A 288,358-nucleotide genomic window follows, 5' to 3' on the forward strand; every position below is an offset into this window, starting at 1 on the left:
TGCACGGCTCTAGAATTCCCATTTCTCTCTCTCTCTGTCTCTTTGATATCAACGTTGTGCTCTCTCACCCCTCCCTCCCTTCGACAGCAACAACAACAGCAGCAGCAGCTGTGGGTGCAAATCATCTCAGTCAGATGAAAGCCGTGTGTCATCAGTGTTGGTGATTTTGATGTTTTCAGATCAGTTTGCAGGATTAGACGCTCCTCTGCAGGGTGATTCTCCAGCCTCTCAGGCTCATAGGATCCTTTCAAAACCTTCTGGATTAACGTCACACATGCACCATCGTCTCATCTTCACACCAACACACTGATGCAGGTTAAACGTTTCAGGATGGTGTATGTGTGTGATACGTTTGAAAGAGAAGGTGTCTTTACTTTTTCTTCCTTCCATCAGAGTCTGTTTTCGGTCCCTCAGCTCTACAGTAGAAATTTGATGCTGGTTTCATTTTCACAGCAGGTTGACAGGAGGAAGTTTGGCAGGTGCACATATTCCTTGAGTTGCAATGGTCGATTGATTGTCTTGATAATCAAAGCAAAAATGCTCAAAATGTGCTGGTCACTGCTTCTCAGACAGGAGGATTTGATGTCATACATGATAATAAACTCTACATCTTAGACCTATGAGGATGTTGTCTTGAATTAGAACAGGGATTTTTTTTTAACATTTTATAGATGAAACAATTCATTGAGAAAATACTCAAGATGATTAGTCATTAGTAAAAGAGGTTAAGTTCCACTTTCAACTCTTTTTTTTAAAGACTTCTTTGCTTCATATATTGGCTGGAACTTATTTTAGATTCTGCTCAACATCTCAGAGTTTTCAAATATATCAAATACAGCAAATATTAATGTCTAAATTACACTATAATGTGCATGAAATGTTGCACAGGACATTTTGATCTTTCCATTTGATCCTGCAGCCAGAAAGAAATGGTGTCTCAGATCTGATTATCTGTGTCAGTTAAAGTGTGACACAGCTCTGAGAATGTGCTACAATGAGCACGTGCAGAGGAAAACATATAAATGTGACGTTGTTGTGGACACAAAGGTTTCATTTACCTTGAAAGCTATTGGAGAAGAAATTGAAAAGAGAACTTGAGGGTCTGCAGTGAAGAGATTTCAGCACCACGGACAGTGACTACATAACAAGACTGAGCAGGCTGCCAGACTCCATTAAGAATATTACAAAATTACACCTGTAATAGCACAGATAGTGCTGATTAGTCAGGTAATATTTTGGTAAATTAACTTGACAAATGATTAGATTACTAAACATTTTCTGGTTCCAGCTTCTCCAGTTTGGTGGTTTGCCAGATTTCTTTCTGTCATATGATTGTTAAATGAATCTGTTTGTGCTCTGGACTGTTTGTTTTTTTTTACACATTTCTGACATTTTTATTGGCCAAACAATAAATTGATCAACCATAAAAGTAAAGGAAATATTTATTGATAAAGAAAATAAAAGTAAAAATTTGTAATTGATTTTGGAAAAAGTCTCAAGTCATGCCTTTAGTGAAGATGTTTTAGTGAAGATAATAAATTATTGTTAGCGCAGCCCCAAAAAATATATAATAAAATGCTATATAAAATATAAATATAACTACACCACTCAGCTCAGTATTCTGCTCTTATTTCTTACCAGGACGTAATTTAAAAACCTCTCTGATTGCTGTCAAGCTGAGACGAGAGGAAGCTGACAATTCACTGACCAGTTTCCAATTCACTCTCAATCTGCTCTGATTTTGCTGAGCCCAGCGAATCTATTTCTGCCCCTCAGAAAACTGCCCTGCACATAATTACCTCAAACCTCAGCGAATAACCATCTGAATTCAGGCTGCACGAGAGTAATGTCACACTTAGGTGTCACATCTGCCTCTCCAGATGCAGCCACTGTCTCCTTTGTTCTGTCTCAGAACAACACATTATGCATTTAGTAACAGGCAGAGTGGTCATGTTGTTAACTTCCTATTAGTGAGAGCGGCCGTACAGGCTCTGGAGGCCAAGGAATGTGTTTCCCTGCTGGTGTGTCCTTGTTTTGTCCTCGACTTGAATTGTTTTGTTACTGAATGAGGAAATTGGGTGGAAAAGCACCTAACACATCAACAAAACAAGCCTGAAATTTCCCTGTAGTTTGAAGGTATGTGCTGTTTTAATTGGCCATTAGCCTTGTATTTGGGGTGTCATGACAGAAGACTCTAGTTTTGTGCTCCAGTGGCGCTGAACACACCTGTTTATGAACTGTCCTGCTGTCTGTGCAGCTCTTTAGATATATGATTCACTTTGTCTCCTTCCAATGGTTGAGTTCGAGTTTGGCATTTCTCAGTCTAACTTCTCATGGTACCTACAGGTTTGAACTTTGGTCAAAAAAAAAAAAAGATATAATAGAAAGAAGAATAGAAATGAAGGTGGTTGATGAGATGAGACCCAGGGTCACTGGTGGTATCATCACATGCAGTCTAATATCACAGGTCCCCAAAATCTGCAGCTACTTTGTCAGAAATGCATCAGAGGAGCAGCTGGTGTATCTGTTCCAGTGCAGCCAAACAAACCCACGTTTTGTCGGCACAGTTGTGTTCAGCTTTAACCCTGGTGACAAATACATTCACTGTCTGTGGCTCCTTCACTGTAAGAGCCAGCCTGTGCTCAGCAGGTTGAGAGGTTGTAGAGTGAAGCAGGAAAGAATGAAATGTTGGGTTAGCATTAGCAGTAGCTTTATACAGCTCAGATATGATGTTAGCGGAGCACAGAGTTAGCAGTCATGCATGTAGATAACATACAACATCCAACCTTGCAGGATTTGATTTCTCTGAGTGTTTACCTGAAATCTGCTATATTTTTTATTGGATCACTAAGAAAAGAGTCAGCCAATCAGAAGAGTGGCTCAGAGCCTCTGTTCTGATTGGCTGACTGACCTGTTGTTACTAGAGCTCCAGAGAGAAGCCTGAGAGAGGAGAAACTACACTGAGATGGTTTTTGGTTCTTAAAACCACAAATGTATCTTCTTATGGACGGATGTGTGGTTTTTCAATCAAATGTATGTGGCACAGTTATTTTTGCCGACCATATTCAGGCTCAGATACAGATCACCATTAACCAAACTCTTGTTGCCTTCTTGAGATGTTGCTTGAGGACTGATTTTTCTCAGATGGTAGACGACTGTGGCTCGAAGCTGTAAAGTACATGTTAAGTATGAGCCATAACATACTCTTCAAACTCAGAGAGATAAAATATACTACCACTTTTTTCCTTCCTCTCTGTTTTATTCTCCCCTGATTTAAACTCTGAAACTTTAGTAGAAATACTTGAATAAGAGCAGACTTCACTGGCCCGACTCTGACCTTTCTTAAAGTTTTCTTCAGATGGACACAGGAGTCTTTGCTCGTGGGTTAAACCGACCTGATCAAAGGGGAGCAGGATGAGTGGAGTTAGAGACCGGAAGCACTGTGCGCCACTCATTAGGGCCGATGATGAGCACTCATTAGCAATTAGTAGCTCACTACATAGCGTTCGGCAGCAGATTCCACAGGGCGAGAGTCATTTGGTGACAGTGCACGACAGCTGAGTGCAAGGAGCTAATTGAGCTCAAAACTAGATGACTCAAGAGGAAGCAGTTCAACTCATAATGCCTCTGGCCTGGAAGAAATAACTTGCAGATTGCAGTCTTGGTGATTATCTTTAATATTTGGATTGAAAGATTAGATGCTGATAGAAGTGACTTTTAGGATCCTCGGAGCCTGAACACTTCAGAGTGTCTCTCTGAAGTGCAGCTGACAGCTTCATGTCTCAGCTTGTTGTCCAGAGGCTGATGGTTTGATCCCTGTTACCACAAACTGCAGAAAAAAAAGCCTTGTTAGGCATTTTCTCCTGTTTGAAAAACATTTTTGTAGACTCACCATTTTCATTCAGCAGAAAGGCAGAGTTATATTTTCTAAAACGAACCCCTCGTCTCTTCAGTCCAGACCTTGGCTGCTCCTGTTTCCTGCATGGCCGAAGGCTCTCGGTGAATTAAATGTGGAGTATTCAAACGCAGGTAGACTCGGTTCCTGAATTCAATCAGTCACGGCTGCACTATCTGTTGTATCTGTCGCTGAAAGACGTGCAGTCCCTCTTAAGGTGTAGCAGATTGATTTCTGCATGTCGGTTGCAGCTCGAGTGCAGCAAACACTGATGGCTTTGTCCTGACACTGAGACACTGAATGATGTGCATCAATAAAGCTGTGGCAGGGTTTCTATGAATATTTTAGCCTCAAGCAGGCTCGTGCAGAATATTGTACATTTATGGCAGATGCTACCTTCATAAACCAGCGCGGCCCTGCTTTGCTAATGGTCCATCAGCAGGACACACGGCTGCTGTGCAAACTGTAGTTTTGACCGTCAGGAACAGTTTTGACTGTGAGTCCAGTCTCAGCAAAGATTCTGTTTTGGAAATAAAGTGAAATGATCACAGAGGTGTGATTTAGAATTTAATTTTCATCAGATGAAAACGAATCAACGTAGAGACTGGGGCTGTCGAAGAAATCATGTTTGAACAAATGGGAACTGACTGTAATTTTAATTTGCATGTGGTTTTGATTTTGTCCAAAGTAATTAGAACATTAAGCTTTCTGCCATCGCTCTGATCACAAGATCACCAAGATCACCATCCATCAGCAAAGCCCCAATTTAAACTTTCAGATTAGTCTGAACAAAATCCTGAATCTGAGCAGGTTTGTTTTCATTGTGCAGTAATGAGGTCATTTACGGTGAAGAACCCAGAAATACTTCCACACCTGTCAGATGCATTGGTGTTGTGATTATTTGATCACCTTGGCTTTGCCTCCATTTTTATTCATTATTATTCATTATTGATTATTATTTATTCAGTTTATGTTCATGTTATATTCAATGTTTTATTACTTAAAGGTTCCATCCAGTCTAAAGGTAGATGTCCATGTGTTTGTGATCATAAAGCAGGTCTAGGTTCTATATTAATACTGTGAAAGTATCAAAGCCTCAGTCCACAGAGAAATGCACACAGCCTGTATTCAGACACTGAGCCTTAAAACCAGCCATCAGGACTTCTGGAACTTTGTGATGTCACAACAAAACAGTCACCACTCTCAGCCATGTCCCAAGCCCCGCCCACCTGGACCCACCATCCAACCTTGCAGGATTTGGTTTCTCTGAGTGTTTACCTGAAATCTGCTATATTTTGATTGGATCACTCAGAAAACAGTCAGCCAATCAGAAGAGAGACTCAGAGCCTCTCTTCAATTAAATCAGACTGATAGTTCAGGTTGGACTGTACCACTTAGGGACTGGGGGTGTTTACTGACAGCATGTTAATTTCCAGTAAACTGCAGATTTCTGTTTCGTGTGTTGAGTCAGTGAAACAGTCTCATTAATACTGTTCTCTCAGTGGAGCAGTTTTACCATCGCAGCCTGTTTATGTTTACCAGTCGGGGATTCAGCTCATGGTTTCCTAATGGACTCTGCGGTTGTGGTCATTTAGAGTAATGACATTTATCTTGGGCAAATGTTGTACCAGTGGGAGAGTCATTCAGTGGTCGCTCATGGAGAGATGGACTTTAAGGCCGAGGCTCAATTAATGAGAAATTTCATCTCATGCTCAGTCTGAGAGGTGGGGGCTGTGGATTAGTTTATTATTATATATTATTTGTTGATATAATTCAAGACATGAAAACAGAAGAAAAAGCGAATGTTTTTCTGAGTAGATATTTACACAAGTAATTTTACTTTTACTTAAAATTAAAATTTCTTTAAAACACTCTGTGGAATTTTCTGCCACTAGGAGGCTCTCAGTCAAAACAGGAACAACAAAAGACAGAGTGTGGTGATGTTATGAAGTAGTGTGGGATCATGGGAGTTGTTGTCTTCCTTGAATTCCTTCAGTGTAGTTCAGGAGTTTATCCTGGGAGGTCTCCTCCTCCAGCACACAGGCACCGTTGGTTTCTGTAAAATCTTTTAGTGAGGCTGATAGCTGGACTTGTTAGGAGGTGACGTTTCTTAATGGACAGTCATGACTTCACATCCAGCCTCTGTTCCAGTCCACTCTCTCACTCAGTATTTCTTTCATTTGTCTTTTTGAAAAAATGAAGATGGAGCCTGGGCTGATATTTGATTATATCAAATATATTCAATATTGGAAAATAATCTGCTCTGCTGCTGTTGAGTGGCAGCATCTCTTAGACCTGAAACAGAAAATACACTTATAACAGTTAGTTGCGACCAAGTCATTTGATTGGACGAGAGTCATTCCATCAGTGCTGATATTGAGTACAGCAGCACTGGGACTTTAAACTACAAGTGTCACTCGCTTTACAGGTTTTCTATTAACCATTAATTAGCTTTACATTAACGGTCGTTATCTTAGATTGTAACAAACCTCACCTGGTTCTGCTCTAATGTCGCTCATGGACCTGCCTCCTCTGTGGAGCCGCGATGTTTAGCCTGCAAACATCCAGGGCTCATGGGAAACGGTGTTCATTGAAGGCTGCAAAACATTTTAACATAGTCACAAATTAAAGACATTTCCTTACCTCTGGACCAGAAGTTCTGTTTTCACCTCAGCTCTCTGTCCTCTCCTCTAACCTCAGCTGGGCCGCGATGCAGAGGTCTGTAAAGGAGCATGGATAAGTTGTGTGTTTCCTGCATGACAAGTAGAAAAAACAAACAAACCAGCTGTTCCTGGATCAGTGCTGCAGGTCTGAATCACTGATGTGCAGGAGAAACAGCTGTTTTTTTTTTTTAGCTTTACCTCTCGGCTCGTTGTTGTTGGTCCTGCAGCAGAACCTGTTTGGCGATGGGAGCCTGCAGTCGCTCTGACAGTCTGAAGTTACATGTTCATTCAGGAGTCGCTCCCACTGAGCTGGCTGTGAGCCGAGCTGGTGGAGCTGCTGCTGGGAGGAGGTTACTGTCTGCTGCCAGATCGTGCGACCGTTCAGTTTCGTGCAGTTTTATCTGATTCAACCTCTTCCTTCTCTTGTGGGTGATGTCATGGAATTCCCTTTGTGTCTTTTTAATGAGAAAGGGAATATGGCTACATATATATCTGTTATTGCTGAGTGGATGAAGGTGATGATTCAGACCTGTGTGTGTGGAAACGCTCCTCTGCTCTGCTGGGACTCGTCTTTAAAGCGTCCGCCCCGTCCTGATGAGTGGACACTATATGTGCAGATGTCAAAAGGCACTTATCTCTGCAGAAAAAATGTCTTTCATGATGGTGGACATAATGAAGCCCTTGGGTCTTCCTCAGGGGGGGCGGCAGGGCGTTAACACAGCAGGAGGACCCTGGAGAGAGTGTAAGGGTTGACTTACACACCCAACCAAACACTGGCTTTATCCTGTTTTCACTGCACATTGCCTTCAAATGTACAGCGTCTGAATCTGCAGATCAGTTATGTTAAATAATGCAACAGGTGGTAGAGTTTGTTTTTTAAAGGGAGCTGGGTGTGTTCAGTTTCCTCCACAGAGTATTTTGTACAAAAACACCAAACACCGAAATTGTAGGAAATCTAGAAATAATCTTTATTTATAACAACATGAGTCAAATTTACACAGTTTGAGCCTCACAGGATGTAGTTTCTCTGAGCGTTCATGTGAAATCTACGTTTTTTTAATTAGATCACTCAGCAATTCTTCAAATTTAAGACACGAAAGGAGTAAAATAAGGCACCTTTAACTCAAGAGCCACTGCTTTTCTACCACTGTTTCTAAGGTCAAGAAAAAATTTGAATACAGACATACAAAAATATTAATATCAAAAAACATTTGTCAAGAATGAAATGTAAAGTCTTCATTTCAGAAATGAACAGATTGACTTCATCAACACAATCAGTTTGTTTCATCTGAATCTCAGAGACGGAAAAGAAACGAATCAATCGTCTCCTCATTGATTATTATCATGATAAAGACTCTTTGATAAAACCTCATAGACCTTATTTGTAAGTTGATTTGAACGACAACAACATTTGTTCTGACAAACACATCAATGTGAATGTAATTATAGATTTGTGTCTTTACACAGTGAGAACAAAACATCAGTGATAAAGGAAGGTCTGCTGATTTCTCTGTTAAGGCTCATGCAGTGGAAGAGAAACAACAACACACAAATACATCAACACAAATATCCAACAAACATTTAGAGCACAGACAAGTTTGTGTTTTCATGTGGACAAATGTGAGTTTAGGTCAAACAAACATGATGATGAGCAGTGATATCCTCCATGGCTCCAGCTCCACCTGAACAAAGTCAAACATCAACACAACCAGAAATGAGAAGAGGTCAAAGTACCACCCATAATGTTTGATTGACAGGTGATCTGTGTGCAGTGCAGAAACACAACAGCAATGAGCTTTTAGCAACAAACATGGAGACAAAATAAACTTTATCTGATTTACATGTTAAGGATAAATACAGTTATTCTGGCTTCAAACACATCTATGAAACCTTTGGACTGAGGCTGAGGTGGTTTCTACATTAGTTTCCCTCAGTGTTCGTGACTCAACATATAAAGAGGTTAATAAAATATTTAGGAAAATTCAGCACCTTCGTGTGGAGAAAGCAGCGCTCCCTGGTTCCACAGCTGGGGGTGGCTTTGACATATTGCATGTCATGGACTTGAACAGTTGGCTGCCTTCAAGGTAAAATGGAAACAATAATGTCAAAAAACACCAAACTCATTATTGTGTTCATCCCTCACAACAGCGGCAGGAAGTCTCCTTTTTTTTTTTTTTGATGTGTAATCATATTGTAGTTAAAAAGATCTTAATCCAGGTGTGTTATAGTTGTGACACTTTCCCAGCAGTTTTCCTCCAGAACAATGAGCCGACATGTTTGGATACTGAGTCAAAGCTAAGCGAGGACAGACAGTGTCGGAGCTCATTGGTCCTGAGTGATCACATGACGAGGAGGCCTGAGCAGGAGCACAGCGGTGCTGCCTCACTCTGTGTGTGTGTGTGTGTGTGTGTGTGTGTGTGAACCCGTCACGCTGCTGATGATCTCGTGCTCTGTGTGTGCGTCACTTTCGATAATCACTCACTTCATCTGTGATTCAGCATCCGACCCTTTCTGATCCACAGTAGCTGGCGTTTCCGTGACGATACCACGGGGCTGCACTGTGTTGTCTTCCTCGCGTGCGCAATTACCCCAAACACCAGAGCAAATTGAATCATCCTGCTGTTATCAGTATTTATACATTTCCTCCCCTGATGCTCTCTCCGCTCTCTCCTCCCTCCCTCTGTGCGCTGGTGTTTTTCCCTCCCTTCCTCCCACCGACCCAGACAACTGTGGTGTTCATGGCGCCCAGAGGCTCCAACCTCCAACCTCTTGTCTGTTACCTGTTGATTTGCTGTGAAATTTCTCATGAACCCAGAAAAGATTTGCCAAGTCTGGGTGGAAATTTGAGCTTTGTTTATCTTTGTGACATCATGAAGTAGCGTTGGATCGTGGGAGTTGTTGCCATCAGCTTCAGTGGTTCAGGAGGTTTTTACCTGGAGCTGGATTCTCCACAGAGGTCTCCTCCTCTCGTATCAAACGCACCAGGGAATTAAAACCAGTAGAAACAACAAATAAAACAGTTTCACTTTAAAAATCTGTGACTTTCCAACACATCAGACTTGATGAAGAGACAACCGTGAGTGGATGGATGAGCTGACCAACGTTTGCCTGTTTTCTCAGATAACTTCAATCCAGACATCTGATGACTAAAATCCTTCATCTGGTTAAAATATATATTTAAATATTAAATTGTGGCTTAAAACAGGATCAAAGTCCATTTTGAGCAACCACAACCTTTCTTTTTTTAAAAAATCTTTATTGAAAAACATTCAGGGGAACCACTGAAAAATGAGCATCGAGGTTATGACGTCATAGACAGGCGACCAATGAAATGGACTGTTACCATGATTAAAACTGAGGATTGATGGAAACATCTGTGTTGATGTAAGAACGCAACTCAACAACATATAGTATAGACTATAGGTGTAGTTGTTCAGTATCTAGCCCAAACATACTTCAACACGCCGGCCTCCTGATCAGTGGACGACCCGCTCTACCTCCTGAGCCACCACGGCCCCAAACTGCCACCGTTACAGTCAGACATTGTTTAGGTGGAGAAAGTGTAGCCTACTCCAAATATTCTACAAGAGCCAACCTGTCCATCCATGTCTGTCTCCGTCCCTTCTCCTCTGTCAGTGAGTTTTCAGACTCTAATCCTTCCTTTGAACGCTTAGTTTCTCTTTTATCTAGAGAATCAGAGACTTTTCTCAGGCGCTTTCCCTCGTAGGCTCCTCCATCGCTGCACCTACTCCATCTCCGCTGCTCTGGCAAAACAGTCATTGCTGGTAAAACTCATCACCAGTGCTCCAGCATGGGAAAGTCACCACAGACACCAGATTTAAAACTCCTATATACTGTTCTGCAGAACACAGAGAGGTTTACCTGCTGCTGACAGGCTCAGTCAACACTGTGTGGACTCGTTTGACAAAGGGCTTCAATGTAATGTTCATTTATATGTAAACTCCAGCTTTAAAAATGATGATGATGATGATGATGATTGAGTCCTGGGTTTGTGCTCTGTGAGTACACAAGCCCATTGAAAGCAGTGACACAGGGCTGAAGTTACACAAGTGAGATTAGTCACCACAAGAAACACGTTTGTCTTAAGGCCACAGTGGAACGTCGATGCCAGGACCGAACACATTCGTCGACCTCTTTCATGTTTGTGGTGCTGCAGAGTGATTTTGGTGGAGCAGTACAGCTGCAGTTTAGCAGGTGGATAACGATGATTCCTCGGCTCATTTGTCTCTACAGAGAGGCGAGGTTTACGGCTCAGGTGAAGGATGCTGGGAAACAGAGTAATAAGTAACTTCCCCGAGTCTCGTTAAAAATGAAGCATTACTCATAGTTTTATTGTTATGATCCTCACTGGGTTTGGCTTCTGCTGAGAGGTTTAAGGCGTTTGATAATTAACACGCGGCCGGTGATGGGTGATGTTGGATGTGGACTCTGACCCTTTGGATTGGCCTGATTCCTGTGCAAATGTTCATGTTATCAGAGTGAATGGATGATTGTATTTAGGAACATGCAGGAGGCAGAGCAAACAGATGGCAACAGGTGAGCTACGGTAAAGGTCACATTAGGCCAATCGTTTTTAGTATGGCTATAAGGAAGCATATATTTCACATTTAAAGGGACACTCCACCTAAAATACATGACAAAAAAGACCAGAAAAATACTTAAAACCTTACGTGGAAAATGCCAGCACGTTTTTTTAGTGTGCTTTTTTAGTGTGTGCATTTTTAATTGTGTGTAGTGGAGAGGCAGGCAGGTTAATAACTTACCTGGGTTTAAACAGGGGGCATGGGGGTTTACTTGGTGCGAGTCTTAGCCTCAAGGCCTCAGTTGTTCTCATTACAGTTATTCTCACATGGTAATGAAATTTCAGACCTTCACCTTTTTGAAAATACTCCTCGGTGGTGAGTTCAGGGAAGCTCCGACATCCTGAAAAACATTACAGTTAATGTTGTCAGAACGTCAAGAAAGAAACCAGGGATGGGCACAAGGACAATTTATCATGAGACAATATACATGTCAGTGTCTATACTGAACCCTGTGATAGACTATTGTTAACATTGCTGCCAGTCATTTAACAGGACTCAGGATTTTTGCATCAATATGAAGAATTATCTTGATTTGTCATCATGTATTTAATTCTTAGTTAATTATATTGTGATGTAAAATCTCATATATTTTGATTTTATCCAAATTTGAAATTATACAAAAGTCGCATGAAGTAATTCAGAATAATATCAGTAGTGGAATTAATAGTTTATTGACAGCACCAACAGCAGGACTTGCAGTAGTAGTGTTAAAGTTGTAGTAAAATTAGTAAAAGTGTTCACTTTTGTCACTTCTGGGGACATTACATAGGCTTGCATTCACTTTGTGGAGACTTACACTAACTTTAATCTCAACCACTGACGCAGAAATCAGCTTTTCCCAACTGGGGACCCAGCATTTGTCCCCAATTCAACAAGCCGTTCCCAGTTAACTGGTCCTTATCCTGTGTCCCTAAAAGTGGCCTAAGTCAGACATATACACACACAGACACATACACACACAGTCTCACTCATGCCCACAGACAGGGATCGATAAGTGCAGGTGGAGCAGTCGGACCCTGAGGAGGATGATCTTACCGTGAGGAGAAAGGAGATCTGACTTTTGTAAAGGGAACCCCCCCCTCCAATCCCACAATCCCTTTCTCCACTGTTGGAGAAAGGGATCAGCATGAACACCAAACCTCAGCCACAGTCTGTAATCCAGTATAGCTGTGTCTCTGTGTGTATGTGACTGTGTGTGTGGTCTACATGCTCTGAGTTAGAGTCAGTGAGGAGTTGTTTGGAAGGGGCTCAGAGCTTGGGGGGGGGGGGTGGGGGAATCATTACTGATCATTACTGTCTGTAATTTCAGTCCTGTCTGAATCTGCCGTGTCAGTGATTTTCACAGACTGCCTCAGTCCTGCGACGTCTTCAACTTCCCGTAAGATGTTGGTAAAAATAACCTGGTCCCACACGACCTGCCAATTCTCACAGTTTGACAAATGTAGCGGCAATTTGTGTGGGAACTCATTTTTACAAACAGCACTTGAAAGCAGCATTCACTTCAAAGTGAGAGGTCTATAGAAAAATGATGACATAGAAAGTTCCCACAACACAAAGTGATTTGTGTATTGTTTGTGTATAAGTGCATCAACACACCGTCTGCCCGACCACCAGACACCAGGACGACGTATTCCCCTCTCACACTGATGCAGCTGAGCGGAGAGTCATTCATTCACCGTTCTGGTGAACGGTGGCGCTCGTTATGAACACGTGTCGTTAGATTAGGTAAACCGCACACCTGCTGCTGTGGACACAAAGATAAATGGTACAAGCTGGAGACAATTACCAATCCGCTTCTCCACCACCCCCACCCCCCCAGCTCTCCATGATACAGAGGGATGAGTCAGAGCCTCCGTGGATCTGGACCAGCGAGTCATGGAGAGCAGCAGATCTGCTGCTCTGTGTGTGGTTGGTGGACAGATTTAGCCTGCGGAGTCCAGTCATCTAACAGGGCTGTGTGTAGCACGTTAGCACTCCGACAAATCATCACTGTGTTAGCGCCGCAGCATCACTACAGTAAACCAGTGTCTCTGGACCCTGAGGCTGAGTTTCACACTCTGACGCCATCCACCAGGTCACAGCTCAGCGCCGATGGGGGGCGCTGTTCTTCAAACCTGTTTATTCTCCTCTGCAAAGATGAGGAAGCTGAGTCTGTGTCTCTTCACCATAGACTGTACATAAAGATGGACGTAGCCTCCGTGACATCACCCATAGGTTGACTCCCGGCTAATCCAAAAATGGTTAGATGGGTGGTGCATGGTGCTCAAACACCTGTCAGTCAAAGTGGCCCCGCCCTCAATTCTCCATAACTTTACTCCTTAAGAAGATGTAACGGGGTGAGTTCTATAAAATTCAGCCGTACAGTTGTCATGAAGGAGGAAATGATCTCCAGAGACCAGAACAGTTTCTGGACCAGGCTGTAAACATGTTTCTTTCTGCTGTAAAGTTGCACATTTGAACATGGGAGTCTGTGGGGACTGACTCACTGCTGGAGCCAGACTCTAGTGGTCATTAGAGGAACTGCAGCTTTTATCACTTCATTTTTCAGCCCTTGCCTTTTAAGCTACATTCATTAGCTGTAGCTTGTTAGCCATCTATGCACCAATCTGATGTGTGCAGAGGGTTAATTATTATTTTTGTTTACATCATCCTCAAAATACATCTGAATTTAAATTCAAGTTGAAATTTTCAGCTCTTGCAGACATGTCTTGCATCGCTTTGTGCCACTTCGGGTGAAATTGCTTTGGTTTGCATGTGTTCATGTGTTGAGCATTAACCCGCCTCATCAAAGCATTTCACCTGGAACAGGACTGCTGAGTTATCAGCCTAAAATTTTCAGAATAAAACCAGGAAGGAGTTCTTTAATATCTTCTTGTGTTATATCCCAACAAATATATTTGATGGGACTCTTGAAAAAAAGCAAAAGAAGCATTCAGATGTATTTTAATTTAATTTGCACTAAACACAGTAAAAGTGTTGAAAGAGTTTGGAAACAGTGCATGTAAAGCAGAAACACTCTTGTGCTGCTTCATTGTCAGACTGTTGCAGAAGCTTTTTGTGCATTTCCAGTGATTCTTGTGCTTTTTATCTTTTCACAATAATGTAGTTTTGTGAGTCTCTTCACTTCAAGATGATGCTGTGAGGCTGAAAGGATTTCTCTTGGGTTATCTATCTGCAGAAACACAATATGTGGATTAAGGGATGTGTGTGAATGTAGAATCAGTAGGTGCTATGTAAAGACAAAATAAAAATACCAAAAAGCTAACAGGTAACAGGACTCAGCATATAAAACAGAATTTGAATCACAACAGGATTTCCTGAATAAATGAAGGGTGAAATAAACAACTAAACGTGTGTAAACATATTTAATGGATGAGTGTTTGAGAGCAGGGAGATTGAGGCGCGGCCACAGACCTGCTGCCTCTCTAATCGTGTGTTTATGAAGAAAGTGGGTCAGGACGGCCTCGGGTGCTGCTGGCCTGAGGGTGCATGATGCAAACGCTCAAAGGCTCCAGCTCCTTCCCTGCCGTGGGAGTTTCATCAGAAACGATGTTTGTTCTGTACGGGGAGAGAAAAAGACCTAAAGCACAAAAGCATCGGCCCACCAGGAAAATCAATGAGAAGGCAAATGACAGACTAAAAGCTGGAACATTCAAACTCCTCTGATTTGTTAAGAATCACCGTGTAGGGAAGTGTCAGGAACCCAGAAGCAGCAGCTGAGTCATTAGGTGTTCGCCTCTAATTCCCTCTTTAATCTGAGGGAAGGTTCAGTGAGTTGTTAAAGTTTTGTAGCCTCATGCTGTAGCAGAAGAAGCTGGTGTGTGTCTCCGAAGCTTCTGAGCCTGAAACAAAAGAATAAAAGTGTGTAGTAGATGTTCTGTGGTCATAAACTCACTGTGCAGCGGTGAGCGCGCTGCTGAATCTTTCTGCCTCTGAATCACGGCCAGTTCATCTCAGGCTCAGTGTGGTTACTCTGCAGGTTCGGTCGAGAGCTTCCTCTTCGTCGGCCGATGATGCGCAAGCAGCTGCTCCAATCAGAGAGGAGCTCTGGGCTGCTGGTTTGGCCGAGCTACTCCATGCTAACTGTGTTAGCGTCTTTCCCTGTCTTGCCTGATCAACAAGCTAAGGAAGAGGATTGACTGCAGTGTGTGTGTGTGTGTGTGTGTGTGTGTGTGTGTGTGTTCTGGTCAGGAGGAGGGTTTTACACAGTTTGTGTTAACAATGAATTTGCAGTTAATTAACCTCTACATCTGTTTTTTCTTGCAATGCAATTTGGTTGAGTCGGTGCACATTGCAGGAGTAATTTCCTGTCTGTCTGTGTGTGTGTGTGTGTGTGTGTGTGTGTCTGAACTCCAGCATATGTCATCAGTTTTCCTATCAAATCCTTGATCCTCAGACAAAAAAAAAAACAAAACAAAAAAAAAAACATGCTACATCATCCAATCGTACACCAGCTTCTCACCTTGAACAAAACCCACGCAGATAGAGGTGACCCACCACTTCCTGCAGGCAGCTGTTTCACAATAAAAGCTACTGTTAGCTCTCTTTACTGTGAAGCAGCTGCAGGTCCTGACAGGAAGCTCCGGAGAAACAGAAAATCGAGCATTTTTAAGAGCATCAGTTGACAGGTTGTCAGTAAAGTATAGCAGCGCCGGTTAACTTTCAGGTGACAATATTGGTTCGTCATGTGATCCATCACTTTGGTCCAAATATCTAATCAACTATTGGATGGACTGTCATGAAAAGAAGTTCAGACATTCTTGTTCCCCTCAGGATGAACTGTAATAACTGAGGTGTCGTCTAGCGCCTCATCAGGTCACACTACACTAGATAATGAAGACTGTAATCGTTAAACCTGCTAAACATCAACATGTTGCCATTGTGAGCATGTTAGCATGTCAATGTTAGCATTTAGCTCAAAGCACTGCTGTGGTTATGTACAGGCTCACAGAGCTGCTAGCATGGCTGTATACTCTTAATCTTATCAACTGTAATATTATTGATTTTCACCATTTCCTCACCAATACATTTCCAGAGTCTGAAATAATTAACCCTAGAGGCGGCTAACAAACAGCCTTATCAGGACTCTGCTGGACGGACTCGGGAATGTTGAATATCTGAGTAATCATGTGGTCTGTAAAATATCAGGAAGCAGTCAAAGAGCACAAGGTTGCATCACAACAGCCCAAATTCCAAAAACAGTCGATTTACAACGATCAGTAATGTGACTGATTGACTAATCGCTGGAGCTTTAGTATAGGTCCCTTTATGTAATAATCCATCTGTACTTTCAGAGATCAGCGAGAAGGAAAGTTTCTGATCTTTGAGGAAGGTTCCTTTAAATAACAACAACACACACGCGTCCTGACACAGTTCAGCTTCAGCGTGCTCCATTAGCTGTTAGCTCTCCACACAGGACACATTAGCCACCATTACCACCTTATGATACACACACACAGCCTCTTTTCCATCCTTCCTCTCACACACTGTGTGTGTGTGTTTCTCTGGTGTTTGGGTCTCCTCCTCCCTGGGATCCATTTTGGAAAGTGACAGCCTGCGGTCTGAAGCCGACAGTATTTAACCAGGCTGTGGCTCCCAGACTTGTTTTAAAAGCTTCCTCTGAAAACCTCCGGGTGAAAATCACCACCTCCTTCTCTCCTGTGTTTGTGGTAGATGAGGCTGATTGGAGGGGTAATTTTTTTATTTTAATGGTGCATTTAGACACTTTTATGTGAAAACCCACCTGCCTCCTCCGTCTGAATCACAAAGTGCTCCTGGAGCAGAACAGAGTGTCTCATTTGAGATGCTGCACTTTTTTTTTTTTTTTTAAGTCTGGAGTCGGTTTGTCTCATACCTCAGGAAATGAATAAAAACGTCTCATTTCTTTTAATGAAGACAAAGAGATGAACCTAACAACAAGGACAGACACGAGCCTGCAGAGAGCTCATTAATGAGACGACAGACGAGTTCCAGTTCGGTGTTTGAGCAGGTTTGAGGCTGATAGACGATGGTCAGTTCTCACCTTCATTTCCATCAGTGTGTGAAATACATAATCACAGCTCTGTCTTACTCTGTTCATTTCATCTCAGTCTTTGACTTGGAGATGCACTGATACTGGTTCACTGGATTGATTTTGGCACCATTTCTGACCCTAGGGTTGATCTGATCCACTACAGGTCCATATTTTAACTTCTCTTGTGTTTTATCTGAAGTGTTGATCTCCATCAGAAGATATAATTTTGTTTTTAAGAACCTAAAACCATCTCAGTGTAGTTTTACATCTCCTCTCTCAGGCTTCTCTCTGGAGCTCTAATAACAACAGGTCAGTCAGCCAATCAGAAGAGAGGATCTGAACTTGGGGTGTGGTTCAGGGCGGTGACTGCTTTGTTGTGACATCACAAAGTTCCAGAAGTCCTGACGGCTGGTTTTAAGGCTCAGTTTCTGAATCCAGGCTGTATGTAAACTGATTCTCATTCGTAATATTGGTGTAAATCCACTTTAAACATGTTATGGGATTCAAAGGTCTTATATTTGTTAAATTAAAGGTGTTCAAATGTGTTGTTTTTAATCCCTCAAAGGAAGCCAGGTTTCTGATTCTCAATCAGATCACTGCCTGAATAGTCTGGTTACTGCCCCCCAGGTACACACACCACCTGACATCAGGTTTCACTGGCTTCTCTTAGTAATGAAGTCCTCAAACATTAAAAGTTAATGTTAGCAGGAAGTCCTCTGAAAACCATCAACAGAATAGCGACTTCCTGCATCTCAGCGCGGAGTTTGGTTTTGGTAGAGTCTCGGTTTTGGGGGATTTTACAACAGGAGAACAGTATGTGTGAGACTGGAGCATCAAATTGCAGACCTGCTCTCCGGCTAACCCTCCCTGCAGCTGACAGAGCACTTAGCCCCAGTGTGAACTACGCTCTCATCATTTATTCATGCTTTATTTTGCACCAGGAACCATTTGTTCTACCCTTTCTACCCCCTCCACCTCTCTCTGTGCCCCCCTCTGCTCTCTCGGGGCCGTAATGGAGCATCGTTTCCAATTCCTCTGAGGCTCATCTTGAGACACGACTCTCTCCCCATAATGCTTCCTTCATTCCCGAACGCTGCCGATTAAGCCTCAGGTGATTGTCTGTGCCAACAGGGTTTGTCTCCTACTCATTTTTCTTTTTTCTTTGGGGAGTTGGTTTGTTTTGGCAGCGAGGAGACAGAAGGGAGTGTTTGCGGAGGGGTTCTGTTGTTTTTCCATTGGGCTTTGGAGCCAACTGAGAGTCAACAAAGGGGTGAATCATGTGTGAAGCAGACACTGGTGTGGATATGAAATGAGAGCAGCCGGGCGACCTGATGCTCTGCAGGCTGAAGACGCTGGAAATCTGTGCATTCAGATCACATCAGGACGTGTCAAACATGCTGTAGATCCTGTCTTGTGTTTCAATATTACACCCAGTGTAAACATCATATACTGTAGCTTCAAGAAGGAGCATGTGCAATAAGATGATTTGCAAGCAGCATTGCTCTAGGGGCGGCAGCGTCGGTGGCTCAGTCAGACAGAGCACCACCTTGGTCCAGACTGAAATACCAACAACTGTTAGAGCGGTTGCCGTGACGTTGAGTCATTCATGGTCCCCACAGGATGATTCCTAACGGCTTTGGGGATCCTCTGACTCTTGGATGGATGAAATTTGGTTCAGACATCCATGTTCCTGTTAGGTTGAATTATAAAAACTTTGGTGAGTTTTCATCCAGTGCCACCATCAACCAATCAGGGTCTAGGTGGGCGGGGCTTGGGGCGTGGCAGAGGGTGGTGACTGCTTTGTTGTGACATCACAAAGTTCCAGAAGTCCTGACGGCTGGTTTTAAGGCTCAGTTTCTGAATACAGGCTGTGTGCATTTCTCTGTGGACTGAGGCTTTGATACTTTCACAGTATTAATATAGAACCTAGACCTGCTTTATAATTATTATTTTGTCCCATTGAGATCACAGATCTCTTTTACAAGGGAGACCTGTCCAAGACAGCAGCAACACAGTTACAGTATTGAAGAAAGAAAAAATGAAAAGTTCACTACACAAAGACATACTTATATAAAACACACTTATATTATATATTACTTATATTGCACACAGACAGCCAGGACCCCAGAGTTTTCACCAGAGCTTTAAATTCAGTCAAGGATACTATGTTTTGCAGATGAAGTTCAGATTGAAGATTGTTCCAAGCATCAGACGCTGAAAACCTAAAAGCTTTCTTTCCCAATTCAGTTCTTACTTTTGGAACAACCTGTTTCAAAATGTCCATTGATCGCAGATTGTAACTTCTTTGTTTCCATATCAAAAATGAAGTAAGAAGAAATTTTACTTTAGTGAGAGAACATCGTGATGAGTGAGAGAACCACAGTTTGTAATAAATCTCAGCGCCCCATGATAGACACCGTCTGAGGACAATGAGCAGATGCATTCATATACAGCATATCATAGTCAATAACAGGTAAAAAGGTTGATTCCACCAGTTCCAGTTTTACATAAAAACAAAAGTTTCTGTACTAAAACCCTAATCAGAACTTCATCTTTTTAATGACATATTTAAATACTATACGGTACCTTTAATATTATTTTATCAGGCTAAAAACTACAAACTCACCAAAAACCCACAAAGGGACCAAATCCTTGAAATTCAAAAAGAGGGAGACTGAAATATACATTCATTGAAAAATAATAAGCAGTGTTTCCAGCTGTAGGTGTGTTGTTGACATGGACTTCCCAGTTTTAACAGACAGGTCATGAGGTTTGGAGTAAAAGAGTCGGAAAATGAATCAGTCTTCATTAAACTTCTCTTCAAAAAGTGGAATAAATACCTACCTTTCCACAGGTGCTCTGACTCTTAATAACACCTCTTTCAATGAGTGTCTTGGCAGTAATTTTAAAAATGATCTTTTCATTAAGAAGATATTAAGGCTTTGAGGGAGCTCAGAGTGCTGACCGGACCCGTTTTTAACAGCTGACAAACGCTGCTAATTAGCTCTCATCAAATGACTCATCACAGTTTGGAGAAGAGATCGAGTTACTTCAAAGCTGCAGCTGTTTTGCATAAGTGCTGTTTTGTCTGTGAGTGGTATATATTGTTGATATACACGGCTGTTTGTCAGTGAATATATATTTCCTCTGAAGGATCAGACATTTTTGAATCTTTGCATAATGAGGAACCAAAATGACACTTTCTTTATCACAGTTTTTGAAGTGGGAAAAAAAGCAGTTCTCTCATTTTAACACCAGAGTTAAAGAAGATTGTGTTTTTTTGGCAGAACAACCTGCTTTTACCTCAGAGAGTCGTTGGGAAGGTGAGCTGTTGGATCAGGGCAGGGAGGTGTCAGGGTAGCATGGATCAGGCCTGGATCAGCAGAGGCAGCTGGGGTGCATCCGGTAATATTTAACACATATTGAGGCCAAATCGCTGGCAAAGATGCCGACTCACGTGTGGTGTTTGAAGGGCAGGAGAGGACACAGCAGGAGACGATGGCAGAGGGATCGGGGGGGGGACTGCTGACTTGACAAGTTGGATTTTCCGTTTCCAAACATTTGTAAAGGGCAGCAGCAGTTCCTGTGTGGCAGGACAGTGTCTTTTCACTGCACCTGGTTGGTTTGATCGACTTTCTTCTGCCTTTTGCGAGACAGGGGCAGCTGGAATCAGATCCAGGAGGTTTGACTGAGCCCTCGCTCTTTTGTGTTTGAGATTAACTGATAGAAAGTGATGTTGCTCAAACGCTTTATTAGTTTCTTCCTTTCCACTTTCCACATCCTGGTGATCTACGATAACAAGCCAAGCTTTCAACTTTGACCCACATTTTTACAGTGCAAGGAGATAAAGACACTCTCACAGGAGTCAGAAAAGCCCTGAGTGACGTTTGAGCATCGTTTCCTCTGTTCTTTGTTTGCTGACCAAGACAAACTGCAGCAGAGCTGAACTTCATACAATTAATTGGCTGGATGTTTGAGTCCAGCTTGTGCAGATAAAGTAGTGAAGAAACAGACATGAATAACACGGTCAAAGCAGTAATAGTTCTTTAAATGCTAAACCACACAACCACGGATCATCACAGCACTCAGAGCACCAAAGGTTCTTCTTAACCTTAGAGACAGTTTGACTAAATAATCTTTGCACCAGGTTGTTTTCATGGCTTTTTGCCCGTCTCATTACTTTCCATAGTGAATCACTGTAGCCTCCAATCAAGACGTAGCTCCTCAGGACACATTATAACCTCTTGTAATATAAAGACGACAATGGCTGAACCTCTTAACAAGCGACAATCACCACCACCTGCTCCTGGTAAGAAAATACGTTCAGCCGGAGCGAAAACGTACAAATTTTAACCCAAAACACAACAGTAGCCTCAACAGAGATTCCTTCATCATTGTCTGTTCACCTCCTTCCTCCTCCTGACGTCTGCTGATGTTCACGACCGTCTCGTAGATGATGGATGAGGAGCTCGGGATGAGACGAGGCTGAGGACTCTTCCTGCTCCGTAGCCTTTAAGGGATAATTTAAGGGATAATTAAATCTGGAGAACATTTGGGCTCTGGGATGTGCAGATGTCTTTTTCTTACTGGCATAATGGAATCTGCAGAACAGATGGCACTGATCATTTAGATAGCAGACCGCACCCCTGAGCTGAAAACCTCCAGTGATACAGAATATTTTGCCCTATCAATCTATTCATCCACCATTCAACCAAAAACCTGTACTCCATTGTGATCACAGATTTGTAGGGTGTCTTCCACTGCTGAGCTCATAGAGTCACTCTCTACATTCTGTAGTAATCTGATTATTCCTTATTGTCAGGTGTAATCTGATTCCAGGAAGCTGGTGTCCTGTTTCACATTAAAGGATTCAGAAAAACGTGGTTCATACAGCTTGGATAAAAGCTTATGTTGACCCTCAGCTGTGTTTTTTTCCTTTGTTTTTACGTGGATGTGCACAGATCAATGTCACAGTAGAAATGCACTACGTTATTTCATCCTGTTGGCAATAATTAATCGTGGTACCAAATGGCAGGGATGCCCCGATCAGGTTTCTTTGGCCCTGATCCTGATCCTGGTTCTTTAATATTGTGTATCTGCAGATTTAGAGTCTGCTCTATGCTGATGTTTGCTAATAGGAAGGAGACAGGAGAAATAAATCAACCCCGAGTTTGTTGAATCTGTTGATTATGTTAACCTCAATGTCAGAACTCGTCCAAATCATTTTTCATCTTCACACATTAGTTTTTGCTTGAACTGCAGGCTGTGGGGAAGGAGAGCAGCACTGCAGAGGTGAATAAAGGACAGTGTGGGGCTGCAGCTAATGACTGCTCTCATTATTGATTAATCTGCTGATTATTATCACTAGAAATAGTGGTAGAAAGCTTCTTTTCATCAATCAACGTCCAAAGACTCTGAGTTTACTATCAGATAAAAAACACAGTAAAGCCATAAATCACCATTTTGCTTGAAAAGTGACTACGTGATTAATGCATTATTACCAATTTTGCTGTTTCTTTTTGTTTTAATTTTCTTCTGAGTGATGAATTGGTTCTAATCATTGCAGCTCAGGCACAGTAAAGACAGGATCGTCTTTATTTTAGCAAAGTGCTGCAGTGTCTGCATCCTTCTTCTTCTGTCATTTTTGTGTCACTTACATTTTGATGCGTCTCTGCACCGTTGATTTTTCAGACACACAAAGACACGATTATCTTCCACCAATCAGAGAGCAGAGAGGGATTCCTCCTGAACGCAGAGGGAAGATGCTCTTATGTGCACATCCACAATGTATGTGTGTGTGTGTGTGTGTGTGTGTGTGTGTGTTTGTAGTGGTGTGGTCTGAGCATGTGCAGAGCCTGCTGACATTTTCCAGCCTGCCCAGGCTTGTGAATAATTGATCACAGACCTCACCTCTTTGAGTCTGTGTTAGTCGCCCTCAGATACTCACTCTCCCGTCCAACCCACCCCTCCTTTGGGCTGTCAATCATTCTCATTCTCTCTATTCATTTAAATATATTTCACTTTCGTCTTGTCTTTGCATCCATTCTGTCATTCATTTTAATTTCCTCCGCTGCATCTTCATGCTCTGTCTGTCTGAAAAAACCTTTTTAGGATTTCTCAGAGCTTTTCAAAGGTCGCACCGTGAATCCTCAAATAATTCAAATGATAAAACGAGATTGAAATTAAAATCAAGTTAAAAACGCTTAACATTATCTGTACTATAAAGGCTCGTAGGCAAATAAAGGTCTGTGTGTTTGTGATCATAAAGCAGGTCTAGGCTCTATATTAATACTGTGAAAGTATCAAAGCCTCAGTCCACAGAGAAATGCACACAGCCTGTATTCAGAAACTGAGCCTTAAAACCAGCCGTCAGGACTTCTGGAACTTTGTGATGTCACAACAAAGCAGTCACTGCCCTCAGCCACGCCCCAAGCCCCGCCCACCTGGACCCACCATCCAACCTTGCAGGATTTGGTTTTTCTGAGTGTTTACCTGAAATCTGCTGTATCTTTATTGGATCACTCTGAAAGCATTCTTGACTTGCTCGCTGTTGCCCCTTGTGGCCAGCAGTAATGAGCAGGGGGCAGTAATGAGCCTGATACAGTTTGGCTCACCACAGTGAGGCGAAGACAACACACTGGAAAAGTATTTTTTGGTTTTAAAGAGAGGAGAACTTAAGGACAAGGACGTCTGGTTATCCAGCCCCCTCCGTTACAGAACACGCAGCTGCTTCCCTGAGCTTTTCTCTGGGTCCTTCGGGCCTCGTCTCCCACACAGTCGCACATCGGGGCTAAAAGTTTGTAGAAAGCTAATACAACTTGTTGTCGCTGCTGCTTTTTGTGCTGTTACAGTAAAACAACCACATAGCGACCTCCTCTGTGTTTAATCATGTTTGTGTTCTCAGCGGATATTAAGCTAAATTTACGGAGACGACGGGAGGAAGTGCTGAGTTTGTATCAACGGCAAATTAAAACAGGAGGGGATCAGAAAACAGCACGGCTTCTCTCTAAATTATATAATGAAATATACTTAATAAAATCAGGGGATGTTGGAGATAAAGGTCTGTCCCTAATATACGTCTGTTTCTAATAAAGGCCTGGTTCTCAGCAGTTCATGGGAAATAAAGTCCGGTATTTGAGGATTCTCAGTTTCCCCTCTCTGCTCTTTTATCAGCCTCTGTCACCGCTCGCTCTCTTTCTGCCACCGGCTGTCAGATGTCTCTGCTTCTCAGTTCTTTCCCCCTCTCTCTCTCTCTCCAGCCTCTCACCCCCCCTCTGTTTGTTTTTCCCTCCTCATTTCCCCAGCGGCTTTTCCCTCCTCCTCCCCAAACCTCCCCCCACACTCCATCCACTTCTGCCTCTTTGTCTTCTTATCTTTTTCTGTCAGGAGCCATCGGAGGTAAACTCCATCCACCCTGCTCTCCTCGTCTAAAACCTTTCCTCTGGACTTTACTTCTCTGTCTCCATCTTTCCTCTGCTGTTGTCATGGAGACAATAAAAGGGCGTCCCTGTGACCACGCCCTGCTGCACTGCCATCATCATCCACACTTAAAACTCAAGCTTATATATATATCAGTGTCACTGGGCGAGTGTTTCAGAGATTTACATTTATCAGTTTTCAGTGTGATCAGTGATCAGCCTCATATCTGATTCTGTGTCAAATTTATGTTCACGATGTTTGACACACGCACAATGTGCAGGTCAGCGAAGTTCTTCACGCAGAGTGACAACAACACAAAGCTCACAGTGTGTAACTGTGGAGCACCGAGCATGAAAATACGAACCTGACCCATCACCTCCTGAACACCTCCAGTTTCAAGAAGCTGGCAAAAGTGAAGCGGTTAAAACTAGAGCCACACTGCCGGCTACCTGCTGAACTGAGGGGGGGTAAACCCCAGTTTACCCCAGTCTGCCCCAGTTTACCCTATAGCCCCGTTCTCCTGTGGACCTCTTATCATCTGTACAGATACTGAAGGAGCTTTGTTCCCTCTCTCTGCCTGTCATCCCCGTCCACTGCAGTTCAACAGCCCATCTTACCCCCCCCCCCCCCCCCCCCCGCTTTCAGCTCCCCCACTTGCATCTGGACCAGTTGCACTAGTTACCAGGGGTAACCATGTGACTCGTTGCCAAGGTAACCCCACTGGATGGGCAAGCAGGCAGGGAGTCTGTTTTGCTCTCACTCTGGTCCTCCGCTCTCGGCGGTTCGGTTCATGATGCTCGTTTTTTTTTGTTTGTTTCACTTTTGATCTGCTGCTGAGTCTCTGCAGCAGCAGGTTGATCAAAGCTGTCGCAGGATGCTAATCTGTGCTGTTGCTGCAAACAGTTGTGCTGCAGGAGCGGAGAGCTGTTCATACATAAAACACGGAGCTGCAACCCTCCGCTTCCCCCGAGACAACACGAGTATGCTGACTCCATCAATGGCCGTCTATATTTATCATGTTGGTGGGTGTGCTTGTTAAGATTAGGGAGAGAGTGTGTGTGTGTGCATTTGCTACAGCACGATGACACAGCCATATACAACAAAAAGTCTCAGTTGCTAGGCAACCCCATCTGAAAACGCTCACTAACCAAAATATAGTATGGATGCAGCAGCAGCAGGTTCTCAGCTGGAGGAGTTGAAGTGTTACAGAGGATCAGGTTGATTCCTGAGAGCAGCCTCTGGAAACATGTCAATGTTCACATGAAGGGAGCTTTGTAATGAAATCAGACTCACTCACAGTGAGAAGAGATGAGCAGCAGGAGCAGTAACCTTGTGACTTCTTTTTTTGTGGTCAGCTAACCCAGAAGCCCCCACCCACCTGTCCACATGCCAAACCCAGCACGGAGCTCATTGACAGCGAAAGGACACAATACCTCAAAACAGCGGCAATGTAATATCAGGACACTTTAGCACCATGCATCCTCACGGACAACAGCTCCTCATGAATAATGTGAAGACAACAGTTAATCCGTGGGGTTTGTGGGACTGAGCGTGAAGTTTTCCACTGTAAAGCTTTTTTTTTTTGCTGCAATAAAACCTGTTATGAAAACACGTCTCTCCCAAACTGGCAGATCGAGGGCAGATGCATCATTCAAAAGCAGAATGGGGGGGCGGGGGGCTGGTTGGACCACACATAGAGAGACAGATGGACTTTCCTGAAATGGTTCACCTCTCTACGTTCCCAGTAAATGTGCACCAGTTTTTGTAAACTGAAGAAACCTGCGGCGTCACAGTGAACTTTCTGGAGGGGAAACTGTCCCTCGATGACCTCCAGAGGCCGGTGGCAGGAGTTCAAGTCACTCTCTGCCCTGGAAAGTTCTTCCAGCTCTTCTCTGCACTGCGGTTCCAGCCAAGTTGAGTAATTAGTAGTTGGAGAATGACCTTGGTTAATTACATTATTGAGAGCAGAGCAGCACACAAAGCGTCTGTCCAGAGTCTCATAATGCTGATCTGGCCTCAGAAGAAGCAGTTTCAGTCAAAAACATGGCTGCAGGCTGAATTCTGATGGGTGTGTGACGGCAGCAGAGAGGTCAGATATCATCGTCTGAATACTGACAAGTCAGGGTTTTTCTTCTACAGTCTTCAAAGAGAAGAGGTCATTGTTTTACATATTGAAGCTGTGGGATCTTTCATTAGCCCTGATTGTACATATAATAATAATAATTTAAATTTACAAAGTGTCAGTGTTTGCAAACAACTTCTGCTCAGTAGAGACCTGGGAACCAAAGAGTCCAGGTAAGCAGATTTGGCCTCTGGAGGAAAAGGAGCCAAGGTTTCCAGGAAGGACAGGACTGCTGGCGAGGTGGTGTGCAGTCTGAGCCGGGAGGAGGAGAACTGAACCTGCAGGGAAATAGATGTCAGGAGGTGTAGAGCAAAAGCTGCAGGGGATGGAGGAAAAGATGGAGGTTGGGTACAATGCGAGAGGATGATGTGGATGTGGAAGGGATGATGCTTGGATCCAGACTTGGGGACAGTTGGGACAGAAAGACTGAAAAAAAGAGAAAGAGGATTGGTCAGAAATAAAAGCAGAAACTTGCATAAGAAACTCCCTGCTCCGCCCCCTCCACGGCGACCTTGACCTTCCAGGTTGATGTCAGTCCAGGTGAAGGATCAACCTGACGGGATGGTTGGTGGTGTCTTGCCACCTGGAAGTCACAGGGGACTGTTCTTGCCCCGGTTTGACCCTCGCAGGCAGCACCTCCTGTCAGGCTGCCTTTAAATCCTTTGCTGGGTCTTACCTTGACGTTCAGAATCATTACGCCTTTTGTCTGTTGTTTTTTATGGTTTTGTATTTGTATGTAATGTCTCAAACCATTTTCTGATGCCTCCTAAAAACATATATCAAAATAATTAAATTAATGTCATAAATATGTGATGACTAGTCGACTAATGTGCTTGAACTAATGACGACCAGGAGAATCTTGGGTCGGGGGATCAGTGCAGCTGTCAGCTGCACTGATCCCTGATCTGTCCCGAACGCTTCAAACGTCACACTTCCAGCCAGCCTGAAACAAACGGCCCAGAATTCCTTGCAGCTGCTATTTCTGTCCTGCTCAGTCCAGACTGTGGTTTCAGAGAGTCTCCTGAGAGCCAAACTTCAGCAGCACCTCACACCCACGCAGGTGTCCGCCTGTCTGAGACGCCATGGTTCAATGATGTGATCTGCCTGTATAATGACAAACCGTGCATCAGCACATCTCTGTCCTGTGAGACGGCGCTCAGCCTGATCTGTGACACCAGCCTGAGACTCAGTGTCTCTCCCTCACCCCGACTCTCAGATCAGACTCCACCTGTACAGCTGACTTGTATAAGGTCTGGTAGAAATTACAGAGAGTTTATTCATCAGATATTCATCACATCAGCTGTTTGAGGCTCTGCTCCAGCCACAGGAGTCTTCATACTGTGATTAACGGTGGTTTTCAGGTGGTTTGTACATTTGTAGAGTAAACATGCTGGTTTGGGACAAACTCAATTTACCAGCACACTAGGCTCTTTTGCACGTGCAGTATGTTAAGCAGTGTGAGTAAATGAATGACTGATATCTTAAATCTGATGACACGGTCTGTTGTTGACAGGAGTTCGTGCTGTGAGCAGGAGAACTGGGAAAAAATGAGCCCGATCTGATGAACGACTGAAGTATGAGCCCCCAAAACTTTACTGAACTGAAGAAGGGAAACACTGGTGGTGTTCCCCTACAACCTCAACAACGCCCCCGACAACCTCTGTCGTCTCATTTAGACACTTGTTAGCAACTGGCTTTTTTTTAACAGGCATAAAAGCTTCAAGAATCAGGACTGAAGGATTTACTGACGGATTTGATGTCAGAGAATCAAACCTGAAAATGTCTTGAGCTTGTGTTAAACACAGACCTGATTTCAGTCATCAACCAGAAACACATTCAGAAACCCAGGGACTTCAGGATGAGGGAGCAGGAAGCGCTAAAATACAACTAATGTCCAGGTTTTAGGACACTCTGAGACTAAGGAGCCATCTGATATAAAGCATTACTTACAATCCTAGAACGTACACTTGGAGGGTTTTATCCCTGACTTATCTGTTGGATCCTTGTTGTTATCTGATGTGGCCCATTGTCACTGGTCACAGCAGAGAAGGGGCTTGGTTTCATGCACCAGTCAACCAGATGGAAACTGTGCCGTTTATGTTTTGCAGAGATTCAGTCTTGTTGGGACAAAGCGTGACAACACTCCGGCTTTCTCCATATTATGTTTCGCTCACTGTGGGGTTGTATCTCTCCCTCACTCACACTCTTCTCCTCAGTCTGGTGTATGCTCTCCGTTCTCTTGTTCAGTCACACGGATGGCGAGCAGCTCTGGTGATGGTGGAACAGGATAACACGCCGTATTGATAGCTGAGCAAACGCTAGCGATTGGCTCGGTGTGAGACAGAGGACGAGTGTGAAGCCGCCGCCGGCGTCACGCTGACTCTTCCCCACGGGCTTCACGCTGCAAAAAAATGTCCCAGATAATGAATAATTTAATCTGATAGTGGCCTGAAATGTTTTCTTAAAATAGGTGATGACAGCGTCTGTGTCAGGGATGAGGCTCTTTAACACTTCTTTCAATCCAGTTCAGCAAAGATTTTTCCACTTCCACAGCAGCTTGGAGCACCACCTGTGTGGCCTTAAGGTGCTGGACGCTGTGGCTGATGTTGGTGTTATCCCTGTAGGAAGGTGGGGTAATGGACTCTGCTACGACTCTGTAGCCAGAGGGAACTCTGGGACATATGGAGCTGTTTGTCTCAGTAGTGCTGCTTTATACACTGGAGGTTACTGTGTGTGTGTAATGATGTTGTTTTTTGGGGGGAAATGACCCTCCTGAGGTCAAGCATGGAGGAAATGGGAATGAATTGATTAGGCAATCAGGATTTTCTGGGTCCAGATTCTCAAATGTCTCAAATTTTCTAGAAAATAACCAGAAATGGTCTTATTCTGGTTTATGTCATTTAAATTTGAAAATCTTCTGGCTTTGGATTGGTGCTCGAGAAGAACAAGTCTTGTAATGTTAAATTAAATGATGTTAAATACATTTTATAGCCAGAACAATTAGTTTGTTAATTGAAATAAAATATCAGCAGATAAATGGATGATAATTTATGCTGCAGCTCGAATGTGCATGATTGAACGTTGCTACCTTCTCTTGCTGGGACCAGAAGTACAAGTCTGTACAACATGGGTTAAGTGTTGCGTCTAAGATGTTAGACATCCGCCTGCCATTAGCTGGGGCTGCAGCCCCCCCATGCTAACACCTGGATGCCGTCCTGTAAAACCAGCACAGTTTGGCAGCATTTTGGTCTGGAAAGTGAAAGTAAGGTTGTATGTAGGCTGTGTCCGAATGAACTGGCTCATAACCACTCGACCGGAGCAATGTGTAACATTCAGCACAGCTGTGTGGACGTTAGCCTGCAAGGTGAGAAGGCTGCTGGTGCTAGCACTGCTAACGTTAGACAAACTCGGCAAACCAATCTGAGGTGGTTGGTCTGAAAAGTTAATGTAGAGTGTTTTCTTACCTTTAGACAGATCGACAGGTCTGAATTTAAATTCCAGTTTTAATTAGTCAATAGGAACATCCTGTAGTTGCAGCCCTGATAACGTCGACATACTGTAAATGTAAACCACATGTTTTTAAAGCTTCATCCTGTAACAGCAGCCAGCTTTATTTGACATTACCACATGATCAGGGTTAGGAACTCCACATGAAAGTGTCGTTTTGATGCAGCAGACTTGAGTAGTGGAGTATGTGGCCTTGTGTGAACTCAAAGATTTTTAAACACAAAAATGTTTTTTTCTTGCTGTCACTTCTGAAACATCGGAGTTAGATAGTTACGCGGAAAATACATGTAGCATTTCTCTTCTTTCTTCTGCCATTTTGATGCATGAACGATTAGAAATCATGAGATCTGCAGCTGTTTTAATGCAGATGTTGTAATGATTGATGTTTCCAGTGTGTGTTACTGGAAGATGATGATTGTCATCAGTGCAAACCCATGTGAGGTGACCTAAATGTTTGCCATTACACAGAAATAAGCATTGAACTTACAATTTAATGCAGGAGAACCATGACAAAGTACTGATGAGGGTCTTGGTAAAACTGATAAGAACAGTAGAGTATATCTGTCAAGAACTGGGTAAATACGGTGTAAAAAGTTGTGAAAATAACAAATACAACAAATACTTCATACAAACTGTTCACATCTGTGAAGAAGAAACAGTGTTTGAATGTGTAAATTAGTTTTTATCTTTCTTCATCATCCTCGGTTTCTGGGTGTGTGTGTGTGTTTGTAGCCCCAGATGTGGCAGCAGTGTGAACACAGTTGCAGCTGGTGAAGATAATGAGCAGGTTTTGTCAGTCCTCAGTATTATTATTATTATTATTATGATGGATGCTGTTTATTGGCACACCTACATCAGACTCCCCCCTCATTAATGTAACTAGCTGCAGCTGTGTTTTCCTGCTGTGACTCTGAAAGCCTCTGCCGAATGGGGAAAAAATGGCAGGAAGACATAAATTCCAGTGATTGTTGTTGTTAGCAGCGTCTATTACAGACAGTGGTAAACTTGGAAAATTCTGAGCACTTGAATGCATCATTAGATTTTAGTAGGTTTTCTATCTACTGTAAGAATCAACTCAAACCGACAACAGCTGATGTTTTGGCCACTTTGACAATGAGCTGTGAACACAACATTATTCCGACATCGAGCAGTTACTTTGAGCTCTGGGTTTGGTCTCCTCCAGCTCCTCCAAACATCTGGCTCTGCAGCTGCTAAATGCTCCACTGTGTATGTCTGCAGATTCAGCTGATGTCTCTCTGTAGATTCATCACTATCACATACTAACTTCACTGTCATTCCTTTCAAGCTGTGTTATCATAAAGCTATCGATCACTGCCAGTAATTCCTCTAATTTCTCTTTAGCCAAACTACTCTCACTCAGGGGCAGAGAGAGACTCATCTCCATTTCCCCATGTATACAATTCAATTACAACCTAGACAACAACTATCAATATCAGATATTCTTCACTGTCAAATAACCAATCTTAAAAAACAAAGTAAAGGTATGATTTGACCATATTTAAAGCTAATGAGTGATTTTCATTGGCAGATCAATTCAAACAGGAAATGATGGGACTGAAGGGGTTAACAGTAACCTTTAACTTGTTTAAACCCACTGAACCTTACAGATATACATGTTTTTAGATGAACAGATCCGGCATACCACTGTGAGGATGGATGTGCTCCAAACCCACACTGTGTTTGTGCATCTTTTTTGACGGCCTGGTCTCTCTGAGGAGCCCTGCTGCCTTCTAAACTCTGATTTAACTGATCAAAGTCGTCTCCTCACAGCTGTTTCTCCCTGCATGAACCAGACTTCCACTTATTTTTAACTAGTTGACCGATCTGTCCTACACTCCCTCTTCCTGCTCATTAGTTTTAGCTGCTGTTTCTAGTGTTGGATTTGTACTTTTATGCTCCTGATAACGTATTCTTCTTTCTGTGCACCTCACCCCTACATGAGAGCACAGCCAGTCGGTACGAATGACTGCGGGGGAGTCTTGTTTTAGCCTCCTCCGTCTCTCGGCTCGTTCCTGTCCGGTGTCTGTGTCCCGCCTTCGCTACCCACCCACTGCCGAGTCCATAACACATCCACATCATTAAATCACTGAGCTCAGAAGACGCAGAGATCCAGGCTCCCCGGTGGAAACACTGCCTTCTGGTTTCAGTTGCAAACCAAACCCCAACACACCCCAGCTCTAAAGTCTGCACTGCTTCTTTATATGCAATATATATCTGCACTGTCTTCACTGTGGGTGTGTGTGTGTGTTTTATTTTATTTCCCAGAGTGACTCAGGATGAGTGAGCCAGCAGCTTTTCATCATCTCGCTGCAGGACATTTTGTCGCTTGGCTTTTTTTTTTCTTCGTAGCTTTGAACCTCCACTTAAAGTTTGACTTCTCCAACCATCCTGCTCCAGCTCACTCACCAACCGTCACTCATTTACTCTGAGCCTTCAAATGCAATACATGCCTGGATTTGCATATGAATAGTACAAACACACGCAGATTTTACTCCTGCAGGTTTTCGTGAGTTTACTGAACTTTCTTCCTTGCTGGTGGCACCCTGAAGGGCCTGAAGAGCTTTAATAGAAAGGAAAGACTTGGTTGAGTTATTTCCTCCATTATCGTTATATCCAGATGAAGAGCAAGCTCAATATATCCTTATATTTACATGAGATTTTTTACTCTAACCAAAGACAGTTTCTCCAGCTTGTCTTATTTCATATCGTCTCCTACCTTGTTGAACAAGTTTGAAGTCACGAAGACCAGTAATGGCAACCAGCACAAGTGAAAGTCAGGGGTGAACAAACTGTGCCCCTGAAATACAAGATAGATTCTTCATCAGTTTTAGTTTGGTTTAGAGTGACTCTGAAGTCAAAGACCACAATCGTCTGATAACAGTGTTGTCCGGTCACTAATCCTCAGGTCTCAAGTCCACAGTTCTTGGACTTGGACTGTTCGAGTCCAAGTCCAAGTCTGAGTCCCCATCACCCGAGTCCCAGTCTTAGTCATCAAGGTTGAGTCTCGAGTGGAGTTCCAAAATGGCCTCCAGTGTTCCACATTAAACACAAATGAGACAGTCACCGTTTCAACATTGAATATAGTACAGTATTAATATACTTCTGTATCAACATCTTATCTCCAAAATTGTTTTGGCCTGTTACAAAATAACAAAGAAAGAAATCAGAGTCTGAAAGCAGCCAATGCTCGAGTCCGAGTCGAGTCACGAGTCCAGAAAATCAGAACCCAAGTCAACTCAAGTCCGAGTCCTGGACTTGAGTAATACAGCGTTGGCTGAGAGTGTAATGAAGTGACTTTACAAAAAAGAGCAGATTTAGTGTCAAGTTAACCTTTAATGAGAGTAATAAGGAAAAACAGCATTGAACTGTTTCTAACCAACATAACTCTTCTGTCTGAGAATGTCTGAATAACTATGTTACCATCAAGTGTCAGGAATGTTGAATTCTTCTTCAAAGAACATCGAACGTTTCTAAGCTGACAGCCTTTGTCAGCACCTTCCAAAGCACTTCATGTGTCTGTTTTCTGATCTTCTACCTCTGTGCTAAAGTTTTATCAAGTTAATGCAACTAAAGCTACTCAGAAAAGGTCCAGAGAAGATTTTCTTCACGGTTAAAGGAACCCAACGTTGACTGTTGGAGATGGGACACAAACACGGTTTTTGTCGTCAAAGTAAGACACTTTGTGCGCCCAAGCACCCACTGCAACTTCCCCCATCGCTTGTCAGGAAAACATATAAATGTTTGAACAAAGGCCCAATGGCGTCATCTTATCTAGTGAGCACAGTCTCAAGAAAAATACAGAAACTTCAGCCTTGTTTGTGTGACATTAGACTCAAAGTGTCAAATTTAAAAAAAGACTCTGTGACCTGAGATGCTCTCTCAGCTCAGACCTGAAGTTTAAACAAACTGGATCAGCCAAAGCTAATCAATTACTCAGACAGTCCAGAGCATATAGATCCTGAATGATAAATCTATCAGGTGAGATGTGTTCGGGGTCAAGGAGAGTTGACGGGAAGTCGATAGAACGAGCTCGTCCTGACTAAAACTTCAGTCAATCCTTCTGCCGTTTATCTGCTTCTCTGAAATAAGACTTCCACCATTCTTCGATGTTTTATTTATGATTTCTTGGCACTACAAAGCAAAGCTAAAGGGGCCGAGATATTCTCTAAACCTCTGAGAACTCGATGAGACAAAGCTGGGTTGGAGGGTCGGTTGGTTTTAACCATGAAATACAGCCTGCAGCTGAGAATCTATGGAATAACAACACTCTAAATAAAAAAATGACTCAGTCTCTGACAGGTTTAAAAGCCTCCTGCTGTCACGACGAGTCCCAGCCTCCCTCTGCAGTGACTGTGCAGTCCGAACTGGGAGCTGAGACACGGCGTTGCTGAGAGGTTTATGCTCCTCCACGTTTATTTGAACCCGGTGAGCAACCTTGAGAGCAGCAGCGGCTCTTTTTTTTCTTCTTTCGTTCTCTCTGTGAAGCAAGTGTTGAAGTTAAAGTCATCCTGAGGCAACATGCTGCGGAGCTACACAAAGATGGAGGAAGAGGTTGTTTGGAGTTGACACTTTACTTTAGACCTGATTTTTTCCTAATAATTTCATGAAAGCACCATGTAGTTTGGTTCTAATAACAGGGAAAGGTTGTTCAAAGTTGTTATTTTAGTGTTGAGTTAATTATTGACTTCCAGGTTTGGGGGCATTTTCTACCTTTATTTTGAAAGTCAGGGAGAGAGAGGGAGGGACATGCAGCAAAGGCCCACAGGACCCCACTCTGCCAGATGAATTTCCGTGAAAGAAATTGCTCCATTTAAACCCAAGTGAAAATGTATTATGTTTGTTTGTCCCAATAAAAGTTGAATCGAGCTTGTAGTTGTAGTTGGTTGTAGGTACTTCCCACTGACCAGTGAGCAGACCTGGGTTTTTAACCTTGTTTGTGCTCCTGGCTGTTACAACGACACCTTTTGAGAGTTGTTGGTATCACCTGAGGCCAAGTGTGAATTGTTGTTAAATCTCCTGGGGAGGGATGAAAGGACGGCACCGTAGGAGGGGGATAGGTGGTGTTGTAGACCTCGTCCTCTGTGGGAGGATGGTTTGACTACTTTGACGTAGACGGCCTCCTTTACTCCTCTTTCAAACCGCCCGTCCTCTCTATCCACAGCCCCTTTAACACTGCTCAGAAAGTCCACTAACACCAGCTAACATCAGGCTTTCATTGGAAAAGGTTACAATCTATTCACTCCTGGGTCAAATGACTCTGCAGAAGCCATGTTTAAAAATCCAGGTTGTACTTGACTCAACTGCTGAGGGGTTGGTCCTCCTGTGCTGAGCCGCGTGTTTGTTCAGTGTTGGTCGAGGTTTGATACCCGCCCTCATTAAGATTCTGCAGCAGATTTGAACTATACACAGTAGCTGTTGTGTTGTTGTGGACGATGTGTGTGCATCACTGCTTTTCTCAGTTGTTGATGCATCTCTGCAGCACAGCAGGGAGCTCATCATGCTCTTATTCTGTTTTATAGAGACTTTACAGAAGATTTCAGTGAGAGGCAGAGTGCTTTCATGTGTGTGCAGATCTGCTCGTCAGCTGAGACGTCAGCCTGCAGTGTTCGCAGGAGAAACTGGCAAAGATGCTCTTTCATATTTAGAAATGGTGGCAAATGAATTAAGCAAAGGGTAAAGTGGGTATTGTGATCATCAGAAGGCTTTGACAGCCAACAACAGGACTTAATTCAGTCATAGTTTCAGGAAAAGCAGTAATGAAATGCACACACACAGATTTTACAGTGCGTAGCAGTTTCCTGTAGTTTCCACAGAAAATCCAAATGTTGAGAGATGACTGCAGTCTGACTGCGTCCAGTCAAATAGAGACACTGTCATATTTACTCCCTGTGCAGTGAGCAGCTCTGTGCTCCAGAAATGACTGCATGGTGAGGAGGGAGGGAGGGCAAAATCTTGTGTTGTTTTTTTTTTTTTTTTTCCCAGGCTGCCATGTTCTAGTCACCATGGAAACTAAAATGCCAAACGCAGCGGTGCTTCGCTCTCAGAAAATGGCACACATCAGGGGTGGAGAGAAAAAAATAGAAATTACCTCATTTGATGCTTCGTACTGCAAACTCAGAGAAATGTGTCAGCGTTGTTACTTTTCAGAATAAAAGCTCTGTGACCTGATCTGTGGTGTTAAAGCTCAGTGACACACCTGTGACTTTATCAGGCTACATTTAGACTCGTGGCTGCTGCTGAGAGATGTGCTGATCTAAAGCTGTAGGTAGTGGCAGCACCTTATCTTCTGCATCCTGAACACCTTTCCAGTGAAAGTACCTTTATGAAACGTTGATTCAACTATCGCAGTGGGGCTGTGGCTGCAGATACAGTCCACCAATCCTAGTGAAGGATTCAGGATGTGTGGACAGAGATAAAAGAATAAAAATTACAGTGCAGCGCAAGATATGAATAAATTGTCCCAAAATTTAATTTAATAAAAAGAGTTGGATCTCATCTCACTCTTACAGTTTGACAGGATTAAACATTTTCATTCATGTGTTAAACTAAACAGAGATGTAAACTACACCAAAAGAAGCAACATTTCCTTCATGTCATATATGTTTTAACTCTTTATGTCGCCTCCATTCGTGACTCTGCTGCCTGATGTTCTGAAGTTAGATTCACTGTCGACAAAACAAACACCTCATACACACAAACTGACACAAAGACAAACAAACCAGAGAGATGAAACTGTTGTTAAATGACCTGAAGAATGAACCAGAAGTTAAACATCACATATGTTTGTGAGAAATCTTTATAAGCTTCTTTTCCACTTCAGTTGTTCATTATGTTGTATTCATTACTGTTACCAGTACGACTATTTCCATGGAAGCTGGAGGTTTGGTGGAGAGGGAGGGAGAGTCTGTGTCTGCTGTGCAACTGATGCTTTTGTTTTCCATCAGCGAGGACAGATTCTGATGAGCCAGCGTTATTTTTGTCAGGCGTGTTTACAAAGCATCGAAACACTCGCTGCTGCGCTCACATGCTGACGGTTTGGGGTTTGTGGTGTTGTTGTGCTGAAGTGATCCGACCTCAGATCTCCAGGTGAAGCTGAGCCGCTGGTCAACAGATATTTCACACATTCAGATTCAGTTCATTATATGGAGCTGCGGAGAGTTTTTCACTTTGCAGGAGGGATCTTTTAAAACCCAGAATAAGATTTTTTATTTTTGGTCCCGCTCCTGGGCTTGTTGGATTTTTATCTAATGAGGTCAAACATTTTGGAGAAGCTCTTGATGTAAAACTCTCAGAGGAGTAAGCTTTAATTCAGTCAGACTGTGGGATGAGGTAATGATGATGGCGGCAGATGTCTGGTGTTACAGTGAAACACGACTGCAAGTGGTACATGAATACACTGAGTCCAATCACCCTCACTTTTCACTTGCATCATTTACAGGCTTATTGCAAAGTCACTACAGGTCTCATATTGTTGTTTTCAGAATAAGTTGGGCTACTTGTATCTGGATTGACCCACTTCTCTGCAACTAACACTTATTTTCATTGTCGATTGATCTGCTGATTGTTTTCTTAATTAATCAGTTCATTGTTTGGTCTATTAAATGTCATAAATAGTGAAAACTTAAAACAAATGCAACTTTACGAGATCGGGCATATCTACAGGTTACCCCTCCAGGCTCCTGCCATTTTACTTCACCTTGTTCCTCACTGGTGCACACACTATTAAAACTACCTGTCAGAGGTTCAGCCCGGAGCCTTTGGGGCCCCTGAGGGTCATGGTCATGCTGGTCTAAGCCAGCAAACAATGCGTAGATGCTTTTAATAACAAAAAATATATATGCAATCTGAAAGGTTTAGAATTTTTTCCTGTATATCTACACAGAGTAAATATCTGGATATAAATATACAGAATATCAGTGTTTTATCAATGTAAGAACCATGTTTATGAGACACAATGCAAAACAAATGAAAGAAATGTAATTCTAAATTAGGTTTGAAGTTCATTCTTGAACGTGCATTGTAAAAACTCCAGACTAAATGAAAGTAAAGACAGTTTTATGTGCTCTGCAAAGCTTAAGTGATTTAATTGACCGAAACAGTATCACAGCTGTTCAGCGTTCTGCTTCAAACAAGCACTGACTGCTCATCCATGCTGGCTGTTTCAAGTGTGAGCTTTCAGTCTCAATGTTTGGTCCATAAAGGGGCTGTTAGACTGGAGGCTACAGTGACTCGGTATCGGAAAGTGACGAGATGGGCTGATATGGGCCAGGCTAGCTGTTTAGCATGCTAACTTCAGTAGAAGTTATAGAAGTGATAGAAATCGTGGTGAGTGAAGAGATGAAGTTTGATGCTGAACTCTTTCTTAGAGATGAGTAAGTAAACAGCTTTTAATGCTAATGCGTGCTATGCCAGAAACTCACATATTGCTCCTTTAAAGTGCTGAGAAAAAAAAACAGATTTGATCGTCTGCATTTCATTGACAACTTTCTAACCCTTTATTGTTTCTCCACATTTTTGCTGAATTTGCAGCTCTATTAGCTATTAGCAGTTTGTGTTAGCGCGGTAACCATGGAAACAATCACTACAACTGCTACTAGTGATATGACGTTCCACAGAAGCTGTAAAGCTGTAAATTTCAGTGTGTAACAAGTCTTAGGTCCATGCATGTTCAGTGCTCACCAACCTGTGGCCTTTCAGACAACACTGAGGGAAAACTGATGATGGATTAATCAGGCTGCAGCACTAATGCAGAATCAACACGGGATGATTGTGTGTCTTGTAGAACACATAATAATTATGTACTAATTAAAGGATGTGAAATGAAAGTAGCAATCTTTAGCGTGCGGATTGTCACAGAGGAGTTAACTGACACAAACACACACACACACACACACACGTGCACACACACACACATTCATGATAAGAGACACAGCCAGAACTTAAGAGCAGAAGCCAATTAAAATCAAACTGGAGACAACATCCTTGAAGAACAGAGAAGGAAACACTGCTGTGATTTCTCATTAAAGTTTGATTGCATTTCTGTGTTGTTAAATCAAATTTAACTGTAGGACAAGTACAAAGAAAATACTACATTTTTGGATGAAAGGGCATATAAATATTAACGAGACAGGTTCATCATCTTCGTCGTCATTCGGACAGAATAAATGCAACATTTTCATCCACTGGATAACTCATTTTTGAGCACAAGAAAAAGACGCTGCACAGAAAGTTCAGGACATCTTTGGACATCACTGCATCACAAAGAATTCCTCTCTGGTCATACTTAGCAGCATCGTTAAAATAAAAAGCCAAGATTCATACATTCAGATGTAAAATCAATAAACTGATACAACCACTAAAACCAGTGACTCTGTAATAAAGCGCAAACTTTACACGTTGTACCAGAATAATTCACATGGAGCAGTAAAACCATCACTGAGATTATTGCACGTCAGTAGAGACCCTGCTGTAAAGTGCTCTGTGGCCACGCTGACTTCCTCTTGTTAACTGTTGCTCGTTAACATCTACATAGAAGATGAAACAAATTAGTTTTTATAACAGTCCAGTCTTCATTTTGGAGCATAACCTGTCATGTTCCTGGCTGCGAAGAGATAGTCCGTTCCATGTGTAGTATTTTTGCACATATAATACAAATGTGCGACTTGCATTTAAAAGATATATGTAATATATTTTGTGTATTTGTGAGATAGATGCCCTTTGCAGCTCTTGATACTATCTCACCTGACTTCCTACAGCTTCTCTGGTGAAACTCTTCACTGATTAAAGTACATTGCTCGAGGAGCTGAACAATTAATCGAAATATTATCAAAATTGCAGCGTGGCCAAGTGCGATACCCAAATCTGGGTGTTTTTTGAAAATGAATTCTTTGTAAAATGTGACACAGACCATATAAATGAAGCAATGAAGTGTAGTTTTGCTACAGAGACGCCCCAACCCACAAGTGCTTGTTTGATACAGACCCCAATAAAAATCAAATCATCAATACTTTTTTTTTTTTGGTAAAGATGGAGGGCAGAAATTACTTTTGCTACTAAATCATGGCTCCTATTGTAATCGCAATATCCATCAAAATAATTACAATATGTTTTTTTTTTGGAAATCATTCAGCCCTAATTTCCAGGCAAAAGAAAGACAATGAAACATAACTTCCTCACACACCATGTATGCACCTTGTGTTTAGGATACAAGGGGGGCAGTGGAGAACTGGTGCACTTAAGCCTCCTGTGGCCAAGATGAGTATTACAAAAATAAAAGAGTTTTAATATATAAAAAATGTATGTATAAAAGAATAAAAAATAATTAACTTACCTCTCAGGGCTTCTGTAGATTATCATAATTAAAACAAACCGGTCTCAGATTTGCTCTTTCAGCTGTGATGGTGCTGCACAGCCCCTGTCAGGAGTCGTGTTCTCACTGTTATCAGCTTCATATTCCCGAGGAGATAAAGGCTGGTCTCGAGGACTGCTGTCTTAACAGTTCAATTCACTACAGGCCACAAAAGAAAAGGTGTATTTTTGTACTACAGTCCGACAGTGGCAGTTTTCTGCTGTCACGTCTTCTACTTTGTGATGCTCTACAGGAAACGTTTATCCGACCACTGTCATCTGGTCTTTAGAAGCAGGAAGAATTTATTTTATTAGTTCAATTTTATTAATATTAGTTTACAGACTTTACATTTAAATTATGTGTTTGAATGAGATTGTCCCCCCTGTAAAAAACGAGCCCACAGGTCGTCTGTCAGCAGGTCACTATGACCCGTCGTCAGGTTCTGTTGCTAGGCGACATCTAGTGGTCGTAGTGATGATGACAGGAGCAAAGGGAAAAGTGCGGTGACGTAGTTTATAGAGCGACAAAGTCCACGTCAGGAGGAGGTTGGGGTGGATGGATGAATATGACCCAGGAGAGTGGTGTTCGATTCCCATGTGACAGGAGCAGTTTGTGTTGTTTCTATTATCCATGACCGTTCGTCGTTATTATTGTAACCATGACAACAAAGATCGTCTAATGTTGAGGAAGAACTTATTTTAACCCAAATCAGCATCTTTTCCTAAACCTGACCAATCCATGATCGTTATCATTGTAACCATGACAACCACGCTCCAGTATGTCTGCCTCCGTGCAGATGCTATTTCAGGAGACACTGACCTGTGTGGTTGTTGAGGACTGGATGGTTGGAACCGTCAGCGGCGTCCAAACCAGACTTGAGCGTAATGTTGGATAAGCTGTATCCATGAGAGAAATTCCTCTACCAATAATAAAGAAAATCAGAAACTAGAGATCTTTAAAGAAACAGCCCTGCTCTGCGTCCTCGGCTCGAGTAAGTAACGACCCTCTCTGGATATTAAAGCATCATGTGAAGAATGCAGCAGAATGCGGTGGATTCTGAGGATGAATGGCATTAAGCAGAAGGTCAGAGAGAAAGTCTTTGTATAAATGTGCATACTGAGCCTGTGTATTGGCACATGAGGCATACATTATTCCCATGTTGGAGGCCATGTGTGCGTTGTGATGTCACAGCCAAGGTGAATGGGCCAAACCAGCGGTTCTGCATGTTATAGCTCATTTACTACAAATCTCAACTAAACACTTTGCTGTGTGTTTATAAATCTGGATGTGTTTTGCACCCAGCTCCTGGGAGTCAAGCAGTCATCAAATGATCCTGCATGAGTCCAGAGCTGATGTTTGCTGTGATGTATGTCATGTGATTATAACATTTATCTGCATAAATCATTTGGTTGTTTGGACTATGAAATTAAAATGTCATTGTTATGACCTGTGTCAAAACCATATTCAGTTTGCCATGTTATAAAACAGAGAGAACCAGCAGGTCAAGCTGCTGCCAGAATTTATTTTATATATATATATATATATATATATATATATATATATTATTGCATTTTCCTTCAAATTGTTGTTGATCAATAAGAAGATATATTTGTGGTTTTAAGAACCAAAAACCATCTCAGTGTAGTCCCGACGGCTGGTTTTAAGGCTCAGTTTCTGAGTACAGGCTGTGTGGTTGTAGGCTAACACCGTCAGACCTCAAGAGAGAAACTTCTCTGCTTCAAATGACATTTTGGTGCCAAGATATGTGAATGGGGGGTGTTGGAGATTCTTTAAGTTTAAGTCGTCCCCACTTCCTCACCCTCTCTCTAGCCTTCATGGCCGGTGGATCTATCAGGGGGGTTTTGACTGGGATTCACCTCGGTGTGTGAGCGATCAGTTATCAGCTGTTATCCAGACTTTCTAAGTTTGGATAAGAAACCTCGGCTTTCTCTCAAGATGCTCTGTCGAGATTCTCTGTCCATCATTTGTGGAGCCACTGTGGTTTACGGCCCTACTATGACCACGCTACCTCCATTCACCCGGATCCCTAAAACATCCAGATAGTGTTCTTCCTCTCACCCCGGGGACACACACATTTAACAACAAGATCCATCTTCTCCCTCTGAGCCGGCGGTGATGAATTGGTTCAGCGTCTGGGCCAAAACAGCCCAACTCTGCAGCACCGAGCCTGCTGGGACGTCACAGGGTCGCAGCGATTCCCACTAATTCATGAGGTGTTAACACGTCAGGACAATATGTAGTTTCTACTATAGATATAGATTTTATATTAGACAGATGTTTTCCTGCAGTGGTCATCACTCATCTGGCAACAAGAGGTCCCAAATACTTTATATTAACCCTCAGTGATTTACATAATTGTTTATTACATTTTGATTATGTCCTCGCAATTTGTGTAATCTCTCTACTGTTACCTGTAGTGTAATGACAACTGTGTTGACCCTGTGAAGTCACAGTTACTAATGATGAGCTCGACCTGGACGACCCCGAGTTCGTCATTTATTCTCTGTAGCAGCTCTTTTCCTGGAAAATTACATTTATTTGCAACTTGCACTCGAAGGTTGAAACAGTTGAGACTGGATCACGTTTTCTGTTAATATAATGAAGATATGGTGTGAATTTACATATTTTGCAGGTCACAGATATGTTGATACTGAACATTTATCTCTTTATGGTTCTGTTCAGACTCAGGTTTAGGGAAGATCCTGGTCTGGTTTAATAGTTCACAGTGATTTCAGACGTTTCACCAGAACCACCATCTTTCCTGAACTTTAACCAAGGAGCTGTCGTTGACTCTGGATGTGGATCTGGTCTCTGCTGTCCACCCCGACCACCTCCCAGTGACCCTGCTGCCGTCGTATGTAGAGCTTCATTCACTCATAGTGTCTGTGAACATAATGCAGCCAGAGATTACATGGCTCACAGGGTAATAAGGAGAGCAGTTGATTAATACTTGACTGTAATCTCTCGGACACAGAGCTGACTGCAGCTGTGTTAATCTCTCTGGGTATGTGTTTGTACATATGCCTCCAATGTTGATGAATACATTAAGGATGAATGAAATGCTTAATTCTTTATATATAATAAGTAGTTTTTAAATATTCTTCATATTTTCTTTCCAATAAAGTCTTCATATTAAAAAAATTACACTTTACTTCACTTAAATGGAGAGAAACCGAATCCAGCAAAGGTAGGATGGTGGATCCAGGTGGGTGGAGCTTGGGGCATGGTTTAGGGCGGTGACTGCTTTGTGACATCACAAAGTTCCAGAAGTCCTGACGGCTGGTTTTAAGGCTCAGTTTCTGAATACAGGCTGTGTGCATTTCTCTGTGGACTGAGGCTTTGATACTTTCACAGTATTAATACAGAACCTAGACCTGCTTTATAATCACAAACACATGGACATCTACCTTTAGACTGGATGGAGCTTTAATTTATTTGCTAATTTAGTCTTTTCAGAGAGGGACTTTTATAACAGTCAATTCACACAGAGCGGAGGATTTCAGGTCCCCTCCAGGACCCCTCCTTGGGCCTGGATTCCCACCAAGGCCAGTTCAGTTTAGTCAGTGGTACTGATCTCACAGACAGCATGAGAAACATACACCTATGAAAGACCTGCCTGTGAAAAGCTGCATTAAAAAGCAGTGTCAGTCTGTTTGGTCTTTTTTGTAAATTCTCTTTTTGACCAGTGCTTTTCTTTTTACCACGTGACTGTAAAGGTGTGAGGTGGGTTTGGGTGGTGTCGTGATGTCGGTGTCTTGTGTGCTTTTTTCTGGCTTGTGTCTGTGCGAAGGTTGTATCAGGATGCAGTGTTGACTGTGAGGATACTGCTGTGATGGAGTCCTGTCTGACATTAAAACCTCTCTGTTCGTGGCCCTGTGCTCTCCTGAACCTTCAGCCTTCTCTCCTCGGTAACTGTGTTTTCAGTGCCGTCACTTAGGGGTGTAGTCCAGTACTGTTTGACCCATCAACACCTGATAGAGTCGGCTCAGTCGTGTTGTGGGCTCTGCCTCCTCACTGAGGAGGTGGGAATAAAAACCAGAGGCAACGATGAAATGTCCTCTAGTCAAGTGTGTTTTATCACTGTATTTGCTGTGACCTACTTGGGGCTTTATGTGCTCCTCTTTAATTGCCAGCATGAAATTCAGTGAGCCCCCGGATGTGCTGCACATGTGCCAGGAGGTGTCAGTCAAAATGCGACACCCCCAAACTCAGATGAGTCATCTCAGCGTCAGAGAGCAGAGTCCTGAAACACTTCTGTACCAACTTCACTGCGGTTGAACTCTTTTTCCCATCTTCACGTGGGCCGCTGCTCTGTCGTCATGATGCCTTTTCCTCCCCGGTCCTCATTGGTCCATCCTCAGTTCGCTAGTCTGACTTTCGTCATCGTATGGAGCCTCAGCAGTGCGTCTCTGTCTGGATCTTTCTGCTCCGTCACCATTGAAGCTCTCTGTGGACAAGACTTGTGCATTAAGAAGTGATGTTCACTCAGACATGTCTGATCTGAGGCAACAGCTCAGGGATCTGTGCAGTTAATGGACCACAAAGCTAATCTTTGAAGAAAAGCTGCTCTGGCCTAGATTTAAGAAAACGGTCATTTAAAAGAACATGATGCAGTTGGAATGAAAAGTGGTCGAAACGCTGTTTGGGCTTTGTAATGCAAACTCTGTCAGGGTTGAGGGTTCAGTTCCCACTCAGGGAACCTGAACTGAAAAGTTTGGGTGAAATTGTCCAAAAGGTAGTAAATGAATAATGCAGAAAACGCATGATTTTTACATCATGAATTTTTATTACTGTGCTTTAACTGCTTCTAGTTTTGGTGCTGCAGAGTGGTTGTGATGTTTTGCCAAGTCTACATCCTTCTTAAAGTCCTGTCATCAGTTGTGAACATCCTTACAGTCACCCAGTATTAATCAATCATCTCAGCAGCAACCTAGCAAAGATTTAGTAACTTTTTCTTTTTCCACCATCAGTTTTTCAGCACACTGCTTCTCGCTGAAGTGCTTCAGCCGACATGAACATCATCAGCTGATGTCCTGGTTCTGTTCTGTGTTTTTGTGCTCGTCAGATTCATCTTCATGATGGTTATAACGTTCGGTTTGTGTTGATTCAACTGTGTGAGGAAGAACTGAATCATGATACAGTCCAGCGAGGTAGTGTTGTAGTCGAGACTAAACCTCGAGTTCAAACCAAGTCTAGAGTCACCAGCGTTTGAGTCCAAGTCCCCGTCACCTGAGTCCAAGTCTGATTCCAAGGGTCCAAGATGGACTAAGGTACTCCACTCCCTCATCGTCTCAAAGGAGTTTATTGTGTGAGTTCGTCTCTGTTGTGTAACATAATTGTGATTGGCCCCGGTGCCAATATGTTTCTTATCCAATCCAGCTAACGTTAGCCTCCAGCTGCACGTCAACAATGCTAACATTCTCTGAATCACGGTTCAGCAGTAAACTCCTCTTTTCTCTTCTATCTCCATCTTCTGAACGCTGCCCTTTTTCTTTGCTGCTAACTGAAGCGTCCATTAGCTGAACACCATTAGCTTCCTGCTAAAATGTTGAAACAAAGACTGACTTCTACTCAGGCAGGTGACGGGGAGCAAGCTCATTGGTCAGATTAGGATTTCCCAGCAGCCCTTACTTCATCACTTTAGGGAAGACGGTAACCAAATTACCTAAATTACTACCCATCAAAAGTGTTGGGTACCTGCTGCAGTCAGTGCTCGGGTCCTGAAAATCAGGACTCCACTCGAATGATCACACAGCTGAATCAACACGTCTGGAAAACTGTTTCAACAAAGACTGAACATTATAACCACAGAGGAGGAGTTATCAGGACTCTTCGTTTTAGCTCTGTCAAGTGTGTATGTCCGATATAAACTCGGTGAATAATCTGTATTTACCAATAATCAGTTCCACACGTATGATTGACAGTTTGCATCTACTCTGTGTGAGCGTTGTTTGTTGAGCCACCTCATTTGCTTCTGTCAGCACTGACACTCACGAACCTGGTTGTTGCTGACTTTCAGCAGTGACCTGATTCCACTGGTGTTGGTGTCCGCTGGTGTTTCAGCAGAGGACTGAGGGATGAGAGCAGCAGCTTGTTGCTGACTGAGAGGAGGAGATGACGTGAGGCTCTGCTGCCGTCACCAGCGTTAACTATTCTCTTTGAAGAATTTTCAGACGACTTCAAGCTCCCATTACCACACACGGTGCAATTAAGGACTGCTGTATTTGCATATGAAGACACCTATAGCTTCCCGCTCTCAATCTCTGTCCTCAGGCCGCTGGTTTTCCTGCACAGTCCTGATGTTTCTCTGAAGCGGTGTCTGCAGATGTAGCAGGATTTAAACCTGCATCTGATTAACCCAGTTCTTCAGCTCCAAATGCAAACATGCTTTTTTTATGAGTGAAATGTTGATCTCTCCAGCAGGGGTGGGTGAGATGAATGTTGAATGCAGGATGGCAGGTTTATGAAGAGAAAGTTCTGGAAACAAATTTAAAGACAACATGAAATTTCATCATACTCAGAAAAAAAAAGCTGCAGTTGAATATTCACGAAAGTTACGGCAGCGACAGAATCACAAACTATTATTGAGCCTTAGTGTTTACGAAGGCTTTATTTATTGATTTTACTCTGATTTCATTTGTGTTAAAACATGTAAATACGGTGTTTATCTCAGTCTGAGTTTTCTGTCAGTTAATTTCACCCTCAAACTGACACTATAGAGACATGCAAGGTCCATGATACATATTTTAAGGAGACTGGTAAAAAATCTGTGCAGCAGCTTATTACAAACCATAGCTGTGTTTAATTGGTAGGTGACATCCAGCAGCTGTAGTTGATACGTCCAGACAGGACAAGGCGGTGACTGCTTTGTTGTGACATCACAAAGTTCCAGAAGTCCTGACGGCTGGTTTTAAGGCTCAGTTTCTGAATACAGGCTGTGTGCATTTCTCTGTGGACTGAGGCTTTGATACTTTCACAGTATTAATATAGAACCTAGACCTGCTTTATAATCACAAACACATGGACATCTACCTTTAGACTGTGTGGAGCTTTAAGACTGTGTTAAGCAGATTTTGACCACTAGGGGACAGACTGAGACAAACACCACCACCATGTGTGTTCTGATGTTTTCAGAACCACCTTAAGTCTCGGTCTCAGGAGCTGTTTACCACCTGTCACTTCGCTGTTGTTCCATTATGGCTTCCTGCTCAGAGGCCATTGATTCATTTCTTGAACCTTTTACAGGAGACTAAACGCACCTCGAGGACACACAAGATGTCTATTCGGGCCTTTTGAATGGAGAGGGGTGAAAATAGAGCTGCTGCCGACCGCGACTCATCTCACACAGAGGAGGCAGCAACAGGAGGCAGCAGTCTGGTTTCTCTTTGACTCGACCAGGGATTTTAACCAGCAGCCTCCACTCCAGTCAGCTGCATCAGCCCCGTCAGCTGCTGCTCTGCTCCCTTTGGTTTGTGATTAAACGTTTGCAGTTAATCATCATAACTGATTCTCTTTGTGACGGAGCGGCTGAATTTCAATCAGCACGTTAGTCAGCAACACTTTCTACACAGGCTGCAGTGTTGAAGCAGCACTGCGACAACCTGGGCTTGATCACATGACCTTGTTCCTTTCCCTCGTGCACCTGTCGTGGGGTTGTTGAAGCTAATTAGCGTGCTAAAGTGTGCACAACATGATGTTCAGTTTTTAAATGATGCTCCATTTAGAGGAAAATAGACCATAAAGCAGGAGAGTCCACAGAACTCAGAGAGATTTTTCAAGACCCTTGTATCTACAACAATAATCATAAATCACTAAAAAGCTGCAAAATTGAAAATTTGTGCAATATGTATCATAATAATAATAATAATAAGACCTCTGCTAGATCACACAGCTCAGAAAATCTGTTTTCTCCCTGAATATTTTAACCTAGCATCTTCAGCCTCTAGAGAAAGGATGCAAGTCCTTAAGTGTCTGGATAAACGCGACGTGACGCGTGACTCCGATCCAGAGGTGCTGATTTTCAATAAAATACAAAAACGCTCTGCTAGTCTCTGCTTGACTTCCACGCACTGACTCAGACTCTCAGCACGGCGCTGCAGTCAGTGTGGTTTTTACACGTAAACACTGTGTTGGTGTTTCCTCCCGGGAAGGAATTAGTGAAACAAGGAGCGGGATGTTCTTCGCAGGTCACACAGAGGATAAAAGGTCCGGGGTTGTTCTCTGACTGAAATGAACACCGTGTGAAGTCTGTGCTGCTGGTGTTTCTGAGTTAGCGCAGACAGTGTAGTGTTGTGCCAGGTGAGGAGATTTTATTGACATAGGTTTTTACTGGAACCTGGATCTGGTTTGTTGTATGTGTTTCCTCAGGTGTCTGACTGGGCCTCTCCAGTCTGCTGTTATTGGAAGTGTTTGCACATAAACTGGTGCAAGTATTTGTCGTTTCAGGATGACGTTGTTTCTTTAGCGCCACCAGATGTTTGACTGTTAATAACAATTATATAAGACACAACTAAAATATCCTCTGGACTTTAAAGAACCAAGACAAAGGCAGATGTTGATTAAAAACGCAGTGGTAGAGAAAAGCTGATCACTGCAGGTCCTGAACCCTCCTGTACTTTAACTACTATGACCACGGTGTCATTTTTCTCCTGAATCAATGGAAGCAAACTGGACAGAGGATTTGTTGACACATTGAGCGTCACACAGGACGTATTGGCGTTTTGCTGACATGCATGAAAACAGTGCGACCCCTCAGACGTCTTTCAAAGGGGCCGATTGTTTTTCAAACTGCTCGCCTGAAGGTTGACCCGTTGTTGTCCCGTCAAAGCTCAAATTTGCACAAGCGTTTTGTCGTCTTTTCAAAAATCGACAGTTACCGATGTTGAATTTGTTGTTTGTAGACTAAAAACCAACATGCGGCTCGGAGGTCATGAAAAGTCATTGGACGGATGAGATTGAAGAGTGAACACAGCTTTTACCAGACTGAAATCCACAGAAAGGTCATTTTCACTGCTAACGTGACAGTAGTGGGGTATAGTCTCCAGGTCGTAGTGTGTCCTCCGAGCTGAAGGTGGAGCACGGAGGGAGAAAACTGAGGCAACGACACACACACGTGATGTGAAAGGGTCAGGAGCCTGTGGTCGCAGTTGCATTTTAGCACTTCCTGTTTCCTGGTCCTGAAGTCTCTGTGTTTTTGGTTAGATGGCTGCAATAAGGTCTGTGGTTGACACAAGCTCAAGACATTTTCATGTTTTCCTCTGAGCCATAAAATCCATCAGAATCCCTCAGTCCTGGGGGCGGCCCGGCAGCCGAGGGGTTAGGGCGCGTTTCACATGAGCTCAGATGTTCTTAGCAGGTGAGTTGCCGGTTCTACTCCCGACCGGCTCAACTCTTTCCTGCATGTCATTCCCCCTCTCTCTGCCCCTGTCCTGTCAAATAAAGGCAAAAATCCCCCGAAAAATATCTTAAAAAAAAAAAAATCCCTCAGTCCTGATTCTTGAAGCTTCTCCATCTATTAAAAAAGGTTGGTTACTAACAAGTGTCTAAATGAGACGACAGAGGTTGTCGGGGGTGTTAAACATCATCAGTTCAACATGAAAACACAGGCTGAAGGTCAGTGGTGGTGACGGTGAAGTCATGTGACCGTGGTGTCGTTGGTTTACAGCCTAACATGAGGTCTTTAATGCTGCTGATTGTATTTAGGCTTCAAACATCATAAGGTGGAGTCATTAGTGAAGATTATCCTGCTGAACTAAACCTGTCAGGATCAGAAACTGTTCATAACTGACGTCCTTCTCACATAAACCTCCATAAACCTGCTGAGAAACTTCCTTATAACCTCAGAACTTGTGTCACAGTGAGTCAGTGATAGTTGTCTGTACATCTACGTGCACACTGTAAACAGGATAATGACAGGCTGGCTGTGATTGGTTGTCCCCTGCAGAGGTAATACTGGTGTAACTGTAAGCCAGGTGAGGGTTGGGTCCCCACAGTGTTTTCAAAATCTTGACTGACTCACCGGCTATGAAAACAGTTGTCTCTGTGTCGTCGTCGTCGCTGCTGGTTTGGATGGTGAATGTGTTTTTGTTGTCGTTTTTCTTTTTATTGTTGTTGTCTTTGTCTCACAATTTTTCTTTGTTGTGACATTTAACATCTCTTCATCGATGTTGTGGTTTTGTTCTTAAACTGCAGTGTGTCGTGCTGTGTTTACTGTATTGTGCTGCACTCCCTGTATATTCCTCCGCTCTGTGAAGAGACTGATCCTGAGCCTCTGTCAGAGCCGCACCAACACAGCAGCTGATCGATCACTAACACTGATGATGGATGGATTTAGAGCAGCAGAGACGTGGAGATCATGTTGACAATAAGAATAAAACATATTGTGTGATAGTGTTATTTCATCAGTGCAGTGGGATGATAATCGTGACAGTGGAGCAGCTATTGTGTTTATTTTTTTCATTATTTTGATGAAGATCATTTTTACCCGAAAGCTTTGGAGGCTGTAGGTGCCACTGTAATTATAGATTAGCAATAATATATGAATATACTTTTACATACTTAATAATTCTAATCAATAAAAAATGTCATTTTACATGTGCATTTAACAATGATTCACTCAAAGCAGAAAAACTTTACTTTTTGTTATTCATCACGTTCCACATCTCAGATTTATTTATTAACGTCTCATTTTAAAATCCCAGGGTTCAGTGCGTGTGTTCGTCTGAGTTCCATCATATAAAGACTGTGCTGCAGAACAACACTGAGCTTCCTGCAACGAGTCCGAGCGACACGCAGCGTCTCCTCTTCTTCTGTCTGCGCTAAAAAGAGAAATGAAACTCTCTCCTTCTTCCTCCTCGTCCTCTCTCCACCTGCCTCTACAGAAATATATTTCCATCTGAAATATTCCCTCTATCACCAGGAGAGGAGACCCCCCTCACACACACACACACACACACACACACACACACACACAGAAACACACACCCCCTCGTGGCTCGGCGAGTGTGATATATGCGCGTGGTTATCATGGGAAATAAACTGTTAAAAGCAGCAGAAATAGCTTTTTTCACAGACTGGATGCGGAGTCATAAATCGGAGCGAGACGGCGGCGGGCGAGGGCGTCTCTGGGTCGTCAGCTGAGGTCTCAGCACGGCGGGAACAGTTGGGTTTATTTATGTGTGATTACACCCAGAGTCCATCTGGGCCAGAACCAGCCAGGCTGACTCAGAGTGAAGATCAGCTCAGACATGTGATCCTTTACTGTCATGGTCTAATGAACGTGACCAGACCTCTGATCCTCAAGTTTCACCTTTTATTTCCTTCAAATCATTTCATTTATCGAGCTCAGATCTTCAGAATTGTAGTTTGAAAAGTCCACTTACTAGATTTCCTGTGGAGCTTTCATCCACAACATGAGCAGCCGACATGTGAACACTGGTTATCATGTGGCTGGGGTTCTGTATTTAGGTTCATGTGAACCGTTACTATGACAATTAAAAGTAAACTTCATCCCTAAAACAACTTCATTCCTCCATATTTCTGTCTTTCATTCTGTTTTTCAGTCTCATTATGCGGATTTAACTTAATTAAAGTTTCATTTTAACATTGAACAAGTTTTGTTTTTTAATTGTGAAACAATAGTTGAGGGTGAATGGCTGCTTTCCACAACACGGAGGGGAGGGGGCTCGTTGTTCCAGGAGAGGAAGTATTAATTATAAAGGACGGATGGAGTAAAGGCTTCTTCCACTCAAGCTAACTAACTAATCAGTTCTGTTCTGACGAGCCCACAGGTCGTCTGTCAGCAGGTTACTATGACCCGTCGTTAGGTTCTGTTGCTAGGCGACATCTAGTGGTCGTAGTGATGATGACAGGAGCAAAGGGAAAAGTAGTTATAGAGCGACAAAGTCCACGTCAGGAGGAGGTTGGGGTGGATGGATGAATATGACCCAGGAGAGTGGTGTTCGATTCCCATGTGACAGTAGCAGTTTATGTTGTTTCTATTGTTATTACTGTAACCATGACAACAGAGATCGTCTAATGTTGAGGAAGTACTCATTTTAACCCAAATCACCATCTTTTCCTAAACCTGACCAAACCATGACTGTTACTATAGTAACGGTGGTGACAAAGGTAGGTACACGGTACACGCAGTACAGTCTGCAGTTTATTATTGTAACCATGACAACCAGGGTCCAGTAGGCCTGCTGCAGTAGCGATGTTTCAGGAGACGCTGCTGTGGGTGGTATCAGAGGGTTGCTGGTTGTTCGGGTTAGAAACCGGTTCGTTTATTTCCTGAGTGTCGTTAAGTGTGTGTGCTGGAAACACACTGTATCAGCAACCGCTCCATGTTTGCTAACATGGTCGTGTATCCAGAACCTGATGCACGACTGATGTCAGCATTTGTTCTGGGGTATTTAAGGGTCTTACTCTATAAAATGTCACAGTAAAGTATCAGAAGGAACAAGATGCTGCAGGTCACTGTGTTGCTGTCAAAATAAAAGAGTGAACGGGGACAACAGGACTAACAGAGACCAGATCTGACTACATTCAGTTTTAGTGTGATATATTCAGCTTTGCCATATTTTCTGACAAACACAGCGACTGTTTAATGCAGCTGCCTCATGCACCTCAGCGCTCTGCAGAGAGTTTACAAGCAAACGGGGACAACAGCTTCCTGATGGTTGCATCATCACACCTTCAGGATCCAAACCAGTGCCTTTAATATCTTCTCTCTTGGGCTGAATGTAAAAAGATTCTGTGTTGTGATAAACTGGCGTTTTCAGTCTTGAAAATGAGAACACAAACAGCTCTGGCAGCGTTTTCGTTCCTTCACAGCTGAGGGGGTCGGTCGTATCCCTGGATGACCCCGGGCGAGAGCGCTCCATCGATGCGGGAAACAGGTTCCTGCTGGTCGCTGGTCTCGCCTTCAGGATACAACACAAGAAAATATACTGCACCATGTCTGGACCTGTAGCTTCACACAGAGGGAAAAACACATCATCCACTTTATCTTTATGGAGGATTGGAAAAGAATATTACTGATGCAACAGCAGGTAAACTGAAAACCATCGTGCCCCGGGATTCACAAAACCACCTTCATTCAGCACTGATCCAAACCTCATCGTCCTCACTGACGGCTGAAAGCAGAGCCGTGGGGGGTGAGAGACCTTAGAACCTCTCACCTCATTTTCCCAGAGTTCAATTCAATAACTCAACAGACTGAGGCGGACGGAAACCCGGACCGCCTCCTTCACGTGAACCGTGTACGTCTCTGTCAGGACTGAAACAAACGTCCTGACATTTGAGCCTCGTGGCAGCGAGGTCAGAGAACTGCAGCAGCATTAAAGGCAGTGAGGAAGAGTCACTGTGCACCTTCACAATAGAAAGCAATTAATACTTCACACACTGGACTCTACTGGCTGCACATACAGCATCACGTTACATGGAGCAAACTAGAAATGGCTCCAGCTGCCACTGCCTGTGAAAAAGTGCCTTGAAAAGTGCTTTATAAATAATAATAATAATAATAATAATTATTATTATTATAATTATTAATAATAATACATGTGGGGTTTCATTTATTAAATTACATTTCCAACCACACATATTTGCTGCAGTTAAGTTGTGTAGAAACGTAATTTCTAGGAGATGTGGTCATGCTGTGAAGGTGGGGGTCCGTCTCCAAACAAGACGTTGTGATTAGTTGCTCTTCGTTCTTCCGGCCAATCAGAACAGAGCATTTCCGCTAGCTGCAGCGTTGCAGACGCTCTGAGGACCGAGGATCAGAGGCAGTGCCTTGGTGCGACCTGATGGAGACAAAGACAGAGTCGGGGGTTCAGAAGCTGTCAGTCACACCCGGGGCCTGCTGGCTGCCGCTGGCCTGAGGTCACGCCGGGTCACCGCAGGCCTCCATCCGCTGCTGGAGGTCAGTTCTCCAGTTCAGGTGGTAGCTGTGACGGGAATGTTAGAACAATATCACTGATTTATCACCCTTACCTACTGCAGTTTGTCAAGTATTATACACATCATGACCATCATCAGTGTCATTTTAAAATTGAGTCAAGAAAAAGCCAAAGGAACAGTAGTAGAGACATGTTATCTGTTGTATATATGAAATATAAGATGTCTTAAAAAAAGGGGTATTTTATAAAATATGCTGTTACATACATGTATATATTTTCTATTTCAATTTATTAAAATCTATTATATCCATAATACCTATCATATACCTGCATTTATTCACAGTATATTGGCTACACATAATTTTCCTTAGCTTTATCTCATCTACGTATTTATATTTTTAAGATGCTATATTTAATATATACAGTAGATAAGAAATATTACAAAAATACAATCACTGCATATATTTATTTCTACCTGACTACTATAACTTATATCCTGCAGATCAGAAAAGTCTTTTTTGTTCTTAACTAATATATTTAATCACTTGAACATATTTGTGGTCTTTACAGCTGCAACAGAATTGAAACGATTGATTGATTGATTCTAAGCAGAAATGTCACCTCAGGTGTCAGGATTTGATGCTTTTCTTTATCAAACATGAGAGTAAACTGAATATTTTCGTCTTTTAAACTGTTGAACCTTCAACATCAGGACACACGGCAGAGCAGACGGACACTCTGCAGCTGTTGCTCCGGTGTAATTTAACGCGTATTTACGTGCAGGGCTGAGTGTTGATTCTCTGTTCGCCCCCCTGCTTAGCAGCCCCCCCCCCCCCCCTTTTAAAAAGCGGCCAATCGCATCACACCGCACTGCGCCGCACCTTGAACCCGCTCACCCCGCGGCGCAGCTGACATGGAGCATCGCCATGGAAACACCCGCGGACGAGGTATGGCTGGTGATCCCTGGCAGAACTGACGGGGGGGGGGGGGGGGGGGGGGGGGGCGAGTGAGCAGGAGTCGCCATGGTGATTTTGAGACAGAGGGGATGCTCCAGTGAGAGTGGAATCAGCAGCTGTTGCCATGGAGACGCACAATGCATGTCATCCAATGCTCAGCGGGATGAAGGTGGGGGGGGGGCGATGATACAGCACCTCATTAATACAAAACCACACATTTAATAACAAACACAAAGATAATACATTTCTGTTTTCTAATGAGCCCAGTTTATACAGGAAGGGGGGAAAAATCAACTAGAGTGAGATTATCAATTGATTAAAAATTCACAGGTTGAAGCTTTTTAAATATTAAAAAAAAAAAATTAGCTGCTTCTCATTTCTACATTTTTATGAAAGTAAACATCTGTGTGTTTAGGGTTAGGGTTAAAAAAAATCTCTATATATATAAAATATATATATATAAATATATATAATATATATATGTATAGATATACATCTATACAGCCAGCGAGCGTCCATGTCCTGTGAATGGACAGCAGCAGGGCGGACAGCTTGGACCACACATCACTAAACAGAGCAGATTGTAGTTTAAATTGTTAACAAGACGACACAATTAACAAAGCACATGTTGCAAACTGTCTAGAAGCACCTTCAGTGATGTGTTGAAAGAGACTGAGACGGAGCACGAACACGAGGTCACAATATGGGAGGGGGCTTCATTCATGTCATGGACCGAGCTGATTGGACAAACGCAGTTGTTTCTAGGTGTCAGCCGTTCTTCTGACAGATGGCGTTTTGTAGGAAACAGTGTAGAAGTTGTAAGGCCCCTGGCTTCAGGGTGGGACAGTTGTAAACATGTACTGTTACAGTGACACGTTAAACAACAGAGGACGTCAAGCTTCCTTCATCATTTTATACATTTGCTGACACAGTTTCCACGTCAGTTCTTTTTTTTTTTTTCTCATCATCTCTGGCTCACACCATCCTCGTCCTCTTTCCTTTAATACGTCTGACCGTTTCCTCGCAGCCCTGCTGCTTCCTGTCCATCTGCGTCACCCGCCTCTACTGTACTCGGCCGGAGCGGCGCTGCGTGTCCACTGAGCTCCAGGATTAATGAGCGTGCCTCCGAGCGCCAGCCACCCCGACCGGCCAAGGTCAGAGCGCGGTGATTTCCAGCGCTGTCAGGTGGACGTGAGGCCTCTTTGCTCCGTAATGAGCCTCTGCTCTGCCAGAGAAAAGACTGAGTGTGAGTGACAGCGGCCACTGACTGTAGAGAAGTGTCCGTTAATGAGCCGATCTGTGAGGGCTGAGTGTCCCCTCCCGCCCCTCACAGGAGCCCCGCTCTCTGTGATGAAGACGTCTTCCCTCTTTCATGATTAAACTTGTCTTTTGCTGCAAGACAAAAACACTTTTTTTTTTTTTTTAAGGTTATTTTTTGGGCATTTTACACTTTTACGACTGAGACACAGCAGAGAGGCCGGTCGGGAGTTGAACTCTCACCACTGATTTCAGCTGATAAGATTCAGATAAATCAGGCCTGTAGTAGCTGTGATAATTGAGCTCTAAATACACGTCTACAACAGCTCCTACACTGTTGACCTGATTCAGACAGGAATGGTTTGTTTACATGAACGTTGAATTAGAGGCTAACTAAGCTGAGCGACCCAGACGAGGCTGTGATTTATCTCCGTAGGCCAAAGAAATCAATATTTAGTAGAAAACAGATCATCGTCTGCTGTGCTGTGGCTAATCTGTTCCTGGAAATGAGACAAGCCTGACTCCTTCTCCCGCTCTCCACATCTGTCTCTCAGGGTGGAAACATTTTCCTCAGACCTCAATCTGTGCTTGTTTTGATCCTACACACACACACACACACACACACATATATATGTGTGTGTGTGTATGTATATATACATATACACATATATATATATGTGTATATGTATATGTATATATACATACATACATATATACATACATATACACACACACACACATATATATGTATGTATATATACATATATATATATATATATATATATATATATATATATATATATTTGTGTGTGTGTGTGTGTGTGTGTGTGTATATATGTATATAAAACCTTAACCACACATGACATTTATCCTCAGCCCGTGGAAATTAAATAAACACCCACCTGCTTTGTTTTCATACACACAAGATAAAAGATGAATGATTGAAATGCTTCATTTCTGAAAAACATCAAAACACAGTAAAAGCAGAACGGGGGACACATAGATGTGAGTTTTAATAATCGTTTTGAACATAGAGACTGGTGCATTTTGAATTTTTTTAATTGTGGAGCATTGCATTGTGGGAATATTTTTTGTTTCATTGGGGAAATTTAGAGCCTGTTATACAGCGGATAAATAAACACTCACAAGAGGTGAACAGTAAACTGGACAATGATCAGACAGACAGTCAGACAAACAGTCAGACAAAGGGACAGTCAGACAGTCGGACCTCAGAGTTAGCGAGCTGAGGCATATCCGTGCTAATGAACGGCGCTGTTGGCCGGCTGACACTGATTGCTTACACCTTCTCCCTGCCAAGCCGGTAATGGCTTCCCCGGCCTCAAGGGCACTCAGGTGACAAATTACAGCCTTTGGCAGGCGAAACCCTTGGAGACCCAGTCAGGCTCTCTGCTGATCACATGCGCTGAGTGAAAAGGTCCTGGCTCTTTGGAGGCCCTGCCGAATTACAAAGCTGTGGACTGTTGAACGTATGTAACTGTGTGTGGTGCCTCATCCAAACAGTTGATATCCATCATCAGATGAAGAAGATGCTGAGGGCCAAGCGCAGGGTTATGAGCGCTGAGGGATTTGATGTTATGGGTCAACACACCTGTCAGAGACACCTATTGCTGTATTTGTAGCCTCTGCTAGCTAGCATTTTACAAACGGTACATTTTCTCATCTGATTTGTCATAATAAAACAAGTTTTGTGTCTATATATCAGGATGAATTAGCACAGTTGAGAACCTACAGCTGTACCAGACAGTAAAATCTGAGGATCTTGCCACTTAAACAAAGATAAAACCACTGTTATTCTCAGTGGCATCCAAGAACTACAGCTCCCATGAGGCTGTGAGAGGGAGCCAATGGATAAAGCTGAGATGTGTTGTTGAGAACATTGAGAATCATCGATGGAGATAATCTGTTCAGGGTCATGTTTTTTGTTTTTTTTTAGCAATGCTGTGAAGCGGGATCGGGATTTGGTCCGATCCAAGCGCAGAATCAGCATTGACTGGGCAAAGCCAGATCCGGCTCTGACCCCTCGTCTTTTTCCTCCAGATACATCAGCCGTCGAAAAACACCCAGCATGCACTGTTCATACACAGCTTCCAGCAGATTAACATAAACGTTTACGCCAATGTGTGTCAATGATTCATGCTCACTGGCGTCAGGTAAACATGTACTGACGTCAAGGATATTAAAAAATGATTTTAATAAATGAAACCTGCGATAAGTGATATCCTAATATGTGAGGTTTCACTTTCCCTCCGTGGTGTGAAGGAAAATGTGTCGGCACAGGTGCAGGATGTAAAATAAACAGATACCAGAAACATGGAGGGTACCTGCTGTATCAAAAGCCCCCCCCCCCCCCCCCTCACCACCACGGGATGAAACCCAATCGACATCACATTAATTTTCATTCCCCCCACATCCTCTCGGAGACAGCTGATCGCCGTGACGCTCGCTCCCCGCAGACGGTGATGATAATTCACGGCTCTGGAACTGGGTCAATAAGTCTGGTTTCATAACTGCAGTAAACAAACACAAATGGCTGCTCATTAAAAAGCTGCAGGAGTGAGTGAGAGCCCCCCCCCCCGACTCCCTCGGGACGCCTAATAGTGTGATTTTTCATCATCAAACCATTTTACTGCAAATAGCTTCAAAACAGGCCACGGGTGTGACGGCGAGCGGCGGCTGATTGATGAACGAGTGCAGTGTCAGGAGAACAGTATTGATTGATAAGTGAGCGATGGCCATAATACCCATAATGCCACGGGTCAAAGTTACTGAGGACTTCAAACCAGTGCTGTACTTCAGTATTCAGATAGAGAGACCACATTTACTTTACTCATTCTGATTTTACTGTTTCCTTCACTCCTTATTCCTTTCCTTTGTTGCTTTTCCCTCATCTCATTTCTTTCTTTCTTTCTTTCTTTCTTTCTTTCTTTCTTTCTCTCAGGTTCTGGCCTTTTATTTTCCTTTTATAGCGCTTCTGACATTCTTCCTCTCCTTTGTCACTAATTTCCTTCCTCCTTCTTCTTTCGTCCCCTCTGTCCTTTCTGTCCTTTATTTCATCCTCTCTTCGTCCTCTGTCTTCCTTCGCTCCCCTTGGGTTGTACTTCCCTCCGTTCCTTCCTCACCTGATCTGAAAACATTATAAAAACTAACATTTGAATCTCCAGAATCTGGTCCAACCATTCGTCAGATCCTTCGTGTCCTCGTTCCATTTCAGTTGAGAAACATTTAGATTTTACTGAGGTGTGACTCTGGCAGCCATATTTGTCTTCCTCATCTTTCCTTCCATTAGCGTGGGGGCAGACAGGCGTTACTGAACCTCATTTTCTTTTGAATGACCCTAATTATACGGCCAAGAAATCTAAGATAATTAGCACTCAGGATTTGAGATTTGGACCTGAACTCCCCAAAGACGAGGTCAACCAGGTGCGTCAGTCCCCCCTGCAGATGCAAACTGAGGGAAAAGTCACACAAGCAGAGGACAGGAACAGCTGATGGATCTGGATCGCTCTGGACCGCCACGTGTTTGTCTCAAGTTTACAACGTGCCACCTTAGCTCGTCGTGTTGTCTGAAAGCTCAGCTTAATGGACCTAAATTGTTCTGAACTGTGAGATTTAGAAATAAAAGCCCCTTCCTGTTGGGCCTCCGCTGCTCTGATTGGCCCGTTAGAGCCGAGCGGTTCGATCGCAGACAGAATGAGCCGGCGTGGTGATTGATCTGTGTGTGCTGTTTCCATTTCTCCGACTGTCGCCTTGTATCAGCAGCAGGATGAAGCGCAGGACAAGTTATGACCCAGCGTGGCGGAGAACAGGAGTTTGTTTCACCACAGTGACTTTCAGAAAGGTTTTACTTTAACGAGGCCTCAAACGTGCTTCAGCCACCAGAGCTCCTCAGTCTGTAAAACGCTCCTGCTCTCCCTCGACCTGTGGTTTCCCCCCAGCGAAGCTGACTGCGAGACGAAAGCTGAGGCTGCTGTGTTTCTTGTAGAAATTAATGGATGAACCTGTCTGATTAAAGGCGACTGAAGAAAGACGGTTAACATCTCGACCTGACGGCTCCTGACGTCTTAGACAGACGGTACCGTGCAGGGAAGATATAACGAGCAGCAGCGAGCTGGCGGCCCTGCTGTCTACACTGTGTCTGCCTTTAATAATGGCCGTCAATGATAAGTGTTAGTGAGCGGGCGGAAAACTGAAGAGATGTGAGTGAGAGAGAGAAAGTAGCAGTTTATGTTGTTTCTATTATCCATGACTGTTCATTGTTATTACTGTAACCATGACAACGAAGATCCTCCAATGTTGAGGACGTCCCTTATTTTAACCCAAATCGCCATCTTTTCCTAAACCTAACCAAGACATGACTGTTATTACAGTAACCATGGCAATAAAGGTGGGTATGCCACTCTCAGTTTAGTCCATGTGTTTATTACTGTAACCATGACAACCAAGATCCAGTAGGCTTGCTGCCATAGCGACACTATTTCAGGAGACACTGCTCTGGGTCGTATCAGAGGGTTGTTGGTTCTATGACTGTGTAGTCTCCACTTCCTCCTGTGACGATATGTAATGGCTAACATGGCTAAAACACATACCATATGAGCATACTGAGCATGTCACTGCTCTAATCTCTCTCCTATATTTCCTGTCTCTCTCCACTTTCCATATCAAATGAAGGCATCAAAGCTGCCCCAGAAAATAACTTTAAAATAACTGTAACCAGTCTGGTACCTGTTATAGGAGTTAGCAGTGAAGGTCTGATGGGCCTGAGATATTGTTTCAGTCCGCCCTGATGGATGGATGAGGATGAGGTTTCCTCCTTTGTACCAATATTGAAATAAAATTACTAAAGCACTTTCTTTTGATTAGAGATAACTGTGTGAGTGCAGTGTAAAGACAAAAAAAAGTATAAAGAAAGTCAAAGTTTCCAGGCAACAATAAAGTTTAGAGTTTGGCTTTTTAACTTATAAAGTTTAGGCTTTGAATTTATCAGGTTTAAATTTCTAAGTTACAGTAAATCTGAGTTGACATGTGTAATTGTTCTCCTGTAATGTTCTGATTTTACATGTCAGGTTTTCTCTCTGTGCGACCTCGCAGATCAGCTCAGCTCATCTCGTCTAAACCAGAAACAGGACCAGCCTGAAAACTTTGATCTCCCTCTAAACGCGCTGCAGTTATTCGCTGAGTGACGTCCTCGTTCACATCACAGACGACTGCACTGAACTCCCATAAATCTTTATTGAGCAGACACAGAAGGAGAGATTAAAAGAGAGCCTCATTGATCTCCTCCAACCGCTGAGTTTTGTCCCAGGAGGCCGCGGGGGCCACGGATGATGACTCAACGGAGGGACTGTAAGAGTCAATTTGATTGGCTCGTTCCAAGGCCACGAAGCTTGATGATCCAACACTCACATCAGCTGCTAAAACCCCAAACTCCCCCTTCAACTTCCAGTGACTTACCCAACAGGTAGATGCTACAGTGGGAGATCGAGCTCATCATGAAGAAGCTCTCTCTCTCTCTCTCAAATGCTCCGTAACTGGCTCTAATGTGTCGTCACATTAGTTCGCCTAACGACCTCATTTGTTCTGTTCAAACGTCAGTCGGAGATCGAGCCTGTGTCTTTGCAGGTTGGTGTAGTTTGCTGCAGTTACAGTAAATCCTTCTGAAGCACGTTAAATAAAAGATAACAAAGACACAATATTCAGTTATTTGTGTATAATCCAGGTTGAAAGACTGTGACCAGACTGTGTTCACACACCTCCTTCACACCGGGCTGAGATCTGATCACCTCCAGATGTTCGGTTGGTCTTCACAAATAAAACATCTGCACAAAAACCATATGTAGAAACACAATGTTGAGTCAACCTGAACTCATTTGATTCATTTCCGAACCCTGAAACTACTCATGTGGTTAAATGTTCAGTCCGATGAAATAGAAAATACACTTTAAATATTTTAACCCTTCCTGCGCTAAGAGAGTGAAGCTGTCAGCATCCTTCTGATCGGCAGCTCAGCAGCCACCACGTCCAAGGATGAGGATATTCCCGGTCAAACCTCGTGTTGTGCATGATCAGCAAATCCCAAATCACAGCCTCAATATCCCTTTTCCCACAGCAGGAGGCAGGGGGAGGGGGAGGTGGAGGACGGTGGGGGGAGGGAAGTGCTGCTGGAGGAGAAATCCATCACTCGCAACACGGTTTCCTGTCGGGATCACTGCGGAGGCCTGCAAATCTGACCTGCTGTGAGGTGGAGCGTTGGGGTCACTGGAGTTGTCCCATGAGATGAGAGCTGACTCCAGATCAATGACAGGGCGCAGCCCGCCCTCCGCCCAAGATAAATAAATACCTACATAATCCATCTGTCAAACGGTCAGTAAAGGTAAAGCCCAGCGTGAGGCGGTGCAGCCGCAACGGTGTCAAACGGAAGGAGACGTGTGCAGCGGCCAGATCAGAACAGGAAGTGAGGTGATGAGTGATCATCATCTGCAGCCAATGAAAAACAACTATCTAATAAGTATCGTCTTTTATTCTGAAAGAGTCCCAAAAGAAGTTAATAAAAAGAAGTGAGTTTCAGACTGACAGTCATGGACGGAGGCTCCTCGACTGGTTAAAAGTAATAACAGTAATGACCACACTAGAATGTCTTTAAATAAACCAAAATAAGTAAATAGAAGTTGACAGAAAACTAACAGTAGTTTGAAATACTGTGTTTTTTTAAGGCTTCTGAATTTTAGCAAAGATGTTTGATTTATTTTCACATCAAGTGAGCAAGTTTCTAACTCAGGGTCTAACAGATTATTTTTAGTCAGACGTCCCCATTCTTAACCCCCCTGCAACTCTGAACGCAACCCCAGGCCTGTCTGAGTCCAGATGTGGAACTGGCCTGTTGATGGTGAAAATTGAGGTTGGATGAATTTAAAGCAGGTGTGGTGGAATCTTTTTTGAATTAAAAAAATCTTGTCCAATGTTATCTTGTGGTTTACATAGCAGTGAGCAGCAGAGGCTTATGGGTAGAATAAAAATTAAAACCAGTTCAACATTTGAAATAATAATCCTGAGAGAATGATGCAGCATCTTCACCGGGTTAACTAACCCTCAGAGCGCTGAGCTTGTCTTTAACATCACAAGAGCCGCAGCAGATTTAGCTGTTTTGTGTTTCGAGGTCATTCAATGAATCAGATCAGTTCAGGTTGGACTGAAACTGATTAAATGATTTTTAGCTCTCTGTGGACTAAGTTTTTTAATCTGTGGCCCACGTGATTTTTCCTTGAGGTATTTAAAGGTGAAGCTGGACTCATTCCACCTCTGCACCGACTGACTGCCATCGCGTTGTGAAGCTGCTTCCGAGCTTCTTCTCAGATCCTCGGCTGGATAAAGATCACCATCTCTCATCTTGTCCTTGTGACTGCAGTCATTAACAGTGCGCCGCTGCTGTCCTTTCCCACCAATGTTTGCATATCGCTGAGCAAATTAACTGTCAGAATTGCATCGTCTGCACTCTCTTTATTGAATCTCGCCGGCAAATTGGTTGTTAGGAATCCTCAGGGGTGGTATCAGCACCGGGGAGCCCAGCAGGACTGAGCCTCCGCTGGGCTGAGGGATGGAAAGTGGATTAATGGAGAGGGAGAGGTGGGCTGCTCTCATCATTACTGACACATGACCTTTAATAACAGATTAAAGCATCCGTCCGAGGCTGGATACAAGCTTAAACAAACATATCAACCAATTAAAAATAACTAATAAGGGCAGGTGTTTAAATTAGAGGAATTTGTTCTATATATCTTGTATATATACATATATGTAGGTATATATATATATATATATATATATATATATATATATATATATATATATATTTATTTTATTTTTTTTAAACATAAATAACATTTCTAAATGTTTTAAAACAAAATGATCTTTAAAAACATTAAAGTTTATAATGTTTAAAACCTGCTGTCATTGTCTATGTTCTAATATTAAGACCTGTTGCTGTGATAAACCAGTGATAGGAAGTTTTATGTTGTCATCACATCGTACACTCAGTCTGATTGTTCACTGAAGGATTACATCCATGATAAACTAGTATGAGCATTGAAGTGGTTATCTGGTGAGCAACAGGAAGAGTTAAAAGGACAGAGTCAAGAGACAGTGACCTCCCCTTCTTTCAGCTCAGTCCTGAATGTTCGATCATTATCATTAAGACAAAAAGCTTGGGGTCAGATGTGGGCCACCAAGAAGTGGCCATGAGTTGGAAAATGTTCAGAACCACTGTCATATATCATTGTTGCTTGTATTAGTTATTTCTTAATATTAGTTACATATTTTTTAAGTCTCTTGTTTGATGAACTAATTTCCACACCAGAGCAACATGATCGTTAATTTGGAGTCATGTTTGTGTCTGGTGTTCCCTCTCTTTTTGCTCTGTGTTTGGTCTCCTCCACCTTCAGAGGGAAACATCTGGCTCTTCAGCTGCTAAATGCTCCCCTGAGTTCAGCAGCTGCTCTCTGACTGTGTCGCTCTGCTGCTTGCTGCGCTGCAGGTAGAGGACGGCGATAGCTCTATGAGAGTGAACCAGAGGAGTAAAGTTGTGTCCTAATGGGCTGAAACTGTAAAACGGAGGCGAGCTGATTCTGTGTGGGTTCATCACTACCACAGACTCTCTCATTATGAAAACATCAGTTGTAGCTGCTTTAAGTTGAGGCGAGTTTAAGTGATTTGACTGTGAGATCACTGAAAGCTCACACTTCACCAACGTAACTGTGACCTGAAGTGTCTCTTCGCCTCAGTGGAGCAGCACATCTTTTTGTGAAGAGCTGCTGTTGCTGCTGAGCTGGTGCAGATGCAGTTTCAGGAGTTAGAACCACTCAGCTTGATGATTTTAGTCTGATTTGACCAATTCATTCACGTTTCAATCCCCCTCTGTCCTTTAAAGAGTTTGATTCAGTTATTTTGAGCAGATTATTGTGACTGATGACGTCAGGCCCTCCCCTCTTTCTTTCCATCACAGCCTCTTTCTTGTGGAAATAGCTGCTACCAAACTTGGTCTCTAACCTCGTTCAAGCAAAGAACCACTTTCCTCTGAAATCTCTCAACTGTAAATCTCCCACTATGACAAAAAAAAGCTCCATTATCTTCACTAATTCCACCTGAGCCTCCGAGTTGAGACCCACAAACCGAACCCTTCACTTCTTTCATCCCGACCCAGAGAAAATGGATGGAAAGAAAAGTTTCTCTGCGGTGTCTTGCTCAGAAACCCCTGGATGGCCAATCACAACGCAGATTGGATTCCATGCTTCATTTATTTGTCCAATAGCAGGTAATGGAGTGTTGCAGTGATAGCATCAAACAGCATTACACCGTCTGACTGTACACCACAGTCAGACTAATGTGGTGATGGTGGGAGGTGTAGAGGTCACCTCAGGACAGGTACACCGCTTACTGTCTGGATTGTTTTTGACATTATCCATTTTCATGGATCATTTTTTTTATTTCTAAATTTTTGGACTAATTTAAGCTTGGTGGACTGTCTCAGAAGCAGCAGGGTTTCATTGGCCTTTTGTTTTTTACATTATGTTTTTACATTATACATTATTGATGGAAACTTCCAGTGTTTGGAGGATGTGATAAACTCCATCCTCCTCCTCACCTGCTCCTGATGACCAGAGGGAGAAGATGAATGTGAGGTTACTTCAGGTCATGAGTCCCCAGCTCTCCTTCCCATCTGCCTGTAGTTGTGAAATCTCATTTCCTTATGTCCAGCAGTGAGACTGTGGCTGTTCTGGGGTGAAGAAGTTTATCTTTGTACAGGAGAATAAGACATGATGATGTTTTAGTTTAGCTTCACATCATCAACAACATTATGGTAAACATTAAATTATTAAAGCATCTCAGGACAGCACACATTACATTTAGAAAGCTGCATTACAGCTTTCCTTTAATGGCTTCCTACTGTATTTTGTATAGTGTCTCAAAATATTTTGAGTTAAGTTACCACATGAAAACATGAGGTGTGATTTGCAGTTGACATTTTAACTGCATCCAAGTGTCATGTTGTGAGCTGGTAATAAAAATAATATAATGATATATTAAAACATTCTGGATATCACCAGACTCTGTGCTGTTCAAAAAGACTGACGGGCTGTAAACCAGATTAGACTCAGACTCGACCTGGACTTGCCTGAGGGGGTCTGTTTGTAGCTCTGTGTGTGTGTGTGTGTGTGTGTGTGTGTGTGTGTGTGTGTGTGTGTGTGTGTGTGACTCTGGTTTTGGCACTCTGGACTTATTTATATCTCCTTATGGCTGATGTTTATCCTAGAATTTAAATTCCTCTTCAGAAGACTTGGATTCAAAGATGTGTGAACACCCCACTGTCCCGTCCCACCCTTTGATTTCCGCCTGGCTCCTCTTGATGTTTCAGGTCTAATGTGCATCGACATCGCTCCGTGTGCCTTATTGAACAAACTATTTGAAGCAGAGGAGGAAGCTGACGGTGTTGCAGATCAGTATCTGTTGGATCATATCGAGTTAACATCGATGTCCTCTGCTCGCTCCGGGATTATCTCTGTCCTCTAGATCACTTTGAGGAGAAATGCTTTGATTTAATTTAGGGGACAGGAAATCTGGTCAAACGCATGATTTGATTCCTTTAGGAATCAACGTACACATGAAGAGACACACGAAAACTGACACAAACCAGCAACACGTCTCAGACATCAATCAAGAGGCGTCCGCTAACTCTCAACTATCATTTCCTTCAGGTGAATTATGTAAAAGTCTCCAGGCTGTTTGGCTGTAAAATATTGATGCTGTTATGTTTGTGCAGCACTTCAGATAACTTCAACTTCTCACAGATGTCAACACTGCTTAATGGCAACACAACAGGCCATGAATGATTCAGGACGTAGACTCGGGAGGAGGAGGCTGAAGAGACAATCAATAGTTTTTTAGATCTACAAGTTAATGATTATAGTTATTTTACAAAAGCTGTGTTTGTAATTGTACGGAGGTGTCTGAAAGAGCTTTTAATGCCAACAGCATTAAGTCAAAGAAACACAAAAATACACAAACCCTGTCCCAGAGAGAGGTGGACACGTGGGGCGAGTCAACAGGCTCGTCTCTGTCAGTCACAGTGGAGCGACAAGACAACAGCAGAAAAAACTCTACTTATTTACTGTAACTCTACTTATAATACTGTGTTTCCTCTGTAAACACCTGATACGTTATAGTAGTTGTATTTGTACCTTTTGTAGAATCAGAACTGTGCTTTACTCTTATTTTTGACCAACACATAATTCCAGCATCTTTTTAGGACAATATATTAACTGTAGATTAAAAGATATTATAAATCAAATTGGATTCAATTATTTTTTAACCCCCTAAAAAACATATTTTTCAGCTGCGTCTTTCAGCCCTGAGTAGTGTCTGCAGGTTTTCTTTTCAGGCTGCAGTCTCAGTCTCAGGCCTCTGCAGGCACCACTCACTGCTGCTCACTTTTAGCAGAGTATTAACTGAAGGCGATGCAGATGATGCAGATGAGCACTTTTCTGTCTTTATTGTCAATCAGTGAACAAAGATCAGAGCAAGTGTGGTTAGAAAATGAACCTGGAATACTGCAGACAATATAATGACCAATGGGTAAATGATACAGGTCCTATTTTCTGTTCTTTTTTTGGTTAATTTTCCCAAATCCTGGATTTATTTACTGAATTCCTCCAAAATAAGATGGAAAATGCACCATTTCTCTCTCTAGCACATATAAACCGTTCATGAGCTGGACATTAGTTGAGCATCTGTTGTTTTGCAGTAAACTGTGACAGTCAGTAGCTTCATAATGATGCAGGATTCAGGTTCTCATGCACTGAAATGTATTGTAAAGTGTCTCCATGCTCAGCGTTGTGAGTCACTGAACTGCCCAGAGTGCACCAGTCCCATCTCCTGGATGAGCTGCACTTCCGAGGGCTTTGACAGCCCCGTCAGGCCTGAGCTGTGTGAACGAGCTGAGAGCGAACAGAATAAGTTTTTTCCGGAGCCGGTGGTGGAGGATATTGGACACGGAGCGCTGGCCAAATGTTAATTGGAGGTGTTGCTGTGCGGCTCCGTGGCTGGTTGAGTTTATTCAGTGTGGATCTGCATCATATATCATAGCAGGGTTGTTAACCCCAGACTCCAGTGGATTTCAGCCAGGGTGTACTGTAGTGTGCAGGAACATTTGAATAGCCATTTGTATTTGTGCATCCAATTAATTTCCACTTTGAAGGCGCTAAATATAGACGTTCAGGTAAAAGTCATTCACCTTTTTAAAACACTGGATTAAACTGTGTGAAAGTGAAAATTAGTTCATACATTTTCTCAGCAGAAGCTTCAGAAGCTCCAACATGTTTTAACCAAACTCCTCATATTTGCTCTGATACACAAACGGCTACACACACAGTACAACCACATTACGACCCTCGGCCTGTCTGTACTCGGTCAAACTGAAGCAGGAGCAGCCGCTGTTTCATCACTTCTCTCCTGCTCTCACTGTGTGAACTGTTTTTGACGATGACCCCCCCCCCCAGCAAAGGCTTTCTAACTGACTGACAACGTTTACCTTTGAATGCTGCTGTTTCAGCCCGGGACACTGTTTTTCTTGACTCATTATTTACCAGGAAATAGTCCAGTATATGTCATTGTCATATTTATACTTTGGTCTTTGAATGGATTAAAGAAACAAGCTAGAACATGTGAATCAGTGAGCTTCAGAGGAGCTGGTATCAACCATATTCCCCTTTGACCTCCACCTCTGATGTGAACAGCTGCTCTCAGCACTCAGCTAACCACCCACCTGTTGCTTAACCACATCACATTTACCAGGTTCAGTCAGGTGACTTCCTGTCTCACCTGGTGGCCATGTTAGAGGATACTGATATTTTCTAGTTGCTACGTTTCAGCCTGTCACTCCTACAGGATAATTATTCCTTAGTTTGTGTTTAGATATGATGTCAGCAAGTTTTGAGATAAGTTGTGTGCAAGATAATTTGCCTTGTTCAGAGAAACCTCGACAAAAACCTTTTTTTTTAAAAATGCTAAATTTTAAGTTAAATATGAGCCATAATATGCACCATTTAAATGCTAGGCATGCACGTAATTTGCAGTTGCCTCGATCTTCTGACACATTTTAAAGGTCCCATATTTTACTCTTCTTCTGTGTTTTACCTGAAGTGTTGATCTTCCTCAGAAGATATATTTGTAGTTTTAAGAACCAAAAACCATCTCAGTGTAGTGTTACATCTCCTCTCTCAGGCTTCTCTCTGGAGCTCTAGTAACAACAGGTCAGTCAGCCAATCAGAAGAGAGGATCTGAGGCTCTCTTCTAATTGGCTGACTGTTAATAAATAAGAAAAATATATACAGCAGATTTCAGATAAACACTCAGAGAAACCAAATCCTGCAAGGTTGGATGGTGGGTCCAGGTGGGCAGGGCTTGGAGCATGGCTGAGGGTGGTGACTGCTTTGTTGTGACATCACAAAGTTCCAGAAGTCCTGACGGCTGGTTTTAAGGCTCAGTTTCTGAATACAGGCTGTGTGCATTTCTCTGTGGACTGAGGCTTTGATTCTTTCACAGTATTAATATAGAACCTAGACCTGCTTTATAATCACAAACACATGGACATCTGCCTTTAGACTGTGTGGGACCTTTAACCAGTGACACCACTTCAACAACCACCAGGAGTGGATAGTAAAACCTGATAAATGGGGTCGACGTCATGTGATGTAATCCTAATAAATAGTTGATTTCCTCAGCTTCACTGATTTATTAAACATTCCTGCTGTAAAATGGAGCAAAATGATTTTTGTGGTTTGATGACATGAGGAGAAAATTAACACTGTGTGTGTGTGTCTTTGTGTGTGTGTGAGTGAGATTTATTCCTTTGTGTCACTTCTCCTCTAACCTGAGTTCACTAACAGAGATGCCCTGTGTTGATGTCTTGTTTAAAGTCGACAGTAGTGATGTAGCTCCCTCTAATGGTGAAGCTGAATCACTGTGTTCTGATGAGAAGGTAAATACAGTCAACATACTCGTCTGTTTTGGTGTTAATTTACCAACATAAACTCTCATTTTCTCTCATGTTGGTGTGTTTCATCATGGAGAAGGTGAAGTGTAGGAGTCCAGTCTCGGCTCTCTTGCCTCCTGTGTGTCCTGCATGTGAACAGCTGTTGGTCGAACAGCTGGATGATGTGAACTTGTGTTTTTCTGTTTCTCTGCAGGTTTTTAATCGTCCTGGGCTGTTTGATTCTGGCCATTCTCACAACATTCAGGGAACATGAGAAGGTGTCTGCACACTGGTTGGTTATACTGGTAAGATCACTGGGATCTTCTTCTTATTGTGTTAAACCCATTTTTTTTATTTTGCCTTTTATTCCCATATTTTACTCTTCTCCTGTGTTTTATCTGAAGTGTTGATCTCCAACAGAAGATGGAAGATATTTGTGGTTTTAAGAACCAAAAACCACCTCAGTGTAGTTGCACACTTAGGGTTGGCTGGTGGGTCCAGGTGGGCGGGGCTTGGGGCATGGCTGGGGCTGATGACGGTATAGTTGTGACGTCACAAAGTTCCAGAAGTCTTGACGGCTGGTTTTTAGGCTCAGTCTCTGAATACAGGCTGTGTGCATTTCTCTGCTCTTGACTTTGACATCAGACCATTTCCTTCTCCTGTCTTACCGCTGTCTGACTTTCCTCTGCAGGAAACCTTCGCCATCTTCATCTTTGGAGCGGAGTTTGCACTGAGGATCTGGGCGGCAGGTTGCTGCTGTCGCTACAAAGGATGGAGGGGGAGGCTGAAGTTCGCTCGCAAACCCCTGTGTATCTTAGGTGAGTCATAAAAATGTGTGAGAGCAGAACTGTCACAGTTCATAAATATCAACACAGAGTTGGTATGAACCATTTGTTTTACACCACTTCCAGTCTCTTCTATACAAACCAGTGGACTTGTTTTAAAATGGCTCTGAGTCATTAGTGACCTTTGTCGACATCTGTGGTGCAGGCTGCTACATGGACATCTACCTTCATGCTATATGGGACCTTTAATGTGATTAGAGGGCAACTTTTATGACCTGATTATTGCTATAATCTGACTATAAAGACATTGTTAATGTGCATAAAGTGCTTACATCACTGGAGAGAAAACGTCCACTAAATTGCTCTCAATGAGTTTCAGGTGTCTGAACGTCCAGCCAGGTCTTGTTAAGAACTAATGCCAGAACTCTTCGAAACTTGTTCATCGTCTCATAAAGACTTAATAACCGCCTCAGGTCAGCCTCATTAAAGGTTTGATGAAAGTCGTACGTAGAGAGCGTTGTCTCAGTGATTTTCTCTCCTGCCTCCTTCGCCTCAGACATCTTTGTGCTGATTGCCTCGGTGCCGGTGGTGGCGGTGCGTAACCAGGGTAATGTGTTGGCCACGTCCCTGCGCAGCCTGCGCTTCCTGCAGATCCTGCGGATGCTGCGCATGGACCGGAGAGGAGGGACCTGGAAACTGCTGGGCTCCGCCATCTACGCACACAGTAAGGTAGGAGTGGACCTGACCTCCAACTAACTGAAGAACTCATGCTGTTGAAGAAAAGGCAGAGTGATGGCTGGCAGCTGAAAAGTGCAGGAGGAGGAGGAATAGAAGACGTATTTTTAGTTAAAGAAAGGAACTAAAATGAGCCAAAGTGAGAGAAATGGAAGCAATTGCAAAGAAAGAGTTGCAATAAAAAGTGCATTAAAAGAATTTGAGCTGTGAGTTGATCGTTAGTTGAAAGGAAGTGAGGGGTCATTCAGTCTTAAATGCTTACAGCTTTTACATGGAAGAAGTTGTCTGTTCAGAAGTGGCTCTACCAAAGGATGAATTGATTCCTATCAGTGCTTTATTGATCTCCATGCTTATCTCTGCAGGAAGTGTGTGTTCAGGTCTTTACTCTGACTGTGTGCATCCCTCAGTTAGAAGCTGAGTTACACATTTGGCTCGCCTGCATCTGTATCTTGATTTAAAAAAAAAAAAAAAAAAAAATCATGTAAGTTGAGATAAATGAATCTGTTTGTGTCTCTGCAGGAGCTGATCACCGCCTGGTACATCGGCTTCCTGTCTCTGATCCTGGCGTCTTTCCTGGTCTACCTGGTGGAGAAGGACGATGTCTCCATGGATGTGTCCAACCACGACAACCCCACCGCTCAACCCAAACCACAAGACTTCGACACCTACGCCGACGCTCTGTGGTGGGGGCTGGTATGTACATTACAACAGCGTCAGGTTGCTGCTTCCTAAGAGAACATTATCTGTCATAAATCTTTGTTCATGGAAATCAATAATCAATAATGTTTTAGTCTTTAAAATTTCTACAGTATGAATATCTTAAATGCAGTATTGAAAGACCACAAGCCAGGGTATGAATTATGGGGAGGGGGGGTGGAAGAGACTTGGACCCCCCTTCAAAAAGGGGTTAAAACAACAGTTCAGAGGGCTCGTTCTTACCTGTAATTGTAAATATTACAATATATTTCCAATATTCACACCTGGGAGAATCTTGTAATACAGTTTCAGACACCCCTAAAGTGGACTGTACCATCTCTTAACCTTGACGTTAGAAGAATGTTTAGTCGGCCACGTGTAACTTCTGCAGTTTCTGAATTAAATCGTGTCAAGAATCTACACACCAATGTTAGCTAGGTTCCAACTTTAGCCTTAAGGTACAGTTTAGCTAACTAATGTTGGCTAGCTGATTTCATTTCCAATGTTGTCTTGTCTTTTCATGGCCAATATAAAATGTCATATATTATCTAATGTGAGCAAACACTGGTGTTTAGTCATGAGCAGTGAGACAGTGGAGGATTCGTTGTTGTACAGATTCGTTTTGACATCAGGGCAGAGTTTATTATTTCATGTTCGTAGTCTTTTGTGTGGCTGTGGTGGTTTAGTCTTTTGATATCAGCTTCTGTAAAAGACACCACCTTTGTTTCAACTGGTTGGATCATTAAACAATATTAAAATACACGTGTGATGAAGGCTCAGTAATTGTATTAGCAGTGGTGAAAAGTAATTAAGTACATTTACTCTGAGTACTGTGCAGTTTTACTATTGCTACTTGTACCACCACTCAGCCCGGAGAAAAAGTCAAATTCAGTCCTTAAACATTGGGTGTAAGACTAAACGCCTTGTTACATGGTGATTGAATGATTTTTGCAGTGAGGTTATATCTTCATTCTGTCTGTTTGTAGTTTGTTAGTGAGACATCTTCAAAGTTTTGAGTGATTTTGGCTGGAGCAGATTGGAACAGATTGTGTCTGACCAAAATGATCAACAGAGAAGGTCTGGCTGTGATCCGAACACGGGATTTCTGCCAAAAACCAATTATCAGCCTGCAGCCACTAATATTCTGCTGCCTTCATGTACCGGTGGGAACAACCAATGTTTTAGTCTTTAAAATTGTTTCAGTCGGCTGCTGAAAAACCTGACATTTTGTTTGTCGATCCAGTCTGGAGGACAAATAGTAAAAAAAAAGTGTTAGTGAGCCAGCAGCTTGTTGGAGAACAGTCCGGTGTTGGCTCAGCTTCCTGCTCTAATGAATGGCCTCTGGTTAGAGAGGCACTGATGCAGTTATTTGCAGCAGGATGGCCTCATTAGAGAAACTGTCCTTCAGTTCAAGTTCAGTTCAAATTCTGTGATGGAAAACATCTGCCCTGCTGAAGTGCCCTTGAGCAGGATGCTCAGTAGTTGCTGGCTGCTGATTGTTGATGATGCTGTGACCCTTTGAATCACTGAGCAGGCCTTCAGTGGATCCATACAGTGGTCATAGAGTAGAGCGAGGATCACGGCCGAGGTCCCAGCAGAAGTGACTGTTATTGCTGTTTGTTATTGTTCTGACAAATATCAGGAACTGAATTTCTGGGTATTTCTGTCAGAAACTGTGGAGATATTGAGAGTAAAGTGTAATCTTTATTTGTTTTGCAGATCACTCTGACCACCATCGGTTATGGAGACAAAACCCCAAAGACCTGGGCTGGGAGACTGTTAGCTGGCACCTTTGCTCTAATTGGAGTGTCCTTCTTCGCTTTGCCTGCAGTGGGTTCACTCTCCTGTATATGTCTCATCACTGCAGCACTGAACTCTGCATGAATTGAAAACACATTGTTGCTGCACGAAGGACATTAACAGAAATACAAGTAGAACAAATGTATAGAATAAGTAGAAACACAAGGAAAGCATACTAAATATACAGAATATGACAATGGACTAAAAGGCCAGTGAATAAAAATGTCTTTCGCCAAGATATAAAAACAGACACGGAGGAAACACATCTGATATCTAATAGCAACTGCAAAGGCTCTGCCACCGTTTATACAAGAGAGAGGAGCTTTCAGATCCTAGAGAACTAGGAGCTAAGTGCTAATGGATAGGGGCTGTGAGGTGGGGTGGGGCCTGGACATTAAGAGCCTTAAAAGTCATCAGCAAGGACTTAAATTGAATTCTAAACTGAATAGGAAGCCAGTGAAGACAGGCTAAGACTGGGGTGATGCCCTCATGCTTTTTAGTGCCAGTCAGCATCCTTGTGGCTGAATTCTTCACCAACTGTAAGTGTGATAATGAAGAATGTGGGAGGCTTAAACACAGAGAACTACAATAGTCCAGTCGGGCTGTGATGAAGATGTCTCAGCTGATGTGTGGTCAGCATAGAGAGGTGTGTCTGCGGAGGGAAAGCCTGACCTCTCGCTCGCAGGGCAATACCAGAGACTGTTTTCTACGGACAGTGGCTAAAGTTTGTCCAAAATGATGTTAAATTTCTAAAATGCTAAAAGGGTCTAAAAAGTCAGCAAATCTAGGAAGACCCTAAGTTGGCAACACTGCTTGTTCACACCAAATTGTTTTGAAAGAGCAAAAACTAATGGGGAAACTCCAGCACATGGTCGGCCGACCAATGGAGTAACTTCATCACTCACTCAGTCATTCACGTTTATAGTGAGACTGACAGGCCGGCCAAAAATATCTCTCCTGCTCTGATTGAATTCACCAGTGAATTGTAGCTTTCTTTATTTATAAAGATGAAAATGTCTAATTTCTATAATGAAACATCTTCAGTCTTAACAGGTTAGTTTGAAAAGTCAGAATTGAGTAATTAGTGGTGCAGGTTAACTCCTGTTACAAGTGTAACAACAAGAAAGCAGAGTAAAGGACTTACAGTTACACCTTCTACTTACACCATGACACACTATTTTACCACCAAAGAACCGTATGAAACAACATCAGCTGAAAAGATAATTCACCTACAGATGAATTTAATTTGATGTGACATTTTGCTGATTTACGTCACGACATGCGTGCCTGTGAGCCCACACAGCAGCACCCGTTTCATATTTAGACACATGCTGACGCAGCAGAAAAGCAGCGGTTTACACATTAGCTCTACAGTTTGGCTCATTCTGTCTGTTTTACCTCTGTATGTACGGCACAACCAGAGTGTGAGCGTCAAATAACGTGTGAAATCACAGCTGGTGTCTTTTACCCTTTGCAGTGGGACCTGACACCATGAACCTTAACAGATGAGGCCATAAGAGGCTTAATTTAAGACGACTGTTCAATGTTAAGCCTTTTTCACATGAATTGTGTGGGATAACCAGGCCCGGTGGGATTTCTGCACTGTGTTTTTGGCTGCAGGGGATCCTGGGCTCAGGCTTGGCTCTGAAGGTCCAGGAGCAGCACAGACAGAAGCACTTTGAGAAGCGCAGACATCCGGCCGCCGGGCTCATCCAGGTGAGACGCTACCTGGCTGGTTTTTGTGTTTTCTAGACTCATTGAGATTAAAACTGTTAACATCAAAGAACCCGTTTTAACTGATGTCATTTGCTGTTGTGTCTCTGTCGTCTTGACTCAAGTCTGCCTGGCGATATTATTCCACCAATCCAATCAGGGAAGATCTTATTGCCACGTGGAGGTTTTATGAAACAGTCATCTCTCTTCCCTGCTTCAGGTAAGTAACACGAGATGACATCATAATGCCACGTCATGCATGTGCCTGTTTCACATCATTTTCATGAAATACCTGCACATAAATTTTATGTTTCATGTTTATTGTTTTCTTACAGTATTGATTCATATTGTGACCCCCATCGTGATTTCTGTTCATTTTCTTTAGTTTGCATGATTATTAACCTGAACCGAAGTCTGGGAAGCTGGATGCTGAACAGTGGGTATGACAGATGTTGTGGATGTGATCATACACGGTTCTGGTTTCTCAGTACAAATGAAAATTCTGATTTTCATTTTCATTTCAAATTTCATTTGAATTGTTTTTAAACAACAAACCTTTAAATTTTGTAGAAATATTTGCTCAAAGATGCCATGAGCAAAACTATGGCTCTTTACTGACACCTACTGGCCTTCACTGGAAACTACAACATTAACAAACAGGTATTGGTCTTTTTCAGTAGTGGATATCAGTGTGGTGGCCCTGAGAGTTCATCACACTGCAACTGAAGGAAATATGTGCAAATAGGCAAAACACAAACATGTTCAGAAAACATCTTCATCAGTCCGACAACACACGTGCTGCAAACACCCTCAACAGAAAATGCTTATTGGGTCACTAAGGATTATTTAGCTGCAGTCCTGGGTTTGGCCACTGGGGCTGCAGTGTGTCCATCTCCACTAACAAAGCTAATAGAGCTTCTGAAAAAACTGTAAAAAAAAAAAGTGCCAAGTGAGCAATAAATAGTTCAGGGGGGCTGGGAGTTAAGAGCAACTGACAGCACCTACGCTACTGATTGCACATTTAAGACTTCAACTTACAAATTGCTCTAAGATATTAGAGTAAAAGTTGAATTTTACAGACCTCGCAGCAATAACAGGAGTCATGTGAAGTGTGTTTAAATCAAGGTTTGACATTTGTCTCCTGTAAGTTTGTTAACTTTGTTCTTTTCCTCTTTCCATCCAAAGGAAGGATCACTTGGAGGCCATGGCGAGGTAGGTCACCGTTACACACATGCTCTAAATCACACAGAGCTGCGGCCTGAGTGAACGTCCTCTGATGGCGCTTTAATTAGCCCCACATGCTGGAAAGACTAATGAAGCTTTCCTAGAACCCCCCCCCCTCCCGCTTTTAAATAGCTTCCGATATTAATTCACAAGTCGAATAAATCTCTGGGCTAACGGCTGTGGTAAACATGTGAATCGTGATATGAAACACCCGCTCGTTCTGCTCTTTCCTTCCACATCAGCTGCTTTGATGACATTTAGACTGAGAGATTTTTTTTAGAAAGCTATTAGTGAGTCCATTAGTTATGTTTCAATTATGAATGACAGTTTAGATGGAGTAATTAGGACCCGAGATGGGGTCTTTGGGAGTGATGATTTTTCTTTTTTCTCCGTGGTGTGGCGAGATATTAATGAGACTCTACATCAAAACATGTCATGGAAATCTCACAGGAGATGTTTAATTTGTGAAAGATGTGAATTTTGTCTTCATGAGATAAGAAAAATGTTAATCTGGTGACCACTGACCTCACTCACTGTACATCTGCTTTATTTCTCACATTTTAGTCAATTAGCTGCTGTTCTTCTCCAGAGGGACTTAAACACTCCCTGACAATCACTTTCACTGAGTGTCGTATCTGCTGTTACCTTCTGTATTTGTTGAGTAGTCAGAGAGGTTTGGAAAGTACAGGTGAGGAAATGAATTACTTAAGGAACGAAAATGAAAATGACTGGTTTTCCATTTTGTAAAAATATACTGACTTTTCTGAATTTGATGATTCGTGATCCTTAGTCTAAAAGTGTTTAACCTTGTTAATGTCCAAATGATGTTTTTTATACAATACAAGACAGTCTCATAAAATCAGATTCAGACAGACCAGGGATTCATGCATCATGTAACCTAAGTAACCAATCCTGTCAACTTGTAGGGATGGGGGGCAGAGCTAAATAAATCTAAAATGTTGTCAGTACAGAGAGCCAGAGTTAGCATTAGCACAACCATTAACACTGTGTCAGCCACTGCCAGTTACAAGCTTTTGATAAGGCAGGTGCAGCGACTTGAATGCAAAAAAAAGGGTTTAAATTTCAATATGCAAAGTATTGCTTTGTCGAATAGTCTGACAACCGACCTTTTGCAAGTGTAAACATTTTTTTGTGACATTTGAAAATTATTTCTAAATGTACATGTTTCCCTGACATGTAACTTTAATTTTTATCTTTTCACAGCTTTTAAATGTTGGCAGAGACTCTTCAGTACCTTTTTCATTTGGATTCAAACCATGTGAAATGTCCATCGTACATTCTAGTTTAGTCTGTCACTGTTGGTAAACAAGGTATTTTGTGAACTTGCTGCACAAGCTGTCAGTTCAGGTCAGACAGTGGCATTACAGAGTCATTACAGAGCAGCGTTCTGCTCTGACGCCTCCCGGCCTCCGCTGAGCCACCATGTTCAACATGTAGGATAAAGTTACTGCTGCTCAAAGCTACTGAGTGGCAACAACAGGAGCCCTGATACACAGCCTGACAGAGAGGAGGGAAGGTCAGTTTGCCAACAAAGCAACAGTGACTGTTTTATGGACTGAAATTTAAGGGTCAGTTCCCAAATTATCCAAAAACATCCAGTGTTCTTCATCCCTGAACCTGATTTTGGTTTCATTTGTCCAGGTTTTGAGATATCCACCTGAAAAGAGAGCAGTGGGGTCTGTGAAGATAACAACTTAGCAACGCACAGAGACATCAACAAAACAGTGAAGTGTTGTCTAGTTTCTTACATGTTTAGGAAGAGAATGGGAAATAATGAGAAAAAAGAAAGAACAAGAGAAAAAGGAAGAGAGAAAGTTGTAGAAAGACTGAAGGGTGAGTTAGAAAATTAAAAGAGAGAGGTAGAGAGAGTTTTCAGTCCCCAGTAGAATCAGCTGCTGGGAAATTAGCAGTCTGACATTATCTTGTTGCTCTGAGCGAAGAGGTGGACGGCGGCCAGAAACTACAACAGAGCTGCCATGTCCAACAAGAGGGCGATAAGCCACTAACTGTGTGTGTGTGTCTGTGTGTGTGTGTGTGTTTGACAGCACTGTGTGATATTGGACCTTTTATCTGAGTTATCCAGGGCTACTGTATGGTCTATTCAACACAACACATAGAAAATTATATCCCATCTGAAAGTCAGTGTTGTATTTGTGTGTGTGTGTGTGTGTGTGTGTGTGTGTCTCAGTGTTACCTAAGTGAGGCAGTTAGTTGAGGATTTTTTTTACAGTGCAAAACACATAAGAAAAACAGGAACACCTATGCTCCAATGCAATCTGTGATAATATAGTTTACAATGGTAAATTTTTGTTGACACTTGATGATGATTCAACTATGGGTTGAACAGTTGTACATCTGACCCACGAGTATTCAGTAGTCATTGTTACATTATTATATGGCAGGAGCACCCAGTGCTCATGCCCTCATGGGTCAGACCACATTCATCTCCGAACTTAATCTTCGTTTTGATCTAACTCAACACAACTAGAGTTTTGTGACTGCATGATTGTGATGCTATCACAGTGACAAAATCTGTCCAGAGACAGACAGACATATAAGCACCCGCCAAAGTCCTCAAAACCACCTCTGTGGTAGTTTTATTTTTAAAGGAAGTCTCTGCAGTTTACTACAACAATCGCTCACTGTAGTTTTTATTAAACAAACCAGAAGAAATGGTGCATTTGCTGGGAACTATTTTCAGATTAATCCACATTTGTCGCTGTAGTGAGTATTTCTGGAAGCAGGATGGTGTTTGTGGGAATGAGTCAAAATTAACTACAGTGTGTGTGTTCATGGTAATGACAGAATATATTTTAACAGCTTTTGGAAACATTGGAGCTCTGTGGCTCAGAGGAACCAGATAGATCAGGCTTTCATACACAATGAATCCATGTTATTTACAGATGTTGTAAATAACATGTTGGATACATTTGTTATTGGTTTGATTCTGCGACGATCAGACAGGTTCTGAATCTCCAGGTGAGACACATCTGTTTATAGTGATAATTTTCATGTCAACCAATCTGATCATCTCATGATCTCAGTAGTTAACTTGCTAAATGCAGTGTTATCATCATTGTTATAAACAAAACCAAGATAAAACAGAATTATTATTTTCCTTTAATATATAACCACAATGTGTGTGTATTTCTTGGGAGGTCACAGCGGTGGGAGATTAGGAGCGTTCGTTTCTGTTGTTGTGTCTCCTCATTTACAGAGAGCCACGGGATAATCACGTCCAATTTTCTGCCCTTTATTCTTCTGAGGAGCAGTCAGAAAGAGATTCTCTCTTCCTTTAAAGCTTCCTATTCTGCAGCCTCTCAGCGCCGTAATCTACCGTCCCTATTCTGCCCCAAGGCAACATAGAGACTCATATTGTGTGTCTGTGGGAGCAAAGTCGCTGAGAACGCTCCACGTTTCAGAGGCCTTGTTCGGGCAGTTGTCGGCTCCGGTTACCCCACCTCTCTGCCTCTTCCAAGGCACACAGGAGTCTTATTTTACCCAGGGAGCTCTTGTCTTTGTGCTGCCAAATATTGTCAGCCATTGGACAATAAAGGAGACCAATCTCCTCGCAGCTCTTTGAGGCTTCCTTCTGCCAGGAGAGCAGCATTGTTGCGTTGAGGCAGCAGACCATGAAGACTTTCACTCCTCTGTGAGAGGAAAGTCAGACCAAGGAAAGTTGTAGCTGAAACTAAAGGGTGATTTTTTTGCTGGTCATTTTTTGTTGTAAAATGCACAAATTTGCTTTTATGCTTAGAAAGACGCACAACCCAAGGAAAGGTGCAGATATAATCTAAAAATATACCCATCTATCCACCCCAACCTCCTCCTGATGTGGTCCTAACTTGTATCTTGGAAAAGAGTCTTTGAAATGCTGTACTGTACTTATATCTTCTACAAATTCTTTGCAAACCATTAAATGACTGGACATTTCAGCTATAGATGATTTGTTGTACTTTTCCTAAATAAAGTGAGTGTGGGTGGGTTTTTGCTTGGTTTCTGCTTATATTTTAATTTGGGAAGCAGGGCAGGCCTGAGGTAAAATGATCCAATGAAGTTAACGTTATATGATCAAAAGCTTCAGAACAGCAGCTAAATATGGACCATGAGCTGAGCTTGTTTTGTCAGCTTCATCAACTTTATAAGACAAAGTTTATCCATTTGAGAAGCTGCATCCCAAGTAGTCACCACTACAGTCACATCATATGACTTAATGTCCTCTCTCTTCTCACCCATTTCAGCCAGAAACTGAGTTTACTCGAGCGTGTTCGCCTTCCTAATGCCAGACCATCAATTGGGACGGGTAAGAAGCTCATGGGTAATGCAGAGTCCATTGAGGAAAGTCCCTCTAAGGAGCCCAAACCAGCAGGCTTCAGTAACCGGGAACGCTTCCGCACCGCCTTCCGCATGAAGGCCTACACACTCCGCCAGAGCTCTGAAGGTACAAAACTCACGAAAACAAAAGCATGTGGTTATTAATTGTCTGTTGTACAATTCTTACGTCTGTGTTTTCTGGTTTTGCCAAGATGCAGGAGCTCTGGCTGATCCAGCCTTAGAGGAGCGGGGCTTCCCTCCAGACATCCTCATGGAGGAGATGATCCCCACACTGAAACTGGTCATCCGGGCAGTCAGGTCAGGAACTTCAAATGCTCTTTTCATGATGGTCGATGGTCTGTCAAAGTGACGATGAAACAGCATTTTTGGAGCCTTTCTATCCATTACCAGTCAAAAGTAAAATGTGATACAAACTAGGGTGAGAGAGGTGTAAACAGTAGGACAAGTCAAGCAATCTGACCAAATATTTGATCTCCACTTTCTGTTCTTGACGGTGATAATTACAATAACATTGATACTCAGACAATACAGAGGTTTGCGATCCAGCCGAGTCATTGCAGGAGTGTGAGGGCCAACAGTGTGTGCGCTGCAGAAACCAGTGAGCGTAGACAGAACTCACACAGCTGACATAATGCAGGAATTCAATCTAGCATGAGGGCCTGTGAGATGAGTGATTAACCCTGTGAAAGTGCTGCTTCCTTCCATACCATTATTCCAGCGCTGAAAGGCTCTTTGAATAGGATACTCAGACCTGAAGGGTTTTAGTTTCAGGACCCAAAACTTTCCACCAAAGACTAAAGCACAAGCAGCAGCCACCGACTCTGGGAAGAGTCATGTTCGAGGTACCTCAAAGTGGGATCTGTGTGGGACAAAAGACAGAGCTCAGTGGATGGTGGTTCGGCCTCTACATCAAGAGGCTTTGAGAGAACTGAAAGAAATTGGGTTTGATCACAGATACAAACATGGAAAGTGTCAAAGTCAAAGTATTTCTGAGCAGGACAGTGAATCATCACTTTCTCTTTAATAATCGTTGTTTGAAAATATCTGATATGTGGCCAGTCACAGTCCAGACTGTTTTCATCTGTGGTTCCCTGGCGGTGGAACAAGCTACCGAGGTCTACCAGAGCAGGATGATCCTTCTCCATCTTCAAGAATCTCTTGAAGACACATTGCATCCGAGGGCACCTCCTCTCCCAACACCTCTGACACCCTGATATGCCTAACTAACACTTCATATGCACTGGTGTGGTGCACTTATTAAATAGATGAAGCACTTAGTAGTTACACCATGGTTTCCTACTGCACTGAAGCTTTAGTGATGTCCCTCACTTTTAAGTTCCTTTGGATAAAAGCACTTGGTAAATTAGTAAGAAGCCAGGTGCCAGTTTGATAGAGTGGATCTCACACTCTAGACAGGCAGATTGTACAGACTGTTGCAGTCTTTATTTTCCACTTTCCAACCACCAGCTGTACTCATTAGTTTTGGGTAATAACCTGAAAAGATCACAGATACAAGCACCTTAGATGAGATGTCCCAGAAAATGCTGGAGGGATTACATAACCCATCTGGCCTGGGAACATGTAGGGATCCCAAGGAGAGGCTGATGGATGTAGGTTTAGAGAGGGATATCTGGGGTACCTTACTGAGCCTGCTTCTACCAGAAACGAAAAAGATAAACAGTCGCACCACAGATTCATGGATGGATATTTTTACTGTGACTTAGATCTAACAGACATCAAGGTTTATTGTTAAGATGGGATTGTTTTGGAGCAAGTTAATTGTTCAGATCTTGGGATACAGTAGCACAACAAGTAAGGACAAGTTGGTACAGAAGTTGTCACATGTCACATGTCACCCTTTTTTAGTTATTATCTGAATATCTTATTTGGAGCTGAAACGAAAGGCTAGCATGCCTGTAAAAACCATGCATCCCAACATTGGTAAATATAATTGATTAAAGTTGAAATGCAACTTTATGCAAAATCGCAAAATCGAATGGAAATTTACCAAAGAGAGACTGCCAATGTTGTGACAAAACTCTTTTATGTCCTTACTGTTGAATCTAACCTCTTTGTCTCACAGGATCATGCAATTCCTCTTGAACAAGAAACGGTTTAAGGAAACTCTGAGGCCTTATGATGTCAAAGACGTGATCGAGCAGTACTCTGCTGGACACCTGGACATGCTCTGTCGAATTAAATACCTCCAGACGAGGTCAGCAACCACATTACAGACGAGATTTGTGTCTGTTTGAGTGAAGTACATATCTCCTCTTCCTCAAGCTTATCCTGTTTGTCCTCCTTTAAGGATTGACATGATTCTTGCCCCTGGACCCCCCCTCACTCCGAAACACAAGAAAACTCAGAAAACGCCTTTTACCTACCCACCCAACCAGTCACCCAGGTACTGTAGCACTATAATAGGGTAAAACATAATCAATTAACAAGAGAATGTTAAAGATTATATTGTAATATTAGACAAACAGAAGAAGAACTAAAGTAAGGCTAACTTTGTATCAAGGCTTGTATTGATTTTCATTGCAATGTCACATAAAACTATCTTGTTCACACTTATCCGTCTCGTTCTTGTTATCGTGACATGCATTATATTTTCTACTAGTCTGTAAACATTGAACAAGAATGTAAAGTAAGATCCTTTTTTCAAAGGAATTACTCTGTTCTGGTGAATCTGTTTTTCACTTCCCCCTAACAAACATCTGTGCAGTCCACAACTACTCAGTGTCCCTGTGTTCCAGGCACGAGTCCTTCCTCGCCAAAGCCGCCTCCATGCCAGATACAGAGGACCAAAGCATGATGGGTAGATTTGTCAGGGTGGAAAGACAGGTAAGAATTAGAATTGGAAAGCATCTCTTGAGATACTTAAATAAGTAATGTAAGTAAGAGTAAAAGAGAAAAATTTGTACCTGACCAAAAAACCTTACTTGTAAGTGAGATAGGGGTATCAACTGTAGGCATAGAGTTCAGCTTTGATGAACTTTAACGTGATGCTATTGATTACTTGCAAATGAGAGTCCAAAATGACAGAAGTTATAAGATTAGTTGTGTATAAGATTAGTGGTGCTGTACAACCTGCAAGGAGTCAGTTAACATCAAGCTTCCAACAGCACCCTTCCAGTGAAACTAATTTTCACATTTTTATACAAACACATGTTGTGGAGTGACTGGACCCTTAGCCTGAGCTCACCACTGACTACAGATATATTCAATTATTGCATCAGAGTAGGATCAGAAGCTTGTTAGCTTACTAGTAGTGAGTGTTTACCCTAATGCTTGCAGCAGACTTTACATCCACTCTGCCACGCTGAGCTTATTAGAAGGGAATAAGAAACAGCTGATCGTCAGTCTGTGCTGCTGGTGTAAAAGTGTCTCTGTCCCAGGTGGAGGACATGGAGAAGAAGTTGGACTTCCTGGTGGACATGCATATCCAGCACACTGAGCACCTGCAAGTGGACTCTGCTGGCGCTGCCCACATGACTCTGGAGACCTGTGGTCCTGCAGGGAACGGTGAGATCAGACGGGTCTTCTTCAACTACGCTGAGGCATTCCCACACATGTCGTACCAGGTGCCTGTCAGCAAGGTGAATCCATATTACGGCAGGGGTGGAAGAGCAGGTGGAGAGGGGGTGGGGTTAGGAGGAGGAGGCCGTGTACCTTCAGATCACCAACCCCCACCGCCAAACCTCTACCAACGCCACCCTTCAGCTGCCATCCCCACCTACACAGAGCGTCCCACAGTGTTGCCCATCAGCTCCCTGCAGGACTTGTCAGTGGGGCTGGGCAGGACCACAGGGGGGCGGGGGGCCGACTCACCCCTCTCCATGCTGTCGGTGAACCACGAGGAGCTGGAGCGCTCGCCCAGCGGGTTCAGCATTTCCGGGGAGCGGGAGGGGGAAGAAGGGGAGGACCTGTCGATGGGGGCCAGAGTGGCAACCGGGGACGCCAGCTGGACAAGACCCAGACCGAGCTACTTGGCGGAGGGTGAGACAGACACAGACACGGACCCCTTTACACCCAGCGGGGGGCCCATGCCACTCTCCTCCACGGGGGAGGGATTTGGTGACGCGGTGTGGAACACGCCACCCTGAGGTGTCTGTGTGACTGCACAGAAATCCACGACTCTGAGTTAAGACCTTAAATCCAACCCATGCCTCTAAACCCAAATCAGTTTGGGTCAAAGCCACATCTCTGAACTGAACCATTTGGGGTAAAGGCAGGTCCAATCTGCCTTGTTGCTGCAAGGTCGTGAGAAAGGTCATCGACCGCCAGAGGCCACCGCCAATCTCATCAACTGACCGCCGTCCAGACAGAGAGCCATGGCATCGAAACTGCCCAGAGAAAAAGGGAAACCAGACGTTTGTAAAGTAAAACTCTGTACAGCGCACTCTTCGCAAAAATTAGCTAAAATAAAAAAGAACATTAATATACATACTATATACACCCAAAAGCTTTATCGCTGCAAAGCCAACCGCACTGCATGTAACGCATGCGATTTTTAGTGTAGACACTGCAGAGTTCAGGATATCAGGAAACGGAAAAAGAGATTGAATGGATACATATACTTGCTATGCCATTTTGTAACACTTATTTTTTTATATGAATACATTTTCATTGTTTTTTGCATGGTTTGCATGATAATGCACCATTCTAGGCGTGATGGTTGGAGGGTGATACTGGAACCAAAAGTCTCCTGTCTCTTTGTTTTGTATGTTGTTTGGTGAGTGTGTTTCTGGGCGTGTGTGTGTCTGTGTGAATGTGTGTGTGTGTGTGGGAGAGCTTGTGAATGTGAGAAGTAAGAAAGAGTAGCACTTGGGTAACAAAACACTGGTTAGTTGCTGGCAGTCATGTCTCACCATTTCTGCTTTTCTCACATTGTGCTGTAAATTCTTCGAGGATCATTTCTGTCCAGAAACCAGAACTTCTGATCCCGTCACTTTGTTTTCACACCACTGTGCTCTTTAGTTGTATGTCACCACTTTATGCATACAAACTTTCCACTTGAAAAAAAAACAAACAAAAATTCGACAGAATTTGAAACACTAAATCTCTGCTGCTTTGTTGGCACATGAATTCAGGGATATAAACCAGCTGTACGTCTTTAATTTACAAAGGTTTCTGATCTGAGTTCAGTTAATCACCACTTCAACAGGATTTTACCTGATGATCAAATGGTTTATATCAGTGCAAAATAGTGGTCAACTCAATAAAAGAAAACATTTTAAATTAGTAACTCAGTATATTAATGATAATTTTCCTTTCACACTGACAACAGTGTTCTGTGTACCACATCAAATGTTAAGAGGGTCTTAAACAGGGCAAATTAAAAAATTATCTCCATTAAAACTTTGCATTTTTACAGCAAAGATACATTAATTCCTGTATAGTATCGGTAAACAAGTAAACTTCAGAGTTCATATTCTGCTGCTCACTGTCTTCTACTTATTTCTTTCACAGATCTGAAGTTTTACCAGCGTAGGTGTAGTGCTGCTGAAGAGCCTTTTTTTTTGCTCTAATTGATTAAATAAAATATCTACACTTCGCATAATCCAGTTGAAATTTATACACATTTTTAAGCGCTTGAAGATGTCATGCAACAGAACTCATGAAAACAAATGAAATGCTCGAAGTTGTCATATTGACATTTAAGAAAACACTCCACAGTAAAAGTCTCCAGTAGCTGCCGGTGGCCTCTGAGCTGCTCAGTGAATTAAATCGTTAATTAGTAAAGATGAAAAGGCCGCAGACATCCTTTCATTCATCTTTGACTGTAACGTTTCTTTATTTGTGATGCGTTTACACAGAAACAAAGTCAGCTTGTGCTGCTTCCTCCGAGCTGCTGGAGATGAAAGCTAGCATAGCTACGTTTTCATAGCCTAGCGTGCACACATATGTGCGCTCTGACACGTAAACAAATAGCACTACACCTCTGTCTACCAGTAACTTTGGCTGATTATTACCTTCAGAGATTTTTATTAATAGTAGAGGTGATCGGTGGTTTTTTATTGTCCCTCCATGCCTAAAATGTAAAATACAAACGACAGAAAACTTTGACCAACATTTTCCCAAACACTGAATTCTGCATTTTTTCATCTTCTTCCATGTAGAAAGGTCGGACCACTGCAATGAAAATGATGATGACTAATTATATGTGGAGTAGCTTGTCCACTTACTCATCAGTAAACTTCACATTTCCAGAATACAATCCTCTGATTTGAAGATGGAATTCCTAAATTGCTGCAGGTAATTACAGTCCTGCAGAAGTGGGATACACAGTCATGAAATTTACGCCACATTTACCAAAAAAAAAAAAACAAAAAAAAATCACCCATTCAGAACCAGAATCAGAAAACTTTATTGATCCCCAAGTGGAAATTATGTCAGGGTCCATGTTTCTAACTCAGGAACAGAAACACAACAGCCAAGAATAGAGAATAAATAATAATAAACAGTTGCAATAAATGTGGCCAGGAGCCAGTTTTTTTATGGAATATTTGCCACAGCTCAGTATCAAGTCAGTCCATTACTCAGTTATAAGCAAAATCTATTTATACATTAAAGCAGCAGGAAAGTATCCTAAAGAAGAAAATGATTTAATTTCTCTGTAGCCCAACAACATCTTTATAGTGATACACAAGATGGAACTTCATAATGTGCTATTTTTAATCTAAAGTTTTTTTTTTACACACACAAGTGACGTATTGTTCACTGCTGCACTGTAAGTGACTGTAATGTCCGGTTACGAACACAACCTCACACACTGAAGGCAACAGCACCACACACCGGAACGGCTGGAGCGACGTGTCGAAATACTAGTTAGTGATTGGCTGCAAAGGCGGAGGTTTCTGATGTCGGTTTGAAACATTTGTTTAAAAAAGCAACACAACACGAGCCTGAGCACCAAAAAAGAAAAAGCTTTACAGAGGATCACATATAGGCCTAAAACAGCATTTACTACTTTAGATTTAGGACGACACTGATACTGAATGTAATCTCTGACAACCAACTATATTTACACACATGAATTATTACACAGTTATAGCATGTTCAAGCACCTTTAGACTCGGGTGAATTTTACAGAGGGGCTTCCACGCTGGGCTTCAACAGGATTTCAGATTTCCCGATCCGGGAAGTTGTTCTTCCAACTTCCGTGTGTTCATGTGCTTTTAAGTCGGAATGTGGAACTAACATGGACGCTACAAAGAAAATGTGCTGCATTTAATTGCTCCGAGTATTAAAACAACATGTTGATAGCTATTTAGTATTTATCTGACTTATTATCACAGTTACTGCTAATAAATGACTTTAACTAACTAATCTAGGCCGCTCTACGTGGACAGTAACGGTTACAACCTAATACCAGATTACAAATTAAATGTTCGCACAAAATTGATATGTGATACGAGAATTTGCACCATACAAAAGGTGTCATGTAATTCTGTTATGTTGTTTTTAGCACATACATAGTTGATATCTGTGTGCAAGTAGCAGCGAGTACTGTTGCTGTGTTTCCTGCACACTTATAGACCTTGTGCACGGATTCAGAATTGTTACAACTATCGACTGAAGCTTTGTTTAAAGTGACATGTTTTATGATTTTAACAAATACCTGCCAGCCAATCAGAAGTTGGTATTTTTATGTCTTGACCTTCACCAGAATTTCTTCACCAATCAAAACAGACATAGTCAAAAATATCAGAAAGTGAGTGGGACATCCGAGGTGAGCTCATTAGCATGCCAAGGCACTGACATAATTAAAGTTTAAAATGCTTGAGTCCTTGGGCATGTTGGATGTGTGACTTTAACGGTAGCACAGTGGCAGCGTTCATCAAGATACGACACTGCAGGTTCATCAGCATCGACACAGGTCAACACAACAAAAAACGATTTGTTGGGCTCTGCACAGCCCAACTGCTCTGCCTTCACCCCGTCCTCTGTCTGTGTGGAGCCTCCTGCAGGCATCAGCTGATGCAGCAGTACGTAATTAAGCTGATGTGTTTTGCATTTTAAAGTGTAGCTTCAGCACGTTTTACTACATATATACACAGTATATGTTCTTAAAATGTACCTGACTTTATCCTAATGTGACAAACTCCACCCACCTGGTGCTCCGAGCCGCTTAAAACAAGCACTACATGTTTGCAGATCCAGTTAAAGCCTGGTGTGGAAGCAGCAATCTGTAAAATTAGCAAGGTGAACCAAACACTTATTTACTTACTTATATTGTTCTTATTATCTATTTAACTAATTGTATTACAATTACTCTTATTACGTACAGTATCCTCCACTACTGAAACCCATTCAATTATATATTTTAAAATGAATTAACTTGCAATGCAGACACCAGTTGTCACCATATATAGATATAAAGATCATAACATGACGATATATCCCTGTAGACATCCATTCATTGTGCCTCTGAAGCAAGAAACATCGTTCAGAATGACTCCACATCGTCGTTCTGTATTTAGTGTTTCAGTGCCACTTCATCTCACAACACACCAAACACACTACACAGGATTTATGAATGTGAGCTCTGTTTCCTTTTGTAGTGATTTGTCTTTTTTGGAACTAGCACACAGTACAGTCTTGCTTTTGTAAAATACTGTTTTGTAGCTTTGTGATGCTTTTGGCTCATTCACTGAATTCAGACTCAACATGATTTCAGCTGCACAGAAATGTAAAGGTTGTAACGTTTCACTTCTCGTTTATTTATTTATTTTAATCAACTTGAAGTTTAACTGTTTTATCTTTTTTTTTAATATATATCTATTCACAGTGAAGTTGCTCAGTCTTCTGGTTTTGTTGAAGCTTAACGTCTCAACGTCGGAAAGAACTCGCTCTCCAAATTTTTTAACACCAGTGTTTTTGTCATTTACAGAAACTCTCACTTTCTGTGAGTTACTGTACAGTTACATTGCTTCCATTCAAAATTTATACTCTTACTGCTTCCTGTCTAAATTTACAGGCAATTTTATTAGTTTACAAATTTCACAGGAAATAACTATATAACAACGTTGTTATATTAATGGTTACATGGCAAATTACTGTTAAAACTAACATTTTAATAATTTTGTAAATTGTGGAACAGAATAAATTGTCTTCCAAGACACAAAGTTTCACTGGAAAAAAGTGATGCTAGCAAACATTAAAAGGAAATATTTTTTCAGATTGTAATCTATTACTCACCTAAACCTGAAATTATAATTCTCAGGAATTCAAAAGAATAAAAACGAAGTTAGGTTGCAATTGATTATTTCATGTACTCAGAGCAACAGCCCAGTAAGCACCCAGCACACACTGCATCTCCATTTAACAAGCTATTTTGAATAAGCCTTAAAAAATGAAATCACTTCATTTCCTAAAAACAAATAAATTAAATTTGCTGTGATTATTTCACATACAAACATTTTTATTTCCAATACAACTCAACATGTTTGCTCATTGAAGAAAATATTTTCTCAATGTGAGTGAGCGCTAGCATTACTTTTTACAGTTAAAAAATAATTTCAGTCAAATTTCATTTTCTGTCCGTGTGGGGTTTGTGAATTAAATGACATTTTGCTATCCATAGCATTTTGTTATCCATAAATGTGCCCAGACATGAGACTGTATTGTTTTGCAGTGAAGGCTTTGTGCTGTTTGTGGCCACATGTTAGTCAAAATCCTGTTTTGCACATTTTCTCCATTGACCTCCTCATATCAAACCTCTGAAGTACAAGCAGGAAGCAAACTGAAAAAAAGTCAAAATCATGTGACAAAAATGTATTTGCAAATTTCGCTTGTGTCCAATGCAAAGAAACCTTTCACAAGAAAAAACGTGAGATTTGGTGTGTTGGTCACCTCACTGAAAATCTGACATCAGCTTATTCTCTGTGTCTGGTCTGTCCCTTAGTACACGTTATATAAAGTACTTAAAGCTGATAAGAATTATTCTGAAGATGAGAATATGAAAGAATTTATAGCTGCTCTGATGATTTAATTTAATAGATTTAATTTGATATTTTATTTTAAACAGAAAAAGGACAACAAAAAACTAAAATGCGATGACAAGAATAAACTTTCTCCTCATGGGACATGTAATTTATTTTGTCCATATTAAGCTGATCGATCAGCTGAAAAATCTGTTTTGGGCAATAATCCTGACTTTCTTTAGCTATTTTATTTATTATTTATTTATTTGAATTTGTTCTATGCACTGACCCAAGAGGCCCTCTGAGTGATTTCTGGGTGACTCTGGGTGAGCACATACACTCACTTATTCCACCAGTAAATCACTGCTTTGTTTTCCCAGCTTGTCGAAGAGGTTTTAATCAGCTGACGAAGTCACTGGAGGATTTAAACGTTTCCCATCCTGCTGCAGTGATGACTCCACTGATAGCTTTCTCATTTCTGTGTGATGCACTGATATGTTTTTGTTAAGTGAGTGAGATGTCAAACTCAGAATACGTCTCACTGAACAGAGTGAAGGTTTCACTCAAATGTCCATGTGGTAACATTCACGTGCAATTTGACTAATTCATGTGTAAAACGGCTGCTCGTTATTTCATGATATATAAAAATGGATAACACAGAGACTACTGTACAAACATGACTGACACTTCATGCATTCTTGTTTGACCCTTCAAAGTAAGATGACCACTGTTCTTATTGAAAGAACCCTTTAAGTGTTAATTTGACAATCAGCATTTTGCTGTTCTTCTTTTCACTGACGCTCCCAGTTCAAAATAATGGTTCCCAAAACAAAACATAGAATCTGCTTTACAGATTTTGTCTCCCATTTTAAAAATTCTAATGTGCCGTTTTAGCATTTTTTTGTTGTTGTTTTTTTGATTATAAGAGGTGCTATGGAGTTCATTGTAAATGGAGACAGAGAGAGATTACTTCCATTGGATTACTTTTGGAGTTGGCACACAGTCTTGTCCCCAGTGGTGTTTCCTGTCCTTGTTTTGCAGTAGTGTTTGTTAGGTGATAATTTGTTCAGTTGTATGTCTTGTTAAGGTTACGTGCACACGTTGATTTATATCGTCCCAGGATGAGCCCCTAATTTCCAAGTTCTGGTACCAATACTTGATTTTCCCTTTCAGCGGTGGTGACTCGCTCCTGGTTAATGACCACAGAGGAAACACTTGCCTAATGGCGCCATTCACTCTTTTTATCCTTCTGCAGTGTTGCAGGCAGTTTCTCCTCTGAATGTAGAAGCAACACTCGAGAAGCTTTGAAATGCAGCAGCAGTTTAGTCAGACTGCAGCAAAATGACTTACAAAAAGCTGAATACACTTATTTCACTTCTACGCACAGTAACACACGTCAGTGCTGTTTTGAAAAGAACCTAATTTTTCTAGATGGCATAAATCTAAATCTCTCCAGTCTTTCAAAGCCATAATCCGGTCCTTATATGAATCATGTATGTACTCAAAACAAGCATTTTCAACACATCTCTGCCCTCTTACATGTGTACTTAGGTGTGTGGACACTTACACGTGTGACGTTCATTTTGTTTGACTCTGTGTGTGTGTGTGTGTGTGTGTCTTTTCTCTGTGCATCGATTCTGAATGAAAAGGAGCACTTTATGGCATCTGTGTAGTCAAGAGGGCAATAGTGCTTGCTGTGATTATTCTGTTGAGTATGGTTGTATTCACTGTAACTGCATACCAAGCAAATGCACTGATCGACACATTCTACATAACCTGTAATTTTATGGACATTTTGATTGCTACCAATTATTTGTGCCTTGGCCTTCTACAGTACAATTTTTTTCATTGTAATATTCTTTTTTTAAATTTTGGCCATGCTTGTCTTCTTGCTACGGCTGTCAAAACACAGCTGTTGGTGATATCTGTGTGGAAGGCTGCATTTACACAGGCAAAATAAAGTCATCTGATCTTTAGATTTATCACAGGACAGAGAAAAAAGCTCAGCTAAACGCACCCCTGGATTACACTGACATCCTGATTTAACCGCAGGACCAAAACAGCAACAAATGAACAGAAGATGCTGTTTGCACAATGAAATCAGCAAGATCCAATTTTTTTATGAGGCCTTGCAGGATGAAAACTTTGGAAAGCTTGAAATTGAAAATTGGGAGTTTGCAAATTTCATGTTGCAGACATCCTCTTCTTTCCCGCTAATATTCAAAAACACATCCGATTTGCGGAGAGATGACAAAGCAGTATATTTCCAAAAGTGTTTGGCATGTAATGTACCGTAAAAAGTTCCTCAGTAAACAGACGCTGAGTCTCGAATGGGGCCATGACAGAGGTCCGCTGGAGAACTTGGTTGTACGGTCTGTGTAGAAGACGCCAGGTGCTGGAAAAGCTCGTTGTTGTTGTTGTTGTGAGTTTTTAGATCCATTCAATAATATTCACAGTCAAACCCAACTTGGTTGACCTGAAAATATAAGCTAAAGGATTATCGTAACTCCTTCGGTTTACTATGCTTAAGATAAACGAGTGTCCACCACAAAACATTATGAATTGTAACACTGTTAAACTACCACACACACTTTCAAACTGAACACATACTTGTTTTTCTCACTTTTTTACAGTTAGTTATCTCCTGGCGCTCGCTTTTGTTGTAGGGATTTTTAAAAACAGGTTTTTTGTGAATGCAGGTTTTCCTTTCTCTGGATCAGAACACAAACAATCCAGTTTCACTTCAGCTCTTTATCTTGAAGAAAGTTGTTTGAAAAATGTGCCAAAAACTGTACATTGTGTCTGTAACTTACAAAGGGCAGATACTATGATCACTAGCTTAAAAAAAAAAAAAGCACAACATCAAAAATAACACCGTTCATTTTTGTCGATGGCCCGTAGGACTTGACCTCTGACCTGGCTTCCTAGAGAACAGGGTTTTTTTTTTTCACAGCAAGATGTGAGGAAAAATACAAAATCATATTTTCTGTTTTTGTGTAAATGCAGCCAGCACGCTTTGAGAAACAAAAGAAATGTCTTTACAAACAGAGGTACACCGATATTACACACAGCTTTGTATGAGTTAAGTGACAGCAGCTTTTTTTGGGGTCAGAAACAGTTTTGTTGTTCTTAAGTTTGATTTAAGGGAAGTTTGGACAACTTTACACTAGTGGCCTTCAGAGCTGTGCATCATTTTTCTCATTCCAGTTTGAAAAAAAGAAAATAAACTTGCCATTTCTATTCTGTAGTAGACCACTTTTAATATTTTGTTTTGATGATATAATATGCAAATGTATTCTTACTTGATTTTTTTATTTTTTGTCTTTTCAATTGCACCAGTTATTAATAAAGTATTGAATTGAAAATTGTATGAGTGGATATTGTATAAAAGTGAGTGATATGAATATTTTTCTAACTGTAATGTGACTGCAGACAACATGACCTTTACTCTGTCCTTAATCGTCAGAGAACGAACCATATTGACTTTAATAATCCCATGATCTTTATACCCCACCCTGAGGACAAACGTTACAGCGTTAGCTTCACTACAGGTAAGGCTCTAAGAATAGATTTCTTTAGGATTTGTATTTATTATACATCACAATAAAGTAATAAATGCTGCAGCCTAGAGAGGACACGTCATTGTTTTAGTCTTGGATTTAAACCTCAGCCCAAACAGAAACACATTTTTGAATAATCCTTTATAATTTGTTCCAAATCTGCATTAGAACAGCTTTAGAAATACTGTTGGCTAATAGTGAGAAGTTCAGACTCATGTAATGTTATGTAAAGAGGGTCAGTGTTATAAGCTGTAGCTTCATCCTTCATCTTTTCAGCCAATATTGCTGTGCTGATTATATTTGTTTTTACTATGTATAAATATTAGTAAGGACAGAAATAAACAATCTGAACTGAACTAGTTCTGAATTAATACTAAAGGAAGTAATAATTTTACAGAACTGTTTTTATGAAGTTTTATGAAGCCTGGATGGTGTAAAAAAAAAAGCTGACAAATGAATAATTTATGCTGTTCACCATGCGTCTATGATTGGCTATGAGATAAGGGGCCCATGTCGTTTCGATGGCCTCCGACCCCACCACTCCTACCTGAGAACAAAACGCCCAGGCTCATGGTTCGAAGTTATTTTGCATCTGTTTGCTTTCATCCTTATTATTTTTGGAGTCATTTTGTGTATTTCTGTGGTTGTTATGGGCGTGGCGGTGACATAAAGTCACAGGTTTTTTCCATCTCAGTACAGCCAATTGGATCAAAAATTATTTCACTTGTATTCTGTTTGTGCCTGTCCACCTTAATGAACATGAGAATGAAGGTCTACACTAGGAGCCCAGCCCCAGTGCAGCCCATATACTATATGTGCCAGTTATGTCATTCCACCTTAGTTCATTTTATTTTTTTTTTTGTATGTCATAATTATTAGCTAAAAGTCTGTGTATCTGTTCCCAGGCCCTCAGCAGCCCGTTTCCTCCTCTGCCAATTACTGCTGTGTGCCTGAATGTGCCTGAATGTGCCTGAATGTGCCTGAATGTGACTGCCAAGGCGACCAAAGTGCCCACCAATCCCTTGTCATTAAAGACTCACATTCACTCCTCTTATTCACTGATCTTCCCCACGGCTCATATGACACTCCAGCGGCTTATTACAGCCATTTAGCTACACTGTAAAAAATGTCCTGTAGTCTGAGGAAATTCTTTTTTCTAAAATAAATTAAAGCTCCACACAGTCTAAAGGTGGATGTCCATGTGTTTGTGATTATAAAGCAGGTCTAGATTCTATATTAATACTGTGAAAGTATCAAAGCCTCAGTCCACAGAGAAATGCACACAGCCTGTATTCAGAAACTGAGCCTTAAAACCAGCCGTCAGGACTTCTGCAACTTTGTGATGTCACAACAAAGCAGTCACTGCCCTCAGCAACGCCCCAAGCCCCGCCCACTTCGGCCCACCATCCAAGTTTTGGCTTCTCTGAGTGTTTTTACCTGAAATCTGCTATATTTGAAATGTAAAACTACACTGAGATGGTTTTTGGTTTTTAAAACCACAAATATATCTTCTGATGGAGATCAACACAGGAAAATGATCAAATATGAGACCTTCAAAAGATTTTTCCCAAGCTGTGATGTGTGTCAAATTAATTTTGTTAATGTTTAATACTTAACAGGCAAAATGATATCAGGCATGTAGAGATGTGGTCGAATGTAGGTCAGAAATGGGGGACATAGTCCATTGCATGGGTGTACATAATAATTTCAAAAACAATTGTCAGCAATCGTTTTCTTGATGCTTGTGTGTGAGACAGAAATCATGCCAATCTTTCACCACAAGCATCTTTTGTATGTGGACATATTCACACTTTGTCAGAATGTGTTGATCAAACTCCACTGAATCCAGTTAATGACGGCCCTGTGTCACGGGGGGAGAGTTGCAGGTCAAAACCTAGACATCTGGGTTACGTTTCACCCTTCAGCAGCATTTGAATGACTATAAGTCAGTGTGAGGTTTGTTGTAACTGCACGATCAAATCACCAAAGCGCCATTTTTTACAGGGAAATGCATCGACCCTGAATAAAGATGCAATGGTATCATGTGATCTCTGGTAAGTACAGTGCAGAAACAACACTTAACACTGTAACAAACCAGAATAACTGTTTGCTGCTTGTACAGTACAGTGGTGAAATGCAGCTGAGTTTGAGTCAGCGTTTACGACCTCATGTTGGATATTTTTTGCAGTGGAGCTGGTGGATTGGGTCTGGGATCAGTGCCCAGCCTGCAGCCAGACACCATGTTTTGTGTGTGTGTTTTTTTTTTTTGCCAGTCTGCTGCCAACTGCTGCTGTTCAGAGAGGAGGGAAAACAGGCATCGTTTAATCCTTATCTGACTGTAGGTGTGTGATCCACTGGGCGAGGTTTGATGCTGCCGGGGCATCGAGAGCAGGAGGTTTCGAGGAGCAGGTGAGCTGCGTTTGCTGCTTTTTTCTCAGTGGGTTTAGAGGGTGTGAAAATACTTATTTAGCATTTTAGCCTTGGACTAAAGAGCAGGTGAAAAGAATGGACTCAATCGACAGCCCAGCATCAGACTTTAAACTCAGGCACTTCATTGCAAACTCATGAGTTTAATCACAGCTTCTGAATGAAGTTTTGCTTCATTCACCTATTTTACTGCATAATTTGGGCCCTTGAATTAGTACACTTTCTGTGATTAATAATAAACCATTTAATCTGTCTCTGTGCTCTGTGTGGACATACATCATGAGTTGCCGTGTTATCGACTTCCCTTTTCAAAAATCTGTTTTATTGGATGAGTTAGTTTTCCTACTGAAATGCTGATAAGCTGTTGCTGCTAATAGTTGAATGGATGAAAAGGTTTTTTTACTGAGGTCAAGAAGACAGAGCAGGGGAAATTAGAAAATGTTTAGTGTAGTAATTTAAAGGTTTAAAGTTTTTGAATGCAAAAAAAAAAAATCCTTCCTGACACCTTTTGGAAAATCAGCATCTCAGTGTAGTTATTTTAAAATACAGGTCAATAGTGTGACTGATAAAAGTACTTTAAGTATTTCTTTTGAGGAATGGTTTGCAGCAGTGTTGTGAATGCACCAGGCAGCACAGGGTCCACTGATCAGAGAGGTGGGTGCATCCTGAGGACATCACTGTGCAGGGACCACAGGATGTTTTTCACACATGGATTCACAAAACTCAAAACCCTTTCGAAACCATTTGACCAGGGCTCAGACCTGAGACACCTGCACATCGAGAGGCTGGAGCAGGAGAAAAGTTGATCCAGCTTGTTTGTGTCTGCAGCAGGACGACAGCAGGACCATGGCAGGCTTACAGAGAGCCACACGTCATCCACGTCTCTGCTGTATCATCTGTGTATCTACGATTTTACTGCTCATCCTCTTCAGCCACGGTAGGTCTGAACATGTCCTGATCTCAGTTTAGTCCCGACCTCATAAAAAGTTGTTGTTTTGGAAATGGTGGTGGAGCCTTTGGTTTAGGAAACGGTGACCTTTATTTTGACAGTCAAACCACAGAGTTCCTTTCTCATGCTGATCTTGAGACGGTCACACCTGTCACGTCTTCATTATAACATTTCACTCAGGCAGAAATCTATTTCCCACCTTCAGCACAAAACACTGCTGCTCACGTCTGCTCTGGCCTCGTCGCTGGCGTCCAGTCAGCTGTAAGATTTTACTGATCATAGTGAAGCACATCATGGCTCCTGGTTAATGTTGCTGAATTGCTGCAGCCCCACGAGCCAGAGCCTCAGGTCCTCGGGCGGAGCTCCTCTGACCCGCCTCCTACGACCAGAGCTCAGGACCGAAGGTTTGCTGTCGGGATCCTGCCTGAAGATCTGAGGCTGCAGAATCAAATCTCTTCTTCGAACAAGTGTTTTGTCAGATGTTCCTCTTTGTTTTATGTTACTGTTCTTAATTTTTTTTTTGTATATATAACATTTTATATATCATTTTATTTTTATCTCCTAATTCAATACATTTTGTTCAGTTTTTTTAATAGCATGGATCCTTTTTTATTGTGTACATTTCTTTCAATTTTAGTTTTCCCATGTAAAGCAATTTGCCATATAAATAAAGTTCTTATTATTATTATTATTATTATTATTATTGTTATACAGTTGAAATTGAGTACAGGACTGTTGCACTAGGTTTCACTATAGTGTTCTGGAGTCTAAAAAAGATCTGTTTAAGTTGTGTTCAAGTCACAGGTAAAGTTGTGAAGGCTGCAGCTTCATAAGTTGAGGGACGGTTCAGTGTTGGAGATCCTGGTTTTTAATTTCACTCACAGTTTTTCTTTATTTCACCAGGATCATAATAAAAATTTACCAAAAAACAATCCAAATAATAACGTAGAATAAATAAATAAGCATAACTTTACTCTTTAAATGTAATTTCCTTTTCATCTCCCGCAGCATTAAGACACAGGCAGGAGGAGGACAGGCACAGAAGAGACATCCTGGACGCCACAGGTGATGAATGTCATCTTATTTTAGGCTTCACATGCTGATGTCAGTCCAACAACGATCCACACACAAACTCGTCTTTATTCAACATATCACTGTCCAGAGAACTGAGCATGAACAAGTGACAGTGACACACAGGAAACACTCGTCCTTTTTAAAAGCCCAATTATTCAGACCTGGACTCGAGCTTGTTGTTGAGGTCACTGTCTCTCTCTCTGTGTTTTTAACTCATTCTTTTTATATTATTAATGGCATGAGTTAGTAATAAATCTCATTTTATCAGGGACTTAACTTTGACGTCGCATATTACTGATGACATCAGAGGTGCTGAAGGATTTTGTTTTTGAAGAGGTGACAGTTTTTAATGTCGACTTTCATTCTTGTCTGCATCAAAAACCACAGAATGACAAATAATTGTGGATTAAAATTGGCAGATTTTTCTTTTTCTGATCCCAGGAGAGTGGAATAAAATATAAAATAGCAGATACTCAAAACTCAATATGAATTTGTTCCTGAAGCCACAGTCTAAGAACCAAATGTGACTGGAAACCAAACATCCTTGGTGGAAGAAAGAAATCATAAGATGATCATAAGAATAAAGACACACAGAAACTTCCAGCACATCTGAAGTGAACAATATCTATAATTAATAAAATGCCACTAATGGCTCAACATATGATACTAACCCTTACACTGACCTCATGTCATTCAGATAACCACCACTGTGGGGGTAATGCCTCTGGGTAACTGTCACTTTTCCATCATTTTACTACATCTTGCAATTACACAGCCACATTTTGCTGAAGCTGCTAATTCCATAATAGAGATTAAAAGCAGAATAAGCCCCCATTGACTTTACTGTCTGCTTTTATTTCCCAGAAATCCCAGCGGAGCTCATTGATCCAGCTGCCATCGACCTCACTCCCCTGGTCAATGCTTTAATAAATTCAAGCCAATCGGGTACGTTGTCATAATATCATTCAAGTGGAGGATCAATTCTGAGCTGTAAATCTTTCATGTGTGTCATGATTAAGCCACAGCTTCAGTCTGTTCCTGTGTTTTTCTTCCTGCAGAGGTCAAACTGCAGGCAGAGCTGCAAAAAAACACCTTTAAAGGACCAGTTCACTCAAATCTCTAAATGAGCCTGTGGTATCTGATCACACCTGCAGAGAGCTTTGGTTTTATTGGCTGAGGTTTTTACATATTCGTCTCTAAATCTGTTAAACTCCGCGTTAAGACAATGCAGGTGAAAGTTATTTACTGCAAAAAAGACAAAAAAACATCCACAAACAGTGTCCCTGTTGCTCCTGATAACCCTAAGGCATATTAACAGTGTTGAGTTGATTGTCATATTGTTTCTGTGAAGATATTTATTGCTCTGTTCAACCATCAGGACTCTCTGCAAAGCTTCACAATATAAAACATCTGCATTGCTTGATAACGCTGGAGGTAAAGTGCTGTTTTTGGAGATTTGGGTGAACTGACCTTTAAAAACCACGTTTGTGACATTTCGAGGAAATTAAATGACAAATCAGTTTGAAAAGTGAACATTTGATAATTTTCAGTTTTGTATATGACATATTTACATGTTCTGCAGGTCAAGCTATAGGCTACTGTATCCGTGATGTAAAGTCAAATTCAGTTTTCATGAAAGTAAAACAGACTTCAGAGGTTGAGTTTTTTTACACACACATGGAAAATGAAAGAAAAAGTAAAATGTCCTGGAAGATTTTTTCAACATTCTTTCATTTTCGTGGAAAGTGATGTTCAGGGTCATGTTCTAATGGTAGCCTACTTTCATGGATAGGCTGCTGTCGGTTTTGTTGGCAGTGCCGTGAACGCACCACACAGTCGCATCACTTGCCGCAGGTTGGATGATTTAAACTCTGAAAAATATAAGTTACATTAGTTAACTTTGAATTAACGTAAGTCACCGTTAGCTGCTAACTGTGGTAGTTCTTTTAAAATATCAGGTTTATAGATGAACTTGTTTTAAACTGTTGAATAATGGGTTAGCATGTTTGGTTCAGGTGCTAGCTAGCTTGTTTTGCCTGTAGCCAAAGGTTTAAGGTTTGCGATTCAAACTGAGCAAAGGTTTCAGATGTGTGTTGGTTCATTACTGGGAGCTGATAATAATAAATGTGAAGCAACACGATGAACAGGAGTTAGAGTTATGTTAGTGAAACTCCGGCTAAATACTCGCTAACGGCACTTTTCACTTTGCTAGCATCTCTGTTAGCATCACTTTAAACCCGGTGCGTAGTTCAGGTAAAAACCGTGATATAAGATGTTCCTCTGTTGTACCGTGTAATATATGTACATGTATTGAATTTCTATACATGACACATGCTGTTATATGTGCATATATGAAAACATTTTATATGAAACCTGTTAGAAATTGAAATAATTTTATATATTGACAAGCAAGTTCTTGTGATCAATTTGTCCTAATTTCATCATAAATTAAGCATCCAAGAGATGATTTCATGGATACATATAGACCCATATAGACATATCACTTATTTTAAATCAAACCTCCACATATAACATATTGGTGTATGGTGTGATTCTATCTGGGCTAAATCATCTCTGAAATTGTCCCAGAAAACATCTGTAGGAAAGAGTGGGAACCCAGCTGGAGGTTAAAAAGTTGCAGATTAAACACTTTTTTTTCCTTCTTATTTATTTTGCACAATTTAAAATACATAAGTGTCAAAGAAAACAAATAGCAAACAGTGCAGGAGACTGAATGGGCTCGTTTAAAGCCTCCACCTAAGTAATGTTGAAAAATCATAAAAAAGTATAAAAATACAAAAATGAGCATACAAGAAAATAACGTAACGTAAAATATTAACAATAATATCAAAATAAGAGCAGGAAAAAACCCATAAATTATGCACTGATATGCATAATTTGGGTTTTGTCTTTCTGTTTCACTGTTATGTATATTTTGTGGGTAAAACCTGGTTCATCTGAGTTTTCAGTCATTTACGCTGATTGGGTGATTTACATTCAGTGATAATATTTAGTGGTGGTGGTCTCTCTGTCTTTGAGGTTTTAGGTTTTTGCAGATAGAGTCTAAACTAAAGTATTCACCCCTCTGGTCCCTCAGGCTCCCGCCAGCTCTTCTCCCTCCTCAGCGTGACATCCTACAGCTCTCTGGCTCTCCATAAACTCACCCTGCTGGTCTACAACAGTAAGTATTAACTCCATGTGAACTTCCTCCTCCTCTGAAGCAGCTCAATGACAAGACATGAAAATGTAGAAACACTTAACAAACATACTTTGTAGTGGAACTCAATATATTGTTAGTGAGATGAGTCTATAATAGATATATGTTTGTCAGTGCTGCCATCTCGTGGTTTGGGTGTGTAGCTGCCTGTAGTGAGCAAAACTGCTTTCGAGACAAGGCTTCTGAAATTTAATAAGGGTTTCAAAATAATAGCCTTAAAACTAATTTATTGAGTCAGTGAAGGGAATCACTGAGTGATCAGAGGTCTGTATGTGCTGCATTGATTTACCAGAAATTCAACCAATGGGTGCAGCTCATTTTGTATCACTGAGATCAAAGCAGTTATAAAAGGAATAAGATAGATTTCCCACATGTCCTTGAAATCCTTTAAAGTGTGGAATTTATTTTTAAAAAAAGAAATCAAGGCCTTATTGAAAGTGCTTGAATTTATATATTTTGTGCAAATAGAATAGAAATAGAATAAAATGGAAAGTTCAGTCAGTCTCTGTCCCTGTTGCTCAGCTTACACAATGTATTGTTTTGCTGTGGTGTGTTAGAGACAGAAAAACATACAACCACGCAATCTACCATCACAAAAGAGAAGTGTTCACACTTCTGTTTTAATCGTTGACTGTGTGCACCATAGTTTCATTATAAAAACTCTCAGAGTTTGATCTGTGTCTCAATCGTTGCCCTGTTGGGTCCTTGAATTTGAGGGAATTGGGCCTGAAAAGTCCTTCAGAAGTCCTTGAATTAGATGTTTAGAAGACACTTTCAGACTCACAGGAGATTTAATTAGAAAACAACATCAGAGTGGCTTATTTGTTAAATTCAGCTCAGGCTCTGTCAGTTTAACTTTAAAGTCTTAATGTCTGTGATACTGTGTCACTTTTAAAACCCTTAAAATCAGTATCATGATCAGGTCATGATGCACAGAAGCTGTTTGTTCGTGTCTGAAACCTTTTTTCTGAGGCCTGTTTTTCCATCAGATGCTTCATGTTGCAGGTTCAGACTCTCTGAACTGTTGTTAACCTCCGACTGTAACATGATGTGTGTTTTTCAGTCTCCAGCATCAGAAGTATTGAAAGCAACTTGTTCAGGAGAAGATTCTGTTACTGTGTCACAAATGAGACCAACGATTTAACTGGTGGGAACGTCTAAACATTTGGTCTCATTTCCAGCATTTTAAACTAGTTTTCTCTTGTAAATGTTGTAAACGTTTTACTCTTCAACCTCTCTTACTTTATTTTTCATCAGATTTTACAGCCATCCTGTTAGACGTGATTGGAAACTCAACAAGTTACCTACACGAGCTCTTTAAATCTACCTCCATATTATCAGGTGCATAGCTCTGAATTGTCAGATATCTTCATCATATATTTCCTGCTGTGTCCTGTTGATATGCTGACAGTGCGTTTTCTGTCTGTGTGTCAGTGAGTCAGAGGAACAACTCAGACTGCATTTACATCTGTGTGATGGCAGGTAAGATGGGTAAGTCGAGCTCGCTGGATCCGTTCTGCTGATTCTGCCAAAACCAGATCTACTGTGTGTTTAATGATCAGCATCACTTTCATTAGCTCTGTTTTCAGTGTGGTTTTGAATCACAGTTTACAGCAGATCCTGTGTGTAAATCCTGGAATTTTATGTATTTTGATCTTTACCTGTTAATTTATTTTATCTGATGCTTTGTGTTAATAAGTGTTGTTTTCCATGGAAGCCCTGAGAGGCAAGTGAATTTTTTAAGGGTTTTTCTGGAAAAATGGAAAATGAAATTAAGGAAGAAAAAATAAATAATAATAATTTAAATGAAACAATAAATATAAGAGGATTAAAACTCCAGTCTCCTGCCTGGACAATGACCTCCAGGCTGTGAAGCTCTTTAAACTATCTCACCTGACTTCCTACAGCTTCTGTCGCAGAAAGAGTTTGCAGATTAAAATACAGCCAAAAGAAAGACATGACAGTTATGTTACATAATTTGTTAACACACAATACCTGCGCCTTGTGTTCAGAGTAACAGATAAATTAAGAATTACCTGGAAAAAACAAGAATGCATTTAGTCCTGTTCAGACTGGTTTAGTGCTGCACTTCCACCTCTTGTGGTAGAAATGAGTATTACAAAAGCAAACGAGGAACAATCCTGACAAAAAAAATCACTTGACTAAAATTTGCTCAGCTTTGACTTTCAGTTTATATTCTCTCTCTTTTTCAATGACTTCAATCCACAAATATGGGTCACATTGCAACTGGAACCAGCAAGGGGGTGAGGGTTGGGCTGAGGATGATGATGTTGGTGATGAAGATGAAGTGACAGCGTGTTGCCACGTGTGTTTTGTCCAGGCAGAGAGATGCCGGAGCTGTGGGAGGTGGGCTCCATCACTCCCCTCTTCAACCAGACCATCGTCGAAGGGCCTCACAGAGGTTTGTTTAAACACACACTGATGCACAAACTGGCTCAGAGCCTCTGTGCTCGTTATATGTCTCTGTGTAACACACCGAACATCATAAACCTTCTCATTCCTGACACGTTAGTGGCCTTTTTGTCCTCTGGCAGAAAAATAAATCCCTTAATTTAAAAACTAGGGCTGCACACCAGACCATTAGTGAAGCATTGTGGTGCTACAGAGACGCTCTGACCTGCAGTTCTTATTCTCAAGGTGTAGGGGAACATGATTGTTTGGGACAAGACCCAGCAAAAATCACACCATCAGCATTTTAATTTTTTTTTTTTTTTTTCAATAAAATGAAATTAAAAAATAACCACTCCAGCTGAAATCATGACTCATATCACAATATCTATGTCTGCACATCATTCAGGGGAAAAAATTCTAAAATGATGCATTTAGACATTTAAAATGACACCATTCAATGGAGTGGTGCCACCATAAAAACATGTGATTTTAATATTTCTCTCAGTGGAAACATCATATAGTTTCAGTGAAGACCTGGAACAGAATTTAAAGGAATTTCATGGTGAGATTTCAGCAAAAACTCAAGGTTTTGAAAGGTAAAAGAAGAAACTGTGCCACATGCTTAGGTTTCATCATTCACTGACAGTACAGGACCAGACCATCAGGTGGAAGCATCAGCATCACACGAAGCCAGGAGCTCAGGTGACAAACAGTTAGGCACTTTATTATTACAGTTTAGTATAAAAGTCTCTGTCAGGTTTATGTTTAATCAGAATCAGAATCAGTTTTATTGCCAAGTATGTTTTCACATACAAGGAATTTTTTCTGGTGATTGGTGCAATTGAGGATCAGGGGGATCAGCAACAGTGGGGCTCTCTAGCCTCGTTGATAAGACTGATAGCAGATGGGAAGAAGCAATTTTTGTGGCGAGAGGTTAATAACATTTTGCCTCATTTTCTTTTATTAACATACCAATTTATGCTCTTTGATTTTGAAGATGCACAGAATAAAGCAAATTTACTGAACTTTTCCTCTTCCTTTCCTAGTAGGTAACATCTCCTCCTTCAGTCTCCCTGTTGGTGAGTCAGTCACGAGCATCTGTTGTCATCCATAAGACAGTAAAGAGCTGTTTAATTCATAGTTTGTTTCCAAATATCTATTTCCAACCTCAGAATGGCACCAACTGCCCACGAATCTGAGTCACATCTCTCCATCTGGGATGAGCTCCGTGTTAACCGGCAGAGTCCACTCGACTGCACATGGTGAGTCTCTGCAGGAGGGTGCTGATGAATGTTTGGTTCATGTTGTTAAATCTGCCAGTAAGATACCAATTTTCCCTCCAGTTGAGTTTTTCTGGAAAAATCTTAAGACATTATTTATAAACCTGTAAAATAAAGCGTAACCAGGAAATTAATGTATATTTTAGAGATTGTGTTTATTGATATACTCTTAATACTGCATGCAGTTAATAGTTCAGTCTATGAACTGAAATGAACTGTCCTCATCTGACCTGTTTGTTTCCTCTTGTCTGCATTTGGTTCGTCAGTTTCACCAACAACTATGGAAGAAACAGCTTCACCAACAGCAAAGATCACCACTGCTCAGCCGCTGGCAACAGCTCGACAACCTACAGTCATCACGCCACCAGGTCAGTCTACAGCGGGCAGACTGGAGACGACAGCAGAAGGGGCGACACGAGGAGTGACTACACAAACGGCGACAACACAAGGAGCGACGACAACAGCTCAGTCACAAGCTACAGAAAAAACAACAACAACTGTTCTGCAACTAATCACAACGCAATCGACCTCCACCCCACCAGTCACCACTGTGTCCATAACGACTGTCGGAAGTACAGCCCAACTGACCACAGAGTCCTCCAAACCCACAACGTTCTCCCCAGTTATTAGTCTGACCCGGATGACAGCAGCCTCACACCTGCCCAGAACAACACAACACACGACTTCCACTGCTCCTCTGACAAGACTCTCACCTGCCCGTCCTACAGCAGGAGCGACAGTTGCTGGAAGGACTACAGGACCTCAGAGCTGGAGAACTACAACACCCAGCAAGTCTATGGAAACAGAGAGACCAGGTAAAGATTTCTCAGATCAGTAGGTTCAATACTCATTATTTGTATATGGAGTCAACTGGCAGTAAGATTCTCCAGTCAAGTACAGTGAAGCACAAATTAAAGGGCTGGTTCACCCAAAATACTAAAGGGCATCGATGTAACTGGTATCAGTCCATGTTGATCGTCCACACGAGCACCTTTTCTCTTGACTCTGAAGCTTTAAATCGACAGATAATACTCAAGAGCATATAACAGTGGTTCCCAACCTTTTCCAACTCATGGCCCAGTTGAAAATCTACCTAACTAATCCACATCTGACCCTGTAACAGTACAGAGGCCAAATAAAGCCCTGATAATGATGGAATATTCAGGACTGAACTGGGGAAGATCTTTTTTTTTGTTTGTTTGACGGAGGAGAGATCACATGTTGATTCACCATCTGCCTCCTGACTCTCTCGGTTCTTCCTTTTGCTAACTACCGATACATTTTGATTCTCCAGTTGTTGCCATGAATGTAATCTTGTAGCACACAGTCAGACTGAGACAGCAAACAAGTATAAGATGTGGTCCAGCTGCTGGCAACATAAAAGTTCCCCTCATTGGCTTATCACAGTTACAGGCCTTAAAATGATGGAAAAAAAACAATGAACGTTTTTTTTAAAAAGTTTTTTAAATATTATTTCACTTTTCAATATTGATACATTTTCTTATAATTAAATCTTTTCATCAAAAATTGTGCTGTTTTGCAAATGATTTGTCTGCCCACTTGCAATAGCTTCATGGCCCAGCAGTGGGCCCAGGCCCACAGATTGGGAAGCACTGCCATAGTGTTTTATATGGGTAAGGTTTGAGTCAGGTTAAGCACTAAAAACTACCTGGCTGAGGTTGGAGATAGATGGTTGTCAGTGGTTGGAGGGAAACAATGCTGTCTGTTGGATGAGACAAGATGAAGAACCAGGTTTTCTGTTGTCAGACGCCTTGTGTGGACAAAAATCCAACAATCCTCCTTATGAGGTTTTGAAGTCGGAGTCACATGTCAAGAAAACACAAACAGGGTCCTTTAATGCTGCTGATATATGACCTCAGACTCTGATGATATAAAAATGCCACGTTTCCATATTCATCACAAATAATTGGAGCTGTTACTGTGAACAGCCTTTTGGCTGCAGTCATGAGGCTGCTCTCTGCTCTGCTGTGCAGGAACAGTTTGACTCTGACTGACCTGCCCTCAGAAACCACTGTAATCACATTATTTCTGGACACGCCGATGGCTACCGATTCAATTTTAGCCCAGGGAAAGATGTGTGTGTGTGTACATGTCATTGTATGGTTGTGTGGACAAATTTTCTTTTGTAACCATCATTGAGGAGATATTGACCTTCAAAGGGGCTGTTTGAGGGTTAAGACTTGGTTTTAAGGTTCAGGTTATAATGAAGGTCGGCATTAGGTTTTTATTTTTGATCAAGGTTATAGTAAGGGTCTAGGGAATGCATTATGTCAGCGAATGTCCTCACAGCTATAGAAAGACCAACATGAGTGTGTGTCAGAGCATGGGAAGGAGAGAGAGGAAGCCCTGCAAGAGGCTGAGATAGTAACCATGGTAACACAGGCACAGCCCCCCCCTTTATGTGAAAGCTTTGATGGTTTTAAGCTGCAAAGGTTAAAAGCAAATTAAGGACAAATATTCATTGTTTATCTGTCTGCTACATGATCAGTGAGCTGTGGGGAGGGAGGAGAGAAACTGAGGCAGAAAACAAACTACTAAACGAGCTGCGTGGTCCACACTCAAAGAGGAAAAATTAATTCTTGGATAATGTAAGGATGTGGACATGTAACATGCACCGAAGGCAGCAACATCAACAAAACCTCAAGACTCAGTTTTAAATGTGACCAGGAATCATGTTTTTGTAACACTTCCTTTGCCTCTTATTGGATGTATTACTCTGCTTCTTTTTCAGAATGCAGATAAAAAAAGTGTTGGATGAAATGATAATTTTAAAATAGAAAAAAATATTTGATTTGAAGCTGTTAAGTAATTGCTATATGTAGAACAGATGTAGAATCATGTACAAAAATTAAACTCACTTCAGGCCAGTGGGACACAATAAAACCTAATGGACACATGTTGCTGTTACAAGAAGGTGAGATGGAGTACTGATACTTTAAAAGGATGAAAAATAGGCAATCATCCAAAAACACATAATTGCAGGCACTTGAGTTGATTAGAAATAAAAAGATTAAATGTGATAATATGTGTGTGGGCTAGTATTTTACAAAAACACCCTGAGGGAGGCAAATGTGTCAATATATCTCAGTGTAGTTTTACATCTCCTCTCTCGGGCTTCTCTCTGGAGCGCTAGTGACAACAGGTCAGTCAGCCAATCAGAAGAGAGCATCTGAGCCTCTCTCTGTCTGAGGGCGGTGACTGCATTGTTGTGACGTCACAAAGTTGCAGAAGTCCTGACGGCTGGTTTTAAGGTTCAGTTTCTGAATACAGGCTGTGTGCATTTCTCTGTGGACTGAGGCTTTGATACTTTCACAGTATTAATATAGAACCTAGACCTGCTTTATGATCACAAACACATGGACATCTACCTTTAGACGGGGTGGAGCTTTAAAGATGATTTTATCCACCATCCACAAGTGCCTCACTTGTTTTTTGATATCCCAGCCCAATGTTGGTTGAGGACGTATCTTTTTTAACATTTTTTTTTAATGACTCTCATGTTTAAAGGACACTAGAGGTGCTTTCTTTTTCTTCAGCACTAAATCCTAAACACAGTATTTGTTTTATTCCACTTTCCTCATCCAGCAGGTGGAACATGTAACCGTTGGCCCACATTTCCCAGCAGAACCACTAGATGGCAGTAACATCACACTGTAGAAACAGCAGCTGCTCCCCCACTGAGTTCTGCCTAGCAACAAACAGAAGGGCTGGACCGTCCTGTGCAATCTGTCACTTAGTCATTAGTGTGCATTAAAATTAGTGTTTGTTGCCCAGCTGCACATCTCTGCACTGTGTGTGTGTGTGTGTGTGTGTGTGTGTGTGCGCGCGCGCGTGCATGCGTGTGTGTGTGTCAGTCTCATAGATGGACCCTGACGTTTGTTGCACACACCAGTGATGAGAAGCTTTGCTTTATTGTGCCACAAATGGCGGCTCTGTGTCGGCTCTGTGTCGGCTGCAGATCATTTCATGTCAAGGCTTCGCTACGTTTGTGTTGACTTTTGTGAAAAATGGAAACAGCCACAGGTTTTCAAGGTGAGTTATCCCAGGTGAAACACAGCATAAGTTAAATATACGTTGATGAAACTGCATAGGATGTAAAGTGAATATGGCAGATGTGTCTTTCTGTAGAACTGTGTCCGTCACTAGATTGAACACTGAAGCAGTTTGGTGACATTAGCATTTAGCTCAGAGAACCACTGTGACTAACCAAGTCTTCACACCTTCAGACAACACAAGTAACACAACTTACATCCATTAAATGTGGGCTGAATTGTCCTTCCCAAGAGCCAAGGTGGATGAATCAGAGAAGTATCAGGAAAATCCTAATTTTGTAGTTTCTAATTACAATTTGGACGTCTTGGTGGAAGCTGTCAGAAACATCCTGGGATGGCAGGAAGGTGGTTTACTGAGCTTTGAGTTTTTTTTAGATTTCTGCCGCCCTTTTTACCAGCAGCATGGCTCCACATTTGTTCCCCTGAGTTGCACATCCTAGCTATTACTGCTAATTTGACGAGTTCATGTTCCACGTTCAGTGTGTTTTATAGGCGTCAACTGATGCTTGTGATTAATGAGAATCAGTTTACAAAATGCGTTTTCTATGTCTTGCTGGAACAGTGCAATTCTCCAGTCACAGCCCACGATTACACACAGTTGTGTGTTTTTAAAAATTCAAGTAAAATTCAGTTAAGATCAAACATGTCCAGATTTCCATGTGTAAATTTGAATTGAATATTCAGATTGACACGTCTTACGTGAATCAGTTTATACGCATTAAAATCACGATATGTCTTGTGTTATCACTTGTGAAATGTTATAAAATCAAATGTACCTGAGGCTTTTTGTAATCATGCTGCAGCCTCCTGTCACTAATAAATCCTAGACTGAGAAAGAATGAAACCAAGGAGGAGCAGAGGATGTTTGGTGATTTTACATTTGACTGTAAAAAGGTTTCTGGATACCATGATGATGATGATGATGATGATGACTGCAAAATGAGCAAATAACTGCAGTATCTAATTGAAATTCACATTTGAATATGGATTTTTATGGTAATTAGGAGCCCATGTACCTGGAATGCATTAATTATGATTAGAATGCATCAGCAGCAGTGATTCCTGTAATGGGACTTTAAGTAGTGAAACGACATTATGCAACATGAATACGAGAGAATCTGAAGGATGGATGGGAGGATGATTTACACTAAATCTCCAAATCACCACTCTGGGCTTTCAGAGGTTAATTATGATGTATTTGCTTTATTATTTTCTGTGCAAACTTACCTGTGAAATAATTAACGTTTTAATTACTTACTTATATTGGTTTTGTGTGGCAGGACAAAGTAATTGAGCAGCCTCTGAACGTGGATCTGTTTTGAACAGGCTGCTCAGAGCTGGTTTGGACTAACGTGACGTCTCACTCTGTCTGTTGAGAGGCTGTCCTTGGAGGAGGCCGGAGCTGACCGGTGAGTCGATCTCCAGCAGCACGGCGACGAGGACGACGACGGTCAGCGCTCACAAGCTGCAGCCCTGCGTCCTCGAGCTCTGCAAGTTCTTCTCGCAGTGCCTCTGCAGACCATTCAGCCACAAGACACGCATGAAAAGGTTTTCACACCCGCAAATTACACGTTCTACATCTAGATGATGGTTGTGTGTGGTTTTAATTACATGATGTCGGAGAGCCAGGAAACTGGACAATCTGAGTGAGAGAGAGGGAAAAACTGAGTGCTGAAGATGATTTGTGTCATTCCAAGTAATCCTCTCAGCTCAGAGAGAAAACAGAAGAGACATCTACACATGCTGGGAATGAGGGCTGGAGATAGGCAGACAGTCCTCTGGCAGTATTAACAAGATACCATTAAATTTAAGGAGGTACACCTTGCTAACTGTGGCGGTGGATAGCAAATGTCAGCACTGTACCTTACTTAAAGGAAAAGCACGTCACCTGGTGGTCTTCTTCCTGGCTCTCAGCCATGTTTGAATTCAGCGGCCCAGGCTGCAAGAGGGCCCCCTCCTTTGAGACAGAGGTAGCAGATGACTGCACGAAGGCTGTTGTTGTGTGCTCACTTGCAATTTTCAATTACCCAAAACAGAAATACCATAAAAGTTATCAACATCAAATTTTCTGCAAAATTACTCAAAGAGTTGAACTGCACGTGCATGTAACAACCCGAGGTTTCAGGTTTCAGGTTCTCCAGGCAACAAAGACCAAAGGACAGACAGTAACTAATAACACTATACTTACGTGGACATTTTTCTGCTCCCAGCTTTAACTTTTAACTTTTTGATGAGACTTCAGACTCAGCTGCAGTTGAGTGGATGTTGACGCAGGGTTATGTTGATGTGAAGCTTGGCTGTTTACCATAATCTCCTTGTCCTCCAGGTACTGTGACGACAGCCACCTCTGGTACGAGAAGCACACGTCTGAGGTGTGTCGGCGGGTCAGGAGAGTCTCCTTCTCCAGAAGTAAGTGACCTGTGGAGGAAGGTACGATCGATTGACAGCAGCCGAGGTGAACGCTGTCAGAGCAAATCTTCATCAGCTGCCGGCCTCCGCTTTACACAGAGTCTCTTCATTTGTGCTTGAAGTGAAGCTTTATTGAGACTTCAGAGATCAATGGGCTTCAGCCTCAGACACAATCCACTGTAAACACCAGATAGGAGCCAGATAGTATGTCTGTATAAAGTGCAGTCCCCAGTTTATTAGATACACCCACAGAGGTGTGGATTTAAACTGCACCATCATTTTAGAGGCTGCAGTTTGTGGAGCTGTTGAACTGTGCTGAATTACACACAGCTGTTGTTTAGCCTGCCCTCATAGAAACAAACAGGGTGGACAAAACAACAGTAGCAACATGTCATCACTGATGTTGATGTTAAAGGAGTACAGGAGCTTGTCCGCTGTCTTGCCCAGAGTTGTATGACCTGATCGATACCACAGTTATATACTGTGCATGTGTCCCCAACATTGCTCCACATCCACACGAACGCATTTCAGTTTTAAAACTCATCTGTTGATGAATCCTGCAGAGTTTAGAGCTCAAACGCTGCTGAACCTGTTTCAGTCTGAAAACTGCAGGGTTGTGTTGTCATCTGGATGGACAGAAACAATGATGCAGACACCTGCCTTGACTCTGATTGGCTCTTATCAGCCTCGTCTACCAGCAGTGAAAGCAACATGGATAATGAATTACAGTTGTCTTTGCTAGCAGCTGCAGTTAAGTTAAATCTGCATTTGAATGATACACCTGTCTTTGCTGTTCCTTCTTCAGAGTATTTTCTGCAACTTATCAACTGCAGAGTAGACAATCTGCTTCCTGTTTACACCGGCTCACACATGCTCAGTGTGTGTGAATAGTCATGTGGTCAGGTGTGTTAGTGTCGACGGAGAATATTTCTGACAAAGGCTAAAAGCTTCGTCTGGACGGAGATAGTTTTTGTTTTGAAAAGAAAACATGTTAGTGTGGACGTAGCCTGAGGCTACTGCTAGCAGCCAATTGGCTTAGCACAAAGACTGGAGACAAAGGCAAACAGGTAGCCTGGCTCTGTCCAAAGGTAACAAAATCTATCTACCTGTAAACTAACTGCATGCTTAGAGTGATATCAATCTTCTCATCTAACAGCAAGAAAGTGAATCCGAATATTTCCCAATGAGTCAAACTATTCCTTCAATTTAATGGAGCCAGAAAGAAAACAAGACAAAAGGCTCTGAACATCATGGTTCATGAGCTCTGTGCTTTATAAACGGAATCACACTGTTGAATATGGATCACCACCAAAAACAAGTAACCTCTTAATTTTGTGTGTTTTTTCAAACTAACAGACTAATAAAGGGGCAGAAAACATAATCTGAGGTGAGGTAATTATGGAGCAGGTGATACATGCAGGTAACAATGTTTAACACGTGGGTTCATTTGTTGTTCGTAATATATCCAAAATGACTTTGAAAGATGTCTGGAAATGGTGCTTTTGAAACGCAGAGCTGTGAGTGTGTGAATCAGAAATAATTGGGGAGCACGCTTCATCCTTCACCTGTATTGAAGGGACGTGTCAGCCATGTTGCTGGGAGCCGGTATCAGAGCTCATTAGAGCAGCAGCTCTGCAGGAGCCTCTGTGAATCCTCCGAGCTAATAGGCTCAAGAGGTCGCAGAGAGAGACTCCTCTCTCACAGCTTCTGACATGCCGATCATCCAGCGTCAGGCCAGAGAGAGGACTCACACAGCGCCGTATCAGTCCTCCTCCCGGCCCTCATTAGACCTCAGTGTGTATTTTTAGACTGTGTTTTAGTAGGGTTTGATTTGAAATTGACATCAAGGCAAGTTTCTTTATATAGCACCATTCAGACACAAGGCAAGTCAAGTGTTTTACAGAGACCTGGAAAATATATTCAAACAAGACGTTAAAACATTAAAATAGCTTTGGAAAAAGTAAACAAGCTAAGAATAAATGTTTTTAGCCCTGATTTAAATGAGCAGTTCGAGCAGACCTCAGGTGTTCAGGAAGCTTCAGAAACTAAAATCTGCTTCTCCTTTGCTTGGTTTAAATTGTGGTAACACTGAGCGAACCTGCCCCAGACGATAGAGAGAAATCACACACCTCCTCAAAAGCTGCACCATCGTCCAAATCTTTTAATAACAGAGAATGTTTCCTGTTGCAGATCTACATCGAGATCAGCATCAAAACACACAACTAACAGATACTGAAACAGTCATCCTGGATCTGACTGGCCTGACATTTTACACAGTAAATCCTCATGCTGAAAACCTAATGTTTACTTACTTAAAAAGTTGATATTTACATGTCCTGCTAATGATTATTTCTATTTTTTTTATATATATAATCACGTCGTCTATAAGATAAAAATTGTGAAAATTCCAATCACAGTTCCTCCGAGCCACAGATGATGTCTTTTTGTCCAAAACCTCAGGATGTTTACAGTGATATAAAACAGCAAATCATCACATTGGACAACCTGGAAAAGTAAATGAAGGAACTTCGTTTATGTAGCACCTTTCATACACGCACAGACGATCCTGGGAACAGTGGTGGAGGATCATAGGACAGTGAGTCTGTGATAGTAGATGGGATAAGGCCATTCACTGCTTTAAAACCAAGAGGATACAGGGAGCCAGTGTAGGCTGCGTAGAACGGAGCAATATGTTCTCTCATTAAAGTTTTTGTTAAAACACTGGCAGCAGCGTTCATGTCTGCACTGAAAATTGTCCTGCATCATGGTATTTTGAAACCTTACTGCTGTTTCAGTCCAGCACAGAATTATTAGTAATATATTTTTATATTTTAATAGCTTCTCCTTTCAAAGATGCCACATTAAACCCACAACTGACAGAGGCCCTCCCCCCTCCCTCCCCAGATCTGAAACAGAGGTGCCTGACAAAGATGTGCAATAAACTGTGACCAGAGAGGAAGCAAAGAGACACAAAGAGCCGTTCATCCTCACAGGAAGTGACTGACACCACAGCGTACTGCAGATTACACCTCTGGAACATCTGGCAGAGGTGTGGAAACAGAATCAGAATCTGGTGATTTTTTTCCCCCAAATCTGGATGGGTTTTGTTCACACTGAAAATTTTCAGACAAAAACTTTTATTACATCTGTAATATTCTGGCATTCATCTTCATAATCTACACTGTGATTTGATTTAGACTCATACAAACACTGTCGTCCTGGACTATTTATAAAAATCATTCAAATCAGCTGGTGACTTTAAAGAACGGTGTGGAATCTGAAAGAGAAAAAAAACTGTAGAAATTGTGTTTTCTTGAGAAACCACTTTAGATTTTTCTTGTGTCAGTTTAATAAAAATCTGTTTAATTTTCCCAGCTGCCCCTGCTCCATCTCTGATGCTTATCTGTATCACCCTCTTAGCAATCAGTGTTTTAAAGTCTATCAGTTTTAGATCTGTTCTGTCACTTGGGACTCCTGTTTCTCTTTATTTATTCTTCTTTATTTATTTATCTCTTTATTCTTCTCGTTATATTTTGATATTTTGAGGACTATTCGTACTCGTTATCTCCAGTGTCTTGAGACTTCATTACAGAATTGCATCCTGTTTGAGGTTGAGGTTCAGGAAATCCAAAGTTTCATTTTCATGTCAGCGTCCACCGTTCAAATCCACCACTAACATAACCATTTCAGCGCCGCCCTGCCCACCAGGCCATCACCTTTACCTGGCGCAGTCTAAGGTATGTCACTTGTTTATATTACTATAAGTGTATATTATTTAACAGCAGCAGCCGCCATCATTATAATGATAATAACTATCAGAAGTCTTGTAAGGTTATAGATTGATTTCATATTGTATTGATGGCTTCATTGATGGAGTCTTTACAGGCTGGTATAACAAAGCAAGCCCAGTGTTTTTTAGCTGTGCAGCTCTCCCAGGATAAATGTTTGGAGGGTGAAGCCTGTGTCTGTTTTGCTGACAATTAATACTTCTATTGAGATTCCAAGCGACAGGTCGATTACAGGTTGATTTTTGTAATATCTCACACAATGTGTACCAGTGAGGGATTAGTGCCACATTTTGAGCACTTTATTTTTTCTTGTGCACCTATTTTAAACAGTTGAGTTGGGGTTTAATATAAGCAATTGATTATTTAGAATTGATAATGATGATAGTACCATTTACTGAATGAAAAATGAATGAAACTGCAGTGAAATTCTCTTCGTCATGTTTGGATAATTGATATTTAGCCCAAAAGAACCAATACAATGTTTGTCATGACGTGTGCACGTGCAAACTCTAAGCTCTCAGGGTTTATTTAGGGGGGGGGTCGTCTTTCACCTTTAATTTGTACCTACCTGGTCGCTGAGCCGCCGCACTATGGCTGTTTCTGTAATTTTATCAACCTCCTGTTTGCAGAATGACTTCTGACATAAACATCTGCACCATCCTCCCCCATAGATGCACCTGTCCCATACAATGCCCCACTATCAGCCCCCCACTATTATTAAACCCACAGCTCATCTGCTTCACTGAGGAGCCACCCCCCCACCCTGTTGGTACTCATTGATCTGAACTCCTGGGAGGATCTGATAAGCCCAGGTTGACCCCTGGGTCACAGATCCAGCCCCCCGCGGGACAAAGACCACTCTGTGGGTCTCCCTTTCAGGACCCCACCTTCGTTTAAGCCTCAAATACCTGGACAGGAACCAAACCAAGATAAGATCCTGCTCAGGTGTCACCTGATAGCCAATAAGACCTGAATTGAAGGAGCGAAAGGTGCCCCCCCCCCTTCTCAGGTAGGACTGATAACCACAGTTAGTGGAGCTGAGTTTATTCTGTTGGTGAACAACACTCCAAAGCGCTGAAAAGGCCTCTACCTCTCTGTTGTTGCTAATGCCCATCAGACCTGTGTCTGATTCATTACGACGACACAGGCTTTAACTCTAACCTTTGTTCAATGAAGAGACCACAACTTCTGCAGCTGCCGACCCACAACTAAGGTAAGATTTTCTCTGCTGCTCTTCACTTTGACATGTTGAAGTTTTAACTGTTGTGCTCAGGCTTTGGAGGTTCGTTGCTGCTCTGTAATTTTGTGTTGTACAGTACAGGAGTTAAGTGAAAGTGGACTTGGGTAATGTGGATAGCGTGAGTTGTCATTTTCAGCCTTTTGATGAATCAAAAGGTTCTGCTAAATGTGAAAGTAGTCGTTTGTTGTGACGATTCCACTGAGAATTATCAACAGCTCTGCAGATACACTGAGCGTTTTAAACACTTTCAGCTCATTGTTTTGGTTTTCCAGCACATTTTCTGCCTGGTTAACCTGACTATTACAACAGTAATCAACTTAAGTTAGCTTGTTGAACAGTTCCCTGTCTGTGGCAAAATTTTATTAATGAAACTCTATTATGACCAAATCCTTCTCCTTAAGTAAAGTGTTGTAGTTGCAAAAACAAAAATCGAAACACTATCTTAACTCTAGAAAACTGTTGTTAGCATGAAAAAGTTTAGGCTTGTTCATAACTGTATTTAAACCTTTTGGTACAACAGTTATTTCCTGTGGAATCAGTGGGTTCACTTACAGTGAACAGAGTAAATCTGTGCAGATCTTTGGCTTTGAGCTCAAGTTTACTGACCTTCAAAGGAAACTGTCAAACCAACAGTGCTTAGCTCTGAGGGGACATGAAGTCTTAACACAGGACCCTGTTGTTCATTAAATGTGTTGCTGTCCACTTTTCTGTTATCATTGGTATGAACTGCTCTACAAAAGAAATTGTCCAGTTAGGGATCAAGCTAGCATAAGTTAGCCAGCAGCTAGCATGTTCCCAGCTGCCTGTTGTGTTAGCGGTTAGCATGCTACAGAGGTTTGCCAGTGGCGGTGGTGTTGTGATTTTGTTGCTGCGCTGAAGTGAGATTTAAAGTACTGTTTAATTTATTGGATACATTTAGAAATTATAATCAATTTACTTTTGAATAAATAGATTTTGGTCGAAGTCAGCAGTTGTGGTGTTTAGTTTTTGCATCAACAATCTGGTCGTCATAGCAATAGCTGCTGAGGCTCATGGGCACTGTGGCATTCAACATGGGGAAACGTGATTGGTCAGGAAGGATGGATTCATGATCAGAAATCAATTCACCTTTTGTGATCAGTTATTGAGATTTAATTGGGGCTATTTCACAAGCAGAGAAATGCAGAGACAATCGTGTTTTTCCAACATGTTTGCTGAGTTTAAAAAAAAAAAAACATTTAATGGGTCCTTTAACATCAGCCGCTGTAGATCGTATAAATGACTTTGTTGTCGTTTGGACCCATTAACATGCAGAGTTGACCACTTTAGCTTTGCGCTGACATTAAAGACAGCCAGCACATAACTGCATCAATGAGGCTGCTGACCTCCCACAGGCTGCACTGACACCAGACGTACTGACAGCGCCCCTGCTCTTAGTGAAATGTGCTTGGGGCTTGAGTAACAGTAATGACACGCTTCCTCGTGGAGCCACAGGTGGGCTGAGCTGTTTGAAGCCATTAAAGACACCACGAACCAGCGAACAGAGAAGGTCGTCCGTCTCGTTTGGCGTGGAAGTAATGATGGGACTAATTTATGGAGCTGAATAGGAGACATCAGGCTAAATCCAGGCCTCTATTACACATGAAAAAAAAAAAAAAAAACCCTGACATTTCTGGTCCCTGTCTGATGAGCACGTCCATTTCTTTGATTTGGTGTAAAGTCCCCCCATTAGCCAGGGAGCGCCGCGCTGAGCTTTTGCAATAATGATAGCATAGAGCCCATTTGTCCCTCCTGTGGCGTTATATTATTTAACAGATGTTAAAACTCAGATGTAGGATTTCTGCTTGAGCACAGCCTCCTGTGGCTGTGCAGAGAATTACAACAACATACAAAGCAAAATGAGACCTTTTTTTGTAATATTTCAGGTATTTAGCACATGGACAGTTTTTATTGCATTTGTTGGATAGTGCATATACATGATGTTAATTCAAACCATTTCCCACTGTCAGTGTCAACATTGATTTCTAACATTCAAGGCCAGAATTAATTTCTGCAAAAGAAAATGAAACTGTAGAGACTTTAATATTGATTAAGCTTGAGATACAGTAGATAGAGATTAGATTTACATGCATATATTCATTTTTTTATTCAAAGTTATGTTAGATTGCAACACAAAAAAATGTTGGTGGTGAATGTAAGGAAACATCTGGGAACTGCTGCTGGTGAAAATGAATCTGATGAGCTGTGGTAGTTAGAAAATCAACAGACAAACGCTAAGCAAGGGAATGAAATAACCTCCAAGTTTAACTTCATTTCACAATAATGATGTGGAGAAACATCTGTGCATCTTAACCCTGACATGACAGGAGCTCTGAGACTTTCTGCACCTAATTAAAGGTTGATCATTAAACAGAAGCTTCCTCCCTCTGAACGCAGGTACAAGCCATGTTTCTGATGTGGATCCTCTTTCTGTCTGCTGGTCCCAACGGTGAGTGCATCGCTCAGCTGCATCTGGACCAAATCCATTCACACTAAAGTTATTGAAATGTACAGCTGTGGATTTCATTGGATAGATTATTGTGGAAATCTTTCAAACTGCTCGTTGTGTACTCTTCATTACAGAGGTAGATACCTGCTCAGGTTAAAGTAAAGACAGAAAACCTCACTTGGGTTGAGACTGATGAAAACAACATTTTGAAAGTGGAACAGACTTCCTTGATAAATTCATGTGATTATTCTAATAAAGGAAGATGCCCGTTTAATGTTGTGTACATTAATCAAATCGCTATTACAACTGTTACTCATCTTTGTCTTCAGCGCTTTCTGCCAGCTCCATCTTCTGCCTGGACCCAGAGGCCAGTGACCAAAATCCAGATTTCATGATCGGTAAGGATGAAACATTACGTAATAAACTGTGAGCAGTATGACTTGTCACATGAGACACACGGCCTCGCTTAATATTCATTAATGAGTCCGCTAATCACAGCCTGTTGGTGACCGGTGGTTGACGCTTGAACGAAGCCTGTGGGGAATTCAGTTTACAGAAAGGTCAGAGCTGATGGGGATTCATACAGATAAATATCTGAGCCAACCATCAGTTGGTAACAAATTGCTTTAATCTTCACTAATATGCTAATTTGAGGGAACTTTTCTATCAGCAGATGCAGAACGAATGCTTTTTAACCCCAACCAAAGAGACAGAGCAGTAAGGTTATACACAGCCACTTTTCAAGCCTTCAGACTTGGATCGAATCTCACTCAATCTTTAACAAGGTTTTAATTGTTTTTTTGTTGTTTTTTTTTCATTTTGACTTTTTAATTTCGGATTAGTTTTAATTACTTTTACTTGTTTTGTTTTTAGTTTTTTCTCAGTTTTAGTTTAGTTTTTTGTTAGTTTCCTCTTAATTTAAAATGTAATGATTATTTTTTGTCGAAACCAAGTGAAGCTACTAATATTTAGTAACTGGACAAATCTCGGTTGCGTCAGTGTTGCCTTCAGGCTAGAAATCAGCAGCAGCGTCTCGTCCAGGTCGGACTGTAGTGGTCCAGACTGACACCTAGTTTCCTGGACCATCCTCCAGCTGCTCTCACGGCGCCTGACTTTCTGTGACATTTTGTGCAGTTGTTGACATTAAGGTCGACTGATTCACCAGCTGTGATGTTGTGGGACACCTATAGTCCTGATCAGCACTGTGGGTACATCTGGCATGTGGAGAGCTGTGGCCTAAATCATTTTCTGCCCTGCATGCTTCTCTGGACTCTGGAGCCCGCCAACAGGATTATCTATGATTAAATCACTCTGCTCTCCGCCTGCAAGATGGAGGAAATCCATTTAGAGAAAGAGTGAAATTGTGTAGGTTTTTCTTTTGTGCTTGCAGCCTCTGTGTGTTTGTCTCTGCAGTTTCCATCTTGTTTTCCTTCTCTTTGTGCAGATTGTCTGGGCCTGCGCTTCACCTGGCTCCACTCACTCTTTGATAATTTCCCCTCGTTGCTGAATTTTGCTCTGAAACTTCGCTGCACGACGGGGCTTTGTCCACGCGACCTGGAAGATTACGGCTGCTCCTGCAGATATGCGGCAGCTGGAAACCCTGTGGATCCTCTGGACATGTAAGACTCAGATCGCAGCAGGATGCAGCTGCTGAATTTCAAATACAGCATGGTGGCTTCATTGAATTCAGAAGCTGGAGGTGGGCGTGTGCAAAGTGGGCTGGGAGAGTCTCAAAACTCAAAAGGGCAGAAAGATATTTGGCTACCTGGAGTTTCAAAAAGATGGAGAGTCATGTCTGTTAATAAACAAACCCTCCCATCCCCCATGAGATATATTCCTCATTTAAAGGTCCCATATTTTACATTTTCTTCATGTTGCATCTGAAGTGTTGATATAAGTGAAGATATTTTTGTGGTTTTAAGAACCAAAAACCATCTCAGTGGAGCTTTACATCTCCTCTCTCAGGCTTCTCTTTTTATTAGAAAAGTTTTAGTTATGCCTCTTTTATTTACAGTAGATTCACCTACTTCTAGATAACTTCATTTAATTGTTTTACTCCTTAATGTGTAAAAATTAAAGAGTTTGTTCATTTATCTTAGATCCATAGATCCTTGTATTTGTGCTGGATGCAGCAGGTCCACGTAAACCAGGTGTGTCCTGCAGAGCTCTGATAAACCTCCACGTGCTACTGGAAATGCACCACAGAAGTAGAAACTCGATGGACCACACCCATAGACTCTGTTGTATCTCTGTCTTTTCTTCTTCGCTGCAGCTGCTGTGAGACTCACAGGCTGTGCTACCAGAACGCTGCCCCCTGCAGGCCGGAGCTGCCGCCCCTCCCACACAACCTCACCTGCTCTCCAGCAAACAGCAGCTGTGGTGAGGTGAACACTTTGACATTTCATCACAAGAACGACCCATCTCCTGCATCTGTGCAGTGAATATCAGCCACAAACCTCACACTTACGGCAGGAAGGCACTGCAGCTAAGCTAAGCTAATTAGCTGCTGGCTGTTGCTTTGTATTCAGTGTTCAGTGTCATCCTTCCACTATTTCCCCAGAAGACATAGACGTTTTGAAACTGGTCCCACGTCTTTATTTATATTACATCGTCTCTGGAAATTGATTGATGGTCTTTTTCTCTCTCTGAGATGCTGGTGATTGGTGTGAGCAGAGGTTTTGTGAATGTGACCAGGTGGCCATCGAGTGCATGAGTCAGAGCTCGTACAACTCAACACTGAGGGGCCTCGCTCAGTCGTCCTGCTCCGCTGCACATCAGACAGGTGAGTTCATCAGAGGAGACACAGCGGCCTGTTACACCTGCAGCGTCAGGCAGTGAAACTGCTCCTGCAGCTCCAGTGACTCACTCACCTTAAATTCTCTGCCTTTCCTGCACGATTAACAGAAAAATTCCCTCTGATCATTACCTCTGCTTTCTCTCCATGCTGCCTTATGGAGCATTGATCTCATCAGTTTGATTCCTGTGTTTCAGAGCTGCTCGGCGGTGCGGTGGAGGCCGACGACGCCTTCAGAGGAGCAGGTGAGTCTGAGTGACGTCTGCACACTTCAGCTGAGTCTCTGATCAAATGACACCAAGTCAGGCAGCTTTGAGGACTGGACTACCAAAACAGTTTTCTCGAGACAGTATGTCAGGCGGGTCGCTGCGTTTCCGAGATTGATTGGTTGGAAACGCAGACAGCTGAGTCACACCCCTGGGCCTCTCAGCCAATTAAAACAATGACCTCTTGAGGTTTAATCCTGCAGCTTTCTGCCCACGCACAGATGAGGGAGGATCAAGGATGGTACAGAGTTCCTTTGATCTGTCAGGTCCAAATATAGACGCGGCGCTTGAGCTGAGCCAGAAGAAGCTGAGGTAGAGGAGGCTGTTGAACTGTGGAGTTCTGTCAGGCAGTTTCACTGTTTGAATAAAGACTTTACTCAAACCAGAGGTACTGATGAAAACTCAAAAGATAGTTTGAGATGCTTCACATGTGGTAGGAAACTAGGGATTAGACACAAGGTGCATTTACCTGCTCACTGCACAATTTGAAATTGCAAAGTTAAAAATGAGTAATGGAAACACGTGAATTCTGAAAAAATGTTAAAAAATAAATATTCGCTCACATGAGGTGGTTTTTCAGACCATTCGACAAAGCAATGTTTTGCAAAAGTGAAATGGAAACACTTTTTTGCATTGAAGTCGTGGCCCCAGAGAGTCAGATCCAACCAGGCTCTGCCAAGATGGTGACAGTGGAGCAGCTCACTCTGAGCTTCAGAACCGCTCTACATCTTTGTTACATCTACATCCACTTATCCATCTTTATTTACAGTCTGTGGTTGATACCAGAGCAGCACAGAACAGGTAGAGGGCGCTGTTTTTGGAGAAGCTTTTTGTTTTTTGTTTGTAAAGTACAACCAATCGATGGCCTATATTTTCAGCTATGGTAGCTTACGTTCACAGACCAAACCCAGAGCTAAAAGACCCGGTCCAATACTGGAGCAGCTGGACACAAACACCACTGCACATGACTGATCATGTTGTGTGAAGTGTTATTAACCATAGCAACTGAAATCTTGCTTCTTCTGCCCCCGAGTTGCCAAAAACCAGGTTATTGCAGGTTTAAAACAGTGATGACGTGACGTGATGTTTAACTGACGCTGTTGAGTTTATTTCTGTATAAACTGCTTTCATCCTGTATCTGTTGGTCTGAGCCCGTCCTTGTCCTCCTCTTTCCAGATGTTCTCTCAGCAGTGAACGACTCTGTGAGCTTCCAGCTGTCCAACTCTTCCCTCCTGTCAGCAGGTAAAAGATAAATAAAAGACACACGTCCATCATGGCGGCTGGGAACCTGAAATCTGTCTGTTCGATCAAAGTAAAGAAAGGAGATGAAGTGACACAGGAAGCAGCAGCTTTCCTCATCTCAGCTGTGACTCAGACTGTCTCAGGAGCACGTGTCTCAGATCTGACTCTGTTATATTATGGTCTGGCCTTCAGAGATGGAGCCGCTAATGACCGGCAGAGTAGAAAACCAGAGTGACACTGTGGGGATGGACAGTGACCTCACCACCCCGCCGCCGGGCCCGCCCCCCCCACCGACGCCTGCTGGTACGCTGTCTAATTGGCTCACAGGTCACAGGTTTAACACGGGGACCAGCAGAGGGCAACACCTGGGGGATTTAAAGATAGAAGGGTCTCACACACACACACACACACACACACACACACATACCCTCCCTCGCCTGGATGTGTGGTCTGTACTGTTAAAAGTGCAGGTGTTCTGCAACATGATCACATGAGGGCGACCTTCATAGCAGCAGGAATAAAAAACCTTTATCAAGGTTACAGAAGATTGTTGAGGAAATATGAGGACTTTAACAAAGATAAATAAAGTGAAATGTGTTAAGAGCTGCAGTTCCTCTAACGACCACTAGAGTCTGGCTCCAGCAGTGAGTCAGTCCCCACAGACTCCCATGTTCAAATGTCTTTACAGCAGAAAGAAACATGTTTACAGCCTGGTACAGAAACTGTTCTGGTCTCTAGAGATAATTTCCTCCTTCATGGCTGAATTTATACAACTCACCTGTTTACATTTTATTAAGGAGTAAAGTTATGGAGAATTGAGGGCGTGGCCTCTTTGAGTGACAGCTGGGTGAGCGTTTGCTTGAGACAAACCTCGGCTCCACACATGCCCCACCTCTTTGCCCATTTTTGGATTAGCTGGGAGTTAAGGGCGGAGTCCATCTTTATATACAGTTTGTGGCTGATACCAGTGAGTTTCTTTACAGCACAGAGCAGGTAGAGGGCGCTGTTGTTTTTTTGCAGAAGCTTTTAGAGTTTGTAAAGTACAACCAATCATGGCCCTGAGTGTTTTTAGTCATGCTGGTTACATGGATGTTCATGAACTGTAGCTCAGATGTTTATGGTTCCTTGAGGAAAACGTGTAATGATGAATGTCTGATGTTTCCTCTAGCGCCACTATGAGGTTAATAATTTTTATTCCCCGTGTGTGTGTGTTTGTGTGTGTTCGGCCAATAATCTGTGTTTTTTCAGAGGAGTTTGAGGAAAGCGAAGGAGGTGCAGAGGAGGTAGAGGAGGAAGAGACGATGCACTTGAGTGTCATCTCTAAAGGTAAAACACTTGCCTCACACGTCTTTCCTGTGAATCCTCTCTCAAGTACTTTTTCAGCCAAACCTGTTTTTTTTTTTTTTTTAATTTCTAAGCTGCTCATAATTACATTTGGCTGTCGCTGACCATCCTGCAGCTTCCAGAACACTAGAAATAATCTCCCCGCTGTTCGTCTCCTGCTGCTCCATGACTCACTTGGCTCAGACGTTTCCTGTCGCTCTTCTCATGTGTCACCACTTTTACAGATTTGAATGAGACTGCGACAGAGGAAGCGCTCGAGCAGGAAGAGATAAATGAGGATCATACAACCCACAATCCTCCAGCAATCAGCCTGGGTGAGCCAATAGAACCGTCTGTGTTGATAACAGGGATGTGCTCCTAGACTCTTATACAAAGGAACAGTTGGTGAGGTTTGTTTTTTTTTTTTTTACTTTAATGACGTTATAGTGTTCATATGATTCCCAGAGCTGAACAGTTAATTCATAAAAACTTTGAGTCTGGTCACACAGGAAGTGATGCATGCAAAGACAAAAATAAGACCGTTTTGAAAAATGAATGAAACGTTGGAAACAGCTTTGTTTATCCTGGTATGAGTTTCTGGAAGTTAAACTGAGTCAGTCTGACAGCAAGACTTTTGGCTAAAGTCAGTTTATTAAGATGAAAACATCAAGATTGATGGGGAGAAATAAATCAATACGTTCAGCTTTGAAATTTGACAGTGAGCAGTAAAGTCAAGTAAAGTAAAGTAAAGTAACATAACCCTGTTGAAGAAAAACACAACATTTGCAGGAGTGAGAGGTACAAACACTTGTCTTGAATACTTAGCAACCAGGCTAGTTTGCTATCTAGCTGTTAGCTCGCCACACAAGATCCAGTGTCATCAAGCTTCCACTGACGCCTTTTACTTTTTAAATCAATCAATCAGTTAAACTTTATTTTTATAGCACTTTTCATACAGGACAAATTAAATAAGAAAGCTGACAATGAGATACAATAAAATAGATTTGAAAAGCTTTAATAACATTAGCAAAGAAAAAAAACCCATAATAAAATTAAATATACAGCATAGATACAATGAAATAAGTGAATTAAAACAAGAAAAAAAACATGTAAGTCTGTTTCTCTCGAGGCCACACAGCTACAGGCAGATGCTTCAAGAGCTGTGATCTGACAGGTTTTGAACTTGAACCGCTTTCCTGGAAAACGACAACGATTAAAGTCATTAACCAGTCGCTGTGACCTCTGGCTTCATCCTTCCATTCCTCAACATGTGCACTTTCACCATGTAATCTACAATTATAACAATAACAGACAATTTTCTTCCTTTTTCCCTCGTAAACAAGTGAAAATGGTTTAGTCGTGTTAATGAGACTAATTATTCAGATGACTTGCTTCTATTTTTCCACTTTCAGTTGCGTGAAGTCGAACCCAGAGAAATATCTTAAAAAGGGTTAAATACTTTTTTAACAGTGATGATATGAAAACAAGACAGTTTTACTTTAGACTCAGGCTGTTTATGATTTCAGAGGTTTTATTTACATATTCATTTCAGATCATTTCACACATCACAACATATTAAAAATATATTTTAAAATTCTCTGCTGCAGATTCAGTTTTGTTGTCACTGAGTGAAGCAGAGTCAGAGCCGACTGAACTTTCCTCACCGACGATGTCACCCGCTTGGACTACAACTCCTCTGAGGACTACAACTCCCAGTGAGCTGACAACTACAACTGTGGAGGAGTCATCTGAGGAAGGTGAGGATGTTTTTCTCTAAATTTAAAACACACTGATGTTTTCACTGCACTGAAATTGATAAAAAACATAACACATGAGCGTACTCCAAAAACAATTCAAATAACGGTCAATTAAAAATGAAAATCTATTATAGTGACATAAAAGCCAACTGAACACTCAGTGGAGCGTTTTATTGACAAAAGAAAAACTCACTTTGTTATTATTGATCAATTATATCTGACGTCTCTGCAGCTTCAGTCATCGTCACGACTTCATCGCTGACATCAGCAAAATCACAAAACGGTGCAATCGGGAAATCAACACCCACATTCCCCACGACGCCCTCAAAGTCATCTGAAGAAGAGGAAGACGGGAAAGAGGAGGATGACAGTGATGAAGAGGAGCAGGAAGCTTCAGATGAGTACAGTGAGTTTCAGCGAGACCAATCTAACTCCACAAAGAGACACGGTTGTAGACTCAGTGCTGGACGTGAGTAAACGTTCAAGTCTCAGGTTCTGAGCTGGTCTCTGAACACATCCAGACACATGTAGACTTTAAAATGTAAAATGGCTTTTGTTCTTAATTTGAATCAGGTTCATATCACAGAAGAGATTTTATTTCTAAATCCCAGAGCATTTTAGTGAGAAGCCTGTTTTTCTGATCTGTTCCTGTTTTATTTTCCATTGGAGCAAACTTCACCACAGCTCCATGTTTTCTTGTTGTCTCGATAAATTCAGTGTAGTGTCTCTTTCCACAGCAGCGCCTCCATCAGTTTAATCATCAGATCAATTCCAACCTCTTCTGCTTTGTGTTTTTCTCCTCTCCAGTGTTAAGCTCAACACTTCCTGCACAGATGTTTCACAGTAAAAGCCATCCAGAAGCTCAAATGGAGTAATCACCCACGTTCCTGGCTCATGTGAAACATCTGCAGGAAGTGCTGCGATTAACTGAGACCAGACAATAAACACAAAAGTAAAAGCAATTTGGGTTAATATTAGTGGATGAGAACAGTATAGGTGTTGAAACAGAGGGGTGAGGATGACATGACCGTGTTGTTGTATTAATTAGTTCTGAGGAAATGGACTGAATTTACCATGTGAGTCATTATAGTGCAGATAATTCCACCTCTGCTGCAGGGTTGTTTGCTTGTGCTGTTATTTCAATACAGGCTTTTATTTGACATTTTACACCAAGTGAAAACACAATGATGGTGGCTTAAAAACTGTATTTATTTCAGGACAGATTTATTCATCCCAAAGGGGAATGACAGCGTTACAGCAGCTGGGTAAACATCTGGAATATTAAACCCGTTAATTCTTCTTCCTCAGTCAAAGATGTGTTTACAACCACAACCGACAAAACACAGTCAACGACAACACCAGCAACAGGAAGCTCGACGTTGACAGCAAAGATGACATCAGCTTCTCCAACAGGTCAGTTTGTTGTGGCGGGCGGGGGCGGGGTCTCGTTGTAGGCTTACTGAGGAAAACTGAATTAATTTGAGATATTTACAGGAAGTAAAAGGCAACTTCTGGATCGTGTTGTGGTTTACAAGACAAATCTGGTTTTTCTCTATATTTTCTGAACTTAATCTTTAAAGAGCTATTTGTAAGTTTTGCTATTGCTACATGGCTAATGTTAGCATTAGCTGCTGTTTACTTACCAGTCTTAGCAAGAGCTTATAAAATGTCCTCTGAGCTTCTTCTTCAGGGCAGCCTGGACGCTAAAGTGACTCCGTATCAGAGCACGACGAGACAGGCCGACTGAGCCAGAGCTAGCTGGTTAGCATGCTAACCGAAGTAGGATAGAAGCAAAACAAGAGAGTTGCTCTTGGTGCTAGACTGCTGAGTTAACAGCTGTTAATGCTAACGTTGGCTATCTAGCAATAGCAACAACTCCTTTAAAAACACTTTAGAAATTCATAGTTTTGTTTCTTTTTAATGTCTCAGAAATTTCCTCAAACAGCTGCTCAAAGTAGTTTTTATCAAGCAAACAGGAGGAAGTATATAAAGCCTTTGCTGGGGACTATTTTCAGCAGCGGATTAATCCACATGTGGTGCTGTAGTGAGTATTTGGGGCAGCAGGATGATGTGTGTGGGACTGAATCAAACTAAGTAAGAGTGTGTGTTCATGGTGATGAAGGAAGATGTAACAGTGTGACTCACTGATGTTTTTTAACACTTGTGGAAACAATGGAGCTCTATGGCTCAGAGTCACACACACACACACAGTGAGGAGATCTGATGGTGTATCCCTGCTGTCAGGTAAAAAACACATAACTACTAAAGTGCTTATTTTCCTCTCGATGGCTGCGGTCGTGTGTAATTACAGGCTGAGGCTTTGACAGCTGTCTGAGGCCTGAGGGGGAGAAAACTCACCTCACATTATAATAATTATCGTGTACACTTTAAACTCCAGCAGGAAAAGAAACAGGAGACGCTGAGTTCTTTTTCCTGTAACACTTGGTTTAATCAAGTGTATTAATATGTGACGGCCTCTGTGCTCTGCTCTCCTCAGGTCCCGGCATCACATTTACACCTGCATCACCTTCAGCTTCAGAGGAGAGAGGAGGGCGGGGTGTCGGCGAGGAGAGCGCAGGTTCCCACAGGGCGACTGCAGGTCAGCGTGTCGTTTGTTTCCATGGCAAACTCTGAACTCTGGTTTAAAGGAACAGGGAAACACACTTGATAAGATTGAGACTACAGCCATTCATGGTTAGCTTAGCATAGAGACATGAGCTGGCCTGGCTTCATCCAAAGGAAACAAAACCCACCTAACAGCAAATCTAAAGCTTTAATTTAATCTGTGCAAAAACCGAAGTGTAAGTGAGGAATATTAATGATCACTGCCTCAAGTGTCAGAGAAATTATCCTCATCCACCGCCACAGACAGTGGTACAGTGATGCAAAGACTTCACCTGCATCGCTGCCTCACTCTGTAACCTCTCTGTGCTAACAGCCACCTCACCAGGCCCACAGGTCAGTACCAGAGTGACGACGAGGTCTGCAACCAGAGGCTCGCCCCCGGAAACCAGGCCGCTCAGAACCACAGCTCCGGCCAGTTCCCAGGAGGAGGACCTGACTCCACCACCTGCTGCTCCTCTCAGTCCCCTGAACACGGGTGAGGTTTCATTAGCACGTTGGGTGATGATGGAGTTAATCAAACTGTTACCACAGAGACACAAATTCCATTTACTTCTAATTATATTAAAACTAAAAGCAAAGATTTTGAACTTAAGACATGGTGCCATTTGATTTAAACACACAATTCTCTTCTTCTTAAGAAGTCAGATTACTGCACAAACCTTTAATCCTTCATGTCGCAGGTCAGGAGCCTCCAACATCTGCAACAACACCACCATCATCAACCTCGATAAGAACCGTCACTTCCGTCAAACCCCGATCAGAGGTCAACATGTCCGCCCCAACCACAACAGCAGCAGCTGTGAGATCTCCGTCACTCACCACCACCGAAGCTGCGTCTGAGGAGGAGCCGCAGGAAGAGGCTGGGACCACGGTGACACAGAAACCTCCGTGTGTGGAAGGAGAGGCGGCCGACAGCTCGCAGGAGAAGGACACAGATGGTAGAGTCTGGTCAAAAACTGTGAAATGTTTTTGTACAAAATACAAGCAGCTTCTTCCTCTCCCTGTGTTCTTCATTTACTTTCCAGGTTTAATGAAAAGAATAAATTAAGCAGATTTCTCCAGGGACTCAATTAAGTTAATTATATTTAAAGGGTCATTGGAGTTAAGTGAAGTAATCTGTGGCCTGTAATGACAGCCGGGAGAAACAGCAGCCCATCACTGACACTGACTATAAATTCATTATTTCACTATAGAGGAGCAAACTGGATCATTACTACAGAAAGATCCACAGGGGAGCTGAGACAGCTGCTGGAGAACGTGACTGGTTTGATGTTTGTAGGTTAAACGAGGTGAAGCACTGGTCCTGAAGAGCGGGAATAATGGGTTCATCTGTAATTAAGTACATTATTCTAACTTTTCACCACACCAGAGGCACAGAGACCCTGAAGCCTCCACACCAACACATCACAGCTACAGTCTGCAGGAATATTCCTCAAGACAAACCACGTCCAGCACCGAGGTCTGTGTCAGGCTGTAGTTTCTGAGACAAACAAACGTTAAAAAACACGTTACTGGAATTAACAACTGATGTAGCAGCTGAATTTCTAAATGTAATCACGTTTATTTTACAGCTAATGATTATAGTCACCATAAAGCAATGGTTGGCAACTGGTGGCCTGTGGGCCAAAAGTGGCCCCCACAGATTATCTTACAGTCCTACATTTAATTATAATGACTCCACCCTGAACTGAAGAAGCTTCTTACACTTTCATCCACAGTGAGCGTTAATGTGAAATACATCTCCATCATGGCAGCGACAGTTTCCCACAGAATCACTTCCTCTAGAGAGTTTGCCTACAAAATAAAAATTCGCAAATATCTTTTTTATCCCGTATCTCAAGATTTCAGGAGAAAACAATTGTTTGTTATTTTTAACAAATCTTATTAACTATTTTATTATCCATAACGAAACTCTTGTTATTTAAAAAGAACAACAAAAAGTCATTTTGTCCGGATGATGTCGTTATCTCAACACTTCGGACCGATACCTGGAAGTCACCATCCTTCCACCATAAGACCACAGGACCGGCCTGTCACTCATGAACACAGCTCACACACATTTAAACAGGATCTGAGCGTCAGTGGCCTCAGACCAGGTGCTGTCCCTCTGCACACCGGAGGTCATGCTCCGATGAAACCAGCAGGACTGTATCACCTGTAACCAGCAGCAGTGACTCATGGGAGCTATAACCTGACAGCGAGGCTGCAGTGTGAATATCAAACACGTCTTCAGTGTGTCGTCTCTGTTGGCAGACCGGGATGTGGCTCAGAGGAGGACGGTGCCGTTCTTCGCCTGGTCCCTGCTGGAGTCTGTTGGCTTGACTGACTTACAGCTACAGCCCAACAGCGAAGGTACAACTCAGTGTCTCTGGCAGCGTTTCACTGGTGACTTCTCCAGCAGCTCTTTAACTGCTGCCACTGACCTGTGTTTCCTCCTCCGACCTCCCGGCAGAATGCAGCCGCTCCTTCACCCTGTACGGCAGCGACGGTCGAGCCAGGCGGGAGATGCCGGCGCTGGGGGAGATGCTCCACTGCCTGACGGGACGATGTCCACATGAGTACGAGATGTACGGCTGCTACTGCGGACAGGAGGGCGGCGGGAAGCCTCTGGACCAGCTGGACAGGTGAGCAGCTGCAGGAGGAGGAAGTCAGAAAGTGAGCGGACGAGTGACGACTACAACAATCTGAAGGTGCCCTGAGCAGCACACACAGTTTATCCTGGAGGTCTGAACGAGTCATGGATAACAAACAACAACAGATTTAAAAAGAAGCATTCAACATTTATCCTTCATACTGAATGTATTTCCCTTCTCCTTAAACACTGGACTCCTGCATGTTTCTGAACGCTGTAGACCTCCTTTAACTGACACATATGGTCAAATTTATTACATCAATTAATGATCAGCCAATATTAGAGGCAGCTGCCAGTTTCATTTACCATCACAGCAGCTGCTGAGACTACAAACTCCCAACATGTCTCCAGTTGAAGGAAGAACTGAATATTCTGTGTTTTGTGCAGTAAAATGTGTCCGTGCTACATGAAGCTAACAGGCTACCTGGACTTCCCTCATCAGGTGCTGCTTCTTCCACCACTGCTGCATGAACCAGATCAGCTCCATGGGCTGCAGGTCGGACAGGAAGCTCAACGCCCAGATCTCCTGTGAGAGCGGGAAGCCACGATGTGAGTTCAACAGGTCAGGGAGCGTTTCGGTGTTTTTAAAGGACCAGTGTGTCGGATTCAGGGGGACTGTTGGCAGAAATGAAATATAATATTGATGAGTGTGTTTTCATCAGTGATAAATCACCTGAAACGGAGAATCTTTTACGGAGCCCGTCATGATGCAGCGCCACGTTTCTACAGTAGCCCTGAACGGACAAACCAGAGACTAGAGGCTTTCACAGGTTTATTAATCTGCAACCTCACCACTAGATGTCACTAAATCCTGCACAGCGGTCCTTTAAATCTGAGTCTCAGGGTCATGAGGAAGGATAAACATCTTGAGTTGTCTTCACGTTGGTGGTTCAGTAATTCGTCCCCTCTCTGCCTCAGGTCAGGGGGTCTCTGTGTGCGACAAACTGCAGTGCGTGTGCGACAGAACCACCGCGGAGTGTATGGCAGCGGCCCACTTCAACCACAGCCTGCAGTCGCAACAGTGCCGCGGACCCCCGCCCCCCTGCCGCCGGGCCAGCAGACCCCCCAAACCACGGCTTTCCCCTCAGTCCAGCGAGGAGAGCGAGGAGCTGCAGGGAGGGAACTCTGATGCTGCCGGTGGAGCAGAGGACACGAACACACCTCCTCCAGGCCGAGTTCAGAACAGGTGAGAGGAGAAACACGTCACCTGTTAATCTTGTTAAAACACATCTGGAGAATCATCATGGTGCTAAATGACAGGTGAATACCCAGCATCCTCGCTGCTCTGTGATAATGAAGTTCGGAGGCACTTTGTACCTGTTGGTTATGAAGTAATCACAACACTCAGGTCACAACTCTGCAGGTCTTTGTCCTAGAAAAACAAAAAAAATCATCTTCAACTCCATTTAAAACTTATGTGGTTACAAAGTGACTTTATTTGTGACCTGCACGCCTCAGGCGACGCTTCTACGTTTTACTTTTAAAACTTGTCTCTGTTGCTATGCTCCCTGCTGCTGTCTAACACTAGTTAAACACCTGAGACTTTCAGAAACGCTGCTGGACCCGTTTTATTTTGAAAACTCCAGAGGCGTGCTGTCGTCTGGACGGGAACAGGAACAGGAACCTTTGGAAACAATGACGGTCGCTCCCTGAGTGGGTGAATTACAAGTGTTACTGACCTTGTTGACACTGACCAAGCAAGATGAGACACACACACAGTTCTCTGCTGCTGGACCAGATCCTGGACTTTGTTCTGCTGAAACACATTAAAACAAATCTGAGTTAAATCTTTTCACACATTTTCACAGAGTTGATTCATGTTCACTTCTGTCTGTCTGCAGTGATGAAAGCTCTGACCTGAAGGATGAAGAGAGGTCAAATCCTCCTGCTGGATCCCCTCCTCCTCCTCCTCCTCCTCCCGTCTCCAGTGAGGAGAGCAGAGAGCCGCCGACACTCAGCGAGATTCAAACCCACAACCACAGGCCGAGTGCAGGCCAGAGCCAAGGGCAGCGACCAGCAAGGAGACCGCCAGGGGGGGCCGGGGTGAAAGATGAAGAGGAGGAAGAAGAGGAGGAGGAGGGGGGAGGAGAGGACGAAGGAGAAGAAGAGGAGGAGGAAGAGGAGGGAAACTAGAAGCGAATGTACTGAATGTTTTGTTTTTCAGCTCGGGGACGTGAAGATTATTGTCAGTTGTAATTTATAGAAAAACATTAAAAATCAAACGCTGACTTTGCTCTTCAGGTTTTCTTCATAGATCTGTGACCTGGAACTGACCTTTAGAAAAATCTATCAATAAATCAATCAATACATAAAAGGGCCGAACTGAATTTATTCAGAATATCTAAAGAAAAGCAAACACACACTTTGAACAGAGCGCCGATGGAAACAAAGACAACACAGCTCAACACATTTGATAGAAACATTTTATTATCGTCTCTTGAACATTAATCTCGACGCACAATTTCCTATTAAATAGAGGCTTTGTAAGAAGATGCTGAGGCTCTGCTGCCGCTGTGGCTCAGGGAAATAATTTCACCATCAAGTTTGGTAAATTGATCAGTTGTTTATCAGTTATGACAAAATGTAGAACAGCTTCTTCAGTGTGAGGAGTTTCTGTTTTCTATGGGTGTAAACTGAAAGGTTTAGACTCTTGATCTGACAAAACAATGATCTGAAGACCTGAACACGACTGTGACAAATGAATCATGTTACAAACGTTCTCTCAGCTGATCTCAGTCCTGAGTAGACAGAACAGAAGATAATAAGCTGATAAATTCACTGTTAATACAATAATCATTTGTCACGTTTGCCTCATTCATAAAAAACAAGTTTGATTATTTCTCAGATGAACTTTTTATGATTCAGCACTTTCTGGATAAAGTTAATGAAGCAGGAAACAGTGACTGAACATGCTCAACTTCCCGAGAGTTAAAGTTTATCTGTGAACTGCAGCAGATGCTAAAGTCAGGTGTGGAAATCTGAACCTGTTTCCTGGCCCTGCAGCTGGAGCCGAGCCTCAGCGCCTCCCAGTGGTTAAAATCATCAGTGTGCTGAAACCAAGCCGAGCTTTAGCAGTCCGTCACTGTGAAGGCTGAACACACGTGACCAACTTTCATCTCTAAAACTGGCACAAAAACACAAACTGTTGCATCACCAACATTAAAAAAAGAAAAGAAAACATCATCAGAAGCTCAGTTTTTTGTTGTTCTCGTCATTTTTCTGCACAAAAGTCCGTCTTGAAAAGTGAAGAAATGTTCATCGTCCAGCATCCGGAGTAAGGCAGGTCAGCAGTGAAGTCATTTCACCCCATTCACTCATTTACTAATTACTTCAATCACTGGTCAAGAGGGACATTTTTTACAGTTTCACACAAAGTTATTATTGAATACAACATTTCACAAACTGAACATTGGGACAAAAAAAAATCTCTATTCATCCATTTGTACCAAACACTAATCAGTGCTGATTTGTTTTTGCTATAGTACCAGGTACACGGTGATCAAAGTGCAAACACAAAGTCATATTTCACTGTAACAGATTAACTGCTCAGCATTTCATTTTAACATCTGCTGCGACGCTTCAAATGACTGATCGAGCTCAATCTATTCAATATAATGTTCATTTATCAAAAGCAGCAGAGAGTCGTTGAGCTGAAGCTTCAGACTCTTCCGTGATCATTTGCTCTGATTCAAACATCAGTCACCTCTCACTGTGGTGAAGAAGTTGCAGCTCAGGACAGATTCAGAGGTGAAAATTCAGACTGTAGATTTGTTTACACAACATGATTAAAAGAGCAAAATCTCAGCTTCAACCTTTCATTGTCCTGCAGCTTTAAAAACTATTGATGTTATTAGATTATCATTATCATTGGACTATGTCACTTCTGTTATTATTCTTTGACTTACTTCACCTCAGGGTACAATCATCCTTTAAATATAGAAACTACAAAACTACAGAACAGGAAGTGTAATGTTGCCATGGATTCAGCGAGCCAGCTGTGAGCTACAACCTGAGGCTTTGGCAAAAAGTTGGCACTGTTAAAAAGTATGCCAAATCTGCTGTTAGCAGTTCCTTTCAGCAGTGTTCCCATGGATGTGCAGACAACTGTCACTGGATTCATGTGACACTGAAGAAAACTTAAAAACACGTTGTTTCTCACGTTGGTTCTGCAGTTAAAAGGAGGATCTTTTTTTTCCCTGTGATTTCTGAGCAGATTTCTGGACGTTTTCGTGTGTTGGACATCAGAGATAGTGATCTTCTCAAAGTGGAAATCACAGTGAGTCATATCACGTCTGTGTGTTCAGATTCGACTCAGAGAACATGAGAATGATGTGTGATGCAAACTGCTGCAATTGGGCGCTACCAGCTGTAAAGTGCCTTAATAGCCTCAGGCTTCAGATTACAGAACACAGTCATTATAAATGGACTTAAAGGGCATTTGAACGCTGGTGCTGGTGAATCAAAATTAAAGGTGGAAGCAGTTTGCACTTGTGTTAATGCTGGTGAAGTGGCTGTTTGTGCTGCGGTCCTTCAGTTTGTTCCCGTCACAATCTGAAATAACTAACACACATTTCATATCGAAAACGTCGAGTCTGAACCAAAGCTGCAACTTCTTGGAAAAGAAAAAAAAATCTAGATGCTAGAATTAGCAGATTGCACTGATTTACTCATTTACTCTGTATTATGTAAAAATAACTGACATCTGACTCTCTCATATAATATTCATTACTTTTTCATCATATTTTAAATGATATAATCTATAATATCTATAATATAATAAAAAAACTCAAGTAATATTTTCAAAAATGTGATTTCTCCCACACTGATAAGAACTGCACAATCCCATTGAAACCCTGAACCGTCATCTTCACGGTAAACAACAAAAAACTGAATTAGTTTCACTTTGATAAACGTGATGGACAAGAATAAACCTCCCTCTCTAAATCTCTACCAGGCAACGATACATGATGCAAAAAATGTACAAAAATATATATGATATACTGTTATAATGACACATTCGTAAGAGGAAGTGATCACGTGTTCCAGCCACATCTAAACAAACAACTGATCCACTGCTCACCTGTAAAAACCTGTCTGATCAGAAACCAGATTTTAGGATCCAGTCGATGAAATAACTTGTTTAGATGGATTTTTTTTTTTTGTTTCTAGATAAAATCCCAACTTGATATTAAGATATCATGCAGTTACAGTACAGCTATGATACTATGATTTTAAATCATAAGAGTTTGCATGTAAAGCTAAGACGTTACGCAGCGCAGATATGTGGAGACGATGATGCATCAGCGGAGGATAATTCTACACAGTTTATAGTCTGTACACTGGTTTTCCTAACATTAGCTAATGCTCACACTGGCTGGTTTGTTCCAAGAATCACCAGCCGCTCGCAGAATGTTACAGGCTATAAAATCACATTTAGCCCAGAGGAACACAAAGACCTGCAGTCTGGATCCAGATCCTTTATCTGAGCGACAACATCTGCTCATGGGTCTTTGTATTTGAAGACACATGGTCATTGGATTTCAATAACAAAGCTCAGTATTCGGAGCCTCAGATGGAGCCTCTGAGGTGAAGGGAAGTGAGGTGGGCCCCGTGTCCGACAGACGAGTTTGGACCAACGGCTGTTTCAACTTTCAAAAGGCTGAAAGAAGCATCTCCGAGCTGTACACAGGCAAACAACAGGTGTCTGTCTGTTTCAGAATCTTATCAACCACAGCCAATCAGCTCGCTCGCTCGCTCCAGTGCGAGCCTTCATGACCCACGGTTACCATCATCATCATCATCATCATCATCATCATCAGCAGCTAATCAGAGACAGTGGAGACGCTTGGTAGCACCAGTGCTAGTGCAGCCACCCCCGAGTCCCCCACAGTGATGCTGCTGGACGGGCATGACCCCCCCACAGAGCGAGCTGAACACGGATCCATAGAGACAGAGGTGCAGCTTAGAACTGAACTCTGAGTTCTCAGACTCATGTTGGTGATTCTGCACTCGGCCGACCTTTTGTTCAGCAACACAACCTGAGCTCCACGACTTGAAACATACAAAACCATCTGAAACATACACGACCACGGAGAAAAACAAGCAGCACATCCTGCTGGGCAGAACTCAAACTGCACAACTACTCCTTCCGCCTCTGCTACACTCACTTCTCCATCTCATCCCCTTCAACAAGCCAACGTTTAATGACCGACCTGTAACCTCAGATGAAGTGAAGGTGGAGATGTGCTCTAAACAGCTGCTCAGACCAAACAAAGGCAGCAGGTGTCTGCCTCCAGCTGGAGGGATTTCTCTTCCTGCGCTGAGCTCAGATCAGAGAAAATGCTGATAACCATCTGTTATTACAGACCGCAGCTGCAGCTCCGCCACATACGAAGGATCTCATTCCAGAAATCGCCTCCTGCGCCTCTTTAGGAAACAGACCGTGGCCTCGTGGTTGAGTCCTGACGATTAAATCCTCCAAAGTGTCTCTGCTTTGTATCAGCGCGGCCGAAGACGTTACCTAATGATCAACAGCTGGATTAATATTAAGGTTAACTCTGATGAGGTGTCATGAAACTCTCCAGGAGGCTCCTCACAGGACACTGGCTCAGAAAACACACAGATTGAGACATTTTGAATCTTTGGCAACGGGACATGTTTTGGTTTTTTTAGAAGCTGCCAACAGAGCAGTGAGGAGTTAAAGCCGAGTCGAGTCCAAGGTGTTCAGACAGGGACGGACCAGCTGCAGCTTCCTGTCTCATATCTTCAATATCTCACTCTGAGACGGCTCGTTCACTCGGTTCGACACTGTTGCTGTGCAGCGTTGCTCTGTGTCCATGTGTGATTGGATGATGAAAAGGAACGTGCACTAGGTTTGTTCAGCCGTTCAGACAGGTCTGTGTGTGTGTGTGTGTGTGTGTGTGTGTGTGTGTGTGTGTGTGTGTGTGTGTGTGTGTGTGCAGGATACATGGGGTAACCACCACATATATATATGAAGAACAGTGCTGTAATATGTTGAGCCAAAGTGCCGCTGCAGAATAATCCAGATAAACGACTGTATGATCCAGATAAACAGATGGAACTGTCCCTCACACCCTGAAGATTCCACATTTCACATTAGTTCATGATCTGTTGCTGCTAAAGATGTCTGACAACACAGCAACGATCTGTCACATTTTGCCTCTGCAATAAAATCTTGATTTAATTCTACATGTCAGAACATTTTATTGACAGTTCATCAGTAACTGAAGTTACGAACTGTTCCTTAAATATGAACCTCTCCCTGTTTGTTGTCGACTGGCTCAGTTTTGAGGAAGACCTTCTGAAATTTGTTTGACTCAGCTGCTCAAAACATGATCGACCAAAACTCCCCACGTTCCCTGCAGCTACGACGCCACTTCCTGTTTGTTCGGTCATCACGTGTCACAGCTTTGAGGCTCTGTCGACCTCTCGCATTTACAATTACACGTTTTTATAAATGAGCCACTTCACAAACCTTCACCGTCCCACTGCAGCCGTCCACGACCTGAACAGTGCTGTGGCTCGTCTGTTCAGAGCCTCTGTGCTGACACTTCACTTCAGACTTTTAACTGGTTGATGCTTTTTTTACCTTTAAACAGCAAAGACTGAAGAGAGAGGACCGGGTGGAACAGCCATGCAGCATCGAGCCTAAAACTAATCTGCCGTCTTCCGGTTCCTCACTTTTTATAGCTGACGGATAATATAATGTACATGTCTACTCATGACACTGACGGACCAACGGGACAACAGACACTTGTTAGGAGGCAGAAACATTACGGCTAAAACCAGCTTCAGGTTTTCATCCTGAAACTGGTTTTGGCCGGTCCTACGAACCCTAACCGGTTCTTCTTAGACTACGAGCATATGTACAAGGTTTGAAGCTCTGGCTCGACCACACTGACTGGAGCAGAGTCCTGTTGGGAAGCAACGTCCGATTCAGCATCAAATCCCTGAAATCTCAGAGTGGAAGCTGTTTTGTTTTTGATGCTGTTGTTGTTCTTTGTAGCGTCAGGTGTGTTTAGCTTCAGGGGCGAGGTGAAGCAAAGTGAAGGGAGACGGTTGATTTAGAGCTGGTGGGTTTAAGCTCGATTACACATCAGAGGATTTTTTTAAAAAGTGCAGATTGAAAACGTGAGACTGAGGAAACTTAACCTTTAAATCTGATTGAAGGCTGTTGTGCAGCGTTTTGTGCTCCTGACACCTTTGTGCTGAACCAGATTGTGATTGTATTGTTCTTTTTCAGCATTTTTAATTTTGCATTCTGCGTTTCAGCTGTTGTGTGTGTTTAATGCTTCTGTTCAGTAGACACACAGGTCTGGAAACTTCATCTCGTAGACAGGTACCGACTGGTGCTGGGTGTGTCCCGCTGAGATGGAAACCACTCCGGATGGGCTGGGGGGAGGCCTGGTGGTGTTTGGGGGGGGGGGGGTGCAAAGAGTTCAGTTAGATTTTCTTAATTGCTGATTAGTGAAACTGGTGAAAAGATGATGTTTTTAACATTGACTTTGTTCCTGAGTCAGCAGTTGATCCTTTATTACGGAGCTTATTTCAGTGCATGTCCTAAAGGGTACAGTCACTGCGGGGTCGGGCTTTTCAGGGGAACCACTGAGATAAACATGTAGAATCATCCTTTAACAACCACAGCACGTTCACATTTAGCAGGTTTAGCAAAGAGATTTTATTGGTAACAACACGGGTCTTTATTATTGTGGTTTCCTGGCAATCTTTCAATAATGGAAATGCTAACATAGTAGCATTGTAGTTTTCTAATATTTAGGTCGTTAGATTAAGAGGTAGGAAAATCAAACGACCAGAAAACCCGCGCTGCAGATGACTAAATCATCCACAACGACACATTTTGACAAAGATTGGTGAAGTTTTCTATATTTGTTATCGATGTTGGCTGATCTTTTAGAAAAAACAAACAATATCTAGAGCAGATCGACCCAGGAGGAGGACGAGCAAGACTAGATGTAGACAATGAACAAACATCTACAGAAGATGAAATTCTGTTATTAAAAAGACGACAAACTCACCGAATCGTAAGTTCAAAGATTTGTGCCAGTCGGTCTTGCAGCATGTTCGCCTGAGGAAACACCCACCAGAGTAAACACAGGTTGGATGCCGAGGCTTGATCTCATCAACACTTAACTGCAGTTTTGAGTTGTCTTTTTTACCTTGGACTCGCAGTGAGCAGCGATCTCCTCAAACGGAGCTTTCTGGAACTTCTCCATCACCTGACGCCTCTTCTCTCTCTCCTGCTCCTCCAGCCCGGTGGTGTCTGAAACAGACAGAGGTTAGATTCCACGTAGCTTCATTTTTAATGACTTTACAAAGACAGTTCTTTTCTCATGATCCAAAAACTGAATTCCATATATGTGGAATTCCCTGCAGGGTGCAGTCAGGGGAACATGACGGGTGTGTTGATCTCACCGATGGCCTTCTTCAGGGTCTCGAATGTGATCTCCTCCGCCAGCTGAGACTGCAGGAAGATCAGAAGACACAGGGATCAAACGCTGTCCTGAGAACAGCCTGCGGATCCACCGCCGAGCAGAGATGCAGCTGAATGTAAATCATGTCTAATATTTCTGTTCTGGCCTCTAAAGCCTTGAGTGCAGGTCACACTGGACCCACCTTGTCTGGAAGGCTGCTGGACATGATGTCCACCTGCAGGGAGATGGTGTCCACGAAGCTCTTCCTCCTTGTCAGACGGTCTTCATCTACAGGACGACAGGGACAGTGTCTCCTGAGTCACATCAACCCCATATACAGACAGAGAGGTAGAGAGAGAGAGAGAGAGAGAGAGAGAGAGAGATAGATAGAGAGACAGAGCGATAGATAGATAGATAGATAGATAGATAGATAGAGAGAGAGAGACAGATAGATAGAGCAGCACTTCACAGTGCTTTGGATACTTAGTTCTAGGTTTTAATTACATTCTAAATGTTTTGAGGTTTGATGTCCAGCCCTAAATAGTTTCATGAACAATGTGAATAACAAATGAAGACGTCTGTGATTCACTACAGTTTGTAATTACTGTCAACTACACAATAAAACCTTTTGTTCAAAAATGTCCGCAGTCCACTCGACTTTGATTTTTTGAATGATCACTGCCTCGATGAAGAGGTCGGGCTGCAGGGCTGGACACGTCCCACCAGCAGCCAGGGCTGAGTGCTTCACTCCAGGATGAGCTCTCGTTCTCTCGTCCTCTGAGGCCACCTGATAACACCAAACTCCCTTTTCCACACAGACAGACTTTAAATCTCTTCTGATGTTTTTGTTTAATAACCTGATCTGATCCTGCAGAGCGATACACCCCCCCCACTGCTCTGATAAAATAAAAACCAGAGAGGAGCAGCTACTGTCTCCACCTGAGGACGGACACAGAGTCAAGGTCAGGGGGTCAGAGAGGTGACGACCAGATGAGCTGAGAGGAAGGAGAAACGCAGAGCAGCTGTTCGTCTGAGTCACTGTGACCTTTGAACAGGTACGACTCTGAGCCTGAACTAAAGGCTCTAATGAGGAAACTGATCTGAACAGACAAAAGGTTGGAGATGCTGACAGAGAGAGAGTTTTGACATTTGCCTCACACTCTTCTCTATAATACAAAACTCCACCAGAATTATCTTTCATTTCAAGATCAATGACAACAAGGAAGCAGTGAACAGAACCAGGGGCCGGCTGCACAACACACCCGCAGTTTTCTGTTCAAGTGGAGCAGTTACAGTGTAATTTCTCCTTAGCTGAGGGAGTCACTTAAGGGTGTTGCACAGAATCCCTTAAGAAGTTTCCTTAGTAAAAGGAAAATAGTTGAGGCATTTGCAGCAGTAACATTCGACTGTTTCCATGGAGACCATCTGTTTGCTGGCATTAGCTTGTAATAGCTGTGTGGTTGGTCCTTCACCACGTTCAGCACAGTGTTTTTTGACCCGTTGCTTTTCTTCTTCTCTGAAAGCACAGACCAGATGTTCGAGTCCTTCAGACTCTTCAGTGGTAACCACCTGCCCAGCACCAGGCCGCAGCCACCGTTCATCCTCTTTTATATTAATAACAAAGACTAAAGCTGCACAGCTAAAAAAGAAAGTGTCTGCAGTAACATTACACACAACAAACATTAACCACTACGATATTTCTACTCTACATCTACTTGTAGTTCATGTACTCACCATAACATGTCCAGATGCAACGCAAGCAAAACAGCATTAATGATTTCACCAGCTGATTTAATACACGATGTCTGCAGCTACACAAACAACTTTCACTGGACACAACAAGCAAACTAACACAACGAGAACTGATCTACAGCTGCCAGGGTTGTGGGTTCTGTTCCCACTACAGCTAACTGGTCAACAGAGTGTCCTGAGGCTACATGTATCAGCTTTGTCTCTGCAGCGGCTGGAGCTGCCACAGTCCACGTGACTGCTGGCTAATGAGTCTTTACTGGCCTCACTAATTTCATGGCAAAAAATAATATTAAATATTTATATGAATCTAAGTATGGGCTGGTGCGGAGCTCATGATAAACTGCACGTTTCAAGGTGGTTTGTCCTAAGTTCAAAGAACAGTCAGCTCCTCCAAGGTGCACACTGCAAAAAGATGAAAGAAAACCTGCCAGAGCCTTTATTGAACTGGTAAACTGAGTCTAACAGTGAACTGGTCTAAAGCTCTACTCTGGTTGGTTACCTCTGGACGTCTGCTTGCACCTGTGGATGATTTTTCCTACTGTGTAAAGCACTGTGGGTGACAGCATGAGGGAGGGAGGGAAACAGAGGCACAGCTTCTGTTAGACCACAGATGAGTCAGTAAACAGACAGTTCTCTCGCCCTGTTTGCTTTGGTTCACTCGCTTTATTTGAAGAGAATAAAACAATCTCTTCTTGCTTTGACTGTTTATGGATTTCAAGTTTATTTGCAAAGCTAGATTTCAAAAATGAGAGAAACTGAATCCTGAGGATTAACTGTTCCTAGAGAGGCGACTATTTTTGTCCATGAAGGCGCAGGAAGGTGGTTCTACTGTTGCTCTAATGTAAAATATCGACTGAAGCCTCCAGTGTAATAAAGCTGATCAGACAATAGGTTTTTTTTAAGGTTTATTTTCTGTTCACTGAACAACTCCTTAAGCTGTTAATCCTTCAAAGCCCTTTCGGATACATCTTCACTCAGAGTGCCAACAGTTCTTGGGGGGGGGGGCAGCCAGAGTTTAAAATAAGGGAAATAAAAATGTCACACTGTGTAAAAAAGCACAACAATCTCCATGTAAAATCCTTTCATCTGACTTTTTAACCTCTTAAAGGCTCCAAGATTCTTCAAATTTAGAACACGGTTTGTGAAGACGTGGCCTTTGTAGCCATCGTAGACCACGAAGGCCGAACCGAAATGAGACGGCAATCTGGCCATCCTATTAACTTTTTAAAAAGTGATTCATCACAGGTGTGTAATGGATCTCGGGACAGGTTGGGCTGGGGAGGATCCACCTGTTGGATCCTTTGTTGCCTGGGAAATGAGGACCACAATTCTCTGCTGTATTTGAAGGAGCCCTCGAAATACGACAGCCTTGTCCCTTGTGCACCATGAGAAGCATTTCCCCAGAATTCAGCTGGATATATTTATGGAAACGGTGGATTTTCTTCACTTTATAATAATATTTAAGCGATAACTGGCTGCACAACATGAGCTTGAAAAGATGAGTCAGAGCAAGAATCTGCCAACGAGGCAAAACAAATTCAACTTGTTTCAACTGACGTTATTGGAGAGAAATACGATCTGATTAAATATTTATTGTATAGTTCAGGAAACCTTCACATGGAAAGGTGCATCAGTGTTAAAACTCAAAACTCTTCCCAGTCACCTAGTGGTTGAAATAAATACCGTGACAGCGACACCACAGTTATGGACCTTATTTACCTCTACTCTCTACTTCATATCCATCAGCCTGTTTAACATGCTCCGCAGACGAGCCTGTAAAGCCTTGTTATCAGTGTGGTGGGACCTGGCCACTCATACCTGTGACCTGGGGAACATAGGGGATGGAGAGTCTCTCTGCGTTGTATCCCGGTCCTGCCAGACACTCCGCCATGTCGGACGTCTGGAAGTACAGCAGTCTGTCCTCCTTGTCCAAAGATTCAGGGATTCTGGGAGGAGGAGGAAGAGGGATGAAGAGGGGATGAGTCTTCAGTCTTGATGCAGGAAGTTTCCTGTTTGTCAGTCGTGAAAAGTGCACGCTCTCTGTCACAGCACTCGTTAAATAGCTGTGCTGCAGTACGCTGACTTGCTTATGGAGACAGACCAGGAGCCTGGTTATCTGGTGCTGCTGGCTGATCAAAATAAAACTGTACTGTGTTCATGGTACCCTCCAAAAATCACAGTGATAAAGGTACAGTTGTTGGTGCTGCATCCTAGTAAACCAGTAGACTGACGCAGTTCAGCTGTACTAACAAACAGTGCTGATGTTAGTTAGTGAATTTTAAACAGCACACTGAGGATCTTGATAAATAATGAAGAGATTTAAGGGATTAGAAGCAGATTCCAAACATCCTCAACATTTTTACTTCTTTTTTTTTTTCTCCTCTGCCCTGCGGCATGCTGCACATTCACCTTTACATCAGAAATATTTTGGTTTTCACAGACATGAGAACTACAATAGTGGAGTGAGAATGACTCAGATCTCAACTGGAGAACATTTGGAATAAAAAGCTCTAACAAGCAAGACTCAGGGGCTTCCCGAGTTATTTGAGAAACAACTTTTTTTTTTTCACGGTTGTTAAAGACGGATAACAAGCTGACGTTTCCATATGAGAGGAGAGAGACGCCTCATCTATTATACAAGACTGAAAGTTCAGAGAGTGTGAGGGAAGTTTAAGAAATGAAACCTTTAGAATGAGATTGTGATGATTGTGATGTGCGTCTGAGCACGACGGTTCATGCTGGGCTGACATGATGTCATGTCGAACTGAGAACTTACACTGACTAACATGTCTAATGACGTTCAAATCACTCAAACAAGCCAGAGCTGTTGAATTAAGACCATATATGTTCAGTCCTAATGCCGATACCTTACCTGAGGCTCAGGCATGATGTACTTTACTTCTTTATACCTTACTTTGATGATTATAAGAATAGTTTTCTACAAAACATTTTTTGAACAAAAGAAGCCAAAGTTCTCAAAACTTGAACAGTGTCTGAGACTTTTCTGTTTGATACAAAGAAACTGAGATTTGACAGTGAGCTTTAAGATTATGATGATTATGGTTTGTTGGGTTCTTACTCAAGATGCTTTTCTATTGGTTGCAGAGTCCATTATTTTCTACACTTAACATAAAACTGCTTCTTCAACTCCGCTCAGCCTGAACTCAACCAATTGGATTACAGGAAACTTGATTAATTAGTGGACACTTACGGACACTTGTCTCTGAAGATGTGCTCTGGGAGGAGGTATGGAGCATCCATGTTCCTCAGCTCGATGACCTGGAAACGTTTTGAACCATTTTAGTTCACAGTGGGTACAAAATATAGAGAATAATGACGACTACAACCACCAACAGCAGTGCATCATCAGCATAGAGATAAACTTGAAGTCTAAAATGTAAGAACAAGTTTCAAAGTGTCTGAGAATTTGATATTTTACAACATGATCTGCAACATCCATCAGGACAACCTTACAGTGCGAAGGAAGGAATGTGACAGTGACATCAGAACGAGCCAACGACCCACCTTGCTGACGTGCTGACAGAACGGGGGGTTGGCGATCATTTGGCTCAGGAAGTTGAGGTACGCCGCCACAAGTGCCATGATACCGCAGCGAATAAACATCGGCATGTTCTCCTCATTGGCCAGAACCATGTCCTGCACAAACCAGGGACACTTTAGCAACAAGAAGAAATCAACATATGCACTAATAACAGCTCGTGTTTTTGAGGCTACACTAAATGATACCAAGAGGCATCATTGGTCATTTGATGAAAATCTTCTCGATGTTTGTTACATTTCTTGTTGGTCAATGAGAAACACACCATTAATCCAGAGGAATGACCAAATCTTATAAACAACAAAAATACCAGAGGATTATCTGGTCTATTCTCTCTGTCGCATTACTAGTTGGACTATATTCTTATTGTTTTTAAATCGGTTTGACTTGAGTCGAAGTGCCACCTAACACCTTTCCAGTCCCCTGTGACAGGAGTTGCTGCTTTTCTTTGGGGTTTTTATTTTGGGCTTTGGACTGCTGATCGTGCATTTACAGAGTTCCTCTTTAACATTTGGGCTCTCACTATTTTTCACTATTTTTCACATATCATAGATTTACAGAAGCTCTGAGAAGCAAGTGATTTTTAATTTTTTTTATCTGTATTAACAACCTCTGAGAGCAGAGTGAATTTTAATTTCCTTTTGTTCTGGCAAGAAAAAAAAGTTTAGAAAAAAATTATTTCACTTGGTTTGTTCTGGCAGATGCACAAAATTATTATGTTTTTTTAATTATTATTATTTAGTTTTTTTGGTGACAACAACTCAGACCAGAAGACTTCACACATCAGAAATGAATTCCACATTGTGATTATAATTAACAAATCACCACAGGAACACATTACAGACACGTGGTGCATCATATTCAGTCCTCTGTGCTCGCTGTGTCACTTCAGGGTTGTTACCCTGACAATGACCTTTTGTACTGACAGTGTGAAAACATAATCAAACTGCACATACTCCTCCCTACGACCTCTGAGGATCCAGAAGAAATCTTCCTGCACTCTGTAAACTCTGTACGTGGATTATGATACCAGTGACAAGATGAAGTGCTGAGGTGTGTGTGTGTGTGTGTGTGTGTGTGTGTGTGTGTGTAAATGTTTGATCTTCTTCAGGAATCATATATGAACCAGTCTGAGAACATCTGTCTCTCTATGGGCCTTATATCTTAATCTGTCAGACTCCAGAGGGTGAAGATGTTCCCAGTGCAGGTAAACACACTGCTACAAAGGTCTGTGTGTGTGTGTGTGTGTGTGTGTGTGTGTGTGTGTGTGTGTGTGTGTGTGTGTGTGCGTGTGCGTGTGTTTGCTTCTTGTCTACAACACTGTGACATTTGGATGATAAGATCTCATTGGACACACAAACAAGCAGCTGGTGTGTGTGTGCAGATCTTGTTCACACCTCTCCTCAGCCTCACTGGACCTGAGCGCTGCCTCCAGTCTAATGACATTAAGAGCTCAAACGCCGATGACGACGACCACGACAGCACAGCCACACAAATATGACACTGACACTGTAAACACCCCACCATCACATCAAGGGGGCTTGAAGTGGAGCTTGAAGGGTAATTGAGCTTCCTCCTCTCCTACATTTATCTGACAGCTGGAGTCACCGGTCACGAGATGCACAATGAGCCAGAGAGAGCTGCTGTCAAGTGGAAACTTTTTTTCTTTCACCTCAATGACGTCATGACTTTTAGACTTTGGCTCAATCCCAATCCGGCCCCTCCACCCTCCCACTCAGAAACGGAGCTGGCTGAGGAGGGTCTCTTCATTAAGGGGGAGGGTATAAATACACCATCAAGCTTTGGGACGCACTTGTTCAATGATCTGTGACTTTTTTTTTTGTTTTTTTTTTGGGCTTTTTATGCATTTATTATAGTTCAGTGGAGACTGACAGGAAAGGGGGTAGAGAGAGGGGAATGACATGCAGGAAAGAGTCGGACCGATCGGGAGTCTAACCGGTGACTGCCTGCTAAGAGCGTCTTGCGCTTACACATGGTACGCGCCCTAACCACTCGACTACTGGGCCACCCCTGACCTGTGACTTTTGAAGTTAAAAGCATTGAACAACGAATGCTCATGGATTCATTATAATACATTTATTATAATATGTCCATGTAAGAGCATCACCTCATCACGTTTTAGTGTCCCCTGGAAACACTTCTGTTGCAGCACAAGATGTTTTCTGAATGTGTGTGTGAATTGTCTGTTTGCATGTGTTTTCCTGAGTTGCAGTGCTCCAGAAAAGCTGTTAAAGGGACATTACGGTGAGACTGTTTCCATATTTGACAGATTAGAAAATACTTTCTTGGTTTTCTGACAACAGCTCGGCAAAATTTAAATCTGTCTAACAGAAGAGCCTTAACTCGAGAAGTCGTTGATCGTACCTGCAGAGCGATGGCGAGCCGGATGAGGTCGATGACCACCTCCTCGTTGGCCAGCTCAATGGTCAGAATGGCCAGGGTGGTGAAGAGCAGCTCAAAGTTTTTATGGACGTTATCCTCTTCCTTACAGCCCAGGTAGATGTGGCGGTAAAGCTGCTGGCCGTGCTGGAGGTCACACAGGAAACAAGAGAACGGACAGAAGACAGTTTTTAAAGACACAATTTTACCTGTGTCATCGTTTTACCATCAGATTATTATCATCATGGCCACTGATGAGGGTTCATGTGCAAACTATATTCCCAGTTTGGGTGAGAACAGCCTGGGGTTGAGTTTGCCCGTTGTCCTTCCTTCACTGAATATCTCTGAGACATCTGAAGACATTTTTAACAACTATCTGACATTTCACAGACCAAAATATCAACAGATTAACCAGGAAACGAACCAGCAGATTAATTGAAAACAGTCATTACTTGTTAACCTATGCTGAATAAAAGCTCCACTCTCCATGACATGAATGAAAATGCTGCAGTGCTGCTCAGCTGAACAGATAAATCCCATTCAGTCTAAAAATAACCTGCTGAGTGAGGCCTCCTGTTGCAGCAACGCTCGTTATGAAATAACGCATTTCTATGCTTGACGTGGAGCCTAATGGAAAGTGAAGGCCAACGACTCCTATTCCCCACTAATGAATACAATTAGACAGCGTTAACGACCTGCGGCGGCAGATACGAGTCGCTGCTCTGAACGCGGTTGAAGTGGGGGGGGGGTGACTTCCAGTGGCGTTTCCAGCCCTGCGCTCGCTCGTTCAGGTGTTTGACATGTGGGTAAAGGTCACGGCTCAGGTGACTCACAGGTGAACGACTTAAACTGTGGGCACTTTCTGGAAATGTCATGTGCTGATGGTGACCGGACGTTGCCTGTCAGGGTCAATAGACTCTGCGACCTCCATGGAGGAGAATTTTATGGCTTAAACTTGTAAACACATGACTTATTTTTTTAACGGTTTCATTAACGTAAGATGTTCTGTTCAAGAGCTACAGTGACTTTTCTTTGGGATTTTATTTTGTTTTTAAGTAACAGGTTTGAAGCCACTTCCTGCAGACAGGAGGAGCTGGGAACTGACCCACCAATCTTATTTGACTTTCTATGCTCAAACAACCATCAGGTCGTCCTCAGGCCAGTGCTCTTGTAAGCCAATCAGCTGACAGGATACGAACAGTGGTCTCTACCTTCTTCATGAAAGCGATGTCTTGCTTGGAGATCTTCTCTCGTTTGATCTTCAGTGCTGCGACGTTGGGGATGATCCTGAAACAGAGAGAAACCAAACCAGCGTCAGAGCCACGAACACTGACGCTAAAGGGCACCACTCACACTGCGCACAAACTGTGTACCTGATGCCGCGTAGCTTGGCGCGGTTGTCATGGCGATCGATGATGTTGTGCAGGATCTCGAGCACCAGCTGCCTCAGCTCGCTGTCCTCCATCAGGGAGATGGAAAAGAGCGGGTCCAGGAAAGGAGGAGGCAGAGCAGCCGCCATGGACTTTGACTTGAAACCAGAGGTTACCTGTGGTGGTGGTGGGGGAGAGGGGGGGTAGAGAGCAGGGGAGGGAGGGGTGAGGTGGGGAGATGTGAGCCGACTTATCGCAGCGTGATAAGTCATAATGTTAGTCATAGTGCTCTAAAAGAGCTTTTAAGACCTTCTGAATACGTCCAGAATAAAAACATCAGTTGACGGACTTCCTGCCTTCAGCCTTGTAAAATAAAACACAGACACATCTGATTAAAGTGGAGCGTGTTCACTTTTCCAAAATGAAAATCAATTAGCTTCTGAACCATTTTTCAAAATGGCAGCACAGAAAAAAAAAAAAAACAATCTGAGTTTGCAGGAATCAATTATGAATCATCCTCACCTGCCTACACTAACATTATCGATTCAGTTATCAGATGACATTGTTCATGACCTTATTCAATTACAGAAAGCACCTTTGCTCATTTTCGCTTAAGTTTTATGTTTAAAAAATATTGAATTATTTCTCCTGACATCAGTCTTAAAGTCCTGATGATAAACTGTAAATAAGATGGACGTAGCCTCAGGTTTCTGAAGAGCAGTTTTAAAATTCAGAGTGAGCTGCTCCAGCGTCGCCATCTTGGCAGTGCCTGACTGCGCCCCCAACTCCCAGCCAATCCAAAAATGGTCAAAGAGGTGGAGCATGTGTGGAGCTGAGACTTTGGTGCAGGGCCCTGACAGTCTGCAGTGTCACACTGACACACACAAACAAGCTCCTCCTGCTGACACCCCCCCCCCCTCCCCTCATTCACGGCCCCATCTGCAGCTACATGGCGATATAAATATTTTGACCTTTCACCTCTCCTCCAGCTGCACTGACAAGCCAGGTGGTGGCAAGGAGGGGGGGGGGGGGGGGGGGGGGTAAGCTGAGGGGAGGCAAGGACACACGTACACCGTAATAAATGACAGTTTGAGAGTGAGTGTGCACGAACTGCTACAGCGCACGAGGATGCTGCAGGAAAACAAGTGTGTGTGTGTGTGTGTGTGTGTGTGTGTGTGTTGGTGCCACCTGTGTCTCCTCATCTCACTGAAGCAGATAATGAAGGAGACGACTCTAAAATCATCAATATAAAATAAACAACTAAAACTAACTGAAAATAAACTTTTCAAAAAGCTAGAAAACCTTAATGATCTAATTATTTATCGATTATTGGTCCATTATATATCATTTGTACTTTATTGGTCTTTTGAATCTTCCTCTTCAACAGAAAAGGGTTGATTCACTTCATTTCCCTTTTAAACCAGTGACAGCTTCAGTTCCAGTCTGACCCACTGTTCGATCAATGTGCTGATCAGCTCTCGTTCAGGACTCACCATGATGAGGGAGCTGAGCAGCATGGTCTGGATCCTCTTGGTGCCCTGATGCCTGAGTGACACAGAAAACAGTAACCATGAGACAGCAGAAGAAGAGGACAGGTTCTCCACAAGGCCAGATGCTTACTGGACTCTACAAACCAGCCCCTTCACTCGGAGTCTGAAGCCCCTCCCTCAGGCCGGAGACTCAGAGTTCACCTGTTCAGGTCCTTAACCCTGCTGAATCTGTACATGTACATGTTATTGCATAGTCTTGTGTGTTCTATTGTTTTGTGCGTATTGTTGCATTTGTGTTGTTTTTATCTGTTTTTAATCAACTTTCTCTCTCGGTATAATGAAATCTGTTTTTATGTCTAAATGGCAAATCTGAGCTCAACAACACACACACACACACTTAACAGCAAGTAAAGCAGTACTGAACTGCAGTAATTATGTATTTTATAGACATTTACTCAAAGGCTCCAAGGCCACGTACCAACATTATTACAACATAATTCCGGTTTCCTCGTTAATTTTAATCACTTCATAAGTGCAGCACAGGAGATAAAACTGAGGCTCTGGAAAAAAAGAAACAAAAAAAACCAAAAAAAAAACAGTTTCTCCTTCCTGAGTTACAGCACTGAAAAAAAACCCAGAGGTGTTTTTGCAGAACATTATGACGTCACAGTGAAGTTGACCTTTGACCTTTTGGATATAAAACATCATCACTTCATTTTATCCTCATAAACATTTGATTTTAATTGTGCCATTATTAGTGTATGAATTCATGAGTTATGGCCAACAGTGTGTTATGTGAGGTGAGTGACCTAATCAATTCATCTTTGAGTCCAAATGGACATTTGCACCAAAACTGAAGTAGTATAAAAAAAAAAAAACACAGATGTAATTTAGTTTTGAATTAAACTTTTAAAGCTCCATCCAGTCTAAAGGTAGATGTCCATGTGTTTGTGATTATAAAGCAGGTCTAGGTTCTATATTAATACTGTGAAAGTATCAAAGCCTCAGTCCACAGAGAAATGCACACAGCCTGTATTCAGAAACTGAGCCTTAAAACCAGCTGTCAGGACTTCTGGAACTTTGTGATGTCACAACAAAGCAGTCACCGCTCTCAGCCATGCCCCAAGCTCCGCCCACCTGGACCCACGATCCCACCTTGGAGGATTTGGTTTCTCTTGAGTGTTTAACTGAATTTTTTATTCAAAACCCCAGAAATATTTACACAGAAAACAGTCAGCCAGTCAGAAGAGAGACTCAGATCCTCTCTTCTGATTAGCTGACTGACCTGTTGTTACTAGAGCTCCAGAGAGAAGCCTGAGAGAGGAGATGTAAAACTACACTGAGATGTTTTTTGGTTGTTAAAACACAAATATATCTCCTGATGGAGATCAACACTTCAGATAAAACACAGAAGAAGAGTAAAATATTGGACCTTTAAACTTTCCCTCCATATTCTGTAGAATAAAGGTTCTGTGAGCAGCAGATCCTGAATATTGGCTGTTTAAAATGCACTGACCTGTGCTCAGTAACACCAACAAGCTGCAGAGTCAAATCTCTCCTCACGGGCAATTACCCGAAAAGGAGAAGGGAGAGAGGGAGCCTGTTGGTCTGTGAGGAGGAGGAGGAGGAAGAGGAGGACAGTGTTCGTTTGATTTGGGATTATCTGTTCTTGCACCCCTGAGGCCTGAGGGATTAGCTTGTTTTTCTTTTCTGAAGAAGACCAGCTGTCGTCTCAGTGACCCGGGAGCTGGATTCACCGCAGGGTGTCCACGAGGTGAAGTGAGGACAGATTAAAACACAATTCACTTTGGATCAGAGGGAGAGTGTGTTTGTGTGTGTGCTTCAAGTAATGTGCTGTGTTACTAGTCCAGTGCTACGTGTCAAAGTGTTTCACATGACTCATGGTGTAAACAATAATATTTTTAACTGTATTTCTGGGTCTCAGGATTAAAATCAGGACAGAAAAGAGGACGAACATTTTGATTTCTGCTGAGCAAAAATAATTAAGTCAAGTTTATTCATATATATTTATATACGTTTTTTGATTTAGCACATTTTGTACAACAGACATTGACTCACTAGCTTCTTAAGATTTAAACTGCTGTCAAAATCACATGATAACACTCTTAAATAAATATTGGATTATTTCTGTCTCCTCTGATCTCCAGAAATAATAATTTGGCAGAACTCAAACAAGCTACATGCAAGTTTCTGCTATTGCTGCATAGCTAAAGTTAGCTGTTTATTTAACAGTGTAGAAGAAACATTGTGAGTTCAGCATCAAACTTGAGCCCTTTACTCATTAAGAGCTCTCTCCAGAGGTGGAAAACAACCCTCTTGTTTTGCATCTATTTCTATCACTTCTTTTCTTCTACTGAGGTTAGCATGCTAACCAGCTAGCCTTAGTCCAGTCAGACCAACTGGTCACTTTCCGATACCGAGTCAGTGTAAACTGAAGAAGCAGCTGCTCAGAGGACATACTATAAAATCTTGTCTTGTAAATGCAATGATGGCTGAAGCTCTTGGCAGGACTGGTAAGTAAACAACAGCTAATGCTAACGTTAGCTATGTAGAAATGGAAAAACTTGCAAATAGTTCATTTAAAGTCCAACTCGAACGACAAAAGCTAATTCCTTTATGCAGTGAAATCTCACATCAGTGTACTCTTCAGATTTATTGTTAGTAGCTCTGTGGTGCTGAAAGGTCTTTGTTGATGCATCAGAAATGCTCCTTTAGCTTCCAGGTCACTGAGCAGTGAAGCTGCTGCACCGGTGTGACTGACTGAGCAGAAGCACAAGACACAGGACACTGTGGTGCACCAAGGTTGACGAATGAAGACCACAACATTTGCGTCAGCTGATTTGTGACATAAGCAGAGCGCTGGATGTTCAGCCAGTGTTTCATTCAGCGACAATAAACTTTTAACACTTTAACTATAAAATGCATTTTTCACTTTTGGGTACTGATTATTCCTCAAACATGAACACATGATGAATGATTTGAAGAGCAGAGGTGAGGGCTTTTATTTCACCTGCAGTAAAACCAGAGCCACGTTTCCATCACAACCTATCAAACCCCAGTATTCACTGTACATGAGCTGGATGTGGTAACCAAGGAAGGAAAGATGATGTGGAGCCAACGGGCTTAGAGATAAACTGTTTCCATGTGGGAACCCCGGGGTCATTGGATAATGAGTGTGTGACTCACCCAATCTTGACGGTGTCCAACGTGTGGCAGGGGGTCCCGTACACTGGCACTTTGCCCATGATGAACATCATGACTTCAGCTCGCTGGTAGTCTGGCAGGTTTCCACCGAAGAAGCCTGACAGAGATGAGAGATGAGTCAGCACGCAAACACAAAGACCTGACCGTTTGAGGAGAGTTAAGACACATTCTTTCCAAATAAAAAGTCGTGCATAGAACCGAAGCTGCACAGGAAGTAGAAGCCTGTTGTACCGATGGTCTGGATGATAGCGTTCTGGACGATCCGCTCCTCGCTCTCTTTGCCGCGGACAGAGGAAACGCTGGCGCTGGAGTTTCTCCGCGAGCTTTCGCCCAGCTCGAAGTCCACGCTCATCCGCAGGTGTTTGAGCAGAGTGTTGAACACCTCCAGCACTGTGGGACCTGCAGTCACACACACACACACACACATACACACACACACACACACACACATATAGATTCATGTTAAAAACCTGCTGATAACAGAAGCACATTCTTAAAACGTTTGTCTCATCTTATCCGTCTGCATTGAGACCATTTCATCGAATGGAAATATTCTCATTGTTTTGGGCACCACTTTATACACATTTCCCGAAACCTTATGAATTTGGTATCTGTGGGAACTGATCTTCACTAATATTCATAACAAAGTTGTGAGAATATGAAAAGTGTCTGGCTGCACAGGATCAGTTTGTTCTGACGGGGTTTAAGAGTTTAAAGTGAAATCTGTTATATTCTGCCTCATGAAAAAGCAGAATGAATAACTTACAGGTTTTATAGGATTTATTAGAGGTTTCCAGAGAAGTACAGACATTAAACATTTAAACATGGACATGAGCTGCAGCAAAACACAGTCTGCAGTACAACAGACCTGTATCTTAACCAGTTAGGGTTAAGGTTATTATATTATTCACATCCTCCACACAGTCACAGTACAGTTCAATGCACCTGCAGATCAATCATATATTATAGTGTTAAAATATATCAGCATTATTGATTGTTTCCTGACATCCGTTTGCCTGATGAAAGGCAGGTTATGTGAGAACAGGAGAACAAGAAAGGAGGAGGCCAGAAGGAATGTACCGTAATTTAGTTTTAAATTAAACATTTAAAGCTCCACACAGTCTAAAGGTAGATGTCCATGTGTTTGTGATTATAAAGCAGGTCTAGGTTCTATATTAATACTGTGAAAGTATCAAAGCCTCAGTCCACAGAGAAATGCACACAGCCTGTATTCAGACACTGAGCCTTAAAACCGTCAGCCAATCAGAGGAGAGGTTGAGATCCTCTCCTCTGATTGGCTGACTGACCTGTTGTTACTGGAGCTCCAGAGAGAGGTCTGAGAGAGGAGATGTAAAACTACACTGAGATGGCAACATGGTAAATGAGGATTCACTGAATCTACTCTAAACAACTGAGGGACGATGACACAGCGGGTCTGGAACCAGCTACTCTACAACACCAACACTCAGCTACAAAAACACAACTTTATCTGAGTCAGAAACTTCCACAGACTCACAACTGAAGGTTCTGGGTCTTATAACAGTCACTGGATGATGAGAAAGACAGAAACCCCTGCACACGTTAGTCAATTCAAATGTGTAGTTTTGCATTGAATGGTTCATATCCAGGTGCTTCTAATAGCTCTGCTTCCTCGTATACAGACTGTAAATGAGGTGAATATTAGAAACACATCAAACCAAATCTAAACCTCAAGAGTTAATCAACTCAAATTACAAACTGATCTTCATTAGAACATGAAGACGTGTTGATGTGAACCGATCAGAACCTTTTTGATCACCTGGCATTAACACACACATCATTATTCTCCTTCTGTGGTTACACTTTGGATCTGTGTTCCTGCTGTTTGTACATAAATACACTGCAATTACCCAGCATGCTTGTTAATGCCAGGTGAGCAACAGGTTGGTGTGTGGGGGCAGTGACTGCAGAAACTGCTCTAGACATCCAGCTTGGATCCAACCACTTCATCATACTGTACCGAGCCACAGGTTGGGAGGGGTCGTGTTAACACTTTCAAAGACGTCACTTCTTCTGGACCCTTGAATCAATCCTTTATTTCCCACAGGTGGAGGCAGCAAAACACAGGTTCAAGAGATTAAACACAAACAGCTTGATCTACAATTATAAACATGTTAAACATCAAATTCATTTCAATAATTTCTGTCAAGAAAATTAACTTTGAAATTAAATACGGTCCACAGCAGGTCCCATAGTGATTCTTAATATCTTAATAACAATAATAAAAGGGTTTGTAGTGTAGTGTAGTGTGTTGTGTTTGTGCAGTTGGTTTAATGAGTGTTCAGATCACACAGTTTCTCTCCTGGCTGTTCAAAGTCTAAACTGAGTTGCAGAGATGACTCTTCCTCTGCAGTGGGAGGTGTTTGTATTAACACTTCATTTGCACCATGTGTCATTTTCTCCATTACTTACAATGACAAGTGTTAACAAGGACTTAATACAAGGACTCAATAACAAGGACTTATTATTTTTAATGCTTCAAGTGAAGTGAACCAGTGAGGTCAGCCGACTTATCGTTTGTTGTTGAGACACTTCAGATTTACAGTTGAGCTGAAATGATTAATAATTAATAAGAAAAGTTTTTTTTTTAATATAAAACAAACAAACCACCAAACTAAAAAGACTCACCTGATGCAGCTTGTAAATTGTGAAGATTTGGCTTTGGAGTAAAAATTATTTTACTTTCGCTCTGGATTGTTGGATGATTGTTATTGTCGCTTTTCTTTTAAACTTGTTTTTTTTTTTCTTTACATTTTCTAACATTTTACAGACAAAACGATTCATTGAGAAAATATCTGGCAGATTATATTATTCTAACATTATTATCATATTCCTCTGTTAATATCCCAGACAAAGCTCAATCTTTGTCTCCAGTCATGTCTGGATGTGTTCGACAAACTCATTGTCAATCAACATGTTTTAATGTTAAATAGTGATAAGATGTAAAAAATAAAACACACTGTTACACACAGAACAAAATAGTTATGATTCTCTGTTAGATCTTCCCCTGCACTGAGATCTGCCTCTTCTTTTTACACATTTAATAGTTGTCTGTGTCATTTGTCTGTGTATTATTCAGCTGTAATTATCATTTCTCGGTAAAGCTGTTGTTTTTATAAATAAACTGATGATGCTTGAATAAATAAGGTGAATTGAAACCTTGTCTCTTATTTATAATGTGGTATGAGTCAGTATCAGACACTGGATGTGGCTCCCTCTGACAGCTTCACTTTATTCATACCAGGCTGTAACCAGTGGCTAGTTTTAATTATGGATTCACATGTTGGGGTTTTTTTTATTATTTGTTTTGTTTTTTTATGAATTATTTAATTGTTCAGGCTATAAAATGTCACAAACTATTGGAAAAGATGCTGAACTTATGTTGATATTAAACTGAGGAAAGCAGCCAATCTTGATTCTTACTGGAATGACTGGAGATTCATTCTCTGCTGACTCATCAGTAATGTAACTGATCTGTAACCCACTCACCCACTGAGCCTTTGGCAGCGATGGCCACCGTCTCCAGGAGGACCTGGACGATGCCGGCCCTGACCCGCGGTGTGGTCTTGTTGTGAGTGTCCAGGTGGTTCAGAACCTGCTGGATGACGTGGTGGGAGTGCTGAGCCTGGAGAACCACGGAGACACAAAGAGACAAAAGAGATTCAAGACGCAGCCACACAAATTGTGTTTGGAAAGTCAACAGAGCTGAAATGTGATTACACACTTTTTCCAGTAGAACCAGATCAGAAACTAAATCTATCCAGACATCTAAAGTGGACCAGGAGTCCAGCACACCTGGATCCAGATCTTCATTTAGATACAACAATCAGGCCAGAGGACTTGAAATTCCTTCAATCTTAAACCTTGAAATCATTTTTTTTGGCTGTTAAAGGAACAGTTCAACATTTATCTTTTTCCTGCAGAGTCTTTGTCTGAGTTAAACAAATGAAACACAACCAGTTACCCAGTGAGCTTTAGAGGTATGTGTGTGTGTGTGTGTGTGTGTGTGTGTGTGTATTGTCAATCTTCTCATCCAACTCTCAGAAAGAAAACAAATGAGTGTATTTCTCAAAATGTTGAACTGCCCCTTTAAGAAACCAGCCGTGTTTCCTGAGAGTCTTTCCTGCTCCTGAGAGTAGAAATGGTTTTTTTTGTATGTACATTACATTATAATCAGAATCCAGCTCTTGAGAGCAAATCCTGAGGATGTTTTGGATCAGTTTCCTGCAGCTGCTGCACCACAGCTACACCACAAAATGTAAAAGATCATCGTCAGTGTTTGTCTCTTAAAAAAAGGTCCGAACTGTCGTTCCTGCACTGACGGCAGAACGTTGGAGTGTGTCTCTGCAGGACAAACCCAGGCTGTGTTTGTTTTCCCTCACTCGGATCAAAGAGGGGCCGTCTCCTGGCAGACAGACACACAAACCCCCCCGGACAGATCAGAGAGACAAAACTCTGCCAGCGCCTGTCAAACACTCACAAGGAACACACAAAAACCCAGCACATGCACCCAAACGCACACGGCGACTGCAGCATCATCGATTGTGTTTTATCTGTGGCAGCACCGCAGTGTCACCTGGGAACTCCTGGGCAAGCGAGCAATTAAACAAACAGACAGAGAGAGGGATGAAAGTGTGTGTGTGTGAGTGTGTGTGTGTGTGTGTGTGTGTGTGTGTGAGGGAGAGAGAGTGGATGTATGTTGGAAAATGTGATTGACAGCAGTAATAAGAGCACCAGGAGTCAGTGGCTGAGTTAGTGCTGCATCACAATGTAAAATGTAATTATGAGATAATTGAGTTACCTGCTAAAACCTGGATAATGTGGGTAATTAGTGAGCTGAGTGATTACAAATTTTAAATATTCAATTAAACCAATAAATATTCATGAATACCAATACTGAAATACAACATATGACATACTGTATATGTCCTCATATTAAGAAGCCCGTTGCCATATACAGTGTGTCACTATATATTATTATCCTCACATATATACATCATCTGCATATATGAAGATATAAGTTTATAAGATATATTAAACACCTACAGTAAAATGTGTACATATATTAAAGATTATATATACTGTCAGTTTTTATTAAGTATTATATGTTGCGACTGTATTTGATATGTATATTCAGTTTATTTGAACAACTTCCTTATATGAATTCTATATGTTTATACATTTTTTAATTTAACATATGGATCTATCTTCTATATTTACAAATATAGTATCAATAAATATTGACAGGTTTTGGGATGGATATATATTTATGGAACACATGTCTACAGTATAAGCAGACATATTTGTATGGGCTAGAAATATATGTCAATATATGATAATTGTTCCAATATGTTTCATATATAGTTTTTACATAATCAACCACAAATCTGCAGGATGGACACATCGTCAGTTCACACCTGAATCTTCATGTTTCTAATCTAAGCTCACAGACACAGAGATGTGCAGTTTTAAACCTGAAGCAACCCCCCTTCAAAGTTTTGTTCAGGAAGACTTGTACTACACAGCCTGAGAGGAAGAGCAGCCTGAGAGGCAGGATGAGCTGGAGGGAAAATAAAAAAGCCGAGCGAATCTAAGAAAACAGAGCGAGCACCAGCGTCAGATCATCTGTGTTCTCCATCTGCCTGTGGAGGCTTCGGGGACGCCGCTGACTGCAGGCCTCGGGCTGGATGACAGCTTGTCAAGATGACTGACAGGTGCTGGAGCCAGATCCAAGTGGAGGGGGGAGGGGCTGGGATAACACTAAGTGTACACCATGAACATGTCTCATTTAAAACTCCGGTGGTGTGTGTGCTGTACCTGGATGGAGTACATGATGATTCTGAAGCAGGAAACAGCAAACTCATTGGGGTCCCACAGGTGGTGATTATCCAGGTGACTGAGGGCAGAAAAGAAGAAAGGAGCTCGTTGATATTACAGCTTCAACAACATCAGCATCAAGGTTTGGACACATTCATCTGTTGTGTCCCTTTATAAACAAACCTGAACAACCTTTTTATTTTACTCCCATATTGGTCCCATCCAGCCTAAAGGTAGATGTCCATGTGTTTGTGATTATAAAGCAGGTCTGGGTTCTGTATTAATACTGTGAAAGTATCAAAGCCTCAGTCCACAGAGAAATGCACGTAGCCTGTATTCAGAAACTGAGCCTTAAAACCAGCTGTCAGGACTTCTGGGACTTTGTGATGTCACAATGAAGCAGTCACAACACCTCAAGCCCTGCCCACCTGGACCCACCATCCAACCCTAGAGGATTTGGTTTCTCTGGGTGTTTACCTGAAATCTGCTGTTTTCATATAAGATTTAAATCAGAAAACAGTCAGCCAATCAGAGGGGAGGCTCAGATCCTCTCTTCTGATTGGCTGACTGACCTGTTGTTTCTAGAGCTCCAGAGAGAAGCCTGAGAGAGGAGATGTAAAACTACACTGAGACGGTTTTTGGTTCTTAAAACCACAAATATATCTTCTGATGGAGATCAACACTTCAGATAAAACACAGAAGAAGTGTAAAATATGGGACCTTTAAATATTAGCATTAATTAATTATTTTATTTTAAAATTGACATATTTTACAGGAAAAAGATAAATCTAATGATGCTTTACAAGAGCTAGCGCCTTTATATGTAAATGACTCATACAAAACATTTTTTAAATGCAGAATAAACACAGAGGATGTTGAGTTGAATTATGGGAGCACAATCACATGTTTGGCTTCCACAGTTAAACTCAGTGAGGTGTGATAATTACTGTCAGACCAATCACAGGCACTAAAATAACTTTTTTATTTAGCTGCAAGTTGTGGCGACCTGATATTGTTATTATTATTATTAGAGTACATCTAAAAAGACACAGATTTCACATCTACACAGAGCACAGCACTAGATCTGTAATATATTCATAAACCTTCAATGTTGACTAAATAATCAGTAATATCCTCTTGGCCATAATCATGCAGACCAACTGTTTAACTGCATAAATAGCTGCCTGCACAGACTCTCAGATAAAGATAAACAGATATAATTAGATAACGCAGAGGAGGATCAGTTACCCGGAGAGAAAATCTGAGACACCCCACTGCTGATCTCAGAAAAAATGGCAAAAAGGCGACACTACACCCATATATTTAAACTCAAACTCTTAGCTGGAGCCACGGAGGTGAGACGCACACGAGGTCACAGGTTTTATGAAACATCATGTGGGTGGAGAGGACGTGAGTGGCAGATGGAGGACGACAGACTCACACTCATCTCTGTGGGAGCCGACATGCAGCCTCAAGGTAAACTCATCTAGAACATAGGTCTGCTATTTGTGTCTGTGCACACGCGCACACACACACACGCAGGCAGGCAGTCAACTTCAGGTCAGTGTCACCCACCTGCTTATAGCAAGACAGCATCACTGCCTTCAAAGTCTAACCAGCATATTGAGACTTTTAAGGGGTGGGGTGGGGGAGGGGGGGCACCATCTTCAACATGGAAACAGCCAATAAAGCAGAGCAAACTCATCCCACATTTACAGCATCTATCAACATCTCTACTGACTGCAGAGTCTACATCATCTGCATTTTCTGAGGGGAAAAGTTAAAGATTCTGTAAATGACATTTTAAACAATGACACGACAGCAGACAACTATTTTCTATGTAATAATATAGTGGAGTCATGGCACCTCAGCAGAGAGCGAAGTTACACCCCCCCCCCCCGTTCTCTGTTCACCTGTTAAACCACTGGCCCGCCCCATGTTTACACACAGGGACTGCAATGCAGTACGTAGCGTTCAGGTGTAAGCGACCTTCCACAATTTCCTCCACTGAAGAAACCAGTTTTTCATCTAAAAACTCCTCTGACACAGAAAGAGAGGAGACCAGAGCACAGGAGGACTCAACATGGGGACTACCGGCTCAAATCCCAATCGGCTGGTGGACCATCGAAACATCCAATAGGTTTTTTTCATGTTATTACCAGCTCCATCAGCGTCTTTACTGGCTCCATCAGCGTCTTTTGAATTTGAAAAGTTGAATTTCTTTCCCAGTTCGACCGTGGAGCCAATACTGCTCTGTCTTTACTGAGGTGGAGAACCCTACGAGCTGCTCAAGGCTCCAGCTGGACTCAGACCTGGTTTTCTTCTCCTCCATGTGTCAGTAACTTGATGCTTCATAATACTTTATGTCTGCTTTCATTAGTGATACTACAGTAGCATGATAATGTTGGCTAACTTGTTAACCATATTTTTCAGCAAACTGAAATGACAGCTAGCTGGCTAACTGTCAGCATTGCTGTGGAGCATCTTGTGGTAATGCTAAAACGGGCTAATGGTTGTGGTTAGACTGTTTTTTGTTGGCTCTTGTGTACTTCATTCAGTTGTGCTTCTTGTTGTGTGTTTACCGAGTTTCGTAACACCTGACTGAGAATGTGAACGATTGTTTACAGAACCTTTAAAATTCATGATAACTACTAAATTCTGGTCATTTTATATTTCAGTGACTGATCTAACGCTGACTCACAAGGATCAAACCACCAGTTTGAGCTTCGACCCCTGATTAGAAAAGTCGAGTCGATTTTTTTCCCACTTCAGGATCAGAAAACATAAGAGTGAAGAGAAACGGGGGAGGAGGAGTTTCAAGCGAGGAGACTTTGAACAGAGTGCGGCTGCTTTCGTCCTTATCAGATGATGTATCTGTATCACATACTTTCCTAACCACTGCAAATAGATCAGCCTCACAAAGTTTGTTTTGTATCTTCTACCTTCAACCGTGTTTGTTGTGTTTACAAGGATATTCCATTAGGACGACCCACTGATATCGTATTCAGGCCTTTGCGAGGGGACATTTTTTGAGTGTGCAGGCTCTGATGTACAGCAGTGTGAAAAATGTTGGAGCTCAAGGGACTGAAAGTACAAACCATCCCAGGTCAGCGTTATGTTGACAGAACAATAAAGGCCAAACTCTACTGCGAGGATGCAGTTGCAGCTGCAGCACCCGGACAATACGCAGCATGTATGACGTTGTCTGTTATCTATATGTATTATAGATGTGAGATTCCCAAATCTAAGTAACATCTGTTCAAAGTGTTGAAAGAAAAATGAGATGGCGGCCTCTTCAAAGGCCAGTGAAATGATGTAGTTCATACTCACGTCGTCCAGCGATGTCTAAAGGCCCAGAATAAAAGCTGGCCATCGCTGAGACGATGAATCTTAGAAAAGCACCTTTCATCCACTCACACCACAGACACTTTCATGTCATTCATGCCTGCAATATAAAACCACGACCTCGTACCAGACGCTGACGTTGACCTCGTGTTGATCTCAGTCACTGTGGTTTCTCTTCTCCACGGGTTCTGGCCCTGGACATGAGGTCAGCTGTTCCTTGATGTTTCTCACATAAAGGTGTCTCCACTAAACTGATGGGCTGATTAAAGGCTGATCTCTGATTTCTCTGTTCAAACTGAACAGGCCTCACATCAGGCAGAACTGTAACTGCAGCTTTTTAAAAGCTCACCATAAAAAAACAACCATGTTTTTGAAAAATGTGAGATATTAAAATCATCTTTTACGAATCACATGCTGCCTCATTTTTAACAAACCCAGAAATCAGCAAGGCTTTAACACCTGCAGTGTTTTATGGAACCCATGGACAGATTATGAGACAATGGACCCATGGGAACAGGCATATAAAAAGGACCCCAGCTCTCTGGCATAATAGCAAAGGTAATAGCAACCCAGGCAGCCATGTCTCTCTGGGGTCATTTTGTGTCTCTTTGTAGAAATTTGATTGATTTTCCCACATGTTAACACTTCAGACAAAAGGCTCTGGCAACCCCTGACCCACTGGGCCCCTGGTCACCATACCTTAGTCTGGTATTTGTTCATCAATCCATTCATGATGAAATATGTCCACAGCACCAAGTAATAAAGACCATCAAAACAATCATTAGCTTCAGCTGTCAGGTCAGATTCTTCATCTTGCTTATTTTCCTGTTCTTAAAATGAGATATTTCCTGATTTCAAAGAATATCTGCCAGTTTTAGATATTTTCTTTTGTTAGAAAAGGTTTGTTGAGCTTTTTCTATTGTTCAAAGTGAGCAGGGCGATCTGGCAAATTGCCGAAAATAAAGAGAAACATCAGAAGAAATTATCACATTTTTATGAAATTAAGATATTATTCTAGTATTAAGATGCTTAAAGAAGAAAGAGCAGAGTCACGACATCACACAGCGGAGGACAGATGAGGCAGCTGTTTAACCCACTGACTGGTAATCAGGATGTGCCTCATTCAGCTCAGCTGGTGATTGAAAGACTGAACATGTCGTATACTGGTTTTCATAAAGTGGCATTAGAAAGAGAGCGAAAGCCACATCCAGCTGGGGATGTGAGGACAGACCTGCGGCAACAACAGGTTACTACTCTGAAGTTAGTTTGATAATCACTTGCAGGTGGTGTTTTCCAATCTGCATAAAATTGATTGATCAGCTGGATTCCTGTTGTGTCCATATCCTATGGCACACACAGATCCATGCATCAGTTTCCTGCAGGGAACCCTGTGTCTGAGAAGTTTACAGTGATACCCAGTGAGAGGATGATTCAGGTGAAACATGCTGTCAGAGCAGCCGTTTTAAAACAGACTGATGACATCGATACAAACATAAAATAAGTGTCAGAGAAAGAAGGAAGTGAAAGGGAGATGGATAACATTTGGAAAGAGACAGAGAGAGAATAAAACAGTTGATAAAGACTGTGACAAGGAGAGAGAAAGGAAAAAGCAGGGGGCAGTGATAAAGAGGATTGGAAGCTGAAGAACAGTTCACCAAAATGACGTCAATCCAAACCCCCAAAACCCTCCTCCCCCCTGTTAACCCCAATCCCTGCTATTTATAGTCTGAAGACACTCTCTCCTCCTCCTCCTCTTCCTCCTCCCTGCAGGAGCTCTGCAGGAGGAGAACTGGTTTCACCCACGGACAGACGGACAGGCAGTGTCAGTTTGTGCATAAGGCTTTAATAGTTATGAAGACACTGTATTTATTATTCAGGGAGTCTTTCACCACAGTGTTCACACCTTAATCTACTGCATACGTCACATTTCTGTGATGTCTGTGTGGGCGGCCCCTCTGGGTTTGACAGAAATTATTTACTGGTAAAGCTACAGCGACTGAACTTTCTTGGGTATATATGTAAAAACGACAGCCTACAGTTCATCCCCTCGACAGTGTGTGTTGGAATCAAAAAGAGGTTTTATGGGCTTCTGGGTGGAAGCTGCTAGAAATAACCCAAAATAAACTCATCATATAATGTGTGTAACCTTTAAAACGACAGCTCACACCAGGCAAAAGTGCTTTTAATAAACATCCATCATTCTTTAACTTAATTTGTTTATTACTGTGGGATAAACCAAAAGTTACATGTAAATTGTGCGTTTTCTTTAAGAGCCCACCATCGAGAACACACACTGATGTGTGTTTACAGGTCCTGGGCAGTAACGATGTATAAAAAAAGAAAAAAACACTGGAGGGAACTTTGCAAAATCTGGTAAATTCCCTCATGTTAAGTCGATTAGGCAACACAAAACATCTGAATCTCAAATTGAGCTGCTGGCTATGGAACTGCATTGTCGGTAATGTAGGCTTCAAATTTTGACAAGGAAGAAGGAACCCTGAGGTAAAAGCTCAGTATCTCTGGTTCTGCTGCAATGATTTTGTTATTCTGCTAAACTGGTTTCTTCAAGTAATTTATGTTCGTGTAAAGCAGTTTGTAATTTTGTTTTTTAACAAACTAAAATATATTAACAATTTTATTATTAATAGTAGAAGCGGTGGCAGTATGGAGAAGAAAAACTATTTATGATAATTTTATGTTTCTGATTTCTTATAAATTATGTTTTTTCCACAATAATTTATTAAACTCTTTTTTAAGCCTTTAAGCTTCTATCTTTTCAGCTACTCTCACAACAAAAAGAAAAGAAAAAGGAAGAAATGTCGCAAAAGGACTTTTCTGTCTCTGGCCCAATTGATGTGGCAGTACCTGGCCTGCAGCAGGCGCAGGATGCCAGAGCGTCAGTGGTTAGAGCTGGAGGTGACGCTGAAGATGCTGCCAAAACACAAACACACTCATTTGCAGAAACAGACTGGGAGTGTGAGGATGACACACTCGGTACGCCTGCAGTCTTTAACGCTGGTTACTGAGGTGTGTGTGTGTGTGTGTGTGTGTGTGTGTGTGTGTGTGTGCTTGGCAGACATCCTGTGCTGGCGTCAGACCTCAAGATGAGCGCTGACGAAGTGTCAAAAGAAAAGACAGAAGGTGTCGCTGGGTGAAACAAAGGATTGTGGGATTGACTCAGACTCAGTTCACTATAGCTGCATTGACAGAAGCAGGGCTATGATAATATTTCCTTCATCAATCAATGGCATTGTTTTGACTAAAACATGTTAAATATACAGACTAATGCCTGTCACATATTCCCCAGCACCAAAGGTCTGCAGCCAAAATGCATCTGTCATCTGAAACTAAATTTGACTTTGAAAACTGACACCAACTCTGCAGCTGTACGGAGATCTTTAGCCTCTTTCAGCTCAGTGTTTAGGTTTTACAGCCGCTCTCTCAGCCTCGTTCCCAGCAGCAGCTGTTTTCATCAAACCATCTTTCATCTCCATCCACAACCTGTCCAGAAGCAAACAGCAGACGGTCTCAGTCACAGAGAAGCTGCTGAACGTAGTGGAGCATTTAGCAGCTAAAGAGCCAGATGTTTCCCTCAGGAGCTGGAGGAGACCAAACACAGAGCTAAAAGAAGAGACAGAAGGCAAATCTCTCCATTTACTTATCTCCTCACCTACTATCAAGAGGTTTGGTTTGGGACAGAAAAACAAGATCACGGATCATGAATTTCCTACGCAGTGTGTCTGGCACAGTCCTACATATACGGGGAGGAGCTCTGATGTCCTGAGGGAGCGCCGACTAGAGCCAGTGCTCCTTTGCATCCAAAGTATCCAGTTGAGGTGGTTTGGAAATCTGGTTAGGATGCCTCCTGGGTGTGTCCCATTGGAGGTTTTCCAGGCACAGTCCAACTGGTGGGTAGACCCAGAACACACTGGAGAGGTTCTATATCTCATCAGGCCTGGGGACTCCTCTGTATCCCCCAGAAGAAGCTGGAAAATGTTGCTGGGGAGAGGGTCATCTGGACCAGTTAGCTTGCCACCACCCAACATTCGATAAGCATCAGCGGATAGATGGATGTGTTTGTTTTCAGTTGGAGGTGTCCTGTGTGTGGTTATAAAAACAACTCTTTTACAATGATGTTGTGAGGGTCAAATGTGTTCACGGGATAATTTTTTTACTTGCAGTACCATTACTGGCCACTGGGAAAACCTGGCAGCAAGGCTGATAGGCTGCACTCTCTTAATAATACATCCATGAGTACAAAAGGTTTAACTACAGCTTTGAAAAGAAAGGCCTTATCTCTTATGAAGAAAGAGATGGAGCTTTTTGACAAGGAAAACAAGAAATATTACAGAACGAGGGAACAGGTTCACATCTATGGTTATTGGTGTAGTCACCAACTGAGTGCCAAAAAAAGAAGTTCATATGCCACATCTTACCCATACATGTAGACATATTTTTGTCTCTTTAAACTAACAGGTTATGGTGTGTTTTGGTCTAAAATAAGAGCTTGGCTGCTGATGTTACCTGTTGAGCAAAGGTCGTTGAAAAGTCAAAGACCACGCTAATGAGAGAGGCGTGTGAATGTGATGTCAGGTTAAGTCTGTTTTCAGGACGGAGACAAGACTAAACAACAAATGAACTGAAAAAAGCTCAGAGGCAAAAAGGAAACTAATGAAACAAACTGGAGGTAAAGTGAGAGGAGAGAGAGAAGAAAACAATTCAATGCAGCTTCGTTCTTGAAGAGCCCTACAGATGTCAAGCAGTCACAGTAATGTTATGTAATTAATTGTTAATGGCCACGTTAAGATGCTCGCTCGCTGATTGAATTTGCAAGCAGCAGTAGGTTGCTGTCGTTACAGCTCAGCTTATTTAGTCATAGTCATTCTGCCTCGAAAGAAAGAAATGTTAAGTCAAATGTAAAAAAGAAGTTCTCCGTGTTTTCTCACAATCAGTGGTTGCATCCCATCAATCAAAGTGTCCTGGGTTTCTGGGGAAGCTCTCAAGAGAATTAATTAGCTACAGCAACCACAGACAACAGGACTGCAAGTCCAAATTATCATCAATTAAAACAGAAACACCATGAAATAATCGTAGCAGGGGGATAATTGACTGCTGCATCAGTCTAACAACTGGGCTAAACAAATTAAAACAGAATGGACCAGTACATCAGTGAGGGTTGCACTGATATTCCCTGGTTTAGTTTCCTCATGACACTGTCAGAGCTTCTAAAAAGCTTCACCTTCCTGTGTGCACTGCAAGGTGAGGGGCAGACATGCCATTATTTCCTGTCTGCCTGCTGGTATTGGGCTAAGGTGAGGTCTTCCTGCCATGATTGTGACCTCTGACACACTGAGAACAACATTTCTGTCTATTTACATGTTTTTTTTTAGCTTTGTCTTGATGGTTTTAGGTGTTTATAGCTTAAATGACAAACATGAATTTGAAAGGTTGATCATTTATTCATTCATCAGCTATACCACTTATCCTTTTAGGGTTGCTCAGAGGCTGGAGCTAGTCCCAGCTGGCATTGGGCAAGGTACACCCTGGACAGGTCGCCAGTCTATCACAGAGCTGACATATAGAGACAAAAAAGCATTTGCAAGGAGAACTTGCAAACTCTACACAGAAAGGTCCTAGCTGGCCGGCAGGTTGGAACCCAGAGTGTTCTTGCTGTGAGGCGACCTCCTCACCACCATGCCCCCCTGAAAGGTTACCAAATACTATTTTGTAGCAATTCCCAGGCCTGCCATAATAAACTGGATGCCATAAAGTTGTTCACATAAAAAAATGTATTCGGGCAACAATTTTGTCAACTTGTAGCAAATTTCTCTAAAAATTAAGAGATATGGAGATGGTAAAAGCAATATTCTCCACTGTAGAAACTTTGACTGTTGGTGATGCATTTGTTCAAATTTAAGAAAGTCTCACAAACACTTTTCCTTTTCTCTCATTGCTTTAACTTTATCTCTTCTCTCTGTAGTTCGTGTTACTCTGTTGTGATGGACGTTGGGTAACTCGTCAGGCCATTATGGTTCAGACCTTCAGGCGCCTTCTTATTGATTCTAAGTGATGTGGGAGCTGAAGCTTATTCTACTGTTTCACTCAGTGTGAATGCTGTTTACTGAAGAGCCTGAAATGTACACGAAGAACCTACAGCACCTTTAGTTTGACAGAAAGGTACAAATCTAATTGAAATCAATTTAGACCTCAGTGGGAAAACAGACATTGCTTTGTTCTGTCCTTTTTCATTGTCATTGTAGCTGCTATTTATTATGTCCATGTATTTGTAATTTTGGATAGATTTTGATGTTTCTTGTGTACAGGTGGTACTTTTAATGGTGGTGGGACTAGAAACATTAAGGTTTGTCCTTTACAGACATAGGGACATTTATACCGAACTTGTAACAATAATTTCAACTTGTCAGTCTTTAATACTATCAATGATGACCTGAGCTGTTTTTACACATTATCACACTTCCTCCACAACCAGTGTCAACAGCCGTGCCTACAGTGTGGCACAGGGGTATGCTAACATTTGCTAATTAGCATTAAAACAAAATGCAACTGAAATAATGGTGATTCCAATGTTTTGCAGGTATTTGGTCATAAACAAACTGATGACGATGCTGAAGGAAACACATCTAGTTAAAGTTGTTACATTGAATCCTGAGGGGATGTGAATCTGTGAGTCAAATTTCATGACAATCCATCCAGTAGGAGATATTTCAATAAAGAAGTAGATCAAATGACAGACACTGCCATTCTTAGAGCCATACTGCCGCAAATATTATGTCAAAAACATCTGGATGTTTGGATATCACTTCGCTAAAATGCTAATGTGTTAATATTCACTTAAGACATGCCTGCAGGTATTAGGATCTTCCAAGAATTATAGCATAGCATTTAGCATTTAACATTTAACTTTTGAGCATGTCAGCATGCTGACATGTTAACACAGTAAGTTAACTGTAATGTTTAGCATGTTAGCTTGTCAACCTTTAACACTTGCGTTCACATTTGTGAACATGTATATAATTAGTTTGTTAACATGGTAAGATCTGGCGGGTAATATTTAGCATATGTTAATATTCAAACACTTAGCATAAAATGCTAAACCTTTAACATGCAGAACCTTTAACATGCTAGTCTGTTAACACTCTTAGCTGCTTGTTCACGCCTGGTAACAAGTTAATATGGAAACATTTTTTTAATGTTCTTATAATGTTTCTTTGCAAAAAAAAAAACAAAAAAAAACCAAAAAAAAACAGTAGCATAAATAGAAATAATTTGACTTTGTAATTAGATCATGCTAAAGTGTTAACCTGGGTAAAGTTAGCAAGGTAACATGCTAACATGCAGCATGTGGAGGTATATCCTGTCAGAGATCAGCAGTGACCATGACCATGGATAACTACACAAAAATTTACAGGCCATTCATCTCACAGTTGCTTCATCCTGGTCATGCAGGACCAAACCAACACACCAACTAACCATCAGCATCCCTGGAGCCACACTGATGGCAGGACGAAAAACCCTGAATACCAAAACACACTCATTTAAATGTCTAAATGAGCCCTTCCTCCTGAAGCTGCTGAGGATAAAAGGAGTGAAGTGAAGCCTGCACTCAGAGCTGCTCAGTGGAGCAGAAACTGACAGTGACAGGGGAAAATCTCAGTGGGGCTCGGCCGTTCACTCGGTAATTGTCCAATTTATGCGAGCCGTGCTGAGTGGCGAGGCAGCGCGGCCAATAGGAGCAGTGACGAGGACATTCAAGTCCCAGGAGGGAGACGCGGTCACCGGGTGGCGACAGAGTGCCGCGTTCACACGCCAGCCATCCGCATGATAAGAGAGCTCATTTAATTTCCTCTGTGTGCTGGGAGTCTGCAGTGGGGAAGAGGTGTGTGTGTGTGTGTGTGTGTGTGTGTGTGCAACACTGAGTCAGAGAGAGTGTGTGTTTACAAGTGTGTGTCCTGCTGTCTGTGTCATGACTCCAACCTGTAATAAAGCAGGTTATGAATCAGTGAGAAGAAGGAGGCCGATCTTTGTGCACAAAAAGTGGCATTCCTCCTTTTCTACAGGGACACAGTGTTGTGTGACCAACAGGTGGAGCTGAAAATGCAAGGGTGGGTGCAGCAGAGAGGTGTAGCTCCATATGCTAATGAAGCCACGCAGAAAAGAAACAACACTGGATTGAGAGAGAGAGAGAGAGAGAGAGAGAGAGAGAGAGAGAGAGAGAGAGAGAGAGAGAGAGAGAGAGAGAGAGAGAGAGAGAGAGAGAGAGAGACTTTATTAGTGAAAATAAGAATAGGAGTTCTGGCACAAATCAATAGTTTGATGAAAGAGCATGAGACGACTGCAGCTGCACTCAGGTTTTCATTGTGCTTTTTGTGTCAGTCTAAGATGGTGCGTCACAGGGAGGGGGGGTGGGGGGGTGGGTGGTTACAATAAAAAGAAGGAGCTACTCCAGTGGACTTCCTGCCTTCCTTGTAGCTCCTTGCTTGTCTGTTGTGGTATGAGAGCTAAGCTCAGTGTTTCCACCTGTAACGTCTCTATGAGTCAGCTGACTGGTGGTAGGAGGAAACAAAGCCGACCCCACCACACACCCACAACCAAATACACAAGCGCATGCACAGCAATGTCAACATGCAGCCGTCTAACGCCTGCCACTTGCACCTGGCCAGTCCCCACAGGTGAAGCTGCTGTTAAAACAGAAACGTCTGGATCCGGACCGCGGTGCGTCTGTCAGGACCTCTGCCTTATGACCATGATGTTACTGACAGAAATTTAAGATGACTCAATGGTCACTGTGACGGTTACGTTTTTTCATAACCTATGGTATTAAATTTAAACCAATGGTAGAAACAGCGCTGAATGATTGAACATGTTTCTGATGTCAACATGAGTTTGACACGCACAGATTAAAACATTTCAACTGCAGCAGTCAGGTACTCACACTAAGACCGGCCGCACGGCGTTGTTCATGTTGCCGTACGCCGCCCTGCCCAGCAGCTCTCTGAAGCAGCTCTCAGCCAGCGCCGCCGGGTTCTCCTCGCCGTCCTGACCCGCCCCTGACGGTGTGCTGGGGTGCCCCGCCCTGCCAGAGAGAGGTAGACAGTTAGGAGATCGTGGAGACTGAGTACTGCGTATCTGCAAGAACCGCTTCCTGAGCAGCAGTACAGATCAGACGGAAAATCATAATAACATCCTTAAATAAAGTTTCTTTAATTCTTCACAGAGACAGAGAGAGAGAGAGAGAGAGAGAGAGAGGAGCGAAATGAAAAGAAAAACCTTCAGGACATAAGAGAGATAGATGGATGAAGACAGAGAGAGAGAGAGAGAGAAAGAGAAGAATGAAGGACTACAGACAGAGGAGAAGCTGAAAAGAAATCAATCAGAGCAGCTGAAAAAGGGAGAAATCAAATGAGTGGTATCGACCAGCCTCAATCAGATAGGTGTGTGTGTGTGTGTGTGTGTGTGTGTGTGTGTGTGTGTGTGTGTATTCAACTGGTCTACATCAGGAGACAGAACCACTGCAGAAATATGCAGACAGGACATGATATAAAGCTCTGGGGAATAGCTCATGGTTGTAGAGAAATGGAGCGTTACCATGATTAAAATCACAGATTTCTCTGGTTTGAGAATTGATGAAAACATTTGTGATAATGTAAGAACACAACTCTACAACATAAATAACTCAGGTTTAGTTGTTTTTAGACATTTTAATGTGGAAAAGCTACAGATTTAAAATTTTAACACCACTTCCACCTTTGCTCCTGAGAGAGATTTCTTTGATCCTACAGCTCCACACTCTTGTGCACAAGTTTGTCATTTCCTGCAGAGAGTCCACAGTCCTGGCAGGAGACCCGTTATGAGTTATATTGATAAAATAATGCAATTGTAAATCAGCAATAAGCCCGGTCATAGATGGACTGTGGGCAGCCGGGTCTCAGGAGGGAAAAAACACAATTACTGGCAGCCCACGCAGGCGGTTCAGGGGAAATTAAACGCTTATTGCTTGTTAGAAGCAGGAAAATGAGACAAAAATTAAAACCTCTCCTGTAATAGAAGGTGGGCTGGTGCCGTTTAATGAATTAGTAAAAACCTGGAGTTTTTTCTGATGATTGGCAGCTGGAGAAAAATACAGAATAAGTGTGACAGTTTTTCTGAGGGACACAGACAGACGTGTCATTTAAATTCTGGTCAGGATCCCACAGGCTTCATGTAGCACATGTTATAATGAATCACAGGAAATGATGCACAGAATAAGTATAAATATTCTGTCTAATGGTGCAGCCATAAAAAATACTGCGTTGGCAGCAGTGGCCTTAAAGGTCTCATACGTTACACATACAGTGTTTTACCTGAAGTGTTGATCTCGATCAGAAGATATATCTGTGGTTTTAAGAACCAAAAACCATCTCAGTGTAGTTTTACATCTCCTCTCTCAGGCTTCTCTCTGCAGCTCTAATAACAACAAGTCAGTCAGCCAATCAGAGGAGAGGATCTGAACCTCTCTTCTGATTGGCTGACTGTTTTCTGAGTGATCCAATAAAAATACAAATCAAAAAACACATGGACATCTACCTTTATACCAGATGGGACCTTTAAAGTCATTCTTATGAATATGAATAACCCTCATATCTAAGGGACTTTCAAAATAAAACTGCCCCAAAGTCACAGGAAATAAACAGCGTAGATGATAAAGGCACAAGGAAGCTGTTTCTGAGTTTCGGGGCCTCACAGAAAAATGTTTGTCCTTCAGACCTTCGTGGTGTTTTATTGAATCACTTTCAGGCTGTGAAGAGGTTAAAAGAAACAAAGGTGCAGAGAAGCTGAGACGTGTGACGTCAGTGATGCAGGGAATTCAAAAAATACTGTTGTAGGTCAAAGTCATTTTCAAGGTGGCTGCCTTGAAACTCAACACCACTGTGTGTGTGTGTGTGTGTGTGTGTGTGTTGCCAAACAACACAAGCAGGCATTTAATTGTGAAACAAGGACAGCTTTTCTTCATTCTCTGAGCCTCCACCTCTGGTTTTCTGCACGCCGCCCACGTCCGCCCTCCCGAGAAGCAATTAACGGAATCAAACGCCCTTGACCGCGGCTTCCTGTCAGGTCCACAGAGGCTCGATTAGAAAGCCCACGACACGCCGCCACGGGGCAAACTGACCACACCAGTGTTTGGAAACAACATTATTCAAAACAGATTGTGTCGATGTTTTTTGGGGTGAAAAAAAAAAAAACCCCACAATAAAACCTGGTTCTTCCTCCAGAGCAGTTATTCCCTCTGAGGCCGACGTCTAACTGTGTTTTTGTGACGAGCGCTGAGTCACACTATTAAACTGACAAACCCTGACTCAGCTGATGGACATTTTGTTTGACAGGATGCTGCTGGACTGCAGTGTTGCTGAGCTGCTCCGAGGACGGAGGTCAGGCTCTGAATGGGCAGAAAACTACTAAAAATTAAACATCATTTTAATTATAATAACAAAATATTGCCTTCATTTAAAATGTTCCCTTTTGTTGGTGTCCACAGAAAAACCAGAGCAGATAAAAATATTCAACATAGTAAATAATGCTGCACAATGTCTAGATCCGTGGTTCCCGATCTGTGGGCCATGAGGGTTTTGCACTTGGGCCGACAAATCATCACCAGAAAACCGTTTTTGAACATTTAATGTTTTTGGAGATAATTTTGTTTTAAATCATTTAAATGTTTTCATTTTTTATTTATTTACATCTTTTAAAAAATGGTTCCATTTCACAAACAGTTTATCGGCCCATTCATAATACCTTTGTGGACCACCAGTGAGTCCTGGCCCACAGATTGGGAGCCCCTGTTTTCAGTCATATTTAGACTGGGGTAGTGATGCACTTCAGCCTCTTGTGGCCAAAATGAGTTTTTCAAAAAAACAAACCGGTCCGACTCCACTGGCTGTGATCACATGGAGCTGTGTGTGATTGCAGATGTGTGAACCAGGCCACGTGACAACTGTGCTGCATGATTACAGGTGACAATCATGATGATTACGGTGCAGTTTGGACTCTTCACTCTGATGATGCTTTTCTTCAACAGGATTCCCACTCGTTTCTCTCCAGGACATTTTCAGTGATATCTAGCAGGAAGGACACTTAGGATCACACACCCCTCACTGCTCATCAGCGCTTCATCCTCGGCATCTGGCTGTCCTTTAGGAATCATTTTAGCCTGATGCTGATCCATGTGACTTTACACTGAGACTCGTCAAAAAAAAAAAAAAAAAAAAAAAAAAAAAAAAAAAAAAAAAAGGAAAATGAAACTACGTCTGTTTATGCCGACACAGACCACAGGTGCCATGTGAATTATGACTGTTTGTCTAGAACAAGTCAACTATGGAAATGGTTTTATCTCGACTTTGACATGTTATTAGCGTCCGGTTTCCTGCTAAGTCAAAGCTGTTTTCCTTCAATCACGACCATCCTTCAGTAACTGAGCAGTTTTTACACCTGAAGCCTGAACGTAACCAAATGACCTATGTTATTGTTTAGTTTGAGTTTTTAAGCTCAGCCAATACAAATACAGTGTTGGTGCTAAAGGCATGTTTGTGTTGTGTTTGTGAAGGGTTAGCTTTGTCCTCAACCGCGTGTATTATATCCTGTGTCCTTTACAGCTGTGGTTGCTAGGAAACGTTGCCATTTTTAAAGAAGATGCAAGAAATAAGCTAATTTAACCATTTTCGTTTCTGTGAATCCTCTTACAACAACCTGTACATTCATGTTGATCTCATTTACACCTTTTCATTCCTAGTCCCACCTACAAAGCTCTGACGGACACCTGCTGTGTCTCAAATCGGACAGTACATGTAGTACACTGTGTACACAGTTACTCACAGGAAATGACAATCACAACACGTCTATACCTGCTGCGTGCTCCGCTCACTTGACTTGAAAGTGAATGTTTTACTTTCCTATGTGATTCATACAACATGGACATTTGCCGCCATCAGCCCCTCCCACAACGTAGCTAAGATGGCGACCGCTGCCCAACATTCAACTCTGAATTTTTCGCCTGCTTCCAGTGACCATCTGGGTACTTACACTTGTGTACCTTAAATAAAACTCTTAAAAAATGATAAAATAATGTTGATTATAAAACAATTTATATGATTCTTTAGTTACATGGTTTTGCACAACTGTACAAACTTCATCCAAAGTAAAAAAAACCAGCAGAAAACTATATATTCTCATCATTCATCATTCATGTGGTCAGATTTTCCGAGTTGAAGGCGGGTTTAAATATTTAAAGATGTGTCCTTCCTGTTTAACCTCACACTTCCTGCCTCTCCTCCATCAAAGAGCAGACTTCCAGCCACAGATCTGATTGAAGGTTCTGCTCATTAAGTTGTGGGAAGACCATTGGAAACGACGGCAACGTTGCCATTAATGCAGAGCTGTTCCCCGAGGTGAGGAAGGAACGTATGCAGCTTCATTATATATGGATGATGAGGAAGCTGAATTTCCATTTAAATCATGTAAGATCTGATGTGTTGATTGGACGGTTAGGAGAAGAAGAGGAGGGAGAGAACAGAACTGTAGGATTAAAATGAAAGATTAGGAAATAGGGTTTTTTTTTTTTCTGTTGCCAGTTCTTTAGAGACACACGCTTTAGGAAGAGGTCAGAGATCAAACTCTGTAATTGATGCTTGAATGTCCATGTTTCTGGAAGGATTTGTAATAATGGTCCAACAATGTTCAATAAAAAATGAAGCAGGCTTTTTCCCGAATATGAGAACAGAACTTTTCTGGTCCTTGGTCCTGAATCCATGACGGGGCTGTTAACTGCAACCAGTCCTCCAACCTCAACAACCACACAGGTCGTTTTCTTCAACCCTCTGACACAACATGTGTATGAGGACGGGTCTGTCTGTTCACTGAGGGGCAACATGACGTCTCTGGGTTTTCAGCAGCTGATCAACTCATGCTGACAGCGAAGTGCTGATGTAGGCAACAATGCTCAAAAGGAATAAGACCACTGCTAGACAGGAAATCCAGATGTAAACAGAGCAGGTTTCACTTTAATAAAAGTAAAATTCCTCTTGTTGTTTCATATTGAAGTAAATGCATTTGTTAGAGCTGAAGGACACACACAATGTGTTTTTGAGAATAACTAATAGTCACTCCAAAGCACAATGGTTTAAAGGCTAAGGACAGAAATTACTCTACAATCTGCACGACAGTCTACTTTTATTATATTTATCAAGAAGTTGATGGAATATTTATCTGTCCACAATTACAATGGTTTATTGCACAGCCTAAAAGAAGTTATAATATAGGATTTTTTTCCATTTTCAATTAACCTGACATTTTTTTAATTAAGTTATTAATCATTTAGTCTCTAAAATTTAAAAACCTTGATTTTCTAACCAACAGTCCAAAATCCAAATAACTCTTCATATCATTATTTAATATTTTGATATTTGTCAGTGAAAATCATTAACAATACAATTGTTGATCAGTGTGAATTACATTTACTCATTCCTCATGCTTTCATCCCAAGCCACTTACAAGTGAGGCAACTTGCCCAAGGAGGCCTGAAGCTGGGGACTGAACCGCCAACCCTGCGATCACTGGACACCCTGCTCTCCCACCTGAGCCGAGTGCACACGGATCACCGCTGCCTTCAGAAGCAGCAGAAGAAGAAACGGCCTCCAGTTGTGTGAAAATGTTGTGGCCTGATGAAAAACGCTGCTGCACACGGGCTGATATCGTTGTGCATCTCAAAATGAGAAATGTCAGTCATGTACTGTCAACTGAGGATGCTCGTGTTGAGAAGCAATGGTCAGACACACGTCCAGGTAATGACACTGAGACAGTGGCCGGGGTCGGACAACATTAATTCCTCCACATGTGATGAAAAGGAGGTACCGGCACTTGTGAGGCTTTAGGTGGAGAAAAGCAAACAGGAGGAGGAAAGAAAAAAAAAAAAAAACGGGGTCCAAAAATAGCTTTTTGTTCACATGGAAACCATCCGAATGAGACAGAGAGGAAAGAGGAAGCCACGGTGAGAGCGAGGGAGGAGGAGAGGTGATCAAAAAAATTAAGGGAGAATAAAAGAGATAAAGAGAAGATGGTAGAGAAAATGGGAGAGGTGGACAGATGACAGGAGGAAACATAAATGAGGGATTTTCTATATTCTCTGTTTTAAGCTCTTTTCATAGAAGTCTCGGACCTCAACAGCATCTTCCTGGTTCAACTCAAATAAATAATATGAAGAAACAAACGTTGTATTTTTAGGTATAAGAGTGTAATTCTCTCTGTCCTGCTGCAAAAAGACAGAAGAAGAAAAAAAAAAAGCTGCTGCATTCATCAATTACTGTTACCCATCAGGCTACACACACCCCCCCACCCTCTGACAGGTGGAGGCAGGTGATGCTCAGGGCTGGAACGTTTCTGCCACCTCATGAAAGGTAAAAAAATATGTAATAATCTAATGAACGTTTTGATTTACTCTCCAGTCAAGATGCAAATGTAATGTCATCTATCAGTGCTGCTACATGTGGTTTTCAGGGGCATTAGTGCATTTATGATTTTTTAGAGAATTATATGTTGTTTTTTTTTGTTTAGGAGAATAAAGTGTAGAGACCACAGTTGAACTTCCTGTCCGACCTCGCTCATCATCGCCATAAATCTTCCCAGCCTCAAACACCAGCCAACGCAGAGCAGCGTTCTCGGGGCCGGGACGAGATCAGGAGATGTAGAAAACACATCACCAGGATTTCCTCCTTCACCTGGACTACAAGCCTGGATTTAAGGATTGAGTGAATATAATGAGTTCTGAGGTGTGTGTGTGTGTGTGTGTGTGTGTGTGTGTGTGGAGGCACGAGGAGAGAGAACGAGCGAGCGCAGTCATTCCCAGGCTGGAGTTGAGGCGAAGGTTTATATTCCTTCAGCGGACGCTCTGATTCACAGCGACTTAACAACAGATCCAGAGGCAGGATTGAGTCCAGATCCCGACTCTTCTCACGCTGCGGCGCAAACGTTCAAGAGGAACAAGGTCGAAACAAGACGCAGAAAACACACAGCAGACTGCAGGTGGTGGGAAGAGTCACACATTATGAAGCAAGTTAATGAAGGTCAACAAGCAGGAAGCGGGAAGAAATATGGTCACCGTCTGTTTTTGCAGAACGTTATGATGTCACAGTGAAGTTGACCTTTAACCTTTTGGCTATAACATGTCATCACTTCATTTTAACCTATAGACATTTATCTGCTGTGGTTTCCCCCCTGAGCATCCAGACCCTCAGGATACCACCTCCTGAAACCACTGAACAATCAGGAACCTCATATATTCTACAGGAAAGGAAAAGTCTAGCAATTGATTTTGAACTCTTTGATAAAACAGGTGGATTCTGGGATACCAGAGCAACTGTGTGTTGCCCCGGTAACAATGACCCTCATTCTCCGAGGTGAAGGAAAAAGTTGGATGTTGCGAGAGAAGCAGTTTACTTTTCTGATTGCCTGTAGAGAAAAGCACCGGCGCTGCATGCATAATTGATTGAAGGGGAAATATTGTGTATTGAGGTTTTGTGCGTTTACAAGGTCACCTCCACACGACTACAGTTCTAACCAGGAAATCAAATATGTGCCACAGAGCATTCCTTCACGCCACTTCCAAATGAGTTGTGGAGAATAATAAGTTACAGTGAAAACAAATCACACAAAGACTTTGGTTCCAACTGTCCTGAGCTCAACTCTGTGTGTTAGTATTTGTGTATATGTTCATATACTGTGTGTGTGTGTGTGTGTGTGTGTGTGTGTGTGTGTGTGTGTGTAGTACCTGTCCAGGTCGTCACTGTCCTGCATGTTGAACAGCATGGACGGGATCAGTTTGTCCATGTGCTGAGGCTCCCAGATGATGGCCTGCAGCTCGTCGTTCACCGTCTTCCTGACCACGCCCTGCAGGCCTTTGATCCCCGCCACACGGATCCTGTCCAGGACACACAGACCGTTAAACACCCTCACTCCAGACTAACTCTACAGGGGCTTCGGGATGGAAGTACAAGAACAAGAACATTAACACACACTGTATACTAAATGTTTTTGTTAGTGATTTATGAATTTTGTTGTAGACAGCGAAGGTCTGAGGATTTGATTATGAAAGTTGCATCTCTTCTTTTTGACTAACATAGCATATGTTAGTGCTGCATGGTGCCACAGTCACAGTACAGGTTAGCATTTAGCATCTTAGCATGTTAACATCTTAATGTAATGAAAAGTTCATAATTGGGGACCGTGGATATTTGTACCATTCAGGGGATCCATTCAAAAGGTGCTTTGTCGCTCATGTGTTGCTAAGAATAACTGGACACATGACAGTGAATGACCTGAAAATACTGAACAATAGTAACAGAGCTTTTCCCTGTTTATCTGTTTTATGACTCACTGTGGTTTGAGAGTTTATTATATTTCAAAGCAGCAGGATCGACTCACTGTTTGCCTCCACTTCAACTTCCAACTCTCACCTGATGTGTGAGGAAAAACACCTTGACGTAACAACACTTTGTTTTAATACAGATTCCACCATTAACCACACACTCGAACACCACCACGCCCCCTCCAGTCTGCCACACAGTGACTGCTCACCAGAGTCCGCAGAGCAGGACTGGTCTCTGGACCAATCAGAACCGTTTCCTATTTCTGTCTTTCCTCTGTGTTTCCGACAGAGACAATCGAATGAGCAATAATATGAAAAACAGGGCGGGTGACCTCGCCTTAGGCCTAATCCAATAACTGCCAGAGAAATTCTATTTGGGAATTCGTCTCCACCAACAGCGCGACAGCAGCGAAACGAATAATGAAATACAGGAGGAAAAAAAAACCAAAGTGAGAAGTCATACTGTTTACAGCATGGCGGCGGCGAGGTATCAAGCCAACTCGAAAATAATCCGAGCATCCCCTGGCTCTCACCATACCACCCACCCCTGACAAACACCAACATGCCTGCACACACACACACAGACTCATACATAAAAATATTAAATAACAGTGTGTTTCAACGCACAAATATGCTCAAAGACCTGAGCACTCACAGGTCTCAGCTGCTACAGTGACATTCTGGCAAATAACTGCAGTAATACCAGAGGAGAGGAGCTATTCTCACAATGAAAGAGAGAGAAGTCTTCAGGTATTGTTTTAATTCACCACGGATGGGAGCTGGAGTCGGAGGGTGGGCGTCTTGGTGGGAGCAGGCGTCTTGTGAAGCGCTGCGCGGTGTCACAGCCTCACCGCTGCCGAGCTATTTTTACCCTCCTACCTCTCCGGCTGGCAGGCGGGGGGAGAGGTTCTGCATCTTCAAAACAATGAGAAGTGATGTTTGCCTGACATCTGGCTCCACAAACAAACTCATTTTTCTCTTTTTTAGAAATAAAAGTGTTGAATCGCTGATTCTAAATTGCTTCACTTGCACGGTGAATAATAAAGTCTACTAAAGTGATGCTGCTTCAATCCCTCATCTCGAGTGATTATCTTACTGATTGGGATAATGTCAAATGAAAAAAAAGACCCAAGTTATCAAGAAGTAATAAACTGGAATTTCCACTTTTGCTTGATTAAACAATTAAACTGAATCTTCTTTTGGATAATCTCTGAAAACTTAGAGACTTTTCTGACGCCTCGTGGTGGTATCCCTCCGCCACTCGGACTAGTTTCAGATCACATCCCTGTTCATCCACAATCATATAAAATATTAATCGTTTGTGTGAAAGTTTGTCATAATTCCTGTGTAAAGTCTTGAGTGTTTTGTTTGGTGAATGAGTCCAAGTGAACATTTGTACCAAACTTGAAGAGATTCCCTTGAGGAGATCTTGAGATGTTGTGTTCTCAATATTGTGTGCCCTCATTATGTCAAGGCTTCATGTTGAAGGGACTCTGGGCCGGGAGAGAACATTAAACCCGGGACTCAGGCAGGTGAGCCCATCTCTCTGTGAATCTCCTCACGTTTTCACATCATTTAAGCCCAACCACTCTCTAACGCTTTGTTTCATCACCGTCTCTCTCAGATGCTCATATTTCAATCCTTTGCGCTCTACAGTGGTGTTAGTGAGCCATGTGGTCACAGTGGGGGGGGAAGCCCATGAAATATGGATCAGGAGGAGATATATTTAATCATGTATTCACTGGATTCATGTGGGATGAGAGCTGCGCGGGTGGGGATTGTATTTCAGCCCCTCTCCCCACTGGAGGAGCTGTTGGTAGGATCCATGGCTGCATTAAAAGATGAGGTTCTCTCTGAATGTTTCCATGAAAACGTCCTCATGATAATCAACAATGATGCAACAGGAGACAGCTACACTATCCATTTCTAAGTGTGAGTGAAAATCAGTGTAAGTAATGTGTGGACAGGTTTTCTTTTTATCCTAAAGACACAGATTTAACTGAAGCAGCAGCTGTGATCACATTTAACTCCGTATGCAGCAAATGTATTTGTCCTTTTATTTGTGTACTTTATATTTGGATTTGTGTGTTGTGACTTCATGTTACCTGCCTATGGATTACAGATGTAAATTAGCATTTTTGCTACAATCCGGCATGTTTACATCCTGTATTTGGTGCTGATGCTCATTAACCTGCATTGTCCTGATCATTTAAACAAACAGATAAATAAAGAAATAAAGCAGCTGGTTTCTCAGACTCAGTTTCCCCACATGAAGAGAACTAATCAGAGGAGCTATCAGCAGTATCAATGATCAATCAGGGGCTAAAGAGTGAAATGAAACAATTTTTCATCTTGTGGCACTTTCACAGCCATATTTACATCAGTTTTGCTTTAAAATGCAGATAACGACAGAATGTGTACAATCAGGGAAAAGTAACAGTCTGCACATGTGATTATTACACATGAATGATGCAGCTTTTCCCCAGAGTCAATCAGTGATCAATATGTCGTCTGGTTTTGAACTGTGGGGATTTTTACAATGCTGGAATGGAGGACCTGTGTCTGACGTCATACAATGACGAGGGAATGAGGGAAAGTGGTTTAATACAAATTAGTTCATAATAAACAGGGACAGTGCAAACGTAACTCAAGGTCCCTGCAGGGACTTCTGGAGTTAAAAAACGAGTTAGTGGACCTTCAAGTACAGTCTTACATCACAAGTCAAGAATGACCTTTAACCCCAACGTTTGGCTCTAACTGGATTCAGGAAATACCCACGTTGTAAAATATGATCCTAGTGCAAGAAACCACCAAGAGCACAAGTTGACTTCCTGATGGGGGGACGGCTCTGTCGGAAACCCTGATATAGTGGTTGGAAAGACGACTCATGGTTAAAATGCTTCATGGACCAGAGCACAGCCAGCAAACCCCCGTCCTTGGTGCCGCCGTTAGAGCAAGGACAGCCACAGTCAGAACGGTCATCAGGTTTACTGGGACAAATCCTGGCGAGCCGCAGCATCGGTCAAAAAGTGCACAAAGGCTTTACCTGCCCTGTCAGTTTCTGTCCTGTCTCTGTGTCCCTGAGTCCCCCCCTGTGTCCGAGTCCAGCTGCCGGGCTAAATATTAAAACCTCAGTTTTCATAAAGTTGCAAAAAGCCATGTGTCATCTGACTGTTAAAGTCCTGGTGACATGAATAATATGTATAATATGTATTTGAATCAATATAACAGTGAGTGATTTTTTTCCAGTGGTAGCAGATGCACAAAGAACATTAAGGGGCCCACATGGAGTGACCTCAGCAAAATATGATGAACCTACAAACAAGAACACAGAGGAGCAGACACGTATATACAGGAGCCACAGCAGTTAAAGACCAGTCCAAAAAAACAAGACAGTCAATTAAACCACAGAGGCTGAATTAAAACTTCAGCCTCAACCTGAGTCTGAAACTATACGGAACACAAGATTCAGTCCATGTGTTTTTTAACAGTTACAGCGTCTCTGTCCTCTCACCTGGTTCTGGTCTCAGGATCCTCATGAGTTGAGTGGCACATGGCGCTGAACTGAGACACAAAGAAGTCGTAGCGGCGATGGTAGGACGGCGTGTCCTCCTCGATGTTGGCGAACTTCACAAACTAGGGGGAGGACAGGAGAGGAGGAAACATTAACCAGAGACGAGACCCGAGGTCGCTGGTTGAGATTTAGGTAGAAGCTGCTCGTGAGCTCAGTTTTACAGTCTGTTGAATGTCAGTTTGTGCAGCCTGATGAAAAAGACAGCAACATGTCACTTTTTTAACCATTTCTTTACCCACTTTGACCTGCTGATGGTTGTCATATGAGTATGAGGATATGAGCTTGACAACTACAGAGAAATGACTGTGGCAAAAAACCTGTCCTCAGTCCACCTCCACCAGCGCCCACTGTTTCTCAACCACTTCAAGTCAGAGACATTGTGTGCAAAACCTGTGCGGCCTCTCAACAATGGAGAGACAAAAACACACACACTTAACTCGAGGTCTAATACAAAGACATGCACAACGTTTCCAGTGGCCGTCGTTCACTTGCATGGCCGCGAAATGGAGGTGATGGTGATAATGATAATAACCATTAGAGAACGACCCCCCCTTTTGTCCAGCCTGTAATTTCCTCCCTCCAAACAAGCGTGGAGTGTCCTCTGGAGAGGCCTCGTCTCTCTGAGTAGCGTGTCTCGATACCCTATCATTGTCCACTGCAAGAAATTGCCTCTGTGCAGTTTGGCACCGGTGACAAAAACCCTGCCGTTCCACCTGATCATTTCCTCTCATTTCGTACCTAACCTCTCCTGGGGGTAATGGCTCAGATGGAAGGAGGTGCACACAGCAGAGTGGTTTCCCCTCAGCATCCCTTGTGTTACCATGTTACTGCAGAAGAGGAGGGAATCCAGGCGTTTGACACACATAAAGGGGGGGGACTAATTACTGGCTTGTGTTTATGAGGTGCTGAGGGGAAACTCTGGTCACGACTTGCATGTGGGCATTGTGCGTGGGCCCCATGATGGATTTAGTCAGGCATGGTTCAGTCATAAAACTACATATATTTACGCACTACACATATACATACACATATTCAAACAATGGACAAAGATTCAATAAAGTACAGTTGTAATTCTCAGCCCTTTTCAAGTTATGAAGGTAAATTGATTAATTTTGCAACTTGTTTTTTTCATTAATATTTTAATGTGAAGGTTCTCACTTAGCAACTGCTTGTTATTTCTGATATGAAGGAAATATCCAGTCTCATGACAAACATGTTTAAACATTAAAGATGCACCAGCTGTGAAACTCTCATGTGGCAGCCATGTGCATTTCAAAAGGTGAAGCTCAGTCTTTGTCTCGAGCGTCTGAGAGCCAGGTACCATTCAACTGTAACCGAGCAGCTTTCTGCACCAACTCACAGATCAACTGTAAATCACAGTGTCCTTTTAACTGCGGCCTCTGTGCTGCCTTCACTTAAACCTCCAGCTGCCTACAGCCTCCTTCAGACATCTGATAACTCGCAGCGCCCTCATTCATCTGAGGGGACTGCTGCATTAAAAGCACAAACGCAGGGTCCTCTGTTGAACCTGGCTCAACTTTTGCTGCAACCCAATATAGTGTGACATCATCAATCAAGGTGACAAATCAAATACGTGCAGGTGCATGCTGCTGGCAGATGATTACTCTTTGTTTCTGCTGCTGATGTGCAGTGTTTTGAGGCCTTGGATCTACAACATTACTCAAACTGGACTTCAGATTTCATCATCTTACTTGCAGTGGTAATCCTAGACTCTGGGGGCCCGCAGGCAAAGAGGCCCAGAACAATTTACATCCATCCATCCATTATTTACACTGCTTATCCATACAGGGTTGCAGGGGGGCTGGAGCCAATCCCAGCTGAGGGCGGGGTACAGGACACCAGTCTATCACCGGGCTGACATATAGAGACAAACAACCAACCACCAACCTAATATGTATGTGTTCGGACTGTGGGGGGAAGTGGGAGAACCCAGAGAGAACCCAGAACCTTCTTGCTGTGAGACGACAGCACTAACCACTGCACCGCCCAGAACAATTCAGAACAAACTCAGTCTGAGGAATGAATGCAGAGAGACTGTGAACACCTTTTCACTTCTGGTAATTATCACCTCAGCTCCAGAGCATGAGCATGTTGGATGTCTGATTTTAATCAGGGAAAATCTACATACACATATTTATATCTATTTAATCCACTGCAATACAGGCACAGTGGCAAACAATGGACAGGGACATGGGCTGTGCATATGTGAAGGTAAAAAATTAAATCAGATTTAGTTTAGATTTAGTATCTCACAGCTTGCTGCTATGGAGGTGTACTGTGCACTGTAAAATATAAAAAGACATAATAAGACTTGTGTATCCTGATCATTTTCAGCATTTAACTTGTTAAAAAGACACTTCAGACAATTTGAACCATTTCCATTTTGCTTTAATTGAACAGAGGAGTGAGGCCTTTCACATCGAGAGGATAAGTGCTTTAAGAGAAGAGGCCTAATTCTGGCTGCAACTGAGGTTCCATCATGTAAATAAGACTAATCAAAAAGCGACAGGCTTCATGCCTCACCGACGCCTCGCAGCAAAGCAGTTAGGATTCTCAACAATGAGGAAACGAGAGGGTGATACAAACACCAGCACAATTAGTTTTGCTTCCCTCGGGCGATTTTAAAAGAGCTGAATTTAAAAAAAAAAAAAGGTGTCGTTAAACAGTCCTGTGAAATGGACTGGTTTTATCTGCACATAGTGAAGAGGTAAAGAGTGAAATCCATTTACACAGTCATCGCCAGTGTACCACTTTGGTTAAATTGGTCATTATCCAACCCTGTTTAGAGCAGAAGCACACTAAACTTTTTTCTTTTATCCAATTACTATGTGTCCACTTATGTCAGTATCCAATTAAGAGGATTTAATATTCAAACTGATGCAACAATTAAAATCCATTTTATGTCTTATTAATCAAACATTTGTTTCCTGTATTTTTGAAAGGTGGCTGTCAACAGTTTCCAGTTCTACCAAGCACAGAGGCTGACGGGTTGGACATGAGCAGCCAGACTCTGTATCTGCAAAAATAACGATAACCATCAGGAGCTGAGTGAACGTTTCGATGGATAAAAAAGAAGCAGAATACGCTGCAACACTTATCTGAGGTGTTGATCTCCATCAGAAGATATATCTGTGGTTTTAACAACCAAAAACCATCTCAGTGTAGTTTTACATCTCCTCTCTCAGGCTTCTCTCTGGAGCTCTAGTAACAACAGGTCAGTCAGCCAATCAGAGGAGAGGATCTGAGCCTCACCTCTGATTGGCTGAGAGTTTTCTGAGTGATCCAATATAAATATATTGTAGATTTCAGGTAAACACTCAAATCCTGCAAGGTTGGATGGTGGGTCCAGGTGGGCGGGGCTTGGGGTGTGGCTGAGAGCAGTGACTGCTTTGTTGTGACATCACAAAGTTCCAGAAGTCCTGACAGCTGGTTTTAAGGCTCAGTTTCTGAATACAGGCTGTGTGCATTTCTCTGTGGACTGAGGCTTTGATACTTTCACAGTATTAATATAGAACCTAGACCTGCTTTATAATCACAAACACATGGACATCTAACTTTATACTACATGGGACCTTTAACTCTCCAGAGATTTTCTGGTCTGGGCTACTGGTTCATGTTGTCACTTTCAGGGGGAGGAGGCTGAATGTAGCCTGTGGCGATTTTCCACTGACGTCAGTTTTAATTTGTTTTAAAAGTGAAGAATTTTAAAAGACATGTGGCAGTGCACAAGCGTTATCTGAGGCCCTGCCTATACCTCCACCCATCAGTTCTTAATTTCCTGTGTCACACCATCTCTGCACTTCCCTCTCATCAGTGGGCGATGGTGTGTCAAGAGAAAAGTCCACAGGAAGTTAACAGCAGTTTGGAGGTGACTATCAGAAACCCTGGCATCTGCACTTCATCACAGCAGCGTGTGGATGTCTCCTGCAGCAAACAGAGTCCTAACAGACCGTTGCCTGCCGAGTCCTGACTCAGGTAATGATGATCAAGACCTGCCAGGTCTGTTAACAGGTAGACTGGGAGTTTGTTTCCCCTCACTTCTTGTTTGTGCTGAGCAATCATTAAAAGTCTCCTCTACAGCTGTGACTGGTCCAAAGTTCAAGGTATATTTATTGTAGTTTCATGTAGAGACATCAAAGCTGCACAAATCACTTTTTTGGGATCAAATAACTGTATAATGTGAACAGAGTGTTTCATAGAGATGAACTCAGAGAATGAAACCCAACTCTGCAGCTCTCCACAGCTTTTAACTTGAAGCTTGGCAGTAATTAAATACACTATATCGACTTCAGCTGCGGATCATTTCTTATTTATTGTTTTACACCATTCAAATGTCAAAATGACTGATTCAAAGTCATTTAAATCTCCTTGTGCTGAGGGGGACCATGAGATGCAGTTGAAAGCATCAGAAAAAGCAAGTAAGTGGACCTTGAGTAAAGTTTTTCTTCTGGTAACTTCCCCAGTGCCTCAGACTCCAAAGTTTTCTTTTCCATTATCTTTTAACAACATTGTGCTTTGCCACATTAAATATTTCAGTTCATTATCAAATCATAACCAGTTTCACAAAACAATCTTGATCCTTACAGGTTTTCTCCAGAGTCAGAATTCAAATGACGGACAGATGGTTCATCCAATCACCTGCCAGGTTTTTTTTTTTTTTTTTTTTTTTTTTATGAAGTGTCTGTCCTTTTCCAGACAGGCTTTCCCAGCTTTCCCAGATGGTTCAGAGAAACAAACCATCTGGCGCGTCAGGTCACAAGAGTAACCTTCTATGTTCAAACTACATCCACAGTGGTGGAACTGGAGGGTGTGGGACCCATGTATGTGAGCAGCATTTGATGGGAGGTGTAACACATCTTGATCATTTTACATTTGGTTCACATTTTCTATATCGTAATGTTCTTTTCTGTCTGTTTTCTTATGTTTCCTCTAGCAGAGGTCTTTTTCTGTCTGTTGTGAAGAGTATGATATCACAGACTAGAACAGTCTCAGACTGTCTCTGTGCAGGGACGGTGATGACAGACCATGTAGATGGTGCAGACCCAGAAGTCACTGTGAAGGCAGCATTAGTGACTGAATCTGATGGCTGATCAAAGACCAGACCAGCTGCTGCATTCTGTTCCACCTGTAAGGGTTTCACTGTTCATGAAGAGAGGCCCATGACAGTAGTTCAGGTGAGAGATAACCATGGCCTCGACCAAGATCTGCGTGGAGGACTGAGTCAGGTAAGGCCTGAACAAAGGGAGCGTAACAGTAGAGAGGTGTGAGAGTTCACTCAGAGCACATCTGATTGGAAAAATCTGTTTCAGAAGCATCAAACTGGCTCACATGACACATAATGGGGGAAATAAAAGAAAATGAGAGTAATCTTGTTTCCATGTTGTTTTTCTTCCAAGCTCTTTAAACCCAGGACACTTACCAAGAACTTTTTATTATCCAGAAACTGTACATAAATCTGATCAGGGAACTCAATGAGGAAGAAAATGGGCAACAGATTGGACAGATAAGAAGAAGTACAGGTTTCAGCAAACTGCTGCCTGTATGTGTGGCACATCTGGCTCCGCAGGCTCTACACACCTGACATATGAACTCCCCTGCGTGTCTGACTCAGTGGCTTCATGAGTCTGAGTGTGGACTGATGAGTGTCTCTGTTATTGAGATGGAGTGGAGGAAGAGGCACTTGTGGCTGTCGCAGTCTGCCAATTCCTCATGATAAAGTTAACTGGCAGATACATTTGGAGACAGCGAAAGGCTGGCAGTGCAGACAGGAGAGTAACACTGCTGACACACAGTTACACTGAAGTCACACACACACACACACACACACACACACACACACACACACACACACACACACACACACACACACACACACACAGGGCAGGGTGAAAACAGACAAACTGTTCAGTTTAACAGGGAAGAGTTAAAGGTGATAAATGTGACTCTTGGATTCATTAGAAACACATTAAAGAAACATGAAACTTTCCTGGATCAATCATCAGTGCAGAAGATTAACAGCTGTGTTGGTTCTTTGATAAAAAGTCAAAGGTTTAAGTGTGTGGACATTAAAACATATGGAGAGAAGAACTACTACTCCCAAGGTGCATTTCAGCAGCAAATATCCAATCATAAAGCTTTTGTGTGCTGCTAACAGTGAGCTGAAGCTAATGACTACACTTTGCAGAACCCGAAGTTTAAAATCAGTTTACTTTTTACATTTGTTGAATTTGAATCTGACTCCTGCAGCAGTGAGGGATTATGGGTAATGTGGTATTTAAAGTCATTAGCCAGACAAAACTAACACAAAGCACATGATTTCTCAGAAAACTAAAATTGAAATATTTTTAAAGCTCCATCCAGTCTAAAGGTAGATGTCCATGTGTTTGTGATTATAAAGCAGGTCTAGGTTCTATATTAATACTGTGAAAGTATCAAAGCCTCAGTCCACAGAGAAATGCACACAGCCTGTATTCAGCCACTGAGCCTTAAAACCAGCCGTCAGGACTTCTGGAACTTTGTGATGTCACAACAACCTTCCTGACGTTCTTCCTCTAGCTGGCCGTGAACCACAACCTGTTGGTGTTGTTCTGAAGACGTCTCAAACAAACTCATTCAACTGATAATTTCCCAACAGAACAAACACACTTTGTTTTCCTCTGTGTAAAACCAAACCCAGACATTAAATGCAGCGTCTCAGCTTTGTAAGCGGCGCCATGAGGAAGATTTAATTAACACGGCTCTCACCTGAAGGCCCGACCCCCCCACCCACCACCCACCACCACCCCCCACCACCCCCCACTCTCCAACATCCCAACTCTGCTACCTGTCTCTGCATCCGCTCTCCTCCTCTGTCAGAGTCTAAATACCACACATAAATAATGCAAAAGCTTTTGCATCTAAGCCTTCAGCTCTGTTTCCTGCTCAGATGAGCTGCCGACAACGGAAAGGACAACAGGCTCAGAGCAGGAGGCGTGGAGAGGGGAAGAAAAAAACAAAAAAACTTTGGTTTCACCTTCAGAACACTTGGAGGGAGAAATGGGGCTGACATTTCCTAGCAGCTTATAGAGGCTAATAATAATTAGCAGATATGTTATAGGGCTATTTCCACTGCCAGTGTCGAAGTTAAATTAGGTATTTAACCACCAACACCAACCTCTGGGCTGCAGATGAGTGATGTCTTTTATGTGCTCCTTGTATGTGTGAGTATGTGTGTGTGTGTGTGTGTGTTCGGTATGAACTGCAGCTTTATGTTAATGTCATTATGTCTTTAGTACAAAATCACAAGGGAAAATCTTCACACTTCTCTTATTCTGAAGCTGCATTTTGAATTACCAACCTCCACAAATAAAAGAACCTAAATGCATTAACAGGCTATTGTGTAACTTTATGGACTCACATTCAGAGGGAGGTACTCTACTGCACAAGACTATTTGATAAACAGGAAGTCAGTGTAGTAATTTGACTGGAAAAGCATCTCAACAGACAAGCAGAAGAACACAAGCAGTGCTGTTGGTCAAATGTGAGGCTGAAGTTAAAGTACCCACAACAGCTGACCACCTCCACCGCTTCAGACCACACTGTCTTACCGAGTTGGTTCCCAGGACCTGCAGGTCCGGCTCTCTGGACTCCAGCAGCTTGGCCACCATGTGCAGGAAACTTTCCACGAAGGGTTTGATGCTCTGAGAGTGACAGGCCATCAGCAGCTGGTCCAGAGCCTCCATGGCTATCACCACGTACCTGAGGACAAGGACGCTGCGTCAGGTCTTTTCTATGCTTGCAAATTTACAGATGAACCTCTGAGAGGTCAGAGGTCAGGCTCATTTAGCTACTTAATTAGTACTGACTGTGTTGGTCTTTTTAAAAAGAAAAAGAGACACAATCTAATAAAAATAACAAAAACATCACAACCATCACAACAGCTGAGAGTCTTATTTTGTTTTGTACTGAAGCCAAATCTCCAGATTAGAGTTCATTAGCTGCTGCTGACTAAATTTGCCAATGATTGATTTTCCTGGGCTGCTCATCTGTAAAAGCTTCAGAGTGTCGCTACGCACTGCATTCAGCTGCTAACAAACCAGACAATTTCATTAACACAAGTGCTGACGCAGAGATTTGATATCCCCTAATCAGTACAGTTCACACGCTTCTCTGTGCGGAAAAAGATGCTTTTGTTTTGAAAGTGATCTTATTTAAGAGGTTGACTGTCAGTATAAAAATGATGTCAGTCCAACAACATCTGTGTTGACCTGCTGACAGCAGCATTAACTGAACTTAATATTCTGTGCAAAATCTGACAAACTTCCGTTCAGGTGTTACTGAGCTATCAGACGACCTGAGAACGTAACGCCTGCGGCCTCGCTGTCACATCCTGGTATCTGGGTTGATGTTGTGGACGACGTGGACGCAGCCTGTGTACTGTACATTTAATGACATGAACTTCCAGGAGCAGATTATATCAATTTGCTCCATCTGCAAGGCGAAAGCTTGGCCAAATCTAACGCAGCCTTGGGGCTTGAGTGACCTAACAAACCCACGCAGGTGGACACGTCACTTTGTTGGACAGACAGCGGCTGTCAGATGAAGTCAAACGGTCTGGTAACGAAACATGGATGACCACAGATGGAGGAGAGAGAGAGAGCGAGAGAGAGAGCGAGAGAGAGAGATTTGTTCTTTGACCGTCAGCTTCTGGGAATAAAAATCACAGCCAATTAAACATCGTTTCTGACATTATAATCACTGTATTGATTTGGTGCTGCCAGTTTTAGAAACACGAGGGACATTTTTATCTCCCACTCATTCTGATTCATTTTTAGGAGCAAAAAGCACAAAATTATTTTAAAGTTCCTCTGCGGACATGTTTTAAACTCTGTAAAAATCCTCTGTTATGATAAATATTTTGTTTAACATAAAAAGTGAAAACAAATCTAAATCAGAATCTTCCTCATTGAAAAATCTAAACGGTTAGCGTAGTTAGCATCTTTTATTTGTTTATGTTGTTTGTTAGCTTGTAGCTGGCAGTGGCTGACACAGTGCTAGTGCTAATGCAAACTCTGGCTCTCTGTACTGACAAGGTTTCAGGTTTATTTAGCCCCACCCCCGTCCCCACAAGTTGACATGATTGGTTCCTCAGGTTCTATGACCTTTGAATCCCTGACGTTTTTATGAGACTGTCATTGGTTCACTGCATTTCAAGGTGGAAACACTCAGTCATGGTGTTGACAAAAACATCACATGAACACGAATGTTATTTTCATTGGAGGGGGTTTTTAATCTTTAAATATCACACAACCCACTCTGATGTCTTGAATGCATTATATTCATTCTTCAGGCAACTTTGTCCAAAGCCTGTTAGAGTTGTTTGGTTTGCCTGTGACAGAAAGAGCCGGGGGCAGAACCATCGACCCACTGACTGAAGGCCAACCCACTCCCTCCTGGGTATTTTGCAGTTTGGATTTGGTGATGCAATACTTATTCTAGGACACTGTCTTGTGAGAAAAGTAAAGTTCTTTTTCTCCTCTGTGTCCTGAGTTTTTCAAAAAAACAAAAAAACATCTGTGTGTGAATTGAAAAAGAAGCATCAGTGATGTGTGATGTTTAAAAAAAAGTACAGACACTACAGTTCCCACATTGCCTTGCGTGAATATGCTGCACTAGAGATCATGCAGAATTAGCTGCTGGAAGTTCCTGTTTGTTCTGTAACCCTGAGCAACTGCAGAAAATGCCTCAGTTTGGTGATTATTACTCGGAGTTGACATCTAAACAGACATGTTAAAAGAGCAGATTCTGATTAACAAGATTTGGGTAAAGTCCTTCTTTTCCTCAGAGATAATAATTATTCTGTGAGTAACAACAAAAGTAAAGTCGTGGTCAAAGGTCACTCACCCATAGCGATGTCGCACAACATCTCTGCTCAGCCTCTCAGCCAGGTAAGCTCCAATCCTGTCCAGCTTCTCTGGAGCTGACACAGCGTAGAAGGTCAGCTTCTCCATGTCGGACTTACTGAGGCCATCCTGGAGATCAAATATAAGAAGAGTTCGTCAACATTCAGCAACAGTTAAAATATTCTGTCAACATTCTCAAAACCTGAGATGATGGCATCAGGTTTGGGCAACAACAGCATCTGATTTCAAGCTTTTGTTCCACAGTTGGGGAACATAAAACTTAAAGGTCCTATATTTTACACTTCTGCTGTGTTTTATTTGAAGTGTTGAAGCTTTGATCCTTTCACAGTATTAATATAGAACCTAGACCTGCTTTATAATCACAAACACATGGACATCTACCTTTATACAATGTTGGACCTTTAAAATGTTAAATAAAGATGCAAATAACAATGAATATTTTAAATCAGTTTCAACTTTAATGAATGTTCCTCCAGAATGAGTTTTTCAAGTTGTCAAAGTTCCAGCATTAAGTCAAGTTCATTAAATTCTGACTCCGTTTCCTAAACTCTGCTCAGTCCCAAAGGTGACATTAAAACTAACAGAAGCAGCAAATGGCCTGTGAATGTGTTTGATTTGGCTCTTCTGCTTTGATGACACGGCTCAATGAAACACCACAGATCACTGCTCAGAAATATCAGGGACAGAAACTGCACATAATTAGAAATTCATTCAAAACACAAGTCAGACTTCAGGAAATGGAAAAATAAAACACCAATCACGGCGAATTCATTTACTGTTTCTCATTATGAAAAAAGGAAGTGGAGTTTTTTTTTAGAAACTTATGGACTCAGACTGAACTTCAGCATCATTCTGTACAACAGATCAGTCAACAGACAGAAACATATTGCTGCCAGGTGTCATACGTAAAGAGGAGAGAGTTAATTCAATACGTCTGTCCCCTGAGTGTTTTCAGCTCCTCAGGCTCTCAGCAAGTGATAATTAACTTGACAAGGTCTCGACCAGTCGAGTGTTTCGATTTACCGCCGCACACGTCTGCTTACACCGAAGTGCCTTGGAGAAGACGTGAGGCTGAGACGGGGAAACAGAACAAAGTCGCTGTCGTGTACGGGACGAACCCCGTTTAGTGTTTTAATTAACAGGGGTCAAGGAATCAAACGGGTGATAATAACTTGCTGTGGCCCAGTTATCAAAGACATGTCACATTTTTAATAACCTGTTTTATCAAAATGTGAAGCGTTCATGTGGCTCCAATTATTTTCTGGGTTGTTTGGGGGGGGGGGGGGGGCTCTCTGGTGGTAGAGGTGTCACCGGGTCTCTGCAGTAATTTCAACACTGTGATAACAACTGGGCACCAAACACTGTTAATTCCCTGCTAAAGCCCCAGACTGTCACTTAGATTCACTGGGATAGACCTTTTTTTTTCTTGTTTGGGATTTCACCCCAGCAGAGCCCAACGAAGAAGACAGTGGGTGAACCTGTTAGATTTTAATGACACAATGACCTCTTCTCTAAAGCCATGCTCCGTGGCAGATTGAAGCCATGCTACTGGCAAAGTCTTAAGAATCATCAGTGTCTTTGTTGTATGACTCTCATGCTGGGGCATTAGTGATCCCTGCAGCCTCCAGGGGACTCTAGTGGGCCTTCTATTTAATAGTGGATGCATATGTTAAAAAAACTTGGTGGTTGATAGGGTGCATTTCAAATTTATATATTATTTCCCCTTATGTAAAGAATTTTAATTTGGATGACACCTTATTTGAAAGATGCTATAATCAGATAAAAATGCCTTACTGTCCCCATGTCTTACTAAAATATCTTTCATCTATCTGAGCATTTGTAAAGCTTCCAGTCACTTACTTTGGGGTCCTCAGGGAAGATGTTGTCCACCAGGCGTTTGTACCTCGGCCTCAGCGGCCCGCAGCAGCCACACACTCCTGCAACAAACAGCACAGATGTGACCATCAGCAGAGGTTACCCTCCTGACTTCCTGCAATTTCTGCAATCCCCCAGGAGGAAATTCACAACAGATAAAAAAGATGCATGAAGCCTAGAGACAAGAAAATTGTGCTCTGAACCGTTCAGGTACAGTTCAGGCAGCAGTTAATAACTGTAGTTATGTTTTCATGTGGTGGCAGAGAAAGGGTTTGAAGGTCACAGACCTTTTGATACATTTAATTAAGATCTTTCTGCCCATTTCTGTCTTCAGAAATACTTCTATTTTAGTTGGGGTTTTTTTTTTTGTGGTAAAATGCATCTTTCATGTCTTTGCTTGGCCCAAGGACATAATGTACATTTACCACCAGTGAAACTCAAACTTCCCCATGTGTGCACAGATTATCTGAATGTTCCTTCCTGATCAATGAGCGTGACCGTCAGAGCAGTGTCTTTGGTGAAATGTCAGCGTTTCTGTGTCTGGAGGAGCAGCAGACCACAACTGAAAGGTCACAGCAGCATTCAGCTCCTCTGACGGACGATCAATGAGGAGAGCCATTTAGCATCAGAGACCAAACTTCACCCCATCGTCTCACAAGAATCACACACAACCAGAACTGGTGCCGTGATATTTACACACAAATGTATCTTAGATGTCAACAATGAAAAAAAAGGTCAGTAATGAACCTGAACAATATTAAGATGACTCTTCCTTTATACAATACGGGACCTTTTTTGTATTAAAACATGCTGAGTAAGCTTCCCTTACACATCCACAGATCCTTCGTTAACATTTATCATCATTATCTGGAAGAGTCACCTTTACCTGCTCAGACTGAGTAATGAACTTTAGTGAGGTGAGGGACTTTATTTCCCAAGAGCCCCTGTTCACAGTTTACACAGCTCCCAGTGCACCCTTCACCTTAAGTTAAAACCTCTCAGGCAAAGTTAGGTCACCTAAACACCTCCGGAGTTTATTTCTCGGCTGACGCGCAGCAGAGTTTGACGGCAGCCCCCAGGAGTCTGGGGATTAATCAACCTCACTAAGGCTTGTATCAGCGGCTTGTCACCAAGGCAACCTTTCCAGAGCCACGGCTTTAAAGCGTTCATTATAGATTCTGCAATTACCACGGGGGACGGGGGGGGGCTGACCGCCCCAGGTCTAATAGAATTCAGCTCTGAATGTGAAGACGGAAGAGGAACGTTCACTGGAAGTGACTGAAATGTGACCTCACCTGACGACATGGTGTCACTTTACAGGTGGATGACGAGGACACAGAGTCAGTGACGTGGAGCCACTGAAACCAGGCTTAGCCCTTCAGGACACGGCTGTGATGCTAACATCTGTTACCTCCACTCACCAGAGGAACTGAGCTGAAATGTCCTCTGAAGGCTTTGAATTAGCTTCCAAAAAGAAAATACAGAACATCACAGTTTATCAGGTCTTTAATAGAGTTTGTTTTCAGCTCATCATGTGCTGTTATTCTCTTATATCCATCATATCACATGGTCTAGTTTGTTGGCTGGTTTGAGCTACAGGAGCTTCGTCCCTGGACATTTTGTTGGAACCATGTCGATGTCACACATGTCGAACGCCCATCCACACTTCGATTTTTCATCTTCATCTTGTGCCAACACTGATGCACGTTTGCTAAAAATGCCACCATCCTACAATTATTTTGTCCGACAGTGGGTGGTAGAAGATTCTGGCAACAAAATATGGAAAATCTGGTGAAGCAATGAGTTTATGTTGGAAAGAACTTTCCCAGTTTGTTGCTAATTGCTTTGCTCCAAAATTATTCTATCTTTAAATAAATGTAAAGTAAAACCTTCTGAACAAGTAAAAAAAAAAAAAAAAAAAGTCACTTGGTTGAAAATATCTGATTTAAGACCAAATCACAGCAGAATTATTGAAACCTGACCTTCTTATTTACAACTCACAACCTTCACACTTGAGAGGGTGATGATGCATGAATGTAAACACACACACACACACGCTGGGCTCAGGCAGAGTCGCAGCATGTGTGTGTGTGTAGACGCTGAAGATGAAGTGAAAACACCTGGGAAGCCGCGGCTCCTCCTGCGCGGGGCGTTCAGGGACGGCAGATGGATCAGCCCGAGGACTGGGCCGGGAAAGGGAGGTGAAATGACAGCTTTCTATTTCCATCCTCATTACTCTGCCTCTGATTCGCTCCTCCACAGCCACTCAGGGTGAAAATGAATCAGCCTTAATAGGAGTTTGGTTTAAGTGTCTCACTGAAGGTGCATATGTGTGCAATTATGATATAACACCGCTTACTGCCCGGAGGTGAACTCTGCTTCCACATGGCACCAAGATAAATGTTCGAAACCATCTGGTGACTAAATGATCACAGATTTGTTTCCAGATATAAGACAGTTACAGGATAAGTCTGGTGATATCCTGGTTTTTTTTTTTCTGCGGAGCAAATCCAATGAAAAATATACATCCATCCATTTTCCATTTTCTGCTGGGTCGCGGGGGTAGCAGCCTCAGCAGAGATGCCCAGACCTCCCTCTCCCCAGACCTCCCTCTCCCCAGCTCTTCTGGGGGAATACCAAGGCGTTCCCAGGCCAGTCGAGGGATATAATCTCTCCGGCGTGTCTCCTCCCAGTGGGGCATGCCCAGAAAACCTCCCCTGGGAGGTGTCCGGGGGCATCCTGACAAGGTGCCTGAACCACCTCTACTGGCTCCTTTCGATGCAGAGGAGCAGCGCTTCCACTCTGAGCCTCTCCCGAATGACTGAGCTCCGGAGGGTGGCTCATTCTTTCGGTCACTATCCAGAGCTCGTGGCCATAGGTGAGGGTGGGAACGTAGATGGACCAGTACATTGAGAGCTTTGCCTTTTGGCTCAGCTCTCTCTTTACCATGACAGACCGGTTTAGCGTCCGGATCACTGCTGACGCCGCCTCGATCCGCCTGTCCGACTCCCGCTCCCCTCCACCCTCACCAAAGTCCAATGAAAAATATATCTACTAATAAGTGTTGTGTGTGTTTCCAAAGCAGTAACTTCTACCACAGACCATAAATAAAGATGCACATGGTCTTTGTGATGTCACCCACAGGTTTCCTGTTACAATATTTGTGATCATTTTGGCTAAAAGTGTGAAGCATCTCCTACGCTCCCGAGTTGACTGCATTCAGACACAGTCAGTTCCTTTGTTTGTGTTGAGGCACCAGTGGCAGAAAATGAATGACAGCAGCTCCAAATTACATTAAAAGCCATTCTGGCTAAGAGCATCATGGCTTCAATACTGTAGTAGAGGCGATGCATCAATTTGAGCGTCCAGCTATAGATCTGCAGAGACGGCTGCATAATCACAGCACAGAGAGGCCCTCCGATCGAGAGATTGTGGTGGTCACACGGACTGATAAATTACACCCCAACACAACAAACTCAGCTGGCTGAGAAGAGGCCATTACAGAGGATCAAATCCATCATCCTGCTGCGACGTAACACAAAGGCAGAGAAAAATTAATACAAATGCAGACGATCACGCAAACACCTGCTCCTGCACGTGCTGAGATTTCATTGGAAATATTTTCCAAAGCAGGAGATTCACAGACCTGAACAATTTCCTCAGACATACAGTTTAAATTTACATACACAAATCTATCTTCAGGATTTAAAGAGGTTTGTTAACATCTGTTTTCATCTGAGATGCATGTTGGGAGCAGACTGCTGCTCTGCCCCGACCGGCACCTGAGTTTAGTGCTAACATAATCTTTACTGTTTATTGATTCCCACAGAGGAGACCTGGATGACCATGAAACACACCAAACACTGAATAAATAGACCAAGTGGAAAACTACTGAGAAACCAACATGTCCACCACAAAATTGAAGGAGGGAGCCAAGGTTGTGTGGTGCAAACTGAACCTAAAATGTATAGTTGATGTACAACTGGAGAGTTTATATTCATGTATTCCATTACTGTAAAAGCACAGTAATTATTGTACTATTGGCCAACAGCAGGACTGTGCATGTGCTGACTCTGAAGGATTCGAGACATATTACATGAAGTTCTTGGAGAGGAAACTTCATGAGTATTTCACCAGTAAACAGTTTTCTTCATGGTCAACAATGATCAAATCGCAACGTAAAAACCTAGAGATCTAACAACAAATGCTGCAAATCTTTATTAAATACAGAAGCAGAATAAAGTAGAATTACCACCTCGTGGTTGTCTCCCTCTACCACTCAGACCAGTGTCAGATCACATCCCTGTTTATCCACAATCATAGAAAACATTATCTGTTTGTGTGAAATTTTGTCATAAGTGTGAAGTCTGGAGCTATGGCTAAAAAGTGTTTTGTGAGGACACAGTAACCTTTGACCACTAAAATCTAATCAGTTCTTCCTTGAGTGGAAGTGAATGTTTGTGCCGCATTTAAAGAAGTTTCCTCACGTTACTGAGATATTGTGTTCACAGTTAGACAACCTAAAAACAATGATCTGTAACTTCCCTGAAAACGTAGCATCGTTTTGTTTAGTTTTTTTGATTTTATTACACTTCAATTCATTTTAAATGTTTTTGCTGTGAATTGCCATTGTTTCAAAGGTGCTATATAAATAAACCTGTCTTGCTTACTCATCACTAAAATCTCCCCCCCAAAAAAGGCCTAAAATAAACAGTGAGAATGTGACCGGACGGAGGGGGGGCTTCTGACCTACCAGAGCTCAGCAGGCCTCGTCTGTTTGAGGCTCGGCTGTAGCTGAAGGCTCCATCAGCCTCAGTTCGAGGCACCTGCCTGTACCTCCTCAGGATCCCCCGTCTCAGGTAGACGCAGAAAGACGGCATGACTGGAGTAACTAACAATTTTATCCAGACTGTGGTCTTCACAGGTCACACGGCGTCACCGGTCAGACATGGAGTCACAAAGGAACAACTGGTTTGTTGGAACTTAACAAAGTCTTCTTTTGCAGGAATAAATCCGTCTCAAGTGAGTCGGGCTGATGAAGAAGTCTATAAATCCACTACACCTCACCAGGTAAGACCATCAAAGACTCAGCAACAACGTTGCAGCTTCACCTCTCCACGGATTCCTCCTGCCACAGGTTCTTTAGAAACATCACCTCTTTGACAGACTCCAAGCTCAGCCAATGGGACATCCGCTCGGGCTACGTGTCTGTCAGCGCCTGGGATTACCCCTCATTCTGACAGAGAAGACGAGACGCCGCTGGGTCTAATGTGGGCCTGTCTGCAGGGGCTCGGGTTACCGGCCTCTGTGTTCAGAGGAAAATGTGATCCAGCACAGAGATGAGGACAAAACCTGGAACCAGAGGAGGCTCGAGGTTTCTGCGGCTTCACACTTTCAATAATCTTGGAGAATGTGTTCAAAGGAACGTAAACATAAGTGATAGAAACTGTTCCTGGCCATGGCATGTTCAGTGTTCATGGCTGCATGTTCATGTCGCTCCCTGCAGAATCTTAAATGTCACAAACAAGAAAACTGGTTTCCTCTCTCACATGTGAAATGATTAATATGAACATAAACATGTTTTCAAGGTAAAGAGCAGGTTATTTGTGAAATTCAGATTTGTTTGTAAAGCACAACTTGTTTATCTCTGCATTACACAGCTCGTCTTCTCACTGAAATGTCAACAGAAACAACATAACATAACTAATAAACCCAAAATGGATTTTCTACACTAATCTGATTTCTCCCAGTAAATCTATTCCTCATGTGCATGTAACCTCTGCACGGTCGGTGCTTGTGCTGCCATTAAAGGTGGGAAACACCTTTTGTGTTCCAACCAGTCAAGGTGCAGAAAATATTGGCACCACAGCCTTCAGAGGCTGCATTTGAAAACCAACTGTCACAACAGTGCGACTTAGCTTTTCCATTTCAAAGGCTCCTTCAGATGGGGTCAAGAAATGCTGCCTTCTATTCCTGGGCAACAAAGGCTCCAATGGGAGGATCCTTTACGGCCCAATCTATCCCAAGACTCATTCCATGCCAGTAATGAAAATATTGGGTAGGGTTGGTTTCTCAGTTCAACGGTGAAACAGCTAAAATAAAGGGCCTTAAAACCAAAAGTATTTGTGAACACAAGTTCAAGGTTCAAGGTCAAGGTTGCTAGGTGACAGGAGCTGCGGTTCGCGCTGTAAAGGTAAGAGAAGGCAAACTGGTGATACAAAGCAAACGTCATGCTGTAGACCAGAGCGCCTCAGTTCAGTTCGGCTTTCGTGGTCTACAAAGGATGTGGCCCCTGAACTGGGACACAGCTGGTATGATGTCACAATGAAGCTGACTTTTGACCTTTTCACTCCCAACACAGGTGCTTCAGTGTGACAGTTACTGTGACCCTGGTTCAAGGTCATCTGTTCTGCTTCCTGATGGACATGTTTTAATAGTTTCATTGTCGTACACACCGCTCCACCAGTCCCCTCAAGCCTACAGACAACATCCAGTTATTTAGTAAGAGATGATAATTATTACTTTACTCACTTAATAAAAGCAGAAAATGCTGTATCTATACATGAAGAGAGGTTACATGAGGTCAGTGTAGATGCTGATAGTTGATGGTTATATTTTACTTCTCCACAAATACTTCCATCTTTCCCCCACACAAACACAGACACACACACACACCACCCCACAGTAAATCTCACCTCCAATAGCGCTGTGTGCTTTAATCTGCACCTAAACCGTCTGTGAGGAGCCTAATCTACAAGATTAAAGAGCGCCCTCAGCCCCCTGATTAATTCCCTGGCCTTTGACGAGCAGATGAAAGTCATAACGGCGTTCTCACGCCACACTGTCAATCTGTGGCCTGACAACATCATTCTCGCACGCAGTGCCCAGCTCAAGTTTTCAAGGGGGTCGGAGACGAGTGCGGATTGTTAACGCCCCCGCGGGGGGTGACCCTTTTGGCAGATGCGACGCCGTCCTTGGAGATGAGAGACAGTGGTGAGTAAAGTCGAGGCGGGGAAGTCACAAGATAGAAATGTGACTGAAGGAGAGTGATGGGGAGCAGACGGCGTGTTCAGACGAGACACGGTGATGTCTCTGAGGGACTGAAGATGTGGACAGAGGCACTGAAGGCCAATATGAAGACACAGGACTCTGGCTAGAGAAAGATCAATTTCAGATTTAAAAAAAAAAAAATGATCCCACTTTTTACATCTATCTCCAAAATGGCCTCTGCTGCTGTTGGAGCCACAGTGGAGCAGGAAAGAAGGAAGAATGATGACTCCAGAGTTACACGAGAAAGTTTAACTTCACCACTTTAAACTATCAAAGTGATGGCTCACAAACAGACTGATCCACGGCTGTGAGTCTGTGCCTGTTTGTTATATTAACACATTCATACATGAATATCTGTTAAACACACACACAAAAGAACACTGTTATTTATGCGTTTTGCAACTGGCCAAAGTGTTTGCTTGCTTTGAAAATCATGGCCCTGAATGGCTGGTGGGCTCATTGACTTGCATTACCACGTCCTGCTTTTGAACCTTGAAGGGCTGCATGCACAAAAACAGATGATGACCCATAAAATTTACAGCCTCCCCGTCGCTCTGCTCCGGCCCCAGCCAGACGGATATCTAAATTTATACTGCTTAAAAAACTGTTTTTGTTCTCTGTGGCCTGGAATTCTGGCCGGGTTCAGCAGGACCGTCTGATCAGATGTGAGATTTCTCAGCAAGGAAACACAAGACAAAAACTCCTCAAGGTCTCTTTTATGTCTTCTGCTCATCAACAGAAGGTGCAGTGAGCGTGCAGCCACACACTGCTGAAGCTGATCACAGTTGGAAAGAAAAAAGACTGGAAGCTTTACTATACGTTTTTCAGACTGTACTTCGACTGCATTCAAATAAGCTTGTAACAAATTCAGTTAGCGTTTGGTTCAGTTAGTCGCACACTGAGCCAAACACTAACATTTATTCACCCTGTTTGAAGGTGAATCAAAAATCTCCTTCTCTCTGCTTCCATCCAATCATCTAATCCAATTCACACAGGCCAGGTCAGGGGTCAGGCTGCTTTACATTTACACTTGAGGCATTAAGCAGCTGCCTGTTATTCAGGTGATCAACAACAGTCGGGGCCAAGGACACTCGGGAAGAAGTGTTCCCTTTAAACTACACATCCATGTGTTGTGTGTACATGTTGTGTGTTCGATAAAGAATATTCTAGAGCATGGGGGGCATCAGTATGTTCCAACACAGAGGCATGTTTGGAGTCACCTGACATCCTGGCACCATCTACCCATCATGAAGACAACACAGCCCTCAGCCACAGTGGTGGTATTTGTTCGTATACCTACCACCTTCACCGAGTGTCTGTCTGTTTGTCAGTGAAATTACACAAAAAGTAGTGAACTGATTTGCACTGAACTCGGTGGAGGGATGGGGGATGGGCCAGTGACCAACTCATTCAATTTTGGGGCAGGTCTGGATCATTTACTATGAATTTGAATTTTCTGCTCTGAAGCCCGGTGTACGTAGTTTGACACTGGCCTTGGTGTTGGTCTGCGCTCTTTGAGTGACCTTCTAGTTGGTCTAGTTCTAATGGACTTATCCCTCTGGACCCATTTCTTGGTCCTGTTTGAAAACTCTTTTTTAGATTTAGAACATTAGTTCTGCTGCTGACAAAGAAAAAAGCAGCACTGATCATTTATTTGAATAATCAACTCTGATGGAAACTCAAAAGGTCATTTTGAATGCTGGACTTGCAAAGCGTGAAACTTGGACACAGAAGACTGCTGTGTGCATGTCATCCTTTAAAGAACGGTCTGCAATTTGCTGCTTTTTTCCTCCAAATTAACCATTTGCTGCAATGCTCCCACAACGCTGTCCTGCTGGTGGAACATCAGAAAGGAATTTACAAATAGAACATTTAGTCTTTTTCAATCACTTTTTCTCTTTCATCTCTTTCAGGTCAGACATTGCTATTTATCAGAGCTGGAACACACTTCCATGAGACACTGAGATAAAATCTAGATTTAACAATTTCTCATTCACCACCTGGGACTGAACCTCAAGAATTCACCTTAATTATCTACAGTATATTGCACTTAGTTTTATCCAGCCTGGGGAATCATGGAACATCACAACTGAATCTTAAGTTGACAGATATATCTGATTCTCATCTCGCACACAAGACTATTCTCTCTGGTTGACTTTACTTTTGTGCTGGCGCATATATAACATATATTAGGACTGCAATAGGTTTTGTCACGTCTCTTACTATAATATCTGCTCCACTTTGAGCCTCAGACAAAGGTTATTCATTGACGTTTCCCGTTATTCATACGGTAGAGCGATTTCAGACGGATTAGAGGGCATCAGATATTGTCGTCTTGAGCACATTCACCTTCCCTGTGGCACTGCCGTATAAACATTTAACCAGCAACCAGAAAACACTCTGTGCCTTGTGATAAATGTGTTATGTTCAAATTGAATTATGATCCAACTGTAGATAGTGGATTTGTTGCAGGGGCGGTGGAAGCTCAGTGTTTCTCATTTAAATATTCATGCAGGGTAGACAAAGGGAGGAAATGGAAACTGAATCAGATGAAATCCCTGGTTTCACATTTCCTAGACGGAGGAGGGGAATGCGGGCGGTGGAGGAGGAAGAGGAGGTTGGAGGGTGTCATGAGAAATTCAAGCTCTCTGGAAACGCTCAGGTGGGAAGGTATGACACGGTGACGCATGTCCAAAATTTGGTCACCGCGAACAGATGAAAGGGTTGTTTCCTTCAACCACTGTGTTCATTCAGGACCACCACAGAGACCACAGTGCACTGAAATAACTGCTCAAAGAAGAATTACTTACTAAAGAGACTAATGTTCTTGCAGGAATTATGTGAACTCCTGTTAAGTTCACACAGTGAGGAAGGAAGAATAGAAAATAATGACATTTAGTTGAAGGTTTCAGGTTTGGGCTCAAGGGAAAGAGTTCACGGACACTCTCAGATTAACAGAATATTGAAAAACTTCTATTTCTTTGTGCATTTTAGTGTGTTACTGCCCAACAAAGGTGACAGCTCGACAAAGAGTTGTAGAGTATTGCTTTTTTTAACAAAAGGAAAGTGCTTCTCAGGGTTTTTGCTTCGGGAGACCATTGAAACTACTTCCTGATTCGTTGTGATATGTGGATGTGGAGGTGCCAGTAAAATCAATGGCAAAGAGCATTTTACACACTAGACACTAAATCAAAAAGAGGACATGCACAATTGCTGTATAGAAGTTCTCAAACTGGATTCCAGTTGTTCTGAGAATTACTTTCTGGGTGGGAATGTTACACCTTTGCCTCCCTGCAGATCCTCTGACAGCGTGAAGATGATTTTCATTATCATGGAAACAAGTGAACTGAAAGCTACAGACACTTTGAGAAGACAAGTCTTTCAGGACTTACTTATTACACTGTGATTCCACAAATTATGGTTCACACACCAGCGTATGATTTCAGCTAGGTAAAGAATTGAGACTACAAATTCAACTCAAATTCATCATTATCGATACTTGAATGACCTGCAAGACCCGCAGATCTAAACCCAACACAACACCATCAGGACATGGCAAAACCAAGAGATGCATTTCCGGAACACCTACAGGAACTGCGAGATGACGACACCAGGGACCAAAATTTTAAAGTTTCCAGCAACTTGTTGAGTCTGTGCCCCTCGGGATTCATGCTGCTTTGGAGGCCAGCAGGGGTTCTACTTTTTTCCAGTGAGGTCTAGCTTATAAATGGGGACCCCGGGAGTACATCCAGTGACATTTGGGCCTTTAGAAACACATTAAAACAGAAGCTCCCCTCTCTCCAGCTGGCTGTTTCATCAGTCTGCCACCAAGGGGTAGCCAACGCCGAGCGGCTGAAAGAATGACTCCAACGGCCAAGCCGGGAGATCCATCAAAAGCAGCGGGGAGGGGGATGATTGCAGCGTTGGCCCATCCATCTCTGAGCGAATTACAGCCACCGCGAGGGAGAAATCAACTACAGAAGGGAGGCGGAAGTGAGGACGAGGAGGAGAGGAGAGAAACCCTAAGAAGAAAGGAAGGATATTAGGCATTAAAGCAGAGTAGGAAATAGAAGCGGAAGAGGAAAGATGAAAGAGAAGAGGAGTGGGAGTTGGAGAAAAAGACAGAAAGGGGGTGGAGTCAAGAGAAAAGAAGAGTGGAGAGTAGGTGGAAGGAGGGATGGAATAGATAAGGCACAGGAAGTCACGAAGGAGGGAAGAAAGTGACAGAAGAAAGGAAAAAGGGAAAATAAAGCAAGAGGAAAAGAAATAAGGTTAAGAGAAATAATGAGAAGGAGGAGACAAGAGGGAGAGAAGGACCCACACAGAGTTAGAAGGGGGAGGACAGGAAGCAGGAAAGGATAGATGGATGGAGGGGAAGATGTAGATGGTGAGAAAGGAGACTGGTTAGGCTACAAGGTGACAAATGAGCCCAATATAAAGTCTGCTCTCCCACCTCCATCCAGCCTCCATCCTCCCCTCCGCCTCCGGACGATGAATTTCTGAGGAGGCCGAAGACAATGACATCGATCACCACTCCGATGTCCAAAACCAAACCCTGCATCTGCAGACAACGCCTCATCCAACAGCTATAAAAACAATACTTCCTCATTTATTGACACTAGCATTTTCTGAAGTCAGTTTCAAGAGGGTCTCACTCTCAGCCCCCAACCAGCCTCGATCTCAGGGGTGGTTTTTAAAAAAAAGGGGAACTGATAGAACTGAAGCTGGTGGGCGTCCAGGGGGAGGGAGGTGCCCAGCCACAATTTCTTGTCTAAGCCTTTTATCGACAGCGGGAGATGGAAAGAGAGGATTTAGCTGAAGATCTCTCCTCATATATCCTCTGAGAGCTCAGCAACCGTCCGCCGTTTAAGGCTTTAGATCACTTTCAATGTATCTCAGTTCATCCTTCCACTCTGAGCAAAATGGCAAAACGGATATACTGTACTGACAGAAGCTCTACATATAAATATATAGGTGAAGCAGTCATTTGGATCACTTTACAATCAAAACTACTGATTCTTTTTTGGTGCCTTATCAACAGGCTCCCAACAGGTTTTGGCTTAAGATCCCTTATAGCTTCATAACAGGTTGTCTATGTGAGCAGTTCAGCTGAAGAGTCATGTTCCCTTTTATTTCAAGACTTAAGGCCTGAGGAGGCCGAACCCTTCTCCAGTGGCAAAGTCTGAACCAAAACCTCATTTCTGAAGATTTTAGGGTGGTCGCTGTGAAAGATCATTAATAAATTTAATGGAATCAACTGATCTTTTCTCATTGACTTTAAAGTCACATTTTCAGGCCGTGATAGGGAACAGGCCAACCACAGCATTTTGATATTAAATGATGAACCGAGTCTTTAAACGCATTAGTTATGTTGAAATGGATGTTTAAGCTCAAAGAAGGACCAAACGAGTTTAATAAATTAACTTAAACCAAATTAATAAGACAAAGGTGTGCACAACATGCCACATGCATTAAGCCAAAACAGATGTACACATTCAAAGGCAAGAAAATACACAAAACAAGGAAATGTTTCCACTGAGCATCTAGGAAAGTATAAATAAGCATTAGCAGTAAAATGTACTCAATTACTAAAAGTAAAAGTAATGATGAAGCGCTGAAGAGGAGGATTTTTACTGTATCATAAAGGAAAATAAGGAAAAAGAAAAATGTTATCAGTGATTTTATCTGAGCTAACAGCATCTGATGGTGAACACCAACTACAGCCTCCAGGTGAATGAGAACCTCTAAGCTACAGCACTTGAATGAAAGTATGTTTAACCTCACCCCTTAGTAAAGAGGTGGTAGTGGGGTGAATGTGCTCCAACAGGGGGCGCCACAGCTGTGTGGGCCATGTGCTGTTCAGGCGGCCGTGTACAGCATCACTCAGCCTGGTTGTTGTGTTATCAGTGTTGCGGAGACTCGGCGACACCGACATGATGAGAAAGCTTCCCAGCTCTGACGGAAAGATAATTGGAGCATGAAGAGCAGCACAGATCCACAGATCCAGTTATTACATCTGACGGGACACTGATACTCCAGACACAATAACTGATTATCAGCCGTTTGATTCTCGACCTCTGCTAATTAAAATCGCTGTTCTACAAACCAGACGTCATTTTCCAGCACTGCTCCACCACAAAGCACCAGGAAACATCAGAGTGTGGGGGAGGGTGGAGACTGGTGGAGACTCTCTTTTCAGTACTAAATGTTGAAGTGGGAAACTTCAGCTGATTCACTGCTCCTCAAAATAAACTACCTTTAGAAACCCAGGCTGCTGCTTTCTACTTTCAAACATTTAAATGCTTTATGAATAAATTGTTTTATTTGAGAAATGTGTTGTTTTTTTGTTTTGTTTTTTTTTAAAACTGTCTTACTGTTTTGCTCTGGTTGTTACATGTTTTCTTCTTTCTTATCATTTACTTTTTTTTTTTTACAATTTACCATTTTGTAAACAATGAATTTTTGTTTTGTGTATAGTGTTATTTCATTATTATAATTTTAAAGTTTTATTTATTTAGTACTTTTCTTTGGTTTTGTTTCCATTTGTTCTGTTTCAATTTAATTAGTTTTTCTGTTTTTTCTGTTTCTCTTTAATTTATTCTGGGTTAATTTTTTGTTTTTTTTCCCCCCTCAATCATTTTAATCAGTTTTATCTAATGTTTGTTTTAAGTTGGGTTTTTTTTAGGACACAACATTTGTTTCAAAAATGACCATGATGGTCCACACAGTCTAAAGGCAGATGTCCATGTGTTTGTGATTATAAAGCAGGTCTAGGTTCTATATTAATACTGTGAAAGTATCAAAGCCTCAGTCCACAGAGAAATGCACACAGCCTGTATTCAGAGACTGAGCCTTAAAACCAGCCGTCAGGACTTCTGGAACTTTGTGATGTCACAACAAAGCAGTCACCACTCTCAGCCACAACTGAAGCCCCGCCCACCTGGACCCACCATCCACCATAGGACCTTTAACTGTTTCTTTTTCTCTGTTTTGCAGTTTTTGCTAAATATTATGCACGCTGATATTTAAAATGTGATTTTTGATCTTTAAAATATGTGCAAACATGAGCAACATAAACTGGATTTGAAAGGATCACACCAGTGCACTGTGTCACATCTCTGCAGGCGTGCACACAGATACACAATTGCAGGCAGACACACACACTCACGTAAGTGAAGCATGAAACACACGGCAGAAATGTATGAGTGACACACTGTAATGACTTTTCTGTGACATTTCCACACTGTGGATGACTCAATATTCATATTCGAGGTCCTAGCTGGTGGCGGCGGCGGCGGCATTACAACGGCACTGCACGTTGTACGTGATTCACTAGTCAGCCGTGGATGAACACAAATGCTCTCAGGAAAATCTTCCTGCTGCACAACTACACCTGACTGTGTGTGTGTGTACAACTGCTGTGTGTTGAAGTGAACCTGCTCATACGACATGTTGTGAACACATGCAGATGTAGATGTTAAGAGTTCAGATGCATGTGAGTATGTTTGTGAAAGGGAACACAATACTTTACATACAATGCCAGAGCGCACAATCAAACCTCATCCACAAACATTGAAGTGTCACCTGCTGCCTGACTTTAAAACAGGCCCTCATCATACACCAACCGAGGCTGAAAAATGAAGCCAAAACCAGCAGTTCCTCTAATGACCACTACAGTAAGGCAGAAATAAAACATGTTTACAGCCTGGTCCAAAAACAGTTTTAGTCTCTGCAGCTAAGAAACCTGTGGGTGACATCAGGGAGGCTGTGTATATGGTCCTCATCCTACTGAAACCTGACATCAGTTTGTGGAAGGATGTCGTTTTTGTTGACCCCATTTAAGTCCAGACTCTCTCTCTCAGGAGAGAGACACACAACATTCACATGTTGCATGTAACAATGACAGTTACAATTCCAAGTGTAATATCACATGTGAAATATATTTCTCCTGGTGTGTGTTTGAACTTGTGCGTTTGTGTGTTTCAGGTATAAAGTACATAGTGTCATATATCAACAGTGTGACGGCCTCTTTTCACAACGGGGCAGGTTACAAATATGAAGGCATATCACATCAACACAATAAAAGCCCAGTAAAATAGACTTCACACACACACACACACACACACACACACACACACACACACACACACACACAGTGAAGCCACTGTGTGTGTGTGTGTAGCCTAAGTTGATGGCAGCTCCTCTCATATCAGGGGCAGACAGACTGTGGTCCGCTGGCTGTGATGAGATCACGGGGCTGAGGTTCTGCAGTGGAAGCTGAGGGGGATTCTCAGGAACCTCTCAGTCACTGAACTCATCCTCCAGAAGAAACCAGACCTGAGTGACGCTGATAAGACGACAGCCTCACATATGTGTCAGTGTCAGGACAGAACTGTAAAATCAGCTTTGAGAGCCAATACTTTCTGGATGTGCCAGAACTGACTGTAACCCACAATCTGACTCATTTACATGTAGCAGGCTGCAGATGATCCACAGGTTGGAGCTGGTGAGTCATTATCACACCACTTCAAACCTGCGCCACCTACAGGAAAGTAAAAGAAATGCAGCAACTATTATCATCTGTAAATGTCACTGACGACTGCTACAGGCAAAGAAAGAAACAGCTGCTCCAGCTTTAACACTTACGCCCCCTGCAAGTCTTGCAATAAGTATATTTCATGACACTACTGAGATCTAAGCCATCTTGCTTCATGATTCACACCTGGTTATAGCTGCATCGTCCATTTAGCTTTGTTTGAAAAGGCAAATTTGTCTGCTTAAGGTGAGGATTGCAACTATCAACTGTTGTCATTGCTGCTCCAATAGGGTTCTGAGTCACTGATTAGTCTGATGAGTCTCTGTCTGGATTTATATTCCACTTAAACAAAGCAATACATGAATGATAAGAGTAAAAGTGCTTGGATCAACACTTACTGTTACATAACCTTTGAAGTCATCGTTTCTCTGATCTACAAACCTCTGAGGTGGTGATACAGTGAGACCAGTGCCACTGTCTCAGCAGCATTTCAAAATGAAGGTATTTATTCACACCTGAGTAGTTTAGGACCATCAAAGTCATCAGGGATGACCCTCCTGCTTCATTGATGACTGTAAAAAGGCATCAAAAGACGTCTTCCATTTTCTATCTGCCAAGCCTTCAATCTCCTGTCAGCTCACGATGGGAGCTCAGGCTGGGTGACGACAGCGCCACACAACACCGTAATCATCAAAACCTCCCCAAAAAAAGGAAGCGGGATCAAAACCCCGCTTTCCTTTCCCCCACAGTGCTGAGGGATACGTCTGTCAAAGCAAAAGGAGAACAATCTCCGTGAAAAAAGAGGTTTTCTGGATCCTTCGTCTCTACGGATCCAAGTTCTGCATCCTAAACCTGAGAATGAAAATATAACCAAAAAAATGTGTCTTACAAGCAGCAGCTGGATCTGATGGACGGACTTTACTGTAACAGCAGGGAAACTGAGATGAGGCTGACTACGGGAAACACAGGAAAAACTCTATCCTAATCCTTTTAGTAGTTGATTCCTCCCTTGGATCAAATTGCTAAACATCTGAGTGAGGCCATTTTTATTTGTCTTGTTTATTTATTCCATTGAGGATTTCAGAAACATCTTCAAGGGGTTTAACAGATATTTTGGTTGGATTTATGGACAGAATTGTATAAATTTCTCAGGAAAAAACTGAAACTGTGTCAAACTGAAACTCTCCACCGAAACAACTAACAAGAGCATCTCCACTCAACAAACTAGGAGCTAGATGCTTTGTTCAAGGGCACAAAAGCAGAAAAGCAGCTCTCTGGGCTCAATTTTAGAAATCTGAGTGGGTTATTTCCTGCTGCTTCCTCTTTTGACAGACAGCCTCCATGTCTCAACGAGGCAGCCAGCAGACTGCCAAATGCCACCGCAGGAAGGGATCTACAGCGTTCACAGGCATATGGCGCTGTTTACGCAACACCACTTGAGTTTACTTGTGCTGAAAAAACACATCTGTTCAACACAGCCATGTGACTATGAGCCAGAGCTGCTCCTACAACAACTCTGGACAAGTGAACCGGCAACATAAAAAAATAAAGTTCCTCCAGACATGTTTTAAACTCTGTAAAAATCCTCTGTTGTGATCAATATTCTTTTTAACATAGTTTTTTTTACACATAAAGTGAAAAAAAAAGAAACTACGATTGGAAGCTCATCTACTCTGACTTCCTGATTGAGAAACCTGGATCAAGCCTTGGCCCCGCCCACCACCTGCTGGCTCCAGGTCTCCAGGGAGGAGGAAACATCAGCCACATGTCTGAGCCTCAGTCAGACCCAGACTGAGATGAGGAGTCTGTTGAGACCAGAATCAGAGACTAGCAGACGGATCAGAACCATTAGCGTAGTTAGCATTTTTTATTTGTTTATGTTGTTTGTTAGCTTGTAACTGGCAGTGGCTGACACTGTTAGTGGTTGTGTTAATGCTAACTTTGGCTCTCTGTGCCGACAAGGTTTCAGGTGTATTTAGCCCCACCCCCGTCCCCATAAGTTGACAGGATTGGTTCCTTAGGTTATATGACGTATAAATTCCTGACTGCCTGAATCTGTTTTTATGAGACTGTCATTGGTTCAAGGGGGAAACACTGGCAGTAGGTGGAAAAGACTTGATTTTCATTGAAGGGTCTTTATAAGCAGAGCAGTAGGAAATGTTTCAGAGAATAGCAGCCAGAATGTAAAAAAAAAGCTGTGATCTCCAACACTAAGAGATCATGTGACTGCACACATTAAAGAGTCTAACCTCATGGTGGTACTAGTCACAGTCACAGCTACTTTCAATATGACCAATTTGAAAAAGCACCACATGTAGTTGGTGATTAAGTAGATATTCTTTGGATTGATATACGTGTCACTGGTTTTTTTTTTTTTTTTTTTTTTTTTTTTTTATAAGCAGCTCTTGTCAAAAGCCAAATAAAGCTATTTAGAAGGATGTGAGTAGGTTATTTATTTATTTTCTTGCTGCAGCTCTAATTGCTTCATTATTCATGCAGTGCAGCCTCGTTATGTAGGATATTAGTGTCAGACTGGAACCCCACATCAATTCAGCTGAGGATCAAAATTAAAAACACAATCTGATGTAAATGTCATTATCAGTGGAGACACAGGAGCAGCTAATGTCACGAGACAAACATCCAGACAAGAGGAGGACATAAGAAGACAGCAGACCATGAACACATCACGTGACTGCAGCTGCACAGGAGCGATGGCGAGTGTCCAGCAGGAGACTGGAGCAGTGGACTGTGTAATTACCATAGACCATACAATTTCTGGAGCTCGTCATGCAGCTATACTAAGCACAGTGAAGTGTCTTCAGTCACAGTTTGGCCTGAAGCTCAGACTTCTGTCATTTTAATCTTCTTTTACTTTCCTATCATTTCACTTTTGTTTACTTGGTGCTTCTTAAATTTATAACAAAATCTAAAAGAGATTTACCCACAGCACCTTGAAACAAAAGTAATCTCTGTGTTTGTAGTTGATTAAAACAAGCAGCATCAATCAAAACATGAAAAAGTTTACAAAACACATATTCCTACAAATTATTAATGATAAAATTAAGGATAAAGTATTGATTACCTTAAAATTAACTTCTCCACTGTAGAGCAATTTTCTGGCTGTCAAATATCTTTTATATCATTCTTAAAATGGAAATCATATATCTGTGTATCAATCTGTATTTTAAACTTGGAACAGGGAGATTTGAACCATGTACCACAGAAGCACCATGGATTTACTGTACATTTACAGTGTTAACACTGAAACAGGGCTCAGGTCAATCTCAGTTGGGATTTGCAAACATCAGTCTCTCACAGAGCTAAAAAAAAGTTCTCCAAGTCTCCAACATGTGATGTTGAGCAGACAGAAGCTCCGGGGCTGCTCCTTCTGACCATGTAAGGAAACAAGATTTAGTGGAAACTGTGTCCCTGCTCTGGACGACTGACCAGGAACAGATCCTCATTTTCTGTCTCCAAACTGTTCAGCAGGACCATCGCCTTCATTTAAACTATCTGACCTGATTTTCAGAACAAAAGCACCAACAGCTGCAATTTTACTAACATGTAGCACATTAACACACCATCACATCTAGCCAGAAACTATTTACCATATTGTTTAGTGGCAAAAATATGATTCAAAAAAGCAGAATGAGATTAAATGTGAAAAATTTGATTAAATGCAGTGATGGGGAGGAATATACTTTACAGGTCATTTGTCAAAGGCAGAAAATCTGATTACAGTGCACATTGTGGTCATTTTAAAACCAGTTTATAGTAATGTTTTAGCTGAAGATGTATCATTTTTTTTCTCTTATGAAAGTGGATACAAGCAGCCGACATGGGTTTCCTCTGCAGGATGTCTGGGCTCAGTCTCAGAGAGGCAGTGAGGAGCTCAGAGCAGAGCCGCTGCTCCTTCACATCACGAGAAGCCAGTTCAGCTGGTTCAGGAATCTGATTAGGATACCTCCTGGGTGCCTCTTTAGAGGTTTTCCAGGCACATCCAGACAGAACTTGCTGGTGGGACCACCTATCCCATCTGGCTTTGGAATGCCCTGGGATCTACTAGGAATACCCTGGAATCTGGAATAGGCTGATTAGCCTGCTGCCACCGACCCGACACTGGATGAGTGGAAGAACATGGATGAATGAATGGATGGATGGATGGATGGATGGATGGATGGAGCTATATCCCTGTGATGGTTCTTTAACTACACTTGAGTTTTTTCTCAATAAATCAATTGAGTGTTCAGTTTTTAAAATGTCAGGGAAATAAGAAAGCAAAAGCCCAAATTGGTGTCTCTTGAATTGCTTGTTTAATGTGACCAACAGTCCAAAACCTAAAGTCATTGAGTTTACTATGATTTCAAAAACAGACCAAAGCACAAAAAAAAAAAAAGCACCTTAATGTGGGTAGGATCAAATGTGACACCCAGATTCTTGGCTGTCAGACCATGAGAAATCATACAGTTACAGAGTTGCTGTAACTTGGTGTCTATGTCAGGTCGGACCACTGACCATCACCTGAGTTTTATCTGAGTTTAGGAGCAGAAAACTTTGACAAAGAGACGTTTGACTTTGTAATTTGAGAGGAATCATCAGCCTCTATAGACACATACAGCTGAGTATCATCAGCGTAACAGTGGAAATTAATTCCATGACTGCAAATCATTTGGCCAAGAGGTGACATATAAAGAGAGAGAAGCAGAGGGCCGAGAACAGAGCCCTGGGGTACTCCATAGTTCACATCAGACCATGTCATATAGGAGACACACTGTGTTCTGTCAGATACTGAGTGTTATATACGGTCCAGACCTGCTCCATCTGAAAAGTGTTTTGAGATACCTCCTGTTGTGATTCGGTGCCATTTTAATAAAACTTTGGTTCACTTGACTTGAAAAGCACTTAATTCTCTCCTCTGAACATCTGTACCCAGAGAACGTTTATCACCAAAAATATATCTGATACAAAAAGAACCAACACCAACAAAAACCTCTTTCATAGTATGTGACTGATCTAGCTTTTTTAGAAACAACTAACCAGGCTTAAATTGATTTACAAATTGCAAAAGCAGCTGCCATCTTTCAAGTACGTAAAAACACACATTCTCATTAAATAATGCAAACTAAACAAGTGTCATAAATCATAAAAATAACAGCATCTTCGGTCCAAAAGGGTCCAGCAATCAATATTTAGTGGGATAACTCCAACTGTTTATCATGGCTTTGCTGGATCTTGGCATGTTCAATCAATATGTGATCAATATCTTATTAAGGTTAATCAGGTGTGTTTGTGTGGGATTTAACAGGTCCATCAAGCAGCTGTGAGGCACTGAAGAGGTTTCAGATCCAACACAAGATTCAATAATTATGCAACAGAAGGTGGTTTGTGAGCAGCAAGGTTTTAGAGTCAGAAACAGCCTTTTAAAAGAGAGTCTTGCATCTTTAAAGCTGGGGCAAATCCAATTAAGCAGGACTGCCTCTCAATGAATCTCTATCAGCAATCAGATCTCCTCGACCTGCCAGAGACTGAATTAAACTGATCACGTTCAGCCAGTGGCATATCAATTAATCCTGCAGCCAAGGCAGAGATTCCAGGAACTCAGTATTCTGGTAGGGTGCTCAGTTTACAACGATTTCATTCGGAAATCTGAGAACGTCAGACCTCTGGCTCTAAATACTCCTCCCCCTCAGTGAAACTGAGCAGGTAACAGTGGACTGTTAGAGAAAGAATTCAAGAGTTTGAGAAATAATCTAGTCACAGTTTGTCGTTTTGAGTGAAATCGATACCAGTCTCATGGTTGCGTTTCTGTTTTTGTTCAGTGTTTTAATCACTTAATCACGAGGCAGAGTTGGAGGTGGAGCCAAACAGCAGACTGGATCACTACTCAAATGCCCTCATCATCATCATCGCCATCATCACCTGGTAATTAAAGCAAGGGTACACACACACACACACACACAGAATTCTGCAAACCAATTAGTTTGTTCGCAGACTCGCAGTCTCATAACTGCGTGATGTTGTGTGCAGCAGCTGTGTGTGCAGCAGTCGGCCATTATTGATTCAACCCAAAGTCATTTTCTCCTGTAAGTCTGTAATTTTAAATATTCATAATTAAAAAGCCCAGATTAAAACACCTGCCTCTCATTTCGTTAAAGTCATTTGAGGCTCTGGCTGTCGGCAGCGAGCTCTGGAGCCCAGCGTCAGAGGGAGTTTAACGTCACAGCAGTGAAAAACCAAACCAGTATTCTTACTTTACAGACACTAGAGCTCAAGGAAAATACATCTAGTCATTAAAATCTAATAAATGTTCTTATTCTTCATTTACTACATTTCTTTAGGCAATAAAGAAATCACGCTGACAGGAGAGGATGGAGATATAACCTATAATCCATAATTCATCAATAAGACTCAGTTATTTCTGGCATCTGTATGCTCCACAACCGACCCCTACCTGCCTGATTCACTGCTTATCACCACCACACACTCTGGCTGCATCCAACAACACGTTTTATTATTCTGATCAATCTGCAGATCAGCTTTTGATTATTAGATGAATCATTTTACAGCGGAAGTCCAGTTATGACTGCAGTCTTCTTTTTTTTGTTGCCGTGGCGTGTGAATGAGTGCATGTCAGCAAAACAGGTGTGCTAGGACAAGGTGGTGATTGGTGGACTGGTTTGAGTCTTGCAGCTGATTGGCTCCTGTCAGATGTCAGAATATGAGGAACAAAAGATGGTACGGCTGAGCTGCAAGGAGAGACATCTCCTCCACCTCGTCACATCTGAGCCACTCCTGCCATGTTTAGAGCTTTGTGGTGTTTCAGAGTGAGCGGCCACCTCCTCTCCTGTTAGTTAGGGAGGTGAGTTGTTGTAATTTGGTTTTGTTATATTTGGGTAGGCCATGTTGGTGTTTTGTTTCCTAAAAAGTGTTTTGTGTGGTAACACTGACCTTTGACCTTCAGTTCATCATTGAGTCCAAGTGAATGTTTGCACCAAATTTGCATAAATTCCCCTAAGGTGTCACTGAAATATCGTGGTCACGACCCGAGGACATGATGCTTGTGGCCCTGAACGCCGGCATGAAAACCAACCACTGGTTACTACCCACTGTGCCTGTGACCTACCTCCGTGTCACCTGTGATAAAACCTACAAATCAAATCCCATTGTCAGCTAAATGTCTGGAGATTGTAACGTAAATGTCAGCAAAATGTCTGAAAATGTTAATACACAATACAGGTCAGGAAAAAGAAGAAGAGGAAGGTGGAGACGGAGGGAAGTTCTGCACACTCAGAGTAAAAACATCTGATTTCATTTTCTGGCTGAGAGGTTTCTGACCGGTCTGACTTCAGCAGGTCACGAGTCGCAGCACAAGAGAGAGAAGAGCTGATCTGATGCAGATGTCTGCTCATGTTTGACTTCCTGTGTCTGCAGAGACTCTCCTGAATCACAAAAATACGTGCATCCGTCACTCAGGATCTCTCCAGTCTTTACTGAAATGATGTAACTTCACCACCAGTGTCTGCCGCTTGCTGTGTGGCACAATATCTCAGCTGCCACGTCAGACTTTAATGGAAGCAGGACTGAATTAAACCCTGCTTACATGATGTTGTTGGTTCCTCATACCTGTTCCACCTACTGTGTGTGTGTGTGATCATTTACACTGTTTGGGTCAAGGTTTGGACAGTTTATCAGTGGAAAGCAGGTAAATTGTAATTAAAACATCAGCTATTTATTAATCCAGATCACGTCTGCGCTGACTCAACTGCTGATTTTCCTCCTGGAGCTTGAACCTTAATTTCAGCAGCTGATGACATTTCTTCATTTTACTGAGGGAGTGAAGGCCACAGCCCACAGTACTGAGGTGGAGGCAAAAATCTAACAGATGAATTGACCCTTTAAACACAGACACTGTGTCACGGGTTGGTTCAAAATGTCCATCTAAAGCTTCACTGTTATGATCTTTGCTGATGTTCTAAGCTCAGAGTTTTGTATGTGGTTATTTCCACCTGCAGAGTGTGTGTTCACAGGGAATAATGAATGCATTCTTTAGTGCTGTGAGCAGAGTGTGTGTGTGTGTGTGTGTGTGTGTGTGTGTGTGTGTGTGTGTGTGTGTGTGTGTTGTCCTCCTGCCGAGTCAGCTGATTGTTGCAGTCAGCTATTGTGTCATATTCTGTGTGTGTGTGTTGTAACTATGGGTGGGTACAGTACTGTGTATGTTACAGTCAGCTATTATGACAGTAGGATGTGTGTGTGTTCATTCTTGTGCTTCCACCTTTGTGGAGACCATTTTAAATTGTAGAAAGAGTGAGGACATGTTGGACATCGTGATCAGTCCTCACGTCTTAAGGAAGGTTAGAGCTCCTTTATGAACCAAGGTAAGACGTGTAGATGCTAGAAATGCATGTTATCGAAGGTCCTCACAAGCATAGAAGTGTGTGTGTGTGTGCCACAGTGAGGTAGTGCGGTGGGTAGGAGGGACTTAATTGAGCATGAAAGACAGCAGATGACCTCTGGTGCTTAAGCTCCGCTGCCAATCAAACATCTGCCAGCCTGAGGCTCAAGGACGGCCGTGAACCACCCAAACAACCACACACAGTACTTCATGCTCAGATTCACCTGGGGACACGGTCTGGACACCGACAGTTCACCTGCAGAGGAACGGTAGAGCATCACAGAGACCTGAAACAGCAGATCTGTAATGTTTTCAGTCACAGTGAACAGTGTGAGGTGGATTCTGTTTTTCTCAATGAAGACATTTTACTCAACTAGTACTCACAGTGTTCCTGTGACTTTTCAACTCATTGTTTTGCTTTAAAAAAAATGGTTGCTATGCTAGTTATGTAAACATATTTCTTAAAATTCAAAAGTTATCTAAAAAATATTATTAATTAGCAATTATTACTTGACAAGCAAAATATCCTGTTATCATAGCCACATCCAGTTCTCCAACCTGAACAACCATAAAGGTCATTTTTTTCAACCCCCTGTTACAACCCATAGCTACCGTACCTTGGTTGTCATGGTTACAATAATAAATGTGGACTGTACTGAGAGCTAAGTACCTACCTTCGGTTACTATAGTAACAGTCATGGCTTTGTGAGGTTTAGGAAAAGATGGTGATCTGGGTTAAAATAAGTACTTCCTCAACATTAGACAATCTTTGTTGTCATGGTTACAATAATAACAGTGAACAGTCATGGATAATAGAAACAACATAAACTGCTCCTGTCACATGGGAATCGAACACCGCTCTCCTGGGTCATATTCATCCATCCACCCCAACCTCCTCCTGACGTGGACTTTGTCGCTCTATAAACTACGTCACCGCACTTTTCCCTTTGCTCCTGTCACCGTTACCACCACCACTAGATGTCGCCTAGCAACAAAACCTAACTATGGGTCATAGTAACCTGCTGACAGACCAACACAATGTTGACCATGTATACACAACCACTTCTCTTCATCTCCTCTCTGCTCTATCATCTGTCTAATGAAATACACAGCAGTGTCCAAAAATAGATTTTTACAAATGTATTTCCTCATGTTAAGAAGATTGAGACATTTTAAGCAGTTTAAACTTTCAGAAGTCGAGTAAACGTGAGATCAGTCCCACACTGACACAGCTGAATCAAACAGAATCAGCCTCAATTCAGAAAAATCACAAGGGCCACAATTCATCAGTAACACACTGTAGCCCATCCCTCACTCGTCATGACAACATGAAATCTGTGCCCTCACACCGATTGGTCTCGAGTTGTGTCAGTCAAGCGGAACCAGGCAGCTGATTGGACGGCTGGGATGAGTGTGCTCGATAATACAGACAGAGAGCAGATCAATGGCCGCCGCCGCCGTGCAGGCTCGCTCACAGAGACACAGACCTGGACTCTGTTAGCCTCCCTTACTCTGTCACTGTCTCTCACACACACACACACACACACACACACCAGAGAATCACAAATTAAAAAACAGCCCCCTACCCGACTCGTTGTTCTCTGAATCCATCTTGTTGGAGGCGAAGCGGAGGACGGCCTGCCAGGTGGACCTCAGTCTCTCTCTCTCTCTCTGTCTCTCTCTGTTTCTCACCCTCGCTCTCCCTCTCCCTCTCTCTCCCTCACTAACTGACTCTCATCTCTGACCTTGCAGTGTTTGTGTTTCCCCTCGCCGCCGGCAGCAGCAGCAGCAGATCTGCTGAAGGCTGCAGGTGAAACTGCAGAGTCGAGTCCAAGCGGCTACATCGCTCCAGACCACCTCGGTACCGACCCCCCCCCCCCCCCAACCCTGCACACACACAAATAAAGACACATGCACACTGGAGAGATGACATGAGTGTGTGTGTGTGTGTGTGTGTGTGTGTATGTGTGTGTGTGTGTGTGTGTGTTGGATTGAAGGTGTTTTAATCGTCCTGATTGGAGTGTAATTATGCAGATTTACTCACTGCTATTGAAGGAATTTAGCATTTACAAATGAGCATATGTGTGTGTGTGTGGGCCTCTGGGATTGTGTAACTGAGCAAGGACGTGTGTTTTTTCAGTGTGTGTGTGCGCTTGTTCGTCTATCCATGTGGGGACCGGTTTTAGTTTTAGACTAAACTCAGACACAAGGAAATTTTTCTAAAGTTTAAAATATATCTGGATCATTTTAGGGAAAGTAGATATTTGTGGAAAGTGAGGGGGTTTAAAAATTGTGTAAACCTGAGCACATGTTAGAAATTGTGTCCATTTATTTTGGAAACCGAGGACATTTTGTCCTGTCCCCGCTTCCTGTCAGAGCCATCTGTAGGTCAACACTTAGTCTTAGGGTGAAGGTCAGGTTTAGTTTTAGGGTTCAGGGCTAGGGAATACTTTATGTCAATGAGGGTCCACACAAGTATGGAGGTACAAGTGTGTGTGTGTGTGTGTGTGTGTGTGTGTAACAGATGGCTGCAGCAGATACCAACATACCACACACTAGTCAGACAGCTGAGTCACTAATTTTAGAGTCAGTCTGAGCTGAAAACTCACCAGACAAGCACAAAAATGCCTCCGATTTCAGGGTTGTTCACCAACATTTCTGAAATAAAAATGTCCTCATCAAAAATGAAAAAATCTGAGGAGGACAGACCACGGCTCAACACTCAGGACCACACTAAAGCCAAGAGCTGCACACTTTATTGTAAATCACGACTAAAGACGGTTGGAGAGCAAGGATTTAAAAGCGAGATCAACACCATCCATTCTGTAAGAGCAGCTAAAGACAACCAGTCAAAACAGAAATTAAATTTAAATCAAATCAGTTACTGAAGATGCAACTACTACTAAACTGAATCTGTTGGAAACTGATGAATAAAATTTTCCTCCCTCCAAAAATATACACAGTGTTTTTTGCTTCACTTACTTGTGCTTTTGTTATTGAAAATGTTTCATTAAATTAAAAATCTATATAAAGATTTGGATTTGTTTGACCTGCAGCACCTTTCATCAAACAGATCAGGGCTTCTCAAAGTCTGACACTTTCTTTAGCCTATATTTGTTTACACTTTAGCAAACTGGCAGTAGTAAAAGCAGCCGAATTAGCTATGAGCAGTTCCTGTTTGCAGTGTAGCTGTGGACATACAGACAGCGATCACCAGATTACTGTGACACTGAGGAAAACTTAAAAATATGATTTTTCTAAGGCAGGTTCAGACATAAGGAGCGTCTTTTTACTTTTCGCCTGAGGAAAGTCTTTGTTATAAAAACTCAGACTGTGGTTTTGAGTCCTGACCTCGGGTCTGTGTGTTCGCAGACTTAACAAACTGAATATCACATGCAAAAAAGGACAGACTGCAGAGCCGGAGGGATCTCACAGCAAGAGTCTGGACTGCTGCTGTGTTTGTCGCATGTGCTCTGAAAACAAAATACATGATACACTGAGAGCTCAACATGAGAAACAAGGACTACCTGAGTCTCAGAGCGTCAGAAAATATGAACATGGTGCTGACGTCGGAGGCACTGTGGGAGCTGCAGGTATAAGAACAGGGGAGAGTGGGGCAGTAGAGACAGTATGAGGCTGTGTAGTGACAGCTGCAGACATGTGAACTACAGTAAATGTGGTTCTGTTCCTGCTGTGTGCTCAAGTAACACTCAACAGCTTGGACCAATGTGTCAGGCTGAAATTGGCAATTAAATAAATACTGAATATCAGCAAATCCACGTCATCCACCTGCTGAAGCACAGGCAACTTTAAATCTCAACATGAACAGAAAGTCCTTAAAGTGCTCAAAATGAAAATGAGAACATCTTCAGCTCCATGGCAACAGGCCATACTCTTATCTGCTAATGAAGACTGTGGGATGAGATCAAAGGCTCCAGCAGACTTTGTGCTGAGACCGTTCGTCAAAGTCAAGACTGAACTTTTAATCTCAAATGAGACAAATTCAGCTGCGGAGAGGACGATGATTTTATGTCTCATGTTTGTGTTGACACCGTCAGATGTGACATTATTCTTGTGAGTCTCATCTAGAGGGATTAGTTTTAGTATTAACTGGCTGACTATGGATGTTCAACATAACAAACATCATCTGAATTTTGGCTGAATTTTATAAAACTCACCTGTTTACATTTTATCAAGACTTAAAATTATGCATAATTGAGGGCGTGGCCTCTTTGAGTGACAGGCAGGTGAGTGTATGCTTGTCACAAACCGACATGCACAAAGTCTCAGCTCCACACACGCCCCACCTCTTTGACCATTTTTGGATTAGCGGGGAGTTGGGGGCGGAGTCAGACACTGCCAAGGTGTCAGTGGAGCTTTAAAACCGCTCTTCAGAAACCTGTGGGTGACGTCATGGAGGCTACTTTCTTTATTTACAGTCTATTGTTCTGAAACGACGATGTTCAGGAGAGGTAATGTTTGGGTGTCCTCATACTTTTGGCCATGGTACTTCACGGCACTTTAAAACACTGATTATTTACATCAACAAATGCTGTTTGAATTACAAAAACCTCTGTAACCATGATTGACAGATGCATGTTCCTAAAAACCACAAAGCAAAACATTAATCTTCCATTTATATTCACTTCGTCTGATTCAAGACAAAATCATTTACATACATATACTTCGTGTTAAATCAGCACAGGAAGGTGTGTTCTCTACTCTGACACAGTCATTTCAATTTGGAAGTGTTGAGTTATTTCTTGCTCGGCCGTTTCACATCTCTGTACCTACACCTGTCTGCTGTTGATAGAGACGCACACAAACATCAGAGTATAGAACAGGCCAAAGGAAAAAAAGCTGCAAAAATCCTTCAGAAAGTGCAGAGAGGCAGCGAGCCGAGCGTCGCACAACAAGCAGACAAAGATAAAAGCTCCCCCCTCTGCAGAGACGCAACCCGGCGGAGGAGACACAGGGAGACGCGTCTCCTTTGAAGTTATATTTAGGCCAAATCCTCCTTTGCAGAACAAACCGTCTTCCACAACACATACAAATCACAGCCAACAACTGAGGGAGGAACCGTCCTAAGAGCACAGGAACCGACCGCACACACACACACAATTAGCTGGCGGAGCATCAAAACAAGGCAGGGCCCGCTGGGTTTGATCGACTTTGATTCCTTCTGCATCCCATACACTCCCCGTTCCACCTGGGACCACAGACGCATGCTGAGTGACTGGGTTCTCGTCGGACCCGACTTTGAAGATGTGAACTCACAGGAACCCACTGCAGGTGGTGCACATCCATTTAGACACATTTACAACAAAGTGGAAATGTAGAGCACATCCAGTGCTACTGAAGGTGTGACGTAAATGGAGATAAAGCTTTGACTGATCAGTTCGTCACAGTAACTCTGCACACACACACACACTCTACCAAATTAACCTTTATTCTTTATGACAACAGTTCTTGGAGGCTGAATCATGTCTGTGTTTTGCTCTTCGACGAAATGTCATTTGTATTTTGTAAGGTTTTGCGTTGAGTTCAAGGCATTTCCTTAAAGCTCCACCCAGTCTAAAGGTAGATGTCCATGTGTTTGTGATTATAAAGCAGGTCTAGGTTCTATATTAATACTGTGAAAGTATCAAAGCCTCAGTCCACAGAGAAATGCACACAGCCTGTATTCAGAAACTGAGCCTTAAAACCAGCCGTCAGGACTTCTGCAACTTTGTGATGTCACAACAAAGCAGTCTCCACCCTCAGCCACGCCAGTGATCTGACTGGCGTGATTTATTGACCTGAGAACTTAAAGAAATGTGTCTGAATGTGAGCAAGAAATCTGGCAGCTTCATTCATAGTCAGCATAATAGAGAGGATGGGAGCAGCTGTAGACAAATATACATTATAAATAAACACAAAATAACACAAAACCAGATTCACCTAATGGCCAGTGAGTAATTTATTAAAATTGTTGTTACATTTATTGCTGTCGTCTGTTCTCCCTCCTCCTCCTCAGTACAGGGAGTTCTGTTACACTTTAAAAAACATTGAGAAACTGGAGGTTTTGATCATAAATCACTGTCTTCCTAACCAGGTGGATTTTGCCTGGTTGTCATGGAAGCATCAAATTTCCATTTCATGATTTCAGAAACAAAAAAAAAACAGTGCAGCACAGAAACATGAAGAGCCAAGTTTTTAACCTGCCAATGATGAATATCCTCAGTGTTGTGTTCACTGACTAATGTCCTGTGTGTGTGTGTGTGTGTGTTGGTCAAATCAAATGAGCATATATCGTCCACTTGCAGCAATTTAATTGTAATTGTATGACGGACCTGCATTGTTTTGACTGAGTACTGCTATTGATAATCAATTTCGTGTGTGTGTGTGTGTGTGTGTGTGTGTGTGTGTGTGTGTGTGTGTGTGTGTGTGTGTGTGTGTGTGTGTGTGCTGCTCCATTTCAGAGCTCACGCTCCTGGGTCTGTTGTGGTCTAGAGGCTCTCATTATCCTCAAAGTGTTAACCACCTCAATTAAGTCATTATGTAGGACAAACCCGCCGTCGCTGCCGTCACTCACACTCTGCGGCTGCTGCTCTTAGACTGGATGAACAGTCAGATCAGCTCATGGTTAGCTGTGCAGAGATAAATGGATGGATGGAAGGAGGCCTGCTGGGAAATAAGTCTTTACTTCCCCTATTATTGTGCTTTGCAGAGTTTAATCTGCTTGCAGAGGATATCTGTTCACACTGAAGGTGGACCATCCTGAAGCTGTGTCCCTGTGGGACGCTGAGTCTGCAGAACTGTGTAGTCTGCAGTTCAAGTTTCTACAAAACATATGCCCCGTATGATCAGCGTTTCACTGAGACCACCCGAGAAAAGCTGTGCTAACCAAGCATTTTCATCACAAGCAATCTGACAAACCAGCCACCTAAAGTGTGTTTGTTCTCCCCAGAAGAAATGAGGAAGGAGGCGGCAGTGAAGTGGTAACAACAAAGGAGCGAGTCCTTTTTAAAACAACTGCAATCAGCAGGAAAACAATTGCACCTTTGAGGACAAAGCGAGAAATGTATTCAGCATCAACAAAGAGCTCACTTCAGCTAACATTGGCCCAAAAGGCCTAAAACTTTGGGTGGACTTTGGTAGAACTGAATTTAATCATTCAAATTCAGTTTCTACTGCACAGAGGAATCATGGCCGACTGTTTAATAGAGTGCATGAAGAAGATGAACGACACTAAATCAGCTCGTCTTCAGCCTTTCAGTATAAGGGATTATACTGGCGTGTTGTCTGTTATACTGGGAGGAGACCAGCATGTGACTCCTGCTAACTTTAAAATTGCTTTATTTACATGGTGAATAAAACTCTAGCACAGCCAGTGTTAGTGATGAGGTGCTGGTTGATCACAGGAACAACTAAAGTGAAAATCAGACTTTCCCTCCGCCCACTGAGACGACTTCACTGACTTCACAGGTGTGATAAAGACACATGGGTCACATGACTGCATGGGCTCAGTTGTGAAAATAGTAGTTCTCTTATTTTTGTTAATACTGTGTAAAACAGTTTGTAACTCTAGTAAGTAATACTAGTAATATTAACAATGCTGTGACTTTTGATAATTTGTAATATTATTGTGATGTTTTTTCAAAAACTTTTATCTTTTGAAAAATGACAAAGTGAAGACGATGATAACTGGTCATGTGACCCATGTACATGTATTTGTCACATGTGAGATAAACAGGCGAGATGCATTGATCACTGTCAGTAACAGTCCCAGTGGAGTCTCAGTGTGCGCCCAGCAGAACTAATGTTAAACTGGCTGATGGTCAGATGTATATGTGGAGCTGTGTAAAGCTGCAGTAACCTGTAAGTGATAACAGCTGATGATCCTGATCTACCTGAGCTTTAGGAAGCTGCAACAGGTATTTTCACTGTTTCCTAATGTTGTAAACACCAAACAATTAATCAAGGAAGATTTTGCCAGATGAATTGATAACAAGTTGCAGTCAACAGCCATAAAACTAGATGATATTTACTGTGATTGAGTGTCCTTATTTATTTTCATACCATACAGAAATTAAAGGTCCCACATTTCACACTTCTCCTTTGTTTTATTTGAGGTGTTAATATCCATAGGAAGATATATTTGTGGTTTTAGAAGCCAAAAACCATCTCAGTGTAGTTTTACAGAGTGTTGACAGTTTCAGGGCCGTGACATCTACCTTTATTATAATATGGGACCTGTAATACAGACAGGTGTCGGTCAATGCAGAGCTCTAAACCTGATCACAGGAATCTTACATTTTAAAATACAAATACAAACTTGGAGCTGATTCTCAATTTAAAAAAGGGCAGCGAGATTAATCAGCAGAGAAGTCTGCACACTAATTCACCTCCTACTTTTTGTTTCCTGCCAAGACTTCAGTCTGATCTCTGCACACAGCTTCTCGTTAGCTTTAGCCGCCCTGCAGGCAGCAACAGGCTGGAGAAGGTAAAGTCTGCACCGAGACACAGTGAAAAAACAGAACCAAAGCAAATCCAGACTTTTCCAACCTGATCAGAGCGTTGGTCCACGTCACTACCAACACACACACACACACACACACACACACACACACACACACACAGGCCCATCAGGGATCGATGTTGAAGGCGTCACATTACTGCTAATGTAATGAACAGTTTACCACTGGGAGTAATTACAGAGCAAACATGGGCCTGCAGGGAGGCCGAGTCCTTGAAGCTGCAGACGCTGCCTGCAGCCAAGCACCGACATGCAGACACATCAGCAGCCTGAAATACCACCTCCACCTCCTGCTCCAGCCACCGCTCCAGTGACACCACCAGTCCGTCTGCAGAGGGACGTTCTGATGTCTCATCCTACTCGTCTCAGCAGCCAACTGGGTTTCTGGGAGACAATGGTTCAGCAGTAAACAGCAGCTGGTTACCTGCCAGAGCAGCTGCTGGAGGAGAAAGGCGAGGGCACCCCAAGTCCAACTTTCCCAAAATAGAAACACTGTCAGACATGACAACGCACACACGCACGCACGCACGCACGCACGCACGCACACACACACACACACACACACACACACACACACACCTTTTGAAAGCTCATGTCTCATTTGCTTATGCTATGCTACACTGAGCATGTGGTCAGGATTAAAAGGGTTAAAGTCAGGACAGAGGAATGACAGATTTATAAAATGTGGTCGTCATAAGGCTTCTTATGTTGCACTGTATTAATCTACAGCGGCTGAAGGACAACAAGAAAAATGTTTAGCAATCAAAATAGATGAAAACTTAAAGCTAAATTATTGAGGATTTGACCGACTGGAAACCTCCAGAGCAGAACGTGAAGCCAACACTGAAGTGATGAGAAGCTGCAGTTCCTCTAATGACCACCAGAGTCAGTCCCCATAGACTCCCATGTTAAAACAGCAGAAATAAACATGTTTACAGCCTGGTACAAAAAACTGATTTGGACTCTGTGGCTAATTTCTCTTTGCATAGCTCTGTCTCCAACAGCTGATCTAGTAGTAATATAGTAGTTCAAGCGCTGTTTGACGGCAGATACAGCAGTGAAAATATTCAAAATAAAGCGCACACTTCATCTGATTTTAACTTCTTTCTGTTGGCATTTTTTAAAGTGACTAAAACACGTTGTTTTCTGCTGACCCCGTCCTCAGCAGCTCATCACTCCACTCCTGCTGCTTCTCTAAACAGGGAGCTGATCTGAATACGCTGCAGGTAACACACTGACTACAGATCAGTACCTCACACAACCCAATGTCAAATGACAGGAACTGCCACCTCAACATTTAATTTATTATCAAAAACATTTTCCAATTATTTTTTTGGAAAGTATTTTTTGTCTCTGCTGTTGACTGACTTGTCAACTAATCGAAGAACAGTTTTATTAAAGAAGAGACGGTAACGTCTGCAGTCAGGTGAGGCAGGTAGGTTGGTTAACCGGTTGTGTTTCTTCAGGATTAAATATAGGTCATTAGATACAGTGTCATGCTCGCGGGACATGCAGCAGCTGATCCAATACAAATAATGTCCAGTTCAACACGTTCACCTCCTCTGTGCGTCGCTTTTCACTCAAACTGAAGACATTTAAATGTAAAGTGTGGATCCCTCTGCAGTTAAAGACAGTAGCTAAGATAGTGAGCTAACTCCTGCGTTTACTTCCAGGCAGACACAAGACACAAGTCACATGTGGCTCATACTGTTTTCCCTGATATACTCTTTATAAAGGAGGTAGTAAGTGCTACGTTAGCACTGACACAATTATCAGAACGAGACCCATGTAAAAAATAATTAGAATTCAGTAATTTACATTAGAAACTACTGGATCAATAATAAGTAAACAAGACTCATCATTCCCTGTTCCTCCCCCCTTAAATCCTGATATCAACTCTGCTCAAATCATCTGATGCAGTGAACAAATGTGGAAAAAAACACAGGCCTGAAAAAGCAACCTGATGTATTCTGGTAAAATGACCCATTTGTCAAAATCCCTCAGAGGCTCCATGACATCTCTGCAGAGTTTATCCAGTTCACTGATGTCCCCTCTCTGGAACACATCTCCCCAAATTCAGGATACACTGGGAACCATGTGGTATTCAAAGTGAAGCCTGAGCACAGTTATAGTCTGAGCCTTACACACTGCACTGTGCACACAGGATTAAATAAAGGTCAGCCAAGCTGCAGCACATAAACAATGTCAACAGTTGCTCCAAAGCAATGAAAATTATTTAAAGGCAAAAGGTAAATTAATGATTCACAAACAGGTGACCATAAACACAGCAATCAGCTCCTAAATACTTTTCCTCATCCTCATTTGCAGAAACTGATGTTTGTATTTAATATTTAATGTGACGTCGACCTGTGAAATCAAAAGTGTCTTCAGGTTCCAGCCGGTTTGAGAGAGAGCCACAGGACTGAGCTCAAGGTCTAGATACATGTAACTTTTATAAACTGCTGTTTATGTAACTGCACAGTGGAGTAATACAGCAGAGGAGGAGGAGTGGTGCTGTTTGGCTGCACTGCATGAAGGGCAAAGATACAAGGTGACGACAATATAGTTTCTGATAAGAAGCAGCTGTGCAGTTTACAGCTCGGTGATGTTAGCCTGCTAGCTCCCACTGTTTATGTTTACAACCCTGCTCATATCATTTCCTGTGCCAGCTTCTCACCTTGGCATGTGAGTAAATTTCACCAGGCTCATCCCAGTCAGACTGCACAATGACAGTGAATGCAACACTGACCTTGTAGTTTCATTCACCATAAAAGTAGCAGTTGTTGGGAACAAAAGGGAACTTTTGTGGAACAAAAGCTGTGCTACAGTGACAGTGAACACAACACAGAGTTTCCTGTAGTGTTTTATAGCCAGCTTTTTATAGCAACAGCCAGCTTTTACAGGTTTGCCCCAATTTATCTGTCACCTTTTTATTTGCAACAGCCATTTACAAACTGTGGGTGCAAAAACTACCATAAAACCTTTGTTTTATGATAGTGTTTTTCTTCAGTCAGGCAGTTATAATTAGAGATATTTAAACAGAGGACATAAGCTCATCTTCACAGCTTACTGGATGGAACCACGTAATATTCAGTATCTATTCTTGAAAAATAATTATATTACATGTTCAACTAATTGATAGACTGATTGTCTCAGCACAAGTTATAATTTTTATAATCAATTTTAATCATTTTGAGTTATGAATTCTCTGGTTCCAGCTTCTGAATTTTGAGTATTTTCCCCTTTTTTTTTTTAGTTTAAAATTATACTAAATTAAAAATATTTGGGGTTGGACTAATTGGACGGAAAAAGACATTTTAGGTTACAATGGGCTCTGGTAACTTCTCATGGAATTTTTGGGTATTTTCTATCATTTTATAGATCAAGTGATTAGTCAGTTAATCACTAATGTCATATACTTTCGATTTGTGGCCTGCAGAGAAAAGCGTGAGCAGTAAACAGGACTCCACAGGTTGAGGCATCACAGAGACACAGCAGAAGCCTCCAAATACCACACACAGACAGTGACAGTGAACGCATCACTGCACTTTTTTTTAACTTCAATCCTCATGTCGTTGCTATAATTAGCCCGAAACTGTGACAGTAAACGCAACACTTACACACCGAAATGTGGTGTTTTTTTTATTTCTCCAACATGCTGTTAACTCATAGTCAGTCTCACACACACACGGACACACACACTGGGCTCACCGGCTGGCATTCTGGTGCTAATGTCCCGCAGTTCCTCTGTCCGCCCAGCACCGACTGGTCCGGGGTTAGTTAGCCGCCATGTAGCTTCTCCTGCCGTTACACTTCACCTGGCACCGGGACGACGACTCTGTGACAACAAATCACCTGTTAATGGGTCCACACCACACATTCAACGGGAGGTTTAAGTCAGAGCAGGGAGATATTATCCCTCATTAACGGGCTGCAGCTGCCCGCTGTGACACTACCGAACAATCCCGTAAAACACCGGCTGTCTGCGGGGTTAGCCGCGGGAGCTAACGTCGCCATGAAGGTCCGGACGCACCGGCGGGTTCACCGGACACACACGGACACGTTAGCGAGACATTTCGGGGAGGAAGCGGTGGACATACCTGTAGGTAAACGGCGGCAGGGGCAGGTTAACTCCTACACATTACTACAGTGCTTCCTGCTTTACGGTGACAGACAACACGGAAGTGTGTGCTGCGGCGGAGCAGCTCCAGAAACTCCCCCGCTCCGGTTCAACATATGCTGCCGCACACAGCGGCCGGGGGGCGGCTAATTATAGCAGCCTGCAGCGGGACGGTGAGGCTTAGCGGGAACCACGAACCATGAAGCAATTCGTGTTTTATCACAGTTTTTTCTCTTCAGAAAAGTTCTCAGCTCACATGATGTAGACACATGTGCAACAGGATTTAACACGACACTGACATTTAATCATTTACGCATCTGCTGAACTGGACTGCAAACGTGTCCGTGTGGCCGGTGAACTCTGAGGGAGCGTTATTAAAGGTGTGTGCCAAGGTCAAGGAGAGGGAGGAGTCAGTCCTGACCCTGGCAGGTGGAGGGACAGGTGTTCGACTACCTGCGGGGACACACAGGTGGGATATACAGTTGTATGTATGAACAAGTAGACATTAAACATAAATTAAAATGCATTTGCAGGGCAGCTTAATGATGTGCAGCTAAAGTGCAAGGCCAGACCCAAACTGGGGATGTTATGGTCCATGTCTCCAGCCTTGACCTGCTCTGCAAGTCCGACTTCACCTTGGCTCAACCCCAACCTTTGAATTCAGTAGAAACAAATAGAAACACTTGATGCATTGTGTCATTTTACACAACCTTTGTTGTGTAAAATATTGCTCTGCAAGACTACAAACTGCAGGACTGCTCTCTGCCTTCAGTATCTGTTTACCACTGTATCACATCCTGTTCCACAGCTAAGTGTGACTGCAACTTTAAGACCCATGAAGAAGCTGTGCTTGGTGGATTATCCTCTGTTACAAGGACACTGTTCCTGGAAAGAGCTGTTGTGCTGAATTTTATAAATGTAATTTTTCCATGTTTCAAGCAGTAGAAATAAAAATCCAGTTGTACTGAGCTGGAGGCAGGAATCTCAAAACCCGGACAATAAAACCAACAGATACTTAAAGTGAGAAATTGTGTTTTGTTTTGCTTGTTTTGCAGTTATTTTTAAATATGTTTTTCTACCAAATATCACAAAAAATAAAGACAGAGCTCAATTATACCAAAAGCACGCTGAGGATCTGTCCACATACTTTTGGCTATTTAATATAGTTTTTGCTGCCACTTTATGACTTCATGGCACTGATTACTTTAGTGATGTGATGGTGATGGTGTTAGGAAATTTACGACATCAAACTTTAACCTTTTTTTAAACATCATTATGTTTTGTTCTGTGTTTTCACCCCTGATCAGTCTGTGCCGTCTCTTGTAGCTCAGCCGGTTGATCAAACCAATACGACTGCCATGTTTAGGCCACTCATGCTAAATCAGCACACACTCATGATGTATGTAATCTTGTTAGGGCCGCTGGATTGTATCACGGACCTGTAGCACGGAGTCGTTCTAATGAAGAAAACAACTGGGCCTGCAGCCTCACTAACGATGGCACAGGAGAATATCTTGTCATTAAGATCACCACTGAGACCAAAAATGTCCAACAGATGGTAATTATCCAGAACTTGACTAAAAATATCTCCCAGAGCTGATGTGTTAATGTGTGTGAAAGTGTGCCGGTTGTGCTTTTTAAGCTCTTAAGGACCTTTGCTGGACTAGTCCAATGGACTTAGGGGTGATTAAAGGCTTTGGCTCCACAGATGGCATGCCAAGCGTCTAGTAAAATCAAATGACTGACAGCAGCCAGTGGCACCCCTGCCTGACAAAAAAAACAGAAAAAATACAGAAAAAAGATCCTGTTTGTATAATTACTCTAATGCAGGGGTGTCCACATGTCACATCTGTACAGTGCGACAGAGGTGGATCTGCACACAGGCTTAAAACAGAGCTGCAGGGGGGCGGGGCATGTTGTCATCACTGACCAAACATCAACAGATTTAGCAGTCAGACAGCAGCGAGCAGACAGACACCGATAATATTTAACCATGAAGGCCAAGTCTTATTGTCAGCTGTTTCCACCTGCTTCCAGTCTTTATGCTAAGCTAGGCTAACCTCCTTGCCTTCCTTTCCTTTTCTTTCTGAAGGGAAGATAAAGTTAAGTAAAGCTGGTTTCCCATGAAGATATTTTTGCTTTGGGCCCCAGTTTGCTAGGGGCCCCAGAGGGCTGAGAAGCTTTACTCCACAGCACTGTCTCATAATGCGGCTCCTTAAACAACCAATGGCTGCACGTACATACAATTATTATTTTTTAATAAAATCTGAAGACAATTACATTAGACAGATGACTTTATTCATCCCCGAAGGGAAATTAGGTTGTTACAGCAGTCCGGTGTATTAGAATACAAAAATACAATAGAATAGAATACTGAGGTAGACAGAATAGAAATAAAAATACAGAATTGCAAGATATAAATACCATAAATAATAATATACTATGAATATGTATATGTAAAATGCATAATTAAATTAAACTGACTGTAATTACTATAATTAGCTTTTTTCCTAGCAGCTCCTCACTGTGCATCTAACTCTAACACTCTAATAATATAGTTATATTTAGAGAATTCTACTGTCGTGAACATTTGGAATAGAAAAATCACACATTTCTTGTTGGTGTCTGATTATCTTTTACATGACGGTGATGACCGCTGAGTACCAACTCTACTATCACCACTGGACTAAAGGTAAATACCCATTTGGAGTCAGTTTGGCTGCAGCTGCTGAGCCAAGATTGGTTCAGTTCCCCAGTGTTGACTGGTTCAGTTATGATATTTGCAAGAGTTTTGTCAATGTATGTATCTCCAGTACGTCAGGCTTGTAGGATCAGAGCCTCTCCTCTGATTGGCTGACTGACCTGTTGTTACCAGAGAGAAGCCTGAGAGAGGAGATGTAAAAAAAAGATGCATAAGTACATAAACTTTCATCATATCAGCTCATATCTTATCGCTGAGAGTCGAATCAATTCATTCCAACAGAGATTCTGTTGACTCCCTGAGAGGAGACATGTTCACTGATGGTCATTCTTCTTTCAGCTCAGGAGGCAGTGGTTTGCACCGATCCTCAGCAGAGTATTGACAAGTGTAATCAGGAAACAGTTGCAGTCAATGAGACGTTAAAACTGTCACAGTTTTCTCATTAGCTGGGTGAGGGCTGCTGATTGTCTGGCTGCTTTGGGATGTTGTGGTGCACTAAGTCAGAACCAGTTTATATGCTGACGAGAACAGACAGACTGTTGATCAGTACAGGCTTCAGAGGGTGAACTGCATTTCATGCATTTATGGATCAAAACTGCCAACAGTAGATCGATGGTGCAGAAACCTCTTGGGGAGGAAGCTGGAGTGGATGGTTCGTCACACGGAGACGACTGTTTCCATCACAGCCTCTCTAAAAAACTCTAAAAACTAAAAACTTAGCCCAACCACGATCTTTCCCAAACCTTAAAATGTAGGTTTGTACTGAACGTTAAGAGACTCCTGTCTTATCTGAGGATCATACTGTAGCTGAGTATCTTAAAACGACCAGTCCTCCAACCTCCAACCACACAGGTCGTTTTCTTTAACCCTCTGATACAAACCATAGGAGTTACTCCTCAAATAGCGCCCATATGGTGGCAGACATACCCTGGTTGTCTTGGTTACAATAGTAAACATGCAGACTGGTTACTCTTATAATGGTCATGGCTTGGTCAGGTTTAGGAAAAGATGGTGATTTGGGTTAAAATGAGTACGTCCTCAACATTAGACAATCTTTGTTGTCATGGTAACAGTAACAACAACAAACGGTCATGGATGATAGAAACAACATGAACTGCTCCTGTCACATGGGAATCGAACACCGCTCTCCTGGGTCATATTCATCCATCCACCCCAACCTCCTCCTGACGTGGACTCTGTCGCTCTATAAACTACGTCACTGCACTTTTCCCTTTGCTCCTGTCGTCATCACTACGACCACTAGATGTCGCCTAGCAACAGAACCTGACGACGGGTCATAGTGACCTGCTGACAGACGACCTGTGGGCTCGTTTTTACAGGACAGTCTCTTCTAAAAGAACAGTCAGAAAAACTAAAGGAGGGAACGAGGGAACTGAGACGGCTAGAACCTGTCAGCTTCATAGAAAGTTTTGAAGCCACAAAATGAGGGCTGTGGATTTTGTCCTTCATCACTTCCACTGAGATAGGAATGGGTCTCTCAATGACCAGAATGAGCAGGAAGAATGAAAAACTGTTCCAGTGTCCATATGGGAACCTAACTGTTGTTACAGTTGTTGAAAAATTGTGAACCTGCCCTCCTGTGTCTAAACTGAAGCAAACCCAGCAACAGCAGGGCAGAAGACACTGATATGTGAATCAGATGTAGTATGTAATGGCTGTGGAGCGCACAGCGATGCCTGTGTCTGATGATATTAGTGCCAGATGGTTCTGGAAGTCAACCTTAGTTGTTGCCAAGCACAAATAATGAACAGGGAAGAAGAAATCAGTAGTGAGAAATGAAAAGATGCATCAGAAGATATCAGCACAGCCTCTGGAAGAACTGGGGGTAAACCAGCTGTTGAAGCAGCACAGAGGGAAGAGAATAAAACCAGAACAGGATAGATAATGGTTTGTAATTTCAAAACGAGGAGTTGGAAAATACAATGATAAGAACTTTTTAAGCTCCTGTAAATGGAAAACCACAAACACACATCCAGTAATGAAGCTGGAACAGTTCATGAGTTCATTGATTCTAACTGATTCCTGGAAAAGAAGAGAGTCCAAACTGAATTATCCCTTTGAACTGAAGGATGCGTCATATTTTTTTCAATGAGAGACCTGTTACTGAGTTCAGTACTGTTAAATGTGCATCGTATTATCAGCCCACTCATTCTGGCGAAAAGCTCAGTGACAGAAAATAAATAAAAAGAGGGGTTTACGCTACCATGAAAGAGAGACTGACTCTATGAGCAGCAATTCACTCTTTTAAATAAAACACTTTACACAGCCAGAGCTCAGAATCACACTGCTCCGGCTGCAGTGTGATTTTGTGAAACATCCATCACATACAAAGGGAAGAGAGGAGTGTGTATTTTATAGCAAACACACACATAAGATGCAATCAATCTGTCTCACATTTTACACATCTCTCTCCACACACACACACTTTCACACACTCCTCGCTGCAGCACCCAGAGGTGGAGGTGAAAAGTGCTGTCGAAAGCCTCGGTTTGCACTTCAAAGGGCTGTGTGGGTGGAAGGCAGGCGCCTGCGGAGAGCTGCGGCAGTCATGAAAGGAGCGACTGCTGGAGTTTAACCTCCACTGAAACACGCTCGGCGTCCGACAAACATCAGATCAACTCTGACAGCTGTTCGCCAAGGAGCCCAGGGGAGATGATCGGTTCTGATGGACAGGTCAATGAGCCCAGAGTTATGGTCAATATGTTTTCTGACCTTTTTATGTTTACACAGGGAGGTTTAATGCAGAGCCGAGGTGTAAGAGAACCTCACAGGAGCACCACAGGATGCATTAGTGACTGAGCTGCTCTTGTAGGGGTTTCTAATAGATGGAGAGTTTCAAACGCTTGTGTGAACACAAACTGTTTTTACATGTAAACATGCAAACCCATTTCAATAGGAGGGCTGATCAGGATACGTCCTAACCAACGACTGTATACAAAGATGGACGACATGTCTCCAATTCTCCCCAATGTACAAAAGGGAAGCCTAAATGAGCCCTGCCATCTTGTGCTGGTGGTGTCATTTGGAGCAGAAGTGATCAGGAAGTGGAGCCACAGCATCGAGGTCCCAGTCGTGAGTCAATCAGCTGTCAATCATCACGTCACACTCCATCAAATCACTGGTTAAAACTAAACTTATCAATTACCGCCTCGTGCTCGTGAGTTTCAGGTTACATCCCTGTTTATCCAGGGTCATGTAAAATATTAACCACTGGTGTGAGTTTTTCTCATAATTGCCATGTGAAGTCTTGAGTAATGGCTAAAAAGTGTTTTGTGTGGTCACCATGAACCAGCCTCCAGGGGCGATCGAGACGTTCTGGCCTCACAGGGAGCTGTCATCTTCATGTACTGTGATTGGTCCCAACATATACAAACAAACTCGTGTTTAGGATAAACAACCAAAAGATGAAGTGTGATACATTTCCTGTGGTTAAATCTGAAACTTGAATGAATGAATGAATGAAGATGTTTCAACAAGCTCAGCTGCAGCTACTCACTCAAAACTGCCAAAGAGAAATAATCTTACTGGTACCTCGTGGATACCAGGTTCCTTAACTCTTACTGGGTTCCTCTGATCATTTATGGATAGCCTGGAGGACATTTTCAAATTGGCAGCAGATCTGAGGGGATCAGAAGAACTTTCATTCATTTAAAAAGTTTGCAGGTTGGTGCCCCAAACGTTGGAAAGTACAACACCATACTTACTTATCTGAGACTGCTAAAAACATTTTTTTTGATCACACAACACATTTTAATGGCACTTGTTAAACTGTAAGACTATTTCTTGCTGCTGCTTCCTTTGTCCGGACGCTCTCAGTTGGCCTTTCACGGTTGCACCTTCAGCCTCCGGGCGTCAGACGTGACGGCTGAGTTCTGTCTGGACTTGAGCTGGAAAACCAGCAGAACAACTCTATGAATGATCATGAACAATCCTGTGTCAACACTTTAAGGAGTGTGAGTTGCGCCCAGTTGGAATAAACAGGAGAGACATGGGTGTGAGGAGCAGGTGAAAAGGCAGAGCATAATGGGAATGTTTCTTTCAACAGGTGATGAGTCTTATAACAATGACGCTGCCTCCTGAGTCTCTTTTTACTGCATGACTAAGATGTAAAACTTGTACATCAGTGCTGCAACTAACAGTATTTTCATTATTGATCATTCACATAGTTTAATAACTATCAAGAAATTGAATTATTACAACAAAAAGGGGCAAATCACCTCTTATCTGCTGTAACCTGTGAACGTGGGCACTGAAATGAAAACCATGACGTTCCACAGCTGCTGGAAACACAGATACTGAACTGAAAACCAAAACTCTGAAACTCTGAATCTCTGCAGAGCTGCACAGATTTCTCACTGATTTCAGCTGCATGAGCACATTGTATTTAAAACTTGGCAAAAGACAGAAAAACATCCTTTTCCATCTAAACTTGCTCTCTGTCAGCTTTGTCAGCTTGAAATGATTTTGCAGTGCGTTTCATTTTGTAAAGTAGAATACATTAAAGGCCGTGTGTGGTGGATTCTTCTTCTTTAACTTTGAACACCAAGCGAGAAGTTTCAGCAGTAGAAAATTAATGACAGGAAACTGCACCCGGGTTTTCAAGCTGCCTGTTCATGTCTGTCAGATGTGCAAGGTGTCACAGCACCTGTCTCCCTCTGCTGAGCTCCCTGTTCCCCATCAGACGGCTGAGAATAGCAGCATTCAGATCAAGGTGAAACAGGAGGTTTGGAGGAATGAAAATGAAGAGCAAGTGTACCTGTGACTGAGATCAGAGATTCTGCAGAGAGGAAAGTTTCAGAAACAGTGTAATGACTGGGGAGTGTGACTCGGATAATAAAGGGTAAGATTCAGTGAGAGCAGCGTGAATGGAAATCTGAGTCCTGCAGTACAACCTGCACTGTTATTATATGACCTTTATTTCGTAGTGTAATGTGATTTTCAGCAGTTTGAAGTCGTTCTTTTCATGATGTGGACTACATTTCCCATGTCTACCCTGGAGGATTCACAAATATTTTTATTTTACAATATTGTTGTTGTATGTCACTGTGAAATTACCCACGATACCTTGGTATGACTATCATAAACAAAGCTGTTTTTTCTCTTAATTAAAACTGAAGTAACTACAGGTTACTCTGCCTCCATTTTGGTGCCTCAAAAGCTCCACACAGTCTAAAGGTAGATGTCCATGTGTTTGTGATTATAAAGCAGGTCTAGGTTCTATATTAATACTGTGAAAGTATCAAAGCCTCAGTCCACAGAGAAATGCACACAGCCTGTATTCAGACACTGAGCCTTAAAACCAGCCGTCAGGACTTCTGGAACTTTGTGATGTCACAACAAAGCCATCACCACTCTCAGCCACGCCCCAAGCCCCTGGACCCACTATCCAAACTAAATTTGTTTCTCTCAGTGTTTACCTGAGACCTCTACTATATTTTTATCGGTTTAAATCATTAAACTAACTGATGATTTTTCCCATTTACTGTTAACAATATAAATAGATCAGAAGAACAAAGTGAAGATAAATAATTATGATTATTTCTTTTTTGTTTTTTACATTGTGGGTCAGACTGAAATACTGAAGTTATGCAGTTGTCCCCATTCAGGATGAATTGTACTAACTTTGATCCAGCACCATAATGTTTAGCTAAAAAGACCCCTGTGCCTGACGTAGCTGTTAGCATGGCTAGAGATTCAAAGACTTCAGCCTGAGGAGGAGAGGATGGAGGAGTTTGACAACAGAAGAAGCTCGTCCCGACACTGGCAGGGACACGAGGTTTGCATCCACACCGAGTCGGGCAGGATTTTAATGATTTCTATTTTAATGACATATTCAGTAACACAGTGTGCTCTTAACTTACCATGTAATCTGCAATAAAAAGTTCTTTTAAAACTCATTTACCTGCTTCTCTCTGTACTCTCCCACTGACCTGACCAAAAAAGGTCAGCTGAATTTCTCCTGCTGGTATTTTTGTGAGTTGAATGTGAATCTAGTTTACACTGGTACGTGCTGCCTCCAGGAAATAGCCACGCTGTGAGTCTGATTCTGACACAAGTCTTCACCGTCTCCCACCTGCTCACAGAGCTCAGAGCTGCTGCAGCTGAACACTGCCCTCGCCTCGCCGTCCCCGGCCTGAGCAGGAGCTCTGTGCGTCGGCTGGCTCCTTCATGAACCAGAGTCAGGCACTAGACTCTGTCAGCCTGTTATTAGCTTTACTTCTTTGATTTGATTAGTTGTTCAGAAACTATGGCCCCATGTTTTTTTTTGTTTTTTTCCCACCAACGAAGCGCTCCTCTCTAACTCACAGCTCTGACTGCTCTGCTGTATTTTGATCCACCATAACAAAATGACAGAATGTGATTCAGATTCAAAGCTGAAGTAATTTAAACTGGGGACCATAACATAAACCATTATCTGGTCGACTCTATGTGAAATAATATAGATTTCTTTTAATGTGAATATACAAACTGTATTTTCTCCAGTCTTTAAAGAAAGTGGCCACATGGTCCAGCAGATATCTCTTATCTGGAGTTTGCACTGAGGTGGACTCTCAGTAAAAGATGTGACATTTATCCAGTGACGGGCGGCTGCAGACCAACAGACGGAGAGGAAGTGAGGAGAAATCACAGAGATTTCGTCAGATGTCAGATCCTGAGGCAGATTTAAAAGCCTCAGGCGTCTGGATGGACAAAGATAAACAGACCGACAGTGACCATTTCTCACCTTAGAGGGCAGAGTTGAGCCGCTGTCCTGCTGGGAGCTGCTCTCTCTCTCTCTCTCTCTCTCTCTCTCTCTCTCTCACACACACACTCACACACACACACACACACACACACATAAATCACATCACACACATCTAACAAGTTGCCACTGTGGTGGGAATAGACTGAAAGTAGGGCAGAAGGGGCAGGTTTTACTGGAGAGAGGAGAATCTGCTGCTCTCCAGAAAGACAAAAACAAATATACTGAGCGCATCAATACAACAGAGCGACACATTACAAGTTATTTTTGATTGACTACATGAGAAAACCTGCAAAAGCCTAAAATGAATCCATTAGAAATACAATCTTTACTCCATATGTTCTTTAATAAAATGTACATGATGTAACTCGAGTCTAGTGAGACATCTACCTGCTTTTTGATGGCAGAAAAAAAAGGTTATTATTCATTTAATGTAAAAACCCGGCAGTTATATGTAAAGAACAACTTGTATGTTTATAAGTTTAGTGTATTCAATATATGTAATATTTTAAATAACAAATATCCTTCACCAGAGGGAGCTGCCAAACCTGGTAGAGACTGTTTGTACTGTCCTGCTGGAAGAAACCGGCCCACAGGTCGTCTGTCAGCAGGTCACTATGACCCATAGTCAGGTTCTGTTGCTAGGCGACATCTAGTGGTTGTAGTGATGATGACAGGAGCAAAGGGAAAAGTGCGGTGACGTAGTTTATAGAGCGACAAAGTCCACGTCAGGAGGAGGTTGGGGTGGATGGATGAATATGACCCAGGAGAGCGGTGTTCGATTCCTATGTGACGGGAGCAGTTTATGTTGTTTCTATTATCCATGACCGTTTGTTGTTATTATTGTAACCGTGACAACAAAGATTGTCTGATGTTGAGGAAGTACTTATTTTAACCTAAATCACCATCTTTTCTGGGTGACCCGGCAACACTGTGAGTCTGCGGTGCCATGTTTGAAGCCTTTACTGCCATCTCGTGTACGAACACTGGAGCTATTTCAAGTCTTTAGGAAACAACATGTATTCGCTCCATTATCGTATCATTATTTGGTGCTAAGTGAGCCACTGATCAAAGCTGTGCACTGGGTAACACGAGCATCCAGAGGAAGGGTACAGAGAGGCAGAGGTGGGACGTGTGGCGCCGAGACGTTGTGCACGTAGGTATTTACAGTCATCCACCTGTCACTCAAAGCAGCCACACCCCAAAATCTACATAACTTTAAGCCTTAATAAAATAAAACAGGTGAGTTCTATAAAATTCAGCCGTACAGTTGTCATGAAGGAGGAAATGATCTCTAGAGAGCAGAACAGTTTCTGTACCAGGCTGTAAACATGTTTCTTTCTGCTGTAAAGTTGGACATTTGAACATGGGAGTCTGTGGGGACTGACTCACTGCTGGAGCCAGACTCTAGTGGTCATTAGAGGAACTGCAGGGTTTAATCACATCACTGTTGGCTTCTGTGTTCTTGGTTTGGTATAACCCAACAACTACAACTCCCATGAGGCTTTGAAAGTGCTTATATGGATAAGACTTGTGGGATATGTTGTTGTTGAAAGCTAAACAAAGTGTTGTTTTATCTTGGTATCGATGGTGATAACGCTCTGCATCATTCATCCATCAGATGTGTCCAGAAAACACCACAAACATGTTTCATCTTTTCAGAAAAAAAAGAAAGAAATATTATATTTTCTTTTTTATCAATGGGAAGAATCATATATTTTCAGGGTTATTTGATGTCAACACAAAGTGTTTTGTTCTCACCTGGTCAGACAGATGGACCTTTAAAAAGCAGGTGCTGCAGGCGTGAGATTCTCTGTCTGAACACTGAACAAAGGCAGAAATTCTCGAGATGACTGCCACCACATAACTGTCGTGATGGTCTCCCAGCGTCTCCCACTGAATGTGCTGACATTATGAGTGAGGCAGCGTCTGACAGCCCGTCAATACCACAGATTCTCCTCCAGCTGCTTTCCAAAGACTCCTCACCGAGGGAGGACAGCGCTGTCTGCTCTCCTTACATGCCTCATGGATTTTAGCTTCTTTTTTTTTAGACATGCTGGAGTTGGGGAAACACAAATTGATGAGGTATATTTTCCTCCTTTTTCTTTTCAACTCTCTGTCAGCCCGGTGGTTTCTTATTCGTGTCGCATCAGCTGCAGCCGGCGCTAAGGAGCCATTTGATTTCTCATCCCTGAGCTAGTTGACATTTATTTCACAAACACTTGACATTTGGAAATGGGCTCCCTGTGTGAGCACTGTGTGTGCACACTTGTAACCCCCTGTCCTCACACACACACACACACAGCCCTGTGCCATTAGCAGCCTTTGTACAGAGCAGCTGGACAGCCGGACTCAGTTTGGACTGAAATCGACTCAACTTTGTGCTGAAAGCAAACTGTCCGTCTGAAGTCGGCAATAAATCAATACACTCTGATCAATTTTGACCAAGGCAGCGACAAACAGAGACATTTGTCACAGACTCTTGATCCAGTTTAGAGGAGTTTAGTTTCTTTCAGTTAAAGGTTGAAACACACACCTCAGACTCATACACAAGTCAACAACATGTAGAACAGAGGTCTGGTCGTTTTTAGACACTTTAATTAAGTCATTAAGTTACTATTAAGGATGTGATTTGATTTTATTTCCCTCACAAAAATGCTTATTGAGAAGTACGTTTATGATGATCTTTAACATTTATTCTGAGCACATTAAGAACCTTCACCTATGCACAGCCAGAAAAAACTAAATGAGATGATTTTTTTTTTATGTTTCAAGTGTCTTGGGATCAGATATCTGTCTAGTCTAAAAAAAAGTGTTTAATGCATCCAGCAGGTTTTATTGACAGATTGTAATCTGATGTTGTTTGGTGTAAACACATCCATCTCTCCAGGACACATATGTAATCTGTCCTCATCCCACGGTCTGTGTCAGTGAGCAGTCGGAGGAGATCCACTGACTGGCTGATCTTCCTGGTCCGTCTCCTCGGTCCCTGTGATGACAAAAAGCTGAAGCTTTGCTGAAACGAGCTGTTGTTCTTCAGACATCAAACACAAACAGCACTGAGCTGCTCGACCTCTGATGTGATCAGTTCAGATGTGTGTGGATGAGCGAGTCCTGCAGACCAGGGTCCAAACCAAACTACAGGGGAGCCGTGAAATTTAGCTGTGGTCTCTAAAATATAATTTCTCTAAAATATATATTTTTCTGTATCTTCATCATCATTGATCATGTGGAAAATTAGGCTGTTACTGATGTATGATTCATGCGTGAGGGTGATTCATCTCTAATTGACTTTGCATGCGTGTTATTCTTTCCATCGCCATCGGAGCACGTCGGCTCTTATTATTCTTATTTACAGGAATTATGATAAATAAAAGCTAAACCAAACACTTTAGAAATGTTGTATCTGTAGTTTCTGAGCATGAAGAAGTGAAAAGAGGTGTAAATACAACAACTGACATGACTGGATTTAACTAAAAGGGTACAACACACATCACCTCCAAGACAAACTGTACAGATTAGGTTATGGCACATTCATTTAATGAAAAAGAGCAGACAGGCAAACTGTGGTTGGTTCTGGTCACTGTGGCTTCAATAATGTTCACTCTGTTTCTAATAAAGAAACACTGGCTGCTGAAGCAGGAATAGACTGAAATCACTTCACAAAGGCAGCGAAGCATCGAGGAGAAGGTAACACTTGCCGAGGTGTTAGCGTGTTAGCACGTGTTGTCATTCGTGGTTAACCTCAGACGCTGAATCCAGGAATCCAGACGGTGACACCTGAGCTGGGTCTTAACAGGGTCAGGATTTCCAAAATAAGACACCGTCAGGATCCTACTGTGAGCTGGAGGATACAAGGTGACTCTACTGATGTTCAGCTGGGTGAGTTTATTTATTTAAGCCACAAAAATCATTGAGGTTTCTCTCATTTGCAGTGATGTTGAGATACACAAAAATAAAACAAGCTAAATTTCAAAAGAGGACAACACTCAGTGAAAGCATTTGCACACTGAGGGGAATTCATTGTGCAGCAGCACAGCAGACAACATGCATGAATGTGTCCACACCTTTAACATGTAGCTCTCATTTATTTTATTTTTTATTTTTAATTGTCTGGGCTATAAAATGTGCAACAGAATTTCACAGAGCTGTATGCGACAGTTTTTGTCTGACAAACACTGCAAAACTGCGATGAAAATTCATTTTCAATCATACTAGATTCACCACCTCGCGGTTGTTTCCTCCACTGACCAGTCAAGTTACAGGAAATATGGTCACAGTCTCCTTCCTGAGTGACAGCGTTGAAAAATAACCAGAGGTGTTTTTACAGAACGTTATGATGTCACAGTGAAGTTGACCTTTAACCTTTTGGATATAAAATTTCATCACTCCCCTTTTTTCCTTATAAACATTTGAGATAAATTGTGTCATAATTAGTGTTTGAATTCACAAATTATGGTCAATTGAAACTAATTTAACACAAGAATAATAAAAATAATAGAAAGTTATTCAGTACAGGCGACGTGCACAGAAACGTAAATCACAAATGACCGAACGCCCGATAAAAATACTGATCACAGCAAAAATAAATAGCAAGCAATAAAATAAACACACAACTTGCAATAATATATCTGCTGTATGACACTGCATCTGAAAATAATGCAGGCAGCAAGTACTCAAAAATATATCTAATAATAATCTAATAATCTAATGTTTAAATGAAATATACACAAGTAGGAATACACATGAAGTGTGGTGCATGTAAATATATCTGAACGTAGGATTCCCACACCATGGGCACTGATGTGTAACATCCTCGACTCTTCTGGTTTCAGTTCTTCCTCCAGCTGCAGGGGTTTGTTTCCACTCAGCTACAGCATCAGTGAAGCCTGGATCACAGTCCGTGGTCCAGCTCATCCCAGAGGTTGCTGCGTGGGACCAGTCAAGACCAGTCAAGTTGCTCCACACCAAACTGAGAAATCATTTCTTAATGGAACTGACTTTGTGCACCGTGGTGACCTCAGATTTCAGCCACTGATCGTGGTGGTCAGGCAGCTCCTCTTTTTTTTATCTATTTCAACACGGAGTACCCTCTGAGAGGAAACGGCAGACCTGAAACCCCTCATTGAATTTCATGTTGCAGCAGACGCCGCTACTTCTGCAGGAAGGGCATTGCGATGCTTGGAGTGCTGCGTGGTCTGTGCTCTTGAAAGCTCTGAGAGTTTGATAAATTGCATTTGAAGTGATGCCTGCATTAACAAGATCAGACATTTTGTAAGTCGATAGCAGAGACGGGCAAAAGCACAGTCCCTGGGAGGTTTGGTAAGAGTGTACCCAGAATGCAGAATGATGCTTCAAAAAAAAAAAACAAACACAAAATTGCTGACAACTCTGTTTATAAAGTTGTGTTTGTGGTTGTAGTCATGTTGATGAAAAGGTGTCTGTGCAGGCCTGTTTGTGAACTGAGCTACAACATCTGCACCCTCTCACCTCATGTAACTACTGAGGCACAAAGGAAAGGTCATGTTGTTAGCTACATCAAAACAGCTTTTCCTGTACACACACCACGGTGTGTACCAGTGTCAGACTTCATCAGTCTAAACTGTACTCGCTTAGTTCAAGGTGACCAGGTCTCTGAAATGAAAACTGGGCACAATTCAAAAAGTTCAATGTTCATTATAGCATCAAAATATCCAATGTTTTTATCTATGAAATAAGAAATGGTTGTCGCTGTTTCTCTCAAGTCTGTTTTTTCTGTGGGGCCTGAAAACAGGGACGCCTGGTCACCCACAGTTAAAGGTCCTACAGGCATGTTTCAAAGTCTGACAGCCTCATGTCTGAGCCTCAGTCAGACCCAGACTCAGATGAGGAGTCTGTTGAGACCAGAATCAGAGACTAGCAGACGGATCAGAACCGTTAGCGTAGTTAGCATCTTTTATTTGTTTATGTTGTTTGTTAGCTTGTAACTGGCAGTGGCTGACACAGTGTTAGTGGTTGTGCTAATGCTAACTCTGGCTCTGTGTACTGACAAGGTGTCAGGTTTATTTAACCCCGCCCCCTGTCACCACAAGTTGACAGGATTGGTTAATCAGGTTCTATGATGCATGAATCCCTGACTGTCTGAATCTGTTTTTAGGATGTAATTTTGTGCACTTCAAAATAAAAAGCAGTGACTTCAGGGGATAATTTCTTTATACTTGATGTATTTTTGGACATGTCAAGACCAGGGCTGACAGTTATTTTTAGAGGTATAATGTGCTGACCATGCTTGTTAGGGAAGTGTAAGTTGATAACAAGATATAATACGAGAGTTGTACCAAATTTAATGGAAATTTATTTGATATTTGTAAAGATATCACTCCACTGACAAAAATAAACAACCTGAAGATGAAAATTTTAAAAATTCCACTCACACTGTTGTGGAAGCAAATTACATTCACCAAAGGCGCCAGTCTCTGTATTATGATTCATAATCTCCTCAGAATTACAGGTAGACATTTTATATTTGGTGAATGAAATGTGCGTCTACACAAAGGAAACCTCAGTCTCAATCCACCGCTACAAACTTCTGCCTGTTGTCTCCTTCATTTAATTCTGTCAGGTTAGAAAAGTGTGTTTGTTTGGAACCTGGATGTATTTATATCTAAGACATGTCCTGCTTTATTATACAGTAATGTCAGAGACTAGTTTAATAGCATCTTGTGAAGAAATCGCAGTAACTGCAGTGTGTTCTCCCATCCTGTTCCCACCAGGAAGAACATCTATATTCCTCCTCTTAGCATCACTGATGTTATCTGTTAACCAGCATGAGGAAAAATGCAATAGCCTCAGTGGTATGGCTGCATGATTATATTATCACTTTGATATCATCAAAGCATCACAGTGAAAGTTAACCCTCAGGACAAAACAGACCAACAACTCACAGTAACACGCTGCCTCTCGGAAGCACTGGGTTTCCCTCCCCTCACAGCTTCAATCAGCCTGTGACCACCGACATCCACCCCCGCTGACTCCAACCTGGAGCTACGTCCTGTGTTTTTTCTAACTGCTGTGGCACGCACACCCCGGGCCCAGAGAGCTCTGATATCTGTCTCGAGCTGAGAGTGGATCCGCAGCTAGGAAAAAATGGCATCTTGGATTATGTCAGAGAAAAAGATGAAGTTGAGAGCTGGAGGGGTAAAAACCAAGAGGACACCTCTTTCTGTACGTTCGTGTTTGCACTGAATGTGAGGTCACGCACCGGAGCACCTGAGGCGGTTGTAGCTCATTATCATGTGAGGAGCTGCTCTTTGAATTGTCTTAATTAAGGCTGCAACTAACGATCAATATTGATTGAACAATAGACAAAACTAAACATTCAAAGGACGCTCATAAAACTCAATCACAACACTTAAAGCTGGGGAGGGTGAAATCCCAGTTTATTACCCATATTGATAAACAGAAAATCATTTAGAGCACACAAAACAAACAATGAATATATCTACTAAGAATAGTGTGTGTGTCACAGTCTGATCTGTCTCCGAGCCACTGAGCTCAACTGTTTCCAGAAAGTGTTAGAAACACATTAGTGAGCCTCACTGTTGCACTGGGTCACATGTTCCTTTGTTTCCATCAATGTGGTGAGTGTAATTTATTCTTAAACTACTCTGATCTCTGGGAGCTGTTCCACACTGGGCACATGTTACTGCTTCCAGGTTTACATGTGTAACATGTTTTTAAACTGGAAACAGTGGAGCGCTGTGGCGTGGAGGCATGAACTGTTATCAGGTTGGTTTTGTTATTTCTTCGTTGGTTCTGGTCTCGTCAGGAGACTGGTGAGAATAAAAAGATGAAATAACAACAGTATTTATCTTTCCCCTTGAGCAGTGGTGGATGAAGAGTTTGCATGAAATGAGTAGTTCTACATAAATAAGTATAAAAGTATTACAATCAAAATGTACTCTAAGTACCAAAAGTTAAAGAACTCACTGTGCAGAATGACCTGTTTGAGAAAATCATGTTACTGGATTCACACAAAGGTGGTATTGGTGGTCAACACAAATGCAAAAGCCACAAACACAAATACAAAAGCAACAACACAAATGCAAATGCAAAACCAACGACACAAATACAAATGCAAAAGCCACAAACACAAATGCAAAAGCCACAAACACAAATACAAAAGCAACAACACAAATACAAATGCAAAAGCCTGGATTAACAAAATTATAATTGATGCATTAAACTAATTAATTAATCAATTTACCTACTTTACACACTGCTGTGTAGTTTGAACTGTATCAATACATCGTTCCTAGATTTTTTATTTCTTGGTTATGTTCTGTATCTGTATTCGTAGAGTAGCTATGAACTAAAACTGTATGAAAAGGCAATGACTCAAGTAAAGTACAAATACCTCAAAACTGCATTGAAGTGCAGTATTTGAATAAATGTTCTTCCATCATTTCCCATGTTCAGAGATCCAACTGTGCCCACACACACACACACACACACCCACACACACACACACACACACACACACACTCTCACACACACACACACACACACACACACCCACACTCTCACACACACACACACACACCCACACTCACACACACACACACACACACACACACACTCACACACTCACACACACACTCACACACACACACACACTCACACACTCACACACACACTCAAACACACACACACTGTGTACCGGCTCGTCACTAATCCCACCATAAACAACCAGCCCCCCCCCTGCTGTGACACCTGGGTCACACAGTGACCTGATGCCCCTCTGCTTCACCATCCTCTTTCCCTGCTCGACTGACCGGTCCAACAATCCTCCGTTCACAGCTCCACCCTCCCACACTTCCTCTTCTTCTTCCTCCTCTTGTCCTTCTTCTTCTGTTGTTGCACCTGCAGCACAGCTGGTTCTGTGGCGAGCGCTCCGTCCGTGGGCGGCTGCTCTCCGGCGCTGCTGTTTGCATCAGGCTTCATCCAGCCGCTCTCCCTCGCTGGTTGGCACTCTCAGCTCCAACCCCTCCCCCCTTTCTCCCTGACACACACACACACACACACATACAACACTTCTCCACACTGGTTGAGCCGCCACACGCCATCTGCTCCCATCAGGAGAGGGTGATTGATGCACCGCCTGTATAAAAGCTACAGCGATGACTCATCGACTCCCTGCCGAGATGGCTGGTGCAGTGAGAAAGTGTGTGTGTGTGTCTGTGTGTGTTGTTTAAGAAATACATCACCTCTCCTCCGTATCTCAGTTCTCTGCTTCTCTACCAACATAATCTTGTACAGCCCCAACTTTTTGATCAGCTACTCATCGATCACTTGTCCAGCTGATGGAGCCGATGCCTCAGGTGAGCGATCTGCGGAGGGAGTTAAATCAACAGTAACAGTTTTACAGACTTTTCATCTGCTCGCCAAACATGCTGAACGACGGCATCAAAACACGCTGGCGGTGAAAAGCTGAGATATTTCACTGATGAATAGTTCAGTCGAGTGAGGACGTGTCATGTGAACAGGTCAGTCACACCTGCTGACACAAACATGTCCCCATGACGACAGCTTCCTGATAGAGACATCAAGGACTTTATCCCAATTCCTGAAGTGCAAGCTTATATGTATCCTTGTCCTCAAGAAACCCAAAGCACCAGATGATATGTGATAAATGTGCCGAGTCTCTCTCCCTGCAGACTTTACCAAATGAGAACCAGAGCAGACCCCTACTGTTCCTTTAGAACAGATGACTCCACTGGCACATTTATTCACACGGTTTGGAACAACTCAGAGGTCAATAGTTTTTGGGAAAAAAGTGTCTTCTCTTCTCTTAGTTGAGGCTTCGGTTTCCTGCATCATCAGACGTCTCCTCCTCGCTCTCCTCGCTGCAGCTGAAAGGACGGTGGTCCGCCAGTGGAAACCTCCACATTCACATTTACATTCAGTCATTTGGCAGATGCTTTTACACAAAGCAACTTACAAGTGAAAGACACCAGTACAGCTTCAGTGCAGTGGGAAACCTCTGTGTAAGTGTTAAGTACTACATCTCTTTAATAAGTGCAAGGAGATTGTATAAGGAAGTGCACCAAAAGTACTTAGTTCCATTTACATTTACTCATTTGGCATCGACATTCCCTATCAATGAAATAATGGCTGTTGGCATACAGAGAGACTGTCCAACCAGAGCTCTCCTGTGCAAGGCTTAAAGCATCATCAGAACCCTGAAATATAACCTGCTGGGCAGAATTGCAGGAAAAAAATCAGACAATTCCTTGAAGCTACATGAACTACTGGTCATTTATGCATTACTTTCTAAAACTTTCTAGACATTTTTCATCATTATCATCAGGAAAAACAAACCAGTGCAGAGGAAACGCTCCAAAGTAGGAATCAAACACAGTGGACCTCCTGGTTTTGAGCTTCCCAGGTCTTTCTTCCCTCCTCCGTCTGGTAGCTCTCACATTGTGCCGTCGCCTCTGAATGCTGAGCTGTGATCAAATTCCTCATTGAGATGCAGATGAAGGGCTGACCTGCCTCGGGCTCAGATTGTGGCTTTGGAGGCAGCCGCCAGGGTTGTTTGTTCTTCCCTCCGTGATTTCATCTCATCATCCGGACTAGAGACTAACACGATCTCCTCCTCCTTTTCACGAGCAGCTGCACAGCCACTTTACCTCTCGGTGGCCTCATTGTGCTGTATGAACCTGTGTTAAACCACACTCAGTGGAAGTGCACAATGACACTTTCTGATGCAAAACACACTCAGGGGAACAGAGGAACACAATACAAGTGGAAAAATACGACACACTGAACTGAAGCGTTCAGTTTGAAGTTCCTGTATTTTACACTTTCCTGGTGTTTTATCTGAAGTGTTGATATCCGTCAGATATATCTGTGGTTTTAAAAACTAAAAACCATCTCAGTGTAGTTTTACATCTCCTCTCTCAGGCTTCTCTCTGGAGCTCTAGTAACAACAGGTCAGTCAGCCAATCAGAAGAGAGGATCTGATCCTCTGAGCCTCTGTTTTCTGAGTGATCCAATAAAAATATAGCAGATTTCAGGTAAACACTCAGAGAAACCAAATCCTGTAAGGTTGGATGGTGGGTCAAGGTGGGCAGGGCTTGAGAGCAGTGACTGCTTTGTTGTGACATCACAAAGTTCCAGAAGTCCTGACGGCTGGTTTTAAGGCTCAGTGTCTGAATACAGGCTTTGTGCATTTCTCTGTGGACTGAGGCTTTGATACTTTCACAGTATTAATATAGAACCTAGACCTGCTTTATAATCACAAACACATGGACATCTACCTTTAGACTGTGTGGAGCTTTAAACCACCACTAACTCTTTTTCATACCTTCAGAAAGTTTAGAGCTGCCAGTTAACATCAGATAGAGCCGTCACTTTTTACAAAAATCAAGTTTGAACAGATTTGAAGTGACACATCATTCGTTCAAATGAAATTGACTCCTCTCATCTCTGGTGCCTCCACTGCCTCACTTGGGTGGAAAGCCAGCAGGTGAGTCAGCAGATTGGTTGTAGTGAAAGACATGTGCCTCATCTTTGCTATAATAATAATAATAATAATAATAAATCTTTATATTTGTAGCTTACAGCACAAATGTGCCTCATTGTGACTGTCTCTAGTAGAGACAGTACGAAGAACTGTTATGACGGATCAAGAAAAATTAAAATCAATGTATTACAAAAACAAAAGGAGGACAAATAAAATTAAAACATATTAGACAACAATAAAATGCAGTAATAAGCCCCCCTCCAGGTCCCAGAACTGGATCTGGGAACAGCGTGGAGAAACTGAAGAGACGACCCTAAGATCATTTTGTGGCTCTGAGTGTTGAGAGGTCTATTAAATATTCTGGGGCCAGTACAAGTGGAGCTTTTGAAAGTGAGTCATAAAATTTTAGAATCAGCTCTAAAATGTAAAGGAGCCAGTTCAACGATGCTAAAACAGGTTTAATGTGGTCTCTTCATACCCATTAAAAACCTGGCAGCTGGGCTGGAGGCGTGACTCGGTTCTGACTGAGGCAGGAGCACAGAGAGTTACAACAGTCGAGTCTGGGGAAAAAAATAAAAGCATGAATGACCGTCTCCAAGTCACTAACAGAACTGCACAGTCATCTGTTCTACTTGCAGCACATTTCTGTATTTGCTTGTGTTGTGAGTACTTGCTGCAGTGTGTCGAGCTCGCAGAGCCTCTGGAAGTTTGGCGAAAATTTGCTCTACATTTGGATGGAAACACAGGCTGCGACAGTGCAGAGGGGTAATGAAATACGACCCTCTGGGATGTATTTGGATCTGTAATTAATTAATAACTTAATACCTCACTAATTAATACCCAGGGAGGAAACTGAAATTACTGGGCGGTAACGTTAACATCACAACAGCTTCTTTAGAGATTTAAATAAAACACGCATCACCTGACACATTTACATTGTCCTCAACTGGGAATCAGATTAAAGGTGTTTTTATAAACACATCAGATTCAAACACGTTCAACAATCAAATCTTATCTCTGGTGATGTGTCTGTTTCTATTTTCCTCAAGAGACTTTTAATTACAGGTTTCACCAAGTGTGAAGGAAATAAAAAGCCCCACAATGCCGTGATTGACGGGGTATGACAGCGGATAGTTTTTAATGTGGGTGATATTAAAATGCATGGTTGAAATAACTGGACGGTGAATGAACCTTTGTGAGGGACAATAGATTGTTCACGGTGGCGTATAATTAGCACAAACGGGTAAAAAACTGCAGAAGAATACTTTTCCACCGGGTGAATGGAAACAAAGTTAGAGGTGAATTAGCATGGACAAGGTGCAGAAGCAAAAGAGTTATTGCTCTGGAGTAAATGAGGAAAGTGCAGCGAGTGTTTTTCAGCGTCACTGAGCCCTAAACCTGTGGAAACGTTAATCTCCAGAAATTTAACAAACACAGCACCTGCTCTTTTCACCCATTTGTCCTTTTTTCAGATCGATTTTTCCACAGCTGAAATGAGGATGAAATGAGTGATGTGGATTTTTCAAAGCCATTGCTGATAGGTAAATTGATGAACTTTTAATCTGAAAGGTGGCAGGGGGACATGAGTGAAGGTGCCCCCCCCACCCTCCAAACAACACACATACACACTCATTACCAGTGAGGACGTCAGTTTCCTGCATGTTGGAGGCTTCTGAGAGGCTGAATAACCAGATTAAAGCCAAAACATGTAGAATCTTTATGTGATGATTGCAGCTTTAAAACTCTTCCAATGATAGAAATTGTTGTTTGTAGGAAAATGAGACAGTCCTGGTGACGTTTGCTGCTGTTTCTCATTCGTCACAGCACCGGGGTCCTGGCTTTGATCCAAAGCACACTAGAGACCCGAGGTGAAGGAGACCCAAGAACAGTTGTCCCCTAAAAATACACAGACCCAGACAAAGGGAGGGAGTCAGTAATCAGCACTAGTTGTTTTATGAATCAGTGTATCTGACGGAGTCCAGGCAGATCAGTGCTGGTATTAGATATTTTAAACCAACACCGAGAACTCATCTACCTGACCCGACCACAGACTGTGAATAAACATGGACGTAGCTGCCGCGATGCCATCTCCACATTGCCTGACTCCACCAACTCCCAACTAATCCAAAAGTAAGATTAGTTCGATAAAATTCAGCTGTACAGGTGTCATGAAGGAGGAAATGATCTCTAGAGAGCAGAACAGTTTTTGTACCAGGCTGTAAACATGTTTCTTTCTGCTGTAAAGTTGGACATTTGAACATGGGAGTCTGTGGGACTGACTCACTGCTGGAGCCAGACTCTAGTGGTCATTAGAGGAACTGCAGGGTTTAGATCTTCAGTGTTGGCTTCAGTTTTGCAGCCCTGGAGGTCGCTGCTTGGACCCAGTTCAGACTGAAACCATAAAGAAGACCTCTAACTGGACAGTGTTGCTTTCTGGTACAGATACAGGTTGGTAAAAGGTAACAATCAAAACCCTCCGGCTCAACAGACGATGTGGCGAGTAAACGGGCTGCCACCTCAGGAGGGTGGAGAACTAGCTGCAGCTGGTGCGAACACACTGAGGGCTCCTGCTGGTCAGATGGAGTAGGACAGGATGTGGAACAACTGGAGAGTTAGTGGCTTGTAGACAAACAGGCACCACTGTGTATTTCAGTAAAAGCTTAGCAGACTTCATGTTGTCTTCCCTCTCTTCCTCTTTCTTTCCTGGACTTTAATTTTAGAAAGTCTTTAGGAAGAATGGCACAACCAGTAAACATGAAGATGAATCAAATCTCTGTAATGTTGCCTGGATTGTCAATTAGCTTTTCTCTCTCTCTAACCTTGTTTTGTTATCTAATCAGTGCTAATGACCCTGCAGGGGCACATATGGATGAATTGGGCGTCCTGTCAGATTCATGCATTCCCCATTTGAACCACGAGCAGTGTTCTGGGCAAACACCACTTTGTGACGTCCGTTTGTTGGAAAGGAAGATGGACATAAATGGCTCTGAGGGCCTTTGAAAAGGGAACATATGCCCTTTTTGAAGATGAGAAGCCCTTTTTGTAGCACATGCACACCATTAGCCAGGCACAATGGAGAGCCCTCAAGGCCGAGCACTCGTCCTATACATGGGAAATGAGTCTGAGGAGCGGCGCTGCAAAGGCATGAATTAGATGTTACATGTATTTGTCAAGCCGCAGTGTTGTCCCCGAGCTATTCCACAACAGATACGGTCAGCAGGGAGTAACACACACACTACGCAGCAGCTGCTTAAAGGACCAAACCGCTGCACCATTAACTGCAAATCAAGGACAGTTTCTATTAACTAGTGTCAAACATAAAGGTGCATATACATTAGTTTAGTAGATTATTAGACAACTGTACATATGTTACATTTGATTTAAACTACATGGCCAAAAGTGTGTGGACACACTGCTTACTCGTGCACCTTTGGTCTGGGGTCAATCTGGAGCTCCTTAACCCCGATGAAAGGAAATCCAGTTCTACCAACTTTGTGTTAACAGTTTGAGTTTGTCTCTTTCCAGTTTCCTGACAGTGTCCCCGTCCACAAAGCCAGGTCTACAGAGAAGAAACTGTTTGGTGTGGAAGAACTCGGCAGGTCTGCACAGAGCCAGACCTCGAGCATCAGGAGTTTCTGACTTTAAAATAGACCAAACTTACATAAATCTTATTTAATCTGATTAGATAGAATTTAACTCATACAGCGTTATGTTATGTCAGCATTACAAACCTCACACAACTCAACTCTGTACTCATACAAACAAGACAAACACGTCATTATAACTTAAAGGTAAGACAATCAGCAAGTTTAGCCTTGGAAGCAGTGTGTGGAGGAGTGGCTTATGTGTGGTGTAGGTGCTGTATGTGCAGAAGCAAAATGTGAAACTAGAATAATGAACGTCAGCAGCTGGGAGGGAGAAGTGAGCACATGGGTCAGCTTTCATAGTCTGGAAGGCCCAGGTGAACTGCATCAGCTGGTGACTCTCAGTGTTAACCAATCACCTGCTGATGTTGGCCAGGACAACCTTAAAGATAGTGGCAGGGGCGGTGTCCACATACTTATGGCCGTGTAGTGTACCTCTGAAGTCCTCAGCTGTGGCTATAATTGTAAATTTCTCCTTTACTTTTTCATCAGATTGGACAAAATCAAATCCACAGTTTCTCCATGTTTTCTGTTTTGAGTTGATTTAGTTATTTTATTTAGTTTTTATTCAGTTTTTTAGGTAAATAAAAAGAAGAGAAGAAAAAATAATGTGAACATGTGACTAATGAAACCAACCAGGGACTTGGAAAACGATAGCAGGTAAATGTGTGATAAAACCACCATCCCGACTGATAACAAATGTAAATGTAAACAGTTACCTCACTAAACATGATAAATGTGCTGTCAGAACATCAACTAAATAATAAATGAACCTTTCTCCCTCTAATCTCACACACAGCAGATCTGTTGTGTCTGTTCGTCTCTTCAGATCATTGGTTCATAAGAGCAACTTTTATTTATTTTGTCAAGGTCACGTCTTTGTTACATCCTTAAGGTGCCTTCAAAGACACAGTGACATCTGAAGAGATTTCATTATCTCGTTATCTGTGATTCATGTATGATGTCAACTGAAAATGAAACCAAAAAGACAAATAATGAGCAGGAGGAGGACATTGTGAAGAGGACAGAGTGTCATTTTGTGTGTTAATAAAACTGCTTCTCAGCAGCCGACTCCTAAATCTCTCATTTTGAAGTGTCCTTGAACACATCAGCCCTGTTGTCAAACATGTCAGTGCTGCCTTGGCTGCTCAAGTTGTCTGTGAAGAGCCAGTATATGTTATGTTACACCCGTATTATGACTATAAATACTTCACATCGCCGCAGCATTTCAACAAGCTCTGTATATGAATCGTGTTATTTTCGAAGCGGGCGTCTTATCACACGCTAACAGATGTCCCGGGCTCGAACAGATCTCACAGGCTCAAGTGTTTAACCTTTCTCAGATTGACTGCCTCCAAACTGCCGCCTGTCATTTTTAAGGGGGAATTGTTTCTCCGTTCGTCTCAGTGAAGACATCACAGCCCGGATGCTCCTCGTCGTCCCTCCGATAACACGGCTGCCGATGGTTGTTTTGACACCTCATGACTTCCCTGCACGCTCCACATGCTGGGGGAACCCGTGCTAATGAGAAACGTGCAGCCGTTTACAGCAGGCGGGAACATTTTACACATTTAGATCACACTTCTGCATGTCGGCTCCACCAAAGCCTTGATAATTAATATGATTATTCATATCCAAGAATCTGGTGAAAGACAAAACGCTGCTTTGTTTCAGGCAAAATAACAAATATTATCTGTGGCGCGTGAGGTTTCGCTGCGTCTATGTCACATGACGATTTATTCACTGTCTTTAAGTTATTTTCATTTTTCCTGCTGTTGTAAAAAAAACTGTGATTTAAACTCCACCCAGTCTAAAGGTAGATGTCCATGTGTTTGTGATTATAAAGCAGGTCTAGGTTCTATATTAATACTGTGAAAGGATCAAAGCCTCAGTCCACAGAGAAATGCACACAGCCTGTATTCAGAAACTGAGCCTTAAAACCAGCCGTCAGGACTTCTGGAACTTTGTGATGTCACAACAAAGCAGTCACTGCTCTCAGCCACGCCCCAAGTCCCACCCACCTGGACCCACCATCCAACCTTACAGGATTCGGACTTGAGCTCATTTTGATAGAGCTGTGGTATTACTGTATTTTCTGGACTATAAGGTGCACTTAAAAGCCTTTAATTTTCTCAAAAAACGCCTTATAATCCGGAGCGCCTTATATATGGATTAATTCTGGTTGTGCTTACTGACCTCGAAGCGATTTTGTGTGGTACACGGCGCTCACGGCGCTCTGTCAAAATGTTTTAGTACGACTTTGGTAAACTACAAAGCCGCACCGCTTGCAGCATTACGGCTATCGTAGTCAGGAGCGTCGCGGAGTAATACATACTGTGCTTCACCATAATATTACAGTGTGTGTGTATAAGGACCTATAAGGAGTTATTGTGAATACGCTAACGTTTGATTTAGCGGTATCAGACTGTGTTTTTTTTACGTGTTATGACTGAACAAGGTTGGGAGTTATTGTGAACGCGTTTAATAAAGTCTGACTGACTTATCTGACTGTTTTGTTTCACTTAATGCGCCTTATAGTCCGGTGCACCTTATATATGAAAAAAGTTTGAAAATAGACCATTCATTGACAGTGCGCGTTATAATCCAGTGCGCCCTATAGTGCGGAAAATACGGTACTTGATTTAAACTTATAGCAACGTAGCATGTAGCGGTGGAAACACCTGAGTTATTTTGTTTCCAGTCGACCAATCAGCTTTCTCTTGTGTGTTTCTTTGACTCGTCTCCTTTGAGGACGTTAGCTCCTGAACGGTCAGAGTCTCTTTGAGCTTTGACCTCTTTGCTGCCAGATGTTGATGCTGCTGCTCGTCTGTCTGCGACTCTGCTGGAGCCTCGACAAAGAGAAAATAACACACAGAGAGGAGCAGATCGCCTCCTCTGCTTCTGTTTACAGAGACGAGAGGCAGACAATCACACACTGTGACATTCACTCCCACACACACACACACACACACACACACACACACCCTCAGGTCAACCCTCCTGGATCAGTATTATCACATCTGGCCCAGTGCTGAGCAAATCCCCTCCATATTTTTTTCAAGTTAGTGAGAGAATGAATGAGAAAGACGATTAGTGAGCATAAGCCACTGTGTGTGTGTGTGTGTGTGTGTGTGTGTGTGTGTGTGTGTGTGTGTGTGTGTGATGGCACGAAAGGCTGACACGGTGCGAGCTGAACCGTGGCAGCTCTCCAGCAGCAGCAGCAGCAGCTCGTCCTGCTCTATTGTCAACAGGAGACAAAAAGAGAAATGAAAAAAAAAAAGCCAGCATCTCTCTGTCTGTGTTTGTGCTGCACAGAAACGATCCACAGATTTCACAGCTGCTCAGTGAAATCTGTCATTTTCACAGAACAAAGCGGCAGAGGAGGTCATCCTGTCAAAAACCTCGAGAGCCTGTCCGGCTGTGCTGTTTGGCTCCTCCTGCTCGAAGATGTCCGTCCTCTCAGGTAATTCACTCCATTCAGTCCTTGTGCTCAGTTTGAATTAATACAAATTGTTGCATTGAAGCATAAATCCTGTTATTCTGCGACGTGTTCATCAACATTTCACTCAGTCACAAATGCCACATCGCTCCTTTGTTCAACGTGGCTGCAGAGAAAATGATTCTGACGTCTGACATGAGCAACTAACACACACAAGAGGTCAAAGGTCATTGTGACTATCTCAGTGATTAATTTCACATCAGGCATCAAAGAATGCTTATTAATAATTAAATTGCATGTTTTTTCCCTCAGCTTTCCTTGGATGCTGGACCTGGACACAGTTCTGAGCTGGAGCCTCATTCGCTTGTTGTGGCGAGAACCTGTCTCACACTTCCTCCGGCTCCTCTGTTTTCAGGCCTGACTGGCATGAAAAATACAGTCCACTAATTTTGGACATTTATTACAGGGGCATTCAATTTAAATTCAGTTCCACAAAATGTCCTCAAGCAGAGGTCCAGAACGCTGGTTCAAGGGCCCCAGTGATTGGCTGAGTAGGATCATGTGACCTGTACCATAAAGGTTAGAAAAGCTGCGCCAGTTAAAATAGAAACACTTCATCAGAATGTAAAAATTCTCAATAACTTAAGGGTTCTAGGTCCAGGTCCGGATGGGACACAGTCTCGGTCTTGATCCAGACCACGGTGAAGGTTTATTGGATCGAATGGATCAAATTGTGATGATAAAAAAGGAATATCAGGATGTTTGTGATGTTAAAAACATCTATTCCTTGTTTTTTTATTCCTTTAATAATAGAAAAATAATGATACAAAGCAAAAATTTCAGCTGGATGAAGGAAATTAAATAAATAAAGTATTTTAAAAGGAGGATAAGTAGCTCTGTCAACGCTCATTTTAATTATGACAGCGCAGGTAGTTCAGGTCTCAGTTCAGTGAGATCACACATTATTACACTCAGCAGTGGTTGATGAATTACTCAGATGTTTTAATAAAGGTACCAGTACCACAGTGTAGTAATACTACAAGTAAAACTCCTGAAAGTATCAACCTAAAGGCGGTAAATGCAGAACGATTCATTTCAGGGTAAATCAGTGGATTACAGTTATGGCTGCTTTAATGTGTCATCTGTTCCACTCTATGCCCTGTTTGGTGTCTTCATCTATAACATGACAACATCACTTATTGGTTGATTATATTTTGTTCTGTTAAAATGAATCTACAAATTAACCAGGAGCTGAAACCGTCAGTTCAATGTCGTGGTGTCAGTTCCACTCTGTTCACCTGTTTATCTCTGGGACATGATCTGCAGCTGCACAACGCTGGACTTCCACAATATCACGCCTCCGCATCTGCGTCTGACCTATGTCTTTATAGTGGGTTTACCCCCCCCCCCCCCCCCCCCTCCCTCAGCAGTAAACGGTTCACATTCGGCTGTTTTTAGCCTCGTCCTTGTGTGGGCTAAATAAAAACCACGGGTCATCAGATATTCTCTGAGGAAGATCAGCGGCTTTGTGGAGCTTCATTTAACCTCCCATTGTGTGAACGCTTAGTGTGTGTGTGTGTGCGTGTGTGTGTGTTTGTGTTGCAGACGTCTCTGCTTGTGGTGTGTGTGTAATGTGAATTATGGTTCTCAATGTAGCAGCTTTTTATTTTCCAACAGTTTTGTTACAGCTTCTGAAATGACTCACGGTGATTTTACACCCACAAAACACCACCAAGAGCATCATGGCTCTTATTGTGCTGCAGATAAGAACCTTCCTCTGGAGCCACACTCTGCTGCTGTCTCTCTCTTTGAGTCCCATAAACATGGCATTTCTGGGTTACAGTCTGAGGACAGTCTGCACTGTCCCTGAAGTTTTCACTGAGATTATTTTTTTCATCTTGGTGTTATTACACACTTTTCTTCTCCACGCTGAAGTATGTGGACACCAAGACGTCCTGCCCTTGCTACACCTTTTTCCAAAACGACGGGATGATATAACAAGAAGTTGAAGGTGTGACTCTAATGCAGTGGTGGTAAATGAAAGAAGTAGTACCACTGTGTAGAAATACTGTCCCTGCATTCAAAATGTTATTCAAGTATTAGTGTAAAAATATTCTGAAAGTACCTAAAAGCAGAAGTTCAGAATACTTTTAAATGATATTCCTGGATTCTAGTTATTGTGTAGGCATCATTTTAATGTTGCAGCTGGTGGGCGGAGCTATAAATACTGTGAATAAAGATGGCCGAAGCGTCTGTGACGTCGCCCACAGGTTCCTGACGAGCGGTTTCTGAAGCTCAGAGTGAGCTGCTCCACCATCACCGTCTTGGCAGTGCCTGACTCCGCCCCTAACTCCCAGGTGGGGCCTATGTGGAGCCGAGACAAGAATATGCTCAAACAGGCCACAGCTACAATTCTGCAGGTTTTGAGGCTTGGAATTTACCCCTGAGGATCAATGAAGTGTGATCTCATCTTAACCTGCAACCACTAGATTATGTATTAAAACCAACCAGTGACTGAAGTTATTTAATAAATGTATTGGAGTGAAATGTCTGAATTGTTACTTCTTTTATGTGGTTTGATGTGGAGCTGATTCGTCATTCACAGTAGTCTAGTAGTTAAACCTACACTCTGTGTGTATATAACAAAACCAAAGTCTGTTTTTACAGAAAGAAATATTAAACAAAATCACTATGTAGGCATACAGCGCCAAGGTTACGGCTCTGTCTTGCCTTGAGATCAGCCAATGATCTGCTGCAACATCGATGAACAGCCAGACACACAAGAGCATCTGACTCAATTATTCATCACTAAACTCTTTGGCCTCCAGTTAGCAGATCAATAGCTGCTATAATCAGCTTTGCAGTGAGGGAAAGTATCTCACCCTACACACTATACGTTACATATTATTTATCACCTTATTATGTCCTCGGTCCAAATGTTTCACATGTGAGTGAAGAGAGAAGGAGACGACTGCAGCGACTCTCAATCAAAGAGGGATGTGAAAGAAAAGACTCAGAACATCCTGTTTCTCACGGTGTGTGACCACACACGTTGGAGTCAGTGTCTCCTTGTACCTGTAAACAGGGACGCCTGCTATGAAGCGAGCTAACGGGCTATGCTATCGATATGTTTGAGAATCGTTGTTAAAAGATCAGATTGTTTTATGTCTAAATGGGATTATTATCTATTATTCTTTCCTATATTTTCTCCTTCAGCCCACAGGTCACTGACCTTCGACCCATGACAGCGGATGTACAGATGGGAGAAGCGAGTGACTGTGGCAGGTGTAGCATGGATGAGGTGGATCAGGGGACAAATCGTCTCATCGATGCTCAAATAACACAAAAAGACAAAGGACAAGATGACTCTTTAGTTTTCTGTGGTAAAAACAGTTGCAGTATCTACTGGCAGTGAATACAGCTGGATCAGGTTGTACAGTGCAACTTGTATCTTGGATGTGATTGTAACGTTTGGTCAGAATGATGAACCCAAATACAGAAAATAAAAAAGGGGTAGATGGGAAAAAGATGTATTTAATATCAGAAAGTTACAAAAAACAAGAATCCGAAACAAACCAGACGGAAACAAGAAAACAGAAAACATGAAGACAAACGGGAGAAACTGGAGATCCACAGAAGAACATACGACAGAGGTGGAGACTTACATACACAAGGGAGGTGAGGGTAACTGAAGACAGGTGGAACATATCAGAGCGGGGCAATTAACAAGGAGGGAAGCGCAGGAAGTAAACACACAAGGGAAGTGGTTTCAAAATAAAACAGGAAATAAATGAAAACTAAAACGCTCAAACATAAAGTGTCCAAACACAAAGAGTCCGTCAGGGCAGGCCATGACAGTCCTGCTGCTCTCCCTGCAGGACTGAGGATGGGTATTACCACCAGCCTCCGCTGCCTATAAGCCTTTGTGCACCGGGGCTGATTTGATGTCATTTCTTTCAGTGAATACTTCTCCAGTTGGTCTTTCACTTTGGTTTTTTTTATCGTGCGTGTTTCCAACATTTTGACATTTACAGCAGCAGTAGATTCTGCCCAGAGCTTCCCAGGACAAGCCAGTCTCTAGTTTAACTTGTAGGTCCAGCATTTCCTCAGGCACAAATATATATATAAACTATATATACCATCCTGATGACCCCCCCCCCCATCGCTGCATTTCTAAGTCTCCTCTATATAAGCTGATGATCCGTTTGCTTAATAAAACTCCAGAGAATGATACTTGGGCTGTAGTTAAGCTTCTTAACCGAGATCCCTGTTTGCAAAGCATGACCTCAAAATGCAGAATATGTCACTGCATAGTTGTAAAGGAAAAAGTCCTGATAGTTATTGTTCTGTTAAAGATCCATCCAGTCTAAAGGTAGATGTCCATGTGTTTGTGATTATAAAGCAGGTCTAGGTTCTATATTAATACTGTGAAAGTATCAAAGCCTCAGTCCACAGAGAAATGCACACAGCCTGTATTCAGACACTGAGCCTTAAAACCAGCCGTCAGGACTTCTGGAACTTTGTGATGTCACAACAAAGCAATCAGCCATGCCTCAAGCCCCGCCCACCTGGACCCAACCTTTTATAAGATCCCTCAGAAAACAGTCAAGCTCCAGAATGAGGAGATGTGGAGACCAACACTGCAAATAAAACACTGGAGAAGTGAAAATATGGGGCCTTTAAAACAACAGAAGGAAACGGAGCCATGCATCACTCAGCAGTCAGTCAGTTTTATTCCACTGCAGCTGCATGCACTGTCACCTCTCAGTAATCAGTATTCCTTCTCCTTTGACTACTGGATCCAATCTGAACGGCAGCGTGATGTTCCGGTCTCCAGTTCAAACTGAGCTGCACCTTAATTCACCTGACAAACGAGAACGAAGAGCGAGCGCCCCTCAGGTCCCTTTATCTTTCTTACGTTTAATTGGGCCACTCGATCAAAGAGGGACGTCTCGCCAATGAAACACTGTCATTTTAATTTTCTCTCATTAGCTTTCAAATTACTTAGCAGTCTTCCGATGAGGGACAAGTTATTTTTAAGATGGAAATGAAAGAGTGTCTTGGGGTAAAGGGGAAAAAAAGGAAAAGACTCAGTGGGTCTCTACACAGCTGCCTGCCGTGCTCCTGCTGGGATCCAGACTGTAAGTGGAGGACGTCTGACCTCCGATTTCTCAGATGGGAAATGTTGTGATAGGGAAAGATGAGGGTCTTGACTCTGACAGCGGGGGATTATCAGGTGTTTTTTCTTAGTTTTTCATGAGTACAAAAGGCAGTGATGAAGCTCCTGAGACACAGCTCGCTGACTTGTGTCGTCTGTCGTGGACACTTGGTTCACATGTATCTGTTTACTCTTTAGAGCTGCTCCGTCAGTCCCGGCTGGATTGTGTAAAGAGGACTTTGTTGTCATATGTCACGTGATTGGCTGGGATGCTGGGGATCTTCCTCTCCCTTTCAATCCAAGATGGCCGCCATAGGAGCGAGCACATTTTAGGAAAGGTTTATGTTTGATTTCTTGTTTTTTTTTTACTCTGATGATCATATATGTTCTTGTTTATTAAAATGTCAGGAAATCTATATTTATATTTCATGAATGTCCATTATAGTGGACACCAAGACCACCTTAACACCAAGACCACCTTAACATGCTGAATGTGCTTCATGGCTCCACGCTGCTGCAGGAGACAGACAGATGAGAGAGATGAGGATGAGTTCGAACCTGTGATGGAGGAAGATGGTGAAGAAGAAGAAGAAGAGGAGGAAGATGCTGACAGGTATGAACTCATCCCAGCAGAGTTCATCTGTCTTTTGTGTCCCCTGGAAACACTTCTGTCATATTTGCAGAGCATTTGTGTGTGTGGTTGTGTTGTATGCATTAAGCTGCAGTGTGCTGAGCTCTCAGGGCTGAAATGACTCCTGACAAAAGGCTTCAGAGGTGAGACGCTTCAGACCGACGTGCAGACTTTAATTTCCATCTCGACCTCTGGCTTTTTGACTGAAATGAGAGTTTGTGATTTGACAGTTAAGGTTCTTTCTAAGTCACCTCAATGACGTAAAAGCTTCCAATCATAGACTTAACTGCTCCCCTTTGGTTTAATTGGCAGGCTGCAGACGCCCTGAACGACTGGACTCATGACACGTCAATCACAGCAGCAGGACACCAGCAGAGAAAAAAAAGAGGGGGAAAAGAAAGTAGGTTGAAGCAGGAAGAGCTTTTAGATGTTGGGAACTTTAAAAGCTTGATAATGGCTGTTCAGTGTTAAGTGGATGGAAGACAAAGTGCAGGGAGAGTGTTGGGTTTCCAAATTGCTTCACAGAAATAGAATCAGAGGTTAGTGCTTTTTTCATTTTCCTGCAGCACGTCCTGCTGCTTGACTTAAATTGCGAGCTCGGAGGAGACGCTGACACATCCTCAGCCTCACCGGAGACACAAACAACACCCACACATCACGGCGTTCAGACTGGGGGGCCCGGGGCCTCGTCTCTGCTGAGTCGAGTTCTTCTTTCTCTGTTTTTGGGAACAGGGAGATGATAAATTCATGTCCTCTTTGTCTCGCTTTCTAAACTTGGATTTCAACCCAGAGTTCAGGGTTTTTTTTAAGTGTACTCAATCCAGTACGTGGTGGAAAACAAACTCCAGAGGAAACAGATCCACATCTCAGCTTCGACGATGACACAGACACATGAAGAAAAACTAAAGAACTTTAACTTTATCCCTGAAACTTTACTGATCATTTTTCGTAACAACTGCTTAATTTAATGTCACACAGAACATATGGTATTTTATATTGTAGACTGGTTATAAAAAAAAAACCCTCACTTTTTTTTTTCTTGATTTAATGACTTCACAGTTTGTATTTTTTTAAAAAGCGCTTTAACAGAGGTGCTTCATAAATAAAGTTTGCTGCTTGTTTACTCCATTACAGGATCTGCCAGGTTCCATGAATTAATTATTAATGATGTAAATGTTTTAATCATATTAATTTAATAAAATAACAGAACATAGCATTAATACGTTTTGTTGATCATAGCTATATAATATGAAACTTACCTTTTTCAGATGTCCATGTTGCTGTTTCAGTACGTCATGGAATTTGGGAGGTTGCCTAGCAACAAGATGTTACTAAACAATGTAAAACTAGTATCACTGTCTCCACCGACCAGCAAAGTCTCAGCAAATATGGTCACAACCTCCTCTTCCTGAGTTACAGCATTGAATAATGGCCAGACGTGTTTTTGCAGATCATTATGATGTCACAGTGAAGTTGACCTTTGACCTTTTGGATATAAAATATCATCACTTCATTTTATATTTATAGACATTTGAGTTAAATTGTGTCATAATCAGTGTATAAATTTGTGAGTTGAGACCTTGACCTTTCACCTTTGTCCACCAAATGCAAATCAGTTCATCCCTTAATCCAAATGAATGTTTCTGCCAAATTTAAAAACAGTTTCCTGGTGTTACTGAGTCTCCAGCCCTGAGGCAGAAATACTCCTTCACACGTGCTGCATCCAAGTGCTTTGTTTTATTTCATCAATTTCAAACAATTAAAAAAAACATTAGACATTAGTTCTAGTTTGTCTTTGTACATTTCATTTTTTTCTTGTCTAAGACATTGTGACTGTGATAGCCTGGGGAGGCCATGTGGACCTTCATCTCTTGTGGACTGGTTTCAGAAACACTCCTCTGGTTTGTAACTGGGTTTGACTTTTGTTAATGAACTGGGCAAAGTACTGAAGTGGACTCGAGTCTGCAGGAGCTGTCCAGTTTTCTCAGGTAACACAGGGGTGAATCCGTTATGATGCTGACAAACACTGACTAAATGAAAGGTTATAATTAATAATTAAATCTCACACTAATCTAATTGGACTCAGGCAGCAGTGCATCATCAGGACGTCATGGATGTGATGTGGTTTCCTCTGCATTCTTGAGGCAATTTGCATATATTTCATAACAACACTTGGGAATCTTCAAATCTCAAGGATAAATGATGAATATCACTGACACATATAATGCGTCTGCATTATGGGTGTTACATTACATGGAACTGTCAACCAAAGGTTTTCAATATACATTAAAACAACAAAAAGAAACAAACCAAATTTTTTTTTTAAATCAATCACAAAATGGAGATTTATGGCAGGAGAAACACACAATAACAAAACAGAAAAACAACATAGTTTAAGTTATTAGATTTTTGCACAGGTGTAGTTGTGATCGTTTTCTGCTGAGAACAGTTGACTTGAATATCACCCCATTATTTTTCCCAGAGCTCATTGCAGCTAATTGATTCTCTGATGTCCATGATCGGTCAGCGGCAGAAGAAATCCCTGATCGATCTGTTGCTGATTGACTGAAAGCAGCAGAAAGATAATAAAAGGGCCTTTAAGTAAAAATCAATACGGTTTAAGTTCATTTACTGCTGTGTTTCCTGCTGATGGATGGACAGAGCTGCAGCCGCGAGGTCACGAGTTCACTCCTCACACTTTTTCTGTTACTCTGGAAAACATGACAACAAAATGTGCTCAGTTTAAAAATGGTCCCTTTTTGTTTCTTTTTGCTGTTGACAGTGATATAAAATGCAGCCCTCGTTTTTTGCCGCCGTCTCCGGCAAACCCCGCGAATCTCTGCGAATCTGTCCACATACATTTTGTTCTGGTTGGAGTCAAACTGCGCCTCTGAGCCAGCGAGCAGGTGGCTGATTGTCAAACAGATGAAGACGACAGGCTGCATCGCAATGAAGTGGGAAGAAGGGCTTCTGGAGCAAATAATTAAGGGCTCGGCGTGCACATAAAAAAAGGCAAACACTGGTGTTTAAATTCTGCCGAGGCATCAATCCTCTGCAAATCCCCTCCAGGCTGCACCAGTGGCAGCGTCTCCGTGTTTCTGTGGATGGAAATAAAAGCAAGAATGGTGGGAGGAAAGAAAAGAGTTGGAGAGCTGAGGCAGTGATTTTAAATAGAAATATTAATATGGTCATTTTTTTTTAATCCTGAATGATGCAGTTGATAGAGTCCAATGGTATTTTTTTTAACAAGATGCAGATTTGTGTAAACAGGAAAAACCTCCGCACGTTATTGTGTCAGTCCAATCTGGACCAGATGGATGTGGAAGAAAACCCAGAACAAGAAAGAGACGAATGTTTGTGCATCAGAGAGAAACTGAAGATCTGAGGAGGCTGGAAATCCACAGTGAGGTGGTTCCAACATGTTGGTCAGGAACAAGACACAAGGTCAGCAAGGCAGTTTTAACTGATGCATCCAGTCTGGATATTTCACTCCCATATTTTACTAAATCATGAGAGTAGATCATCAGAATCAGAATCAGAATCAGAATACTTCCTTGATCCCCAGGTCATTAGATTATATCACAGTTGTTCCCTCAAGATCAGAAATGTTAGAATAGAGAATAAGAAACAATATTATAAAGATAGAAAGATAAAATATCAACATAAAATGTAAAAATATGTCCTTATACTATCATATATGACAACTACATATAAATAAGAAAAAAAAACTAGAACTCACGTCTTCATGTCTTTTATCATCTGGAACATGAAAGCTTAATGCAGAGCGTCTCTCCTGCTGAGCTGCTGTTCAAACATTTCTGTATTTTTATTTCTTTCTGTCTACCTCTGTATTTTATTCTATTGTATATTTTGTATTATAATACACCGGACAGCTGTAACAAACTAATTATCCTTCGGGGATGAATAAAGTCATCTATCTATCTATCTATCTATCTATCTATCTATCTATCTATCTATCTATCTATCTATCTATCTATCTATCTATTTCTACTAATTAACACAAACTATTATTTCTGTCATGTGAAGTCGTTACTGTAAATTACTGCTTTTTATAGATCAGTGGTTCTCAACGTGTGTGCCGGGGGCCCAGTGGTGGGCCGCAGAAGTATTGCATGTGGGCCGACAAATCATTTGCAAAACAGCACAATTTTGTTGAAAAAATAAAATGTATATATGTATATATGAAAAATATGAATAATGTGTTAAAAATAAAACTGTCTTTAAAAACAATAAAAATGTTTAAAAAGTCCTTTCATTGTTTGTTTCTCTTGTATCAGGGCCTGTCACTGTGACACGTCAGCGACAGGAACCGGACCATCATGTACTTGCTTCCTATCGCAGTCTGAATGTTCGAGTGTTTTATCTTTGAAATAAAACGTTAAGGTTTTATTTGGTGTCCATCTTGTTTCAGGGTTGGATGTGGGCCAATTAATCAACCGAAACAATCTGAGGATGAAATTTCACACCGGGGTTGAACTGGTCTCAGCCTGTAGACGTATGCAGGGGTTTAACAAGCAGACCCTGTTTTAGGAATCATGAACCAAAGCGTTAGGGAACCACCATCTAAGAACATTCGACTCCACATTGATTGGAAATGGACAAACACTCATTGGGCCGCCTGGGGGGTAGATGGGTTTATAAACTCTGCAAAGGCTGAACAGATGATAACATTTTCACTATTACCAATTAAAGCAGCTGCTGGGAACCTGTGAAATGACTTAAAGGTGACTCTCGTTCTTACGTCCAAACCTTATTTTAACCGTACGCCACCTTTGACAGACATCTGACAGCTCCGGCAGCAAACACAACATCCCCCGGTGGGAAACAGCAGCCGGCAGCAGTGATAATGCTAAAAGAGACTCTGTATATCGGAGACACTGCATCTACCTGATGTGCTTCACTGATGCAAAACTCATCTTAGAGAAGACGGCGACAACGCAGGACTTGATCAAAGAGACTCTGTTCACTGTTTGTCTGTAAGTTACAAGCACAACAACGTGACACATTTTCAGTTTGAAGCATCAATCTGCTGCTCCATCAGCTGTCACGGGCTCATTCTGCTCTCAGCTAACAGGCAGAGATCCCACTTGAGATAATGAACTTTTTCCACTCATTACGTTTGTGATTTGTGCAGCTTTAGGCCCTAAAAACAACTCAGTGTGATGTTGATCTACTACAGCTGGAACCACTGCAGCCCAGTGAGGAGTTCCTGTACTGAAGATTGTTGGAAACACAAACTGAACCTGAAATACAAACCAGATTTTTAATTTTTTAAATATAAAGAGTTTGATAGGAATTTTTTCCTCCCTTCCCTTGTGTTTCTTTCCTGTTCTCCCTTGTGTCTCCTCCTCCCCAGTTTGTCTGTCATCCTTCAGAGGCTGCATTTGAAGACCGATCCATTTTGAAAGCTCCTTCAAATGCGGCTTTCTTTTCCAACCTAACCCAAGATGCATTCAATCTATCAGCGCTGATTTCTGGTCTCTAATATGAGTCTGATGCCATAGACTGGGATTGATGTCATGCTGCATCCTTTAATAAACTACACTGATCAATGTTTTAGAGACACCATTCTTTCTCCTGTCTGCTGAGCTGTACTTCTAGAGTAGGTACGAATAAAATCTGCTCTGACCTTTTTTCTTATTCTCAGTTGATATAAACACGAAGCAGACACAAAAACTTGGAGAAATCTCATGCATTTTAAATTGAATGCAAAAATAAAGCCGTTCTGTGTTTAAACCATTCCTCAGCTGTTGCTATGGTTATCGTGCACGTGCCAAGGAAAGGGTTTAAAGACAGTTAACATTAAACCAAAAGGTTATCCAGACCCAGTGAAGGCACATAACACGCTTCCTCAGTGGTAAGACTATGTCTGTTCACATTACAGGAAAGTCACATTAAATCCTGAGCTTCAGGAAAATTTGATCCTGGCTACTGTACGCCTGTTTCCACCCGCCTCGAGTATTAAAGATGGATTAAAGACACACATGCTATCTGCAAAGTGAGATTAAAATCATGTACGCTCTGCAAAATGAGATTAATGTTGTGGCTGACAAACTATATCTGTTTCCCTGCAGTAAATCTGCCCCGTGTGTTATAGTCTCGCTCTCATTCATCGATGCAGATCAGCCACGTGATGCGTGCTCGGGCGGCCGCTGACTCTCCGTCGCCGTTTCAGAGATTTACGGAGGAGATGTTTTTGTTTTCGGCCCCACAGTCACGTTCTAGTGTCCCATCTGTCACATTTCTGACAGCGTTTATGGGGCAGCAGGTAGCGGGGCCGCAGCATGTGACACCGGCCGTTTTAATTATGTGCACCAATAAATCTGCTCTCAAAGAAATGTCAGTGAACAAAAGATGTGGACGGCTGCACAGGGTAAGGCTGAGGAGCTGTGCAGGTTGAAATACAGGTCAGCTCCTACAGGGCCTTCTAATGCAGGGAGGAAGGGCTCCCTGACCTGTTTGGCTCATGGGACGACCAAACCAGTTCCAATACAAGAAGATGGGTAGGACGGTCTTTAATACAGCTACTGTGTAAATGTCATCTCCTTCCTGCCAACAACTGAGTCCACTGAGTGAAGTATTTTCCTATAAAAGGTCCCATATTTTACTCTTCTTCTTCTCAGTGTAGTTTCACATCTCCTCTCTCAGGCTTCTCTCTGGAGCTCTAGTAACAACAGGTCAGTCAGCCAATCAGAAGAGAGGATCAGAGCCTCTCTGGTTCGTACTTACAGTCAGGGTTCGGGTTGATGTTTTTTGCCTCCATAATGACTGACCAAGTTGCCATTGGCTGTGTGTTTGATGCTTCATCAGTTTGGTCCTGACCTGATTTCAGGGTGATGAAGACCACTGGAGCAAACTGAAGCTCTTCCTGCTCTTCATGACCTTGTGCTGCCGCAATTCTGTTAAAAGCCTCAAAATCCTTCCATCATTAGCAAAGCTTTGAGCTCTTCTCTGATTGTTTTTGTGGCTAGAAATGGAAGAGGTTCATTTCATAACACATAATATCTCTATTTTGGGAGAAATGTTCCTCAAGTTTACTTTGTAATATCCCTAAAAACTCAATGAGACAGTTCATTTTCTCAACGTATCAAATTCACTCCTGTTGTTTGGCGTCTGCAGAGTGAAAAAGCATCGATTCCTTGATTAACTTTAGCACATAAAACATGTCCCGCTTCTGCAGCCAGAACATGGAGCAGTTGTATGTCAATGATCGGATATTTAAAGGGGTTTTTTGTAACTTTTCTCTACCGCCGAACTCTGGTTTCTCTGGGTGGTGGTGATTGTTGCTTCACAAGAGTTTCAGTCATAGCTGTCTTTTTAATACTAAAGGTTATAATACGTCCTCTCAGCAGTTAACTGTGAATGGCTTCGAAAAGTGAGCAGACCGGCTTGTATGCCAGCTGGTTAGCATGCTAACTTAAGTAGAAGAAAAGAAGTGATGGAGACGTTTCTTTGCACCTCTGGATACAGCTGTTGGTGAGTAAAGGAATGAAGTTTGATGTTGAACTTGCAACATTTCTTCTAGACTGGCAAGTTAGCAGCTGTTAATGCTAACATTAGCTATGTGGCAATAGCAAAAACTTACAAATAGCTCCTTTAAGCTAATTTCTTGCTCAAGCACAAGCTGGGTGATCGTACCATGGCACCACCGCCACCAACTACTTTTTCTACATATCTCCAAACCGAGTAGAGGCCGAGTGTCACTCGCTCACTCAGACTAGTTTCAGATCACATCCCTGTTTATCCAGAGTCATATGAAATATTAACCATTTATGTGAGATTTTGGCAAAGTGGCTGTGTGAAGTCTTGAGTAATGACTTAAAAGTGTCTTGTAAGGTCACTACGACCTTGACCTTTGACCACCAAAATCTAATCAGTTTTCATCAAGGTGTTACTTAGACGTCTATGAGAATGGGATGGACAGATTGAAAACAATATGCCTCTGGCTGTCGCTTTAATTTTGTGGTATTGGTTGGATTTGTGTTGTGTTTTAAATGATTATATCTCAGTTTCACATATTTAAAGCAGGTTTAAAGGACAGGTAACAACCTTTGCACCCAACACCAGGATAAAGTTTTCCAGACCATTGACATCTCAATAATAAAACTTCTGCTAGCCTATCAACCAATTCAGCAATTCAACCCAGAGGCCTCTCCCAAAACCAAACTACCAATATGTGGAGCTCTCTTGAAAATGTGCTTTAAACTTGGCACCGACATCTTCAAATCAAAACATGTGCCCCCATTTCTTGCAAGTGGCTCAGGCTAGCAACAAAGAGAAGGGGTCCGCACAAGTCCGCCATGATCCCACCACTTTGTTTTACAGTAAGTCAGTGGGGTGATGTGTTTGTTTGAGTCAGGCATGTGTTCAAGTGGTCTGGGCGCCAGAAGAGAGAGAGAGAGACCGACCAGGTCCCAGCTCCACCTCTGCAAAACTGAGAAGAAGGTCGTCACAGCTCAGAATAAATACATTTCAAAAACCTCAGGGAGGAAAGTTACAGATTGTGGGTTTTAAATTGTGTTGTGAAAGCACTAACTAAATAAAGGCAGTGCAAAGCCTGAGTGCCTTCCTTACACAGTCATTACATTGTGCTTCCTGCCTGAATGAAGGTGCATGTTAACAACCAATCAGTCTGAACATGAAGTGACACTCTTTTTTTTCTGTTTTGGATTCAATCTCTATCACAGCAAATTACAGGTTGCACTCTGCTCAACACTGTGAAGCAGCATTTACTCAATGGAAACAGTCTCTGCTCCACAGCTGTGTCAGTCTCTGCTTTATTTCATTTAACTGTATCATTGTATAATTATAACTGTATAATTCTGTTGCCATGGCGCCGCGGATGCTGCCTCGGTGTTTTGGTGCGCATTTTTTTGCCTTATTTTCTTTATAAATCCAGTTTTCTGCCTTGGTTTCCGGAGCTCTTTCACCAGAGAAGAGCTCATTAACATCAGAGAAACAGCTCCAGTGGATTTTTTTCCTACTTTTCTCGACTCACCTGTGGGATTATTGGACATTTTGGTCAGAGGTCACTGACTGATGCTCTCGCAGTGAAACGCCGGAGGAGAGGAAAACGCGCCGGTGCGCCTGCGCGTCTCCGCCGGCGCGCACTCCGCACACCTCTCCCAGGTATCTTTCTCTCCAAGGTGCGTTCACTGCCCAACAAACTGGATGAACTTCAGCTACTGGTGCAGAAGAACAGAGACTTTTCTTCATCTGCCGTCCTGTGCTTCACGGAGACGTGGCTGTGTGGATCGATCCGGACTCTGCGCTGGAGCTGGCCGGCTTCCAACTCTTCAGAGCGGATCGCGACACAGAGCTGTCCGGCAAAACCAAAGGTGGAGGAATCTGCTTTTATGCAAACAGTGGCTGGTGCAAAGACGTGACAGTGATCCTGCAGCACTGTTCTCCTGACCTGGAGACTTTCATCATAAACTGCAGGCCCTTCTACTCCCCCCGTGAGTTCACCTCATTCATCCTGGTCGGTGTTTCCATCCCACCACAGGCCACAGCAGATACTGTGTGTGGAGCGGACCAACCCGGACTCCGTAGTTATTGTCCTTGGTGACTTTAACAAAGGTGACCTCAGTCATGAACTGCCCAAATACAGACAGTTTGTTAATTGCCCGACCAGAGAGGGGAACACTCTGGACCACTGTTACACCACAATCAGTGGTGCTTATCACGCCGTCCCCCGGGCTGCACTGGGCCACTCTGACCATGTCATGGTCCACCTGATTCCCACATACAGGCAGAAACTAAAACTGTGTAAACCTGTTGCGAGGACATGGAAGCAGTGGAGCAGTGAAGCCATAGAGGATCTGCGGCATGTTTGGACTGCACTGACTGGGAGGTGTTCAGGACTGCTTCCAACAGTCTGGATGAGTTCACAGAGGCTGTGACGTCATACATCAGCTTCTGTGAGGACTGCTGTATCCCATCACGCACCAGGGTGAGTTATAACAATGACAAACCCTGGTTCACAGCTAAGCTCAGTCAGCTCAGGAGGCAAAAGGAGGAAGCTTTCAGGAGTGGGGACAGGGACAGGTTTAAAGAGTCCAAGTACAGGTTTAGCAAAGCGGTGAGAGAAGCTAAATGACTGTACTCTGAGAAACTTCAGCTCCAGTTCTCAGCCAATGACTCTGCTTCTGTCTGGAAAGGGCTCAGACAGATCACTAACTACAAACCTAAACCCCCCCACTCCATTAATGACTTCCGTCTGGCCAACGATCTGAATGAGTTCTACTGCCGCTTTGAAAGACAGTGGGACAAGCCTGACACTAACCTCCACATCAGAGCCACATCAGAACCCTCCTCCTCCCCTACCAAAGGAACGTCTCTCTCTATCCTGGAGAGAGATGTCAACAGGCTTTTTAAGAAGCAGAACCCCCGCAAAGCAGCCGCTCCTGACTCTGTCTCTCCATCATCCCTGAAGCACTGTGCTGATCAGCTGTCTCCAGTGTTCACAGACATCTTCAACACCTCACTGGAGACCTGCCACGTGCCAGCCTGCTTCAAATCCTCCACCATCATCCCTGTCCCCAAAAAACCAAGGCCCACAGGACTAAATGACTACAGACCCATTGCCCTGACCTCTGTGGTCATGAAATCATTTGAGCGCCTTGCCCTGTCCCATCTCAAATCCATCACTGACCCACTCCTGGACCCCCTGCAGTTCGCAGGAGGTCCAGGAGCTCTGCCTTCAGCACCATCATCCCGGCTCTGCTGCAGGACAAGCTCTCCCAGCTGAGCGTGCCTGACTCCACCTGCAGGTGGATCACCGACTTCCTGTCTGACAGGAGGCAGCACGTGAAGCTAGGAAAGCACGTGTCTGACTCCCAGACCATCAGCACTGGATCCCCACAAGGCTGCGTTCTTTCTCCTCTGCTCTTCTCCCTGTACACCAACACCTGCACCTCCAGCCATCAGTCTGTCAAGCTCCTGAAGTTTGCAGACGACACCACTCTCATTGGACTCATCTCTGATGGCGATGAGTCTGCCTACAGGTGGGAGACTGAGCGTCTGGTGTCCTGGTGCAGGCAGAACAACCTAGAGCTAAACGCTCTGAAGACAGTGGAAATGATAGTGGACTTCAGGAAGAGCCCAGCCCCACCCACCCCCATCTCCCTGTGCGACTCCCCCGTGGCTACCGTGGAGCATTTTCGCTTCTTGGGAACCACCATCACACAGGATCTCAAGTGGGAGCTGAACATCAGCTCCCTCATCAAAAAAGCTCAGCAGAGGATGTATTTCCTGAGGCAGTTGAAGAAGTTCAACCTGCCAAGGACTATGATGGTGAACTTCTACACCTCCATCATTGAGTCCATCCTCACCTCCTCCATCACCATCTGGTACGCTGCTGCCACAGAGAGGGACAATAACAGACTGCAGCGTATCATCCACTCTGCTGAGAAGGTGATTGGCTGCAATCTACCATCCCTCCAGGACCTGTACGCCTCAAGGACTCTGAGGCGTGCAGGGAAGATTGTAGCTGACTACTCCCACCCTGGACACAAACTCTTTGTGACACTCCCCTCTGGCAGGAGGCTGCGGTCCTTCAGGACCAAAACCTCTCGCCACAAAAATAGCTTCTTCCCATCTGCTATCAGCCTTATCAACAAGGCTAGAGAGCCCCACTGTTGCTGATCAATTGCACCAATCACCAGAAAAAATTCCTTGTATGTGAAAACATACTTGGCAATAAAACTGATTCTGATTCTGATTCTGATTCTGATGTGTGTCTCTCATTTATTAGCATTTTGTTAGCGAAGAAAATGTTCATGTTACAGAGAGTGTCTGTAACGCTGAGGCTCAGTCCACAAAGAAGAGTATATGAACCACCAACGGCTCGTATCTGCTCGAGGCTCATTAATTACAGCACAAATCAACTTCCTCTCAAAACTCCTCGAGATGTCCGCGTTTGAAATTTTTCTCTGCGGTTCAGTTCAGCTGTCTGGGAGGACGAGAGGCTGGATTTTAAAACCGTCCTGCTGTGACAGACTTTTTCATTCTGCTGATTTGGAGCCACTCGTATCCATTGGAGACAGCGGAGCGCACCACCATCACCGCTGCCACTGCTGCCTCATTAAAGAGAGCTGCTGGGTCTGATGAAAGGAGGACGTACTGTTATCCAGCAGACCGATTCCCTGAGCTTTCACCTCTGCACCTGTGCACAGTCACTCACTGCTGTAGGGAGTCAGACATGTACTTATGACATTTGAAAGTAAAACCAGACATATCTTGGATGGTTTAGTTAATTTCAAGCCACACTTCAAATGATCCAAACATGTTTTTACACAGCTGAAATACTTTGTGTGACAGGTCTTTAATACAGAGACTAACACTAAATAGGACAATCTATATAAAGTTTTCTAATTCCATCAATTGTTTCTTTACATTCATTTAAATCTGTGGTATTTGGAAACACAGGAAAAATGGTCACCAAAGGTTTTTTTTTTAATTCATAATCAGATTTGCCAACACATCTGTCTGCATATTTTCTGATGATCAAATCATCAAATATTATCTATTAATGTTTGTGCATGATGAACTGTTTAGCTGTGTGCATTTGGTGGCCAACTTTTTCACCACATACACACTCATGTATGTAAAGCTGTGTCCTCTCAAGGACTCTGATGTGGACAGGACCAATCCTAATAGCCGTCTCTGCTGCAGCTGCTCCTTATAACCAACAGCTTTGTTGGGTCAGGTTGTGAACAAAGGGATTTATTTGTGTTTCCCTGCACTCAGGGCTTCCTACCAGACCCATACACCACCGGTGAAAACAGCGTCCGCACCGTTAACATGCTTCAGTACTCAGTCTCCTCTCAGTGTTTCAGCTTCAGAGATTGTTCATCATTTCACCAGCTGAAAAAACAATCAGTCACTCTGGAGAGCTGCCTCAGTGGATAATTCATTCATCATATGCGTGCCAATCAAGAATCTTGTTCCTCGCAATGTATTCATTCTTCAGCTTCACTAACAAGGTCAGTGGCAACATGCGTGACGGAGAGCTTTGTACAATCACAGAGAGCAGCTGAATCACTCAGTGTGAATGTAATGGTTAAAAGACGTGTGAAGGACTGTTAACTGAAGGCAGAAAATTACACAGTGGAATTACATTTCCACATTGGACATGGAGGATATAGTCCATACACATACGATTGGTTGGTTAATTATAAAACACCAGATTGAGAATATTAACGTAAACAACAAACTATGTTAAAATAAGACAATTACATTTTCATAAAAGCAGGAATTTTGACTTAAAAATACATGAATTGTTCAGACAATAAAATATTAGATCCCAAATTTGGTCAGAAGTGAAAATAATATATAAAAATATTTTCTAAATGATAATCAAATAATTAAAAGCAAACTACTGTCAGAATTCAATAACAAATTTATCAAAATTATTAAGTCATTTTCTGCTCACAAATGAACCAATGAATCGTGTTTTTTCCTCAGCATTTGTAAGTAAAAATGATACATTTCCTGTTTGTTCTTTCTAAATTACCTTAAAAGTTCAAATGTATGTTCTTTACGTGAGTGAGATACAAAGATTGACACCTCTCTCATGTCTGTTCGTCAGGTACAGTGTTGGACTTGATTAGCCTAGCTTAGCATAAAGACTGGAAATAAGGGGAAACTGCTAGCATTCTGTACGGAGTACCAGCACCTGTAGACCTCTGTAACTGACACGTGTGGTACGTTCAGCACGTACATTGTGGTTTTCTGGGTAGTTACATGCTGGGACTTCTTCTTTCAGTGGCTCTGTGCAGCTTGTCACACTGAGGGGAGATTTGGTTCCAAAGACCGAGAACAAAACAGTTTCAACGTGTGACATATTTACTTATAAAATACAGCCTGGCTCCTCGTCCTGTCGCCCTCTCAGTAGAGTGTTCTGCTCCCTTTGCTAATGCTAACTGGAGGAAGCTAACCAGCCGCGCTGTACGGACCATCCTGACAACAAACAGGAAGGAAGCAGTTTGCATTCACCGCCACAGATGGAGAGATTAGAAACAAAGCTGAAGATGCTTCCTGACTTTGATGCTGCCGAAGCGTCTCTTCCACAGTGGAGCTCAGCATTAATCTGCTGCTTCAAAATCATTTGAGCAAATTACATGTTTGGATGTTTTCTAACTAGCAAATAGGTTTCAGATGTGGAGCTGTTCCTTTAAGGAGATGAGGGGCTCGAGTTGCTAAACATCTTGTTTTTCATTATCAATTCATCGTCAGTTGTTTCCACCACCTTAAATCTGTGAAGTCAAACTGCTTCTGAGAATCCTGGTGGCGAAGGAAAAGACAGATAGCAGCGTGCAGATAGCAGCTGTCCTAATTAGATCAGACACTTCCCACTCTGCTTCCTGACTTCATTGTTTTGGCGTCTCTAATTAAAGAAGTGACATTTGAAACGAAGCCTCGGGTTGCTGGAGAACTCGGACTCCGCGACTCTATCTCCTCCCTGGCTTCACTGGCCTGTCTCTCTCCATGTGGCTGCTGTTACCCACGGTGTGTATCAATCACTGGCCCCGGCCTCTGGTCTTCCCCTGGGTCTCTGGACGGTGAATGTCAGATGGTCTGGTAATGAGTTGTTATTGTGCCAGTCGATGTGTACGCGCCTCCCCGATGATCTTGGGTCACTGGAAGGATAATGTATCATTGATTGTGTGACTGATGGCTCGTATGAGGAGCCGAGGGGGTTGTTGTTGGTTGCTGTTGAGCCGGGCGTCGACGCCCCTCGCTGTTTGTAAAGCCTTCACAGCCTCTGGGATGCATACCAAACGCGACATTGTCCCACTGACGGCTGTGACGCTCCCTGTTCTCTCGGTCTGAGGGTGATTTAGTGAAATGAGCGTCAGGAGGTTTGAACACGGCTGAATCAACAGTGAAGTTTTGTCAGGCTGACGTGTTGAGTCTCCATCGATGCCTGAGATTGAAAGAGCTCGTTATGTTTTACATTGAATAAACGTCTGATTTTCAGTCATGACTGACGCTGATTCACACGTTATCTGAAAGGTCGGAAAAATGTTACAATAATGAACTACCAAATACAAAACTGAACTCTTGCTTACATCTAAATAACTAAAGATGCCCAGGCTTCATAATGCTAACATGTTAGGAGGCTAGCTGACTAACAGTAAAATTTTGAAGAAAAAAAATTAATTAAAAAAAGTGGATAATTCATTCATCACTGTTACATAGCTAAACACAGTGGAGGCACTTTGTTGAGTCCACTGCTCCTGTGTGTATGTGGTGCAGCCCACGTGTGCTACAGGTAAAATGAAGCTACAGCCGGACCGTTCAGCCGTTTGCCGTCACAGTGTGAGACTGCCTGCTCTGTCTGAAGGTATCTAACCAAAAAGAGGAAGAGGAAGTTACTGCAGCTTCAACTTTGCTCCACGTTTTCATCCAGCTAAGTGTTTTTCGAGCCCACTGCTGCACCGTGTGTCTCGCTCCATCCACACATTATGAAAGTCAACGTACGGAGCAGCAGTCAGCTGCAGGGAAACATCCTGCTCCGCCAACACACTCCTGTCAGTGACTCACTGGGTGGCTTCATGTATTTGTGTTCGTGCAGCACACACACACACACACACACACACACACACACACACACACTAATGTATATACAACAGGGCAAAAGTGGAAGAAGCTGAAAAGAATATGATTTAAATATAGTAAATATTTGATCCCAAGTTCACTTTAACTTGTTATATTATGTAATAATTAAATGATAATGCATCTTAACTTCAGGTCAGAGTATTAAGACAAAGGTTTATTTGTCTTTGAAGCTAAAAACTAAAAGTTTATACATAAAAATTACACATTTTTCAGGTCGATTTTGTTACTTAGAGATTTACATTGGTGGACAAGGATGTAATTTGATGCCTTTTTATCCATTTTACTCTTGTTGTGCAGTAAATGAATTTCTACAAGAACATTTCTGCAAAATAAAGACATAAAAGAAGGAGAGGAGGAGCAGGAAAGAAATAAAATAATAATTAGGGCAGAAAACAAAAGTACACAAGGACATTGAGTCTTTGAGGGTTGACTTTTAAGGTGCGACGGTCTGGCAGACATTTAAATTTTATTGGTTCTATTTCTCATCCAGGATTGGTGCCTGGGTGAGATGTGGCTGATCGATGTCGTCTCCCAGCAGGACCCGACACTCAGCTCCACAACAGAGCATCAAGTTGAAAAATCTGCAGCAGGAAATATTAGCACTTCGCTCTGGCTGATAAACGAGCTCCGTGTCGATCTTCTCGCCACATAACCTTCTTATCAACGCAGAAGTTAGTTCGTTCTCCGCGAGAATGAACGCACCGAGGTTGACCTTTCTGTCGTGTGTCGTCATGAGAGACATGACTGTAGCTCGACTCTGAGCTGCGTCAGTAAACGGCTGAACGGGCGACATCAGTTTTAAAAGTGTTCATAAAATGACCACAGCTTCTCTGATGGTGAGTTCAGAGACACGTCTGTTTATTTCTGCATGCTACACAGTACGTTCATAAACCTGTTTACTTAGAGTCAAACAGATCAACGTCTCTTCTTTGCTGAGCATTTTTTTGTCTTCCATCCTTGGATGGATAAAAGCCAGTGGGGGCTGGGAGGCGTTCGGATGTCAGCCCAGTGTGGCCACTGACCCGTGGCCTGTGTCAGTAAACACATCATCCTCAATCAGCCTCGCCGTCACCTCGCTCAGGTCGGTACAGTCTTCATCAGCTTCGGCCGACTCTGCTGCCGGTGACACGGAGACAAAAGTCTTACAGACGGGAGAACAGAAAGGCCCAAGAGTCAAGTCAAAACCTTTTGGTTCCATCAGGAAGAAGAAGAAAAAAAACACATCACACCTCTGTCGACCAATCAGAGGGACTGTTTTTTGAAAAGTACAAAGATATGACAGATGTGAAGATTCAAAACACTCAATACAAATCAAGACACATAACAACCAGACAGAATATACGACAGTGACTGACCCCAGCTACACAACCCAGTAACACAACAGCGAAGACTGCCTTCAACATTTCTGCCTGCAAATCCCTGATTATGTATAAAAAAAGAACAGGATGTTGTTTAAGTTTTTAAGCTGCATTTAATCAGGAAATCTCATCAAGCTCAAATTTTCCTTTAGAAAAGTGACCTGGGAACCTATCTATCTATCTATCTATCTATCTATCTATCTATCTATCTATCTATCTATCCATCAGAATCAATCAAACACAACAGGGTTGTACGTTGAATAGGAGCTGAGCATGCTGGGATACGTTACACAGTTTAATGCAGTCTGTCAGAGGTAGTTTGTCTTTTCTTTCTTGCTGCCTCTGCTGAGCTGGTAAATATGAATACAGTGATAATACTACTACACCAAACCCAGTACTGCAGTATAGTGGCTTCTATACACAGAATACTGCACCAGTGCTACTGTGCTGTATGTTGTGTATAATATTCAGTGATACGTGGAGGAAAATGAGGAGTTTTCACTTTATGTTGGTGTCTGTGAGTTTGTTCATATGTTGTGTTATTCTTTGCTGTGTTTTACTGTTCATTCTGTTTTGCTGTTTTAACAGAATGTTGGCTTTTATTTTGGCGCTGCTGCACTCTTGGTTTCCTGTCAAATAAAATATCTGGTGTGATTCTAATGTTTGAGATTTTTATGTTGATGTTTAACACGCTTTAACACAGACACGTCTGATAATGAAGGTGTCGAGGAGGTGACGATGAGGATGGGTGAGGAGTTTATTCTGGGTAAGTGGGTGGAGGTGGAGGTGGTGGAGGTGGAGGCTGGGAGAGGAGGTCTGTTTCCATCAGGCCCTGAAAAGTAACTGGGGTGTGAAAGAGAATTACAGGATCAGTTCTGCTAATGCCTCAATCAGAATAAATGAGTCTGACGCACAGTTCAGGTTTGTCAACAAGTTCACAGGTGATGAATGAAAATGTTTTATTGTTTGTGAAGGGAAATAAAACCTCTCAGGAAACATCACTACGCAGTAAATAAGGTGTGTTTATTTTTCTCCACAGTCATTTCTCCTCCTCAAACTCCATCAAGCAACTGTGGCAACATTACCTGTGCTGGTCAGGGAGCACTGGGGTAATTTTTCACCCCCACCCAGTAATAATTACAGCTGCAATTGCCCACTGTTTCCCTGTGATTGTGCTGCTCCTGTTGTGATTTAAAACCTGTTTGAAGCAACATCCTTGTGTTTAAATGTGGATTTCTAATTATTTCCAGTGCAAAGAGCTTCTTGTGCTTCAGTTTTATTTTATTTTATTATCTCAGTGTGACATTTGATTATTTTGTGAAAATGGAGGAAGTAAAAAAGGTTTCTGCTAATGTGGAAACATGCTAACACCAACATATAGGCCTGTTTGAGAACCTAAAAGAAGACAGAAAAAAGTAAAATCACCAAGACCTCACAGAGCTCTGACTGTTCTAATCTCAGCTGCAGGTTTCCTCCTTTGAGACACATTTTTACCCTTCATTTGTTTACAATACAGAAAATCAGCACCATCATTAAAAGTATTAGTCCATTGTAAGTTGCAGTTTGCAATGTACCAATAGATGTACAGACAACTCTCACTGGATCACTGGGCTACTGAAGAAAACCTAAAAATGTGATGATTGTCAGGCAAGTTCTGAAACATCTCTAAAGCAATAGTGATTCTAGATTCAAGGCAAAAAAGCCCATTGAAGGAATTTACAGATGTTCCCTAAACACCTCACATGCAAATAATTGGTCGACATTAGCTACAGCACACATCATCAGGGGCCCCACTTAGGGGGGATTTGGGGAAACAGCAGTGCACTGTGTACTGTCTTTATTGGAGGTTTAAGGGGGTTTATGTCACTGCAAAAAATACCAATATGAGGGGCCATGGGGGGCCCTTTCCCCCTTGGGGGCCCAATCACTTGCCTGGTTTGCCTCTCTTGTTTTAATTCGTCACATACCAAGGTACAATGTACAGGAAGCAAAGCAGGGAAATGAAAAAAGGCAAGAAATAACACAATATGTTCTTTTTTATTTTAAGGTCATTTAAGGTCAAAGAGGTGCATTCAAAATTAGAATAACTACAAAAAAGATTGTTGTATCTTAAGTGACTTATTGC

The 288,358-nt window shown here is 42.4% G+C and overlaps 4 protein-coding genes and 1 long non-coding RNA gene across 13 annotated transcripts in view; 3 read left to right on the forward strand and 2 right to left on the reverse strand.

Annotated features, from left to right (window-relative positions):
- Positions 1-95,376, forward strand: part of kcnq3 (potassium voltage-gated channel, KQT-like subfamily, member 3) — a 105,579-nt gene extending 10,203 nt beyond the window's left edge. Inside the window, exons 4-17 of the mRNA XM_071492008.1 lie at positions 70,983-71,073; positions 71,460-71,586; positions 72,110-72,282; positions 72,808-72,981; positions 74,704-74,814; positions 76,405-76,500; positions 76,623-76,717; positions 77,683-77,709; positions 81,984-82,183; positions 82,269-82,374; positions 84,161-84,292; positions 84,386-84,481; positions 84,834-84,921; positions 85,476-95,376. Of these exons, the coding sequence (XP_071348109.1) occupies positions 70,983-71,073; positions 71,460-71,586; positions 72,110-72,282; positions 72,808-72,981; positions 74,704-74,814; positions 76,405-76,500; positions 76,623-76,717; positions 77,683-77,709; positions 81,984-82,183; positions 82,269-82,374; positions 84,161-84,292; positions 84,386-84,481; positions 84,834-84,921; positions 85,476-86,183 (2,224 nt within the window). The 3' untranslated portion in view covers positions 86,184-95,376. The remainder of the gene's footprint in view (positions 1-70,982; positions 71,074-71,459; positions 71,587-72,109; positions 72,283-72,807; positions 72,982-74,703; positions 74,815-76,404; positions 76,501-76,622; positions 76,718-77,682; positions 77,710-81,983; positions 82,184-82,268; positions 82,375-84,160; positions 84,293-84,385; positions 84,482-84,833; positions 84,922-85,475) is intronic.
- Positions 95,377-98,821: 3,445 nt separating this feature from the next.
- On the forward strand, positions 98,822-116,708 carry LOC139629584 (HERV-H LTR-associating protein 1). 3 transcript variants are annotated; one of them, XM_071492301.1, is made up of 14 exons: positions 98,822-98,930; positions 99,951-100,007; positions 100,881-100,961; positions 103,114-103,197; positions 104,297-104,380; positions 104,491-104,574; positions 104,668-104,715; positions 105,575-105,655; positions 106,692-106,724; positions 106,818-106,907; positions 107,192-107,740; positions 112,378-112,546; positions 113,325-113,407; positions 116,312-116,708. In XM_071492301.1, the coding sequence occupies exons 1-14, from the start codon at positions 98,840-98,842 to the stop codon at positions 116,353-116,355; spliced, it is 1,578 nt and encodes a 525-aa protein (XP_071348402.1). In that variant the 5' UTR covers positions 98,822-98,839; the 3' UTR covers positions 116,356-116,708. The 3 variants fall into 3 exon arrangements, with proteins under 3 accessions (XP_071348402.1, XP_071348401.1, XP_071348400.1); XM_071492300.1 differs by having other exon boundaries at positions 104,668-104,724; positions 106,695-106,724; positions 116,312-116,707; XM_071492299.1 differs by having other exon boundaries at positions 104,668-104,724; positions 116,312-116,705.
- A 1,033-nt stretch (positions 116,709-117,741) lies between these two features.
- Positions 117,742-135,838, forward strand: oc90 (otoconin 90). 4 transcript variants are annotated; one of them, XM_071492293.1, is made up of 22 exons: positions 117,742-118,408; positions 120,851-120,902; positions 121,232-121,300; positions 122,347-122,521; positions 123,175-123,281; positions 123,553-123,684; positions 123,894-123,941; positions 125,139-125,204; positions 125,397-125,507; positions 126,453-126,530; positions 126,773-126,862; positions 128,135-128,284; positions 128,517-128,690; positions 129,593-129,697; positions 130,782-130,883; positions 131,223-131,384; positions 131,590-131,847; positions 133,163-133,261; positions 133,362-133,533; positions 133,984-134,090; positions 134,460-134,727; positions 135,383-135,838. In XM_071492293.1, exons 2-22 carry the CDS (start codon positions 120,860-120,862, stop codon positions 135,672-135,674), a joined length of 2,808 nt encoding a protein of 935 aa, XP_071348394.1. In that variant the 5' UTR covers positions 117,742-118,408; positions 120,851-120,859; the 3' UTR covers positions 135,675-135,838. The 4 variants fall into 4 exon arrangements, 3 of the variants coding, with proteins under 3 accessions (XP_071348394.1, XP_071348393.1, XP_071348395.1); XR_011693001.1 differs by having other exon boundaries at positions 117,742-120,902; positions 133,984-134,103; positions 135,383-135,523; XM_071492292.1 differs by having other exon boundaries at positions 117,742-120,902.
- Positions 129,475-134,466, reverse strand: LOC139629585 (uncharacterized). Of its 2 annotated transcripts, XR_011693002.1 has the most exons (5): positions 134,215-134,466; positions 133,966-134,067; positions 131,569-133,541; positions 131,182-131,374; positions 129,475-130,921 (listed from the first exon to the last, which is right to left on the reverse strand). It is a non-coding gene; the product is annotated as an uncharacterized lncRNA (long non-coding RNA). The 2 variants fall into 2 exon arrangements; XR_011693003.1 differs by lacking the exon at positions 134,215-134,466 and having other exon boundaries at positions 131,251-131,374; positions 133,966-134,122.
- A 112-nt stretch (positions 135,839-135,950) lies between the features above and the next one.
- On the reverse strand, positions 135,951-235,689 carry efr3a (EFR3 homolog A (S. cerevisiae)). 3 transcript variants are annotated; one of them, XM_071492296.1, is made up of 24 exons: positions 235,369-235,689; positions 234,980-235,106; positions 198,758-198,834; positions 196,878-197,005; positions 194,582-194,732; positions 186,915-187,036; positions 182,804-182,953; positions 174,944-175,084; positions 162,646-162,724; positions 160,318-160,453; positions 157,021-157,188; positions 156,772-156,886; positions 153,568-153,619; positions 152,078-152,250; positions 151,916-151,991; positions 150,690-150,851; positions 148,271-148,402; positions 147,957-148,024; positions 146,564-146,691; positions 143,196-143,281; positions 142,995-143,043; positions 142,739-142,842; positions 142,598-142,647; positions 135,951-141,965 (listed from the first exon to the last, which is right to left on the reverse strand). In XM_071492296.1, the coding sequence occupies exons 2-24, from the start codon at positions 234,987-234,989 to the stop codon at positions 141,860-141,862; spliced, it is 2,463 nt and encodes an 820-aa protein (XP_071348397.1). In that variant the 5' UTR covers positions 234,990-235,106; positions 235,369-235,689; the 3' UTR covers positions 135,951-141,859. The 3 variants fall into 3 exon arrangements, with proteins under 3 accessions (XP_071348397.1, XP_071348399.1, XP_071348396.1); XM_071492298.1 differs by lacking the exon at positions 235,369-235,689 and having other exon boundaries at positions 234,980-235,251; XM_071492295.1 differs by lacking the exons at positions 234,980-235,106; positions 235,369-235,689 and adding an exon at positions 224,337-224,396.
- Between the last annotated feature and the right edge of the window lie 52,669 nt (positions 235,690-288,358).

This window comes from Trachinotus anak, unplaced genomic scaffold (assembly GCF_046630095.1).
Source record: "Trachinotus anak isolate AG129_WGS33_773 ecotype Australia unplaced genomic scaffold, CSIRO_AGI_Tana_v1 ptg000012l, whole genome shotgun sequence".
Classification (NCBI taxonomy): domain Eukaryota; kingdom Metazoa; phylum Chordata; class Actinopteri; order Carangiformes; family Carangidae; genus Trachinotus; species Trachinotus anak.

Bases quoted from the DNA above. Each gene is read 5' to 3' on its own strand.
- LOC139629584 (XM_071492299.1), top strand. From the start codon at position 98,840: ATGGCAGGCTTACAGAGAGCCACACGTCATCCACGTCTCTGCTGTATC. The intron at 100,008-100,880 runs GTGATGAATGTC...TTTATTTCCCAG, and splicing joins AGACATCCTGGACGCCACAG to AAATCCCAGCGGAGCTCATT. The intron at 100,962-103,113 runs GTACGTTGTCAT...CTGGTCCCTCAG, and splicing joins AATAAATTCAAGCCAATCGG to GCTCCCGCCAGCTCTTCTCC.
- oc90 (XM_071492292.1), top strand. From the start codon at position 120,860: ATGTTTCTGATGTGGATCCTCTTTCTGTCTGCTGGTCCCAACG. The intron at 125,205-125,396 runs GTAAAAGATAAA...TCTGGCCTTCAG, and splicing joins CTCTTCCCTCCTGTCAGCAG to AGATGGAGCCGCTAATGACC. The intron at 128,691-129,592 runs GTGAGTTTCAGC...CTTCTTCCTCAG, and splicing joins GGAAGCTTCAGATGAGTACA to TCAAAGATGTGTTTACAACC.
- efr3a (XM_071492295.1), bottom strand. From the start codon at position 224,361: ATGGATTCAGAGAACAACGAGTCGG. The intron at 182,954-186,914 runs GTGAGAGGACAG...TGTCCTGGACAG, and splicing joins GATCCTGAGACCAGAACCAG to GATCCGTGTGGCGGGGATCA. The intron at 142,843-142,994 runs GTGAGATCAACA...TGTCTGTTTCAG, and splicing joins GACCCTGAAGAAGGCCATCG to ACACCACCGGGCTGGAGGAG.